Raw genomic sequence first — 239,675 nt, forward strand, 5'->3', positions numbered from 1 at the left:
ATCAATCATGTAAAGGCTAATATATGCGCAACAAATGGCAAGGGGACAGTTTTAATGTCAGAAATCAAAAAGGCAAAGATCCAAGGATACTCTAAGGTATGAAAGAAGGAGGCAGCTGCCAAGGTAGATTTAATTGTGTTTCTCTGACAATTTACAATAGCACAAACACCTTGTTTTCCGGATTGTGGGATGGTGATTGTAACGCTCAGTATTCAGCGGGGAACAACAAGAGAAGCACTTCCTTCCCTGTAATCGCTTGCCCACACAAACCTGTTGATGTTGTTTTTTTTTTTTTTACAATAGGAGAAGAAACAAAATGGCTTTTGGAATTAAGGTAAACCTCGTTCCCCCTCCAGGGAGACATGCCTTTCGAAGTGGTAACGAGAAAGAGAGACGCTGATCTAATTTAGGTTTAATGCGTGTTTGCGCTCCCAATTTTCTCTCTCTCTCTCTCTCTCTTCTCAGACATGGGAAGGCATGATAAACTCGGAGACCGTCGGCTGTGAGGCGAGCAGACGGCACCTCTGCTCGTCTCTCTTGTCCCATTACCTCAGACTGCGCAGGTGTATTAAGTCGCCCAGTAATATATCCATTCCCATCAAAGCTGAGGCCAGATAGAGGGCAGGAAATATTTTACCCTCGCAAACAAATGCCAGCGCTGTTTGTGTGCGAGGTTTATATTTAGCTCCGAGTTCTTGGGTGTCCTACTGAGACAGACAGAGGGTATAGAAGCAGTTGTGTCATCAAACGGTCACTGTAATGATTTATAAAGGAGATTATCAGCCGCTAGATTGGAAATGCAAATTTTTCATCGTGTCAATTCACCACCTGGCGACGGTGTCTGATCCGTAGCTGCATTCGTTGGAGTGACGTCTTTGGTTGTCGGGGTAACTTTACTGTGAGGAGTTTTATTTTTAAAAGGTACCAACTAACTACCCTTTGATTAAAGATGGTTTCATGATTACTCTGTTCAGCAAAGCTTGCTAGTTTCTAGGGCAATCATTTATTGCTGAGCCCCCTAGTATCCTCACATTGTGATTTAAAAGGCCTGCACTCCCCTCAGTGTTGAGGTTAGGTTGTAAATGCACTAACATTACGTCTCCATGTCCCGTTTATTGTTGTCTTATTAAATCTGCCCAGTTTGGCGAACCCAAGACGCTCTGATACTTTGGTGCCAGCTGTGTTTCTTATCTTCTGGCTGCTTCTAATGAGTTTCTCACAATTGTACTGTTTTTATTGAGTTACAGTTAAGTTACAAACATGTGGTGCGGAGACGAAGATGAAGACACTTCCTCGTAAGGCAGTGACGTGAACCTTGATCTGACTCCATTCGCTAATGATGGGAGGCGGTTTTCTCGGCCGAGTGAAACAATCGGAGGTCAACACTGGGAAACAAAGGTGTCCACAGTGGTGTGCGCCTTAACAACAGTGTGATCATCGATGGCGATGTTTGACTTTGGATCACCAAACCCTCCAAGTTCTCATTTTTGTGTCAACCCTCTGATACCTACCTGGTTAGAAATAATTACATAACACCGGATACGGTGAAATTGCTGGTCCACACCAATGCTATGAAATCGAGGATGTCAAGCACACGCCAAAGCAACAGGTGGCGATATAACCTCTACCGTAAGGCCACGTCAGATCAGAGGTCAATCAGAGGTCTGCCAAACAAAACGCGTAGAAAAAGCTTTGTTTAAAGAAATACCCATGTACGTGTGAACAGGGCCCAACTGTATGCAAAAGTTCACATGAGAAGAAAAAGTTTAGAAGTTTCCAAAACACTGTCAGATCTGTTTTTCATATCAAATCTTTGTAGGCTTTCATTCCTCTTCATCTTTCCCCTTCCAGACTGTAAACAGGCAAAAAATCTCATTACTTTAGATATTCTACGACAGACAGTTGAGAAAAAAGTACAAACATTGTTGCCATGACAATGGACATGCCAGAAAAAGCCACACAAACACACGCTTTTAAACTTTTCTCGGTACACAATACTCTCAGTTTGACAAAACTCTGATACCTTTCAGTCTTGACAGAGGAGTAGTTTGTTTGTCACACCCGAGTTTCTGTTTGCTTATCATGTTGGAGAGACACAAAGACATTTAGAGCCCTCGGCAAAAAATTAGACGGTGTACTGTATTTTCTTTGAAAGGCGTTTTAATCATTACCTTGACATCAAACCCGTCAAGCTTAATATTCACTTTCAGTTACACACAGGGTTTCATTTGCAGATGTGAGAGACCTGAGATGTACTGTGTGTGTGTGTGTGTGTGTGTGTGTGTGTGTGTGTGTGTGTGTGTGTGTGTGTGCGTTCATGCGTGTCTGTCTGTGATGGATATAATTGAGCACAAGAACAGAGGAATGCAGCAGACCTGCTCTGTGGGCGGAGGTTGCCTTGGAGAAACAGACAAGCTGGTGGACTTGCTATTTATGTAAATTGGTGATAGCCATGGGTGGGGTGTGCATGTCAACTCACACACACACACACACACATACACCTGACAACAGAGCCTGTTGCCATGGTGACCAAGAATTAAAAGTGGATCAGGAGGGGGATTACTGCAGCCACACAGGATAGAAAAAAAAAAAAACACATGTGACCAGCTGTGGATGGTTACATCTTGAAGAGATATTCTTGATCTTTTTTTTTTTTTTTTAAACTCTGAACTGATGTGATTTGGTGGACAGTGTCAAGGAAATGGGCAAAATGAAGAATTGAATACACATCCACAGTCGGTGCCCGGTACCTGGGTCTCACTCAGTCTGAGATAACAGCCTCCGGTGTGCCATCATACATTCAGACAGCGAGGCCGGTCGCATTAGCAGACGGAGAAATTACAAGGAAGCCACCATGACAGGATAAATACAATAAATCTAATATGCTCTTGTCAAATTCATGGCTGGCTAATGAGTTCTGGAGGCTTAAACAGTAAACAGCAACTTCTCATCTCAAACAAACGGAAGGGTATGTCCTCACATTACTGCCAAGGCACAGTGAGTGATGCCACAGATGGGAAACCGTAAAGAAAGTTGCAAGTCGGTGTCAAGTCTGGAGATCAGAACATTGCCATATGGGTGTTGGCATGGCGCTTGTGAGGTGATAATGCTGGATTTGGAAAAAGGATACGATCTTCCAAGTTTTAAAAGATCAGAAACTGGAAAAAAAAAAATCGAATAATAATAACTCGAAGCTACAAATCTGCTGTGTTCAGGTCACACTTTTTCGTGGAGTATCACAGAAGAAGAGTGTGAATCAGAGCGTTTCTGCTGACAAGTGTTGTGGAGAACCTGTTATGTAATCGTACCATGTCGGCGCGCTACATTTCAACATGCAGACTTCCAACTAACAGGCTCACTTGAAGGCCTGTGATGTCCCCAGCTGCCACCTGCCGCGGCAAGCGCCATCTCCACAGTTGCGGGGCATTAGCATGGCATGAAGCTGGCACAGCACAACAAGAACTCGCACACAACCCTCTCGGGGGAGAGAGAGGGGTGTTTTTTCTTCTTTTTTTTTCGAGGGGGTCGGGTGTGTTCCTGGGCAGGGGGCACCCCCAGAGCGGTAGGACGTACAACAGAAAACTTGCAAGCCACAGCAGGCAACTGAGGAGGTCTGGCGTGCCGCTTGATAATGCTGTGTCCCTCGGGTGGCCTGCGGGAGCCGGCAAAGCGCATGCAAGCTTGAAGCGATGGCACTCGGTGAAGGGATGCGGAGAAACAAATGTTGGCTGCGTACTTTGAGGTAGATGTGCGGTGAGGGTACGACACCAGAAAGTGAGCGTGTGGTGGACTGGAGTGAGAGGAGGCGGGCATGTATGTACATATGGTACAGTGCATGTCAGTTAGAGCTGGAGGGCAGGCAGAGAGGGCGTATGCGTCCTTGTGCTGCGATGTCATTGAGCGATATGCTTTCCTTTGCGTGTGTGCGAGCGCGTCCTGTACATGCATTGTGCACGCTTGGCTTGCCAGTGTACCGGAAGTACCGGGAGGCTCGGGGAAACAGGCTGAGTGGCGACGCGCTCTGGCGACGAGGCTCACACCCTCTGGTGCGTGCTGTCACTTCAGTGGAGGGGGTTCCTCCAACAAGGTGCAAAAGGGGAAGACAGCAGAGGAGAACTGGCGTCGTTTCCACCACATGTGTTGGAGATGGCCTCCTTTGTGCTCCAACCATGTCTACTTCCATACCCGGTCCTCCCTCCTCTCTCATGTGTGTTTTAGTATTCAACACAGAACGCTTACAGCTCTCTAATCAAACAAAGGTTAATTTGTGTTCTCAAGCCTGAATGTCTGTATGTCAGGTGCTGAAGGTATATTGTTTTAAATTATACATAAAGCAGATAATCACGTCTGCCTCATGAGATGTCATGGAAACCACTCTAATCAGATGTGCTGCGTATCGACGACTAAGCTGCTTTAAGGCACCTTTCAATACCCTCCTGAGACCCGGAAGAATAAAGGTTTTAATCAAGTGGAAATCCACCGTGACGTCACCCGTACTGTTTTGAAGCCTCCCGTTTGGCATCAGTGTCGACGCCATCTTGGTTTTGTAGAGCCAGAAGTAAGAATGTTTTGCCAAGAGTGTGGAGCTGTGGAGGATATCCTGATTGGATCTGACTGAGCACCCAAGGACATGCCACAACAGCAACTTGTCAATCATAAGGTAGCCACGCCCTGAGGCATACCCAACTTTATCAACCAGTATGCTCTAAATGGGACTTTAATTTACAAACTGAGCATCATGATGTACTGAGGAAGACTTGAAACTAGGGATTAAGACCATAAACTCAATAGAAAATGGTTTACTGATGTAATTCATCAAGTGAGAAGTAGGGCCTTTTTTTCATAAGTTTACATACGATCAGACTCATTTTTTGCAACCAGTGGAGACGCCCTCTGCTGGCTATTAGGAATACTGCAGGTTTAAGTCACTTTTGCTTTGGCTTCACTTTTTAGACCTAGAATCTATCTATGATTTTAATATTTAAATTCTTCTTTTTACTTTTTTATGTTATGTGTGTAAGAAATAAAGCACACATATTTCTTTTCTCACAATTTTTAGCATTTTAGTCAGGTTTTTTCCAAGAAAAAAAAGTAAATAACAAGGTGATAAATTGTGCTTCTGTTTCATTCCTTCTTATCTAATATTGGAAACACATTTTATTACTTGACAAACACATTTTCTTACAATGAACACTCGCGTTAATTCGAAACTTATCTCATGGAACAGTTCCTGGTCTTAGCGACACACGGAAAACATCTCTCTAACTCGATGATTTGCACCGCTCTGTACCTGCGACAGCATTTCATCAGCCGGTAGCAGCTTGAAATCAAAATGCTGCAACCTCTCCTTGGCAGGACTCCCAGAGGCCTGGTTATCTGACCTGCGCTGGATCCAGCTGTTTGTGGCAGCCAGATCAAAGAAATGCAGGATGGTGCGGACAGTCAACATCTTTGTGTGGCTTGACACTGACATAATCTTTTTCCGCCTCACTCAGGGACCCTTTTTGTTGAAGTATGGAAAATGGCTGACAATGAGAATTAATGTACACTTCTCAAATCCTAATCGGTCAAGACTGTCGTGGAATAAAAAAAAACAACACCGTCCTTATGAAGAACAGACGTTTCTTTATAAATATGATCACCTGAGGCTCATACCACAATTAAATGTGTTTGCTGTAGTTCCTGCCATTTTGAAAATGCACACTGGCTCTGCTGGCCACACCCCCATGTGTGCTTCATAATTATGAAGTGCAGGATGTGCTTTTCGCAGTGCATTAGCACTTAATTAGACTGCATGTATAGTGTTTGACATAAAGGCCTCGGTGTCAGGTCTCCCACAGCATGAATATGACAGCATGTACAAAGAATGTATGTAATTCTGAACTGATTAAGTGAAAGGTGAGTGTACATAATATACTCATACATCCAAGAGCCGTTGAATACGTGTTTTTTTTTTTCAATCTACATGGACAGTGTTTTTTCATGAACATTTCATGTTATAGAGAGAGAAAAAAAGCTTTCAGGGCCTTTGACGAGCTGTGTGTAGGTGGAATTACTTACTGAATTCTTCATTTAGCTTTCATTACATTTATGATTTGAAGAGTTAATGTATGATTTTATATGTTTCACAAGCCACCGTGGCAGAAACTCAGAGGAAAACATCCCTTTCAGGCGAAAACTCAAGGGGAATTTGCTTCCTTGACCGTGCCGCTGGGTGATCGAGGGTGATGCTGAGTCTGTCTGTCTTTGTATTACACTATTTGTCATCATGGCTCAACTATTGTGTTCTTGAAGGCTGCACAAACTCCAGTATTTCAGAACACTGAGTCATCAGTATTTAGCTGTACTGTAAGTCTATTGTAGTAGTTATTGTGACAAATCCAAGATTCATCAAACCTACCAAGGTGAAGCTTTCATATAACAGCAGTATCTTCAGTCCTCCGCTGGTTCTCTGCAATCACCAACTCAATTTAGCATATATTTCTGCTCATTTTTGCCATTTCTCAGTCCCTTTGGATCAGCAGTGTTGGTAGTTGCCAGTTTGTGGGAAAAAAGGAAAAAAAAGTTCTAGGATTGAAAACCACATTTTGTGTCTGAATCAATAACACACTTCAGTAATTTGTATTTTGTAGTAAAGCCCAGACAGTAAGTCAATATGTTGACATTGCCTTCAGTGTGACCAAAATAAATGAAGTTTATTTTAATTCGCACATTAATAGCCAACTAGAACATCTCTTCAGTACCATCTGTGAGTTTGATAATATCTTTTTTTGAAAATTTAAAATCGCTTTTTCATCTCAAAACTATAATGAAAGTCCATAAATTTACCAGAAAGGACAACAAAAAGGACAAAACTTTATTTTTTGGGTTACATAAAGTTCACAGAAAAGAAAACATGCTGAAATAAATACTTGTGAATGTCTTGCTGGGTCGGGTGGAAACAACAAACAACACAATTCCTCCTTTTTAGTGCAGATACAGCACAGCGTGAGTCGCGTTCAAAGACGAGCCGTGCTGCTGAAAAAATAACATGTCCGGGCAAAAATGTCCCGACATACAAGTGCACGCACACACACACACATATAAACACACAAAAGAGTTCAACAAAGGTGTCTGGGAGACGTCTGCGGTGTCTGAAAAGCAGCACAATCTGACAATTCTTATCAGGATTATTATTGCTTATCGGGGCCTCAGAGGAATCTTTGCCCTATTGGATACATGATTAATCTGTGAGCAAATTATCATTCAGCATCCTCGGAGGCTTCGTTTTAAATTGCATCGCTGTGTCCCTCGTAGAATGCCAAAACCTGATAAGGCGTCCTTATTCACCATTTCTTTTCAGAAATAGAGTTATTCACTCACCCATTGAAGACATTCAGTGTATTCACATTAAAAAGAGCCCACACCTGCCTCGCTGACATTTCACTGACAGCTGATGATGGTACATAAGAGTATTACGTAAAGTCCAGCCTCGCGCGTGCCGTGACAGACTAGTGTACTGTGCTATCCAAGTGGATCAGTGTGTCTACGTGGCTCAACGCCTAATAGCTCGTTGAAGACTCTGGAGTTTTCCCCTCTCTTTAAATTCACGTCTAAATGATGCGGAGTGGGTGGGAATGACAGTGACAGCGTGGCTTTTTAAATCACTGGTTTCCTTCCCCCCGCTGACACTCACCAAGTGGTGGTATTTCAGCAATACACTGAGTTACAGTAATTAAATAAGTGCATGGCAGAAAAGCGTTTGCACCATGTAATGTTGGGCTATTTGTGCTCTCGTCTTGCAAACAATCAAGGAAGATGTTTGAGTACCAAGAAATAATTCCACAGCACGGAGAGTCAAAATATACTGGAAACTGGCATCAATTGTCTGGTCAGACCATGATCTGAAAAGTGAAGCCAGTGGGAAGTGCCTTAAACAATTATATATAAGCTTATGAGAAAATGACTCTACTTCTCACTTGATTTATTACCTCAGCGAACAGTTTCCTGATGAGATTACAGTCTCAATCGCCGGTTTCCAGTCTTCTTCTATCCAATATGATGCACATTTTTTAAATTTTGATCCAGTTTGGAGTAAATTAGATGATAAAGCAGAGTATTTTTAGGGTGAGGCTGCCTTGTTTCCTCTGTTTTTTAGGTCAGATCCAATCGGGATATCCACTCCAGCTCCACCCCAGTCTTCAAAAGTGTTGTCCAAAAGCTATGGATGACATCTCGGGGATAGGATTAGACCAGGTTTACAGATTTTAAATCTTGCTCAGTCATTGTTTCAAAATATATCTCATTACAATTTAAATCTGCCAGTTTTAGACAAGGAAGTGATATTACTATTTTAGATAGACGAGTGGTAATGAGGGACAGAAGGGCACAAAAAATGTCCTCTAACGAACCTGAAATGGGGGCTCATTGGCTCAAGGTCCAAACGTCAACGCCCCGAGCCATTTAATATCTTTCTTTTATTAAATGGGGAAAAAAAGGATTTGTTTAAAAAAGTGTTTTCAAAGTAAAGTCTCAAAAAAGGTTTTGTCCTGGGTGAGGGTTAGGTATTGTATGATGACACACCAACTTAAAAAGAATAGATTGTTTTCATTTTAAATATCTGGAACCACTGGTAATGTAATATTTCCACTGAGGAGTTCAGTAATAAAATTGTCAAATCATATTTAAGTTGCTTTTTGTGAGCTGATATAAATGTAACTGATTGTGTCAAATGGGCATATGATAGCGTCTCATATTGATCGAAGGCCCCTGTATCGAATCGTATCGAATCAAAATCGCATCGTGGCAGGCTTTGTGATATCGGATATCTTTATAATATCATATCTTGATGAAACTTGTGATTTACACCCCTATTACCAACATGACAACTGTCCATAGTTGTAAATTCCCACCTCAAACTTTTATAAACTGCCTGGAAATTAAACTGAATCAGACAGTTCCACTCGTATTAGGTCAGTGGCATTAGCAGCTGCATTCATGCTTCACATCACTCGCTCAATTATCTACTGTTTGGCTACCAGCCGATTGATAACATCCAATCATATTTAGCACGGCCATTATAACCCGACACTTCCCAGCATTACTCCTCTGATGGGCTCATGCCAACACAATTTGTTTCTGCTGCTCACACCTCCTCCTCTTCCTCCTCTCTGTGCGCTATATTTTCGGCATTGTTGATTTAACTTTGATTTAGTGCGTCATGTATGGTTTCACGAACGCCGGATTAGCTCTCCCGACGAAATCTTTCCTGCCGCTCAGATCCTCGGAGGGCTTCCTCAAAGAGCAGAGCCCTCCCCTGCAAATCCGGCTGTATAACCGTCAATTCCTTGACACGAGTTTCTCTGCCAGAACTGAGTATTTGCATCTGAAAGGCCTCAAACTGGACTTCCAGTTTCATCAAAGATACACCCACGCCGAGGCTCAACACCGACGCAACGATCGTTTGATTCTGCGCTGCTGTTGGATTGAATGTGGCCTTTGGTGGTGAGGGGGCATCCAGATGGGCCAGTTTACTGACTTCCTGAGCTCAGATGTCAGCATCATACTGGGCAGCTGCGCTCTGACCCCTCGTCTAACTGTTTACTCAAAGAAATACAGAAATATCAGCCTGACAACTCGCGCTGAAAGCCTTCAGTTTTGATCGCTCTAGGTACAAATCACAATCTTTGTCTGTGAATAAAAGAGCCCAAACGCAAATCTCAGATAGCTCGACTGCCGTAATTAAATTAGTCTGCAGAATCAAATCCCCATTTCTGTGTCCACTAACAATAACTTCATCACTATCTGGAACCTACAATGGAATGGACGGTTGTAATAGGAGCTTACGGGGTAAAAAATACTCCAGGGTGCGGAAAATGTTAAGACGCAGGATTACACTGGAAACGGAAAAGGAATTACATGTAAATCTATATATTCTGGACAATGTCTACCTAATTAAACTTGAATTCATGCTCTCGGGGGTTGACTTCCAGAAAACCGGTAACTCTTCAAGTGCACAGTATTTTTAAGGATTATTTTAAGGCTTAAACTGCTTCTTCGCTTCCTCCTTTGTGTATTCAAAACAGTAAATTCGCTTTATAATAGAATTATGAGCGAGTGGCCTGCGAGGAAAAAAAGTGTGTCGTATTAATAAATCCACTTCTATGAGCAGCAGTTAAGACTACTGTGGGTATGAATTTATTTAAACATGATGAACGATAAGACAAGCAGCTGAAGTCTACGGCCGGATGTGGACAGTGAAGGCCCAGTGGGATCATTAATAGTGGATTCGGATCCCAGGGGCTAAGACAAATACTTCGTTCTTTATTAACATCACGGGCGAGAGCGAGAGTGTTCAAATATAATGGCTGTCGCCGGAAAGTTCACAGATGGCTCGCTGGAATAATACTGATGAGATTGAAAAGGCAAACACCTCTCGTGATTATTATGGATTTAACTCCCATATGTGCATTATTTAAGCCAGTTTAATTAAATATTCAGTCGATAATGACAAGTAACTGCCATTAGAACTTGCATGTTTAAAGCATTAAAAACTGGTATTAGTGTTTTCAGGGAAATCATTTTTCATAATCCCGTCACTTCGACCTCGACGTACAGAACTGTCACCGATAACATCAAGGGCAAGTTCAGTGCTGTTGGCGGTTCCTCATTTTTGTGTTTTATTAGCCGTATCCAGATTTATTTTGCGAGTTAGCCAAAATATGAAGTGATGGCGTTGCCTGTAAACGTGCATTTGAAGGTGAGATGGCGATCACAGTGATGAGTCTACTGGTTAATAAATTATGTAGCATGAGCTGTCTGTACGCATTAGGGTCAACTGATATTGACTTCTCAATCCTTTTTTTCCTGACAAAAAACCTTTTTCTCCTGAAAAAAAAAGTTTTTTTCCTCCTTGAATCACGGCCACAGCCGAGAGGAAGATGAAGAAAGTGCATATTTCTGGCAAGAAAAGACAGAAAACAAGTTATATGTGTCTGAGGTTGGAAAACATTCTTTATTAATTATGCAATTTTGCACGTTTTCCTTAAGCAGTGAGGACAGTGAATATCCAGGCATCCATCAGCATTTCACACGAGTGTCAGCGCAGAATTTATTTGTTTTCCTGAAAAAAAAACATGTATGCATTATGAATATTAAAAAGGCAAAACATATATATGAAGCAAATGTAGCCATTCATGATCATCTCGATAATAATAGTCATAATATAACATGCCCGAGCGTGACCAGTGAGCAGTGGTGTTTGTTTAAAGGTGTATTCACCACCAGTGATGATAGTTTGACCGCTGAATCTTTTGTGTTGATTGCGTGGACGTGCAGCCGTCAGCTTTCACTGAATTCAGCACTCACCAGAAACTCCAGTTCTCTGTCATCGTTTCCCCGCTCTTCTCTGAAATATCGATGTGACTTTGGGTGTTTATTCTCCCAGGAGGTCCGGCTGTAGCGACTCGGCCCCTCCCGCTCCACCCAGCTCTCCCCACACAACACTCTTTTGTTTTGTTTTGATAGAGTGAAATCACATATTGTGCATTTAAGCACCGCTTTAGCAACACATCCCTCTGTGTAAACTACAGGAGGCTTGGTGATTCACATGTGTTGATGCCAAAAAGCTCTTTGTTGCTGGCCCCTCGTAGTCATTGTGTAAGACGACAAACACATGGCGAGCCGAAGTTTTATGAAGCCTGACAGACGCGGTACATGTGTTTGTTTGGATCCCACTGACATCTAAATTGTCAGGATAGTGGAAAATATGAGATGAGGAATGGTACAAAAGGTGTTTTTTCACAAAGACCTCGCTCAGAAGGACGTAAAAGTCGGACTCAGATTGTTTGCCGCCGGTAAAATAACTTCAAATCAGGCGGCAATTTGATCTAAAGACACTGCGCTGTTTATGCAGGCAGGAGAACAGAAACGCACGAGGCAAATACAAAGAGGCACTTGAAGGTAGCTCAGTGACATGCCGAACTGCTCGCAAATACACAGGGGAAGGCGGTTTGAATCTCCTCTGATTTGTACAGTCGTGTGTTATCGTTGTCTGTGGCGTAATATGATGATGTGCCGAGCAAGTCTAATGCTCTTGAAACCGCTCAGGGATGAAGCGGCTGGCATCCCCCCGTAAAAAGCTCTTTCAGGGTAGATTTCATCCCTGATGGTGGAAAAGTTATGTTGATAAAAAACATCGTGTACTGCGAGTCAACAATATGGCACATTATGTTTTACTGCGCCGGCTTATAGCACACACACACACACACACACACACACACACACACACGCAAAGTATGCTCCAAATATAGTAGATGTGCACATACTTCCTTTTCTTCCTTCCCCATGCAGAAGCTCATTAAAAAAATAACGATTTTAGACTTAATGCCTTCTATTCTTAACTCTCTTGTGTGTAGAGCATGGAAAATTACACAACCATATTTAAAGAAAGGATCATCAGCAGCCAGCTGTACCATTTCTGTTTTGTGGCAGTGTTTTCCGAACGCTTTCAGTCACCCCCGCGAATGCCGGCTGGCGTTCGCTCGCTGTAACCTGGACATTGCCGTCCATTCATCCACTTGTACATAATGATTCTGACCTTCTCTGTGAGTTTCTTTAGTCGTTCCGCAGATGCCAGAGCTCTTGTAGTAAAAACCTTGTGAATCAGCTTAACGTGACAAGTTGACACCGAGTTTGAGCTCCTCTGTTCCTCTCGGCGTGTTAGATAAGCGCTAAGTCCACGGTCTTTTAACATTTTGCAAGATTTGTGAAAAGATTGTTAACTTTCTTCCTGCAGGACTCATAGTTCACACATTCACTGTGCCCATGTCACTCTACTCTGGGGTAAGAAAAATCTCTTTCCTGAGTAAAAATTAGTCATTTGCAAACTCCTAACAGCTGAACATAGTTGGTCGCAAGCTGTTGTTCTCACTTGGCATTATTTTAGCTACTCGTGTTTCACACAGCAGAGCAGAAGCTGTACTCACTGGTAAAAATACTCAGCCCAGTCACCAGGATGTTAACGCGTCTTCAAACCACTGATACGTCCGAGGTTGACATTTGTACCGAACGTGGCACGTCATGTTCACGTCATACTGTATGCTTATTAGCTCTCTTTTTACATCGGGAGGTGGAGGGGAAGTTAGTGGCTCTATTACAAGCCACAAAGTAGTAGTAGTTGGAGTCTGCGGGGACATTTCAAGCTGTTTTCTTGGCGACCGAGGTTGGCTATTTTTCGGGGGAAGTGGGACCATGTCCAGTTGTTTTTCTGGCGACTAAACAGGAGGTTTTTAAGGAGACCTGAGGACATTTCTGGACATTTTTGTGGCAACCAAAACCAACTGATAAGTTTGAACTTATCTGTGGTTTTGCAGAAATGTACTGAGCTGACATTTACTCTGAAAATTGGGTTGAAATACTTTTAACCGCCTGGGTTGAGCTCCGAGTCTAACAGCTAAGAAATGGTTGAAGACTATTTACTCCTACTGGTACCCGGCTGTGTAAATATCCCATGACAATATTGTGTTTGCTTAACTCTTAGCCTAATGTCTTTATGCACGGCAGCATGTTGGCCTTCCTGTTTTCATGGTTTGTCCAAGCTGCAGCATCTTTTTTTTACTTTCCAGTGGGATTGTGCAAGCACATCTGTCACTGTATCCCGAGACCGAAAAAGGTTACCTAGGGTTTGCTAATGTCCCTTGCAGAAACATAATGTTACATAATGCTGCTTCATAGGGCCACAAGTCGAGCAGCAGTAACAGTAAATCAGCCTCCGGAGAGAAACTATCCGCGTCCAAAATTCTCACCACGTACTAACTCCAAGCAGGTTTTCGAGTCAGACAGTCAGCGTGCATTTTAAAAAACTTTTGATTTTTCGAGTGCGCTGTTGATTGCCACTATTCTCCCACAATGTGATTCCAAAAAGGAAATTGAGGAGCTGCTCACAGCAGGAAAGATATTAACCTGATTGTGGGTGGTGGTGAAAAAAAGCTCCAGGAACAAACAGAGCATAACAATGTCGCTTTCGGAAAAAAGCATCTGCATCCGCTCCGGGAAATATTTAATCGTTCAAAGTTAATACGAAAAGGAGTCATATGTTGATTTCTACTAACTTTTCAGAAAAAGTGGCATACGATATAAAGATAAACAAATCTTGTTTTTTCAAGGATGATTTTTTATTCAGTTTAGGTTAGTTTTTTAAAAATATATTCAGATATATTTCCACTATAAATCAACAGAATAACACAGCTTCTACCTCCCAATAACCGCAAGTTTGCTCTCCTCCAATTCAACAGCACACGATGTTCATGTCATTCAGGTCTTACAGAGCGGCAGACTTGTCTGGATGACTGACAGCAGAATCCCTCCCGGACAGGATTCCATCCCTAAAATTATAATTGGAAATAATAATAAAGTAAGAGCTGATGGGATGTGTGTGTTGGCGACAGTGCGACAGTGGTTTGGATCCTGTCGGGGCTGAAGCAGGTACGTTTTGGACACAAACTACACCACCTGAGGACGGAGGGCAGGACGTGAGCGGGTGTTACCGAGAGATAAGGGAAGACAGGGGAGCGATGCAGTGTTTTTTTGAGGGGAATTAAGTGGCATGAACAATAAATTAACAATTCAGAAGAGCTGATTGACATTATAAATGGAATAAATTAACTTTGTCTGCCGAAAGTGCATATTTTACGCCACTGACCTCAGCCTGTTAAAATAAGAGTTAATTCAATACCAGCCTGTAAACATTTCAAAGATTATCCGGCTTTGGAGTGATCCATGAAGTATTTTATAGAAGTCTGCACGGACATCGGAGCCGTTATACTGTATGTCTCTGCTGTCAGTGCTTATCAAATCCATTTCACTTTCTTATTGGGAAAATTACCAAATCAAATAAATTCAATACTGCCTTTTCACTGCTGCCTTGCACCCAGGCAGATTGACACATAGCGAAGAGGGTAAACTAGGTAGGAAGAAGGGAAACATGACAGTAAGGAGGAGAGTAAGATGGCAAACGTGAGAGAGAAAGGAACAAATGAACTATGAACTTTTGGCCAAAAAACAGTATATATCAGGGGCTTGTGCCACAAAGCGATTAGAAATTAGTCATCAAGTAAATCTCTATACTTTTAGCTTTTTAATATCTTCATATATGTGTCTGGATGAAAATGTACCCATCTTTTTTTATCCCCCCGTTTAAAGGAACCAGAATAGAAGGAATGACATGCTTCCTTCGCCCGTGTAACTGCGGTTACTTCTTATCTTTGAAAAATACAATAAAATCCAAGAGAGACTCAAAGCAGAGAGAACAGTAAACAGCAATTTGACAATTCTGATCTGTGACCAGCGGTGCGTTCGCTGATAAACTTTGTACACACAAACCAAGCCGCTGAAATCAGTCCCACGTTTGCATCAGCTCTCAAATATGTTTAAAAGCGTTTTCTTTCTTCTCGGGTTTATGAATTATTGAGACGGGTTTCATTTCCTCCTCAAACCTCGTCAGAAGTCACACACGCCTTGGGTTCAAAAAAAGATATTTCCTTTGCTGTTTCCTTTTGTTCCCTACACATCATTGATTTTTTTTTTATTTTCTCTTTTCTGGCAGTCTCGTAGCCGCGCTGCTAACACATGTAAACACGTGGATAGATCACAGTCGAACAGCACTTTCCTAATTGAAAAAAAAAAAAAGGACCTCGGTGATGGGTGCTTTTCTCTTACAAATCCCTCACAACAAGGCAACATTTCATGCTTTAATTGTTGTTGACACAGTTTTGATTCGGCTGCCTGCGATGCTGCGGAAGGCGCCGAATAATCGACATTTCCAAGCAAACAATTTGCTGACAACGGCGCTCCGCTGTAATCTGCACGTTACGTCTGCTGGGCGTTGTTTCAACTCTGACAGCTTTACAAACAGAGAGGAGATGAAACCAGAAGGCTGCGCTTACAAGTCAAACAGACAACCACTTTTCATATCACCCACCATCACTTTCTTTTCCCTCCCTCCCTCCTTTCTCTTTTTTTTTTTTGTCTTTAGTAAGTAGGCCCAGTCGCTATCTCATCAGCTCGGAGAGGAAAAGCAATGAGAGCGAGGGACGGGAGGAGGGCGCAGAGACGATGGATCGTTTGTGACAAAAAAAGACAGAGAAAGGACATGGATCTATAAGACAAAGTCGTCTCACCAAGTCCATGAGTCAAGTGACAGGACAGACAGGATTCTTAATTGCCTTTAGAGCATATTTCTCATCCAAAGCTCTGGTAATTGGACATGAACATCGGTGATAAATTGCCCGGGCCATCTTTGATTTGGTGGCTCCTGACTGCTGCGTGGCACCTGGAATTAAGATGGGCATCCATGTGGGGAGGGATGTTTGCAAAAGTTTCTGTATTTTTTATTTTTTTTGTCTTATTTTGAATTCCACACATAGAATCACTCAATGACACCTGCTTTTGTAACACCTTCGTATGAGTTTTATACCAGATAGGACACAAAGCTCAGTCATGAATATTAATTTACGCCTGTGGTTCTGACTGGGGTCATGCAAAACCTTGTGTCATCTATCAACCACGGAGAAAGTCATGAAAAAATAAAAGTACTCCTGCCACTTGTAATTGAAAAACATGTCCTCGAGGTTGAAGCTGTTTTTTAAAAATCACAATTTGAATTTAAGTAGGTACATTTTCATGTTGCTCCCACTCTTTCAGTGCAGTTTGCAATAACAACCTCTGGTCACCTTCAGTGTTTAATTGCAGGAGGGAAAACAAACCAGGCTCTCCTTTTACCCTTTGCTGTTTTTTTGCAAATTTTTCAGCTACATACGCTTTAAATCATACGTCTTGTGCTCTCATTTGGTTGAAAATCAGAGAAAGAGAATTTAATTTGTTTTTTGTTTTTCTTTGTTTTTTTCTGCTTACGCCTCCTCTCGTTGTATTGACCCGCCAGAAAGGAATTGGGTTACATTTCTTTAGCTAGAGGAAAAAAATGAAATCCAATCCAATCCCTTCATTTTAAACTGTTTTTGTACAAAGCAGTTTGTCGGTAGGCAATGACGAGGACTGCCAGATAGTCTGCTACAATTTTTCACAAAAATCAAGTTCGAACTAACACAGTTCGTTTGAACTAATCCGTGCAGGTCCATCGAGGCATCGACACAGGAACTCAGGGAGTGATCAATGTTTACCTCCATCTGTCGGTCTTCAGAGTCTCACCCTTACTGTACGTCTAGTCTGTTTAGTTGAGTGGCTCTGGTTCTGCAACTATCCTAAAAAATATATTCCCCAAAACAAAACCAATGGCCTTCACAAAGTAAAGAAAGTCCTCTGATTTGCTGCTTTTTACCAAGTCGGCGATCAGCCTTATCTTTTTTGGTAATTTTGTCATCTACAGTCCTTCCAACGCAATACTTAATATTTATTTAGATTTTTTTGAGTCCCTAGCAGCAGAAATTGCATAATGTGTGTTTAAGATTGTCTTCTGCTAGACCGCAAAGCAAAGTACTTCAAATGGCCTAAGCCACAGATTTCGATACTAATGTGTCTTTCAGTCCCTTGCTGGTGCTCAGCCTGTCAATCACACACTCAAACCAACACCACTCTTGTTAAGTTTTCTCAAGAACTTTTAAGTTATTTCCCCAAAGACCCTTTTTCTTCCTTTTTAGAAATTAAAAAAACTTTTGAAAGTCCTCTAAAATTACTTTTTCAGTTAAATGTGACCGAGTTGGCGAACAGCCTTTACTTTTTTGGGAATTTTGCAATCTACAGGGTAAATTGTGTGCTATGCACCCTACTCCACCTGGCCTGTCCCGCACAATACTCTGCAATTTTAAAAAAATTTGTTTTGATAGAGACCCTGGCAACAGAAATTACATAATGTGTTTTTAAGATTGTCTTCTGCTAGACCACAAAGCAAAATACTTCAAACAGGCCTAAGCCACAGATTTTGGTACTGGTGTGTCTTTCAGTCCCTTGCTGGTGCTCAGCCTGCCAATCACACGCTCAAACCAACATCACTCTTCTCAAGTTTTCTTAAGAATTTTTATGATATTTCTCCAAAGCCCCCTTTTTTTCCTTTTTAAAAATAATTTTGAAAAATATATTTTTTAAAAAACTTTAAAAAATTCTTCTAACATTACTTTCTCTCAGTTAAATGAAGGACTGTCCTGGGTGTGCTGTATTTTGCAACAATGAGCGCCTTTGTTGTGCTACGATAGCAGCTGATGTTTGTCCATATGGTACATAATGTGGTGATTTGTTATGATATGTGTAGCTAACTTGTTAACCCTTCTCAGAATCTTCCATCATGGGAAATATTACGATGTCTAATTACCAGGCAGTGAATCTAGTATGGTGTGTAAACTGACTTTTAGAGATCTATTTTTGGAGACAGTCACTGTGCCTGCCTCTCCCAATGAGCTGTCATTCAACATACTTTTGAACTGATAGATATCCGCTGTGGTTTAAAACATCTGCCATATGTCTCCAATGTAAATGAAGCATCGGCCTCATTCATGTCAAAAATAACTTGAGTCGCAGAATCTGCCAGTTTCCTTTCTATGCTGGTAAATTCAATGTATGTATATGCAAGAGTCAGTTTCTTCAAGGTGACCTTGATGATGTAAGACACTTATGAATACTGCAGTATGAGACGGTGTTGTTGTATCCTTTCACAGCCGTATCCTCCCTGGGTTCAACCAAGCGTGTACAGTTTCATGAAGCAAGCTTTAAACTATATAAGTGACGATAACGAGGAGGCAGCGATGTGCTTTATGTCAGATTTGGCAAAGCACGGCTGCTCTATGTTTTTAACAGTCATTTAATGTGGAATGGAGCATTTATTTATATGGCAGGCGATATTAAATGTTTATGAGCACTTCATTACAGCCCTGAGTTTTCCACCATACCATAGTGGATATGACTGCAAAGATTGTGAAAGACTATGACCCAGAAAACAAATCAAAACCCGTGCTGCTGTATATTTAAATGCACGCTGAACAAAAATCACAAGGAATACCTTACTACACTTTTAATGTGAAGCTATAATGAGCAAACCCACTAAAGTCATGTTACTGTACATGCTCATATAATTTAAGCTGACTTCCAGCAAAGAAGCGCAGCCAATGTAACATCCATACTTTAACTCCTCTGCCTTAAAAACAATGATCATGAAGTACATATAGCTCACAAGCTGTCAGTGATGTTTTCCTTTGCATATTTAAATCAACTTAGGGAATATGGAGCCTTGGCAAGTATTTGCATGAGATCCAAAGACAAACTAGAAGATAAAGCACTTCATTCCATGTAAACAAGTTTGCGCTTCTTTTAAACATCACCTTTGGTTGATCTCATTCCCGGAGAGTCATGTTTTATTTTGTTTCCTGGCACCGAGATCACACAAACACATTTCAGACATGCACTCTTCAAAAACAAGCCCCCCCCTGAAATCATCACCTCATGTAAATTCAGCAGTTGCCCTTCTGCGCAACGTTAACCCTCTAAATTGGAAGTGAAAAGTGAAAGTAGTCTATTATACGCTATTGTTTGGTAGAAGTAGATAATTAGAATTACTGTGAAATAAATTTCAAAGGTTAAACTAGTTCAAAACTGACGCAGGCTTCTAATTTCAGATTCTTTGAAAAAACCAAGCCAAGCTTTTAGTCAAAGGCCTTCGTCAGAGTGTTTTGTTTTACAGGTAAAACAAAACCTTTTATCTGCGGAGAAGTACTCTCCTACTTTAGCACAACTGCTTTATTACAATCAAACTTGAATTTTGATCAGAACTCGCGAAGACCTCACTGTCGATCCTTGTACCCACAACTGTATAATTAGCAAGTAAGAAACACACGACATTCCTCAGTTTTTCAAGCAAATAATGACGACAAAACACTTTTAGTTTGCTTATTTTTATTCAGCAGATTTTTAATAGAATGCAAAGGTCCATTATGTGGAAACAAATTCAAAACACTGTTTCTGCTATGGCATACAGAGACAGAAAGAGAAGAGTCTGCCCGAGATAGGATCATAACCATTTTAAGAATGTAAACTTTACAGAAGGAGATAGAGAGATGATAAAATGCCACGATGGCATCGATGTTTACTGGTCATAAAAGTGTGACATAGTGAATAAACGACAAAACACTCCCCACAAAAACATCTGCAAATGTCATCATCACACAGATATACATCGAAAGACAAAAATAAACTCATCCTTTTTTTTTGTCTGTGTGGCTCCACCTACAGTATTTCGCTAAAATAAATCCATTTACACTTTTCAACATATCCTCACATTTACATGAAATCTATTAGGGAAGCATTTTTTTGCAAAAAACAAAAAAAACAAAATCAAGCATCTCCCCCGAAACAACCAGTCCCTTCCTGTACAGAGGAAAAGCAGGGATTGGGCTATAGCATCAGAGAGCAGAGGACATGATTGGCTGAAACACGTACGCATTAAGTATTATAATTATTATCATTCACACAGGAAGTCTGCTGAAAAGTTAACATGGCAAATAACACAGATTGGCAATAGTGCAGGCTGCTTGAGCTGGCAGTGGCCCATTAGGAAAAAAAAAAAAAGGATGAATAAAAAAGTGATTCTCGAATGATTTTTTTTTTTCTTCTTATTTTTAGCACTGCTAGCATGCTCTATTTGGAGCTACAGGGGCGAGCTTGAGGGGAAAAAAAAAAAAAAGGTTTAAGCAGAAGAAAAGTCAGGACCGGAGGGATGAAATGTCAAATATAAAGGAAAGTGAGTCAATGCTTGTCGTTTAGTTTTCTTTATTAACTTTATGTTCTGTCCAATAGCGTCACTCGCCGTCCATGTCGGTCTTTGGAATGGTGTTGATTGGATGGTCGGTTTGTGTTTTTCTTCTTCTTTTTTTTTTCCTTTTCCATTTTTAGCGCCTGTAACCAAACTCGTCGGCATCGTCTGCACGGAAGTCTCCGTAGCGCCAAATGTTGAGCTGATGGAAAGACAGAGACAGATTTTATTGACCATAATGAAACAAATAACCGTAAAATGCGGCTATGTTCCCCATTCCTTTGAATGGGGCTACAATAACCTCTCTAGCGCATTACATGTTAAATGGTCAAGAGAAAAGGGAGAGTGTGGGAGGGAGACAGAAAGTCATCATGCAGTGTGGAGAGAGAGAGATCACTGCTTTTACAGCCTGGTGTGAAGGCGACTGTATCATCATCATCACCATTTAATCCAACTCTTTGTGCTTGCCCATCCAAGCTGGAGGCCCTACAATGCCTCAAATACCACCCAGTCTATTACTTCTCCTATTCCATTACATTCACATTCCCGCGTCGCCTCATAAACCATCACATGCGTTACCCAGCTAAATGCCGCCTTTATTACAATGCTGTTGGCAAAGTGTGTGTGTAGTTTGGATCAGCATCCAGTATGGCAATTGGTTATTTAAATGTGATGCAGTCTGAGGGGTGTTTGTGTCTTTGTGTATGTAAGAGGGTCTTGTGTGGGATGTTTCTTTTTTGGCTCTCGCAAGCATGCGCGCTCAGCTGTTAATGCTGTGATTCATACCTAATTAGCGACTGTGCTAATTAGCACTAGTTATTAGGATGAATGAATGAATCAAGCCATTTGTACGTGTTGCCATTTCCCGTCTCCCACTTCGCTGCCTTTTTTTTCCCTCTCCCCCTTCCCGACACCCTGAAAACACGGTTGTAACTCCAATTATGATTGTTGAGTCAATACCACCTCCGACTGGCTCGTTGTCTGAGCGTGCTGTGTAACTACGGGGTGAACCACAAGGGCACAGGAGGGACGGCTTCCGCTAGGATTTTGAGCCATCGCGCTTGACATTTACATGAGCAAAAACAAAATAGGATCCGATTGTTTGGAGGGTGTGCGCAGGCTTGGCAGGGTTCTTGTGAAAGAAGGCTTAGATAGGAACAAAAACTTTCCTGTCAAAGTCTGAAGACAAAAACAAAAGAGATCCAGCAAACAAGGTTTTGACACTTAAGCTCAGGCTATTAGACAGTGACATCTATTGTTTTTTTCTTGAAGGATAAGGCTGGTGATACTTCTATGTTTTTGTTATTGTCGAAATATCTCATGAAAAGACCAAAAACACCCATTTCTTATACCCAGCCTAAATTATTTCTGCTTTCCTGGGCCTATCTGTGGCACTAAGCCCCAAACCCATTGGTTCCCTTGATGATGTACATCTTTAGGCCCAGATACCAAAGCTGTAGTTTTGGGAGTAAATACAGTATTTGTTGAAGACTATTTTCAGTGACAGACTAACCATAAAGCAAAGTTTAGACAACAATGACCTCTATTTTGTTGGAGCAAACACCTGCTGATATTTTATATTTTTATTGTTGTCTAAATATCCCATGAAACGACCAAAAACACCAAAATGTTAGCTTCTGTCACTTTAAAAACAGGTGATAAAGATGTAGTTTTATTTAAAAGGCGCAATATGTAAGAAATGGCCACCACAAACTGGCTAGCGTGCTAATTCCAGTACATATCTCTGCAGCACAATACATAGATGTCTTCAATATAATGTCATGTGTTACTTCTTCATATTGTGTTGATAATTGCAGTTAATTTTTTAAGGTTTAAAACTAAAATTCTTACATATTCCACCTTATAAAAAGCCAAATGATCTCCAGAGAGAGCTGGACGTTGTAGTCTATAGGAAACGCCAGTCAAACAGGAGTAAATATAGCACTCATTGGGGACTATTTCCAGCGACTAATGAGTATTTGTGATTGACACACTTGTTGATTTGTTAATTCATTGACTCGTTGATGTTTTGTAATTGTTTTTGGACAATAATGGAGCTAAATGAAACAGAGGAATAAGCTACATCAGGCTTGGACTACACAGTGGGATCAATTCATTGTTTGTTTAGTTTTTTCATGGGATTTGTTGACAATAAGAAAAATGTATCCTTTAAACATAGCCCCGCTTTTGTATAATGAAAATGACTAAATTCTTAATGACCCACATTATTAGATTCTTTCATGTGTTTGGTTTTAAATGCCATTATTTGCTGCCAGCTTCGCTCTGGCAAGATGGTTTTCTGGGCTTGATTAAAGTCATTTTCACTGGACAGTGTTGTGTTGGATCCCTGTGACTGGACTTATTGTAAAAAAAAAAAAAAAAAAAAAAAAAAAAAGAAGCAGGCATCCTGTGTGTTATATGCTGCCTTCTATTCACTCTCCATTTTCTCTCTTCTCCCTTTCTATCCCCGCTGTACACTTTTGCACACATCCCCACCCCCCATTTTCACAGTATGGACCTGCACAGACTGTGGGCAGCAATCCATATGGGACAATGGTGACTGCCAATGTAATGTGTCGCATCTTGAGAGAGGGAGAAAAGAGAGGAAAGCCGCAAAGAGAAAAGACACTTTCTCTGGTAGTTGGTGTCGAAAAGTAATTAGTGTTGTAATGTATTCTTGTTTTGGCAATATTAGATTTCTCAGCGAGAGGCAGACAAACCTAAATTATAAAGAGGAGGAGGCGAGAGAGAAGCTGATGAAAAGAGAGGGAAAGACAATGAAGTCGGGACTGCCGGGTCTGGATGACTTACCCTGGCACTCTTGGCAGATTCTTGACTGTTCAGGTACTCTGTCACCTAGGGCAGAAAGAGAAGAGCCATTAGCATATCACATCACTGCGTCACACGTGGGATTTTAGAGGATTAAGGTGAATCAATGCATCCTTTCAACCTCCTCTGCCCCTCCAGACATTTCTTTTACCTGCTTACATGGAAATTCACAAGTTTTTTTTTGACAAAGTTCACTTTTTCAGAAGGGCACTTGCTCACCCTCGCAGCAACACTAGATTCTGAGGAACATGGCGTTCTCTGAAGATCAACAGGATCAAGATAACACACATGGACGCATAGTGCTTATGTCACTGCAGGGGATGTGGAACGCGAAAACATGTGAAGGAAGCATATGGAGTGTGGTACGCCACATTATGGTTCGCCGTTTGGGGTCAATGCTTTATCCGCCGTGTGCAGGGCATCACTTCGCGCTTCATGCTACAGCTCACACTCGCAAAGCCACTCCAGATGAGAGGCTCTCATACCCCCTCGTGTCTGCTAGCCCCGGGCCGACACCTCGCTGGTTTGTAGCAGCAATTTATAATCAAGTGCGTTCGCAGGACGCCTTAAGGGAGCTACTAGCTAAAAGGGAATGAGCCCCAACTTCCACCTGGGTTGATGGAGAAAAATTAGAGCCATGGTAAACAGGCATGTTAAACAGTTTGTCAAAGGGCTTTACATAGAAAAGTGCTATTTTTTAATGTATGGTAGAGATGGTTGCCAATCCTATCCTCTGTTACATATATATACAAATGAAAAGCTGATTTTATAAACTGCATCCTTTCTAAATGTAAATCACCTTTGGACTTCTACAGCCATAGCCTTACATGGTCGGGTGAAGGGCTGCGACTAACAAAACTTTCATAATTGATTAACACAGATTGCTTTCTCGGTTTATCAATTAATCTGCCCGGAGTTAATAAAAAAAACTGCCTCTTTTGATTTACCACAGCCCGAGGTGGCACCTTTAACTACCTTGACACCGCAAGACTCAGACGTGATCAGTTCACGAGTGTATGAAACAAAGACGAGCAGCAAACCCTCACATCTGAGATGATACTCGCTCGGCAAGATGGCTGAGGATAATTTTTCTGTCATTTCAAAGGCTGGACTCTGACCTTTTAAAACTTATTTTTTTATATAAACAAAAAGATATAAAACATTCTGAAGGAAAGGAAAAAAATGAAAAGCATAAGAGGTCTATAGACAAAGGCTCTACAATATGAAGTAGCAGATATCAGAGATTTGTGCGTTTTTTTTAACTTCCTTTTTTAATTCATTATGTGTCTCTCAGTCCGTCTATGAGCAGTTTATTAAAATATCTAGCATGAACTATAATTGTATAATGTGTATTTCCTTATGTTGATCAAGAACAAAAGTAAAATCCCACACCGTCTTGTGTAATGTGGGTTTTATTTCTAATAAGATTAAAAGCAAAACTTTCTCTTCAAGTTTCTGATAAAGAAACTATTAATAAACTAAGCCAGTGCTAAACGCAGGAGTTTATCATCTTAGTCACGCTATGCTGCCTCTGTACACACCTATCACATGTCTAAAAATGTGATGCGTGGTAGACATGCAGTTGTTTAATTTGCTTGACGCAAACAACTGGACGTACGCAATATGGACGTATAGAGAGGATATAAAAGAGTTGGACGAGGAGAGAGGAGGAAGCCAACGTGCAGAGTTGAGCATATTGACTGCTTCTGCTAGAACAGCCACTTAGCCTCATTGAATGAACCAGTGATGAGTCATAGGGCAGGGGAGGGGAGGGGGTGCAGAGAGAGTGTGAGAGGCAGTGTTTGGATAGATGGGTACAGCGTAAGTGGATGTATGGACCTTGGAAAACTCAACCGGCAGAGCCATCTGAGTGGAGCTGGAGTGAGAACAGACTGATCAAGCTCTGCACGAGGCCTTCACACACACACACAGTTCATCTCACCTCCACCGTGTTTAACCGTGCACACCCACACCTCTCACATCCCGTCTGCACAAGGTGGAAGTAAAGTTCTGTAAGTAAGTGTTGTGTAGCCAATTGTTGAGTAGGTTTCGCTGGATTTGAATTAGCGGAACAGATTTGAAAAGGGAAACGTTCGCAATGGCGGTACAAAGAAAACAAGTTAAAGACAAAACACAAAGACGGCAAACTTGAAAGGAGGAGAAAGTGAAGAAGAGTCATTGTGTTCTTGTAATGGATTCATTGTGCACCATGTTTTGTAGCTTATTATAGTAGCAGATGAGCTGGCTTTCACACTCAGACGCACACAAACGCACACACACACACACACACACACACCAGAACAAGGATGCCAGATGTTAAAACTGTCGAGTGTGGATGGGGCTCTGGAGTTTAATTGCTTTGCTAGCTCGTGCACGTAGGTTGATTTGATAGCTCCGCTGCACATGGCACCGCCAAGATAACAGACCCGCAGCTGGATGGTACAGCCACTCTGTCTAAGGCGGTGCACGTGTGAGCGCGTGGCTGGGGGAAAGTGCAGTGGCTGCACAAGTCATCCATCAAAGCCAACTAAAGGAGAGATTTTTTGGAAGGCGTTGGGATATGGCATCTTGGTCCCATCAGGCAGATGTCACCATATGGAGGACCCAGCCGACGATATTTCACCGACACAAAAGGCCAGTGATGCCATTTGGGCTTTGGAGGGGAGCTATCAGTGCCCGTAGCAGTTTTAGCTGTCTATGCTAGTGCTGCATTTGGAAAAAAGCTAGAGGGAAACTAAAATTATGTGGAAGAGGGGTTTCAAAGTGGCTCTAGCAATATTTGAGCAGAAAATTACATTTGTGAGAAAAATGGCAAAGCGGGAATATATAAACCTGAGCTCAACTTTAAAGAGGAAATAAAAAAATATATCCAGTCGTCACTTTTGCCAAACTCGACACAGCTGAGCGCCTCCATCCGAATGCAAAGCATTCTGTGAAAGATACCGAGTCAAGAGCACTACAGCACAATATGCACAGATGATACGCTGCCATATTGGAACTATCACGGTGAGCCTCTTTGTACTCCGGTCGGGAGGGTGCCTCTTCCCGGCTCGCCCTCATCTTTCACTGTTCTGCTCACTTCAGCTCGGTGTGACACAACAGCCAATCAGTGTGCAGCTGAACACCAATGATGGCTGCCTACGGATTCTGAACAGCTCCACGTATCCTGTCCCGGATCCCTCTTTCACAGCTTTTCTATTGGCTCCAGTGGGGAGGCATAATGGCTCATTTGCGACAAAAACAGAGGCAAAACTCATCTGGAGACGACTTCAAGTGGCAAAGGGAAGGAATGTTTCTTGGGAAACAAGTGCCGTGTTAAATACGGGGGGAGAGGATGGAAAAAGAGGGATGATGTGTGATGCAGGAGCGTCAGAAAAAAGAAATGATGTTCCAGCAAAGGAGAGAGGCCAACAAGGATGGCGTTTAAAGCTGATTATGTGGAGGAGGAGTTGAATATGAAACACAACAAGAAGACGATAATGAATAAGGGGACGAGGAAAAGAAAATGCCATGTTTGGAGGGAATTTGGGCGGCAGAAGGCAGCGGGTGACCGCGTGCTCGTCTGGATGACCCTACAGAGCTCCCATATGCCAGACAGATGCCATGTTTGGTGAGCAGTGGCCATGGACACTGGCAGAAGCAGAGAATATGCTGTTGGGCTAAGGAGGGAGCTGCGTCTGTGTGATTAGCATCCATTTAAACTCCACTCGGAGTCTGCAACGTGCAACAAAACAACTATCAGAGAGTTCACTGATTACAGAAGTCAATTTATTATAATTTCACGCCGACAGATCACGTTTGTGTGAATTTATCGGAGCATACTGAGAAAACAACTATCTGATACTCCAAGCACATTCAGGGAAAAATAAAGATTTACAACTACTGTCTGAGTCAATTTTATTGCACGCAGGTAAACTTTCTAGTTGGAGACTTGGAAGACTTCGTGTACGTGTGATGCTTTTCATAAGATGAACGACAGGTGGTGCGGGTCTGGTGTTTTGGCACTAGTCGGTGTGTCTGCCTGGCTGTGAATCTGTCTGCCTGAAGGCGAGAGAGTGAGACCGTGCATTTCCCAGCGATGGCCGGCACATGTCATGCCCAGGTGGTGTTCTGGTAAGCATGGTGTGAAAGTGACGGATCTGAGCGAGAGCTAACGTGGCAGCTTTCTGACAGGTTGCGCGCGTCTGGTGCGTAGGTGCGCTGCCTTTTTTCCCCCCCTTATTTTTTCCATTTCACAGTACGCGAAAAAAATGCAAAGTGAAAGCAGATTTTCGGATGGAGTGCATATCAAAAGCAAGCGACTAATCAAAGTTTGAGCACTGGGTGTGCTCTCTTGGTCCTCCGACGCCAAAATGGGATGTCAGGCGACGTAAAACCGCTCGAGTGAAAAGGGAACAATGAGGCTTGTCCTCCACGCATGTTGAGCTTTTCTCATTAACAGCAATGACTATCAGACGCACAGCCTCCCAGTCACAAAAAAAGAGAAACTACCACCAACTCTCTTTTGCTGCTGCATTTGTCTTGTTTTCTGTACCGCTCTCTCAATCCCAATGACATCTCGTTTCTCCCTCCGCCTGCCATCCCCGTCTCCTTTTGACTCCACTGAAAGCAGATAACTGCGCAAGACAGGTCGTCGTCGGAGTATTTGCCGAAACATAATGGCTTTTATGTCTGTAACTCACACTGTTTCGAGTTGAGTGTACTTGGCTGAGCCGCGGATTGTAGTCCTAAGAGATGTCATCTCATTCAACATGTCAGTGCATGAATACTGCATGGCAGGCGGAGAGGAGGCCACGGTTTTGGGAAAGTCTCTTCAGAATTTTCATGTACAAGCGGTTGGATAGGGAAAGGCTCGTCACGTGAGCACCTTAGCGAACCGGGGAGAGAATCCTCTGAGGCTTGTTGTGTGGAAGTGTGCGAAATAAAGTGTGTTTGAGTAAATGTAGGATGAAAAGTATGACATTGCCTTTGCTCATTTCTACAGATGTAAAACTAACACATGTCCAATCCAGGAATGAACCAAACAAGGCTGAAAATCAAATTAAATCACATGAGAATGTGTGAAAATCATCAAAAATTCTCGTTTCTTTTTATTTACTTGTATAATCAGCAGCTGATTTGCATGTGCTCCCAGTTTCTCTCTTCACTTCAATTACTTGAAGCATTTTCTGAGCCCTCAATGATGCAAGAGATCCTTGTTTATTGTAAACTGCAGCAATCACTGTCTGCCTTTCGCATAAAATAACTTTTGGACATCAATTTGAGTTCAAATCAGTTCGCACCAATGTGCTCCTTCATAAAAAATGTGGGTATTTTCGTAGAAATCTGTTCAAAAATGGAAAAAGACGAGCTTACGTGTACATCATGAGTGTCATTGTCCCTATCTGAGGTAAACTGGGATTACGCCATGTTGCACGCTGGTCCCCCCCAGCATGGCTGTCGGAGGAGATCAGGCACTCTGGCAGGAACGTGGCATGACAAGCCCACCAGCATGGGTTCATGGAGTTAAGGAGGACGCACACATGTAAAACATGTGCACACGCGCACACAATAAATGGGAGGGCTAACAACAGATATCACAGAGAACATTCTCCAGTGCTCTCCCAGGGGCACTGGTAAGAAAACAAGTCTTACATAAACCACTAATGTATCATAGAAATACATCACAAACACACACACACACACACACACACTTTTATATAGGCTGCGTCAAGAGTCAAGAGTTTGCTCTTCTTTTTCTCCAATATCTTTTTTCTCTCTCCCGCGAGGTCACACAACTCAAAATAATCTAAGTTTGAACAACATGGTGTCTCTGCTCCCTTCCTGACTGTTCTCTACTCACCCCCAGGGTGTGTGTGAGAGGGAGGATATAGTGTGTGACTGTGTGTGTGTGTGTGTGTGTATACATCCACAGAAGATGGAATGGCATTTGGGAAGTGGCGCGTGTCAGCTAGGACATGTCAAAGGGGCCCTCAGAGCAGTGGCAGCAGGGGAGGCAACTGCCTGTGCAAGTGTGTGTGTGTGTGTGTGTGTGAGTGTGTGTGCAGTCAATAACAGGGGAGCAGAAAATGTCCATTAAAAGGCTCCATCTCTAAGTCTACTTGTAAATTAGGTATTGAGCCACTGGTGGGGAGCGGTCATGCTGTCACACGCCCACGAAGCTCAGTGTGTGCGAGTGTGTGTGTTTATATGCACCCTGTGGTGGGTTTTTGTGGGATGAGGTAGGGGGTTCTTGATGGGGTGTGACAGGCGTTGGGGTTGAACAGGGAGGGCAGCAACCTTAAAGTCAGTCAATTGGTGGTTGGAATACTGCTTAAAGCCATTTATAGATGACACGGTGAGGAATATTTTGGGTTGGGATCCTTCGGAGGTTTGCTGGCTCTGCTCGGAGACGAACACAAACCTCTCGTCTGTGTTGCTCTTTGTCTTTGTAATTTTTTGCACACTGTTATTCTTGAGCGTGTCCTCTCACGTATTGTCTTGTTTCCTCGCTCTCTACATTTAAAAATAAATACTTAAAAAAGGAGTGTGTGTCGGAGCTCATGAGGGACCCGCACACATGTTCCTTGTCCGTCCTCTCTGCTCGGGGACAGCTCATAAGCAGCAACAGCGGTGCTACAACATGATGTGTTGTTTGCCCACGAGGCCTCATTTTGTTACAGTGAACCTTCTGTATTGAAACACTGACACTCCCATGAGGCTTATCATTAGAGTCCGAACCACTGGCTTACCAGTGCGACAGCATCCAACTGCATCCCATTAGCCACCTAACTTTAAAGTATGTGTAGCAAACAGCACTACTGCACACTGATAAATGGAACAACCCATCCCTGGAGGCATCCTGTGTATGTGTGCAGCCCTCCTTCCTGATTTCCTGTATGGATTCCCATCACGCAGCTGAAGGTGAGACTATACTTCCAAGCACGCCATTTCATCTTCGTCTCCAGCTTCAACCCACATTAACACAATTACTGTGCAATGCAGCTGCTGCACTCTCGACTACACGGGGGGTCTCTAACTGCAAGCTGTGAGAAAACTACACTACCCATGAGGCTGCTTGTGTGAAAAGAATAAAAAAAATACCTGCATCTCGTGTGAGCCACCACTTAAAAGCTGCCCTTCTGGCCCCTCAAAGCTACTTGAAAGTCCTCTGCTCGACATTCATACATGAAAAGCGAGGCCTCGCTGCGAATACAGCAACAATACAGGCAAAGAAGATAAAAGGAAGAAATAAAACTACATTTCCCAGGAGGCGGCTGGGTAATTAAAGATTCCAGGACTCTCATCTGCAGCTTTCACTCTAAGGGAGCCACCTCGCAGCTGTTTTCCCCATAGCCTTCTGCCGAGACACGCTCAAACACACACTGTTAACATTTTAATAAAGATCTTTACAAACATTTGTGTAAGGTGTGTGAATTATTTTATGGCTTTATCTCTTCGGGAGGAGACAAGAAGGAAACTGAGCTTAGGTCGATACAGCAGGCTCTATTCCTGTTCGTGATTGATAATAATTGCGCTGGCGAGGGAGTGACAGAGACTTCCGTGTTTGTAATTGACTTGTAATTAGCAAACGGGAGATTATTAGCTTGTAACGCTAATGCACTTTGGGGGCTAGCACCGATGTCAGTTAGCAGAGGTGACTGGGCGAGACCGCTCTACCCGGTGGCCTGCCAGAGTCGGAATCACTCATGTTGTTTGGCGGCGGCTGACAGAAAACACTGGTGAGAAGCAGCCGAGCAAAAAAGATAGTGCTTCTAACCACACAGCCATCTTCCAATTGAGCTGTCATGACAGACTCATTTCAACTACATCTGCGACCAAAAAGTATCACTCTGGGTGCGTATTTGTGTGTTGGTCAAAGATAGCAGCCGCAGGCACTTATTACTTGTGGACCCAATCAGGTAGAAAGAAAAATGTCTAGTGTATCTAGTTATCTGTTGAGCACTCTGCCTTCTTCACTTTCTCTTTCAAATATTAGCCTACAGAAACACACACACACAGTTCGTGTCCCTGTTCTGTATGCCCTCACAGAAAATTTGAAAAGACAGGCATTACTATCAACGCACTGTGGGTTCGCAGGGCAGAGCTGGCTGATGCAAGTTGCAAATAATTGCAGATAACAGCGTTTTAAATCACAGCTCATTATGAGGCCAACGCCAGGTCTGATCTGAGTGCCTCTCCACTTGAATTCTTTGGGATTATTGTTCATCGTGATATAGCACTGAAAGACAAAAATGCAAATCAGACACGCACACACACACAAATGAGCCGCCTTTATGAAGTGCTAGAGCTCAGTTTGAAGAACATGAATAGGAAAGGTAAAAAAAAAAAAAAAAGAGAGAGACAAAAACAAAAAAAAATACAGGGAGAGGACGACAGGTGTATGAGTGAGTGAAAGTGAGTGGAGAGAAACGTAATAATGACAAGTGCGGTCGAAAGTGATGTGCAGAAGGCGGAGAAAATGGAGAGTACAGAGGCAAGTAAACAAGAAAGAGGTGATGAAGAGGAGAGCGGTGGACAGATAAGAGGCGATAGGACTGAGAGACGGAAATAATGGTAGAAATCAGACTCTAAAAAATGAGCGGAGAGACGTTCGGAGGGATGGAGGAAGAGAGAGAAAGTGCTTTAGTGAGTGAGTATGTGCCAGTGTGGCAACTTGCCATTCTAGCAGTGGATAGTTGATGGTGCCAGGACAATTTAAGGATGGCTTAGTATATCTACTGTGCCTGGAGGTGGAGAAGTCAGTGTGTGAGTCTTGAGAGGTCCGAGGAGGAAAGAAGAACTCTGAATGTGGTGTAAAAAAAAGACTGCAGCTTGTTCGGAATCCAATAGGAGGTTTTACATTTCAAATTTGGCAAAACTTTTTGGTTGCCAAAGCTGACAGAAATGCCATATGTTGTTGGCTGCTTATAACTGAAGTGATAATATGTCAATATAAGTATCCTTGAATTATAAGGCATACTTGAAGTTTTGATTAAGTTTTTGCTTCTCCTCTCTCTGGGTGAGATAATCTCAGTACTTTCCTGTGCATGCTGATGCCCTATTGATTAAACTCAACACTTACTTTCATTCTCGCCATTTGAGATGGAGAAAATCAATGTGCTCTTATTCACGCATTTGCTAGATTTGATATTGAAGGGAAGAAATACAGATCTTTTTTCCCCCAATTTAAAAACAGGAGCTGCCAACTGGGGCAATCAGAGCAAATTACATGGTTGACACTGCTCTAAACCTGGCTGCTGTTACCGTTTAGCTTTGCTAAATGCCTTTGTTTTTTCCTAACATGATGATAGCATGTACCTGACAATCTGCAGAGTAGAGCAGTGCTGTGCCTCAGGGAATGACAGGATGAAACGTGATCATGCACTCTCTTTTGTTACAAGTTGATTTGCACAGAAATCTAGCCTCTTCTAGAGCTCTGTATCTGAATTTAAAATGCCTGAGTGGTGACACATAAAGAGGAAGAGCAGACAGAGGAACAAAGAGATTGGTAATGTGATTCTGTAGGACAACAGAGAAATACAGCAGAGGGTGAAGAACAATAAAAAGTTCCAGGTTGGATTTGAAACCAGCGAAACGTAGTAACTGGCCCATAATGCCTGTTAACTGTAGCTACTGTATGTTATGTAAAGTACATAAAGTCCCTTCTGCTTCCAAAGCTTTGTAGATGATAAATCAATGATATCGCTCACGGATGATGATCTAAATGTCATAAACAACACATGTGCAGATGGATTTCACATGATATGACAGATGTATGGCAGATTAAACTCTATACTATGACATTGACTGTCAGTACATGTCTGCACACTCAGGATGTGTAATGGATATAGAGACATACAGTTCACATATGGGTGCTCTGATTCTGTGTTTTTGGGTCAATACATTCTATAGGACAAAAAGGTCATCTGTACTTTAATCCCACGCTGTGTTGTTCACCCACACATCTGGGTCACCCTCTAAGTTTCCCCTCACTAAGTACAGTAGGCTACATCAATCATAATTTGGCTTACTGGTTTTCCAGCCGCCTCCTACTTCCTGTGTTCCGGCCTCCCTCTTAATATCCCACTCCCATCCAATCAGATAGCGGCAGCTGGCATGCATATGATGATCTTTTCGCCTACACTTCCACAATGACTGTTTATCCCATACTATGATACTGTCGTATAGCCGCAACAGTAGCCATCCATATGGTGCGCATAGTGGGCATCGGTGAGTGTAGGGCTTAAGCAGAAAAGCACTTGAAAAAAGAAATAAAGCCCCCAAATGGACTAATATCCCTCTCTGCTTTTCCCCCCTTGGGACAATGCCACCCTCAAAGACTGGTGTTAACCTTCAGTGCACTTATGACTGACTATTGATAGTCACTGAAGTGCCAGTGAACATTACAGCCCATCTGTTACACAATGCTTAGCACTAGAGTACAGATTACAATGACCATGTTCCAATCCCCCAGAATGGATAATGAATAAAGAATGGAGCTAAAATGGAGCAGATAGGAAGGACAAAAGTCACTTTTACAAGGAGGCTGATAGGTTGGGTGAGTGAGAAGAGAGAAAGAGCTCGGGGTGAGCCTGCTAGAATACTACACTGTCAAAAGCTCGCGGGGAACTTTCTATAAAAGAGGGGAAGAATATGGGGCAAGGATCCAGAGGTCAACAAAAGGTTGCTTTTTCCAACGTTTCTTGACTCTCCGGCCCTCGAAAGATAACATTTTCTGTTGTCGCACTCAGCAGCTGCAGTGCTGCTCATGAATCTTTGAGCCAGAGATGCCTCTTGCTAACAAATGACTCTGATCCATTCGGGCTGGCAGCCTGGCGCCATTTCTATCTGCCTTTACATCTCAATTAGAGACTGAGTGAATGAATGCACTCATGGTTTGTCCTGTGTTGTTGGTCTTTCATATGTTTCATGCTGCAATTCAATTAATCTTCCTTTTATTTCCTTAATTAACCTTTTGTCTTGTTTCTAAAATTTCTATGTGTGACCAAGGTCCAAAAGCCAAAGAAATTTAATTTGTTAAAGAAGGAACGTCAAATTTGAGATTTTTTATTACTTTAACTTAAAAAGTCATTGAACATTTTAATTGATTGCAAACATAGTGAAAGTACTACCTTCAAAAAGTTTTTTCCTCTCTCGTAAAACCTTTCAGACCAGAAAAGTAACCATTTAAACAACACTCACTGTTAGATATCCACATTATACTTGATAAACTAGAATGGACGTCTAGCTGGGCAATTTAGCGACTGTATGCAGCATACAATAAGCCCACACAATCCATGAATCTGACGCACATTTACTCTATTTCAAGGTTTGAAAAGTGGCCTAATCATACTTCAGCTTGTTCGGCTTTAAGCTGAAGCAGACTTGATGGCTGGAATCATCAACAAGAATTGCTTTAGAGCTTACTTTAACACTCACTTGTAAGCACACTGGCAACACTGCTGCTTGTTAAGCTTTCTCCAGATCAAAATATTCGTCTGCAGACGCGAGGAACAAGCGGATGCTGGAGACGCAGCTGGCGAATACTAAAGAGAAACCATTTGAGCCAACAAAACCTACATCTGTGCAGTCTATAAGCCCATTAGTGGTATGGCTAGAAGGTTTTAATCACTGTCCGTTGCCTATAGGGTCCATTACCCAGAGACTACATTATGGTCCTCGGCTACTCTTAAGATGTCAAAGGTCAAAATGCTCTTACAATGATGCACAGTGCTCTATTGACCAACTGGGAGGCGTGAAGTGCTTTTATCGGTGTGGTTTAGTGTGTACAAAAATGAGCTTCCGTGTGCGAGTGAATAAATCGTGGGAAATAATGTCTCTACAAATGTGTTCTTCCCACTGAGGCCTCTCCACTCTGATTATGTTCGGGAATTACACTCTTGTGGACATATTTCTCTATTGCTTTGTGCGTTTCAGTTTTTAAATAAACAGCAGAGTGACTAATATCGGGGTTGTGTGGAAGCAGTAATTGCAGCAGGAATAAATATCCCCCATTTTTCTTTATCTTTCATGTACAGAGTGGCTTTGAGTCTGCCGGGATGAATTAGCATAATGAGAGGAGAAGTAAATGAGCGACGCTTCATGGTTTGACAAAATGGCCACCAAATTGTAGAGGTGTGTAAGCGTATGTTGTGTGGTGGAAGATTGACAAGCAAGGAGAGGCATTATGTCTGTTGTGTCACTGTGTTAGTACATTAGAATACCTAGAGGCAGTCGGTGTAATGGTAGCTTCCATTTTTCAAAAACAATCTATAAATGACAAACTCAGAGGAAACGAGTGGGTAGATGCACGCTAGCACAGAAATGTGGCAATTATTGGACTGTCAGAAAGCCATAGGTGGTAGATGAACCTTTTAACATTAAATAATACACAAGGGGCCCATTTGCCAATAAGAATGCGAAACATTTGCCGTGTGCTTAGAGTTAAGTAGCACCTGCTACCGTTTGATCAACAGACGCCATTGTCTGTTTGGAACAGCGGTGGCGCAAATAGCTATTGATCCATACTGTGCATTGACCTGCTGAATAACAAGCCGTAGGTAGAGAAAAGTAGTTTGAAAGACTGATAGTTTGATTTGCTGTTTGGCACTATGGTCAAAATCCAGCTGGGAAATCGATAAGAAATGTACTTAAACCGACATTATGACTCTTTAACCGACCTGTTTCAACAAATTAATTCTTTCACACTTCCCTTTAAAAGCGCCTGGAAGTAAAACCACGATTCACATCTCAACCCAGATACAGACAACATATCACTGTCAGTCGGCATTATACTTTCTTACAACAGTTTGGATATATTCAGCCATGACTGCCTCAGTGAGAGCAGAAAGTGTCATTAACTTGGACAGAGAAAGTTGTCGTCTAAATGTTAAGTAAAGAGACCTATTCTGCTTTTTTGTTTTTTCCTTTTCCGTTCTGTTTTACATATTTTCTTCTGCATGTAAAAGCTCTTGAAAGTTAAAAAAGGTCAAAGTCTGCACCAACGGAAACTCCTCTCACCCACAGAAAACACTGCTCCTGAAACGCCTCGTCACATTTGCATAATCTATGCCTAACGGCTAGTTTGGCACCTAAGAACTGATTTTGCACAGCTGCTCTGTTGTTTTTAGCGATGTTGGGTCAGGCATGTGTGAGCTGACCTATCAGAGGAGACTGGGTATTCTGGAGGCGGTGTCTTAAAGACACAGAAGCTAAAACAGAGTGTTTCAGACAGAGGGGGAATACAGTGCTGCAGCACTGGACAGTATGTGAAGACTGCTGTGTTTTTTGAGCATTAAACCATGTAAACCTATTCTAGTAGTAACCTGAAATAAGATTATGCACCTGAAAATGAGCATAATATGTCTCCTTTTAAAACAAACAAACAGCAATAAGAGGCTTCAACATCAGCCTCAAATCTAGTTTTAGGCCTTCAGAAACTGAATTCAAGACTTCATTTCACTTACCATCTTCTGCAGGTACTTCTCCTTGCGGACGTCTACCATCACCAGGCCCTCCTTGACCAGGCCGAGACCCACGTCATCCTTGGTGTCCCCAAACTGTATTGTGACGAGTGGGCAGGTGGGGCCCGAGTACTCCACGTTCAACAGGCACTGGGTGTTCTGGATGTCCTTCACAATGCAGTCCACCACGTCCGCACGGGCATCCTCCTGAAGAGGCAGGGGTTGATATGGGAGGGAGAGAAGGGGGGTGAGGAGGAGGACAGGATATGGGGCAGTAATGGATGGTGAGATCGAAGAAGGAACAAAGAAGATTGAGGAGATAATGGGAGAGAAAGGAAAGGGAGGGAAAAAGGTGAAAGGGATTATTAATATGTTACTACTGATGGTTGCTAAACATATATGCATACACACACATATACGTGCAGAGGCTGATAAATACACCCTATATATGCATTCCTCTCCACACATTATTCACCAATCGATTGCAGTTACATGATCACTCACACAGTAATCTGTCAGTCATGTAGCACAGCAATAATCAATTCAACCAGTTCAAGAGATTTTCATTTGACTGAACTATCTAATGGTCTGACTGTCATCCATCCTCCTCCTCCTTCTCCTCCTCCTCGCCCTGCCCCTTACTTCTCCTTTTCTTCTCATTCTTCAGTTAGTTACCTCACTCTCTCTCATTCCTAACCTTCTCGAATGCGAAAGGGCAGCGTTTGATTGAACACACGGTGGAGAAAGGAGGTGGAACAGCTGCAATGCAATCCTGACCTTACGTCCTCCCAGCAGTCAGGTCGAAAAAAGGAGGAAAAAAAGAAAAGGGAGCTGCATCTTCGGAGGGAGGAAGACACTTAAAAACAAAAAAAATAAAAAATAAAATCAGTCCCTGGCCATCATCCATCCCTCCCCTACACCATCCATCTCTTCGCTTCCCTTCTTTCTCGCCCTGGTCTTGTCTCCATGGCAACCCCCTTCGAGCTAGCCGCCCTTGGGTATGTGCGTGTCTGAGCGTGTGCGTGTGCGAGTCTGTGTGGGCAGGGAAGCTTGTTCAAGGCACAAAACTAAGGGCCTTTTTTGTCCCCGCTCTCCCCCTGGTCAACTTGTCACAGGCGCTGCAGGGGAGCTCAGGGCGAGAGAGAGAGAGAGAGAGAGAGAGAGAGCGCGAGTGTGTGTGACAGAGAGAGAGAGAGAGGGAGAGAGAGAGAGTGAGACAGAAAGGGAGGGGGGTAAGAGAGGGTGGTGAAGAGATGAGACAGAAACGCAGGGAGAGAGTATTACAGAACAAGAATGCCTTGACACTCGTGAGGGGGCAATACAAAATTAATGAGAGCCTTCTAGTGACCCTCGCTTGTCTACCATATGTGCAGAACAGACCTGGTTCAATGTGTTCAGAACAGGATAAAATATCTTCATTTTGCTTACTGTAAGGCAATAAAATCGGCTGTGCAGCGGAGTATTTAATTGCTGACTTTAAACACTACTTTTAAACTAAAAAAATATATATGTGGTCTTTTTTGGAATATGAATATTTTACTAGAAAACCCTTTTTTTCCCCCATTTAACAGTATGAGCCAAAACTTCTCAAATGCATAAATGTAAATTTTGTCTTAACACAAAGCAACCACACAGGAGCTTTGCCTACACAGAATACTGTCTGATATGAGAAAACTAGCACGATTAAATCAAGAAATATGTGATTAAACAGTAAGAACATGTTTAAATCAATCTGAGTGAGTTAAAAATTTGAGAGATATTAATACTCTATGCTATAGACACATTCAGGAGGTCATAGTTGAGACAAAATTAATGAAATTTGGTAAATAATATATCAATAAGGGATGCAACAAGAAAATATTTTACTGTGGAAAACACTCAGGATAAGTTGATTGTGGTGAATTTCCATTATCGGAATAATTGTATAATAATTTTAAGCCTTTACTTCAGCCAAAAGGTTTTTTTTAACATACTTTTAACATGACCCTTAATAAGTAATGCAATTAGGTAAAAAGGAATTGACACCTAACAAACACCTGGTGCAACCTTTTCATTTTCAATTGTCAACAAACCACTACCATGAAGGGAGCGGGCATCAGGTGGCTCAACTCTTTGTGTGCTTGTGGGCTTGTGTTTGTGTTTTGTTTTTTTAAGAATTTAATTTGTTGTTTACCGTTTTTATAAGTGCACTTTTGGCATCTACTACTTCCTTTAATAAGCTGTCCAGGCATTGTAAAGTGGTGTGAGTGTCCTGAGTGCTGACAGCTTTGAGTTTACAACATATGTAATAAAACCGGATTAAATAGCGTGAAACACGTGGTAGCAGTTGTTGCTCTGTTGCAGATGTGAAGAGATAACATGTACAGTTTCTTCTACATATACATTTTTTTTTGTTTTTTTTTTACAAAACAGAAGGATAGTGATAGTTATTTTTGAAGATATTATTACTTAATGGAACATTTAAAAAAAACTGCACTGAAAAGCAGCTGAAGGATTTTGTCCCTCTGGCAGGATGTTGGTGTTTACCACTCACTGTGAAGCCCAAGAACTTGTGACAACAGACATTTTATGCAGGGCATCAGGTGGCAGGTTCGCGAGACAAAGCAACAACCTTTCCGTTGTGCAGCAGCAAAGGCGCAGTGCAAGTGGGGCACCGTGCTGTCAGCGTGAGTGACAGAGTAAAAAGCTTCAGATGAAGCAGACGGAAAACACATGAAAGCAAAAGCGAGAGGAAAAACAGAAGGAATCGGAAAAAAGGGTTAGAGGGATGCAGCATGACAGAGAGAGTGAAAACGAGAGGTGTGTCTGTGTCTGTGTGTGACTGGGGGCTGTAAAGTGTAGGTGATGCTTTTGTTTCCTGGGTTGGACCAACAGATGGGCCACTTCATCCTTCAGGAGAGACTGACTCATGAGACAGGTGACAGCATGCATTTAGGCACTGCCAGCTCTCTCACTCACACACACACACACCACAACCACCCAACTGTGACTATGTGAAGCTTCAATAAAGAGTCCAAGCGTGTAAAAAAGTAAAGTTTTGACACGAAATTATTAAAAATAAGGGCAGGATTTAAATGTAATAATATCAACAAAAAAATGTATTCCATACTTTATGTCATGTACACGTCAAAGTCTACACTTGCGGTTCACAGGTGTGGTGGGAGGCCTTGAGAATGGGCCATGGTGCCATAACATTTATACATTGCAGTTTGAATTTATTCTGGCGCATTACATTAACTACACTTGACGTCATGATTTCAAACTGAAGAAAATAAGCAATGAAAATATTTTAAAACTCATATGCAGCCGTGCTGAGCCAATGACATGACGGCTCAAGATTGCTGGTTGTCATAGAAACACAACATGCTCTGCAGCTGGAAGGTGACAAAAAAAAATCCTGTGAAGTGGTGGCACGGTTTTAAAACATTCTGGACACTAAATACACTTGAACAAACACTTAAAATTAGGAAATCTGTAAGTATAATGCTTTACAGTTCAACACCACCACAGACTGCAACCTCTAAACTAAATATAAGATTGTCTCAACACATGTCCAAACCATTTTTCAACAGCAATTGAACACTATAACCTTCATGAAGGTAGGATTTACTGTAGAACTGTTAAACTACATTAACTTAAGCAAGATTTATCTACAGACCGGCAAGTGAGTCTAGATAAACAATCTAATATATCTAATCGAATAAATCGTAGCAAACAAACAATGTCCGTTCCTGTTAATCATAAGGAACATATGACATTACAAACCTGCAGATGCTCTGCATCTTATCTATGTTAAGTGGAACAAATACGCTTTATTAAACCAACACGCTCTTGAATGCACACACACGCACATGCACACAAAACCAATTAAAGACAGAGCTTAGGTATTGTGCCAATCAGGCATATACCAAAAGAAAACATGTTGTTATCTGCACAAACTATTCAAGGTGCTGCCGACTCAGGAGGCTACCAATGAGTTGACCCCCCTGACCCACACAAGACACAGTCACTCGCACGAGCGCAAGCACGCGTACACAAGTGGTCACCGGAGGTTGAGTAAACACACGCGGATGTAAACAAGAAGATTAGGGCTGCAGAAAAAAACAGTAACTGCTGCCCGGCTATCAGATGGACGTTTATATGCACAGACACATGCACATAAAGTATCTGGATGGTTTGTATTCATCTTTAGAGTGTGTGGGAGTCTGGGCCATAAAAGAAAAATAGTTTATGTTATCAAATTGTTCCTAAAACATTAATGTATCTCTGCTACTGTGTCAATTACTCTCTAATTTATTGCAACCAAGTAAATCAATGGCTTAATGTTTGTCATTGCTCTGTCTTCTCTGTTCTGCATGCATTATGTATGAGCATAATTTTCACTAGAACTTGCTTGGAATGAAAACTCGACCCCGTCTGTCACTTACAGACTTATCACCTCGTGCGATAAGTGAAACTCAAACAGTTTTTATGTCTTGCCAGAAAAGTCAACTTTCAAAAGCTGGCAGAAAATGAGACTGACGATATCGCTAAAGTTAATTTTGAGGCTCTCAGCTGCGACACATATCTCTAACTCTGCACGTGTGCAACCCCCTTCCGTGCACTTACGTCCTGTGGGATCTGGATGAAGGCGAAGGCGTACTCGGTGGCCTGTGCTGGCAGGGTCCTGGTGCTGAAGGCTGGGGGGATGGCAGCCAGGCGAGTGGACGGCACAACTTCTCTCTGAGGGAGGATGAACGGAGGACAGAAATCAGACCCAATATAAAACATTTTCCCAGACAGTCTTCATGGTTTTTATCTTTGCAACCACAAAAAGACACAGTGACATTTGTTTTTCTTTGTGATTATCAATTAAAAAGTCCAATGTTGTAGTGTGTTTGTGACTATCCAAGCAGACATGAAAGGGACATCCATTTAACTAAAGGAAGCCAGCAGAGATTAAGGCAGAAATGTCTGGCTTGTTCAGTCATGATAACAATACATTAAACAAGGTTGTTGAAAGCTTGTGATGAAAGTATCCTTTCTGAATATTCCACATTACAGAGTCCGTCTCTCTCAAATCAAATGCCTCTCCAAGTGAAGGACATCCTCAAACAAAATGCAGCACGTACTCAGGCTGTAAAGCCATCCTATGCCATGTAATGTATTTCTATTTTTCCTCAATTCTGAATCAATTCTCAAATCTGGATGGCACTTTAACAGTAACAGTTTACACCTGGTCATGAGGGACAGATGCCATTTTGTAGCTTAAGGGCCGCATGCTTGGATATGTCACCTTAACAATCATTTCACAGCTGTTTCTCCAGCAGTACTGAGGCCCCTTTCACTAAGCCCCATCTGCTCTTTTACTCAGCTAAAAGCCAAGAGTAAAGATGACAATAGGCATCAATCTGATAGTCTCCAGACTCTTGTCAGATTAGAAAACACAGCAAGACCAGTTAAATGTACCAAAGGCAACACAGTTTGCCAGTGTGCACTGGGACAGAACGATGGAGGGTTTTAGTGCTACATATTCACATTCGCGTCAGAGATGTGTTTACCTGCTTTTACAACCTAATAATAAAAAAACAAATAGGACTGCAACTAGGGATTTATTTAGTTATCGACAAATCTACTGATTTTTTAATAAAAGTTAGCAAAAGTAGCTCAAAACAAAGTAGTGCTGACCGCAAGTTCTGCTCTCTAGTTTGGCTTCGTTCCCGAATTTAAACAATACACACACTGTTTTGTATGAAAAGTATCTCTCACATTTCAGTGATATGAGGCAATAAAGTTGATCCTTCCTGACAGGTATAAAGCCAACGTGAGCATTGACCAATCAGTCATCGTCCACAGGCTGCCTCAAGGGAGAAATGCACTGACGGAAAGTCAGACAAATACGGCCGTTAGAAGTGGGGAGTTAATTTAATGACCTCCATATCTTAGGTTAATGTGTTCATTGGACTGTACAGTCTAGACAGAGAATACCTTGAACATTTATTACGGCCTAGAACGTTAAGATTTATCAGCGCCATATTAGATTTTGACAGCACTGTAAATGTGGGCTTTAAAAAATGAAAGACAAAAGTCCTCTGTCGTGTTTGCTAATGACCACATAATAATTCAGGTACTGACCTGTACTTGAGACAGGTGGCAAAATGGCCGACTAATAGCTCGTGACACACAGGCAAGAAATCAGGGCCCGTGAGTGACTCAACCTGAAATGACGCAAAAACTACAAAGGGTGAGGTAAGATATCAGTTCAATTTTTTGTGTGTGTGTGCCAGGTCGGCCTCGGAGAATCACACTTTCAGCAACATGCCAGGACGCATCGCATCTGCCAGCCAAACCTCGAGCCGTCCCCCCCGCTCTAAGGTCAGTCACACACTGTGCCGCTCCACTGCATCATGGGAAATCTCCCGCGGGCCGGGGGGTTGGCTGCATGAGCCACTTGGTGATGCAAGCATGTGTACGCACGTGGGTAGACAAATAACGCACTCGGAAAGATGTAGTGCCTTCGTCATCATGGGATTTTAAAAAAAGAGATCCAGAGAGAGGGGGAGTTCTGCTTTTGTCGTAAAATGATGCACTCAGTTGCACTCTTTGCTTCAGTCACAAACAACAAAGGGAACACAAACAAGCCTGCATCATATTTGTCCTAAAAACTGCAGCTGAAAGGATACATTAAGGCTGTTTGGCTGCTCTGAATGCAGAAAAACAGCAAACATCTGGTGTCTGAATAGGTGCAAGAAATCTCTCTTCAAATACAGATTAAAGTTGGGTCAAGTCAGGTCGAGTCTTTAGTCAAAGCAAGCCAAGTCCTTCGTAATCTCAGTCCGTCCCCCAACCACAAGACACTCCAGTCTTACTTCCAGTATTCAGTCTTTATATAGAGAAAAGACAAGATATTAGTACCTGTTTAATAATTAGATTATTGGCCAATATATCTAACCTGTTCAAAGAGCCTGATAATGAATTTAATTTGGATTATAATTATTGATATTCAGTGAAATAAATGTAATCAAACAAAAAACAAATAACTTTATAAAAGCTCATTCATTGTTTTACTTCTTCGTCCCTCCAAGTGACCACAGACAAGTCATTCGACTCTAGTCATCGTGTCTCAAGTTGAGTCACAAATATTGAACTTCGAAGCAGAGTCTCAAGTCATTTATTTTCTGTCAAGGGAAGTTGCAAGTCATCCTAACACAATAATTCAAGTCTGTGTCTGTGGTTTGGCTGCGACAAAACTTGACTAATGAGTGTCTTTTACGTCCTAACGATGACTAAGACTCATTCAACACTTCGATCACGCAGTCAAACTCCACAAAGTTACTCACGTTGCCGTAGTCGATGTAGAAGACGTGAACCTTTGCCGGTGACTCAACTTTCTCCACTCTGGCTCTGTACCTGCAGCAGCAAAAGAATAATTGAGAGAGAGACAAAGACAGAGAAAGGGAGAGAGCGAGAGAGAGAGTGAGAGAGAATAGAGCAGTGGGAAAAAGAGATGAAGACAGAGGGCACAAGAGGAAAAGGAGATGAGTAAATGATTCCGTGCTTATTTCCCTGGGGAGAAGGTGTTGGAGGATCTGTCTGTTGTGATCGGGGGAGAGGAGCAGGAGAGGATGAGCAGGCCGGGGGAGTGGAGGGGGGTGTAGTGGGGATCTATCAGGACATGGCAGGGCTGCGAAAATTGCACAGAGGCCTCTTTGCAATAAAGGACAGAAATTTAAACCTATTTTTGCCTTGTAGCAAATAACTTTAGTGCATTAGCGCTAATCACAAAAAAGCCAGCGGTTTTTACTTCATAAGGTCTGATCTTTCCAGCACATTTGTCAGTTTGAGCGAAAGCGAACCTTGATATCACGAGGACGCACTGATGGTTGACAAATTAAAAGAAAACACAACATTAAGTGTCTGAGCGGGAGCCCGATCCTACTCAAGAATTCATATAGAAGCCACAGACGAGCATGTCTCTCCTCAGACTCAATTCAGGAAGTGTCTTTTTATCTGACCGCCAGTCGTCTTGAGTCTCAACTCCAGTACAAAAGAGTGGGGAGAACAAATTGGCTGAGAACCAAGGACAGCATGAGAAAGCCAAATAATTAGAGGTACACGGGCAAAGAAAGAGACAAGAGAACAAAGTTAAAGCTAAATAAGTGATGTGTGAGTGACTGATGAACAGAGGTTTTTCCTTTCTGTTTACTTTCTTTCTGTGGTGTTCTAAAAGGCCTTGAAAGGCAACGGATTTCTAATTAGCCCCCTTATGAAACAAGCCCACATTCCACATGCATCGCAGAATACAAAGATATGGACACAGAACAATGAGAACATGAACATAATTAGCTCGCTGAATAATATATGTCTGGTAAGGAGGGGGAAAAAAAGACCGAAATCGCAAACATTTGCCGCTTGGAGCAGGATTACAGGCGGCGCTTTTCTTTACAAAAACAGCAGAAGAAAGTGAAGGTTAACAACAGATGGTCCGTTTAAAAAAGCTCGTTGACTTGCGATGGTGGCTGGGGCACGAGAATAACTTTGGTTTCGCCCCTTAAAAACCTGCAGAGGAGGATGGAGTGAAGGATGGAGGAAAAGAAGAAGAGCACCTGTGTCTTGGGAACATTTGGTTTTTTAATCAGTTTCCTGATCTTTTTTCGCCGTCACCTCCTTGACATAGACACCCCCTCTCCCTCCCTCGATCACTGTGACTTTTATCTGTCCCCACGACCATCTGTAAACTTCCACATCCGGTGCGGAGACAAGATGAAGAGAGGTGTGTGTGTGTGTGTGTGTTACTGTCAAGCGACTGCTGATTCTGAAAGGGCCAAAGCAGTGGCAGTGAGCTAATTACACCCTGTGGGTGTCTACAGTTAATGCATCACAGGCTTAAATAGAAAATGAAATGTCAGGTTTTCTTAAGAGGGGAAAAAAAAAACCCATGCAAACATATATCTTAGATATGATGCTCAAAGTGACAGAAAATGTCCCAGTGGCAGTGGAGGTTGTTTCAGGGTTTCATAGATAAACTGATAAGAAACTTTGACTAGTTGTAAGAGAGGCTCCTTGATATGGCTTACATATAGGTCATCGTAAGGTCTTTAAATATCACCGTAGGCATTCGAATGTTTGCTTACCATTCGCCATCAGCAAACTTGGCTATGCAGTAGTCCCCTCGGCGTGGAGCGTAGGATCCTTCCACTGGCGGCTGGGAGGCGATCTCTGCTCTCATGGTTTCCATCAGACTCTCCAGCTGGCCTCCTGAAAAAGACACAGACATGAGTGAGATGGAGGCAAAGCTCGGTTTACAATACCAGCGCAATTAGAGGTTTGGTTCATTTCTTTTAGTTGCATTTCATTACATCACTATGGGCTGTTTTCAACTCACTTTGACACTGATGTGTTTGCTGTTTTGCTTCTATTATCTTTTAACCAAGTTCCAACTCCCCACAGAGAAACAGTTGAAATTTTTAAGCAGCGATTGTGTGAAATGTGTCTAAAATTCTACTTCATTCTCTCAGCTGCAGAGATGAAGGATGCTGGCTTGACTGGGAGGAGTGATTGACGGAAGGTGGGTCCTGAGGCAGCAGCAAAAATGAACACCCTTGTGTTTTACCCCTGCAGAGCTGCTAAATAACTGCATCAGTATAAATAAAATCAAATCTGATGCAACTTTGCAAAGTATGACTGCGTGCTGCAGAATAAGGACTTTTCTGAAGGTTGCTTATGTTTGTTGTAACTGAATGGGAGTGCTTTTCTTCCTTTTGTTATGAAAAAATAGGATTAATTACTGCATCGCATGCTGCAACATGGTTTATTATAAAAAGGTTCTGGTTAAATTGCATCACTGCCTCAGAGAAGGCACTTCAAACCTTGACTAAACAAACAAAAAAAATATAAATCCTTGTTTGTAGGTCACACAGCTCCTCACACAAACTCTGAATGATAAAGAACTTAAGATAAGAAGATTAGACAATATTATTTACGGATGTTTTTTCTGAAATACTTAAGTGCTAATGGTATGCCACATCGGCTCAAAAACTATGTAATCTGACCGCCCTTTGGACATTGAAACCAAAAATCCCAATAATGCGTGTTTTTTGTAGCTGTTAGCCCATTAGCACCGCACTGCTAATGCTGGTTTGACCCTGTCGGAGAGATGCAGCTGTGAGTAAAGCAGCTGCTCCAATGGGCCTTCATGGCCTATCAAGCCATTATATCATGCGTGGCAGACCTATTATGGTGGATTCAAGGCGAGAATGTGGCTGTCGATATGGCGAGAGTTGGGACAAATCAGATAGAGAGTCAGTGCTCCATGGAGTCAATGACTGCGCTAAGTGGCAGCCTGATTTGTACCCATCAGTTACAATTGGGGGGCTGATTGTGAGCGCCGCTAAATTTGTGCATCTCCAAGAGAGCCACTTGCTGGTGTTTGTGTAATATGTACAGTATATTTGTTTGTGTATGGTGGAGTATGTTTAAGCACGCATGTCTATTCGGGCTTACAAGTGGCTATGTGCGTGAGTATGTGTGGGGCGTATGAAGTGTGCGGATGCAATTATGTCAGCTAGTTGAGTAAAGTGGCCCACATGAAATCCCATGCCGGTATTTTTAGGGGCTATTTTCGCTGATTTACCACCTGGAGGAGGTTTAGTTGACAGGACAGGCAGATCAGTGATGGAGCATCTTTAAGCCCACATATTAAAAAGGAGCTCCGTGGAACGTCTGTGTTGTGTTCTGGAAGCCGGATGTTTGTTTGTGTTAACAGACTCCATTTCCATTAGCTACTGTTGCTCTCTGTTAGCTGAGCGAAGAGAGACACTTGAGAACATGCATAAAGTCACAATCCTCTCATGAGAAAACAAAAAGAAACTGACAATCACTGCATCTAGTGTCTTTCAGCAATGGGCAGATTTCTTAAACCGAAAGTCGAAGAAGAGTCTTTATTTATTCACACAGAATGTACAATGTGGTGAAACTGGTTCTCTGCATTCAACACATCCCGGAGGAGCAGTGGATAGCAAACGTTAAGCTCCCAGGGGACCAACACCAGATCTAAGCCGGTGAAAGCAGAGAACTCTGAGAAACCCACGCAAGCACAGGGAGAACATGCAAACTCCACACAGCCAGGATTCCCAGGACCTTCTTGCTGTGAGGCAACAGATGGGAACCACTGCACCACCGTACTGCCAAGTTCACGTGTATCCAGGTTTTCCCCAATTTCTTGGGCATGTAATACCACACGGCTCCATACAGGGTTTTTAAAAGGTTTTGTATGTTTTTTGAAGACTTTGAATTTAAGACTGGGTAAGTATCACTGTTGCAGTGAAGAGACACGGCAGTGCGTCCTTGAATCACAAAAAATTCACACCAAAGCTGCCTTTAAAAAGGCAGTAACTAAAACCAGGTGTGAAACAGAACCTACCACACCTAAATCAATTGATGGATATAGAAAGGGAAATACTTGTTAAGGCGAAATAGACTTAAACCTGAGGATAAATCTTCAGAAAATATGGACATTAAGACAGTAAAAGAAGAAACAAATACATTACTTGGCTCTAAAGTCAAACTAAACTAAATGACACAAGATGAATGAGTCTAAATAAGTTGGTTTACGACAGATGAGCAACAGAGTATTTCTAAAATTCAAGTATGTGCCAATAGTAGGGAAACACTGTGTGCTCTCACACTAGAGAGTCTGTCCTCTCACTGTGTCATCAGTCCAAATGCTCCAACAGAAAAAAAAAAAAACAGCTCTTCAAGCTGCAGCCTGATGCATCACTAATACGCTTTGAATATGCCAGCTTTGGATAAAACAAGAGCATCTGCATCTAAACTTGGGGTTTACAGTCACCAGGTTCTTGCGGCTCAGGTAAACACATTCTCCGATTTCCTGTGTTAACATGATTTCTCCCACTAACCTGGTTTCTTCGCATGAATGCAGTCAGTCTGCGTGTAAAATTAGTAAGTTCTGCTTACTATGCATGTTATTGCACTATAAAACAAACAGCTTGGAGGGAGGCAGTGCGGCACGACAGCATCACCTCTGAATACACACCTTTCAGTGCTCCTTTACTGCTGTGGTGAGTCGCCTGTAACACCTAATATTATTTATGCTAATAGAAGAACAAGAAAACATAAATAACGATGCTGTTTTCCAAGGGTTATCTGTGCTGAGACAGCCGAGCAGCTGCCAACCAACGTCAAGACAGGCAACCTTCATTAGCACGATGTCAAACTTAAAGAAAAACACCGGCGAAGGGCACGAAGGGATTTATAGTGTGAAGGAGAATCTAGTTGGATTGGGGAGGGGGTCAGGGCAGGAGGAGTGGGGGTAGGAGGGTGTCCAAACACCTCATTGGCCACCCACGGCTCCACCAACTGCTGATGAATGCAGCGAGGGGAATACGAGTATAAATACACGCACACAAACACCAAACAGACTCATCCTTTGCGTTTTGTAGAGAGAGCAGTTTTTGGAAAACATGTCAGATGAATTGCTTCCCGAACCCCTCGCCTCATATGCACAAACGCACACACACACACACACACACGTGGAGGTTGTGTGGTTACATCATTATGCTCCAGCTTTGCCACGGCGGCTTGGTGCAGACTTACTGGAATGGCGTTGGGCTATAGCCGTCACAGCCAGCCACCTCCTTGATTTATTAATCTAATTAAAAAAAGTTAGTGTACGCCTGCCTTCCCTCTCAGAGTGTGTGCATTTATGTGTGTATGTTTACACACCCACTTATATATTTATTTCCGTTCCTGGGCCATGTTCCACTTTGGGTCCGGAGAGAAACGAATAAATGACACATGAGCTTTATATATATATATATATATATATATATATATATATATATATATATATATATATATATATATCTTAAAGCTTGTGTATGTGTGCGTGCGTGTCAAGTAAGTATATATATTCACACGCATGAAGCCTTAATGGAGGGAGTCTCTTAGCTCGACCTAATTAAAATGCTTTATTCATGCAAATGGTAAAGCAGGACTGAGCGTCAGTATGGAGGTGCAGCTGTTATATCTGATACATTAAACGGGGGTAGGATTCTGACATGCCACATCAGGAACAGCGCCCTGATTAGCTGATGATGAGCTGATGTGACTGCCAAATCTCTGCATCTTACGCTCAGATCTCTCACTTTGAACCGGTTGAAGGATCTCCGAGGGCATTCATTTCTACCTCCAGCCTGTGAATAAGGCTTGTTTACTCCTTAGCAGACTTCTACTGAAAAAGAACCAGGTTTCTTAAAAAGAGCTGACCAGGATTGTACAGAATGTTCCCAAGCATCTAAAATATGTTGTTTACTCCTGCAAGAAGATACAGGATTTGTGGTTTTTAAGATGCCTCCTGAAATAGAACAGCTAAAAACATTCTGGAAATACATATTTGACATGTGCAGGCTCACTGATATAACATGGTTCGCTAAGGCAAATATCTGTAGCACTCTCTATAATCTGATGCCTTCATTTCCATATGTGCACTGATGTTTGGTGCAGCATGCATTACAAATCTTGAGAGTTCATTTTGTTCTGTCTGATTCTGTATGTGTTTCTGATGTTAGCTCTCATGTCTCACCGCAGGCTGATAAAAATAAGTCGGACTCGATGTGTGTTCGAGTGTAACTTTTCCATAGGTTTGGCTTTGTGGTCGGGAAATATACGCCAGCTTCCATATAGGCTCTGGCTGGGGTTATGCAGTCAAAGGGCACCGACAGTAAAGTGTTATGGATCACCAATTTTAACAAGCTGATTTATGATCTGCTGTGACCCATGGATTCACTCCAATTACTTCCAAGTCAAGTCCAGTCACACTTTAACAATAAATCCATGTCCATCCAGTGACTGACATGAGTCCTGGCTTTTTCAGGTTATTCTCCTCACGTCCTTCAGTACTGTCTTTTATAATCTGTTTGTTTGATGATTATAATAATCTACCATTGAAATATTCAACTCCTGATGCTTCTCCTAATGAAAATGTTAACGCTTTATATTAAGGTCCTTCTAATAAGTGTTAATAGTTAATAAGGCCCTTTTAGGTCTTCTAAGATGCTTTTAACATTTTATATGTTAAAGAGACTATGTAAGTGTTCATACTGGCTTCATAGATCAGACATTTATAAGCAATTATAAGAAACGTTTTAATAATTTATAAACTGCTTACAATGTTTAACATTTAAAAATGAGTTTCTTATAATTATTAATAATTGCATTACAAACACATTTGAGTGAAACTAACCGATCCATTATGTCATTGTTAAACCTAAGAACGCTTTTTTGTTGCTCTTATAAAATAAATACACTTTATTGTGCTACATAGTGCACCTTTAACTATGCTTTTTCGAGCTACCCCATCTGAAATGAGGAATATATATGGTCAAGGTTGGCTGACTACATCTAAATTGAATTAATCAATATATATGTATAATTTAGAGTTTCATCACATTCACCTAAACGGCAGCCACACTTAGAAGTCTGGTAGTTATTGTTGCAGTGTTTTAATGTTGTTGTTGTTGTTGGGGCTGCTGATGTTGTTGTAGAGTGATTATGTATTATCTTGTAACCGTTTTTTATACTGTGGTGTAAATTCTCTTTACAGAGCTGTTGTCTCCGTCTCCTGCCCAGGGACTACACATGTAAATTAGCTCATAGCCTACTCTGGTACAGCTAAGAAGCTGTGCAATCTCCCTGTCAAACAATATATCTTTGAGGTAAGTTGTACAACCTCAAAGACATTCTGCAGCATGATATAAACATCAGGTATCACTTCCACACAAAAAATAGTGCAACTGTAATGTTAAAATGAAGGTAGAGAGCTTTAGCTCTTTCTTGTCTCAGGCAGCATCCTCACTGAAGTAAATTGACACATTTTAATGTATACGTTTCCTCTCTATGTGTTCCTGAGCATTTCATAACATGCACGACCACATTTGCAAGGTGCCTTGATTTAGTATGCAGAGTGTGCTTCATGCATTATCATTACTCTCTGCTGGGATTTACAAGTCCAATTTGCAGTGCAGGCCTCTTGGACAAACATGAACTGGCTTGGGGGTGACAAATCCATCAGATACTCATCATCCATGTGTGCAGGTTTAAGTCTAGGTGGCTGCCTGTCTACAGAGCCATGGTCTGGAAATTATTTGTGTAAATAAGCATATCACAACACAAAGAGTATCAGGAACGTGGAATCACACATGAGAGACACTACACTGAATCGGCTTAGAAGAAAACTGAAATGAGCTTTACATGCTGCAGGCGGGCTCAGAGAGAAAATCTAGGCCCTCTGGGGTCAATTGAGCAAAATCGTATGCGAGTGCAGCCTCTCAGTGAAATTCTGAATGAATGTGAACATTAGGAAGGAAGTGGAGCTAGGACACTGTGCATTACAGAGGCAGAATCCTATTTAATGTTGGCATGAAGACAACTAAATATCTGCGTGCAGAAGGGGTAAACCATGTCGAGCGTGAGTGCTCATTTTGTGTTGAAGGCAGAGCCAAAGCAATGATCCAAAAAGCAGCCAAAACCACTGACTGTGTGTGATGCTGGCCAATTTCTCTCTGTCTTCATCTCTTTATTCTGTGTTCTCTCTCGTTCTGTAATTTGTTTATACACCATTATGGCTGCAGCTGTTTGTAAATCATATATAATTACATTGTGAATGCCCAGTGCAGAGTGAGCGAGCGATTAGGCTTAAAAACACGAAAACAATGGAGAAGGGAGAGAGAGAGAGAGAGGGAGGGGAGAGAGACTGACAACATTTATACAGGTCGGTTATGATCATATTTGATTATATTGTGGCGCACGGTGTGTGAGCAGAGACAAGGGGGAAACAAAAAGCCAATGAAAACAGTGAATCATGTGCCCTTTCGCTACGCATCCCAAGGCCGAACTGAATTCTATTAAGCCGTTTACGAAAGCCATTAAACCACAGAAGGGTAAATAATCACAATATGACAGAGGCAGAGGCCAAGAGAGCGATGGTTGCTTCTGAAAGCATTCTAATTTTCTGGCTTATAAGAACGGAGAAATTTAGAGTCAAAGTGTAGTTCATCTATGAAAAGGACACCTGCCGAGGAAACATAATCCTGACTTTAACTGCTGACAATTTATGAAGGAAGAATGAAGGTAACATTTAGAGTAGTCATAAAAATGCAGACTGGGGCAGATGCACAACTAATTTTTGTGTCAACGTTCCTGTTCATCTTATACCACAAAGCCTTTGCTGTACGCCCTGGCCGACCGGTCAAAGACTGTGCGGACACACGGATGGCGCATCATCTACCATCTGAGAGTTTCAGAGCCACTGAACAGAGCTTTGTGCTTCTGCTCACCTGTTAGTTCTGAGCGTTAAATATGCATGAGGTCTGGACGGGGGCTATATTCTCTGGGGTAGAGGAATGGCTGCGTTTCAGGACATGCAAGCAACACTTCAAAGGTAAAAGGCCGCACTGACAGACAACAAAAACACAGGCGCGGTACAGTATGTGCTGGCTCGTGAGGGGCTGCATTTGTGTGTGTGAGCAAACACACACCCACACACACCTCATGGCCCCTATGGTTGGTCAACAAAGAACCTGGCGCTCACCTGGGGATATTTGTACACTTTCTGAAGACACAGTGTGACAAGGAGGGAGCTAAGACAAGAGAAAGGGCCATTTACTCCCCTTCCTGAGTGATGTTTAAAGTGGTGTCAGCATCTGCCGAGCATTGAGGGAGGCCACTATAAAAAACAAATGATCCCCCTGCTTGACTAATGCTGCTCCACTCCCACTGGAGAGTGATATGGATTATATCTCATGCGATGCCGCCCCAACCACCCACCACCGCCACCAATTACCCCGTTCCATTCTACCCTTCCCGGCAGTCTGGAACCTTTTACAGCAAATTACTGTTTCTGTAATTGGAAAAGCCATCAGTGAAAAATCTAAACAGAGATGGCATCTGTGGCTCTCTTTTTGCATCAGTCTCTCCTGCTCCTCTCTCTGCCACCTGTCGAGCCTCATTGACTGCAGCTAATGCCCTGTTTTGATTGTGAGGAGTCCAAATATATTCACAAGATGGCCTCGTGCAGCATTTGGGAAAAGAGGACCAGGGGGGTCCGTGAGCCTGGCCAATTTTGAAGAGAACCCCATTTGGACCTGTAAGTGGCTCACCACTGCGAAAAGTGTCGTTCAGCCACTCAGTTTTAGGTAATAGAGCGGGAAGTTTGACATTAGTGCAAATCATGCTCGCTGGGATGGTGAAGAATGCGGAGGAGGACGCTCATTTTCTGCCTGAAAATCAAAAGCACCCAGCGTCAAACCGACAGGTGAGCTGACCTTTTAGAAGCTAAGTTGCGCATCTGATTTAATAATGAATGCCTTGGGAGGGGTTGGGGGGGGATGATCATGCAGGCAGGGTCTGACCTCTAAATATTGCATCTGCTGCAGTGGCAGGGAGCTGGGAAAGTGAAAAACAGAAGCATTGACTGCAACTTTCATTTACTTGTTTGGTTGCTTTGTTCACTGTAGGTATATGGTCGAATGCCACCATTTCCCTTAATAAAACATGAGACATAAAAGACAGATGGACAAAGATACATCTAGTTCAAGTACATGTTTTTTTTTTCTTCTTTTTTTTGCCTTTTGTGAGAGACAGTAATTGTTGCGATGGCAACTCATTTTATTCAGGCTGAATGTAAAATTAGAACTAATATGGTGGTATAGACAAGCAGCTTTAGCGCTGAGATGATTGCATCCACACTGCGAGAATAGTATAGCAATTAAAGCCATTCTCCCCTAATCTGAAGGGGCCATTAAACTATTCAACATAATCATGAATACAATTGTCACATTTAGCACTTTGTTACACTTCTTTTGTATTTTGCCTGAAATGTGAGTTCATTTTTTTCCCCCATTTCACAATCGGTTGCTTTAGTTCATTGTTTTAATTGGACGGTTCAACAAAGAACAGACGTGATTAATAAAAAAGTACTTTCTGAAACGCTTTTGAAAAAAAAAAAAAAAAAAAAAAGAGTTTCATAACGCCCTGGTGTAGCAGTTACAGTAATTATCTCCACCCCTGACTGACTTTGGCTTGATGCCTACAGTGCCACAGAAAGATAATTCAACCAAAATGAAAAAAAAAAAAAAAAAGGAACAGTGCAGGCAGCATTGTGACTATCATTTCTTAATGTGCACCCTTGTTTTTTCTTATTAAGCTCTATTGTATAAAGTAATCATCACTTGGCTGACTTGACATGACATCCAATTAGCGGGCCACTCACCCGGATCAATATGAAATGCTGCAGTAATTCTCATGTCCTCTTATTGAAATCAGCACCCTAAATACCACTGTTACTGTGGCAAGTTGCCTCTGCTTAATATAGAGTTGGACCTGAAAAGAAAGATTATTGCTGTGATGCTGTCAGATCACTGTAGGGAGGCCATATTGGCTGAAGATGTCTTTGTGTGGGAAAGCATACATTAAAGAGGACGGCTACACAAAGAGGGAACAAGTAAATAAGCCAACATGAATATATGAAAATCCTCGATTGGCAAAAAAAGGGAAAATAAGATTTAAATATTTCAACCTAATGGAATTAGATTTCAAAAGACAAAAAATGGGCTGGTTTGAAGTGTAGCCAGAGAGAGAACCGGTCCCTGCCTGCCTTGCTCCATCAGTAGCTGGGTCCAGCATCATTAGGTGATGAACAGCTGCTGTGTGTAAAAGGTAGAAGTGTGAATAATGTGGACGGAGTGGCACCTGGTTGGGGGGAACGACTCCACTCATTATGAGTCTGTAAGGGTGCCAGCAAACAAGCACTAGACAGGATGTACCGCCAACTGCGCCGCAGCTGAGGCTTGGGGTGGGCGGAAAATGCGTGTTTGTCGGACGGGGCCGGGCTTAACAATCCAGTCCCACGGAGGTGAGAACTGAGTGGGGTCCAAATCGGACAGGGCGGCCGAGGCGGGCCGAATGCAACATGTCCGAGTGTTGTAACTTACTCATACACAGGAATCAGGGGTGTATGCCACATGGAAAACAGGTGATAAGAATTAGGGTTAAATAAATGGTTAAGACGTTATGACTGAGCAAAATCCACCCGCGGAGGAAGACCATGAAATGTAGTTGAAAGCTCAGGTAGAAAGCTAGTGGCTCAGTTGCATTGAGTGGAATTAAAAAGGGGATATCTTTGGTTCTGCTATATTGATTTTTATCATTTATTTTCAAACTGGCCATAATGAGTCCAACATAGCTTATAGCTTTTCAAAAGACCCATATCGTGACGGAGAAAGGTTCTTAGTGGTATATTTTACAGTTGAAAAATGAAGCAGCAAGGCTCCTTTATGTTACCATATTTTTTAAATGATCTTAAAACATGCAGTATTTTTGGCATTTCTGTACTGCAATTATTTGTTACGTAAGAGCCAATGTGTGTGTAGCAAGCGTCTGGTTCTCCCCTCTAGCTCTATTCAAAACATTCCTTAACTACTACGAACTATGGAATTGGGACACAGCTAATGGGCTTTTAGGGAAACTAATACTCCCGTACTTTATGTCTTTGATTAAAAAACATTTGAAAAGTGGCAGCGCATCCAATACTCAGGTTGCAGCTATTACAGCTACGCACCCATAAAGACTTAAGGAATATATTTAGCAAGTTTTTAATTATGTCGACTCGCCAGTATAGCGGTAATGCAACAACAGTGTACAGCACAGAGTCACTTCCTCCCCCCCTGTGCCTGGAGTGGCCTTTGTCTTTTAGTGTCCAAGGTCACACAGATCTATGCAGGTCCCCCTCTGACAGTAATTACATATAGCCTCCAGAGAGAGAGCAACACGCACAAGGAAAATAGGGAGAGGAAAAAGAAAAGCGGTGCGGCGAGGAGACAATGTGTGCGGGGAGAAAAGTGAGACAATGAGAGATAAACGCATACAGCAACAGATAAAGACCCTTAAAATAAACTGAGGATTAAAGAGCGCAATCCCTCAAGCTTCTCAGTGACTTGGAAAAAGCGTTCCTAACGTGAAATTAATCACTTATCGAGCTTGTGTAAAGATATCCATATATGAAAAAACCCACACTTAGGAGTAATTAAATGTGAATAATTAAAATGGGAAAAGGGGTAAAATACAGAGCGCTTAGGACCCCCAGAGAATAAAAGATATTACAAACTGCATTTTCTCCACAAAATATGAGAAACACTTGGAAGATAACAGCGTAGAGACTATTTCATGGGCCCTTCGTATATGTTCAGTTAAGTGCAACAGCAGCTGTATGGACTTCTCAATCACTACTGCCCTCAGCAGACCACAATAAATAAATAAGTACATCTTGTTCTAGGAGATAGCCAAAACTTCCACTGACTTAATGGTTTGGAAACAGCATCTAAATATTAATGGCTGTAACCATAATGTTTTCATAGGTTGTTTTTTATTCTTCTTCTTCTTTATTCTACTGTAACAAATGTACTGTCCGACTGTATGCTATTTACAACATCTGGTATCTTGCTCTAATGCACTGCTCATTGTAACTAAATTGAACTGCTGCCAACTGCCTCAAACTGTGTATGCTTCTATCAATTTTAAGGTCACCCTTCATCATCCCTTTTGTTCTACTGCCTGTATATAGTATTAATTATACACACTTGACCCAATCTGCCATATCGCATTCTCACTGTGCTACAACTTACCATTTTTCTTTTCTTTTAATGCCATAAGAACACAAAAAACACATTTCCTTCCTCATGCTCCGTATTGTTGGTATCATCCCGCTACCTGAAATAATTCATTGCTTTTTGTTTTTTTTTTCTTGCTGCTGTGACACTTTAATTTTCCCACATCGAATCAATTAAGTTCATCTTATCTTACTGAAGCAACGGTGGAAACAAATGGCTTCTTAACTGCAGACAGAAAAATGACTCTCTCTGCCAGTCCCAGCTGTATTTTAATCATTTTTGTTTCTATAAATACACTTTTATGATTCGTTTTACACCCACAATAAAGAGCTGTGGATTACTGAAGTTAAGTAAATGGGCTCGCACCTATCATCATTATGATGTCAAAAGCAGAGCCTCGGCAGTATAGATAAGGGAGAGATGTTCCCCCCTCCTTTTTCCCTCGTGGTACCTTATTTCAGAAAAAAATGAATGGTGGTTTTTGGTGAGAGTCGAGGAATTTTTGGTCTTGTTTGAATTGTGCAATGAATTCCACATTATAACTGTTTATTTGAAGATAATTCTGCAGGTCAGGAAAGTCACAGCTTGTTATAAAGTGCTGTTTAGCTTTGAGTGAAACCTCTCAATGGACTACACTGCCTCTCAAAAAAATATGAAAAGAGTTGAAAATCACAACAAGTTAGGCCATGATGACAGCAGTTATGCGAAAGGAGAGTTGGTTTTGTGACTATGTTGTGGGTTTCGGGAGGATGTTACTTGCACAACTGTTGGGTGTGTAGACGGAATTACTGTGTGATCAGACTTACACAGTTGTATGACAAATAACTTTCTTTGAAAGTTGAAAAATGATCTTTTAAATCGTTACATTTGTGAAATTTAAGGCACAAAACCAAATGATTTACGTCTTGCCATTAGCTACTGTTCATATTTTCATGGTGGAACCGTATATTTGCCTCTCTATAGTCACATTCCCTTGTTCAAGTTACTTCTAACGAGGCTTGTTCCTGGCTTCCAGACTGAACATCAGGGAAAAGATGAACCAGGGGAATGCCAGTTAGCTTTTAAGTGTGATACACCTCAATGATGGTCAAGGAGTACTCAATGAGTGTTTACTCCATCTGGCAAATGGAGAGCGAGCAATGGCTGCCAAAACACCGACTGAACTCTGATCCTATCCAGCAAAATTGCAACAGAAGAGGAGAAACTGGTTGTGTTCGAGAACAATCAAACTCCTGGCATAATGTAGGACCATCATCAGGAATATTTAATATTGTGGTAACTTAAAATGAGCCGTTTGGGGTTGTATTTGAATGCTAGTATATACAAGGAGGGCAAATGTTCAAACAACTCATTGAGCAGTGCAAAAATTCATCAAAACCATGACAGTTTTAGGCGTCACAGAGGTCATCAGTGCCACTGTATTGTTAAAGTGCAGTGGTGTTCACAGGATTGCATCCATCTCTTGCTGTGTGTAGTTTTAGTGAAGTGTTTCAGCATTTGTTTTTGTTCTAACTCAATGAATGGACGGACACAAATTGTTAGAAGTTTATCCTTATGGCCAAAGTGCGGCACACATGGGACGAGATTAATCAGAACATAGACATTAAAATTTCACATGGTTTGGAACATAAACTGTGGCAATAAAGACATTATAGCCACTCTATGGTTTATGTGAAGTGTTATGTTGTCATGATGTGCAATCACAAGCTTATTTATAATATTCAGCCTCTGCTTCCAAGCTTATCTGTGTATATAAATTCCTTCACTCCAGAAATTGGGGGAAAGGGAGGAGAGAAGTGGAGGGGGGGGTGAAACATGTAATGATATTGCAAAGCACTCTGCTTGTATGATTTTACAGGCACTAACACTTTGATGTGCTCTTCAAGGGGCTGGTATGACTTAATGTAGCTTTGAGGAAGCGTCAGCGAAAATGAAAGAGACCAAGGGAGAAAAAGAGATGGTGGAAGTTGGGGAGGGGCAAACAAGGTGATAGAGAGGGAGATGAGGAGAGGGAGGCAAGGAGGTGAGGACCGGACAGGTTTTACCTCCCTGCTGAGAATAACACTTTTTTTTTTTTTTTTTTAAACTGGCACGTAAGCCTCTTGGTGGAAGAACATGGCCCAATTAAATGAAAAAATAATGAAATAAAAAGGCTGCAGCATTGCTGGATCATCTAAAATCAAGCCTTTATATGAGAAAAGATTAAATAACTCACAGCTCTCCTGTCAAAATACACCGAGAGCAGCATTATAAAAAATGCAGTTTGTGTACAATTTCTTTAAACGCAACACTTGTGTTGCTGCTGAGGAAAAAGTTGTAAATGGTGTGCATATCTCCGTTTTCCTGGGTTCCTTTTAGATATAATTGAGATTCCTGAAAGTCCCTACAACTCTGATTCCCTGAGATACTTGGAACAAAGGAAAGATTTCACTCCACATCTCGCCCATACATTTTCTCTGCTGACAGTAAGTGATGCTGAAGGCATTAACCCCAGCCTCAGGTTAACACGTGCCATGTGCTGTACAGTTCAACCTCTACGCAGTGACACGTGATTTCGATCAGTGATAAAACCTTGCACATAACCTCAACATCACTCCCGACTTGCAGGGGAGTGAAGCTCAAGTAGCCGGCGGACGTGTAAGGGCTTTAGATTTGAATCTACAGCTCATGGCAAAGACATGAATAGTAGATCGTCTGTGCACACTTCTAAGCACCTGGAGATTTCGAAGAAGAGCGGAGGAAAGAAAGGCCGGGGTCTTGAAAGAACAATTGAGGCCAAATGCTTTCCACACCCATATGTGATTGGATTATTATGGAGTGAGTGATGCTCAGGCTCAGATTGGCAGTAAATGAAGGCAAATTAATTAATTACGGCAGTGAGGCAAATTAAGAGGTGGCCAAAGTCAATTTCATGGCCCCTGACAGTCGACTGCCAGTGACGCCAGATGTGGGGGGCGGCTTTGAGGGGAAGACCTTCGCATCCCGCACTGCTCCCACACACAAACTGGCAGAGGATGAAGGGACGGTGACTGGCATGAAAGCTTTGGACCTGTTCCAGCCAGTTTGTGAATGCAGGTTTCGGTGTTATTGTGCGTTTCTGAACGTGTGATTTTGTAAGACAATAACTGAGTCACAAAATCCAAGATGTCGAGGACAGGTTGGTACCAATTCTGACAGATAATGGGTCAAACAATGCAGTCAGGATGATTCAGAAAAGGTAAAAACACACGCTTTTATTCTGGATTGTTTCTGAAAAGACTATTTCAATAAGTGATGTACTGATTTTAGTACTAATTTCTTTTAGTTCTTTCACCTCAATTTGGATACGTCGAAATGTTGGCTCGACACACATAAATTGCTGTCTTGCTTTTCTGTGTTTTGAGGCCAAAATATCTCCAAAATAAGGAATGTTGAGTTAGTGGTTACTAGCTCACTCAGTTGCAGTCTCACGTTATGTAACAGCGTGTTTGATGCTTCGGTGCAAGCAGTACCTGTACTTCTAACTCATGGAAACAGCAGCACTGTATTCCCCATCCCTCTGAAACACTGTTTTAGCTCCCGTCTCCTTAAGGCCCCTCCTTGCAAATACTTTTGTTGGTGTGAAAACTGAAAAAGATTAATAGCTCTTCTTTAATTTAGTGCTGCAACATTTTGGCTGTAGGCTTATAACTGCATTACTACAAATTTATAATTCAGAAAAACATCAGATGGTGGAAGTTGGATTGGTACAGGGATCGGTGATGTCAGACAGATATCCAGTGAGTCAGTTGGATCAGACTGTCCCTTCTCCAATTCCAGTCTCTCATTATTTGAATTGAAATCATGGCAAAAGTGTTGCTCAGTGCACTGTAGCCTAAGCATGAGATCCGTCTGGCCTTAGATACTGTTATAAGTCTCTGACAACTTAGTGGCGACAAACTGCTGCGTGTATGAGCTTGTAATTAAACACAGATACATATGTATACATATGCACACACCTTGATATTGCAGAGGATGGCCCATTAAGTATACAACCTAAAAGATGGGCCGTTACCCAGCACAAAATAGAAGAGGGGGAGGTATTATACACACACACACACACACACACACACACACACAGTCGCAAACAGAGCTTGTCAGAAGGAGCAGCCATGCGGGAATACCAGGGATTGTTAGTTTTCCCATCTCCAAACTTTTCTCTCCCTTCCTCCCCCTGTCACTGGTGACAAGAGGGGATGGTGTGATTTATTCCCGTCATTCAGTAGTAATAACAAGTAGGACGTCCTTTGTTTTGTCTCTGCTGGTGGGAGGAATGCTGCAGCAAGGGATGAGGTGAATGTCAGAGTGGTAGAGATAATTGACATTCATAAAGTCAGTGTGGTGTTAAAAGGGAATAAAAAGTGAGAGAGCGAGAGCCCCTCGCTCGCACCTCTGTGCGGAGAGACTGTCGATGGTGGTAATTTGTGTAGGAATGCTTAAGATGATGAAATAATCACTGTAGCATGAAGCAATAAAGCCATTTCAAGTTTGGCTAATTCACATTTGATCTACCCATGTAGTCTGCATATGCTTCAATGTGTCCTTCATCAAGCAACTGTCATTCACGCATTCCTGCACGCACACGAAGCACAAACTCATGTTACCTGTCTCTACGTCCTGGGCGTAGAAGTGCAGGGTGTCGCAGATTTCGGTGACGTATACTGCTCTGTAGTTGGCCACTCGCTCCTTCTCCTCGGTAACATGCACGACCTCCTCAACTGGTTTCTCCTCGTAGTTGGCCCAGATCTACAATAAAACACAGGTGCCAGAGACAGGTGAATGACTGCAAACTGATAGCAGACCTCTGCAATAGACATGCGGTACTTAAGATTATTCTTTGTTTGATTGAAGAAAAAACATCTAAATAAGAATAGATGTGTGTCAGAGAGGAGAACTCAAACTAACTTCTTGATACATCCATATATATTTCATCCACTCGAGAAGTGACAGCGATTCACACATTTTGCACTACTGTATGATTTGGTCATATATTTATGAGTGCGAGAAAAATGGAATAGACCTTAATATCCTACAGAAAAAAGGGGTAATAGCAAATAAACATTATTTTTCTCATCATCTTGTGCAAAACCCAACCACCATGATGCTACAAACATATTCCAATTCAGAGCAGATAAGTGTAAAGACCCTATGTGACAGGTCTTATCAACATAGAGATATGAGTAATAATAGAAAAAGTAATATAACAACCCACTGGTCTAACACTCATGATTTGAAAGTAATAATGGTTGTCACAGAACCTTCATAATAGTCATAGAAAAAGAAGCCACATGATATCATATAAGCCTAAAAATGGATGATGATAAAACAGCAGACAGTGTAAACAGAGCCGAAACATTACATTAGCAGATTAGCTAATTAACACAAATGTAATTGGCAACTACTTTGATATCCAAGCAACCATTTTAAGTAAAAATAGCAAAGATTTCCCGGTTGAAGCTTCTTCAATGTGAGGACTCGCTTTTCTGTGTCACATATGAAAGTAAAATGAATATCTTTGCATTTTGTTTGAGCAAAGTTGAGATTTAGACCTTTAAAGTGACGGCAGTTTCATAAAGTGAGGACATTTTGGCTGGTCACGGTAATTTTTTAGGGTTCAGTCCTGGGTTAAGAGTTCAAGTTAGAATTAGTTCAAGGTTACAGTAAGGCTGAGGTTGGCCATGTGGTGTTGGTGAAAACATGACAAGATCGGGAAATAATGTTGTTCCTCGCGAGCATAGCGATTTGTGTTTGTGTGTGTGTAAGCAGGTTACATCCTTTCTATGCTGCATCAAGGTTAGTTCGCTTTCGGCTCCCCAGGAGAAACAGAGGGCAGGAGGCTCATTAGGGAGAAGTGCTTTGCCTTGGGCCACATATCAAACTGCATGGATGTCAGTAGATGTGTGTCTTGAGTGTGCGTGTGTTTACAGAAAGCAAGGGATGCGGAAGAAAGAGTGGGTGGTTGTCAAGACTGAATGCAGCATGTTTGTATAGAGCTTCAAATACAGTAATAGTATTAAACACGGGCACCAACACAGGATGGTCAGGATGAAAGCGAGCTAATCAACTCCCTGCAGATGAAATGCATGAGAGGGGGAGCGCAGGAGACGTAAAGAAGAAGACAACGAATCAGGAAGGGCGGGGGGAGCTCAAAAGTCAAAAAGTGCTCCAACTTCTTGTGCAGATAGCAGCAGCAGCGGGGGCACAGCTTGTTACCGCTCATTTCTGCAGGCTATTTGGGAAGTGTTTACTTTGAAAGGTTAGAGAACGAAAAGGGAGAGAGGCAGACAGATTTTATAAGAGCACAGTGATATTAGCCAATTAGGTTTTGGCTAATTATTTAACTGCATGGTATCATCGAGCTAATTAGATTAGCTAGTTTTAGTGTTGTCATTTTTTTTCACTCCTGCCTTGGCTCATCTGCAGAGCTACGCTAGTGTTAAGGCTCAGTTAATCATACCCCAGGCTTTTTTTTTTTTTTTTAATATGCTGGCTCTTCAGCATGCTAAGATTATCCTTTTACCTCATTGATGTGCTGATGTACACTGGCATGAGTCTTACGGGAGTGAACTGAGTGTTCATGTGTGTGTGTGTGTGTGTGCGTGTCTGTGTGCAAGAGACGGAGCAATTGGTGAATGAGATTTGTAGGGGAAAAAAAACAATTGTCACGACCATGGAAGAAATGTTTCCAACTGTTAGCCATGAAACAAGTGACTGAAGAACTGCGCAGTGCCGCCCTGCTTACCCGCTAACAAAAGACAGGGTCATACTACCCAATTACATTCAATTATTCATCCCTCAAATGCTGCAAATAAAAAGGAAAAGAGCTGGAGAAGAGAAGGGGGAAAGGAGCGAAGAAGGGAGGAAAGAAAGCAGGTAGATATTGTGGGGATTGAGGGCGAGCAAGGTTAATGAAGACCGAAAATGCAGCCACGCTTCGTAAACCCAGAGATCAACCAGGATTTTTTTCCCCCCTCTTTCTACGGCATTAGACAGGCACGTGCATTATTAGCACATTCATATACAGCCGCATGCTCACATTATATGCACAATCACAAATGCAGGAATACGCAGCGTCGGCTAATAAACATGCTTCCCACATTGCAACCGAGCTGACACGGCGTGGCTTTTAATCAAACCTGCAGCACCAATTAGGGATTACAAAGATTAGAGTGTCACCATTCATTAGCCTGGTGGGTATCACTGCGCCACTTTTAGGGTGGTGGCAAGTGGGTTGGCTTATGGTGGGATTGGACACCAAGCACATCCACAAGGAACGCCCTTGACCTCCGGCTTTGTGTTGAGCATGGATGTCAGAGTGACGGGAGACGGTTACAAAGACAGAAAAACACATTTGCCTCCCCAATGAAAGTTCTCTCATGTGCTGAAGACACAGCTAGACTACAGTCCGAGCAGTCGGTCAATTGTTGCAACCAGCATAAGAGCTATTGTTGCATTTGAAGTCGAACCTTTTTCGCCATTTTCCCTCTCCCCATGTCTGACACTGCCTGCTTGTACAGCAGGTTTCAGCTGAAAATGACCGACATCCTGCTGTCTCTTCTGCTCCCTCTGTCACAGCAATTGTGTAAATCGGGGTTAACATTGTGTCTACACGGGAGGCGTACTGTGAGCAGCACATTAGCAGATCAGCAGCTTCAGTCCTCTGACTGCACAGGATGAGTTCAGACACACAATTGAGGGGTAGGTTATCCATATTTTGGCAGCGCTCAGAGCCCAACAAGCAATGACTGTAGTTAAGCGCATAAAAAAAATGGAAGAAAGTAGACTTCAAGCGTAAAAAAAAATGCTTTGGGTCACAGCTTGGATGGATTAAAAAAGAAGCATATTTGTTGTGTCAGATGTTGTGAAACATCTCTTGTATGAACACACTGTAAGAGGCACGCATTGAGCTTAGGCTGTGTACGCATGAGTTGTAAATGTTTAAGCAAAGACGCTGTGGTAACCCAAAGATGAGCATTTGCTTTGCATCGTCTCCGACTGCACTGCAAACACTGGAGCTTCATCTGTTCTTAAAGCTAAAATAAATGCGCAGACACACGCACGCGCCTGCACACACGTACATAGCGCCCAGGGCTGATGACCTTCCGTGAGCAGCCAACCATCCTGTTTGTTCCACTTGAATGCAGGTATGTGACTGCTGCTTCTGCTGCTGCTCTGCAACTGCAGCCAGACGCTAGAGCCACCAAGCTGCCAGAGACAATGAGAGCGAGAGCGAGCAAGAGAGAGAGGGAAGGGAAGAGAGCGATAGAAAGATGGGAAAGAGGAAAAAGCGGCAGGCCATTAAGCTCAGGCTGAAAGGACAACAAGTCCTAATAATGGAGGCCAAGCTGAGAGAGATGGCAGGTTAGGCTGACCTTCACAACTCCTGAATGACAATACACAAATAGACCCAAGCAAGTCCAGCTTGGTGATGGGGTGATGGGGCAATGCTGCTTTATTGCTCCATCTGGTCACTGTAGGAACCACATGGAAAAGGGCTGAAAGAAGAATTTTCTCAAATCTGGTTTCTTGTCGTTCGTATTCTCTTAATCTTCTATTCCTCTGCTGCCTTTCTCTAGCTAAACCCACAATGATCTCACTGTTTCATCCCATCTCTTTATCGTCTGAATTTTATTTTTCCAACGCTACAACGAGGAGAGAAAAAAGAACAGTTAACAACCGAAAAAATATTTTCTGTCTTAAAAAATGATGACAAACTTTCACACCAGCTGCTGCAACTTTTAACAGCCAAAGTGGTTTCAAGTGAGACTTGGAGGAAAATGGCTACCTCGGAAGAAGAAATATCTGGTTAGGGCCAATTTTTTGCTGCAATTCACTGGTAGCGAGTCTTAATTACCCAGCCTGGCATGCCGAAACCTCGCTGATGGGAAGAGTAGCTCTCACACAGTTGGTAAGTGCGGCTCTGCTTTGGAGAGCTAAGTGGGCTGCTGATTAGCTTAGTGTTGATTTGTCTGAATATTTCTAATTTGATGAAGAGCGCGGCTGCTTAGAAAGACTAAGCAATTGTGCTACATTCGTAGATTCACACAGACAGGCACAGGTGGATGAATACACAGACAGATGGATGACTGAACACACACATAGTGCCAGAACGAGGGGGTGAGGGCTGGTTTGAACACTGATTAAAGGTGGCAGTGTGTCAATTTGAGTAGTGTGTGTGTGTATGGTCTGTTAATATAAAAATTGTCACTGCTGCCTAAAATACATGGTAGAAAAGTTTGTTAGCAGGGAAATTTGTATAAAATTTGGTTTGGTTTAAAGGGGCTCTGTGGAAATTCTGTGTTGTGTTGGAAGCCGGTCGTTAGTTTATGTAAGCGGACTCAACTTCTAAACCAACGTTACTACTGTTGCCTTCTGTTAGCGGAGCGAGAGAGAGGCACTGAGACGAGGCATTCGAGAACATGAAAAAGGAACATCCTTACGAGTCCTTCACAAAGCCAAGAGAGACGGGGTAGATCTTATTTCTCAGCTCGCTAGAAAATGTTACATAGAGGCCCTTTAAGCATTTTAACTTGTACGAGAAACATTTCTAAAAGACTGACTAGAGATATGAATATAAAATATGTAACATTTTTCTCGAGGCAATGGTGCATTTCATTTGGTCGCCTGTCGCTATAACTTCCATCAGATGATACCTCAGAAAGTGAGGAAGGAAGTCAACGCACATGACTAATCATAAACTGAATCAAACTTTAATACATTAGCTCGTTCGTGAACTTTTCATGCCAGATAGAGTTTCCTCAGCAGCGGTGGTTGTTTAACAACGAAGACAACTATTCCCATGATCCCACACTACTCGCTACATCTAACTATTTCTTCAATTTCATTTTTTTTGGACTGACATAATGTGGGCTTGAGTCTGGTTTTTTAAGTTGTTTTTCCAACTGAATCTCTAAAAACTGTAATGTCTTCTATGATTTGAGAAAGCGTGTTTTATTTTTACTTTCCCATCAAATAAAGAACATATTACATCCCTCTTCTGATTAATCCGACACACAGAAGAGAGCGCTCCCTGAAAAGAACATTATGAGCACTACTTTAAATACAGTCTGCCTTCACAATCTCTCATTAACCTGTCTTCACATGCCGCACTGACACTGACAGCTGCGGTATGCACATGTCGCTGCCCTCTGATTCAAACACACCTCAGTGGACAAGGCTGCTAAGCCCTCACACCCAGTCACAAATTCGAGTTCTGAAACAATAGCGCAGAGTCGCTGAAGCACTGGTAATAGTAGCAGGATCAGTTAGAGTGGTGGCTCTTCTTACATGGGAACTTACATAGTTTCATCGTTAATTCATTACCCAATCACGCTTGGAGAACAATTGAAATCAATAAGAGCATGTTATTCATAAGAGTGCACTTTGTAAATCAATTTAGCCCCTATTATATCCCTGATGAATCCCCTTTAGAGAGAATAGTTAATTAATCCAATCGAGGGCACGTTTTTCTCTATTTGGTCTCTCCGTGTTCACTTGTAGCCTTTTTTTAGAAACTCACATCAAAGGGCTTAAAGCTACACATAAGGGTAGAAAGGGACCACATTTACTTATGATTTATTTTATTCTGTGTAGATGCTAGGTGGGGGAGCTTTACTTAACTTCAATGATGATACAGCTGGTATCAAAGGGAAGAACTGGAATGCCCATAAAGGATGCATACTCAATGAAAAGTTAAACACCGCCTGAACTCTTTTTGCTGTAAATCCAGTCTCTCTGGTACTCAATGTACACTCGCTCTGAATGCTAAAATCTGCCCAAAAGGTGCTGCCGTATCACTCTGCATTGATGTTTTCTATTTAAGTATTCCTATGTACAATAATGTTTCCCTGTAAATAACATTAAGCTCTAGAAAATAATTTGATTGGCATACAAAATGAGAAAGAGCTCATTAGAAATCTGCATCAGAGTCAGGTTAATGAGGAGGACAGGTTGGCGTGGCAGAGAGGTGGACGACCCTGGATTTCCGGGTGCTCGATGATGTTGTCTGTATTGACGAAACCATTAGAGGTGGAGAATGATCAACGAGACGGACAATTGCTTTACTGAGGGCCAATCTACCATATCACAGCCTCTATGATTACGCTGTCACAGGAACTTTATTTAACATCATGACTTTTCAACATATGACTTTTATAATGATATTTTAGGATGCATTGGTAAAATAATAACAATATTATTAGGCCATATACGGGTTCAATTAGTGGAAGCTGTACCTTTAGATTAGGTTGTACAAAAAAAATCACTGTTGGTGGGTCAAAAGCAGCGAGAACTTCAGGGCCAAGCCAACAAAACAATGAATATTCTCTAACTAAGGGCCAAATATTGTAGCATTAAAAGTTCTCAACCAACATCCAAAAACCCAAATGAATCGATCTTACACACAGTAAAAGGTTCACACAAAAATCACCATTTCTTAAATAAAAAAGCAGAGGAAATATACCCATGTAGTCATGTCACCATTTCAATAAAATTATACATCAGAGTGGTGAAAAAGAACCTGTCATTTCTCTTCCATGCTCCTAAGCGCATATGCTCCCTTTTCAACTCTGGCTTTTTAAACCAATTTGACTCACTGCCAATAACTGATATGACAAAAGGTTGGTGTCAGGTAAATCCTTGGAGCTGATGGAAGGTACCACACAACTTGACTGACTGAAGGGTGGACTACCAGTGTCCCCTCACTTTGGTTTATTGACTGCATGCTATACAACAGGCCAGAGGCCACTTCAGTTTTCTTGACAACCCTCAAATCAAATTGAGTAACCTCTATGTGAAAAAAGTCATCTTTATTGATCTTGATTGGACAGAGAGTTAAGTGACAGGTGTCAGGGTGGTCCAATCGCTCGTGTACAGTAAAGTGAAAAGACATCAACCCGATGCAATCGCCTGGCCCTTAAGGGCCCGCCTCCAAGGTTAAGAGGGGTTGTTGATGGTACATTAACCCTGATGGCTCACCTTGTCATAGCGGGATAAGTAAAAGATGTGTCTGTGGTTGTGGAAGGGGAACTGATTTACAGGGTCTGTGCACAAGCTTCCTTCTCATTTCTTCCATGCTGTCCTCATATTCAGATTTAATGCATCATAAAACATACAGACTGGGCTAAGCACACACAAACATATATGTGCACAGAGGCACTATTGTGGCCTTGGGAACAATTGGTCCAGCTTGAGCTACGATGTGCTAGCAACAATGTCTCTGCCACAGTGGGCTAATAGAGGACGACTGCTTATGGGCCTGCAAGGCCACACATGTGGACATGGTAACAAAACATGTCAGCTGCACACAGGTCTATTGGACAAGCTGTAAAAAATGAAATCACACAACACCAGTATATTGTGTTGGGGAGGCAATTGGTTCAACACAAACGCAACAAATTCCAATGGAAATTATTTTATATGACAATTGTTATCCTCAACCATGTGCAAAAAAATATATATATATATATATATATATATATATATATATATATATATATATATATATATATATATATATATATATATATATATATATATATATATATATGTGTGTGTGTAGAGATATATAGGTTGCTAGGGATGTTTCAGAGGGGAAACAAAACAACAAACAGTGGCCTCCATGCAAGGTTTTCTTATATTTTCCAATGACATAAAAAAAAAAAAGAATCTAGGTTCAAACTGAGGCTACACTGACCGTGTATTTCAACTCTTGGACACACTGCACACCACTGGAGCCCAATCAATCCTAATCCTCTTAAATAAGAATATTAGAAAATAGGTGTCCACTTTCACGTCCCAAGCCAAACACCGAGGGGAGAGCGGGAAAAGCAGGAGAGGGATGGAGGGATGAGTCTCTCGGATGTGGTTACTTAGCAGATAAATTATGCATTAAAACTGCACAGGTGGCGCGGGACAGGGTTTTTAGGTGAAGGGAGGGAGCTGAGCAGCTGGGGATAACAGAAACGGGAGAGCAAGCAAAGGAGAGAGGGAGAAGAAGAAGAGAGAAAGAGATACTCCCGAGCTTCATATCACAGCCAACAGATGTTCTCCCATCACAGAGGCGGCAGGCAGGCGGGGGGGCGACTCAACCCCGGCTTACACGGCTAATATGACCCCCCTTTAAGCTGCCACACATACACGTACACGACAGTCGAGGGCTTGGAAACGACCTAAGGCTATCTTGGTGGCAACTTGTTACACTTTTTAAATTGGCACAAATTGATCCACTTAGATGCGTTGATGTTGGGTTGAGGGTGGAAGCAGGTCTGTCTGGCTATTAGCAGCAAGTACGTTATATAAGAGCAGACGTCACAAAGTGCTTCACAATAAAAGACAAAAAGAAAATACAAGACATGAAATGAAGACAAAAACAAACTCTAAGAACATCAAAAGTGCGAAATTAAATAACAAGCACTGACTTGCACCTGACGGAGATTGGTGGTATGTGCGTGTGAACTGAAGGGGGGCATGGTGTTACCATGGAAACAGCAAATGTGGGCGCATATGTAATCGGGTCGATACGCGCACACACAAACCTACACCTGTGCCGCCGTCCTCATGGGCGCCACCCTACTCGGCTGGTATGGAAAGCCAGAAGGCTGAGTGTACGAACCAGGCATTGCTCACAGATCACACACACAAAACCACACACATCGTCCCTGGAGGCAGTCACTCCAGCATATGGAGACTTATGTCAAGTGGGCCGGTTTTTTTTTCCACTTCTTTTTCTTTTTTTCAAACCAAAGCAGTGACTGTGTCTGTCCACGGCCATTAAAAGATGATCAAGCCGAGCGTGATGTCTTCGGAGCAAAACAAAAGCAGCGGCGGGGAATAAGCATGCAATTTAAGACGACCAGCTGCAAGTGCGAGGGCACATGATGCAGACACTCAATCTTCAAATGGCTTAGACAGAGACAGAAAAGAGAAAATAATTAAGCTGTAGCCAGGAAAAACACTTTGTCTGATTGTGTATCTTGATAACCTTGATAAAAAATTAGGTGCTGCTCGAAGGAGTGTTGAAGAGACGGACACAAGTACTTAGAGGTTCGCTTGATTCGTGTTTGATTACTATGTTTGTTTGTCCGACGCTGATTTTGCATTTGTATGTGTGATCTGCTAGTTGACTCCCCCCGTCGCTGTCTTTGTCCTTGACAGTTATTCTGTCTTGATTCTCCCATCAAAATCTGCTGTTATGTCCTTGATGCCAAATGGGTGAAAATAAAGTACATCTTTCTGTAAACACGCTCACCTGGATAAAAGGATAAAACTGTGCTGCAACTAACAATGAATGCACAGCATTCTAGCCCTTCTGCCCTCTGTTCTTCCTTTCATCCTCTATAGGATATGTTTATCAAATTGAGTGGATTATTGTCCATGAGAACACGCTCTCTGTCTGATCACTGGAAATTAGGGAAGAGCTTATAGTAACAAGAGGAGGAAGAGAAAACAGGAAAGAAAAGAGCGGGTACAAAGTAGAGTGATTAAGAAATAGGCCTACCTCAATGCTACAATGTATAAGTATGCAATTAAAAGGCAATTAATCAACTTTTTAATTAACAGGCTAGTCTGTCCCACACAGTGTTGCCATGACGACTGGTTTTCCAGGGTGGCTTTATCTCTTCTCTTTCCTCCCTTTCTCAGTGAAGGAATACTGATCATTTTTCTCACCGATCACACCTTTCATCCTTTTTCTACTACTCCCTATTGCTTTCCCCCTTTAAGAAGAAGCAAAAATAATAAAGGTTTGAAAAGGAGGAGGCTACGGAGTAACGGGGGGGGATTAGGGGATGGGAGGGATGTGGGATAGAGAGTGACAGAGAGGTTAATATAGATCTGGCAACGGCAAGGAGCAGCGATGGGAAGCAGGAGGGAAGAGAGGGAAACGGAGAGGGGGGAGGGGGAGAGGAGTAAGGGGAGAAAAAGATGGCAATATTATCACATCAGAGGTAAAGCCCCTTGAAGTTTTTGAATCGCTTCCCACATGTCACAATTTGTAGAGTGATTCAAAGCTCTGGCGTTGCTCTTGAGAAAAGCTTCTTTCCCAGGTGAGAACAACTTCACTAATCAGCATCCCTGTAGGAGGGACTAAGGTTGGCAGAGCACAAACTCAACCTAATATGGTGACAAAGGCATGAAGCAGACATAGCTGCCACAGGCCAAAAAATCAGAGCACAGAGCACTTCGGGATATGTCTTCTGTCAGTTTTCAAATATTTAAATTACTTGGAGATGGTTCAGAAGGATGCAGTGCTTAAGTCTTTGATTGGATTGATGGATGTGGAAATAAAGAAGGCCTGCAGTAGCTAAACAGTCAGTTGTGACATGGGTACTGCTCAGCATGTTACATCTGGTAATCAGCAACGTATTCTCAAAGTAAACCATTTCCCGTTTGCTATGGGATTGAGGAATCCTTCTCTATCGTTATATAACCGTGACTCAACAGTCTCAAGTGTCAATTATCTCAACAACTGTATATCCACATGCTGCACCCCCAAATGACACACTGGAAGCAAGCAAAATGATTTGGCGGGACTTATACTGACACACAGAGGAAGAACCAGAAATAAGTGGGAAGTGAAAGTAATGTGGCAAATGTGGGGAAAAGGACAGAAACTAACAGAAAAAGAGAGACGAGGGCTGAGAGAGACTGGTACAACAGCGGGAATCGGAAGTGCAGTGATGACGAGAGCCTGTTTATGTAACTGTCTGTCTCTCCCTAAGGCATGTGAGAGAGAAGGGGGAAGCGAGCGACTCTGTAAAATGCACAAAAACACACTAGCAAAACTAGCAGAGTGGTCCCATTCTCTAGATTTAGAGTGTTTTCTGCAGGCTAGCCAACCAGGAGACTGAGCACAGTAAAAAGTGGACTGACCTAAATTACAAGAGATTCTGGAAATCTCAAAAATTCTCTCAAACCCGGATCCTCACACACACACACAAAAAAAAGTGTCATGTTGGTGAAAAAGAGGCAATAGAGGAGGACAGACGCAGAGTTATTTCAGCCACCTTGCCCGCCCTGTTAATAAACCCTTCCACTTCCCTCTTAGTTTGACTGATGAGATGGAATAGGCCAGCCACACCTCTAATGGCCAGTCAAAGACAAACACACAACGTGGAGAATACAGAAGTGAGCACGTAAACGGCAACACACGTGCTCTCAACAACTATGGCCATACAATGATCTTTAAACCGCGATGGCATCACTCACACACGATCCAGTTGGTTAATCCTCATATATAAAGCAATCCCTCCAACCCTCTCCGTGCGTTATTCGTCTATTCCTCTTTCCACGTGTCATCGTGCTCCCAAGGTTGACAGCCCATGAAAAAGGACCCATCAGTTTTCCATTAAGGGCGAGCATTCTTTGAAGGTTTAACAAACACGCTGAATGCCATTCCACAAACCAACAATCTGCAGTGCACTGGCATTTTATAGCTTAACTAGGGTCACGAAAAACATATTTTATTTTGTTGGACAGTGTGATGATCCCAATAGGCCACTAAAGACACTAAAATATGAGTCCCACAGTTAAAACTTGAGCTGACCGGCAGCCCGGCTTCTTTTTGGGTGTCCTTGTTTAAAAATGCACTTTGAAGAGGTGCCTTTAGAAAAAACAGGGGATAGTAGAAGAAGAAGAAAAAAATGCATCAATGAATCAATGCGCTTTACATTCCCCTCACACAGACAAAGCATTACAGAGCATGTGAAGTAAGGGGAGAATAACAAATAAGATGCCTAATTCAGGGCTTAGGGCTGGGGAAAAAGGCGGAGGGGAATTAGGGAGCCAGAAAGAGGCTGAATTAAAGAGCGGATGATGAGGAAAAAGAAAGATGGGGATGATGAGGTGGAGGTGCTAAAGCAAGAGCAAATGAATGAGAGGGAGAAACAGTGCAGGACTGGAACAGGGGGGAAAAGTAAGAAGAGCGGGAGAACGAGAGGCCGTGGGGGAGCCGTCAGGAGACGAATGGAGGAACAGAATAAGCAAATGAATTTAGGAGTAGAATTGGCTGCTCAACCAAGACCGGTCTGCCAATGTGTGGAGGATTCTGCGTCTGTGAGCAGGTAATAAAGAGAACTGATGAGGCGCTAGCTTCCACACCGGCTATAAGCTTATTCTCCCCATTCTGGCAGAGTACACTTAGCCTAATTTGCCTTTCTATAGTCGATGCTAGAAGACCGTATGTATAGTGCAGTATACTGAATAACAGCTACATTATAATCAGAAATAATAAAGCATATTTGAAAAGGTCAGGGGTGTCAGAGGCAACTAGCATGTCATACCTCTTAGGTGACAACAGGCCAGTGAAGCAATGTCAACAAGGTCTGATCTTAATGCCTGGGAACTAATAAAATGGAAAGTCATTAAATGGGGCAAGGTTTGAACCACCAACCAGCGGAGAGAGCATTTAAATGGTGCCCTCAAGAAACAAATATTTAGCATTTCATTAGACAGCAGAGAAAAGCGAGGGAAGCAGGGAGGGAGTAAGTAAGGGAGGGGTATTTCACTGCCGACCCATATTAAATGGAGTTAAGTGTGGCTCCGAGCAGGGGCCCTAAAAAATGTCAAAGTGTGTGTAAATGACTGTAACTTCCGTGTGTCTTATTTTTAGTGCGAACGCGAATAGCACACGCCGTTTTCTTCCTTCCCCTGATTAAACAAGGACGATTAGAGAGGACACCTGAAGCAGGGTGAAAAGTGTGCAGACTTGATGCTTTCACAGCATCTGCCTGATGACTCCGAAAATAAATAAATGTCAGTTATCTGCGGGGGAAAATGTCATCACGGCTTCTAGCCGTAATGGATGTTCACATGAATGGCGTGGCCGATACATCATGGCAGGGTTGTCTGTGCAAACTGCTGCAAGGTTACAGGAATGTCAGCAATGCAATGCGAGCTCATTCAAGCCGAACTGATCAAATCCTTGAAGCCAATAAAAGTATTTAAAGACAATGTTAACTAAATGACATTTTAAAAAGGATAAACAGGTATAAATACACATCTATAAAAGGGAATATTTTCAAGGATAAGTAGTTTTAGATTAATATGTACTGCATTAAAGTAAACACCCAGAATACTGCATCAATTAACAGCCGTTGCACAAGGTAATAACCTTTGCAGCAACTGACTAATCAAAGCTCTGCAGTGTGAGGTCAAATGTGCCCGTGTTAAAATTCAAGGCTCGCTGCTTGTATTCCATGCACTCCTTCTGGTGGAGGTAGGAAGCAGTCAGCCACAACCAGTCCTCAGCAAACCAAGTGGAAAAGTGTCTCCTTACAGTGTCCCAGGAGGGACAAAACCATGGGAAAAAGAAAAAAAGGAGAACAAATAATCACCAACACAACTCCAGTCAGTGCACGTCCTTCACACTCAGTTTCATCAGCAGAGATAGTGGAGAAATTGGGGCAAAGGAGGAGAGAGAGAGAGAGAAAAAAAAAAAGGGAAGCCCCAAGATATAAGAGGCAGGGGGGACGGAGAAAGGCACGCGGGCAGACCTGGAGGTTTGTGTTTTCTATTGCGGGTGGCGGGCTGAGCATGTGTTAATCAGCCATAATGCAATGCACTATGTCATATCAAATTATGCTCTCTGCCAGCGTTTCACCTCCTTTTCACTCTTTTCAGCCCTCTCTCTCCTCCCGTGGTCTCAGCCCATCCATCCCCAGAGCAGACTGAAGGGGTGGGGTGGGTGTGCGGTGGGGTGTGCGGTGGAGAGGGGACTGCCTGAGTTTTTCTCTACTGATGAACCAGAGGCAGCCACAAACCTGCCCCTGAGGACCTCTGCTAAGAGCCCGCAAGAATCCTGTGCATGACTGGAGAAGGGGAAGCACAGGGCCAAGGACACAGACAAATGCATATGCGCAGGATGGTATACATAACAATGAACATGCACAGAAAGCAAGTCAAACACGTAAATGCAAACATAACAACTTGGATGGTAAGGACTATATGCATACTGCTTAACTTCACAGCAGCGCTCGTACACAAAGTACACAGGCAAGATGTTGCGCCGAACAAAAAGCCCCACTTCCTGTTTTTATGCTTCATCAAGTAGAATATTTCATCTGAGAGTGTGTGTTCCTCTGGACTGTCCTCATGTCCTTGTGGCTGGATGCATTTTTCAGATGACATTCTCAAAGTCAGCGTGTAATCCTGCAACTCATGTAAATGTATAATTCAGCATGCGGAAGGTGAGACTGCTGAGACGGACTCGCTTCATTGAGTGTGTCTCAGTGCGTCTACTTTTTAAGTTTATTGCTCATCAAAAAGAGTTTGCATGCGTCACTCCGCAGGTGACCGGCATGCGCACGGATGCGCCGCCCGCGTTTCAGACGGAGGACGGAGCAAATGAAGACGGAAAGAATGTTTGCATGTGTATTCACGAGACTGAGAGAGGAGCTGACAGACTGCTGAATTTGCAGCTTGGAACTGGGGAAAAGGCGGATGAAGACGGAGAGAGAGAGAACTGGGGGTTGGGGTGTAAATAACACACACATCACTGGGTCCACTGATCTCTTTCTATGTCTTTCTGTCTCTCTGCCTAAGGGCACGGAGGGTCCAGCTTGCTGTCTACAGTGGGGGTGGAGGGTGGGGGTGTCGCCAGAGTGTGTGTGCGTCTGCACTGTCTGTCGGTCTGCACATGCTCAAAAGTGTGTTTGAGTAAGCAGGAGAGAGACAGTGAGAGTATGGTGTGTGTGTGTGTGCGTGCACGTGCGGTGCCTCCCTCCATCTGCAACCGAATTTGTGTGTGTGCAGATGTGTACACAGCACACTGAGAGTCATATTATGTAATCTCTTAGCCATATGAAAAAAGCCTCCGTCAGCTCTTTGCTTTTGTGTGGTAGGTGGTTCATTTTGTGCACGCGGCGCTGAGAAGAAAGATGAAGGCAGGAGTAAACTCACGCACACGCAAAGAAGCATACAGACATTATGGCATAGTAAACAAAGAGAGAGTACGCAGTCGCACACACAAATACACACACATCTGCACATTCAAATGCAAAGACACAGTGCAGACACACAACTGAAGCCAGGGAATCTGTGGTATATAAAAGAGCCGTAGTGTCCTCTCAATCTTTTCCAGTGATGTGAGGTCTCGCACGGGTCACCTCTCTCATTGTGGCCACCCTGCAGGCAATAATGTCCCCTTGCTGTGATCCCGCTGTCCTCTCACACTTGCCAACAAAACCTGCAACCTTCATCTTTGCTTGTGTATTGACACGCTGGCAATGGGGCCAAACGTTCTCGCACTGGATGTGTTGATGATTTCCAGCATGGGATAGGGTCCCCTGAGCCCCCGATATGAAACGTGATAGGCTATCACAAAAGTTATTGCTCGGTACTCCCCACTTGAGTATATTTACATTTACTAGATTGAGATTTAACTTTAATTAATTACTGCCAATATAATTATTTAGCAATGAGTGTGTGGACAATTAACAAATCATATGACATCTTTATATTGTAGATTAAAAAGAACGTATTAAGTACTTTATTAAACTAATGCAAAGTAATAACCCTGCTGTGGTATCACAATGTAGCAAAAAAAGTTAATGAATTTGCCTCAGGCGCTTTAACAGTTTTAATCTGACACACTGTTAGTTAGCTTGTGCTGCAGAGGCACTGTGCCGTTTTGTGTTCTGGTTTCTGAAGCTGCTATTGAGGATTAATACTGTAAAATACTCATCATCAGTAGCAGTGGTAGTATTAGAACTACATTGTTAAATATCTAAAAAACATAGGGAACCTTGTTTCGAAAAAGAGCATATAAATAGCTGGTATCTCAACACCTGGGCAGAAAAGATAATTTGACCACAGTAGGCTGAGGACTGCTGCATCATGAGTCATCCATCTGTACTAACCTGTTCATTGCTACCCACAGCGACAACACTGTGCTCTAGTGAGCCAAAGAGAAAATGTTGTCCAAAAGAGAAGCCGAGACCTTGGAGATTAGTAGTTATTTGACTAGTGATTGCTGTCGTGCCGCACTATGTCATACTGCGGACGATATATTCGGAATAAAAGCAAGACTAGCATGAATGGATTGCTCACGGGTGTGGTGATGTACTGTGACTTCTGGCACAGTTTGAGCCACTCATCTCCTATAGGGCAAAAAAATGCAAATCAACCAGTGACATAATGATGCTCCTGGTCCTCAATCTTTGAGGTGGCGGAGCAAAATGCTGCCACCGACACCGTTTCATTCTCCCATTAGCTTCCTGGCATTTAAAAAGACCTCTGCACATAAGCTGACAGTATACAGTATATCCTCTTAAAACCGTTATGTAAAGAAATCAGATCACAAGAGAAACTAAAGGGAGTTATGTTAATACATGACTAATGGCAGAATACTAACATCTAATCTACAGGCATTTTAAAATATGTAGAAAATGTATTATTCAGTCCTGTCATTTACAGGTACATTACATGTCTGAATAACTATTGGACGGTGTGACATGATTTACCTTGCATCAGCAGTTTTAAATACAACACCTGCATTATGCATGGTCTGCAGGATGCACGCACATGCGTTTGCTCAAAGTCTCGAGCAGAAGTCCAGGTTTATTAAATTAAGATGAGGGAGTTTGCAGGAGTTGGCACTATATGACCAGACAAAGTGCCTTTATGTTTTATCCAAAGTTCCCCCGTTTGAAGCATCACAATAGGCTGTTCTGAACTCGTTCCAAAAACCGGCTGAAGAAATGCAAACAAGCTGTGCACGCTTGTGACCCTGAGAATATAACCAAAGCTGCAAAGACATATTACAATATATTGAGTAAAGCTTTTCTATTATCTCATTATCCCATTCAGAAACCTACAGGGGAGAGGGTTTTGCACAGAAAGAAACAAAGCAGTGAAAGAAGCAAATAATTACAGACTAATACAAATCCATGTGTTGAAGTTTTAAGGTATAATGAGTAATCAAAGAAACCTCCCTGGCATTACCCAACTCATTTTAAAGGCAGTTAGCTTCCATTTACAAACAGGCCATATGATCTCTAATTTTTAAAAAGGTGACCAAGACTGGAGTTACAATGGATTTTAACATAATAAGACGAGACTTCTCCATGATGAATGGAATGGGGAAAAGGGGGTACAAAAAGGGACAAGCAGTGCCAAAGAAATCTCCAATATGGCTGGCAAATCTTAAACCTTCACCACTCTGCTTTAGAATAACTTCCTCCTCCTTCCTTTCAAACACAGCTGGGACATTTCATAATCACCCGGGCATGAGAAGCAGTTTCCACAGCAGTTGTTCCTGTTACCTCTCAAATGGAATAGACATGTATCTAGCTCGGTCATTAATTTAATATCACTTTCTGTGATTGTCATGGACGTTGCTCTTGTCTCAACACCATAGAGCTTCCATTTGTTAAATCAAAAAGGCAATGCTGACAGCAGTAAGCAATAGATGGGAGAAATGGAAAGGGATGACGGAAATGGTAATACAGGTGCAATCATCCCGTTTGCCCCAGAACACTATAAGTGCGCAATTTTTCACAAGGCCTAATGCAATTTGTGTTAGAAAAGTAATAACGGCAACGATTTCATTTTCGTCGAAAATATCTCCGCGGAGTGAGGACAATCGGAGACCAACACCAAAATGGTAGAAGTTGAGAAGATAATTTGCAGAAGCAGCAATGGGATTTGGCTAAAAGAAGCCTAAATTGGTGAAACAATGGGTTGAGTCAGAAACAGAATGAGTCAAATGTACCTTGTTATTTCACTCGAAGCCTCTATAAATGATCTACTTTCATATTAATCCCCAGAATATTTCCATGATTTTGCCCGTGCCTACGACAGGTTACTTCACTATAAGAGACCAAGAGAAACAGGAAGGGAAGGAGAAAAAGAATGCAACCCTAAAAGCGTTTCAACGCCTTCAGGGCTTGGGAAAGCATTGAGCATGGGATTAATAGAAAAGGGACCGTCATCCGTGAAAACCAAACAAGCATGTATGTAATTCACAAAGACCGTTTACAGAAGACCAAGAGTCAGCATGCCTTACACATAACATGAAAAGGTCCTTCATTGTACAAATTGTGTATTTCATCGAAATGTATTCAATGAAAACCGCTCCGGGTAAAACATTCGGTACCATGTAGATGCTAATAGAAATACTATTATTGTAACAGGACACAATGCAAACCACAACTGAGCCTTTGGGACTTTTCTAGCGGTACTTGTGGGTCAAACGGTACCGCCACAGTCACCCAATTGTTGAGGTTTTGTTAATGGCGTTTCTACAATAACACTGGACGGAGGAAGAGTAATTATAGCCACTATTAACCACTACTCAAGACAAGTTTGTCATTAGTTAAAGACAAAGCTTCAAGCAGGTAGCCCTGTCGTAATGAAAATGCGAATCCCCGCCATGCTGGGCTGACGCGCCAACTCAAACCAACTAAAGCCGAGCCAGCACATATGTGTGGAAAAAGCCCCACTCGAGACTGAAACCAGTCCACTAGAGGTATACTTCCTTTCCCCTCAACTGGGACACACAAGCCTATTAGCTTTGCTAAAAGCCCAATTATCTCGATTCATCCACAGCGTGTTCCCGTTCAGCCAGGTGTGTGATGTGCTGACTGCTGAGACGACACAACTTAGATGGGAGGACAGGGAGATGTTTTCGTTTTTCGCACACTTTTTAAAAACAGTGGGGAATCATAGATAACTAGAATTACTGCCTCAAGGTTGTTTACTTCCGCCACCTAAGCCAAGCTGTGGTTTATATCCATGTCTGTCCAGTATTGAAGACTTTAAAATACTTTCATAAAAAAGGTTGGGTTTTTTTGCTAAATGGAAGTTATCACTATATTCGCATGTATGATTTCAAGTTCACTTGGAGACTAATTTTACTGAATTTGAAGTTAAAGCCAAAGATTTGTGAGGTCAGTGACCATGATTTTTTTACCTTTGACCATCAAAATCTACTCAGTTAATCTACTCAGTCCAAGTGGACATTTTAAAAAATTTGAAGAAATTCCTTCAAGTTGTTCATGAGATACGGCGTCCTAAGAAAATGGAATGGACATAAGGTCACAGTGACATTGACCTTTGACCACCAAGATCTAATCAGTTTGTCCTTGACTTTAGGTAGACTTCTGTGCCAGATGTAATAAAATTTCCATCCAGATGTTCCTGAGATACGGCGTTAATGAGAATGGGGCAGACATTAGGTCACAGTGACCTTGAGCTTTGATAGCCAAAATCTAATCAGCTCATCCTTGAGTCTAAGGTGGAGGATTCTGTGAAATTTGACAAAAGCCCCTCAAGGTGTTCCTGAGATATCCCTTTCACAAGAATCTGGCAGATGGATTGAAATATGTACTTATGGACGGACAGACAGATGGAAAGACGACCCCAAAACATGATGCCTCCGGCCACGGCTGCCACTGTTGCAGAGGCATAAATAATGAGTGGGAATTCCTGTCTAGTTGTCAAAATGTTGGGCTTGCAAGAAATGAAATGAAGGGGCAAAAATTGCAACGTACAAATATAATGCTTACAATGCGAGTAAGCCAATCATAGCAGATCCAAGTGCTTTGATTTGCTTTGCAGTACAAAAATGTTTGTTCTGGCCATGTGTAAATGTATAATTGTGAACAGGCCTTGCGGCGAAGTGACAGTCAAGTCAGCTGGACTTGCAACTCTGGATTCCACCCAAAAAGTAGAGAAAGCTGAAACAAGATTATGTACTTCAATCAGGTTCCACCAAGGACATGTCACGAAGCTAAGGGCTTAGACGAGTGTCGTTGATGGACGGGTCAAGTATACAGTAAGGAACAGCAGCACCGGATCCTGGGTTTATGCTTCAGAGGGATTTCTTTGTCCTCTAATAAAGGGTACAAATGATGCAGCTGCCTGACTCACTCTGACCACAGTCAAGGCCAAGGAAGGAGCTGTCCTGCATGATCCAAAAAACTGTAAAGCAGCAAAGGGGAACAAGGGCATGACACAGGGCATCTGAGAAGACATTAATCCCGTTAATAAGAAAGGATTCAAAGACGATTAGTAGGAGGAGGAGAGAGGAAAAAGAGAGGGGGAGCGGGTGAAGAGGGGGAGCAGACTGAAGAGGTTAAAAGAAAGACAGTGGTCTATAAAGAGGGCTGAACAGGGTTGAAAGAAAGGGGCGGGCAGTGATAAAAGGAGGAGAGTCCCGTGACATGAAATATCTTTAACAGGGGTTGTCATATCCTCTTTCTTTCTCCACTCTCTCTTTTCCCATCTTCCTCTCTCCCACTCTGAGACCCATCGGAGTGTGTTAATCTCCTTCAAGGTTGGGTAATTATAGGGGAAAAAAAAAAACCCTAGCTCAACAGAAAGCACACTGGTTATTATTAAGGGCCGAATGTTGATTCACCTCTTCATAATTGGGCCATTCCAATTACTAGAATGTTTCTTCCCTCTGCCTGCTTACAGCTATTAGGTTGCGAAGCCTTACGCTAAAATCTTTCGAAGTATTTAGATCCTTTAGTTGTAAGAGTAAAGGATCTAAATACTTATGTCAATGGGATTATTTTGTTTTTCCATTTTACTTTGTCATTCTGGTGTACTGAGCGTAGATTGATCAGGGGAAAAAAATATTTAAAAGGAATTTAGCATTAAGGCTGCAACAAAACAAATTCTGAAAAAAGTGAAGGGGTCTGAATACTTCCTGAATGCAATGTATGCCTTAAATGATTTGCATTGGTGGATGGTTAAAGAAGCAAGAGCATTTTTTTTTGTTTCTGAATTTTAAAAAGAAGAAGAACAACGGTCTCTTGAGGCCCAACCAAATATTGACAAACCACACCTGTTCACTCTTCGGGGAACTTAATTGAAAGCTACAGCCAACGTCTCCGCAGTAGAAATCTCTGCTCCCAATCCACTTTGAGCCAAACTGCTGCTATCTTTTCAAATTTATTTCTCTCAGTAGCAGCTTGGGAATACTGGAACATCACATGAATAGCTGCATTGAGCTGTCTCATATTACAATGACAAAATACAGTGTTTTTACAACAAGTCTTGTTTACAGAGATGCCTGGTAAGCAAGAATTTGTTTTGCTACCCCTAGGAGAATCCAAATATACACAAGAATGCTTTGCAAAACCAGGCAAGAGATTTAAGAAGAGGGCATGAGCACTGCTTGGCAACTGTCGACTCATTGTTAAAACATGAAATAAGTATATACAGTGTCCCGGCTCTGTCTTATAGCTGAATCACGTAAATGTTATCGCTGAAAGCGTGACAATAGGCGCTGACAGGGCGACACGAATTAAAGAGATTTATGTAAACAATAGCTTAGCCATAAATAACTGTAACTGGGAACAGAATTAGGAATGTGCGCAGGACTACAACTTGAGCCTTCTGCATGAGGGGAGAAATAGGTTCGCTGTGAGGGCTGTTCCAAATATTGTTCTAAGAGATGCTGATACGCAAGATCAAAACATGCTGAGCTCTACAAAAGGCTCTTCTTCAAACCCTTTGGAATGCTTCATTTAGAACACAATCACTTTGTCCCACTGGTCTCATTGTAGCAAAAACTCATATTCACTTAAGTCACTCGAACTAAGCAGTTTTGGTTCAGGATGCTACTGCAGAAAGCCTCAATCCCCCTTGTTGTCCTGGGTCCCTGCTGGACCGCCAACGCAAAGTTTTCTTTAATGAGCATGCGTGTGCGAGTACACACACCCTCCGACTTCATTACGACAATCTTGTTTTTCTTGTAGGTGCGCCTGACACAGCAGTATCCACTCATGTCTTCCATATCCACAGCCGGAGGGACAATAAAGAGGGGGCAATGAGAAAAGAGGAAGAGGGGGAAGGAGATGGGAGGAGATGCGATCTACCCTACCTAGCCTCAGCCTACACACAGACAAAGACCAGCTATGACTTCAAAAGAGAAAGACAGAAAAGAAAAAGCCAAGCTCTCAGCTTTTCTCAAGATGGTCTCTACGGGTTAATTAGAACACCAAGTCCCACCTCATCTGCCTTCAAGTTGCATACTATGCATTCACACACACATACACAACGGATTGCCCTGTGCTCCATTAACGCAACACACTCTTCACTACACACACCCACACACAAACAAATCAGGCTGTGGTTGATCCGTGCACCGGTGCCTGTGGCAAACTAACATCAAACATAATCACCGTCTGTCTGCTCTACTCAGGCCCCATTCTGTCGTCTTTCCTCTCGGCCCTGTCCGCACTCAGGTTAGCTCAAGTCAAAACCTTGTGGTGAAAGTCAATCTGTCTCGACGCTGCAAAGGGGGTCAGAAAGCGGTAGTGAAATTGTCATCAGAGGTGTCAGGAATGTGCCTTCCTGCTGCGGTTAGATCTAACATGGCAGGGTCGGTGTGCTCACATCGCTGGCCAGATTGGAGTTTTTTTTTTCTTTCCTAGACAAAAAAGGTTCACCTGTGCAGTGGTCTCTCTTCAACCACTTTGAGAAAAGGAAGATACAGAATGGGAGTATCTGTGAGAAAAAAAGGCTGAAGCAAAGAGAAAAGAAAGATGGGCAGAAACACACCGACTATGAACATGATAGATTCAGAGAAGGAAAAAAGAACACAGCCCCCTCTTGGCTCCTGCAATACATCACGCTTATATGGGAAGAGTAGGCATTTGTGTCTCCTAAAGGACCCAAATAGGTAGAAGTGAGTGCTAGAGAGAGAATGGGAGAGAAAGAGGGAGGGAGGGAGGGAGGGAGAGAGAGGGTAAAAGAAATAAGTAACAGAGATAGAGAGGAAAGAGGACAAGGATGACAGCTGGCCGGGCACTCCATGCATCTGGCAGGGGTGACTCGTGGAGCCATAATGAAAATGCAGGGCGAGATCAGGATCAGTGTGAGAGAGGCCTCCATCCATCAAAGGACTCCCATTGAGGAAAGGAAGCTTCAATGATAATGGCAAATATGTGGCTATTCTCCACCCCAGATGGAGCATTTCCACATTATTGTAGCTTTTACTAAAGGTACAGCCTGCATGCTATTAATACATGAATACATGACTTGCTGTTGCTCATTGCTGAGCGGTGTGTCGTGATAGATATATCGGCGTGTCCCTGTTCTACCTTCATACGGATGTGATAAAAAAGCTCAGTTTTGTATTCATGGAAGCCAAAGGTCATGGCACCACCTGTCCTAATTGGCTGTCAGGCTGGTGAGGGGGATGGGCTTTGCCTTTGACAAGGGCAGTGTGTTGAAGTTTAAGAGAGAATAGTGGAGTTTCTGTTGAGAGAGGAGTTGCATCTGGTAGCCAATGCCTGGAAGAATGTGTTTGTGTGTTCTCTTATTGGAACAAACAGCTTTTTATGTTTTCTCCCCCCAGTTTTGAAGGGCGGTCATTCCTGTTGACTGCATCTTTACGTCTACTGATGAACTACTAACAAGTACTGATGTTGAAGAGAGAAGTTACAAGAAATCAGATGCAGCACAGACTAAATATATCCACAGGCAGTAAGACCTAGGACACCTCGCCTGAGACGCATGAAGTCTTGGCCTATGCTTAATGATGAACCCTAACCCCAAGAATGAATCTTAAGCCTCAACTTTTTTCCCCCAATAATACTACACTTGCCATCATGCTGGCCATCCAAGTATTCCTTTAATGAATGTTTGTGTAGTAAATAAATGTATGTGTTTCTTTGTAAAGACAGTTTTATGTCAGTTGGGAGTGTGGTCATCGCTCGGATAGTTTGATAGGATGTACAGTAGTTGCAGCTCTCGCAGCGTAAAATGAGATCTACCTTGTCTTTCCTCTGTCGGCATCCCTCCTCTGCTGAGACCAAGGTTTTGTAGTAGGCGCTGCGCTCTGCTGTAAAGTGGACCTTGGACAGAGCATTTTCTACCAGCGCCACTGACAGATTCACACCCTCGATGTGCAGCCAGCCAATGAAGTTCCCTGCTTTGTCCATGCTCTCCACTTCAACTTCCACCTGGAACAGAGGAATAGAGGGGAGGGGAGGAAGGAAAGGGAGAAAAGAGTTAATGTTCTGTAAAGGAGATTAGGTTGCGAGATTCCATTATGGCAATGAAGTGAAGGTGTGTGGGGTTGGTCTTGTGAGGAGATACCACTGTTCTTCAATAGACACATCAATGAAGGCCCTTGAGCTGTGTATTGATTTGGTAGGACACACACACAGACCCTGTTTCACTCTGTTATGGACTTCCCAATCAGTATCATCTGATCTTGGTCAGCATGGCACTTGCTATTTTAAACACTAAACCCCAGCAGTGTGTACATTAAAGCCAACTTGTCCTTGGCATTCTCAATTAAGGACTACCGTCACCTTTTAACAGAAGAAACGCATGTGTCTATTAGCAAACAATAAGACTTTTAAATCCCAGGGCCAGCACAAAAAGCACGAGTGGCTTTAAATTAGTGTTGCGTCTGCACTTCAACCTTAATTAAGACTCTAAATATTGTCATCCTACTTTTTTGCGATGTAAATCATTAGCAATTAGTGACACCCAAGTTGCAATTCCCTTAAGTTAACAAATGAGGGCACTGAAATAGCTAACCCTGCTGACAAAGTAGGAAAGATCTCACAACATTTCCCATGATGGACTATAACCAAATTCTGCCTATTCAGGCTAATTATCTATTCATTACATTTTGTTTCATAAGTGATGGACGACCGGGGAAAGAAGGGGAAAGGAAAAAAAAAAAAAAATCAATCGATTTTTTTCCCTACTCTAAAGCCTCAGTCAGCGAGAAAGTGAGAGGGCAGGTGTGCTGAAGAGATAGGGAGAAGTCAAGCGATTAAGACTCGGGGCTGCTTAGCCCTGCAGCCACAAGGGAAATCTGAGGGGAATTAAGTTTGTAAACTGCTCTGCCTTGTTCTCAACTAAAGTCAAAAGCTTTCATTAATGAATGCATAATCTGTTCTTTTATTAAGCAGAAAATTGACAACCTTGGCATATAGCGCCAACATACATGTATTTCAACTTTCTGGACACTGTTACCATTTCAATAAAGCCATCAGCAGTATGGAAGGTGGATTATGGCACATCAATGCAACTATGGCCCAAAAAGAAATCATGTCCCACAATTTATGTCATGTATAAAACTTGTTATTTTCTATTAAATAATAATAACCGCTCTAATAATTACTCTACATATCTCTAACATGTAAAAAGGTAATCTAAAGGCTTCATAAAAAGGCATTTGTCTAGCCTTCCAAGACCCCACTGTGATACAATCGTTCACTCATAGCTCATCTGCTTTCTCTTACTCTCCTTCCCTCTCCGTCTCTGCTATCTCAGATACTCACCCCATTTTATCTCTCTTCGTCTCTAAGTGCAGAAGCAGTTACGTAACTAGGCTATTAGAGCGCCACTGGTCCTCCAAGCACACCCAAATGTCAAATGGGGAAGTGGGCGAGTGCTGGGAAAAGGCTAGAATGGCTGGAACTAACTTAACTGTCACAACTACCACTAAGGCAGCGAATGCAAAACAAAAATAAAACAACACTGACAACTAAAAACAACACTCTTTAAGCTGGGAATATTTCCAATTTGGAGAGAAAATTGAAAGCTACACTTCCGGACTAAATCTGTTCCACAAGATGTTATAAAAATTTGTATGCACAAATTAGAACAATGAATTCTGCACACTGAAAGCTCTTGAACCATAAACTAGATAGGATAACTCCTTTGTTAGACCTCCCCTGCCAAGCAAAAGGCTGATCAGACTAAAAATAATTCCACAGCCATTCACTCGCTGAACAATACCTGAAAGACAAGAAATCACCTCAACACATCTCACATGTCAGCCAATCTCCACAGAGAATCATTTTGGGTGCAGAAAGCTATCTCGGGGTCAAGGAGATACTCTCTCTCTCTCCCGATATTCCTGTATACCGATCGTTTACTTGAGGAAAATACAATTCCCCTGCCCATGTAGCAACTAGATAAATTTGATGAATGTTACAACCATGTGGAGAAATCACAAAGCAGGGCAAGTCATATCAATCATGCCTTTACGAGGTGAGATGTAAACATGTGACCATCCAGAGACGACGAGAGAGGGAGGAAAAGATATGCTGGGGGTGAAATTGAAGTTAAACTATGGGCATCACAGACACGTGGTCTTACATGCTTTTGATCTTGACAGAACAAATTAGTCTGTGTTTTCCCAGACCACTTACAGAAGAAACCCCATTTACCACATACTGCCAGGAAAGAAAATTAGCCTGCTAACAGTACAATATGATTAGAGGACTGTTGTGACTGCACATGCACTGTAGTAACAAATAGGCCAATTGAGGAATGCAAGTAATAAAGTAGATTGCATGCAGAGTTACATGACCTGATTGACAAACAGCAGCAGAGTCAACAGGCTACAATCACACAGGCTAAACACACACACTTACCAGTGACATACATGTACACACTAAAAAGACATTTTGTGTTCCCCCAGCGTGATAACCGTCAATCTAGAGGCACAAATATCAGTGTCCACTGGATATTCTTTGAATATCAATTACTAACATTTTGGACCATTACAAAGACTCAAAAAAATACTAATATGCAGACTTTAGTTAATTTTAGTAAACTGTGCCCATTAGCGTCAATCTCACGTCAAACTAATGAATCAGATATAGCAAGATCAGCCAAAACTCAAACTTAACTAGTTGCTAATTAAAAAATCAAATCTGCTGTCATTGTTTTCATCATGGGAGAGTGTGATACCCAGACTGAAGTCAAAAATATGTCTAAATTATTCACCTTAGGAGACCAAGATCTTGAACGCATCATTAAATAAAAAGAAACCTGGCATTTCACCGGCCAGCGGGGAAGAGATGAAAGAGGCTAATAGAGAGGTCAAATGTGAAATTAAGAAGGACAAATTAATTCATAAAAAGAGAGCTGAGGCCCAATTTTCCACTGGCAGAATAAGATCAGCTTGGAGAGGCTTTAAATCCATGGCAGGATTGCAGAGTAATACCATCGTTGGTACAATATGTCGCACTTAATATGGAAAACGGACTGATAACAGCTCGTTTATCCAGTGAGCTATCATTGCCAATAATGAGAACTTCTGTCTTGGCGATTCATATTCTGCTTTATTTGATATGTTTTTCATGTATTTTTAAGACATGACTTTTTATATATTATTCTGCTGTTTAGGAACTGTGCATATGATCAAGTTTTTACTTTGTACGTGCCACCTCAGAGCCAAATTTTAGAGTTTTACCCATACACACATGAAATTTGAGTTCCTTCTCCCTTTAAAGTAAATAGCTTTGGTCACAATGTGGAGAGGACAGGGGAGGCGGAGTGGAAACTGCTTTGAGTAGAGCCCAGATGGTTCCCAGCGGAGGCCTCCTCCGAGCCAAGATGGCTCCCGCCGGAACACAAATGGGCTCTGGTAATCTCATAAACGCTGGGATTGTGTCGACACAGTGGACGGGAAAGAGAAAAAGGCTAAAAAAACACATACACTCAAAGCCATGCGTGTGTATGCACAAGCACATACACATGCGTAGTCATTCAAGTACAAAAGACAAAGCCATTTGGTACCATTGAAGTGAAACCTGGCCCGAGGGCATGTTTTAAAACTGCAGCAGATTTAATTCACTTAGCAGTTTGAAAGTGAGCAAAAAAATCAAAAAGGCTGCGGTAGGTGACACGTCATGTCAGAGCCAAACCCTGCACTAAAAGAAAATGAAAGAACACAGTGGGGTTGGCAATCTAAAAATTGGCAAGCAATGGGATTTCCTTTTATCACCACATCCAAACAAAACAAATATTAAATACCTGGAGGGGGACGCGAACGGATATATGACCGTATATATGAAGTTGCGGAGAACGGGCGGTCCACTTGAGTGTCCGAGCCGTTTCAGAACCTGTGAGGTCCAACCTGGTATGCGGGTTCGAAGCTCAATTCGAGTATTGCTCTATGCATACATTACGTGCTATGCATTCTCTCATCGAGAAAAGAGAGCGGGCTACATACATAATGCAAGGCTTGGAGGATATGAATCTGTCAGTCAGTGCTTTCAATCATCACGGACGGCAACTCTGCTGCTATTTAAATCTGAGTTTTACTGCGCACTCCAATTACTGGGATCGCGGTTATCACCATAGAGATTTAAGTTTGCATGAGTCAAATTACCAGGTCTGGTCGTAAAAGTTTAAAGGCTTTGACGGTGGCAAACATAGCATTTGTTCAGAGTGCACTGCAGACTCCAGAAAGAGAGAAAGCGTGAAGAGAGATGGAGACGTTTTGGCATGTGTTCATTCATTCTCATTAAGCAACAAGGAGGCGGCTGCTTTTATGGCTACTGTACTCTGTCACTTAGCTGGGCTCTTTCCAGTCTTTTGTCTGCCTGTGTCTATAAAATCACATTAAAGTGTAAATATAAACAGTTTTTAAAGTAGCAAGTGAAAACATACTGCAGGATAATATTTATGTAGGTGTGTTTGTGCATTTCAGTGTTAAAGGATTAAGTGTTCATTACATTACTGAATCAGGGTGCATCTGTTTAAGTGTATCGTGTGTCAGCACACACGGCTGAAATAACAAGGTAGGGGAAGGCCAGAAGGACCTTGCTGTAACAGAGAACCAGCATCAGTTTGTTTTCTCTCCATTTCTGTCATACTATCTGCACATCTCCCTCATCACCCTGACTCAGACAAAACAAACAAGAATGGCAGGTAGACGGACAGAAAAGAAAGTCAGACACAGAAAAAAGAAAGAAAAAGATAGAAAGACTTGAGTCACTCCCACCTATAGCCCTTTGCTCATCCAGCAGAATAAGCCATTTATCAAACTGAGCCTTGGAGAAGATTGAAGGAGTGATGTGGAGGTGTGGAGTGTGTGCGCTCTTTTGTGTGCTCTCGCAAAGAGATCAAACCTCCTCTAAGCAATGACTGATCCTAAGCCCTGGGTTGAGGTGCAAAGTGGGGAGAGAGGTGAAAAGGGGGAGAGCAATCAGATAATCTCCAAACCTTAATCCATATTCCTAACCTTCCCTATTCACTTAACAAAAATCAATGGATACTTAATCCAGAGTCATGAATGCCACATGAGAAGGACAGTTTGTCCCACATGGGGGGGGAGAGAAAAAAAAAGCTGAGCGTCGATGGGTCAGCCTCACTGCACTAAGCCCAGTCTTGCGTGAAAACTCCATTTGGGGGTATGAACGGCCCCATCCAACAGAAGTCCATCATCTCTCAGTACTGCCCGTGACGCTGGCTTATATGGATCATTTTTCTAAGTGGACACGCAGCATTCCTTTAAATGATACATCTGTACCCCCAAGCAAGATGCACATCCACAACTTTGATCGGATTTCAACCAAAAATCAATATCTGGTGAAGGTGTTCCTGGTGGGCAGAGATAATTAATCAAAGCTAAATTGAAAACTGAATCAAAGTGTCCGGGACGACAGATGAACGGGGAGCAGAAACAAATAAACTCACAACTATTGCTAGGTAATAAATACGCTATTAGTGTGACTGAGATGCTCAAAGCCATGAAAGCCAAGTGCAAGACAACTTACTACAGGGATCCTGTAATGTGTGTGCGCGTACAAGAAAGGTATTTTAACGTGGACGTGTTTTAGATGTAGCGTTATGTGGGACATTCTCTGTTTTATGTGTGTGTGCAGACATGTCCCAAGTGCTGTCACTGTTTTGTGAGGGCAATGACAGTGTGGACCGTGCTAAACAGGACAAACAACAACACGAGGCTACAGCTGAACGTGTATGTTGGGTAATCTCTGCTTACAAAAAAGGACGGATAAGAAAAATGACGAGCTGTTGAAGAAAAATGACAAGTCGCTGAAAGAAAAATGTTCTAACACCCTGAAGCTGTTTACGCAGAAGTAAAGAGCGCTGTCATTTGGTTGAAAACCACACATAAGGCACATGTTCTACGACTGCATTTCACCCTCTAAAAATCACCCGACAGCCTATTATCAATAGTGCACCCATTACTAAGGTCCATAAACTGCTGTTAATGGAACACAGCAGAGCACAGCATGGCCGGAAAACAGGGTCATGTGCTACATTCGTCAAAATAAACATTAGCTATTTGATTGTGGTAACAGGCACTTTTTCAGGTGACGTCCTAGCAATAAAGGGACCTAACTCTAAGGAAAGAGCCCTCTCTCTTAAGTGCCACACTTGTTTAGCGCATATCTCATTTACCCAGAACAGGGATTCCTGGGCATAAAATGGCTAAATGTGTTAGCATGTCACTGTGGTCGAATCGAGAGGGGAAAGGGCCAGTCCGTTCCGGGAGAAATCTATAAATATAGATCACCTTTAAAAAAAAAAGAGAAGGGGAGACAGACAGAGAAGAATAAATGAATGAATTAAACAAACCGCTATTGATCCCTTAATGGCATAGATCAGGCAGGGATGTAAATAGCGTGTTAATGGGGCCTGTAATTTAAAAAAAAAAAATGTTTGCATGGGGAGAACAGCTGCAGCCAGTGTTAAAGAGGTGTGAGCCAGCAAACTGGTGCCCTGTGCAGTCTCCACCACAAAGGAGGGCTGGAGTGGGTAAAACAGGTCACCAATCATCGAGCGGGAGTAAAAATGTGGGCAGTGAGACTGATCCTGTTTTTATTGACAACAGCTAAAATGATTGACCTATTTTATTCTTTCAAGCCCATATGAGAAAATATATTAGATCAGTGAGACATTTTCAATGTAACGGGTACTGTGGAAAGATATTGGGTGTTCTCAAAAGCTTAAAAAAGTCTGTGACAAGCCTTGTCAGAGGCAAAAAAACATTCTCTCAATCAGATAAAGACTGCAGGGAATTGTCTGCTGGCATTTTGATTCTTGGCTAGCTATGAGATTTCCGTTTATCACCATGTCCACACAAAACATATTTCAAAAGCCTGGAGGATACAGACTACAATATCAGCACCACCAAAACACAGGGACTTTAAGAAATGAAAAAGGTTGGATGAGGTGAAGCCTCCTTGTCTGTTATTCTAAGCCAGTAGGATACCTGGGTGTGCGGGTTATTGACTGTCCCTGCTTTGGTGAGCCAGCAGAACAGCTAAGCTCCAGGCCAAGGGCCAAACCTCTGGCACCAGCCAATTCCAAACTAGGCTGGTTCATTAACTATCGGACCACGGGGTCAGGACAGACAGCTATTAGTCACATGTTGATCGAGTTAAGCCTGAGTGGGGGAGGCTTTGATAGGGTGGAAACAAACATCTGTATGATATAAAAGCAAGTATTTTTAGCATTTATAAGCGGTTTACAAAATGTAATGTGGTTAAGTGGCAACAAAATATAGAGAAGTTATAATCGCTGATAATTACTGGTGTTATTAAATGTTTAAAAGTGTCCTAATATCTGCTTACAACTACATTACAGAGTGATGGAAGCCACTGACTTGATTATTTATATACTGCTTATAGTGTTGCTGAACAACTTTTCATTGAAGAACAAAGAAAAGGTTCTTCTATGCAGAAGAAAGACCTCTCCCTTTAAAGTGTGGTGTAATGGGAGGACCGGCCTCACCATGGCAAGATATTGCTGTCCACGGTGCCTACCGCACTGAAGTGTGTCTCAATCTGGCTGTCCAAACAATTTTGTGGCAGGAGGACAGTTTTGGGACCCACATCGCTACCTCCATGCCCAGAGTCTGCAGTTATAGCAGCAGGTGCATTGAGCAAAACAAATCTTTTACTGGCACTACAGCAAACTAACTAAAGTACCCTCCGGTGTTGCAGATTTGGGGTGATTTATCTCGGCCTGTTCGCCTGTTTCTGAAGCAAACAGTCCAGTCTTTTAACATTGTTTTAAAATTTGAGAAGCAGTTCTAAAAAAGACCTTTTATGAACTATCCAAAAATTGCTACACTATTACTTGGCTCTTACATAAGAGGTGAGATAATTTTTGAGAAAAACAACATTTTGTAGGAATAAAACACTAAATTGTTGACCAATTTCAGCAAAGGTTGATATTGCTACCACTGGAATAAAACCATGCACCCTGGACAGGGATGTGGTTGTGTGGGTGCCTGTGTGTGTATGGACTCCCAGGGTGATCAATGTGACTCAGGGGGTCCCATGCATCACTGTCAGGGGCAGGCTGCTGTCTGTCGGTGGCAGGATGGGGAAAAGTCAAACGGCTTCTCTAATGACCAGGGCCATTAACGGTCAGGCAAACAAGCATGATCTCCACCATTAAACCTGCCTGATGCCCATTAATGAGTTTTTCTTTTATCAATAGATAATTGATGCTTGCCCTGCATCACTGTTGTGACAAAACAGGTGAACAAGGAGGGATGGATGGAGGGGGTTTAGGGAAAGAGATGGAGCAGCGGGCAAAGGAGACTGAATAAGTTGGATTCCAGTTAACGCAGGTGGGAGACAAAAATCATCTGGCATTGTTATCTGCTAATCATTTTGAATCTGTTATTCTGGGTAATTGTGGAGAATAATCCGAAAAAGTGCCAACAGCAAAAACTGAAATAAGAACTAACTTGTGATCCTCATTACGAAGAGTTGAGATGTTGACACAAAGTACATCTAAGAAAACTTTGGTACCATTTTCCATAACAAAGCAAGCCAAAGATATAACTGGCAAAATTTGAAGTGTTTCAACAAGCCAAGTTTGGCATTTAAGGATGATTTCTGCATTATTTGTACAAATTATATAAATATTAGCTTTGTCAAACCTTGCATACATTTCGAAGACAATGTGCCCTGTCCTCTTGCCCTCACTAGATCTAACTCGATTCTAATTGTAATGCATACGATGTCGATCCTCAGACAAGAGCTTTGAAAGACTTATGAAGCCTTCGCAGAATATGAGTTAGAGCAAAGATGGAGAGAGAGAGAGAGAGAAAGCAGAGGTCAATAGTGAGTCGATCAGAGCCGAAGCAAGTGTTGTCCTCTACAAACGACCTACAGTAGACTTTCAAACTAAAGCAAAAAATTATGGAGAGATCTCCAGCTGGGGGGTTTCAAGACTGCACTAGGCAATTTAAGTGCACTATTGTCAAAACAAATATATCCGTTTGGTGATGACACACAGTCTGAAACAAGCGAATGACTTTGCATGATTTTATGGCTGAGAGGTATGGATACTGGGAGTACTATCCATTAAAGACAATGATCTAGCGAATTTACCTATTACACTCTAGGATTAAAGATTGCCATATTTTTTGGCATTGATCAGACACAGTTGTAGCCCATTAAAAAGAACACATGAGCAAGGTCATGCTGAATCATGTAAAAAATAAATGGACTCTGGATGGAACCTGCAGGCCTTTGCGATGCTCACTGACCTTCGTGAGCTTACTTTTCTGTCATTTCTCCCCCAAAGCCACAACATGTACAACAATTGGACACCATAGGGGTTTGACAAGTCCCAACACAGTGAAAGGGTCAGTGACATCGAGTAATGCAGGACCTGTGGCGATGTAATGACCGACTAGATTTAACATCAGTCAGTCTCTTTCTATCTGCCCCAATGGATCAATACTGTTGTGAGGAAGCTTGATCCTCCAACACACTGTGCCTTGCTAGGGCCTCCCATTTTAATCCATTACCCCAATAGTCCTGTGATGTCGCATCAAATCAGCACCGTTTAATTTGATCGGGGAAGGGGTACAAAGCGCATATCATAAAACTTACTGTTTTAGGGAAGGTCGGAAGAAAAAAGAGAAAAACTGAAAGAGTCAGCAAACCTAATCATGCTAAACCTGTAGTTAAATTAGCTTATAGATCCTTTGTTAGCCTGATGAAAGAATAGCTCAGCCCGCACACACAGCACCAGAGGTAGCTGAGCAAGAGCAAGGCTCTGCATTGGGTCCCTAACTGCCTGGTTATTAAAATCAATAATGGCAATAACTACAATCCATCTAATTTTTAAGAGAGGGGCGACATGACATGCCGGTCGATGAATATTGAGCTACATTTGTAATATTACTAATATCAAATAATTCCCCTTAACTGGATGGTGTGGGGGTGAAGGTGGGAAAACACAAATTGAACTAGGCTGCAAGTTATTGAATGGCTGTTAAGAACAAATGTCACACAGCTCAGTGAAAGTTATTACTTTGAAACGGTTTTCGTGTTTTGTCAACAAGCAACCTTGCTACAACAGATCTAAATGAAAAAAAAGGTGGAAAACCAAAAATTAATTGCAGTCCTTGACACATGAATGGAGACTGTAATCTGATTTTTAAGCATTTTTCACTTGGCTCCCAGAGGTACACTGTGTTCTGGGTTGAGACACCCAGCGTCTCGAGGCCCGAGGGTATTGGAAAGCAATGAGAGGTAAGAGTCCAAATCTTCAAATCGCTGCCTGGAGCAGTGAATGCTTGGTGGGAACAGTCAAGCCACATTGAGCACGTTTAGGGGTGGTCAAAATGATTGGAGAGGGCATTGAGCCACATTACCTCTCAAAGTGACAGCGTTGCTTTCCTGCAGATCCATTTACACTTATACCTTCGAGTACATAACCAATAAAGCCTGGCCATTACTTTGCAGTCACTGAGCAGTACAGCAGCAATGCAAACATGGAGAAAGAGGAAATAACAATGACATGTTTTTACTACCAATTTTACAACCAACACAGCTTCACCTGAAGGGCAGCTATTCTCTGGTTACAAAGAGAATTGCTATTGTCATCAAATGGCCACTAGCGATTACAGCATAGTGTGGTGAGTTCATTAAGTTTTTTATTAATTTTTAGGTGTACAAAAATGGTCGCTATGCATGGTTCATATGAAAAGTATCCCAACAAACTGGGCAACTGCTGTAAAAAAATAAATACAAATGTGTGTTTCCTTTTTAATGTGGTTACCAGTTGGTACAGGCAGCCATATTGGCGGAGAAAGAAAACTACACTGCCTCTACTGTCTGGGGTTATTAAAATAGTGTAGTTTACAAGGTGGACTCATAAACAACACTCCTTAAAAAAATGCTCCTGACTATTCCCCATCTAAATGAGGGTTGCGACTGTTTAGGTGGTAAGACTAGTGCAGGTGTCTAGACACTTTCTGCTTGTCAAACCTCTCCAGAGTGATTCTCCATAGCGACATCCACCACATGAGCAGCTGTTTCTTCACTCATGCTCCATTTGCCACAGCTTTATGAATCAATTTAAGATTTCATAATGGAATTTTAAATATTTATGATCCTATGGCTGCAATGACCAAACTACATTGGTGCGCCATAGATAGCCCTACGTAGGGAAAACGGTGGAGTTGAATGATTTCTTACTGGACATTCCAGTGTGCTGACAGCTGTAGCTGATGAGGGCGTATAGAACCCTTGAAGTGGAGCTGGACATAACCCAGCTGGAGAGTTGTCAAAGACAGGAGAATGAGAGGTAAGGACTGATACATAACATCAGAAACTGGATTACGCTTTTTCTTCTTCTATTTGAATTAAAATGCTCCCAAGGGAGGAATTGGGCAAAACACTCCAAATCAGGCATAAACAGACAGGAACTGGCATGTGGCTTGATTCATTCTTCATCACTGACTTACAATATCTACTAGACTTTCCACTAATCCATGAGATAATTCATTAACAAGGGATATCTAAACACAAGCATGTCTTTGGAGAAATTACTGTATAAAAAGAAAATTCATAGCACTGTGGAAAACATTTCCACACCTCCCTGCATTGTGGCAATGTTATTTGGACCTCAATGACCTCGGGGTGAAAATATGGCGGGTGAAAGCGAGAAAGAGCACGGGGACAATCATGGCCAGGCCATCATCATTTGTCTCCACCTCCTTTTCTATCCTCTTTCACCAGTTGACACGGCAAATGGCATAGCCAGCCTGTGTCACTCAAAAAGCCATTTCTGTCCTCCCAGACCCTGCCTGTGCTGACAGAGTGAGAGAATGAGGGGGGAGAAAAGAGGGGAGGGAAAAGAGCCGACAGAGGCATTTTTCAACATGGCTTTTTGTCAATTTCTGTGTGCTTGTCAAAACGAGAGGCAGTGCCCAGTTGCTAGGCTGGTTGGAGAGTTGTTAGGCAGGGGTTGGAGTTTGAGTGTGGGAAAAGTGGTGGAGACTAATCACTGAAGAGGTCCTCCATGTTAGTAGCAGGTATGGTAAAGAGTCTACATTGCAGGCACGAGGCTGCCAGGCATCTAGTAGAAGCAAAAACATTCAGTCCACCCAACCGCACTCATTCTAGTTACATATGTAATTTCCAAAGGGATGGTTTAAGAGAACAGATCCAGGAGTCTAGAAGAATATGCCTCCTGGTTAAGTGGAAAATTATGTACAAGACACAACAGTTACCACTAAGAGAGTATTACAGTTAGCTAAAATGAATCTTTTATGCCACTAGGTAGCTGGCAAATCGCGTTATACGTAAGGATGATATGACCCCAGTCGGCAGCAAATGGGATATAAAAAATCTTTGGGACAAATTATTATATAATCATTCTTCAATTTTGGCAATCCAATTCAACCTCTCCACACGTTCAATCACATTAATGGCAACTGACGATAAACAAATGAGATCTGGGATTGAGATGGGTGCTGTGTGATTGTGTGTATGTGTGTGAAAGGATGGAGAGGGCAGACTGATTGAATCAAGTCATGCCAACTTAGGAGCCAGGCAGTTTGTTGCTGGACTACAAATGAAGGTTCATTGGCAAATACAATTTGCCCCCCATTTTATTTCGTCAACCGCAACACATTTTGACCAGTAACTAGCACATGGTAGTTAGTCTAATAAGAGGTGTAGTGTCAAATAAATGGGATTATAGCCACCTTGCACCTGTGCTTGGTTGCGGGCCTACCATTGGGAACATGCTACCAGTGAAACAGAGCTCTATTATAGGTTTGAGGAATGCAAAATTAGGTGGGTGGATGTTATCATCTCTTGCTAGTAATTTCCCTCAGCCAAGTGTGGGTATCCAAACTGAATATTTGGGCCACAGTCAGAGAGGCACGGATACATGGACAATAATGGACTGGTTAATGGAGTGCTGACTTTTAAATAAAAAGGGTTTTTTTGGCTCTAACTGCATTTTGGATAATGACAACACTTCTGAACACACTACTTAAGCCTCAGAAGATCAACTGTTACATTTATTTCACTTGTCAAAGTAGCCACGCTAATGGAAGGCAGATTTGTTCCTTTATTGTTAATATTTGAAGTGAGCCTCTAGCCCAGAACAAAGTTACAAATGTGACACCCACAGTTTGTTTTCACTTTACTCTGTGACTTTGTTCCAATCATCCCTTTCCTCTGTTTCTCTCCTGCCATTCAGTGGGGAAACGGAAAAAGGAAAAAAAGAAAAATCAGTGTCAAAAACAAGACTGGGCCTCCAAACACCTCAATAATGAGGAGACAAGGGAGAAAAATGGGGCTAACATTTGTGGAATCAGATCGAGAGCAAGTAAGAGACAGAGAGGGGGGGAGAAGACAAAGAAAACTTAGAGGCCACAAATGACGAAAGAGTGTTGAAGGCACACATTTGTTTTATTTTCTTTCCCGTTCCTCCTCCTCTTTCTGCCCCACAAGACTCTGGAAACGCAGATGCTGCTAATCAGCACTACCTCAGAGAGGACATGCTGCGACTAGAGAATCAGCACAGAGAGAGATGGAAGATGCAGGGAAAGCAATGAAAGAAGCACAGGAAAATAAAAAGTTTCATTTAGCAAATCATTTATCACACGGTAGGGCTCGGCTGCATGACCTGAAATTCATATCAAGGTATGATTCAAATTGTAGAAAGTAACAAAATAAATCATGTTAGTTAAATTTAAATGTGTTACAAAACTCCAGAACAGAGATTGCAATAAAAAGAACAAATGTCTGAACATGATTCAACATACTTCAAGTAAAAGCTTTTAAATAATATCCTTTGTATTACATCAAATAAGTTCATTCCACAGCTGGGTTCTCTTAGCATGAGCGGAGCGATGAGTCAGTCATGCATCAGTCAGCGATGTCAGTATCGTGTTTTGTTTTCTTTTTTTTTCTTTTTACAGCATCTCTAGGGCGCAAGAGCTTGTGTCAGAATTGCAGCACATTCGTAACCATTCCTTTTAAATCGTGGACAAACCCATGCAGGATCGTGAAGCATGTTTGCAATAGACTGTGGCTCATTCACAGCTCGATTCATCATATAACAACCCAGTACAATTGACAGGAAGTTGAGTCATTCATGAAGGCACATCGACAATAGTGATGTCGATGTGCCAAGTGATGTCACCAAACGCCGTCAGTGTTGGTTAATAACAGTTTGGTGGATACGTGCATAATCTTTTGTTGGTAAAAAATCAGGTAAAAACTTTCTAAGGCGACTGCTGTCACTGTAACTATGGTTACAAGTGTTCCCGTCTATCACAGCATCAGATGGGAAGTAGCTTTTTTTTTTGTAATTGGATCATACAAAGCCAGTGTGGTGAAGAATGTCAAACACTTGTACACATGTACATGCATATGAGTGAACACACACACACAAAAAAAAAAAATTGGCACACTTACACTGGATCAGATAAAATCTCTTTGACACATTCATAGCAGAACACAAAAAGCATGAGATCATGTACTTGATACATTTGGCGTAGAACCCAGTTCCCTGCAGGAGGGCTTTTAACACTACCAGGTGTGCGATATGACAATTGTTCTTCTAAATAGGATGGATAACACTCACTTCAAAACAGGCAGCGGCACACACACTCTTCAAATTCAATTTCAACAATGTGGCCACAGGCAAAAGCAGATACCCCACTACTGTTCATGGAGTTACAAGCTACAGCAACCTTGTGGCCAGCTCAATGCTCCAGTTGCCCAGAGTTACTGCCTGGATACCCAGTGGGGCACCTTTAAGAAGCAAAACCCTGCTGTCTCATGGTATTTCAACTGAATTAATAAGTGGAGAGCTCAATTATTTCCTCAAAAGAAGATTTAAACTAATGTGTCTCAGTGGTTTCATCAATTCTCAGTCATTTATTGCTGTGCACAGCTGAGCCACTAACAAATGGGTGGCAGAACAGTGATAGGCGACAGGAAAAACAAATGGCAGCCCTTGAACAAGAGGGTCTAGACAGTTAAGTCAGCAAAGCAATCTCCAGACAAAACATGCATATTAAAATGCATACGCAGGCACGCCAAGTTTTGCGAGCACCGAGTGTAGCTGAAAAACAATCTGAATCAACTTGCAGCACATCTGAGTCAACACTTAAGAGACAGTATGGAGTGGAGCAAAACATAAAACACCTGGTGGAATCACTGCATGTGTAATACATACTAATTTGACTGGTTATGCTTCATGAATTTTGGCATTTTCACTCAGATTACAGGAGGCTCTATTATGAGGAGGTGTTAGAGAGGCACAAAATTACAAACTGTTACTGCATATAAAACTAAAAGTACAATTTTTATTTGAGTACTATAGCAGCAATTGCAATCAATGTCATTTGTTGTTTTGCAAAATCACCGCTCAACACCAACCCTAAATTTGCTTCCATCATTGTTGGTTACTGTCGATCACTTGAAATAAGAAAGGCAAAATGAGCCATTGAAATACATAAAAGGCTTCCAAGTCAAAATAATAATTTTCAGCAGGATGTCAAGCAATGAGTGGCAGGAAAATGAAAGTGAAATCAATGTCTGCCTTGGGAAATTACCACTGTTCATCCATGTGTCAAGCGAATCCTATGTGTGGGGTGAGGGGTTATTATGGAAAAAAATAACCGGGCCACACGCCAATAAACACAACTAGAGTGCAAGTGACCTAGACTGATGCCATCAGTCAGAGAAGCGGCAGAGAGAATAGAGAGAGAGCACCAGCAGGCGAACCAGTAGGCAGCAGCAGCATGGATCTATAAAATATCTACCAGCAAACAATTACAGAAAGAACAAAAGCTCAAGAGACATGAAGATGAAACATATGAGATGCACTTAGCTACTAAATGTAAAAGCTGACAGCTTTTAATGTGTCTTGAAAATGCAAAGGGAATTTCTCTACATGTATGTTTAAGAAGTTAAAGACTCCTGTGGATGAATAATAGCTTCACACTTCATTTAGTCCACTCGATTGATATCATGTAAAATTTAAACACTTCACAGCATTATAGTACCCGACGTTTATCTGAGTATGAACATACAGCATGTGACTAAGTGTGCAGTTCTTTTCTGCAGATCATGAGGTTGGAGGAGAAACAAAGTGACATACAGGATAGTGTGTGACAGTTATGAATCCATCCCTTAGAACATCTGCCGCTAAGAGACTAATTCTCTTGCACAAGTACTAAAAAAGAGGCATTTATATACAGGTGCTCAAAATCCTTGCATGCCAAGATCATAAAACTGCATTTGCCTGTGAAAAACAACACACACGAGCACGTCAGCACACTGGCGGGAACAGAGTGTCAAAACTGCAGCCGACTGACTTTTTTAGCATTCGGCTCAGCAGAAGTAAGCAAAAAGTGCTAGCTCCCCCAAACAAATCATGCCTGTTCCATGCTGTGCGGATGTGCCAGTAACAATTACCTAGTCGTCATCAGATTCAAAAACAATCTATGGAAGGTTCTCACACATGCATCAAGACACAGGCAAGCTCATGTCAGCCGGATGTCTACCCTCTACAAGTCACTAATTTCCTTCCCTACTCCTGGCTCAGGGCAGGCCAACCATACCAGTTTTAATCCCCAAAGCTATGTAGAATTGCTAACACGCGAAAAGGGATTAAAGGCAAAATAAGGCTGTGTCTGCATGTGTGTCTCAGATATGCCTGCATTAGCAAGATTTCATACAACAGCTAGATTTAGAAGAAAAGCACTTCAGCGTGGCAGGCTCAGGGCATTTGGTCAGGTTTGTTTAATTCATTCCAATCCCAATGTTTCCAAGAATGTATTTTTAATTTTATTCCACTGCTTAACATTCAGTTCTTGTGTTAGGATTGTCAACCACACATACACGTGGCAAAGAGAGTAAAAATTAATGTCCGGTCTTTTTAGATACAAGTACAAGTTTATGAGGTGTACCACCCCGATGCCACACCTCCCTGCCCTGACACCGCTATTTCCCCTCGTGCGCGTTCACCCACACAAACACATGTTGCCATGTGTAGTGGTACTTTGGAGAACTCAATCGACATCCTACCCTCAGCTCTCCTTAGTGACTGTAAGCGGACTGTGTGGGAGGACTGGCTCTGATAGAATGGACTGCTGTGTTATTGACTTCAATTTAGAAAGTGCTGCCTGCTGCTTCTACCCCCCCCGCGACCCCCCCGCTTGCCTTCATAGCCAGGACCCTGCTGGCCCCCAGCCGCAGCCGACCTCCGGGGGATATCCCTGATTGCACTGCCACAGAAAACACATTTAAGCAAGGTCACAGGGTCTGAACTTAAGCAGAGGGGGGGTTACTGTTTTTCTTCGACCCATATTCCATTTCCATCTTTCTTTGCGCTTTCCTTCATCCCGAAAGTATGCTTTTTCCTCACATTACATCCTTCCTCAAGTCTTTTCCACAGACGTTTAGCAATATTGTCAACTTCCACTCGGGTGTGTTTCTCAGCCCACCAGCCCCTCCCTATCCTGCATTGTCTCCTACCTGCTTGGATGGACAGCTGCTGAAGTGTTGTATTGTTGGAAGCTGCAGGTACATCGGCACCAAACATTTGACGCTGTGCTGGCTGCGCACATAGATTAGACACACTTAGCTTGGCTTCTCAAATCCCCAGTATGGGGGAAAAAAATGGAGGCAGAGAGACAGCGGATATTACACAGGAAAAATAACTGGCTGGGAGGTGAGTCGTCGCATTAGAGAATAGACACACAAATGCATCTCCTGTACACATACACCCACTCACACAAACTCCTACCCTTTCTCTGTACGCATACAAGTAAAATCATAGTTCATATCACAACAATGACCCTACATACCTCAAAGTGTATTTGACTAGTGAGTTTTTTAGTTGTAGTTTTTTCAGCTCACATTGGGGAACAGATAGCTCATTTGAACACAGATAAGATGGAGAGCAACTATCAGTATTGAAATCCAAATTGGAAGCATATTAGAAAAACACTGCCGGAAAGCCATTGGAATGCAGTTTGAGAGATGTGTGGTGCCTCTACTGAAATATCTGGCACAAGGAAAAGTACGCAGTAATACAGACAAATAGGCTTAAAACACACACAAACACAAAACAAAGATTATTGGCGAGCAGAAAATCTCTATGTGCTGGACGATGCTGCTGTAATCTGGGCGTGGCCAGGTGGATTTGAAAAGATGAAAAGCTGTTTCATTCTTAGCTTCCATCCCTGGGTCTGTGCAGTAACAGGCCTCAGTAGGGCTAATCCTTCCCTACATGAAGCTTGATGGAGATTCTGGGATTAACAGTTTCACAGAAATAACATGGTAAAGAAGGTAATTGTCGCTGAGATTTTTAGGGAGGAGGAGGGTATTTGAAGGTCAGGGCATCATAGTTTGTGAAGAAAGAAAGGCACCTACTTAAAGTATAATAAAAGATCTGGGAGAATGTCATTTGTCAGTTCACCACCCTGGCGATGGATAGTTTAAGATGGTCTTCATAGGGAGATTAAGTTTTAGAGGCAAATTTGGAGCTTTTTGCAGTGCTACATGTTTGATCCAATTACCTCTAGCAGCAGACCTTTCATATTTGTCATTATACAAAGGCTTCACAAAAGCTAGCCAATAATATCAGTATCAAGTAAGACAAGACAAAGCATTTGTTAGTATAGACAATAAATCACCGTTTCCTCTCCCATTCTATCCTATAAAAACATTTAGGTAGACTGGGATGAGTCTGAGAAAAGATGAGGATGAGAATTAAAGCAAGAGCCCAACATAGGACTAATGTTGCATAAAATGTTGCAGAGTAAACAACTCAGCTGTTAGGAATTTTGTTTTGACCAAGCCAAGGACATTAAAGCAAAAGGAGAGGGGAGGGGTGGATCTGAATGAAGACGGCATCTTTGCTCCCCAGGAGCTAAAAGTCGAGGAGATTTAGCTGCTCTCTCTGCGGTGAATTACTATGTTTTTACCTTCACATTGCTCAGAGAATGAGACATCCATTTCCTACGGCCTGGCAGTTGGCAAGGCAACATTGTGATGAACGCACATACAGGGATGCTCCATGAATCCTAATGAGGCCAGCTGACCAATGACGTGGCCAGGGAAAGACGTGGGGAGCATTAGCATACGGTGAAAAAGGACTTTATTTCACACGCTTGGCCCATTAAAATACAGGGTTTTTAGGTAACACTTGATTAAAATCCCATTCTCAGAAAGGAACGAGGCAGTAATTGGCTAAAACGATTTTTAAAACATTCAAAAGACCAAAGTGAAAACACTCCTACTTCTCTAAATATGCATGAAGCACTTCCTCCTATCTAGCGATCTTGGCTCATGCTGATTGGGTTAACAGTGCTAACCTACTTGTATCTTTCTTCTGCTTCCAGCTAACACGGCGCTAGGGCTAATCCCTGCTCTGGCAGCCAGTTTGAACACAGCTCAACATAATGAAGCCCATTAGTCTGGAGACAATGGCTGGTAGCGAAGCTCAAACACTGAATAACACCGGATGAGAGAAAAGAAAAAAAAACAGAAGAGTCAAAAAAACGCTCATCTTTAACTGTGTGTCCTTTAGTTGCCATGGCCTGATATTGCCTTCATTTGAGAGCACACACAAAAACATATGGTGAATGAGCAAACACAATTAACTTGAGACTGGCCTGCAAATAGTAGACCAGAGGAACACTGTAGGAAGTAGCAATTTAGAGGATGAGAGCGAGGGCATGGAGACAGAGGGGAGGACAGAGGAAGAGAAAGCAAGGGAGTCGGTGCAGCAAGAGCAAAAGGGAAAAAACGAGGAAAGAAAACATGAGTGGGAGAAACAAAGAGACGGGGGAATGACAAAGGCAATGTAAGAAGAGTAACAAAAATGCAAATAGGCCAAAGAGGAGTAGAGGGAAAAAAAGAGAAAAGGAGGAAAGGGATGAGCTAAGAGTAGGGAGAGGTTAAGAGAGGAAAAAAAAGGAAAAAAGGTAACTACAAGACCGCTGCTCATTATCAGAGTCTAGATTAAAACAAAATAATTAATTAGCATTAAACCTGGTTATTGTGTAATTGTTTGATAAACCTAACCTGCCAAAGCTGCTCTAAATAAAAGTGACAATTTTAGTAATATTAGACTGCTGCAGTGGGGCCACACAAGGTCAGTAAAAGAAGACTAGCGGGGGTGAACAGGTATTGGGATAAAACACAACAACTGGGCACACGGACGCCACTAATATATCCTATTGCCTTTTATAATCTCCTGATACGCTGGCATATGATTGGTGTGTGTGTGTCTCTGTGTGAATGTGTGTGTGAGTGTGTGATGAGAAAAATGATAAACAGAAAAAATCCCTACCAAGCAGTTTAAGCTTTTACTGGGACACCGATAGCAGCTTGTCTGTGTGTCGGTGTGTGTGTGTGTGTGGGTGTGCGGGTGCATGTGTGTGTTACACATAATCTCTTGCAGAATTAATTCCTGGAAATTGAAATGAAAATGGGAAAGAAAGTGTCCACTAGCAGGTCCTTTACCTCAAGGTCAGCATCATAGAGTTTGGGATGTCTGTGTGTGTTGGTGTGTGTACACATGTTTAAAGTACGGTGGCCTGGAGAAATTGGTTTAAGATAACATTTTGTCAGGGTGGGGACAGGTATGCAATCGAGCACTGGGACATTACGGGATGCTTAGAGGACATCCTCACTCACACACACACACACACACACACACGCAAATGCATACAATTTGTAATAGCTCTCAAAGCACAAGACAAGCCCAAAAATAGTGCGTCTCTCGTCTCCTTGAGAAAAATATCGCTCTGTCGCTTCTAAACACAAACACGTGTACAAACATACAGACACACACAAACACACAAATAGAAAAAAAATATATTGCCAGAGGGCATATACTATAAATCCTTGATCATGGCAATGGCAGAGGCAATGACATTATCATTAGATCTATCTTTCGATTGTTCATTCCACAACTCAGAGTGTCAGTGCTGCTATATCACACTGCAGGCCATTCACCCAAATGGAACTACTGACACGCACACACATGCAAACAGACACAGGCTGCTGACCTACATGTGACTGGCCGCAGCCCAGATTTGCTAGCAATCACCTCAGGGGATGGGTTCTGAAATGTTTGCATATACCCGTTGAGCATGCTGGCTGAATAGTGGAAAGGCAGCACTGAAGTAGGTCGTGTGGTACCCCCGAACTACCCCCAGTCCCCTCCTGGCCTGGTGCAGGGGGGGTGCCTCAATAAAGCCTTGGGTAAAGCAGAAAGGGCAGGGGTCGCGCAGCAGGGGCGGAGGCTGGCATGACCGCATGAAGGTCCCACAAATCTGACAGCTCATCAAGCCGTCATTGGTGGGCGAGTCCTGGAGGCAAGGCCTGACAACACTCTTCTTGTCAAGATAGTGTAGGGATATAGTGGCATAACTTAAACCTCGAAAGACACTCCAAATCAAATAGTGAAGGCAGGTTTGCAAATTCTGCATTGGCCTGAGACACACAATCATATTTGAATTCAGATACACTGCTAAAAGATGGCCACAAGCTGATGGCTTTTCTGGTTCACCTCTCTGCCAATGTCAGGAATGCCATGTGAGCTGAGCACACACAGACACACAGACATGTTGGACCTTGAGAAAACCTTGTCGTGATCACAGAGTTTGGCTGACCATCAAGCCATGTTGGCCATTCCGGGCCAGGATCAAACTATAACGCAAGGGGTTGACCACATTTGGTCAGTGGAGCATTACAGAGTTTGGCAGGCCGTGACCCAGGCTTCATCAGTAGTGGGAAAGCCGAGTGTCCACTGACAGACAAAAATAAAGTGGGAATAGAAAAGACAGGAAAGAGAGAAATGAACAGGGTGAGGGCCAAAATGAGAGAGCTACCCTGGCAGCGTAGGTCATATTATGGGTCAATGGATGATTTTGGTTAGATAGTGGTCTGGGATGCGCTGTGCTGGGTGGGTAAAACACAACCTGAACTCATTCGGGGTCACTTGCTCATCAAATGGTGGCACAGCACACCGACGGAACAGTGCAAAGGCACCATCTGACAGACAAACAAAGCTAGCAGTGCCAGTGAGCACACTGTACTAGATCTGATTTTGTGTGTGATCAATAATCACACTGAGATCCACAAGCCTTCATTTGCAGCTGGCTTAACTGACAATAGATCAATAAAACGTTGATGTTGTTTTGAGCAGCTCGTTTGCCGCACATCCTGCATTTGTATAATAGCCTGCTTCTTCATGCCTGCTTGAATATAAGCCTGCATTATCTCATGTTTTCACATGCTCGGAGAATGCAGCGAGGAAGATGCAGTAGTGCAGCACACCTTTGATATCACTCTCCACATGGACGCGGTGCTAGGGAATCCCTGTGGAAAGGAAAGGAAATAGCCTCTTTCTTAACAAAGGAAAATCCCCCCTATACTCCTGTGGCTGCCACCTCACTGTTACATGTGCTTCATTGAAGCCCATTCGTATTCAACTGCAGAGAAGTCAAGGAGAAAGTCTGTGTGTGTATGTGTGTGTATAATATAGGAGTTGGCTCTATACTCCTGTGCCGGTGGGAATAACGTACTGCGCTACAGGCAGTGTGACCTTTTCTAGCTGCCGTGCTTTCTCTCCTCCCTCTCTCTTTCACACGCTTACTCTCTAGCTCTAGCTCAGACACAAAATCACACACACACACACACACACACACACACACACACACGTAGCAGCCCTGTCACAGCTAGCTTTACCTACCATCAATTACCGACACTGCTTCCTAGTTTAATGGACATGAGGCTTGTACAAATCATTGGAGAAAGAGGGGTGATGGGACAGTAGGGTGCATTTGTTTTGCCTATTCTCCTGCGGCAGGAAGGTAAAGCATGTCTTGTTTTCTCCTGTTCGCCTTCCTCAACATGACCTTTATGGTTGTGTGCTTCTTGAAGCGACAGTTTGTGCTCAAATTGAGGGTTAAGGCCTGCCTGTTTAGAGTGCTCTAACTACCTGCAAAGGCATACATGATGGAGGGGGGGACATAGAGTGGGAAAAAAGCCTTAGGTGTAGACACAAAGCACAAAACTTTGCTGTGTCTTTTGATTTTATAAGATGTAAGCCAGAAATCACTTCCTCAAACCTCATAATAGAGGGAATTAAAGCAACCTAATGAAAAACTTACACTCTAAACTTTTATTTCTGTTCCTCTGAGGAGAGATTGAGATGGATATGGCCAAAAGTGCACTTAATGCCCTAGCAACCCCAAAAAACAAAACAGCAGACTGGATTTGGTGAGATACACCAATGACAAAAGTGGTTGCAAAATGCAAGCTTGTAGTCGATAGGATATAAAGACATAGTCAGAAAGAGATGTAGCAGAGTGACACAGTGACGGCCGAAGAGTGAGCAGAGAAAGACAGCGGGGGGTGGGGGGGGGTGGTAATGCACAAAACACACTGCATCAAACCAAAGCACTGCTCGGAGCACGATGCGTCAGCAGTCCATTCATGCTCCTCTATTTTTCACTAAAGGACAAATCGAAAAGAGTGAGAGAGCAAAGGGAGATAAGGTGAAAGAAAATCCAAGATAGAGAGAGAGAGAGAGAGAGAGAGAGAGAGAGAGAGAGAGAGAGAATAGAAGGGGGGGACACAGAGAGAGGGCATCATGAGAGAGAGAGGAAGCAATAGAGTGAGAGAAACAGTGTCCCATCTGCCTGCCTTTGCCACTACAGCAATGCTGGAAAGCTTTGCCAGACACGTTGGAATGGTTAGATTATTGCTGGGGAGGAGGGGGTTAAAATCTGGTTGCTGTGGGGATGCCACTGTCCATCTCTGTCTTTTGCTTGGACTGCCTGTCTATTCCCCTAAGCCACACAAAGCCCCAGAAAGCCACAGAACAAGAGACTGTGAGCATTAAAAAAAGAGAGTAGAGGACAGCAGGAGCAAACTGGTTTTTGAAGAGGTAGATCTCTAAAAAGGTCTGAGTGCTTTGAGCTCACCCAACTACCTTAGGACACTGCAGAGAGAGCAGGAGGGAGGCAGGGAGAGAGAGAGTGTGTGAGAGAGCGAAAGTGAGAGAGAGAAAGTGAGAGAGAGAGAGAGAGAGGGAGAGAGGGATCCAAGCCGGCGCACGCTCTCTCTTTTGCTGCTACAACGGATCCTTTCCACATCGACGCTACTGTTAACGTCACGCCTGTAAGCCGCGCGCTCGGCCAGCGCTTGCCTTCCCTGTCTTGCTCCTCTCCCCAGTCGGACGCTGCATTAGCGAGGGGGTACTGATCACCACGAGGAGAGGAGGAGAAAAAAAAGAACTGGAAAACAAGAAGAAAAGAAGCCGGAGAGAGGAAGGAGAAACTGCGCACCACCCCTCCTCCCTCTAACCCACCTCGATCAACCCAGCTACAACACCCCCACTCCTCCCAGCACCCCCTTCCATCCCCCACCCCACTCCCTCTCTGAAGAAATTGACGGATTATTGGGAAGTGCAAGGGAGGCAGGCTGCAGCTGCTGCTGTGTGTGCTCGCTACTGCTGCTGTGTGCTTCGCAGGGATGGTGTGTGTGCGTTTGCAATTGCTGCCGTCGCCACCGCGGTTGCCGAGGCTGGAGCGTGTGGCTAGTTAAGAGGAGGAAGAAGCTAATGAAGGCAGTGTGTGTCGCCTAGCCTTTTCAACCCCCGCTGAGCATTCCTGGAGGAAAGAACGAAAAAAAAAGAATAAGAACATTCAAGCGGACACGACGCCACATTGAGAGGGGGAGCAAGGGGAAGAGAGTGAGAGAGGGAGAAGGGCTGTCAGACTGACCAACCGACCAACTGATTGACCACTAAAAAGTGAACAGTGGAATACAGAGAGGAGGGGGTCTGTTTTTTATCACCGTTTGTCACTCTCTCCTGCTAACCATCGCAAAGAAAAGGCAAAGAACATTGGAAAGGACTGTGGAATTTTCATTCAATCTTCTCCAATCCTATCTCCACCTACATCCCTCTTTTTGTCCTTTCAGTCTTGGCTTTTGGTGCACAAAAAAATTGTGCATGTGTGTTTTTGTGGTCGCCTGTGCTATGGAGACCTGGGTAAGGTGTCTAGCAGGGGGATCAACTGTCGGATTCCAAGGACAAGCAAGAGAAGAGGAGCCAACAGCAAGAAGCGAGCAAGGGAGCACTGCTGCTTTGGGAGCCTGACTGGATTCCTATCTGCAATCTTTCTTTTTTCTTTCTTCTTTTTTGTAATCAACAAGGAAAGGAAAAAAAAAACACTCACAAAGGGCCTTCGAACCTTTCTCTTTGGATGTGTGGATTTACAAAATAGCTCTGGTTAAGCTCTTTGGCATTGATGCCTGTTCTGACAGAGCAAATATAAAAAGGCTTTCTTTGCTGCTCTTGGGAATACATACATCTGATGTGAATACCACAGCTCTCTCTGGTTGCAAACAGGAGGGAAGCTATATATCTCAGTTCAAGGACCTGTAATAATAACTTGAGGTAGGTGTCTAGTGTTTCAACCCCTCTTTGCATCAATTTGTAACACCCTACCCTCCCTTCTGTCTTGTAATACGGTTTTTGGTTGCTTATTTTACCATCATGTCCTTCTCATACACATGTTTCAGAAAAAGCAGCCCTGTTTACCCTCCCCTCTCTTTCTGCCCCTGAGCACAGTTCATGGAAATAAAGGCATTGCTTAACTGAGGATAGGTGAAGCCCTCTTGCCCCTTAGCAAGCATCCAAAACCCACATACCCTCTTTGACCTCTTCAGTTCCCTTAACCTCTTTACTCTGGTCCCCTTAACACCACTACCAGCAAACCAGCTACCTTTCCTGTCCCCCAAGCCCCCAAGCACCACCCCCAAACACCCCCAACCTCCCCCCCAGATGATGCTGAATTATGAACGTGCCACATCATGAGTCTCCTGGGGCGGGTAGCTGTGCATCGTGCCAGGAAAGCCGCCCTGCTCTGTGTAGTCTTCCTGATGGCGCGAGCGTGGAGCAGCGCCTCCCTGGCCTTGGCGGGGGCGGCGGTGTCTCAGGGACCCCAGGGCTGTCCACCGCAGTGTTCCTGCAGTAATCAGCAAGGGAAGGTGGTGTGCACCCGACGTGGCCTCACCCGTGTGCCCCCTGGCATTCCTGCCAACACGCGACACCTCAATCTAATGGAAAACGCCATCGAGGCGGTGCAGGCTGACTCCTTCCGCCACCTGCACCACCTTGAGGTGCTCCAGCTTGGGCGAAATGCCATACGGCAGATTGAGGTGGGCGCGTTTAATGGACTTACCAGCCTCAACACACTGGAGCTGTTCGACAACCGGTTGACGGTGGTGCCCAGTGGGGCCTTTGAGTATCTGTCTAAACTTAGAGAACTGTGGCTGAGGAATAACCCCATTGAAAGTATCCCCTCCTATGCCTTCAACCGGGTGCCCTCCCTCATGCGACTGGACCTGGGAGAGTTACGAAAACTGGAGTACATCTCAGAAGGAGCATTTGAGGGCCTACAAAACCTCAAGTACCTCAACCTGGGCATGTGCAACATAAAGGGTGATCTGCCAAACCTGAGTCCCCTCAAGGGCCTGGAGGAACTTGAGATATCTGAAAATCAGTTCACAGAGATAAAGCCAGGCTCCTTCAAAGGCCTGCGCTCACTGAAAAAACTATGGGTGATGAACTCACAAATCACAGTGATAGAGCGCAATGCTTTCGACGACCTCTCTTTATTGGTGGAGCTTAATCTCGCCCATAATAATCTGAGCGCTGTGCCACATGATCTGTTCTCCCCGCTCAGGTACCTGGTGGAGCTCCATCTCCACCATAACCCTTGGAACTGTGGCTGTGATGCTGTATGGTTAGCACGCTGGCTAAGGGAGTACATCCCGACTAACTCAACTTGCTGTGGACGCTGTCACTCACCTGCCAGCATGAGAGGTCGACAGCTGGTTGAGGTGGACCGAGGTGAGGGCGCTGCAATCCAGTGTTCTGCGCCATTTATTGCTGATGCGCCAAGGGACTTGAACATCTCAGCAGGGCGAGTAGCTGAGCTTCGTTGCCGCACAGCCCCAATGTCTTCAGTGCGCTGGCTCCTACCCAATGGGACTATCCTGACACATGCCTCTGGTCACCCAAGAATATCAGTGCTCAACGATGGCACCCTTAACTTCTCAAATGTCCTGGCAGCAGACACGGGCACTTACATCTGCATGGTGTCCAATGCAGCTGGGAACTCCAACGCCTCGGCCTACCTCAATGTGAGTGCAGCTGAGCTTAATACATCCAACTTGAGTTACTTCACCACAGTGACTGTGGAGGTCTTGGGGCCAACTACTGAGATGCCCAAACCTAAAACCACCACAACCACAGCTGCTGCTGCAGGGGCTGGGGTAGCTGGAGGAGGAGGGGTAGGCATAGGGACAACAACGACAACAGCCTCTCCTTCCGTCTTTCAGCCAGTCTTCATCTCCACACCAACTGTGCTGCTGCAAAGCACTGATAGCCCACCAGGCGCAGCAAAGCCATCTGTGGCACCAGGACCCCAAGGTGCCACTGGCAAGCCAGCTAAGTCTGGTCCGAGCCTAGATGAAGTGATGAAGACCACTAAGATCATAATTGGTTGCTTTGTGGCGGTGACTCTGCTGGCTGCTGTCATGCTCATCGCCTTCTACAAATTGAGAAAGCGCCACCAGCAGAGGAGCACAGTGGCAGCTGCTCGCACTGTGGAGATTATTCAGGTGGATGAGGAGGACCTTCCACCACCAGCGTCTGCAGCTCAAGAGACAGCTCTCACATTGCCTGAAATACGGGACCATAACAGCATACACAAACTGGACTTTATCAGCCACAAGACTGACTACAGCTTTCACAAACCCAAGGCCGAATACAAATCCCAGCCTGATTTCACCCTTCACAAGCCGAAGGCTGAGTATACCACATATAAGCCAAATATGGACTTCAGTAGCCACAAATTCATCCCAGATTACAGCACTCACAAATCTACGCCAGATTTTAGCCTTCATAGACCAAAGCCTGACTACAGCCCATTTAGACAGGACTACAGTACTCACAAACCTAAAGCAGAATACAGCCCATTCAAACCAGACTTTGGCACTCACCCAAAAACTAGAACAGACTACAGCCCCTTCAAACCCGATTACAGCACTCATCCCAGGCAGAAATCTGAATTCAGCCCATTCAAACGAGATTACAGCACCCAACCAAAACCGAAACACGACTACAGCCCATTAAAATCGGACTACAACACGCAGCATAAACCCAAGGCTGAATATAGTCCATTCAAGCCCGACTTTGGCACTCATCCAAGACCTAAACCTGATTACAGCCCATACAAGCCTGACTACAGCACTCAGCCTAAATCCAAAACAGACTACAGTGCCCAGAGATCTAAAACTGACATTACCTACAAACCCAAGGACCCTTACGCCCCCCATAAGACTGCAGCCGATTACAGCGCCTTCAAGACCGACTTCAGCCCTCACAAAGCGGATTACAGCGCCTTCAAGTCTGACTTTAGTCCACACACTCAGAGACCTAAACTTGATTACAGTCCACACAAAATGGACTACAGCCCGCATAAGGTGGACTACAGCACTCTAAAGCCCAAATACAACACCTACAAGCCAACTGGCCATGGGGCTAAATGGACAGAAAACAATGTTGGGAACTCTTTGCCTCGAACCTTGCCCAGCACCATCACGGCAATGGCTGAGCCCTATGTCATAAAAACTCACACCAAGGAAAAGGTACAGGAGACTCAGATTTAAGAAGGCCCCCCCCAAAAGGCTCCCACTCCTTTCCCTAGGCCCCTAGCTCCCACCCACCCCTGTCCCACGCTGCCCTTCGTCATTTCCTCATAAAATCATGCAATAGAATGCACAACGAAAAAAGGACAGGAACTACTTTTTTGTACAGAGTGCAAACTTAAAAAGACTGATGATTTCTTGTTGTACATGCTTATAAATAAATATATATATATGGACAAATTGAAACTACCATGGGCTGGTGATAGAGAAACATATATTAAAAAGAAATTGAAACTATTTTCTAACTTGTAACTTCTATTTAAAACAATGAGTTGTTTAAGATGCTGTCTTGACTTTGACAAATGAGGGTAGTCTTGTTTTAAAAAGGGGCATTCTGTGTGATTTTTACACCATGCTACAGAGAATGCAGTGATAAGAAAATATTTATACTGAAAAGACTTTCTTTAACAAAAACCGAAAAAGGTCAGTGTCGATCTTTACAGGTTTATCTTGTAAAAGCACCAAGAATTTGTACTGTGCCAAATGTTATAAAATGCAATAAAAAGGATTTTTGGAAGAAAAAAGGAAGTATTAGAGAGAGATGTTTTTTTCCCCTTTGCTTCTTCTCCTAGCGTATACTGTAACGATCAGCCAAATGCTTTAGACACTGCAGTAAGACGCTGCAGCTATACTTTAACCCTGCGTGTGCTGAATGACTCAGGCAGAATGAATCACAGTGCAGAAGTGGATGGTGCTTTTTAAAAAATTTCTTAACACTTTCATTTACTATATTCTTTATCAGTAATACAAGAGTTTGTTCAGTTTTTATTTTATACCACCAGTGAGTGTCATGGTGCTTCATCAAGGTGTGGCTGATCAAAAGCATGTATTTAATCGAAGTTCTTGAGTTCTACAAATGCGTTAAGATGTTAAATGCTGAAGCAATGTTATGCCCACGGACAAGTATAGCAGTGCTATCATAACATCTAATGTTAAGTGAAATGCTCATTACATAATGCTTTATAATGATGCAAGCTGATTGTGTTACCTAGCTCATTTTCCACATTATGAAATGGTATTATTAATCATGTATCTAATGAGTGAAAAAGGTGATAAATTAAGGTGAAATACTGTTTGGGTGTTAACACTGTCTTGCACTTTGCCAAAAAATATAGATCCTCATTTCACTTTTCATTGCATTGCCAGCTGTTGTGCCTTCATCAATCAGTATGGGGGCTTTTTATGGTGACAAATGCATTTGGGTCTCGCTGTTAACTGTGCATTTTTCATCTTTGACAATATCACCCCTCTCGATCATAATATAGCTTCACAGTTCTCTGCCTAACAAAGAAAGATAACATACAACATACACAGTGGTTATTAGACATGTATTAGACAGGTGAGATTTTTTTTTTTTTGGAAACCATAGTGTATGGGATTGACCAAGCAATGCTGTGCTGTCTACTATAAGTCTCTCCTCTCACTTAATAGGGGGCAGTTTTCTTTAAAATGATAAATGAGACAGAAAGGTGATGCAAATTACCCTGGGTACACATATCAAAACAACAGAATAAAATGTTTGGAGTGGGCAACATATAGATGAGATGAAAGAGAGAACGCTACAAAAGAACTCCAGGGAGTGATTGGAAGCTGTGTGGGCCATAATCACCACAGCCAACGTGGACACTCCCTTCTCATTAACCTCAGTAAATCTGTACAATAAACTAACAATCAAAAAACTCCAGTAACTAGCCTCTGGTCATCTATTACATTATCAGATCCACAGTCACAGGCCTGTGCAGGCAGGCAAAGCTCTGGCATAGAAGTGTAGTTGACGACATCAGTTTACACAGCGAGTATTAAGTGTGGCAAATGGAGACCTGTGAGGGCCACAAGAACAATATCAAGGTTTGCTTTTCCAATGCTGCAAAGTTTGGACATTTGAGACAGCCGGGGAGGAAGAAAAACAGGAGAATGCAAGGTTGACAGAGCACACCACAAAAACAGTGTAGTAGTTAGCTGAGAGCTTGTGATATGTGTGCTTGTGAGGGTGACAGTCCAGCTGAGAAATTAGGGGTTGACAAAAAAAGGGAGGGAGTTAGAAAAATAGAGTAAGAGATAGAGGTTAAAGAGGACAGCTGAAGAGGGAGCTTTTGTGTTTTTCCACATTTAGCTGATTTAGATAATATCTTGTGCTTGGAAACACATCTTATGCCATCTAATTTAAATGTCTTCTACTATTGTGCTACGTTATGAGACTGGGGTGGATATGATGATACCAATGAGGGGAGACAACTTCTCGACTAAAAACATTAATGACAAAATTATGCAGTGCAGCAGAAACAATATATCTCAGAGAATAATCATTTATTCAAATAAAAAGGAAAGCATAAAATGTTCTTTCTGGAAACATTTAAAAGGCAGCACACTGGACTCTGTGTGTGATCTTAGGGACCAAGTACATCTGGCATGTAAAGACAGTGAGGGCAAGAGAGACATTTTAAGAGAAAGTTAACTTTTACATCTATGCCTAAACTGCAATACAATAAACAGTATTTTTAGACACAGATGTAGCCTAGGTGTAGTTACATACTAAGTGGCCATGACTGCATCATATCTCAGAAAGAAAATTTCACCATCCTTCACCAACGGCCATCGAATTAGGATAAAAATAACTTGCAGTGTGCCAGGGCTGTCACAATCGGTCACTTTGGCAAAGAAATCAGACAAAATCAAATCAACTACAGCTCTCGCCATCCTCCCCTTTATGCCATGTCTGTTGATGACTCTGCCCTCATTTTATATACTGAGCATTTTCTGCAGGTGCAAGAATGAGCTAGATAGATCACAAATGCAAGTCTGTCTGTCTGTATGTGTCCATGTACTGTATGTCATTGACTCTTGTGCCAGCTATGTTTTCTGTTGTGCGTTGGGAAACATCGAGGATAGACACCAATGAGAGCTGCACAGAGCAGGAGAGGTAACGTGAAAAGTGGAATAGACAGAGCAGAATTCACATTCAACGTGCCCCCCAAAATGGTTGAGGCGTGTACCACAAAACAGCAACATTCATGGTTTGGTTCCAGCCTGCTTGCCTTTCTACAAGCAGCTTTCCAATAAAGACAATCTTTTAAAAAAAAAAAATAGGGGAAAAAAAGAAAAGAAAACATACCCATTTCATACTGTACTGACCATTTGTCACTACGCTGACTCATACCTCAGGCAGCATGCCTTTGTCTCCCACTCCTGTTTACTTGTAATTGTTTTAATAACATAGATAAGCCAGGCGGTGGTTTTCCAATCGTCTCTAATGTGATGCAGGTGAGAGGAATGTTCAAACAAGTGAAATTGAGTAGATATCAGTATGTTTTATCTAGATGGATAGTGTAAATGGGTTAGATGGAGTGGAGCAGTTGTATGAACAGATGTACGCACTGTATGGAGCGTTACATGGTGTTATGGCATTCTAGCGTAAGCTTCCCCATACTTCCTTTGCCACAGTATGGTGTGTCTTATGCTACATGTATGTTGTGCTATGTGGGAACTTATTAAGCTGCACTCTGGTATAAAAGTCTCCTTCATACTAACCAGTCAACATTGCTACAGGGTCATCAGTCAGTCAATCAGCTAGCCAGCCACTGAGGGGCCCGTCTCCATGGGAAACATTCCCTCCATCCCTTCCTCCTCCGCTTCATGGGGTTGTTTTTTTGTCTGTCTGTGTGCTTCATTAGCAATCATGAAGCCATTTGAAAGAGGAAGCAAGGCAAGATGGACCTACTCACTGACAGCTCATAGAGCCTGGGGAGGAAGGGAAAGGAAAGGGCAGAAGAAATATAGTTATATAGAAATGAAGATGTAGAAAAGAAACTTGGGAAGGAAAGGACAATAGTTTGATAGAAAGAAATTATTAGGGAGCAAGGAAAAGTGAAACATTTAGCCAAAACAGAAAACAGTAGCAGACAGAGCAGATCTACGAAGCAGAGAGTAGTCAGCAATGGGAAAAAAAACAAGACATACACAGAAATGTGGCAGGCCTGGATAAGGTAGCTGATGGCACAGAAGTGTTTCTGGGAGACTAAAAGAAAAAAATATGAGAAATGAGAGGTGAGGGAGAAGGGAAAGGGAATTAAGGTAAGATCAGGCTCACAATCAAAAGATAAGTATGAAGGGAGACGCAGAAAGAAAAAGGCAAAAAAATAAGTACAAGAAAGACAGAGGAAGTGAAAATTGGTTCAAATAAAACAGAAATAGGAGAAAAAAAATAAGAAAGAAGTAGAGTTGGAGCTACCAAAAGAGGGGAAAGCAACCTAGTGAGAGCGAGAGGAAGAGAGAGCAAAGGCGCTTAGGAGTGGAGTAAGCAGAGCAAATGTGATGCAAGAGTGCCAGCTACAGATGGAATGGGGGATATATAGCCTGGCCATCATGGCTCCCGCATGATTGGTGAATGGCCTAGACTGCACCACAAGGGGTGTGGTGGTAGTGGGGGGAGATAGAGTGTGATGTTGCCATAGCACAGTGCCGCAGATAAGAAGCGCTGATACCAGTAATGGACTGGACTACTGGGGGTACTTCAGGAAGGGAGACCGGTGAATATGAAGGCAGAGAGGATGGGAGGATCAAGAGGTCAGCACAAATGGAACTGCAGGGACGATAACTGCCACAGTGCAAGCGTGTGCCTGCGTATGTGTTTCCAACGTGAGCAGGATGACACTGAATTTAACAGGCCAAAGCCTTTAAACCAGCAGCGAAAAACAAACAATATTCTTTCCCTCCCATTCAAAAGGAGCTCATTCTCGACTTAAAAGGGTTCGGAGGACATTTTGAAACCCAATTATTTTGATGCAATCTCTTAATTAGATTTTTTTTTTTTCCCTCATTGTAAATTACTATGCAGGCACAGAAGAAGGCTGTAATAAAATGTTATTACATTAAAATGACCTAGACCAATAGGCACTGTAATCTCAATTGCATCAGCCATTTATCAACTGTTTTACATTGTGCTAATCAGTGTCTCCTAAAATGTATATTAAAGTGTTAATGTTGGAATTTAAAAATCGTGATTAAATAAAAAAAAAAAAAAAAACACATTATAAAAAGGTGCTTCTTAGCCCATTATACATGCAGTTTTTTCAGGATGCTCATTCCATTGATTGGAAGAAGTGCCTTCCATGTTGAATTTCATGTTATTTATGTTTAAAGGAAAAGCTTGCAAGTTGCGTATAATCACGTTTAATGTTGGAACTTTTCAGGATTTGCTGAATATCAATGCAGATTTTCGAGTGGCAACATTATTTGGTTAAAACGCCTCTAATTTATCTGGGATTTTGCTGCAAAATTATTGCCTCAATTGTGTTTTCATTCATTCGTATTGTCTAAGCTTATATTGATTTATTGATGATCAATAATTAACCCATTGTAGCCAGCAATTGATTACAGAAACCGCCTACATCCGCATCCCTAGTTCAAATGAGGGATGTGTGTGTTACACAGTGCATGCGGTAGCATTTTTGTGTGAGCACTAGCCAGTGTGCTAGTGGAGCAGACAGGAGGCTATTCTAAGCAGGCCTGGGAGCGTGCTGCCTTGTGAGTCAACATGAGTCAGGGCCAGAGAGTTGTTTGGTCCTAATGTCAAATAGAAGTACTGGACAAGATGCAGAGTCAAAGGTGGACACAGCGCATCATCTGTGCAGGGGAGTGATGCCGTGCTCATTATGACAAAGCTGAATTAGGGGCCAGGGCTGCTAACTCACCCCACCTTTAATATTTGGCATATTATCTTTCCTAATTAAGTGATTAAATAGACCATCTTTTCTTACCGAGAAAACATTTTATATACAGTGCATTATACATGTGAATTTCCTTTGGAATAGCAAGAAACATAAATCAAGAAGATAAGGTGCCAGAGGTGTCGGTGGACTGGAGGAAGAGGTGAAGGCGAGTCTATGTTTGCTGGTGCGTCTGACTTCGACTGTGTGAAAACCGATGCAAATAGCCATATTCAATGACCAGCTGGTGGTTTGATTTGTTGTTACTGGAGGTCAAGAGAGGCAGAAGAAAAATTTTCATCACAGTATACTGTTGGCAATGAGCCCAGTGCCGTCAAGGCTGTAGTGTTGAATAGGTGCATGCCAACAGATTTTATCGGATATATACCGTGGTCAACTATAAACACAGATTTTTTTTCTAAAACGGAGACTGAATGGCAGGTGGGCTGTGTGAGCTATTTCTGCCGTGCAGAGGCGACCACTTGAGTGTGTTACTCCCTGTGAGACAGAGTTTATTGCCCTTTTGGTGGGTAAAAAACATCCATGTGTTTTTTTTAGCGGCCAGAGACGATGAAGCCTTACTTTTATGATCCTGTCCAGTAGTTGAGGGTGAGGTGTGTGTGTAGTAAATCACGTCCACTGAGAGCAGCAAACGGAGGGGGTGAGCCAAACGTGTGGAGAGACAGTGTGTGTTGTGGGTTTTGTGAGCACACAAACATATAAAAATATGACACGTGCATGAGCGCGCACACACAGAGCGAAAAATGAAGCCATTGACCATTAATTTCACTGCTTTTGTCGAGATTTACAGCCTGCGGAGAAATCATGATCACAGGCGCAGCATCACCTAGGATACTGTGCTCAGGATGTGCACTTATTCACTCACAAACAAACTAATGTAACAAAATAAATATCCAAAGCCACGCAGTTAAAATACCCTGAATGTTGCCTTTGCCAGTCAGAATGCATTAATATGTTTCTTTATAACTGAAAAAGCACAAGCTGCCAGATTCTGCTTGTTTAATGAGGTAGCTTATTAAGCCTTAAACAGAGTGCAATAAAGGTAACTGTGCTGACTATAAAAAAACATAACATCAGAGATGTCTTTGTATGTTCTTCTGAAAATATCAATTTACGTTGCCTTCATTGAGTGCGTCTTCTTGCCTCAGGTTTGAACCGTGTTTAAGCTGTCGCAGCTGAAGCCAGGCTTTGTTACGCACAATTATAAATATTAAAAAATAATACCTTAATAGGGTCGGGGAAGGAAAAAACAGTGAACTAATCCTTTGACAATGTTACTGCTTCAAAAGTCTTATCACCTAGCCACAGAAACAGCGGTACGTGTGTGAAGTCAAGTGTGAACCCTCACTACCATTTCTATATTTCCCTCATCGTTCAAACATTTGCATCCATGTTCTCATGCACAAACTCCAGCCTGAAAAGAAGGTGCACAGATGTGATTTTTCAAACTACTCCTGCAGTTTCCATGGCACTCCTGCAGGTTCCCATGCAAACGCAGGGTCCAAAAAAGACATGAAAAGACAAATAGAGTGCGTGCTGATAAGAAAATCTTTGCTCCTATGCTGCATGAACAGTCTAAGGGAAGAAGGGAGGAAAGGGAAGCTTTTCTTACAAACACAGACTGATATTGCATGAAAAATGTAGGGGTGGGTGGACACAGGGAGAGATCTGGGATTTCATCTTTGCCAGGATGAGAATAAGTGTATCTGGGTGTAGACATTTTGGTGATAGTGGAGGGGTGGAATTGGGGTGACAAAATGGCCTCCTGCATTGCTCAAGACATTACACAAAGGAGGCAGTGAGACACACAGACAAGGGTAAGAGAGTTAACTGAGGTGGATAGCGAGGTCGACGCATTATCTATGACACCCTGATTTAGAGTGTCAGAGGATAGTAGTGCTAGATGGAAAAAGGGACACGTAGAGAGAGAAGTGGGCAAGAAAAGGAGAGTGAAGAAAGGGAGACGAGGGGCAAGGATGAGGGACAAAGAGCAATACAGACCAGAGAGAAAGAGGAGAACTGAAAAGGTGATGGCCATAGATAAGAAGCCCCTATCTGGCACATTAAGAGGAGCTCGGTATTCGTTCTGTAGTAAGTGTAGGATCATGAATTTACACTGATGTGGACTTCCAGATGACAAGCAGTGCGCTAATGTCAAAGACTTGCTGAGAGAATGTGCACCGCTGAGCACAGAATGGCACATGAAAGCAACGTCGAGATGAAAGCCCTGACGAGCTACGTAGAGCATCGACGGGTTGAAACACAGTTTTCATGCGGTGGCAGAATTATTCAGCCGCTGCAGCAAACTGCTGCGTGTGTGTGCAGTTGGGTCAGCAGTGATCTTTAAAGATCAAACAAATCAATAGCCAACTTCTGTTTGCGGTGGACAAACAAAGCCTCACTGCACTGTAGGTAGTCGAGTCGTTTTGCCCCCACTAGAGGTTTTATTATTTAGGAGGCGTTTGGAAATCTGCTATTTAATCTAAGCGGAATCAAATGCAGATGAAACTCTAGTATACTCCAAACAGAAAGGGAGGGGAAATAAGCTCAAGAGCTGTTTTTACGAGGCGGCAGGGTCCAGGCGCTGATCCCTGCCACAAGTTTTAATGGATCCCAAATAAACGGCATCCTCAGAAGTGCCTGCTTAAAATACAGTCCTTATTTAATAGGAAAGGATGCGGGTTTGTTGGCAGATCTAAGGCAGCAGTGAAACAACAAGACTGTTGGTAAACATTTAGCTCGTTCCTTTTTAATTCTGACTTCAAATAAATCCGGTCGGACTTCATCATGAAGAGGAAAAGACGAGAGCAAGTACTGTGAAGTGCTCCGCTTGTGGATTTGTGCTTGGTGTAGGGCGCATAATTGTTTGAATTTGTATTGCACGAGTAGAAAAAAAACATGTTTCTTTGCAGACATATAGCAGTTACTGTTGTCGAGTTATTTTCCAGGGTCCAGTGGTTTTGGGCCGTGTCTTTAGTTGGGATTGAAAACACTGGGAAGACAGATGTGCGACTGCATGCCGTCTGCGTGAAAGAGCTTATGTAGGAGTCACTGCAGGTGAAGCTGTGCCAGTCTATGCCACCTCCGCAGAAGAAGTGATCAAAGCCACCCCAGAAAACAGACAGCAAAGAGCATTTAAATCCAGCAGCTGCTTATTTATGTCAGACAACTTTAACTTTGCGAGATCCTCTAGAGCTGCACTGGGACAGCCTAAAAAGTAAGTCACTGGGAGCAGAGGAAGAAATTATAAATATGAAGATGTAGTTAATTAAATGGAAGTTGGAACTTTTAAAGTAAACAACGCCTGAAGGCCCCGCTGCAAGAAATTAAACTAGGTCGATTGAATTTTCTGAAAAAACAATTATAATCTACCAATCATTCAAGGTCAGGGCAAGATCCTTCATCGAATCATGTTAATGTAGTGATGTGGGCATCAGGAGGGACTTATTCTAAATACTTATTTTAATCAGAAGCGTTCTTTGAACAATAACTCTTTTCATGGCCGTGCCTTTCAGAACCTAGAATTTTCCGACAAGAGGTGAATCAGAGGCGCTGTGTGGCCCCAAGCTGAGCGCGACCTCGTCGGCCCGGCTGATATAAGAGTACCTGCCCAACGGGGGAGCCGATAATTAGACAGCCAGTTATACTGCTTCTCTCCCCTCACCGCTCTCTTGTCCCTCACTGCAGCTAATTAAACACGACCAGACACATCAAAGACGTATATGTGCGAGCAGGCTTGTGTTTGTCCATCAATTACAGTTTTGTTGTTGCCGCTGCGGTGAAACTACTTCAAACCAAGTTGCGGGCCACAGTTGGGGATGTGCTAGAAGAGTAAACATGAGGGACCGGTGGCACAAGATACAAGTAGGTGGTATCATGCAACAGGGATGGGAGAAGCAGAATGGGAGTATTGGGACGGAATAGATGGATCAAAGGTAGAGAAAGGTAAGATGAGGAGAGGAGAGGAGAGGAGAGGAGAGGAGGCTCATGGTAGAGGAGACTTGGCAAGCAGTCACCCTCCCACTCTGTTGGCAGCAGAGGCACAAACTGTTTGCTCACAGCAGTACATGCATCTATTAGTATTGTTCCAGGAGATAATAACTCTGTATGTGTGATTGTGCGAGTGTGCGTTTGTGTGGACGTACATGTGTGTTTGAGTAGCCGTTCTCAGCCAAAAGTGGCAAACAAGTTGCGATGAGGTGGTAGACGAACAATATGGAGCAGCAATATAAAATGTATGAGGAAGCGAGCGTTTAGTCTGTCTGTGGGTGTGTCAGACTTCAGTGCTAAATGTCAGCACTATAGAAACACCAGGGCCCATGGTGCCAACAACAACACAGCTTCTGACAACTACAGCTTCCATGAGTCTTAGCAGCAGAGGGCAAAGCTATCAAAACCTTACTTGTAGTTGTAGTAAAAAAGAAAGGTTAGAAATGGTGATATTTGTTAAAATCTTGCACTCCGTGGCACTTCAAAGATAATTAAATTTACTGAGGGCCTCGGATGTATTGATCACTAAACTGAGCACACTTATACAGCAGCAAACACTCTCGCTTTAAGAGAGATTCAGCTGGCAACGAAAGCATTTTTGAGAAACTGCAGTGCCCCGGCCAGCCTTTCTTGGAACTTCCCCTGCATACACCCCTGCACATTCAGAGAGAGACTCAGCCAGCAAAGGGGTTTAAAGAAACTACATTTCTATAGCTGGCCTCAATTGAAGCTATGCTCGCGCACATATACACACACACACACACACACACACACACACACATCTCCCTGCCTGTCGCCCACTTCTGCCATTAGCTTTATCTGTCTGAATTCAAAGCTGAGAGCCCAATCCCCGTTGGTTTTCTGAAAAGATTTTGCCAGGCTTGTTCTTCCCTTTATGCCCCCGACTCTCCTCTGGGAAAACATAGAAAGAAGGAGAGGGGAGCGGTGGGGGGGTGGCGGTGAGACGAGATGCCGATCGCTGACACAGCCGCTGAGATAGCCTCTCTCTTGTTGGTGAGGGATATAAAGAAATGGAATGAGAGGAGAGGTGGATGGAAGCAGATGCTGAGATGGGGATAAGGGTGCGGGCGTGAGGACGTTGTGCTGGGGTAAGCTGGCGACGGATTACCGCTTCAAATCTCTCCTCGCTTTGGCCTTTACTCGGCTCTTATTTATTCAAATCTCTAAGGCTATATTCCCCTGCTCACACCAGGTACACTCTCTCACACACACACACACACACACACACACAGACACACATCTTGTGAAAGCAGAGGTAAAAAGGTGAGAGGAAAAAAGAAAAGGACAAGACAAGAGGAGATGGGAGGTCTAGGTAAGGCGTGCCCTCTACGAAGCAGAGGCCACACGTTGACAACTCAATGGGCGAGCGAGTGACGGAGGACTGACATGACACGCGGAGATGCGCACATAGACGACGCCAGGAAGGGGACAGGTGAAGACGTAGGGTGTATGTGCACGAATTGTATTTAAATTCTTCCATCATAGAAACAGAGAAGAGACAGGGAGTGGGGGGGGGGGGGGGGTGAGAAGGCACAGACAACAACCGACTCTTCTTACCATGACTGATTTCAGTGTGTTCATGTGCCAGCTCAAATGTGTGTGTCTGTGGTGCGTTTTAACCCTACAGCCAAGACAACACTGATGTGTGTAGCAACTGCTGTGTTGTCAAGGGAACCATTAGCACGACTGAAAGGCTGGTATCTGCTCTGTAACTGCCTGCACACACACATGTTGACCCTCTTGCATGTATGTTTGCAGTGATGACAGAAATTCAGGATCCGAGGCTGTGAGAAGCTACAAGTGGAGCTACAATTGAGGCTGATGTAAACGGCATCACTATACTGCTTAATCACATCTGGTATATCTATGTATTTGATGTACGCAGGGCGGAGACACAAAGAGAGATGAATGTGTATTTGTCCGTCAAAACGGTTAATATGTTGCGTCCCAATCAACAGAATTGGATCAATCTAAGCATCAATAAAGCATAGAGGCGTTGAGCTACATTTCAAGCGGGCTCATCAGAGATTCAACTATTCTACAAAGAAGATCTACAGGGGATCTTTTGTTCGTAGTGTAATAAGAAAACAGCACTAATCTGCTCTCCTGTGCGTCAAATGTATGCTCTGCATTGTGTGTATGTTGTACAGAAGTTGTGATACAATGTTTTTGAACTGTATCTGGGGAAAGCAAAGGTGATTTTTCCAGCATGGAAAGTTGCAAAATTGAACATATGGTGAAGGACAAACTATACACTGCTTCTAGCACTGAGCATTATCTAGGTCAAGATTTGATTCAGTGAGGAGGCATTCAAATCCAAGTGGCATTCTTGCCTTATATGTCAATAAATGTTCGTTTTAAAATGTCATCAATTAACAACCTATTTAAACGGCTTCTTAATTGTACCTCTGCTGCCAGCAGTTCAGAAGGTAATGTAGCAGGGAGATTTATTCGGGTGCTGTGTTTGTGCATGCAGCTTTGTGTAAGAGTATTTTCCTGGAGTGTGAAAGGAGGTCACTGAAAGTACACAAAATGTACACAAACTCACACAGGGGGTTCACGTAGGGGTAACGAAAGCATGAAGAGGAGGACAGAAGTGTGCAAATACTCACATTGATTTAGCGAGGAACATAAAATGGCATTCGAGTGAGAGGAATGGTGAGGCACGACAACAATAATAGCAAAATTAGAAATAAGCAATAAAAAGGAAGCCGCCTCATGTGGCAGAACAAGACATGGAGGACCAGCTGACTGGATTAACAAGATGACATTTGAAGAGTCAAAAAGGCAGTCACAAAATTTTTTCAGCCGATATTTAATTACCAAACAGAAATTAATTAGCATGATTTTAAGCAGCCCTTTTAAGTAAGTAACTAACTAACAGGGGCATTTAGTTTAGTGACAAAAAAGCCAGCGCGAGACTAAAATTGGTCGGACTGTCAGGCGAAAATTGAGCTATTGAACGTGCCCTACTAGACTGGCTTCGTTCAATAGCGCAGTCGATATTTAACTCCCACCTCTCAATTTAACATTAATTATTTGTCCCAACGTTCTCCTTCGTAATCCTCTTGCTCCATTTGTCAGCTCTAGTCAATCGCAAGCCGAGACTGTGCTGACTGATGGCATGAAGTAAACAAAACTGTTCTTTATTAGAACAACAGACTGGTAAGAAGAGGAGAGCCAAAGGAAGAAAGAAGCGCAGCGGCCAAATAATAAGATAGGTAATGACGTGTCTATTGACACAGCCACTGGCTATCTGGCTGGCTGCCTCCAGTATTCTCACACGGACCAGAATTCAATACGTAGTTTGGCTATTTTCTTTTTAAGCGAGAGGGACCAGAGGATAAGGGGAGGAAAAGGCAAACAAAAGACACAGCAGAGACGAAGCCTTTACTCCTTCTGCTGCTCCTTCAATCATTTATCAAACATGTTCAGTCTTCTGGCCTCGGGTTCAACAACAATTTAAGAAATGTGTTTGTTAAGAGTGTGAGCACACATACTGATTCTAACTGCAAGTTTTCCTCATAAAATCTAGAGGAGAAGCAGCTAAAATGTGGACCACTGGAAAAAAAAAAAAAAGAGAAAAAGAGTGGACTGCAAAAGAAAGAGAAAGACGGCGAAAGAAAGAGAATTAAAAATGAGATGAATCCAGTGAGTGATATACTGTGAGACAGTACAGTGCGAGTGCGTGAGAGCATTATACTATTGCCCTCATTGATGTGGAAGAGTACTGCAGTGCCCTTCATGTAGAGGAAAAGGCTAAGAGGATTCAGCTGGTCCCCAAGCACAGTGTGTGCCTGTGTCTGCACAGTTTCCAGGGTATGCTTATCAGTGTGGACGGTGAAGTTGCAATTCCATAACACACACACCGACACACACACACACACACACGTTAAGCACAAGGTCGCCCTCGTAAACGAGTTGGGGCGATAAAGCAGTGAGCAGGTTTCTCCCTTCCTCTCATCGCTCCATCTCTATTCAGGCCCATCTATCTCTCCGTCACTGCAATGGGGTGAATGCGTTTATGTGGGTCGCTCTGTTCACCTTCGGGCTATAATTCACGATTTTCAAGGAACAGAGCTGCCCGACTGTGACACTGATACACACAAACAGGACTGAGCAGCCCTTTATTTGCAAACTGCCGCAAAACCAAACGCTGAACTCCACTTACGACACCAATTAGTCGAAAGTAACGTAGGCAGGCTTACCGTGAGCATCGCAATTTATGGTGAGTACTCGACTGAAACTATTAACGGCACCGTGCTAACAAGGTGGGTTTCAAGGTCAAACTTTGAATAACAAATTGAATCTATTTAAATTGCAAACTAGCATGCTATCCCCGTTACACTGCCGCCACTGCTCTAGTTTAGCAAGCAAGACACAACTATTAAGATTATGTTTATTTTTCCACTCATGTGGTATGGAGGACAAACAATCTTAAAGAAATGAATAAATAAAAATAAAGGGGTAAACAAATAAATCAGGTAATTAAAATGAAGGTAAATAAAGACAGAAGGAAATTTAAACAAATATGAATTTATGTCACATATTCTGAATAAATGAATGCCTTCATTTATTTTCATATTATGTTTGGTGCATTTAATTGCAAACTGATGTTTTTATTGACTCATTAAAGCTGCTGTAAGGCTTACTTTTAACTTTTTAATGCTCACCCTTACTTTTAACGTAAACACACAGCGGTTATCGCCACGCATAGCAGCCAGGACCACCTCTTTAAGGAGCTCTCTGTCCTGATTGGGTAAAGTGGGCAGGGATACTGGAAAATGTCTATTCTATTTAACTGCATGAGCAGCTGGAGGACCAAAAGACCAAAACACTATAATAGTCAGTCATGTTGGAATATAAAACCATTTACTTATTTATTTATTAAATCACCTACAGCAGCATTAATTCTTCAATTAATTCTTCTTTATTTATATTTGTTTTGGTAGTTTCAATCCTCTATAAACTGGGGTTTGGATGAACATCAGAATAAATGCACAGATTAAGGCACATCTGTGACTGTAAGCAGTCGGGTGGGAGTCAACAGAGAACCGGGCAACAAGAGTTACAATTTCAAAACATCTTTATTTGCCAGTGAGGATTTATTTTAGTGTTGTAGCTCAATTGAAAATCAGTTAAAGTCCCATCTGGGCCATATTGCTCAAACACGATAAACACACGTGTAACTGTTGGTAATACCATCAGAAGAATTAGTAACCATATGATGGTAAAAACTATTAAATATTTCTGTTATGGGTGTAATCCAAAGTGGTCATGCTGTTCAGCTGGTGCCGCAGTTATGAATGGATGGGGACTGATCCTGTCTGTGGCTATAAAGCAGCAGTAATGTGGATATGGGGCTGACTCCTGCACTTGTGGTTTGTTTAACTACAGTGTGGCGGGGGGAAAAAAAAAAAGGACCCGAGGGGCAGTTAGCCGTCCCCACCGTCTGTCTGTCTCGCTGACCAGGAAACCACACCATGCATTATTCATTATGTGTACCCATTCTCTCTCTCTCTCTCCCCCTCTCTCTCATACGTTCACACACATTCTGCATGCTGAAGTATGAGAGAGAAAACTGAGTCAAAAATAGACGCAAAAAGCAAAGACACCCAAATGCATGTCGACGCAACAGAGCAACATGAGCAACAGAATGTGAGGCGAGTGTGTGAGGGTGGGGGGCAGAGAGGAAGAGACGTGGTCAAAGACTGCGAGATGCGGTACTTGTGTAATCGGCCTCACGCCAAAATAATTCAAGCGTGATCGGAAATCAATGTGAGAGCATGGAAGCTGTGGAGAAATCCGATGCCGTCCTGCGGCCCTGAAAGGCAAAATAAGACGTATAAAAGAGTCTCAAATGCATGAGGGATGCATTCTGCGTGCCTCTATGTGTGTGTGAAGAATGCTAAATGAATTGATCCGAGTCGCGCTGACCACAGATGTGCACAGAAACAGATTGAGGCAAAGACGGACAACTAGATAACATTAGATTATCCAATTGTCACAGTGTGCCTATTTATACTTGTGGTAGTGGTACAATAAGAATTACCACGTACAGAACGGCGAGCCAAATCCGCTTGATATTTCAAAGGTGTTGAACGTATTAGCATTTAATTAAAATGCTCACCAAGAACAGTTATTAAAGAAGAGAGCGGGGCATCTGTGATGCCACGCCGGCACACTGACTCATCAACGCTCCACAACACAACCTCCTGCAGGTCTGAAGACGGTCTGTGCCAACCTCCCCACCTATGGCAGTCTGGTGCACATAGTGTTCACGTCACAAGGTGGACTACGTGGGTGCAAGGTCCCATTTTAAGCAGGTCTTGGCAGGGGAGCAACATGCAGGACACCTGACACTGAAAACTGACACTCAGAGACAGAGGTAAGTGCTTGGGTGTGCACGTTTCTGTATTAAGAACATGGCAATTATGATCAAATGCTTATCATATTTCGTTTAGTTTGTTCCTGATTGCTGCAATTATCATTTTTCATCTCTTTTTAACTACAGCTGGAATTAAAAAGCGAAATGAAGTGTTACTAAATTGTTTCAAAGGAAGGCATGCCCTACAACCCACCCAACAAACTTAAAAATAGGCTGCTCTTGCATTCTTTCCCTTCTAAATAGACTGTTGACACATTTTCAGAGACTGGAGGACTTTGAACAATAAAGGCTGGCTACTACACTTTGGCCATTTGTCACTTTATACCTCAGGTGCAGTCGAACGTAAAATAATCCATCACAGGTGCATAAAATGCAGTTTAAAGGCTTTTCAGACCTGGCATCAACATCTGTCTTGAGTGATTTGATCATAATTGGACAGCTTTAAGGAGAGGTGAACACTTCCAAGGCACACTGAGGACACATTTGTATAGTGAACACACTGTTTTAACCGATTTGATCATTTACACTATATTTATGAAAGAAAACATCACTTTATTGACGGCTAACATGTCAAACTTTACAAATACAGTCAACAGTAACCAATATAGACAACTTCTTTGACGCCTGTGGAGCAAGTCCCCAGACTCCCTTAAAAAACTGCTCCATTTTGTGAGCTGTGGACTTGGAAGAAACTTTAGAAACTTTATGAACGCCGTCAACAACAAAATCTTAACTAGCTGGGCCATCTTGATAATTCGGCAAATGTTACATGAAGATATTTCTTCGTCTTTCGTAAGACGTTATGTTGAGACACATTCTGTCCACTTGTGATCGGATCACTCAGGATGGATGTAATTACCAAATGTGAACAGCCTCACAACATGAGCTTGTTTTAAGAGACTATCTGTGCTAGCTTGAAGAGCTTCACATACGAAAGTAAAGGAGATAAAAATGTTTAACTTTAAATGCTAACAAGCAAGTAAGAGAATGTAAAATACAAGCATCTCTGTGTGTGATATAGAGAGAAACTGGCAGTGAGTAGGCAGTCGAGGCAGTACAGTAGATGAGAGACCACCCAGACTGAATGAGGTCAATAGGAGTGACAGCATACGTAGGTGGATCAGTACACCGCATATTACTGTCCACTTAGCCTGCTCTCGTCCCCTGCTCAATCAAACACTCCATCCTCTGCTTTACCCTTATTTCTTGTTCTTGCATCCGCTGCAATTATGTGTGCATTGCCGTTGTATAACTGATCAAAAAACGGTGAAAACAAACTAGTGGACAGTTCAGATCAACGCAAACTACAATAAGTTTAACCTTAAACACTAGAACCACAAGTAGATACAACTGGTAACTGTGTTTGAAAATCGGAAAGGATGTAAAAACCATCCTGAGAACAACTTTGTTTTAAGCAAAAGTCTTAAACAGCTTGTAGCTTTAAAGTATGATGCACCTCACTTTGACGCCAGCATCACGCCGTCATCGTGCGAGTCACCTTTTCACTTCGCAGCCATCTCCCTTTGGAATGATGCTCATTAAACAGACATACACATTTTAATAAGGATTTGGGACAACTTTAAATATTGTTTTACCGACTTTCTTTGATTAACTAACACTACACCTCTAATTACGTCCCATCTCTAGCTGACTCATACTTGACAAACACGTCAATGCAGTAAGATTCGTCCCTCCTGGTTAGGCTGAGCTTTTGAAGTTGCCACCCAAACGCATAAAGGATAAATCAACAGAGGATCACTGACAGAGAGTCTGAATGGATGTTTTTTTGTCAATGGAAGGTGGGAGGTGAGAGAAAATTAAATGGAAGACATCAAAAAAGAAAAGGGAACGTCTTGGGAGTGGTGTTTACCAATGTGTTTTCTTTTGCCTCAGAATTTAGTGCTGCTGTTTTCGGTTGCATGCTGGGATACGGGAGCAGTGTCTGTCAGAGATTAACACTACACAGGGAGAGCGGGGAGGAGAGAGAGAGGCAGACAGACAGTAAGAGAGAGAGAGAGAGAGAAAGAAAGGAGGAAGGGAGGGAGGGAGGGATGAAGGAAGGAAGACGGAGCAGATAAACACAAAAGTGTTTGAGGGAGTCTGAAACTGAAAGAAATCTTTTGAAAAGCGGCAGAGAATCACCAGCGAGACAGAGGGAATGAGGGGTGCCAGGAGGAGGGGGGGGGGTTATAAATAGAGGAGACAGAAACCAGGGCCTCTCCCCTCACTGGATGCCACATTAATTATGTGTGTCTGCATCAGGAGAAATTAAGACGTGGCTGTGTGTCAGTTTGGAGGGAGAAATTGAGGAGGGAGGGGACAGGCAGAAATGGCAGGCGAGGAGGGAGCTGGAGAAGAGCAAATGTCAGTCAGAGATTTAAAACCGGACACCAAAGACGATGAGGGAGGCGAGGGAGAGGCACAAAGAGAGAAAAGGCTATTAGACGAAGCAACAGAGGCGCAAATGCCAAAAAAATAGAGAAAAGGGCGCTCAAGTCCGCACCCAAACTCCATGTCAATAGGAGACGAGAAAGACAGAATGGCTAATTACAGTGTAGTGAAATATGCAAGTGTGGTGAGGGGATAAAGCGCAGGGACCAACGAGTCAACATGTCATTAGATCAACAAAGCGAGAGCGAGAAAAATATTTTATGAATGCAAATAAATACATAACCAAAACCCGAATCAAATGTCATTCACATGAAGCCGTCTTCGGAACGTCTTTAAGAGCTCCCGCAATCAGATGCTATTCAGAGACGAATCAACGGTAGAAATTTCATGCTCGTGAAGCTAAATGATCCATATTCATGTTCGAGTGTGACACACCTAAATAACCCGTTTCGGTCACGCTCGCTATGCTGCGCGGGGGATGAGGGAGACACAGAGAGGAGGATGGATTCGAGAGCGCAGAGAAGTTTCTTCAGCACGAGTCTTTGATTCTGACGCCTCTCTCGCCGTCTCTTGTAAGAGCTTCTGAACTTCCCGTCACCTCTCTGCTCTGGCTTTCTCTCATGCAACTCTATCCCGTTTTAGCGTCAGGCATTGTATAACATTACACTATCATTTGACTAGATGTGTGGGTTTTCCCTTGTTGTGTTCCAATTTGTCTAGTGAACCAGAGGAATGGTACACAACCACCAACTTTCTTTTGGATAATGATGTACTTTCTTTTTTTTTAACAGTGACAGCTCTTATGTGTGAACGCTTAACTGCGTTATCAACATTAATGTGTCCGTTTGAGTGCGTGTGTGTTTGTGTTCATATTCATATTAGCCCATAACAGCAGGTCAGCGCAGCTAGCCAACCAGCCCCCGCACTGGGCTCGGGGACTCATTATATGGCTCGGTTCTGCCTGCTAACTCCCACCTACCTGTGAAAAACTTGCTGACACCACTGATGACTGGCAAGGGAGAAAATGTGTGAGAAAGTGTGTGTGCGTCAGAGTGCGTATGGATGGAGGAGGTTATGTGCATGATTATAAATTCTTAATTTAGTCTGTGCGCGTACAGGAATCACTAAGAAGACTGTGGTGAGGCACGAGTCTTATAAATCTGATTAATTATGCATTTGTACGTATATGCATCTGTAAAAATAATAAAGATTCACATTAACGTGCAAGTGCTAGAGAGAGACTGCACTGACTCATGAGGGGAGGTTTGCATGCGTGTCAATCAAAATCCCCTGTTGCCCACATCAATTATTTAACAGCCATGGGTTTCTTGATCCAACCTATACGCCTGGCTCGCCACACACACACACTCTCTAACACTAGTCCACCTCCAACGCTGGCCAAGGCTACATTTCCATGACAATTAAACACCAGAGGACAGTGGAGTCAGCCACCCTACGCAAAAAAAGCCCTTTTAAACGGAGATAGGAATGGAGAGGGGGAGTAAAAGAGAGCAAAGGAGAGGGAGTGTGTGGCCTGGATAAGTGGTGGCAGGATTATAGCTAGTTCCATCATGGCTTTGGTCCGTTCACTGCTTCTTATAAAAACCTATTAGCATGTGAATGAACAGGCACACAGTGGATGGGAGTTTTCTAAAGCCCAGGAGCACTGATCCACTATCAGGTGAGCTTTCTATAAACTGGGAGTAGGCGGGGGAGGATGGTGTGTGTGTATGTGTGTGTTGGGGTTAGTCTGCTTGATTGTGGCCCCTTTTGTCTGGATTTTTGTGGCGATTTCACAGCACACCAGGTACGAGTACAGTGCTTTAACTGCTGTAACAGAGCTCATTCGGGAGTCAACGATTTAATTAGCTTATAAAAGTCAGCGGCCCCGTCTTTGTACAAACGGTCTTGACAATATAAACAAACAGAAATGTGGTTTGATGATTGACATTTTGTCTGATTTATCCCTTTTTTTTCTTTGCAAAAGTAAAGAAATGTAAGAATTTAAAGGGGCACAATGTCGTTTTGGAGAAGAACTTTTAACACAGAATTTTTATATTTACAATATTAAAGAGGTGATAATACAAATTCAGAAATATTTCTTTTTTTCATAACTGAATTATCGAGCTGTTCTCAGAGGAAAATAAACACTGTTTGAAGCTAGAAAGGAGGCAGGGTCCGCCAAATATAAACAAAGTAAAACAGTCTGGAATTGTGTTGTCTTTAAAGATCAGTTTGTTTATTCAGTCACGAAAACGAAAAAGAGAGTTTGTTTATTTAGGCATTAAAAAAAAATCAGTCAATGAAGAGCGTTCTTTTCTGATATACGTTTTCTTCTCCAAAACTGCACGGTGCACCTTTGAATAAGGAAGTTTTTATGTTTTGCGCCGATAAAATGGATCTTCACAAAAATGAAGCCAGACTTTTTCCAAGCAGCTTCTGTGGTTTATCAGTAACTGGTATTGAAAGTATAAAAGATATTATTCCTCTCACGTCTCTGAACCAAAACGATCTTGTGCTCAAAGCTGACTAAACTTGGACTGCGAGTGTGAAAATAAAATGCAGCGATGTGGGTGCCAAAATAGCAGAACACCAAGAGTTACCAGCGCAGGAAGGGGTACTGAAACACTTGGAAATGATGAAACCGGGGCCAGAATGCCCTGCTGTTTTACTTACCTCTCTTTGCAGCACCAGCTCTTTGGTGAACAGCATGGCCTCGTCACTGAAGGGTTCCGCCACCTGCATCCCTCCGGGCATATTCCTGGAACTGCGTGGACATTCGATACCTAACCAAAGACAACACGGTTGCAGGAGTTAAAGGTCAGCACAGCAGATAATCAAAAGAACAGCAAGCCATCATGAATAGTTTAAACATTTGGCTTAGATAAATCCAAAAAGACCAGGAGACACAACCGTTTGTCAAAATAAATACGGAAAAACTCTGGGAATTAATACATATATCCACAAGACATGTATCAACAATTTTGAGGACCTCTGGTACTCTAAGCAACTGTTACTGCAACATTGAGAATCCTCCTCATTCCTCTTACAAAGGTCAAGGTCAAAATAGCTTAGCCACACTATTTTACACAAGGTACGTCAGTGGCTTGACACAGATTATCCCGCTACATTATCATCAGCACTCAATGGATAATTGGTCATGAGGAGGTCAATCCTGAGTGCATAAAGTGCTTCTATATAACCCGTTTCCACACAAAACAAATCTTTGGAACCCTTCTACGTCAACTTTTGTTCATTTTCAGAAGCTCCGTGTAGAGTTCAGGCAAGAATGGATAAGCTTCAGGGAAGAGGAATGAGTGGGAATAAAGGAGCTGCGAGACTGTGTCACTTCTACATGTTCACCCTGTTTGAAAGAATATACTGAGATAAAAGAGAGTGTATGCAATGGAGGTATATGCGTCACAGAGAAGAGAGTATTTCTGTATTCGACTGGGCTGTAAGGTAGTGCGAGTACATGTGTCGATCTTACAGAAAGTTTAAGTTTTGGGCTGGAAGCACACTATGAATTTTACATGTAAAGCCTCCATTGGAATTGTTGGAGCATACCTTACTTCAATAGAGACTCTCTTCTTTGTCTCCTATACCCCTCAGGAATTGATAGAAGGTATGATCATGCAACGTGTGCTAAGGTGTGTCCATGCCTGCGAAAAATGTTGAATATAAAAAACTAGTGGTAAAGTAGCGGTACGTTTATCTGTCATGTTCTTGACCTCTTCAAATTCTCGAATTAATAAGTGCGCTAGCGAGCAGGTTGGTGCTGTATAGATTTATGCAGAGACGCTTAATGATAGTTTCGGTTGGGCACTAAACCCTCCGGCATTCTACTAATAAAGCTCGCTCTCTCTCTCTCTGGGTCTTCCTTTCCTCTGACTCCATGTTGAATTTAATGAGTTTTCCTGCCATGACGGATACATGCACATACTGCCTCAGGATGGATTCATGACAGAGGTAAGATCAGATGTGTTGGGGCATTCAGTTGGCTCAATGGTTAACGTGGTCATCTCGCAAGATGATGATCGTGGCTTTGAAATTGCCATGTTTTAAATGGAGGTTCGGCAAAGTTCCACTTGGTTTCCTTGGACTGGTGATGTATTCATATATACAGTATATTACAAGTGTTTCCCAGACTTTTCGCTCGAGGGAATGCTGCTGAGCTCTGGCTCCGATGGGACATAGTGGTAGAAAACAGAGTGCTTAACACAGATGTGTGTACCTAAGATAACATCAGTTGATGTGTTTCTTAGATTAGTGGATGACATTTAATTTCACATTATTGGACCTTTAAACTTGTCAAAACGGCAGAGCTCGACTGTGACATTAATCAGGGACAGTGTACCTGGTGTCTGAACCTTGGCTGTCGTTTCCTCTGAAAGTTTTAGCAGAGGACATCTCCTTAGATCAGTTCTACGAGCCACATTTGTATCATTATTGTTCACTTTTTATTGAATTCCTGATGCAAAATTCTTGTAGGGGTTTTATTTCAAGCCTATTCAAATACATAAGTGGATTTGTAACTGAGTAACTTTTTGTGCTCTACATGTTTCGTCCTTTGTAGTTCATTAACAGTAATTAAAACGGTCTAGATTAAGTAACCATCAGTCCCAGGTGGTTACAAAAATACCACCAGACCACCAGCTAACCTAACTGATAAACACTAGTTTCCTTGCATGGTTTCATAACTATCCAAAAGAACCTCCTGGCATTTTTTCTTTTTGTAGCTGTTTTTGTTTTGTACTTTCTGTTCCCTACGGAAACCTCTGCCGCCCATGTCTGTCCCATTTATGAGAACAAGAACAGGACACATCAGCGTATTCACACTGGCAGAGGAGAGAAAATGACCCAGGAAAGGCAAAAATGAGTTCACAGGACAGTCAGCACCACAGTTATGAAGAACTGTTGAGTCAACCGTCTGTAAGACATAAAGGTCTTCAGAAGACCGCGGGGAGCATTAGAACAAATTAGTCATGCAAATTTCCATTTTGTGCTGAACTTTTTGCACCTTTTCACTCTAGTTGTAATATTTTGCAAAGTGGGGAATGTAAAATGCCAAGGAGCTATAGAAAAGATTTGTGCACACAATAAATAAGAACGAATTGGGATGAAGAACAAGCCTCGCAGTAACAAACTGATTCAATAAAGAACTGCTTTAGCACTTTAATAACTGACAAAAAATGTACAGAAAATGTTATCGTAAATGTTGTATCAGACTATAATGAGAGTTATCTTATTGTAGATATTCCATTATATACCCTGCTGTATTCGAACATTTAATGAAACATAATAAAAAGGAGGAGCCGAGAGACTAAGGAGGAGGAGACACTGATGGCCAAGATCATCTGAAAGTATTTATAGAAGTGGACCAGGACAGGGCTTCCACGTGGGATACTGTGGCTTCAGCCGTGCCAGAAGAAAGAGAAGAGGAGGATGCGGTATAAGAGGAAGAGGGAGAGACGAGAGAGGAAAGATAATGGGAGAGGTAAATACTGCACGCTGCAAAAATGGTGTATGAGGTAATTGCAGAGAGGGAGATGGGTTGGCCGGAGCTATGATAAGGACTGGAATCGTGTTTTTCTAACAAATGCCACAGAAAAGACTACACAGGGATGCAACACAGAGAGAAGTCAAGTTTAATTGAGCAGCACATCCTGTAGAGTGTATCAAAAGGGTTTTCAGGCCCATGTCAGCAATAATTCATGACCCAGGCCAAGCTCTCTTAAGACAAAAACATCCCAAATACACCAAAATGGGGTTATAACAGGTCAAATACGCTATATATAAAGTCCTATAAAGCAAGTCAAAGAAATAAGCCCAAATGCACATGGGAACACTCTCCTCAGATGACCTACGGCTTTCCTAACTGCACTTCCTGAAACACACACACACACACAGTAGCCTCCTCCCTGCAGCATTCAAACAACGCCAAGGAGTCAATTAGAACGACCAATTTTAACCTGCACCATGACACATAACTCACTCCTGACACCGAGATAAACATCTGGGTCTAACAGCAGGATATTCATCTTATCTGATCTCAGAGACAAACAAGACATACAGTGATTACTAATGGCATCATACACACACACACGAACAGGGCACTGGTGTACAGCATCATGTACGTGCTGGACAACCTTAATGGTGCCATTTTAAGTTTTTTCCTTTTTTTCTGTTGGTTTTGTTTACATTTTAAAACAAGCTAATTTAGTTTTGCTGTGAGGATTTTGGACAGTGCCTGTGCTAAGCCAAGCTAACCTCCTGGCTCCAGCAGATAAGACATCAGTGTCAATCATCTGACTCTCAAGCGAAAAAGCAAATGTTTATTTTCCAAAAATGTCAAATTATTCCTTTTAACTGTTGGCCATAATTGAGCTGCCATATTATCCAACAGGTGTCCAATACACCTAGCCATTAAGATGCACTTACAGAAACAATGTCGGTAAGTGCCATGCAAATACACAAGCAGCACATACAGAATGGATGTTTTCAGCGAGGACTGATTTTCACACTAGTTGTAATTCTTCTCAGAAACCAGCACTAATTGGATGAATTCATATGCATTCATTTCCCGGCGCGGCAGTTTCTTTTCTAATACATTTTTCACACGATGTAACTGAATGTGTTTTCGGTCGGTCCGACATACAGCCGGAACAGGATCGAGTCGACCTCTCTTCCTCTTCCAACCATGCCGAGATAATGAGCTTCATCTCGGAGAGATGGGGTCTGGAGGGAGAAATGTGGTGACGTGCGGCTGCTGTGCATTAATGTCACTGCTGCAATTTATACAAACATGCATCGAGTCGCAAATTCCTATACTAATAATGTGCATATTGATTAGCCTCTGACTTTATGCTCATAACCTGCCAGATGCTTTGCGCTCTGTTTGGTATGTCTGCAGGTATACATGGATACTTGCAGACTACAGTCAGCTCAGTATGAATGCCATTAGTGTCTATCTTTTTAATGTAATTAAGTTACTAATTCTTGATTTTTGACAGGCTGTTGACAGGGTGTAATTAGCGCAGCGACAGGCAAACAAATAAAGACCTAAAAGCTGGAGGAGGGAGTGAAAGTGTGCATATTTGTGTGTGATTCTAGCTCTAATACGGTTGTTCCTCCATCACCCATATCATTAAATACTAAATTTGTTCCACCTCTTTGAATATCCGAGCAAGAAGTTCAACAGTGAGTTAAAGGTGCATGTGGAGGTTAGAGCGGAGTGATGGAGGTAGAGCAGCAAATGGGAGGCAGACGAAGAGAGAGGGCTGTTAGGGAAAATCCTAGGATTGTGCGACTAGCCCTCTCTTTTATCCTTTCAATCCATCCCTCCATCTCACCATTATCTCAACACGGATCTCTAACGTGAGGCCTCATTACCTCAGACGAGGCTTTGACAACGCTACTTCCATTCGTCCGAAGCACACAAAAGCGCAGAAAGGAATGGTTTGAAACCAACAGATTTGTAATATTTGATTTGCAAAAGAAAAGCATGACTGAGGAATGTAATGACTTTCATTATGTCTGCTAGTTTCAAGGATATTGTCCAAGGCATAGAAAACTACCCAGTAGCATGGTCTGTTATGTACAGTATATACACCAATAAGGCACATTAAAGTGAGTAACTGGTGAAGTAAATAACACGATTATGTCCGTTTGACAGGAAGTTCTGCTGGGAAACCTTGGGTCCAATGGAAATCTGTTCAGTAATTTTTGTTTAACCTTGCTGACAAACCAACCAACAAATAAAACAACGGACACAGGTGAAAACATTACCTCCTCGGCGGAGGTCATAATAAACTGTTTTCTTGCAGGCCCCAATTCACTGAAGAACATGATGTAACCTTCACTGGAGAGCAGCATTAGAATCAATAATGAAATTCACATTTCATTATTTCTCAAGAACAGCAAACTCAAACAGCAACGTATTAGTTATAGGTTAGATGTGAGAACTTCCCCCCCTCCAGTAACAGCAGGTATAGCGGATGGTTGCTTTGTTGTAGGCTGATGCAGCTCATAGCCCATGTTTAGATTCAAGATTACATCTTACAGTGTAGTAAATGTAACGGCAATAATGTTTTAATGACTTGATGAAGCTATCATTTCTCCTTACGGGCAACTTTATCATGTGGCGGGCCTTAAAATGTGCCTCAAGGCCTCAAAACAACCCGGCCCCCTGGTTGCTAATAGATGTGTGAATCTCAATGAGATGCAGCGCTGCAGACACACACAAGGACACCGATACTGGAGGTCAGAGCAGAGCGCAGTAACATTTTATTTGCAGACTTTTCCCGACTGACTCGCTACTATGCTAAACTTGTTTGTTTTTTTCCACACAGACATATATTTTTAGCGAACAAGTTGACAAATTTTCTGCTCCACTTCACCGACTTTCCCTCTCCTGCGCTCACACGCTGCAGGAAGCGTACCAGCACACAGATGTACACACAGACAGACACAACCATACACACACTCGTATCAAAAATCAGACAAATGGCACTAAGCCACACACTGTGATGGCTAATGCGTCTTGCTGACACTGTAAATCTTTGTGTCCGAGTGATGGGTGTTTCATCTTTTTGACAGACTGCTGCTCGACATACCTTTCTGAGTAACTTTGAAAGTACACTTCACCTGCTGTGGCCTCTGTCTGAAACTCTGTGAAAGCTACTGAAGCTAGTAAACTTTTACAGCCTTTTCACTTCTTGGTCTCCCTTGGCTGCAACAGGCCTTTATACCCACGTACTGCACATCAATTGTACTTTTTTTGTCTTCCCTTTACCCTCTCCTGTCCTTTCTGCCTCCACAGCTCTTACTTCACCTCCTCCTCCTTTCATCATCATTCTACCCCCCTCCACTATGCTCTGAAATCCCTTTCCTGTGTGGAAGGGCCTTCTTTTCCATCTTCAGAAACCGGATGACTCCTTTACCCTTTATCAAACTTGCATACGGAAGTGACACCACGCAGGCCAGCAAGTGAGAGGAGAAGAAAGGAAAGGTGATGTGGGAGGAGAGGGAAGGTAACTTCCCTTCAACTCCTGAAGCACCTCCGGCCCTCTTTGAAGCACGGGCTTCCCTCGCTACCCTTTGTTTCCTCACTTTTTCTTAAAGCACTGTCTTTATAAATCAAGGAAAACTCTGGGAAAGGAAGGAGACTATGTGCGGGGAAGATGCAGAGGCTTTGAGGTGCCTCACTGGAGAAATAAGTCTTTCCAATGAGGAGGGGGGTTCAGTTTAAATCAGGACAAATAACACATCTAAAGCAAGGGGAGAAATGCTGCTGGCTAAGCAAAGCTAGTAGTTCAGATTCAGAGATGCCTGTAGTGTGTTTTTTTTCTTAGTATTATAATTTTGATTCACTGTGTTACATCACGTACCGCCTTGGGATTACTTCATTCGCAGCTCTACTGTAAACAATTTGTTCTTCAATGGCCTCCCACGACATTGTTTAAGAATAAAAATTTGGCCATGATGAATACAGTGTGAAGAGAACGCGGCTAATGAAACGGATGACTAATGCGAGACTTGTTTTAACAGCAGCCTTTGAATACATTCTCCATTTGTCTGCATGCTGTCAATATTTACTCAGAGACTGAGCTCAGCTGGTGGAAAACATTTTCTGACCTTTAATAGAAAATAAATTGCAAAATTACTACTTACTTGAGCTTGTAAAAGGGACCAAGATCATACATTACAACAATGGCTATTATGCATTATGTATTTTGAAGGCTTTTAGCAACTGTTTTGATGCATTTTGCAAGTATTAAATTCAATATAGGGTACTTCCAGTGCTGCTATCTTTATAATGAGGCCTGTTTAACTTTCAAAATAAGAGCATTTCAAAAAATATCTCAGATCAGCTCTCAACCCACCTCATTATCTTTCAACACTGTGTGATAGTTTAAAGAAGACAAGGTCCAAAGGGTTTCTGCTGCTTTATATACAGATAAACACAAGAGGCTTGGGGCAGCCAATTTATCATGTATGTGTCATTTCAAAACACAGCCCATGGTGCAGATGGGTGAACAGAACATGGAAAGATAACTTTGACGGGGAAGAGAAAAGTGGAAAGAGATAGGGAGAGCGCTCTGAGATTAGAGTTGGAGAGATAATAAGGGCCCTGTTTGTGCCTGAGGGCTTCATTTCATGTGTGGTTAAAGGTTTAACATCACTTGTCGTGCGAAGAAAACCATGCGTACAACAGCATACATGCACAGAAACACAGAGGCCGCGACCCACCAGACGTAATATTTTATCTCATAAACATCCCATCTCTGAAAGAACAAAAGCAAGAGGGAGGAAACAATACAACTGGAAAAGCACTCGCATACCTGTAGGGAGATGTACACAGGGGAGCTCATCAAGTGATACAAAGAACTCGTATTGGAATAGGAGTTAAAAATGCACAAAATTGGAAAGGGGATCATTTGTATCAATCAGAGCTAATCCAGCCTAATGTGTGTATTAAAGACAATACTTGTCGTCTCATTTCCAGCAGATGAATCTCTTCTTCTGGGGACGACTTTAATCAAATACGCTCAGGGGCCATCAGCTCTAATGTGCTTCTTACGATTTGCTAATAAACTTTGATTGAATAAAATCTGAAAGCAGGCCGACTATGTAAACACCATCTCGCACACACCTGACATCTCATTAAGGGAGAATTGTCAAGCGCAAACCAGCGCTACAAGAAAGAAAAAAGAGAAAACTCTTATACGGTCCTATATGCAGATTGCTTATTGGCATGGGTCATGTCAATACATCTTGTAGCAGGCAGTGGACGAAAAAAAATGTAATTACAAAAACCATCAGTGGATAGCAAAGACAATCAGAAGCAAATTGCAAAATTAATTAATGCATCGACGATTTAGCCACGCGTAATTAAACTGAATTTGAGTGTTTGTCAGAAATATATGGAGTTAGTCCAACTGGAAATGGGGAGGAACTGTATGGCTGGCAAGTGTCGCAATGAAATGGAGATGGATTGAAGAGGATTTTTATTGCAACTATAACAAAGAGTATCATCTGCTGCGGAAGGGATAAGCATTCTCGCTATTCCCATGATCTGGAAGGACGTGCAAATCATTGGTGGCTGCCAAAGATACAGTCTCAGTGTTTTTATTACTGGCGCAAACTGTCAAGACAGTCGGGGAGTGGAAATAAATGACTAGACCTGCTATCAAACAGTCCGTATTTCATCCCATCTGCATCTTGCCCGAAAACTACTGCTGTTTTCTCATGCTGAAGAGGAAAGCTAAAAGAATGGATCCCGTCTCGAATGGATTATTTTCATTATCTATTACTCTGCCAATTATTTTCTCTATTAATCGATTTGTCTATAAAATAAAAGGAAAATGGGAGGAAATGACCAATACAATATCCAACAACGCCGGGTGATTCGTTCAATATTTGAAAGGCTGGAGCAAGTGAATGTTTGACCTTTTTTGCTTTGAACTAAAAAGGATAATTGATTCTTATCATAGTTGCTTATTAATTTCTCTTAAGTGACTAATTGATTAATCAACTTAAGGTTGCAGCTCTTTATCTTTCCAATTCATTATCTGTCCTCTGTGCCCCTGTACTCATCAGGTAGAACAACAAACAAACCAGGAAGGATAAACTGACTGCTGACAGAAAGAAAGTTGGACCTTTTGGCATTCAACACCAAAGTTTTCACAATGTGACCTTGTCAGAAACTTTGTTCAAAAGAGGGATAGAAAAAAGCAAAAAATACATTTCTTCTACCAAGTTCATATATTGTTAAAATCCTAACAATACCTGCCCATCCACTGGAGTTAAACCCTCCCTTTACCTCGACACGGTGGCCGGTTACTAATGAAGATGACTGCCGCGGTAAAACAGAAAAGACATTGAGAGCAGAGCGCGAGTCTATCTCAAACTTGGCAGAGAGCCACAGAGGGGAAGGTGAGGTCAAAGGGGACACATGCTTCATGCCAACCCCGGCGCTGTGAAAGAGGGTGGACTGTGGTTGGTGCAACATACCCAGCTACACCCTCTGCCCTGTCGAGTCGCCTGCTGAGAGGTGCGAGAAGGGCTTAAACTCTGATCTCTGAGCTGGCAGGAGTCTCAATTTGGCAAATACGTCTTTGCTCCGATACACACAAACACTCTCAGGATATGCCAATTAACTTTCGCGTGGCAGCAGCAGCTAATGCCTGTGCTGACACAGAAGTGAGCTGGTTAAAGGACACTGAAGGAAGCGACCTTCGCACCAGGAAGGGAAAGAGCTCTACCCACCGGCAAGGAGGAATGTGATGAGGCAGGTTTCTTTGGGCATGTACAGCTTGAGGCGGGAGCCGCTGAAGACGTATTCTACCACGGCTTCTGACCGGCCAGCCCTCTGCAGGAAGGGCAGGAACTGCTTGGCTTTCTGTGTCTCCTAATGGACGAAAAGAAGACATTAGGTTTGACAGTGATCTAAACCATTTGATGATATGTAAAAAAAAAAATAGCTGGTCCAAATCTAAGGATACAGCTGTTCAGTATTTGTTAACATAACGGTTATACTCTGATATCTGATGCATTATGTAAAGAACAAAACTGTGAGCCTTTTCATACCAATTTATTTCAAGTTAACTGCCTCAGTGAAATAAACCATTGAAATATCTGTTACAAAAAGTGTGACAAAACCATACTGGATGCAGCATGAAAAATCTCAGCCAAATGAAAAGTAACCAAAATAGACAAGACAGACTAAATGGGTTTATTGACGGCAGAATCTGTGGGCTTTTTCCAGACATCTTTAAATCTCGGCCTGGCCTAATGAAGTCCGCTCCGCTTCTCCGTGACACGTCTGGAAACTCGTGCAATCAAAAATAATTCTCTCCCCTCCTTGCCTCCATCTCTGTCTGCAAAAGGGTGAGTCACGAGCTTATTGTTGCGCCCGGGCCAAAATTACAAGCGGAGCTAAATCATGTGTATTCAAGCAGGGCTGGTGGTGCAGTGGCTGGGGAAGATTCATAAACGATAAAAAAATAATTTAATACGCGCCTACTCCAGGCAGGAGCGTGTAGGCACAACAGACCACTCAGTCAGTGTGTAGCATGTGTGTGAGTTGCAGCGTGGGTCATGGGTGTAGGAGCGAAGGCTGGGAGGAAATGATGGGAGTTCAAACGAGAAAGCATTCTCCATCTTCTACTGTGAGTAGATGCGAGTAGTGATGTGCATGAGCAGTCGTATACTCACGGACTCGATTTGGATGTCAGTATTTGTTAGACATAGAGTAAGCACGTTTTTTTTATATAAGAAATATAAAAGTAAATTGACCATGTTCTATATTAAAAGATGAGACATTGCTTGATCGAACCTAACAGTTAGAATGGCGACCAGCAGGTATAAGAGTGTTGTTAGGGTTTTTTTTGACAAAATAGTGTCGAAAATACTGTCAAAGCTCTGTTTTCTCAGGACAGGATGGTGGAAACTTCCGGTTCGCAATCTCTCTCAAAACAGTATGGTAAATATGTTTCTGAAAGCATTTTAGGCAAGAAATAGGCTGCGTAGTAACAAAATCTTGGTTTATAGTTTAGTTTACACTCTTTGTGTCCATGGATGCGTACTTAGAAAATGTGGAACAACAATCTTTAGTTGATGCAACAGCCCCCAGCTGCCAGATGACACATTTTTGATGGATTTTTGTCGGCATAAAAGTGGAGGTGCTCCGAGTACACGCAAGTTTAAAATGATTTATTTGCAGACAATTCCAAAATTGCAGTGATAGAAAGCTAGGGGTTTTTTTGTTTTTTTTATGAGTACTTGAATATGGAAATCAATTAAAATGCCCATCCCTAGATGTCAGTGCTTAAGCTGATGAGGAGGGGGGAAAAAAAGAAAGAAAAACATTGTCAGACGTGTTAAATGAGTGTATTTTCTTTCCTGTTTGAGAGGATTGGTGCACAAGAAAAGATGGACTCGGTGCATCATGCGACACGCATCGTCATCAGTGGGACTCAAACGCATGTAGCTGTGAGTAAAGGGTATGTGCTTTAGCCATAAGATGTAGCACCTGAACTCCGCCCGCTGCAGTCCAAAATAGCCCCTTGAGTGGGAGACAACAGAGCCAAACATTCTGTCGTTCACACAAACACATTTGCAGCACCTGCAGTGAGTGGGCTGTGCAGTCTAACTTGGTTCAGAAAAAAAAAAAAAAAAACGGAGAGACATGAGAGAGGACCTCATTATGCAACCTTTAGAGGTATGAGGTGAGTCAAGTGTTTTATCCACTATCCTCCCACCACCTCTGTTCATCTCCTACACTATATGTTTATAAACCTATCTCAGCTCTATTTGTGACTGCATCCCACTCAATGTACATAATCCCTTTCGGCAAACCTTTACCGCCAAGCTAAAGGATGCTGACGTATAGATGTGTGTGTTTCCATGTGTGTTGGGGGGGGGGGGGGGTTGTACGCTTGTGCACGTGTACAGCTGTGTGTGGGTGTGTATCACAGAGGAGAAAAGATAATAAGGGAAGGGGAGAGGAAGAATGCAGAGGGGGGCAATGTTGCTATTTTAGTCCTTTAGAATGCTCATTACATTAGCCTAGCCAAACAACTGGTGCATGCGCGTGCACACACGCCTACCGGCACTGACTGGCAATGATCCTGGACTGTGCTGAGAATCCTCTGTGTGTGTGTGTGTGTGTATGTGTATGTGTGTGTACTTATTGGGACCTGCCAGAAATGCTAAGAGAGGGGGGGGAGCCGCAGCTGCATGTAATGGCGCTGACCTAAACTACTGACACGGTGGCGCTAATAAGGGTGCGTTCAGAGGGGCTTCACAGCACTGATGTCACACACAGGCATGACACAGCACAGTGGTGATCAAATGTAAAGACCACCATGGCCATCGCTGGGTTACAGGGACAGTTTTTAATAAGTGAGACGTGGAATCTCCAGTTGGAAGTGGGATGTGACATATATTGCCGTTTCTCATTTGTTATTAAACAAAATTAATTATTGAGCACCTCCCCCGCAAACTACTCCCAAGTCATTGCTGCACACAGAGCGGTCAATTTAGCCTGTTAAGTTCGGTGGGTTTATAAGTATAAAATGCAGTAAAGCCCCTGATGTAATAGCGCAGGGCTGCTCAGTCAGCACAACAATTCCCTGTCATAATTATTTTTACAGGGTCCAATAGTTTATCTGTCCTGCTGACACAATAAGACGGAGGGAGGTTACGATGATGACAATGTGGAACAGCATCACATCTGAGAGTAGTTATGCAGAGGCAATGTCCGACTTATTAGCTAGACTCTAAAGTCCTGTTGGTGTTAAAGAGCTTTAATGACTTGGCTGAATGCCTCCGTTCAAATGCAAGGTCGTGACACTTTTTAAAAAGCATCTTGCAGAGCTCATCCAGGACCACCGGATCTGGTGGACCACTCTGAGCTGCAAAAAAAAGGTTAACGCGGAAAAAGAGGGCTTGATTAAATTAACCAAATGTCTCTCTAGAGCACACAAGTACAAGTACAACAAGGGAGCTGAAGTGAGAGAGACAATGAGGTGCTAATGTTTCTGAAGTTCACAGAGGGCCGTGTAATGGCTTACTGAAATGTATAATGAGACGTCTAGTCGACAAGACCAGAGATATATAAAAGACACCAGAACTATTCTGATGAAAGTGGTTTGACATTTTGTGTTGCGTGATTTTTTAAAAAAAAGCTACGAATCAAATAGGCAAGACTTTTGATTTGTTTTGAGGAGGGACATCAGTAAGGGACCATGTAGAAATGTGGACTGGTTTGCTAGATCACACAAAAAGGTTCCAAGGATCTTTAATGGGACTGGTTCAACTACAGAGGTGTGTCTGAGGTAGAAAAAGCAGCTGGAATGACTCCGAATCCAAGTTTGTGATCCAAAAGGTCACAGTAAACTGCAAATCAGCTATTCCAACTTGGGGGAAAAAATCTAATGAAAAGACACAGTAAAAAAATGAAAAGATCTAATCTGCAGTAAAGTTATGCAATACATTGTCACATTTTTCCCCTAGGTACAAAAGGGTGACTTCATCACCTGAATGACTGACCTCAATTTTCCTCTTGGGTGGTTTGAGAATAATACAGTGTTAAAAATAAGCCAACAGTAAGAACACTACCTAGCATGAGACAGTGACCATCGCAGTGCCATCATTCAATCTTCGTATCAGTGCCATCGGCACACATTTCACTTGATCGCACTTTCCACTGCTCTGCTCTCCATGTGAGCTCATCAAACACAGCCACTCAGATTGAATACTTTGGACAGCTACAGCACTGCAGCGTACAGTGAGTTAATAAAGCCTGCACTTGGGCGTAGTAGTGCACTGTGACAGCCTGTGGTCATATAGGACTGCATCTCTTGTGGTATGTAGGAGACGCTCAAGAGATGGATTGGCAGTCAGAAAAGGAAAAAAAACTGGAAGAAGGAAATCCCTTTTTAGAAAACAACAGTCTCTAAATCAAAAATGCAACTAAAACATGTCTGATTAAAGAAGTAATCATAAGACATAAGAGACATCAAATTTAAAAACACGCTTCCGGGGTAGTGAGAACAAAAACATGCTTTAAAAAAAGGAATGTCTACCAATCGTCCATTACTCGTTACTGAGAGGTTTTATGGGTTCCCCACGCTAATGTTCATTTGGTGAGCACTCCCAATCAGGCTTCATTAGCCAAATGATGCCTCTATCAAGCCCCTGGGCACACGTAAACAAGCAAGGACCAAGCACTGCTGATGGTTTTATTAATGGCGCTGATTATTTTTAGAGGCCTCTTAAGTTTCTTTAAGATGAGGAAACCGGCTTTGAGGATCGGGGATTGGGGGGGGGTTGTGATAGAACGAGTCAGTGGCTCTTGGGCATTGACGGCACCTCGGAGTGTCATGGGGGTTGTGTGTAAATGAGTCCACAGTTAAGAATATTCAATTAAATTAATGCATTTTGAGAGATGCTTGTCCTAATACCCTTGTGTTGTGTTGATAACCACACAACAACAACAAAAAAAAAAAGATACCTACCCCAGAGATATCAGCCACTCTGTGGATGGGGACCTCCTTCTTGCTGTGCAGCCCCTTCCCGTTCTTAATGGCCCTACAATTCAGTGAAACCACAAACACACATGTCACCAACAGAGCTAGAGCACAGTCATAATACACAGAGAAAAAAAAGCATAAAGCCAGAGGCTTAAACAGACATGGAGAAATGGGAGCTCTTTGAGTAATCACTGGAGATACAAAGAGGGAGGCATTGTGGCTTTGTGAAGTAGGATGTAAATTAATACCAGTTTCTCTTCCATGAACTGCCATTATGGCTCAACTGGAAGCACTGGAGGGAGATTTTTTTTTTTACCACTCAGATAATCTATAGGACTGTGATAAGTGGAAATGCTAGTTGAGAAAGAGAAATTGATAGAATGGAGGGATGAGGAGAAACCCGAGAGACCAGGGTAGCTTCTTTACAGCCAGCTAAGGGTTTAGCGATGATGACTGGTTATGGTGATCACTGCTGTGAAAAGCCTCAAGGCCGAATTAGATGACCGTTGAGGCTGCGGCTGTGGAGTGGAATTATGCCACCTACGGGTCACCGGGAGATCACCGCTTTCAAGATAAAGACCTCCAAGATGCAAGCATGTATAGAGTATATGTGCATTTGATAGCCAGGAGGAGTTTTCTTGAAGGCTGTGGGGCAATCGGCCTCGTGCAATGGGAACTAAAAATAAAACCAAGGCTAGAGACAGAAACCTCTCATCAACTCTAATAAGACCCCACCAGGGACACAGAGAGAAAGGGAGAGAGCGGGGGGGAGGGCAAGAGAGAGAAGCTGGAGGGGGGAGAAAGAGAAATGGGAGAATAGAAGACACAGAAGAGTAAGGCCAAAGAAGGACAAAACTGAAAACAGCTAAGGTGGAGAAAGAAGGACAAAATGTGCGAGAGAAAAAGAGGGCGGGTGGGCAGTGACACTGCAGGAGAGAAAGGGGAGTGAAAGAGTTAGTCCTATAAAAAGAGGCTGTGGCTGCATCTGCTCTACCTATAGCCAGCAGATCTTAATCTATGGCAGAGTAATAAAGCTCGTACTAAATCTCTCCACTGCACCTCCATATAATTATATTCATAGGGCCTGTGTAAAGAGAGCCTCTGATTTAGCGTCCGGCACTTGGGAAGGTGTATGTGTGTCCGAGCATGTATGTGCAAGAAAAAAGAAAAAAAAACTGCCAATACATGTGTGAGAGCGATGACATGAAACCTGGGAAAAACGTGGCAACATCTATCGATGGTGTCACAGCTGAAAGAAATTCAGAAAAATATTAACACGATTCACCTGCACCGTGTTGCCTTTCACAGCAAATGTAAAAGCAATCTGGTATTTTAAAAAAAAAAAGCCTCAAGGTCATATTCAATTCTCCACTTCCCAAGAGCAACGTTTGTCAAGGTCATGCACAACTCGTGGATGGCTGTGTGAGCGTGCTTTGTGTGAGAGATGTTGAGTGTAGTGTGTGCAGATACATGTGCTTATTTGAAGGAGCAAGTCTTTATGAGAATAAACATCAGTTTGAGAGCGCCATTGTGCCGGGTCTGTAGCTGTGGAGGTTCATGTAAAAAGGAGATGGAAGGAATGTGAAAGGGTTTTGTGCGAAAGAATGCGTGTGCACGTGTGCGCTCCTCACCGTGCTTCTGCGGCAAGCAGCTCGTCGTAGTGGGAGGAGCGCTGGTCGTCGTCCTGTCTGTATCTGATGACTGTGGCCAAGCCTTTACTGACCAGAGCCTCTGCTATGTTACTGAAGGGAGAGAGAAAAGACGGGGAGATTAATAAAAACAACAAGCAACCCCCTCCTTGACACTGAATGCTAAGTGAGCCAACTCAAAAAAAATAAATAAATAAACCAACAAGGGCATGACAAATCCCAAAGGTGGCTCTGCTGAGGAACAAAGGTCACTTAAATGTTGACATTGCACACTTGACTAACCACTTCCTGGCTGTGTTAGTGATGTACAGAAGAGAGGATGAAGGGCAGAAAGAGGGGAGTATTGTTGTACTTAATGCAGCACTTAGTGGCTAGCCCTTGGACATTGGTGTTCCAGTTGAAGTGTGGGAGAAAGAAATGAAGGGACAGGAAAGAAAACTCGGGGGGGGAATAAAAAATCAAGCTTGTGTCATTAAGTACATTTGGCCGTCCTCATATTGCCCTTGTTGTCACAAGGAAAATGTTTTAATTGACCTCTTTGAATCACCTTTATCAACATTTGGATAAAAACTGAGGTCGAAATATCAGAGGAAAGAGCCAGAAGTTTACTTTATAAGTAAATCTTGAGATTTTTCAGTTTTTTCTAGATTCAGACACTTTTAGTGTTGGATATCATGGAGGACATTCAGTTTGCTCCAAGCTTCTTCACTTCATCACCCCCCACACAGTTTTAAGTATAGACCAAATCACTGTTATGTTACACCAACAACAACACTCACATAAGGTTGACAATTGGCGGTTGATTTGCAGTCCGGAGACATGTGAAGTTGTTTATTTCCTTTTGTCATTTTCAGCCATTACTGTAGCATTTACAGATATACGGGTAAACCCATAAGTTTGACCAATGTTGCAGTTCTGCTGCACTTATTTGAGGTGCTGTGTTGCTTTGCTAGCATCTTAAATTAACCAAATCTACCTGACAGCGACATCTACCGCCAGTCGGACTTACTGCTACTTTTGGATAACCTCAAGCTGACGATTTCTTTAGTCTGTGGCCCGAAAGGTAAATTAGATTTTCAACCTTATGTTAGTGAAAGTGTTGTTATAATGAGATATGAAAGCATCAAACAGATGAAAGAGCAGTATCTACCTTTGAATAACATCACGTAAAAAGAAAATGAAATTGTATCCGAGCTAAGTGATTCAGGGTTTTTTTACAAAATATTGCCATTGGTCCTTTAGCAAAGGTTTCTATCTTTATTAACCTTTTTGTTACCAGGAGTATTCCCATTATGATTAGAAATCTCTTTTACCTTAAGAGTCATAACAGCAGCATATGAGGTTTTACATCTTAAGCGCAAACAGACTTAAACAACATTAATTCTTGCTTTCACCAAAGATTCTCTTGCAGTCTCAAGCTGAGCCCGTTTCCTCTCTCTTACAACAAGCAGCGAAATTGGGAACAACACAATTAGACAAGGTTAAACAAGGTCAAAAACATACACCCCACTGACCGCATCACCCCTTGACCTCGGCATTCACGGGGGGCCGTGCCAACTGTTATCTGTGGAGCGGATCGGCTGGTGTACTGGACTATCGCTGGGTTGTGATTGGCATGTCATGAGGTCCGGTCCTGACCTCTGTGCGCACACATGTGCTGTCAGACGCAAGACTGTTGGTTTGATGGCAAAGAGGGATCCGTGTGTTCAAGTATGCATGCGACGGCTTTGTGCCGCAGAGAGTTATACAGACAGAGAAAACCAGGAGATAAGTGCAGCTTCCAACTATTGTTTTGTTTTGTTTGGCGAGAACGGACTTCATTTCAAGTCCTGTGGCAAATAAAGCCCTACTATCCGTTTTTTATTAAATATCAACCTCTGAGTCTTTAATAACATTTATATCTGTGGTGCTGTATGAAAATACACATTTCAAACAGATAAAGCGGATTTCTTCAAAGCGGTGTTTGTAGATAGAAAATAATTGCTTGCGCGGAGACGACCCTTCTCATGGAAATTAAAACACAAAAGAGGCACTTTCAGGTTACTTTGTGATTCATGATGAGATTACAAGTTCTAAGCATTTACAAATGATGTCTGTGTCATCTCCTAACTTTTTAAGTCGTACGCAGGGAGACCACCCGTGTAATAAAATGAAATGTTATAGTGAAGTCTCTTACGCTGACAAATTACATACTGTATGATCTGCCAGTGAGGGCTGCTTATTTGTAACAAACTCCTACGGGAGGCTTAGTAGTGTGTGGTACAAATACAGAAATGAACGCTTCATTCATGTCGAAGCTCATCGAGGAGAATGAAACAGTCTGAAATGAAAAGTAGACCATTCAGTTTGGTGTAATGCGGCTCATTACTTACATGCCGCCGATTGTGACTGTAGCACAGGTGCGTTCTGCGAAGGCGGGCGTGCTTTCTCCTGGACCGGTGGCTGCTCTGATGTAGTCAACTGTCACATTGACCTAAAAAGGGACAAAGTAAGCAGGAGAAGAGGTCAAAAAAACACAGCAAGAGTACCGAGATGAACTGAAGGCAACAGCAGTTATGGTAATAATTAGTGTAGGGAGTGTTCGGACTCGTCTGTGTGCGTTTGTGTGTGTTTGTCCCAGTTGTCAAGGTCACCCCCAGTCGGTGTGAATCACATCAGGCAGCACTGTAGATCTCCCTAGAGGAGCAGTATTAACACACTGTGGGTGTTTGGGACAGTACACGCACACAAACGCACACAAAACACACACAAAGAGAGAGATGGGGGCGACAGTGATAGAACCCAAATGACCCTACACTGTGTGTTCTCAAAACAGCCCCCTAAGGACAGACTCCAATCCACCCACCCTGAAGATACAATTTTGTCACTCAGCTGTGTGTGTTCGTGTGTGCGCGCATATCTACAGACATGTGATGGGGAAAGCCTGCTTTGTGGGCCAGACGCAGGCAGACAGCGCCAACAGCAGGGATGCAGCCGTACCGATACACATGATCGGCAGTTTAAGAGCTACGTGTCAGAGTGTCAGACGAGTGTGATGGCAGGAAGGGAGAAAAAAAAAAAGTGAGGATCGGGCTCTACATCAGTGTCATAGCGTAGACACAAGTCAAACAGAGACAATGCAGACAGGCCTATTACAGGGACATGAAAGAGACGCCAACCAGGACATGGAACAAACGCCGACTTGTCATTAGATGGACAGGATGAGGACATGGTGACGTGAGGAAGAGAGGGGCGTTTGACAAGGCAGAATCGATGTGTGGTAGTGTATTGTTTAAGCAGGAAGTGTCATCTGCATTTCAAAAGGAGGAGATGAAAAATATAAAAGGATACCAGGGGATGGATTATGGTTTTTGAAGGCCACAGTTGGCTCCACTGTTAATACAAAAGACAATGCATCTAGAACTGCCACAGCGGTGTGTGTGAGGATTATGGAGAAGAAGAAATAGAGGTGGGGAAAGGAACATTTTATTCTAAATTAAATCATAGGAGTAGTTGGTCAGCAGTAGTGTCTGCACACCAACACACAAATTGTATCTGTCCTTTATGAGACAACATTTTCATTCCGCCTGTATGATCGATTCAAAAATAAACATCCCGCTGCACCATAAAGTACATTAATAGTACCCGGATCTCGACTAACAATCATATTATCAGCGATAGAATTGGTTTGGGATCCTCTCAGCCGTAGAACATTATGCAAAATCCGCTTTTAAAACACCCCCAAATTCATCAAGTTTTGTAACCATGCAACCCGTGTAACCCATTCTTATTGTTTCGAAGGAAATTATTTTATCCTCACTCCCACATGAAAGCTTTTCATTTCCTCGTAGCCCAGACATGACAGAGTTTCACGTCTGTTCAGAATGATTGAATAGTGAAGCCATTCAACTGAAGCAAACAAACGCAAAACCTTTTGCCTTGGTTACGTTTTTTAATGTTTGTTTAATGGCCAGGCATAGCCGGGCCATTGTATTTGAGGAATAGGGGGCAGACAAAGCAATGGAAAAACAGGAAGAATTCAAGTTAGATATCGAGGACACAAAATGAGGTGAAATGAAATAAGTAAATGAGAAAGCCAATGCAAACAAAGAGAAGATTTAAGGAGGAGATTGAATCACACAAAATACAATGCTGTATGCCATAAGCTGTGAAAGCACAACACCAGTAGTCCCACTATTAAGCGAGATGACGACAGATTATAAACTTTGACCAAGCGATGTTAGATTAGAGACTTCCAGGACCATTGTCCACGGGCCATCTAACCGATCCCCTGATAAGGCAAAGCTATCTATAAGAACCCCTCCACTCTACACCAGAGGAGCGTTAGGCAGAGGGGGAGAGGCGCAGGATGGATTAGAAAATGGGGGAGTGATAAGGACAAGGACGGCAGGAGCAGCGTGAGATGAAATGTTTTTGTTCTGCTGAGGCCACAAGCAGAGATTTGGTTTACTCTGCCAAAGGAATCATATTTGTCACATGTTTGTAGGTGCGATGGGAGTTTCTGTGATTGATCGCTGAAATATGATATGGTAAGGATGCTGTACTGTGCTGCATCATGACTAACAGTAATCACAGGGGATTAAATATTTTAAAGGTCACATATCATAGACATGTTCAGGTTAATACTTTTACTATGGTTGCCTACTATAATATGTTTTACATGCTTTAAAAGTTCAAAAACCATTAGTTTCCTTGCTGGCAATTGCTGCAGCACCTCTATTCACCCTCTGCCTCAATGCACCATTTTAGTTCCCGCCTCTTTAACGCCCCCTTAGCAAAAACAGTCTGCTCCGATTGGTCAGCTTTCAAAGGCCTGAGCTACCACCGCCCACAGGGTTCAACATTAGATCTCACACTGCACAATGTATATTAACCAATCAGAGTGGTTTTTTTTTTTTTAATTATTTTTAACGGAGCCCGACGACACATCAGTTGGCTGATATTATCAGCTGATATTGGAGTATTACAGATACATATATCTGTATCGGCCCATTTGTTGTTCAATATGCAACAATATTAAACTGTTATTTAAGGAATTGTAATGGAGAAAAAGATGCCTGGGTTTATTTATAAATATTAAATTCCCAGTGGAGTTTTTAGGTTCAGTTTACTGGTGCCATTTTAGAAAATAAGGTTTATTGTGAAACTGTAAAATATCAGTACATATTTTTGTCACAAATGTTTGATAACTACTTTTGAGGGACCAATGCAGAGAAATGTGTGTATATCTATAGATTGATGTCAGAATTTTTCTCCCCCCAATATTTGTATCGACCATAAAATCAAGTATCAGTCGGGCTCAAATGTTTGAGGCTTGAAGAGGTAAAGAATGACAAGAAAGGGGGAGGAATGATGGTTAAGAAAATAAGCACAAGAAGGTGCAAGTGTATGCGTCAGAGAGATGCTTAAGTTGCTGCTGTGTTTTTAACAGGCTGTAATCACAGTCGGCTGTCAATAAATGAAAAGAGCTGTGCTGGAAGGAAAAAACCTCAGGCTGGGACAGCACAACGCTGAGAGGAAAAGAGGGAAGAGAAGGAGGGAAAGGAGGGAGCCCCATCTGGATTTTCAACCATGGGACCTGGTGACGCTTAGGTCTACAAGCTTTGCATCAACTTGAACGCACACACCTCAAGCTTGCCCCAAAAGTCAGGTCTCACTCTCGCAAATACACACCACATCAAATACCGCGCTGTGCACACACGGCATTCTCAGTGCATGCACGCACTCGCATGCACACAAATAAAGAGGGGAAAACTCTGGCGCTAACAGTACTACACAAGCAGCTGCATAACAGGAGCCACTTTGAGCATGCAGGATTATCCGAATGTGCTCAACCCTGATAAGTGGCTTAATGCAACATTTCCACTGGACTTTTTTTCTGCTGAGGCTGAGACCCAGGCGCACAAGAAGCACTACTTATAAAGTTAGCCAAATCGAGCTTTTTGGGATTATGTCACCATGCAAGCGCTGCCATTTCAATGGGGGTGGGGATATGTGTGAGAGAGAGAGGGAGACAGACAGACGGACGTGGAGTGACAGAGAGGAGAAAAGGGAAAATGCCTCGGTGCACATTTGGCTAAACTTAAAGGGACAGTTCAGAGGAGGCGTTTTTGTATGCGAGGTAAAATGAGTTGCTCAATGATAGCGACACATGACCACCCTGGTCAAAACAAAACTATTACTTTAATTTAACCTAGTGATGGTTAACTAAGTTGTGTCTCATGTAGCTCTTGTCCAGAGGAAAAAGTACAAAATGATCCAAAAGAGTTCTGTCGACTTGAAATTGATCAAGCATGTACAGTTGTTTGAGTTGATGCTGTGAACAAGACCAGATTTGATCACCACCTGTAGCTGTGAAGTCCTCTTTGAAAGATCAGACCAGGTATTGCACCAATCCCTTCCTGCCACTGAGAGCTATCAAACATAGACTCTGCTTTGCCAAATAAAAAAAAAAGAAGGAAAATGTCAGTCTTTTGAATATGGATATTAGATATGCTTATAAAAGATCAAAAGCACCATGCTCTCCTTATAGAGATGGGGAATAGCTGGGTTTAATAGGAAAAAAAAGCATTTAATGTAGCTTTATTCTCCTAAAGCGGAGCAGTGGCAATAGGGCTTTGAGCTTTTGCTCAGCACACTGAGACTTGTAGTTGATGCTAAGTCACGTCCTGGAAGGTTCAGTCAGGGGAAAATCTGCTTGTTTCCAAATTCATGCAATGTATTGCACTCTTTGCCCGTCTCTGAGCTTTGATACGTAATGTTGTCAAGGGAATACCTGTAGGTCGATCTGATAACTCGTAATTTTGTGACTGTATGGAACGATTAGCTTAGGTCAAATCCAGTTTGAGCTAGATGATGCAAAGATACACCTGTGATGTGAATAGATCTGCAGTCACACCTCAGTAGGTGATTCATGTTCTCTCCCCCTTCTTCTTTTCAGGGAAGACACAAACCAAAGTATTTTCTTCTAAATCCACCGGGTCAAGGCCCAATTACCCCACTGTTGAGGTAAAACCTTTGTCTCAACTTGTGTCGGAGAGGAAAAAGAAAAGGGAAGATAAAAGTGGGGCTCTCTGGAGCAGAATTTCAGGGAAAGCAGTGGTCTTAGAGTCTTCTACTAATGCTTACTGCTCCAAATCCGTCTCTATAGAGCTTAGTGTTCGGAGACAGGATGACAGTAAGTGGGTCGACTAAACTCCTCTCCTTGTTGAGAGTGCAACATGCATCTGTACACTGCACCTACCTGCATCCAACTTGACAACTCAAGTAGGCCGAGGTAGTATGGATTAACAATAAAGCCTCAAGGGTTAAGTATTGTGCTCGCAAATAAACATTCACCCACAGAGAGCTGTGATTATTTCATCCAAACTAATTCTTTCTTGTTGCCAAGGCAGCAGAAGGATGTTGCTTGTACCTTTGAAAAACTGGCATTTATAGGGTCTCTAATTATTTAAAAGAGAAAAAAAAAAAATGTATGATACATGGTGACACAGGGTTTAATTTAAATCTTTCCCCTCGTGTCCTAGCAACAATAAAGGAATGGGAGGGAAGCAGCGTTCCAGAGATCTTCCATTATTGATTTTGCAGACTGAGGAAGGAGAAGGCTGCGCTGATGGAAAATGGGCAAGAGGTCTCCACTTAAACCTAACTCACTTGTAAGAACCTATAAGCACACACTTGGGAGACCAAACTTCAATACCAATCAAATGTTGAGGAATATAGTGGCCAAAAATATATGTGTATAAAGCACATCGTACTGTGCATGCAGTATATATTCACACAAACATGCACACACGTACATCAAGTGACTGTTCATGCATACACATTGCCATTATAGCACTGCATATATTCCGTATACAGCTTAATGGGTGGGATAGACTTTTGAAACACCCTTGAATATAAGAAAGCAATACAGTTAAGATGTATTTTGCATGGGCTGAGGACAATTACAACACATAAAACATGTTAAGGTTCGGAGCAGACACGCTGCACATGAATCCATAATTATTTTATCACACCGTTATCGTCCACTTCCTCTGGGTTGCATGCCGTTAAGACTAGCATGAGTAAACAGCTAATGCTCATAGACGGGTGTGTGTTTGCATGTGTGTATATGCATGTTTCTGACTCTAAATGCCCATATATATGCATTATGTCCTCATCTAGATGCACAAACACAAGACATTGTGTTTTATTGCGAATATGCAATTCTAAAAACAAGCCCGAAATGGTACTTAACACTCATATGGCTTGGCATGAGTGTGGGTGTTAATCAGGCTAATGGCATATTTGGACAATATTTTTACACCTTGTGTGTGCGTATGGTTGAGCAATAACAGAAAGTGAGTGGCAGAGAAAACGGCTGGCGGTAAGTTGTCATTCTAGCCCTACATGTACAGTTAAAGCTGGACTGTGTCAGTTAGTAAATGCTGCAGCTTCTGAAGATCAAGAAAAGTCTTGTTCATTGTTTCGCCAACTGCTGGAAAAGCTAGGCAGGTTAGCATTGGCAAACATCTCCCCTGTGTCTGAACTAAGTTCTGGTCCAGAAGCAGAGTTGTTACTAACAGTAGGCTTTTTAGCTAGTATGCAACATTAGCTACATTTACAGGAAGTAACGTTAACTACTTGGCTTAGCTGCATGTCGTTACTACCAGTGTGTCCAGCGGTGAGAACTTTAGTTCACAAATAAGACAAAGTAACCTAAGAGGGAACGTTGTCTGGAGTTGTCTTCTGTCATGTCATTTATAAATAACCAGTGCCTATTCTCCTTTCTCCTCGATTAGCTTTGAAACTGGCCTTACTCCCATTCATTAACGCATACATTTTAAGATATTCTGCCACGTGTGAGTAAGGGGCCAGCACATATGCTCAGCACCGCTGCTGAAAAAAATTCATGGGGGAAACAGTGGTCGCCCTATTCCCATCACACAAACACACTCATAATCCCCAAACACAAACACCACAAATAAACAGCAGAATCATTATTCTCGCTTCACTCGTCAAACGCCAGCTTAAGGCTGAATTTTCTGTCATTAAAAAAACATTAATGAGGATGATTAAAATGACTGTGATGAGATGCTGGGACAGGGACATGAATCTCACTCCTGTACTGAATGCCAAAAGGAACTCTCTTGGCTTTTGGCTTTGAGTGGGTGCATGTTTTTGTGTTTATCAGGCTGCGCTGAAAACGTTTTTTTGTTCTGTTAAACTCTGTACACTTATGAAAGTAAGTGAGATGGGAATGTTTGCTCCATCTATTGTCGGGTGTTGTGCTTTGGACCCCTGAAATCTGTGCATTTGTTCAGAAACAGAGCAGAAACACTGGCTGGGATTCTAAAAAGCACACTGAGAATTGATTTGTGGAGGTCTGAGCACCAAAATCTAATTCTCAAAAGTCAGCAGCAAAGCAGCGTTGAATTTATGAGATAACGTCTGACTGGGGAAGTCATTTTGTCAGAATGATTGTGCATAAATGCACCATATGACACCGCTTTCCATCAATCTGCACTTTCAACTGAAATTCATGTGGATTGTTGCAAGATTCCAATCTTTTCCAGCGTGGTTTCATTATAATGTGGGCCCTCTGTGTCTGACAAGTGTTAAATGTTCGCTTTTTAGAAAAAATATAAACCATCATTCTACTCGTTTAGTGGACAACAGCCCTGGGCGAGCCTGTGAGCAACAGCCGCCTTTTCTCCCTGTGCCATTACAGGCACTGTAGGCAGCAAAATTGCCCCTATACGGACAACAACAACAATTTAGGCATCATTTTACTGATTTATTGAGGGTACAACCTAATGTGTACGTTGAAAGCTTTATTTTGATATGTAAGGCAACGCTTGCTTCGTTTAAAACGTGACTGAGCTGGTTACAAATCAGCACTCGCCTCGAATACCTGAATTTCTTGCAAAGCTGAAGCTAATTTCAGTCGGCTGAAGTGTTTTCTCCCTCTCAAACTCACACAACCAAGCTCGATTCATAATTCTATTCAAATTTAAAACAAAAAGACCCAGATGTTTAAGCGGTGCTGTGTGTTTCGAGCGCATTCTACAGTGCTGGGTTCTGCTGGGTCAGATGTGTGTAAATCATAGCAGCCCCCAAGGTGTACAGACCCAGTAGATCAATAGACACAAGAGGGGGGAAATCAACACTGCTTGTTTAAAGGGTGCGTCCGGGCCGATACCAAGCCCCAGGGTATCTACTGAGAGTACTTGGTATTCAAACAGAGAAGGAGAGAAATAGATATCTAGCTTAGGGCTTTAGAAGTGTGTGTATGTGCACCGGTGAGCGGGAGAAGGCTGTTGGAGCGCATGTACTACAGCCACTGGGGGAAATCTCTGTTTAGAGCTAGTGTTTAATTCATTAAATAAGAGGCAATCAAGTTGATTCACATACTAGCGCATTCACACACAGCCAAAGAACGTTTCATGGTCTGTCACTGGTTCTTACCTTTTTACCGATGAGCTTCTTCCTCAGGAACTCGCGGGCCTCGAACATGTAGGGGATATCGTAGAGCGGACGGAAACGTTTGTCTTTGTCCTTGTTCTTCTCCTGAAGAGAGATGGAGGGAGGATGGAGGAGAGATTGGGGAGGAGGGTCAGGAAGAGGAAGAAGGGGGGAGGACGAGATGGAAAGAGAAAGTTATTCACAATGCACTTTCAAAGCTGCCCTGCTGAACATATCCGCCCCAGATGCAGACCTCTGAGAAACATGCACACACACAAAAACACCCCCCCACACACACCTCATGCAGACAGACACACAGATTTGCACAGTCGGCTTGTTTGTTCCTTCTTTCCCCTCTACCTTTGTCCTGCGACAGGAAGGATCTGGACTCTGAACTCGGTGTGAAACATTTTCGTGCGAGCGACGGCATGTCACGCGCGCACGCACTTTCCTCAAACACAAACATCTCTGTTGCAGTCGATACTGACACATCGCACCCAAAAATCAAAGCACACAGTTACCAAGGACACAGACACAAACAGCCAAGGCAAAGACACTTTGTGTTAAACACATGCGCAAAAGGCGAGCCGACACTATGTGCGTACACAGATGTAGCCGCACGTACACACACAGCTGCACACAAAAACTTCCCTCAATATGCTCACCCACTCTCTGACAGGAGCAGGCCACAAATAGAACCTATTTGCATTTTCAAAGGAGGCTGAGGTTTTGTGTTGCTCCCAGTGTGAACAGACAAACACACACACATACACGCACACAGACAGTGACAGGTGCCGTTTTTGTAGGGGCGGGATAAAAAAAAAATTATACAGCAAATGACAATGACGCAGTGGGAAAATAAACGACAGGCGCTAACAGGAGGAATAAGGCTATGAATGACAATACCAGTGTGCTCGCCACCCCTGCCCCTCCCACGCTCCTCTATGAACGCCATCATTATCTGTCATACAAACAGAAGTAACACTCTTCCAAATGTACACACAGGGTTGGATTAATTCCTCATTTCCTCCTCTCTTCAATGCTTTCCATTCATTTTTAATGCCTCTCCAGTTGTTGGGAGCTGCCAGGTGTGGCACACAGCTGGGCAGATGGATGTGACGGAAACACATGGGGGGAGGGGGCAAAGGGTGCGCGAGCATGCGTCTGGATGTTCGTGTGCGTGTGTGTTTGTAGCTCCATTAAGAAGGTCTTTAAGACAAATCTTCACAGCAAACTACACTGGTGTCAAACAGAAAAATCCCCTTCAGCGACAATAAGTTTTCCTTCCAAAGCGCCGTCGTTATTTTTAGTAAGTTTAAATGTGATTGCACCAGAGGCCTTCTGGATTGGCCCTGGTAAAGGAGGTCTGGAAACTGCCAAATCTACCAGCCAACAGAGTTCCTCTAACCTTGGCAGGAATGTAATAACCTTTGAGTTTAATAGCTTTCTGTCTTTCTTTTCTTACTCCCCCGTTCTCATCTCTTTCCACTCTCGCTGGCGGAGTCAGCACAGCATGGAACCTCAGAGGTGAGTTAATCTCACACATGGCCAGTGGAAATCCCCCACCGCTCAAGCCAAGAGCCGATGTCCTCCATTTTGTGTCAGCCGGGGCTTATCGTCCGGGTCTTTCATCCCTACCAAGTCAGTTGTGGTGGGATGATGGGGCCTTTTAGAATCACCGCCAGCCAGGAATCCTCCATTTTGTACCTGAGCTGTGGTATCCGTCCACTGCTGGGAACGAGGATAACTTACACCAAACGGACAATGCTTGGAGCATATTTCCTCAATCTTGTATATTAGGACATTTCCCAGATACTGAATGATAGTGTGTGCATCCTGAGGGGCTTTTACACACAGCCTATTAATGGTAGCACTCTATTTTGGAGGCCATTAGGATTCTGATAGACACAGGTTACACCAACAGGACAAATTCCAACAGGGAACAAAAAAAAAAGAAAAATCATTTTTAACTAATAAGCTGGAAAGGGAGCCATGTCACTGAGGGCGAAGAGTGTAAATGTCAGCACTCTATGCCAATTAGGCACAAGGAGTGGAGAAGCAGACAACGAGGACAAAAGGTACCACTCCTCCATCTTTTAGAAAGGTCTACTGGGAATGGAGCGAGGCGAGTAGAACACGGCAAGGTGAAAGAGTCAGAAAACAAGTAATTGAGACAGTGAGAGGAAATATTCAACTACAACATACATTAGGCTGCCTATGTTTTAGTGGGAATCAAGGACTCCATGATGCCAATCGATTGCCCAATATTTCACAGTGGGCCTGGTCTTCTTTAAAACAACAAAAGAGCTCCACATCATTTGCAGTGCTACTAAATGGGACATTAAGGGCTCATTCAGACCAAATCAGGCGTCGCTGCGATTAGCGAAGGGTTGTGCGGTGGCGTGGGAGGACACAACTGGGAGAGTGTCATTGTTTGGTCCATGAACTCTGCCTGGTTGGTGCCAGTTTCCAGCTCCCGGCTGGGGAGGAAGAACTCTTGCAGCGAGGCTTTTTCCATCTGCAACAGGTTTGCAGAGTATTCCTCCTCCCCCGCTGGTGCAGTCTCCTGGCAGCACGATCCCATTTGAGGCACCATGCAACACAGAAACTCTGAGTAATTTGACATCTGAATGCATCTTTTTTTGGCCTGTGATAGTACCGAGTTACTCTCAAGGTTTCTTGTTATGTTGGGAAGCTTTGGCAGTGTAGAGCATCAAATACACCTGGAACTTATGTTTCAACATATCACTGGTGTTTACACCCCAACTTGAAATGATCATTTCACAGAAATGTCAGTACAACTGGCACTGTTGTCATTGTTGGACCATTTCTTCCTCTCCACCATGTCTCCTTCTTGTTGCAAGTTTCCAGCAGCATACATGTGTTTGACGTCAAAAATACATGCCAGAATCGATTGAATGAACTGATAAGCTCGAAGGCACACAATTCCAATGGGTCAATTTGGAACTGGTTCTCAATTTCCACCCCTGACACGGTGTTGTGTTTCTCAGGAAGTCAATGCGTTTTCAACCTTTAGCCACAGGGCCGCTGCACCTGAATCGGTGAAGCCTAAGCATTTCAGTTAAGTGTAATTCAACAATTAGAAAAATAAATGTGCCCCACTGCCAATCAAAATACACACAAGACTGTCCAACCTTGATTAGTATTTACAATCAAGGCACTTCACTCCTGAGATACAGAAAAACTGGTAACTTGTGCGTCATTAAATCACTGAGACAAGACAACCTCTGTGCAGCAGCATCCTTAAACTATTATTGTGCAGTTGCATGAAGGTTACAGAAAAAGAGGAGAGAGTCACTGTTATGTCTCAACCGTGACCCAATAACAACAGTTTGCTCTCACCTCGGGGGGAGTTCTGTTCTATTTGGGGTAAATTCCCTTCGTTCCAAATTACCGACTAAAGCTCAGGAATCATCTTTGACTATTGCAGAGGCATGACGCTAGCTGGATTGTACAGTGTCGCAGGGCTGCAGGGGCTGGGCTGCAAATGTGTGGATGCTACTGCTGGGAGCATTTGCAGCTTCTGGAACTTCAAGGGTGAAATCATGAGTCAGGAGCACGTCATGCTTTCTGATGGGTGGCTGTGGTATCGGGGGGAGTGTACAGTATTAGGCCTTAGTTTTGCAATTAACTGATTGAGACGAGCGTGTCGTTCTGTGAAACCTATATTTGGTGAGGAACACACTGCTGTGTGCATTCCAGACAAAGTGGACATCCTTTTTTTGATTTAGCAATGCACTGGTAGCCTGAGACAGTCAACATTTACTATTTGCACGCTAAATAGCATTACTCATTGGTGCATGTGTAAACATTTAATGGCTGCAGAGGGTTGGGGTGAAGTGAGTGAGACGATGCGAGAGAAAGGCAGAGAAGAACAGCGAGGGAAGGCATACAATTCCTGAAGCAAGAACATGCAGGATATAACCGATTATGGTTTACAACACAAAATCTAATATACCAGATCTAATAATCTGACGTTCAGCATTATTGCTCATGCACCGGAATACAAATAAGTCACTACTAAACTGACTGAAACTGATCCCACAATAGACTCGAGAGAGAACTGGGATTTCAGAATGAAATTACCTGTAGCACCATAACGACGAGCAGCCACTCAATTCGAGATTAGCTGCTATCAGACTGGTGCAGGTAAATGTACCGAGACAGCTGTGACGGGTTGCAGGCCATGTCATGGTTGCGCAGTCACTAATAAGGATCATGGCATAGAGAAAAATGTAAGCTAAAGCATGTGAGCCGTTTTGAATATTTGGACCAGACAGACGGTCAGACTGGCCCTGCAGACAGACACAGTGAGGCAGTGGGAGGCTAACTGCAGTGCAGCTAGGACACGAAGCCCCCATTTAGAAATGTCCTATATCAAAACAATTTATGCTCAAAAAGATATTTCAGGTGGTGTGTGCCGTTGCTACTTGTAATGCCACCCTTTGTGTAACTTCCTCCTACTGCCCCAACACAAACGAAAGTAAGCCAAGTCCTTGCTTTTTTTCCAACCGTGTCAGCCAAACAGTGCACCGGGGCCAAAAATATTCATCCTGTAGTGTGGACGGATACTGGCTACAAATCTGCCTCGCCCAGCCAATGGTGCACAAGTGAATCATGAGGTTGGCGACCCTCCTCCCTAGTCATCGTCCTCCCAAACTTGAGGTCAAAGCGTGTCATGCCGGGGCTAGGGGCGAGCTTAGGGCACGCACATGGCCAGACATAAGATTTGGAGGATGGGGAGGGGAGTGAGGGGGTAGGGGGGGAGGGGAGTGAGGGGGTAGGGAGGGAGGGAGGAGACGAAAACGAAAAGGGGGGAGAAGTGAAGCTGCAAATGGGGAGAAGGGAGCAGATGGGTCCGTCTGCTTAAAGACTGACTTTCCTAAAACTGCATCCCTGCAGATTTTTACAAATTTCAACAGTACATAAACTTTGAGTATTATGTTCCAACTAAGACATCTGCATAATGAAAGGGGCCTGATTCTGTTGTAAAAAAGCCACTGAAAATCAACACAAATACCTTCCACAAACTCCATTCATACAATCCCCAAGCTTCCTTCCAATTTATGTCTTTCACATTGCTGCTTTTGTTGCTTGCTTGTTAGCTGTCATCTTCTTATCCGTCTGTTTGTCTTTTGGTCCCACATGTTATTGTTTTTTACTTAATACAGTGTCAGTTTTCTGTTTGACAGCATTTGGATGATGTCAGTTAATTTTTTCATTGTATTTGCAGCATCCTGTCCTACATCGCAGTGTATTATCATAATCTGACTAGGTTTAACAGCATTACAACACATTTTCCATCTCCATATTCTACCACCTTTTTGAGACCTTGATGTTTTGACTGCAATTGTAGATGTGAGATAGAATTCATTATCATGTGCAGACAATAGCAGGGAAACCATACTACTGTATGGCAATTGTTCAAAAATAACTATGTGACACAATGGCAGCTGTGCAACAACAACAAAAATACGCAGTCATTTATTTTGTGACATGCCTTCCAGACTTATCTACACATTCTGATGCACTTCACATAGTCAGGGAGATGTAGATCTGCCCACAGACTTTGCCAGACTTTTCAGACCTGTGCTGAAACTGCCGTATTTACAGAAATGCTAATCAACGTGCAGTGTTCCAGTGTAAAAATAAACCTGATAACGTGAAAGTAAAAATAAGATGGAGACAGAAGAAAAGAAGAAGAGACAGCGAGATAGACAGATGGTTTATGGTAGGCAGCGGCAGACAGGACAGACAGAGATGTATTGTGAGGCTAAATCATCTACAAAGTCAACACAAGCGCGCACACACAGGGGTGGACTGGAGAGAGGTTAGACGAGTAGGCAGGGCTGTATGGAGTAGCGTGGGGATGAGCCATTGTGTTGCCTTATATAAGGACAGCGAGTTGACCTCTCGATGTGCTCCATCAGCACCGTCCTTAACCCTACTTAAACCACATAAGCACACAGATACATTACGATGCATGAAGAGACACACACACAAACACTTGAGACTCGACGCATGTGCATCGTCAAAGCAGATACACACAAACACATCCAAACACGCCAAGTGCGAGCGAGCGAGTGAGTGGGTGTAACAGTGAGTCACCGAGTAGCAAAGACATCGCTCCCCACTCGTGTTTTACGCTGGGCTAGTCCTGATGCACACGAGAGAAAGTAGAAAAAAAGAGGGGGGGGGAGAAAAGAGGGAGGAGGAGAGAGAAGAAAAAGCTGACTCCAACTCCCAAGCTCAAAATAACTCACATCTGAAGATGTGCCACAGCAGTAACACTGGGGAGGAGTGGAAAGAGGGAGAGGAGTGAGGAAACTCGTGTCCTATGTTTTGCTGCAGCCAGACACCATTGGTCCGCCAATCTGTCAGTCTGAGCGCAATTAGTACAGTCACGAGAGGAGAGGGCCGTGTGTGGTGTTGGGAGACTAAAAGGAACCAGAGGAGAGGGGCTTGGCAGGAACAGTCACAGTTCATCAGTGCACTGGTACACACACCCAGACGCACCCGCACGCAAACATAAATGGCCTTGCTTGCAGAATTCGGACAAACAGCACACAGACACATCCAGACAGACAGAGATAATAATGACGACTGGCACAAGAAAATCCCTACAGACCTCTAGAGCGAACGCAACACACACACGCGCACGCACACACACACTTGTCACAATACCAAGAGTTTGTTTTCTCTGGAGATTTCCTGGGAGGTTCATAGATACGGCGCCAACATGCACACACCTGGAGTGTCCCTACAAACATTACAACACATGTCTCAATACATGTTTGCGCACGCGCTGATGCCAATTTCCAAGATGTTTCCTGACATAGGCTAATGCAGCTTAACCAAGCATGTCTCTGTATGCCTGTGTGTGTGTGTGTAAGCGGCGCTGTAAACCGTGACCATGTCTTTGCGTCCGTCTGCTGCACTGTAAGCAAGGAGCCAGCTCACTCGTGACAGTGTTAGCCAACATGATGTCAGATTGTGTAGAGCTTCTGGCTGAGAGATACCTGCTGTGACCTCTCACTCGCTTAACCTGAAGGTAGGAATCACCCCCGCTGCTTACAAGCTCACAAAAATCAGCCTCTTTCAGTTTGTGCATGCTTTCACTGCAAGTATGCGTGTAACACTTGTTTATTTTTATTAGGAACACAGCAGGCCAACGCACAAATACTTGGGAGGCACTAAACGATACATTTGATCGCCCTTCAAAGTAGTGCATGCACCAGTAATGAAAGATTGCAAGTCCCAGAATGGCTTTCGGTAACATAATGTAAACTAATATATCTATATCTGTAAAGGAGTGCAGACAGGGCATGAAATTAAGTTCCTCTGCTCGCCTAACAGCTCACTTGGCTTATTCAGTGATCAGACACAAGCCCAGCTGGCAAATGAGACTGGACATACACGTCTCAAATCCCAGCACGAATGTAAAACAATATTTAGTGAAGATATCCAGTGAAATTTCACTGCTTCTCTGTCAGTTGCCTTTATTCTACCACACAGTCCGAGGGCTCATCACAACTCTGCATTGCTGCCATAGCGACAACACTCAAAGCAGAGCCAACGGCATTACAGACAGGCGGGCAGGCAAGGCAGCTCTTTAGCTCACAGACAGAAATAACTAGCTAACAAACAAAACCAGAAGCAGCACCATGAACAACCCTTATCTGAACACTGAATGCAGCAATGTTTTTATGTAACACCAAAATAAGACTGTCCTCCCACAGCAGTCACAAAGTGCTACAGGAAAAACTGGCTATGACATGACTCTGATCTTCTTATGGGTTTTAATTCAAATGATAAAAGCAGCTGCATGTTTTCTGTTGCCGTCATTTCACTCCCGTCCAGGGTTCCCACACCTTCTTAAACATTATGTTTTAAGCCCGAGTCTCTCAAATTCAAGGACCTAGCCCAGCGTAGTCTGCGACACATATCTGGGTTAATTACCGTTACAATGCTGTCAATTTTCATCATGAGTGCGAGCAGGGTTTACAGAAGCGAGCAGACAATGATTGAAAAGAATGGGAGGCTTGAATGTGTGAACGCTTCTCAATTGTGCTGCGGGAGACGCATGCAGACAGCAGAACTTGGCCTATAACTAACGTTGAGAACTTAACTTTCTATTTTTGCACAAAATAGAAAAAAATTCAAGCACTTTCAAGGATCCATGTCTACTTAGGTCCAAGTTAACAAGTTGGAACCCTGCTGTGACTTGCTTTTTCCCCCTGTTAACTTGCCCATACTGTAAATTATGCAACTACATTAACAGCTAGTAACAAAACACCTGTACATGTCTTTACATTTCACCACATCTTTCGATTGCATTATCGTGACAGGCCTTGTAATATTTTCTCCAGGCTACTACGAATTTAAGTAGTGAGACTGAGCTGGTACCCAGACACACTGGTTTTGATCAAATATTCAAGATGTTTACATGAAAAATCAGACACACAACCACACAGGAGCAATAAAATATGCATGAAGTGCAGGAAATAGCAACACAGCACCTTGCCAATATAACACCAATACAATACACACACAAACACTCACATCTGGGCTCACTGTCCCAGGCTCCCCGTAACATACGACAGTGTAATGAAGCACAAAACACATACTGTTGAAGCATCTGGTGCAGGCAAAGACAGAGCGACAGACAGAAAACAGACGGGCACTGAAAGACAGGACGAGCCGGACAAATAAGGAGAAGAGAGACCAATACATGAGTGGAAAATTAAAAGGAGGAAATGAGGCAGAAAAAGTAAATCAGGAAAAGTAACGTGGGTGAAAGAACCTCTAAAGGCAGGAAGGGATAAGGCCGGAAAAGAGTTGGGAGCTTAAGCTCTGTAGTGCAAGGAACAAGAGAAAGGGCACAGAGACAAAATGGAGAGATGTTTTTGCCCACAAGCTTGTTACAAACACAGAGAGCTAAGGAGGATAAACACACAGGAAGGGCAACGGTGCAGGTCAACAATCTGACCACAGCGTGCACACCCCGGAGGGAAAGGACGGCAGGAGAAAGTGACTGCAGAGGAGAGGGGAGAGGAAGGAGGGAGGCAGAGAGAGAGAGATACAAAGCAGTACTCTTAATGACGCGAGGCACTAACGACACTGGGGGAGAGAGAGGGGAGACGTGGACCGAGGTGGAGAAAGAAAAACTAGACAACAATAAAAAAAGAAAAGGTAGGAGAGAGCAAACCATAAAGCGGAGAGAAGGAGTCAATAAAAGCAATCAAAACGGAAAAAGTAAAGGGCTGTTGCGGACATTCTGCAGCCTGACTTTTACAAGCCTTTTCTACAACGCCCTCTCCGTCTCGTACCTCTTTGAACAGGGAGATGCGAGGCATGACTTGCTCATAAATGGATATTACAGTAAACAGTGTGCTGACTGGAGGAATAGTTGTCAAACAGCCTCAGACATGTTCAACAAAAGGGAGAGAAGGGCTTCATTGAAAATATGAAACTCTGACGAGAAGAGAAAAATCCCTACTGTTGTGACAATAAAGGTTTCTAATTAAAGGGAGTGACATTTTCAGACATATTGAGCCTGTTATTTGCAAAATGGTAGGATTTTAGAGAACTCAGACACAGACGGTTTTTGAAATGTAAAAACTGATCACACGGTTTTCTAAAAAATAAAAATTCGAACTATTTATACTTGGTAACACATATTAACCATCAGTAGAATGCATACAAGCAGCTTATTGGCTTTTTATTAGTCATTACAAAACACTTATTAAGCCTTGTTCTGCATATTCAACAACTAACAGGCAATTTACTGCTTATTGATAGTCATTCAAGTCATTTTTAGGCCAGTCTCGCCACTCAGCAGGTATCTTGGTAAAGCCCCCAGGCAGTTCCTTTGGGCCAATTTATCTTATTTGAATAAATAGGAAGAGAGCCATAACTTCACTTATAATGGTTACCAGTATATAAAAACTGCATGTATAGAATCACCTGTCAACTTTGTTTAAAACTGCTTTCAAAAAATGTAGTGATTTAGCCCCACGTAAGGTTTTCTACAGGCTATACGCATGCACAAGATTTAGTAAACATTAATAAACATTAAGAAGTGTTAATGGTGTTCAGATAACTCTATTATGGGTCTTTCTACCTCAGAATGTGTTCTAAAGTGAGGTCTCGCTCTTACTAATTCACTGGTAGTTGGACATTATTAACCCACTCAGGTTCTACTGGGGAATTAAAAAGCATGGTGTTAAAACGAAAGCTTTTCGAGAAATGTGTTTCAAATGCGCAGTGATGAAAGGGGCTTCATTTGAACCAATAAATTCCTTCATAATCAGAGTCAGTGAGGAGGTGGCGAGACAAGGACGGTTACATCCAGCACAGCCCAACCATCTTTTTTTCCCCCCCAGACAGTGTCTATCGTGTGGATAAATATACTGCATGTCTCCCTTGTTGTGACTAGGTACAAGCATGTATATGTGTAGGTTTATGTTTTCACAGTCTCGAAGTGATTCTGAGGAAAAAAGGGAGAGTGTGGAGGGAAAAGACAAAAAAAAAAAAAAAAAAAATCGATCTGCCTCACTCTGCAGTGCTGCAACCACTGGGTGTGTGCAAGTGTCTCGCTGTGTTTGCATGTGCCCCCAACTGCAGGGGCGCCACCAAGTGGTCAAATTTATTCCCACCGTCGTTTTGGAGTGAGACGAGACTAATGTGTAATGGAAGAGAAGAGGGCACAGGAGAGGGAGGAGAGACGGATAAATATTCAGAAATGTGTGGAGGGAGATGTAAACAGCTTGTGTTTGACTTCAAATGAAAATAAACCAACTCTGTCAAGACATCCGAGGCAGCAGTGACACGACTCATCTCTGCGGAGCTTCTAATTAATTGGCCGGCCGTGCAGGACCACAAGCTCTCCCACATATAAACACATTCAGTCACTTATTCACACACGAGTAGCCGCTCGCTGTCTGCAAAGCTGTGTACACACATACAAGCAGACAGACACAGACACACGGGTTTTGTTTGTACCTCTCCCTCGATTCTGGGGGGCCTGATGCTGGACAGGTGGATGGTTTTGTATTCTCCAGAGTTCAGCTTTACCACCATGGCGTCAGCGTTGACCACCTGCATCACCTAGAGGGACAGAGAAAGAGAGGAGGGGAAATCAGTAAATTGAATGCAGAAGGCGAACATAAAGAACCAAAAAACTCAACTTCAAATTCATCCAAGGGTCCTAAAACACGTCATTCTTAAAAAAGGGACAGACCCTGCAGGATGTTGGAGCAAAAAGACTGGCACTGCATTTTGGTGAGTGAGCAGACAGAGCGAAAGAAAGATGGGAAGTGAAGGAGCAGGTAAAGGATAAATGGAGAGGAAGAGATCTATTCAAAGGCGGAAGGAGAGTGACAGTGCAGATCGTGTGCTGTCACGAGCGGAAGGCACTGAGAGCGAGGTAAGAAAGAGTGATCCTTGAGTGACTGAGTAAGTAAGCGAGCTAAGTCGTCCCCAGCAGGCCGGCAAAGGTTTGGAGGACAGAGCGAGGACGTTGCGCTATCTGGGGGATTGGCACCGGGAGGGGAAGAGGGAGGGTGGGGGAGGATGAGGGAGACAGAGTGCAGGAGGGAAAGCTTTAAAACACAAACATCCTGTTAAAGATAGACTGGTGGAGGTATTACACAGCCCTCTGTCCAACAACTGGCTGGCAGCACTTTGTTCTGGAGACATTTACAAGTGTAACTACAGACACAGACTAATTCATGTTTGGCATTTAAATGATATTTTTGTGTCGCAAAGGTAGCAACCACATTTATAACAGATACTCAAGGCTACAGCTGTTAAGTTACAGTTTAACTACAGCAATGAAGAAACCCATTGACAAAAGCACTCAGGAGTGAAGATGGGGATCTGGAAAGTACATAAACCTCTAAGGAATTAAGACTTGTCTAAAAAAAATCATGAATAATGCCGTGGAAAAATGATAGAACGATTATCAGTTTGGCCGATTATCATATCCAATTATCAGAATCAGTATTTCTTCTTTGTCGGATTGCTGATAAAATGACTTAAACTGGCAGCAGGCAAGTTTTCTGCTCCAGAGTATCATTATGAAGTCAGTGAAATCAGTGTTTACAGTGTTCCCTATAAACCGCACTATCACTATACAATTTTGTCTGCCAGCAGGTACGCGGTCACCTGGCAAAAGGAAGCCTAACTGGCGACCCATTTCTATTATAAATCAGGGCCGCCCAAAGTAGGGCCTATGGTCCAAAGTTGGCCTGCAGCAAGGTTTGATTTGGCCCTCCAGATGTTTGTAGCAATAGACAGATGACAACCAAAGGTTGGTAAAATATGGGGTACTTCATACCTTTACACTCCATCACAGCTTATCCAGAGTTTAGAACTCAAGTTTTTATTTTTACTGCAAATGTAAATCAGTTCCAACTATCGGTTAATGGCCTTCTTGATTACCATTAATCCATATCAGCCCTGATAAACGACAAACATATCAGTCGATCCATAGTGTGGAATAAATATTTCTAACTCATCAACCCTGTCTTCATAAGTGCCTTTCAATGTGCCTGTGCCCTCCCAAGCAAGAAGACAGATTGGGGGTATAATGTGACTGAGATGGAGGAGGCATCCAAACCCAGAGCCTTTAAGTAGGCCGCTTGCAAGAGACAGAGAAATCAATCGCCCTACACATGTTGCCACCCACATGTGCATTAAATGGCCTCATCATCACTCAAACTGTGGTTCGTATGTAGGCTGTGCTCGAGCTCAAGTCCTAAAAAGTGAGGGATGTGAGGGAGCCATGTTTTAAGCACAATTTGGACCGTGTGGGTGTTTGTGTGGCTGACTGTGTGGTGGAAAAACAAAACAACCAAAAAATCCTTTCGAGATATTAAAGATCGAGCTGAAACATTTTTCATAGCGTGTACGGCAAAACACACATCCAGGTGTAGTGGGCTCTTTGGGACATTTATTATACCATGAAAACAAATCAGCCATTGCATTTGCCACCAGAGAACAGAAATTAGACCAGCCCACATGCTAAATAGGCTGCCCACAACAGCAGCCAAAATACATCATATACTAATCACTGAGCTGAGTGGGAGATGCAGAGACATGGGGAGCAGGAGGGAGCGAGAAGGAGAGGGGGGGAGAGGTGTAATGAGTTGAGTGTGAGGGGGAGCATGCATGCACGCGGCGACATAGACGCGTACGCACACACACACACACACACACACCAGCCTACACAGATTCACACCCTAACAAGGTCATTTTGTGGCCTGCCCAAGTAAATAAAGTGCAAGAGAGGGAATGTGGCAGGAGCAGAAGAAAATGGCTCAGCGTTTACTGGCTAATTATCAGCCGGGGGAGGCGAGACGACAGAGGCGAAGGAGGACAGATCAACACAAGACAGAGGAACGGGAAGATGGAGCACGCCAGAAAGATAGAGTGTAATCTCTCTGCAAATATCACAAGAGGAGAGACGGAGGGAAAAGATGAGGAATAGATAGAAAAATAGAGCAAAAAGTCTTTGCAAAGTAGCTGCCATGAGGGTCGAGTGAGCAGGCAGAGAAGACAAATAGGCGGGCAGCATGACTCACTGGTCTAATCTGACACTCTAGAGGTGGGGATCTACTGCCACCCTCTGTCCGTGAATGACACGACATCTGCAGTGGCCAAGATCAGTCACAGCGAAAAGGAGGATCTTGGCTTCTGTCGGGGACTGTTGTTGGTTGTCAGTCGAATGCATTAAGTTTGTTTTAACCACAGGGCCAAGGCAAGGGCTTAGCCAGGGACTTGCTCATTACTCATGTCAGATCATCTCTCAAAAGCAGCACCTATGGCAAGTTGAGTGCTGCTGCCAGTCGAGATGATTTGTCACCCAAATTACATGGTTTCAAATAAACTAGTGGTGTTTTGGATGTCATGAGAAACACCTTCAGCTGGCGTGTCGCCCCCGACGACAGAAAAAAAGTGGCTCATGGGTATGAAGTGCTCTGTGAGGTTATTATCAGACAATCTACAGAGACTTTTTCACCTAGGCGCTTGACTGATTTTAACTGGAGCACGAACCAATATACCCTTCTCATCATCTTCCCCAAAATTGATTTTTTTTAATTTTTCTTAAAGAAGCTGTTTGACCTTGTAACCATTCTGTCTGACTTATATTAACTGGGGCATACAGTATACTAACAGCCAAAAAAGGCCTTCAGGTCTTCGCTTTCCCTTTTAACCATTGCTAAGATGTACTTTTCTCTCTCTGCCTAACAAGACCTTCAATTGCTTCTATACACCGGTACACAAGAGTTTTTTTTTCTTGCCAACAAAGGCTGGAAAATACATTTGTACTAAACAAGCCAGAAGCATTATCAGAGTTGGATTAGCATGTATCAAGGGTAACGATGAACTCCATATGGATTTTCATCCAAACAAACCCTTTCACAGCCCTTTCACACAAAAACACCCCACTTACACCTGGCTTTGGTCTTCAGTGTGAAAGGGTACAATAGGCATTCTTTCCCAGTCAAATGACTCTGCAGTAGTATTGGGTATTTATTGGCTCCAGCACCGATCGGCAGTTATGGAAAAATGACACCCGGATGGACATGCTAATTTCTGACCCTAGTCCAGCACATTGCTATGACAGGTGTTGAAGTTTATCATGTCAGAAAATACTTTAAGTAAGAAAAAACACATTTCCATGAGCGCTTTCTTAAAAATAGCATACCGTTTTATCCTGTACGGCTAGCATCTGTATCTGCTTCACAAAACACTGTTCTACAACTGCAGTAGACACTGTTACTTTCCATATAAACCCCAGACATTACATAGACACACTAGCTTTGCATTTTAACTGTCATATTCTCATGGATTTGGTCGACCTAAAAGCAACCGCGTCAGTGTTCCTGACAAGCTAGCGAAGAGAGGCTTGTGAAGGGGTTTACACCACGTCACCTTTTATCCATCACCTCGCACGTCGGTGGTTACCCAGGGGAGAGGAGGGGAAGGGAGAGTAAAGGAGGGGAGAGGAAGACTATTGGGACGTGGCCTACATCCACTTCTCTGGTCCCAGCAGAGGTTGGGAGGAGAGAGGCGAGACAGTCAAAGAGGAAGATGCGTCAGCAGGATTGACTTGTGGGGATTGGGCCCCGCTCTGCTCTCTCCACTCTATCCATCACTCAGATAATAAGAAGTGAAAAGTGGAGTGGACGAGAAGAGGGGAGGAGTGTATGATGATGGGATTGATGGATAGATGTGTCTCTGGGAGAGTCGGTGCATCGAAGTATTAGGTGCCGACAAATGTCACAAGTATGGAGGAGCAGTGACAGGCCTGGGTAACCTTAGCCTGTCCGATATGTACTTTGCTTCAAAATGGCTCAAGAAGTTGCAGGGTCAGCATGACGTTTCCCATCACAGCTGTCTGCTGTCTCTTTCTGAAAAGTTTTTGGGAGTCAGATGAAAGGTTATGATACCAGAATTTTAAACTTGATATAAAAAGAACTATGCTCGACAACTCTTTCGATACCACAGCAAAAAGATAAAAAGAAGTCCTAGGCTCACAAAATTCGATAATTTTTCCTATTGAATGCAGGTATTTTACTGTTTAAACACATGGTATCAAAAAAGTATGAAGTATTGATACTTTTTATGGTCCTAACGTTATTTTAGAGTCCTTGACTCTTCCATTAACAACCTTTGAAGCTACCATAGATCAAACTTCTGGGGTTCTATTTTAACAACATGAAGGTGATAATCTGGTGAAGTCTTTTGCCGAAGCCGCGGTGTCCGAGGAGCTTCTGGCTTTTTATACCGTAAACAAACGCACACGAACACAGCACCAGCTGACATGAAGCAAGCCTCCTCTGTGGCTCTTTGTGGCAGAGCAGTTGCAAGGGAAAAGAGGACAGAGAAGAGTCCTACAGAGATCAAAAAGTGCGTCAAGGTTTAACTGCGGGCATCAGCAGTGCAGTAAAAAAACAAGGATACAAGAGAGAGGGCAAGCACAGTCCAAGGGATCTTGATTAGATATTTTTTTCTGGCTTTCACCTCTCATGTCCTTTCATCCTTCCTCCCCTAAGCCTCCCCATACCCCTTTCACACAAACTCACTTTCAATTTATTCTTCAACCCTCTACCTCTCTTTTTAGCCACATTTCTGTCTCTTTTTCATACACCCTCCTAAGCTCCCCACCAAACAGTCCCTCACTCCCCCCCCCCCCACCCACACTGCCTGCATCCAGCCTTCTTTCATTGAGGGGGTTCAGAGAGATCTGAGAGCAGCTCACACTGATAACATAAATGTTTTATCCTTTCTCCAGCCTCCTTCCTCTGACTCAGGAAAAAATATATACATACACTTAGTTTCTTTTTTGCGCCTTCTTTATGCGTGTGCAGTTTAACAAATCCTTTCTGTAAGCAAATTGTCAAAGCAACACCTTTTATGAAACCCTCGGGGCGAGCCGTGAATTTTTTTCAGGGTCTTAAAAGTTCACAGTCTGGAGGGAGCAAACACAGACAAAAGTCAAACTTTCTTTTTCAATCCTAGAGAAATATATATCAGCTGGAGGGCTGGAGGGAAGGATCGGGTGCAACTCATCATCGAAATGCACACAGAGGGGACCAGATTTAAAGCTCATGTTTTGAGCCTAGAGTTTCTATATTGTGTTAAAGCTACAACTTGGACACTATAATATGTTATCCCATAGTATGACTGTGTTACCGAAATGTATCGTGGAGTCCATCTCAATTGATTTGAACTAATGTGTTCTGACAACTGGGAGGGAGTGCAGTCCCCTTGTACTTGATATTAAAGACACTTCTTTTCCCTTGAGGTCCCAGCCAATAACCTCCAAAGCTAATATCTCCAGTTCTTGGCTTTTGGGGGTCGTTCTGTGCTGCTGCTGCTACTGCTACTACAGCATACGCCAGCGATTTGGCCCTAATTTGACTGGGGAGTGCTTCAAGTTTGCTGTTAAGCATTCCTGCTCGTACCTTTAGTGACCTTTGCTTTTTTTTTTTTTTATTTAGGGTGAGGTGCAAATGTGAAAATAAGAGGTGTCAGGAGGATGTAATTCGTTAGAGGCCTCAAAGTGGCTCAGCTATTGCTGCAGTGCTGTCAGAAGATTGAAGATGCTGCACATGACATCAAGTACTGGAAGCAGGGGAAGCAATCAGCCCCCTTAGCACTGAAGCCAAGTCTTATTCATGCTGGATAATGTCTGCATGTCATACTGACGGTTTCACACCTTAATCCTGTTTTTTCCTCTGTGCTATAAAGACAAGCACAGATGTTCGATGGAAGCGAGACGATCCAAATCGAAAGACATTATGTTCGGGGCCAAAGAAGGAGTGCGTTCACCAAACGGACACACAGCTTATAAAAGCTGCTTTAGGACCTCACCTTGGCAACAAATTGCCTGTCCTTCTGGTCCAAGTTGGCTGTGGGTGCCACGTAGTCCTTCCAGATGCGGACCTTTCGCTCTTTAGCAGATCTGGCCAAGAAAAAGATCATATCATCATTAGCGGTAATATCAGCCAGACATTAAGACATAAAGGGCTTAATCAAGTGTCTAAAATTATCCATCTGGCTGGAAAAGGCTACAAAAGCTCATTAAAGTGAGACAATTCCTACATAATAAGCCCTTAGTCAGTGCTGCAATTATTGAAGAGAAAGAATATCATTGCAGCAGAATAGAGTGATATTGTACAACTACTTTCAATACCTAGAATCTGCATGTACATTCTTTATTCATTATGGGTTGAATCAAATCAGTGATTTCCTGAACCCATCACAATGTAAATTGGGGTCTTAAACATTTCTGTCTGAATTTAATAATAAAAAGACTTCTTAATAAATGTCCTAAATTTCCCAGAGCAGTTCTTTATATATTAAAGACCTGTGCACCATCAAATTCAGTAAAAAAAAAACAAAAGTTGTGTTTTCTGTGTGTCTACTGCTGCGTACCTCTCAGCGGCTCTGAGTTTCTCAGCTCCCTGGGTGTAGACAGCCATGGACCAGTCGACACAGCGGGCGAAGCCTTCCTTCAGCAGGAGTTCTGTGATGTTGCCATTCTGTCACAGAGGGAACCAGAAAAGGACAATTAATGAGACAGAAAGCCTGAATTTTAATGTCAAGTCCAACAATGGGTGCCACCTCCTGTGTCCCTACCGGATGAAGGATGGTTCCCAGTATGATCTGATTGGGGCAGCTCTCCAGGATGATCTGAACGTCTCTCTGCAGAAGACGGGACTCGGTGAAGAATTTGGCCTCCGCTGCGAATGCCTCTGGTGTCTCTGCACCATCCGCTTCCCGCTTGAACGTGGGACACTGGGGAGAAAGAAAACGCACATTAACAATACTCAAGCTTCAATCAACGGGCATTTTTGCAAGCTGGATTGGGAAATGTGATCAAATCTGTCCTGTCCAAGGGAAGCACATATTTTTTTCTACTGCAATTCCCAGCAGTCAACCAGTGCCTCCAGGAGGGTTTTTGTGCACAAACGCTTTTGATGTAATCTGTCTTTTCTGTGTAGTACTGTTATCCACTTTTAGCCGATGTCACCTTGCTGTATATGCTATCTGTATTCTCCTTAGAGTGTGGCAAAATAGCAGACAGATACAAACACAACAGGCGGCATGAGCAGACAGGCCTTTGAACAACAAGACAAAGAACACCTTGAAATGGATGTAATATCTTCAAGTGGGAGATGAAAAAGATTAGTTATCTTGAGTGGCCCATTGGCAAAGCCAGGCTTGGTGAAAGAGATTGATGGGGAAATTTAGCGGAGCGGATATGACGCTGGTGAAACAAACACAGATGGAGAGGAGTGACAAAAATGAGCCGTTACTCTTTTAATGTCTTTTTTTTTAGATGCGTATTCATTACGAGACTGGACCGTCTACCTTCAAATACTTTAATAGCTTTTGTGACACTAAAGCGAAGAAAAAGATGTGGGTGTGGTGAAAACTGTCAAACCACAGCCAATTTATTCACCCGTGGTTGGCCATTTGTGAATGTATTTATTTCTCTCACCACTTATTGTTAAAGCACCGCAGTCTTTCAACTGTAAACAAGTTTGTCAGAATAAATAAATGTGCTCAGCAGTTCAGTTTACATTTCAGCGCATCTGAAAGTGCAGCAAGTGAGAGGTGGTTACCTTGACTCCAGACAGCATGACAGTGACCAGGTAGTGGTCGGGGAGCAGCAAGGCACGAACAACACTGCCGTCACGCACATGCTCGATGATGGCTGAGGGGAGGAAGGAGAAGAGAATGTTAAAAGGTTTGAAGGATTGTTGAATTACAATGAACATACAGACATCAAGCTCTGGAATTAGATGGGACAGATCTTATACTGAACTTGTATGTACTATATGTCATATTGGAAAAATGAAGGGTGAGGACTGAATGATCAAGCATTTAGGGTAACGTCTACCTAATGTCTGTTGGTTCAGACCCCTGAATATCTGAATTCATTATATTTTTCTTTCATAGCAAATAGCATCTTTTTCAGCAAAGACACTTGTTTCAAACAAAATGATAAAACCTATCATGACAACCACAGTGTTTTACTGAGTGGTGGAGAGAAACTGTCCTGCTAAAACGTCGCTCTCTGGTACTTCTCAAAGAGAAGGAAATCATGTTAACACCAATTGAAGTGAAAGGCAGCTTCGATTGATATAGGCGACGACTTTTAAGGTTTTACAGCAGAAAAACAACAGATTGTCAACAGAACTTCTGAATCCACTCCTGCAGCATTATCAACTATCCTGCTGTCAGTATGTCAAGTATGCTTGAAACTAGCCAAAATACAGCTGCTTCAGTGTTCAGCTATTGCCATCAACACTCCAACAGTCAGATTCAAGTAGTTCATTTATCCATATTTTGAATTACAAATGTTTGGAGCGTACCGAGTCTACGAATGGACAGTGGACAAGTGCATTTTTGAAAACTCTCTGGATGTTCTGATACTTGTCCCTATTGTAATCCAATACAACCAGCATAAACTGACCACGGCCATTGTTCTCTGAAAAGGCAGAGCTACATATTTCTAGTGCTTGCTTTTACAGCCACTTCTCAAGCCGAAAGAAAGCACCTGATACTCCGATGATAGATTTCCGAGTATCACTTTAAAGTTCTGACTATGCTATATGCAACATATCAAGGCGTCAAGATGAGGTCAATTTATTTTGAAAGCTTTTGAAGGGTATTACATTGGATTTTTCTCCAAAATCATATCACTCAAATGTTGCTCCTGCCCTCTAAAGTACTTCAAGAAATTGGACAGGATGTGAGTCACCTGTGTGAGAGGCATTTCACGCCTAAATGGTATTTTGATGATGGGTTCCTTTCTCAATCTCTACATGCCTTTCTTTCTCTGTGTGCGTGTATAGGTGTGTGTTAGTAGCAGCAGATGAGAGAGAAATTGGTACTCCAATTTTCATACCAAAGCGACTCAATGCACAATAAAAAGGGGCTTTGGCTGGATTGCTGCCTCCAAATTTAAAAAAGCCCCAAGTCTGTCTCATGAACGGTAAGAACAAGGAATAAAAGAATGAAATAGCCTTCCCCTATTCATTTTCCCATTCAATTAAAGGGTAGTGAAATGAGCTGAGCCACCGTTAACAGCAGCCGCCTGGAAATGAATTGAGTGGCACATTACAACTCGGATAGGGTCAGAGATGAGAGACTGGAGGAATGAGCCGGTGAAGGGTGATAGACTGTGTGCCATTACATGCTCTGAAGTGGATATTTAGAACAAGATATCTTCAACCGAAATGGGCTGATGTCTGACACAGCCTGCAAATGTGGCTTTTAAGGGAAAATAGAGGCTTAGGTGACAATGTGTGTTTTGAAATGCCACTGTGTCAGTGAGGATGCTTGCAACTCATTACCGTTGATGGGTTTCTGGTGCAGAGAGTCGACGAAGTTGCGGGGATTCTCTATGGTGTACTTCATGTCGCGGATGGTGTGCGTGCCGCCACCCTCACTCCACAAGCCTTTCTTGGAAGCCTTAGACTGGTCCTCCAATTCACAGAGTCTGGCCTGGTCTGGACTGGTGACACACAAGAAAAGGACAGTTTAAGACACAATGAAAGAAAGACCAATAAACACATTTTAAACTCTAGATGACTGTCTAAGTGATCAAATCAATGTGTTGTTAACTGTGCAGACTCCTGACAAGATGATTGTTTGACTTTAATCCATTTGGGGTTCTTGGCTGGTTTTTTTTCCCTTTATTGCCGCAAGTATTTTTCTTGCTCTTTCCAAGCTATCTCCTTTAGGAGAAATGGAGGCTGAACATCAAGATGGTTCGGTATATCTCGTTTAATTCTAACACACAGGGACATTTAAAAATGAATTAAGAATAAGAAACCAAGATGAAATCTTCACAGCACTTTATTAAATTGACTTTAATGGATTAGTGGTGTAGCATGAAACCTGCCCTTCTACTGAAACCTGCAGCTGAGTGAAACTGATACTGAAACTTTCACGGATAGCTTCTTACCAGCTTTGAAGAACAAAAATGCTCTTAAAGACCACTGCTGCACTTAATCCAACTAGGTTACAACAAATCTAGGATCCAAGAGTCCTTGCCATTAAACTCATCTGTCAACTTGGGAAAGTCTTTGTACCTAATGAGCAAAAAGTTTTTGGACTGCTTGTTAACTCGTTCCATTGCTTTTATCCCGGCTGTGTTGAAACATAGGCTACCTAAATCCTTGTCCCAATAGGTCAATTTCAGCTTTACAAGAACTACAATTACAACTTGTAACGAAGGCAAGAGGACGCAGGCTACGACTTCTATCATGTTGGGTTCATTACAGTTCACCAGACTGCAGCAACAGTTGCAGCTGAACAAAGCTGCCATTGGCTGTTAACTTCAACATGTACAAACAACTGCTCATTAAAGGAATAGGTCTGTATGAGTAAGGGTTTGGTGAGGCTCCAGCTTTGTTGAATTAAGTGATGCCTTAAGTGCTGTTCCTGACAAACTGCACTGCCGTTTCAGTGGAAACCAGCTGATGACCAGATTATCACTGCTATAAAAAAAAAATGTATCCGAGCATTTTCTGAAGAGACAATAACAGTGTTTGACAGCTCCTTCAAAAGCTACCACGCAGCTGGCTACAAACGCCACAATTAATTCCATGCTGGCTCTCTAAATTGTGCAGCCTAATGCTTTTTGAGGGCCCTTGTACAATTTTAATTATTCATTACTTCAAATGGCCGACGGGCTTTTGTTTTCCAAGAAGTTAAGGCTGCCCGATTGATATGGGAGTAGCGATGGTGACTAGAACTTGGAGAGGCAACAAAGTGGGTCTAAATTAAAATGCCACACACACACACGCGCACACGAACACACATGTAGCCTGCTCTCCAGCTGTGTGTTCCTAATTGAGCTTCTGGACTTGCGCCTGAAAGCCGCCAACTTGTCTGTCCTCTCAACACCGATCTAGCTACCAACTTCAATTAAAATCAAAACAGTTTCTCGCTTACCGAGCAACAATAGTCCAACTTTCTGCAAGACGTCGATTGTGTTTAAGCTACTTAGACTTTAAGCGCTAAACAGGAACAGAAAGCTACAAAGATAGAGTGGGAGAAACTAACAATACAATCAAGGAGAGCAGACATTGTAAAGCCCCCGGAATAAATGGAAAGCGATTCACAAGCAGAGATTGGTGAAGATAGAAATAACTTCATGTGTGGGGGCAGATGATAGTGAACTTATCCATGTCTCACAAAAGACTGGATTCCTTTAGGTCAGCAACTCCTCCCAACCAACACATCGCTTCAAATCAAAAACAGATATTGATGGGGAAGAAAGTGCAACACTGAGCAAGACTACTGGAGAAACAAAGGGCTGTGAGAAAAAAAAAAAACCTTTCCAATTCCCTCATGTTTGAACACGCTGTAGGCTACATCTTTCATCTCAATATGGCTCCCTTGTGCATCCGAGGAGACTTTAAATAGATGCAAAATGTTGAACCTTAGCAAGGCATTTTAGAGCTCCCTGTTGTCTTTGTACAGTTTGAAGAGGACGCAGGAAGTCGTGTTCCCCAGTGTTCCCCACTTCTATTTAGCAGCAAGGCTCAAATGAGCGCAGTTCATTCGCCCCCCCCCACCAGACGTTTACACCCCTAAACCAGTGCTCCTCTGGGGCTCCAGTTAAAAAGGACCGATGTGGGGTTGTAAAGCACAGTTGGACTCCTGCTCTGGTGGGTGGGCGTTGCATAAGCCAATCAGTCAAACCCCCTGCCAGTGGTTTTAATTTTTCAAAAAGACGTGAAATCCTGTGAAATCTGACCAATTCTCAGGCTACAGCCATCTCAGTGATTTTTTACCGAGATGGCCACATTCAAATCAGGGACCCAGGCCAAGATCCGAGAACATTCAACCCCCAAGTCCAGTTGCACCATACTCAGGAAAGATATGAAACACTCGTACCCAATTTGAAAAGACTGAGATGCAAGATTTAGTAGAGGAGATTGATGAATGTGGTTGTACCGATTACTGACTACACAGGGACAGTATTTCTTCTGCCTGACCATGTTAAAGTGAAACTCAGTCAAATGATGAAGCCTCTAAAAGCAAAACATAAATAATCATTACTATGATTTAAATAAATAGAAATCTGAGACTGACAGCTGCAATATGGAGAAAGAAGCTAAGGCTTGGAGAATAAAAAAATAAACAACAGGACACATTTTTTTAAAGAAATTGGGTGGACCATTTACATAAATTGAGATGGCAAGAAAGTAATCTAACCATTTAAATATAAAATAGCTGGGGAAAAAATGATGTGCATATCTTTTGTGTTGTATTTATGCTACTGTCAGTTCCAGAAAACTCAGTATTAAAACAAAATTTCACATAAGAAGCTATTTGGGATCATTCCACTGTCTAAATGTGGCACTCCAAGCTGAAGTTATTAAAATGTGGTTGAATAGCACTACACAAAGTGCCATTCATTTGCAAAAAGCACATGATTTTAATACATATTCATTACTTAGCTGAAATTCAATATCAAATTACAATTCATGGAAGTATTAGAGCCTGATCTCCTAAAATAATAAATATGGATGGACAAATTTATCTGCATATTTTCATTTAAATCTAGTATCACCCAGACGATATTTAGCATGTTCAGAAGCCAAATACACAAATGGACAGAAGTGAGCATTCGATCCAACTTCCTTTTATTGTGTGTGCGTGCGAGAGTGAGCGACTGTGTTCATTCTTGCTCCAATAAACCAATGAAACTGTGCCCCGGCCTGCTCTGGTGCATGGCTGAGCGCTGGCCCTTAAATCTGTAAAGCGTTTTCCCAATTCGTAGTCAGCTTCTGAACACGTTTAACTGCACTGTCCAGAGCCATCATCGTTATAATAACCCCCCGTAATTAAGATCACATCATTGTTAGTGTGATCAACGTGGCCGGTCACGAGGGGTAATGATATTGGAGGCTAGTGCGTTGCGGGAAAAACTAAAGCCTAAAGTCCTCACTGAGTAATGGGCCTCCCCCCTTTGGCCAAATGATGCCCGCTTACACTTAAAGCATCATTTACATTAGCGCTTGTTCTGGGCCATTGCACAGAATGCTTGAAAAGGGTCATTAGTGGCAAAATATACCCCATCATCTCTGTTCATGTTGGAAGATACAAATGTAGCAGCATGAGTCAAATTGCTTGTAATGTGTGTAATGTTCAAATACTGCCACTGGGGGGGATATATGGTACTTTGTCATAAAGCACTGGATGTGCAAGTGTATTTAGGGGATTACTGCATGAGGGCAATGTGGCAGAAAGGGTTTCAGAGGGACATCATTGTAGCAGCAGGGTAATACTGCCACCATCTGGGACAGCATGACTCTATATCTCAATTCTCTACAGTCCACCAGATGAGGACTTGTGTTTATCTCCCTGCAGATTTACCAGTGCTGTCCTGCTCTAAGCTTTAGCAAGGAGAAAGATTACATCGTGTTGCCAAAAGCGATTTCCTCCTAATTCTGTCAAACAATGGGCAGAGTTGCAAACTAGAAATCGGCTTTGAAGTCCAAAAGTACACCAACCGCGCTGATGAGCAAATTTGAAGGAAAAGCACTCATGTCAGTCTCTTGTATATTGACACACTCGACTTCAGTGATGCCAACGCAGCCGATTATGGCATAACAAATACAATAGATACCACATAATATCAGTACACATCATTTTGTCTAAATGTTACGACCGAAAAGACAGAAAAAGAAGCAAAAATCTTACTTGTTCCCTCTGATTCCTTCCCTGCGAACTGTGGCGAGGCCCTCGTTCACCAAAGAATCTGCAATGTTCTCGCCTGTTGTGTCTAAAAACGAAAAACGTAAAGCATTTCATACAAAAACAGAACTCATCTTTTTTCGAGTTAGTTCTGGTCAGGTGACTTGATTGGACAGGAGGGAACCAAGAGAGCTGATATTTAGGATACAGGGAAATTTAACTTGGTTATTGTTGTTTAAACCGTACCTGCAGCTAATTAGCTAGCAGTAGGCAGAACCAAACTAGTTTCAGAATAAAGTATTTAACCAATTCTAATGGTTCTAATCTAATTTTTAGTACAAATTTTACATTGTTTTATAGTGTAATAATAACCCATAATGTTCAAGTTATTGCATAACTGTATAACTATATGATTTCCTCTACACATGTATGCTGAATTCTGTATAACAAGTCAAGTTAAGGGAAAAGGAACATTTATGGTGCAAGTATTTTCCCCCAATCCATGATGCATGTGGACATTGTTCAGATCACTTTGTGATTTAAGATTTGACTCAGTCCACTCACCTTTTCCCAGGTACACCATGCCGTACTCTCTGCCCAAAGCAGTCTTGATTTCCACAGTGAAGCACACTTCTTTGCCGATTAGCTTCTTCCGCAGGAACTCTCTGGCTTGAAAGGCCCATGGCTGCAATACAGACAGGAATATTAATGTGCACTTCCATGTCAAAGGTTGATCACAAACAACTAATCAAAGTGTATTTTGACTCAATCAATTCATTAGAATTAAATAACTAGTAGGCACATACTTCTGCAGAAACAAAATCCTTCATTTTAAATAAAATGTTGTTATTGTCTGACAAAAATTAGAGTCTGATCACAGTTGGCGGCCCTTCACTGCAGGCACCAGGCAGACATAACAATCCACAGTAGTTAAGTGAAAATAGTACGATAATTAGCACCGTCATAATCATGTTGGCAAAATCTGCAATAAAAAAAGCTTTTTGATATGCCATTATCTTGGTCAAAGCAAACTATATCTGTACACTGATTGAAATTGATTTTTCCCCTCTTTCTTTCTTATCTGATAAATGAAAAAAGGCTAAACTGTCTGTCAAGGCCAAATTGAAAATGTATTCAAAAATAAAAAGACATTTTAGTCTTGCAGCCTTCAGATAGGAATAGATTTTTTTCACAAAAAAAAAAAAACATGCAGCAGACCAGACAGTAGTCAAATCAATTGATGGACTTTTCAAAAGGCATGATAAGAAAATGTCAAATCACACCACTGGTGTCTTAAAGCTTTGAGTTCAATTGAGAATTGACATGTTTATCTCAAGGCTACATCACCATTTATACAATCAGGCGTGGTCTGAATACCAATTCACACATAGTTATGTTACAAATGCTCATTGGAAATGAGGATAACAAAGCCATGTGATAAATCTTCTCCCCAAAGTAAAAACAATGATTCACATATCATCACTGAACCCCTGAACAGGACTATCATAGTGTGTGCTGGAGGGATACTTGGCAGGACCTTGTTCTGCCTTTGCCAAACACATACAAATGCAAACAAACACAAACACAATGGGACAGAGCTGCTCACCTCATCAGGGGTGTCCTTGGTGTCGGGCTGGCCTTGAGCAGCTCGGCGGGCCATGGCTCCAGCTCGGATATTGCTGAGATTGATCTGACGCTCCGGGGGTGGGCCACCTCGAGGCTGGCCCCGAACAATGATGGCACAGCCCGACAAGACCTTTAGAGATGACAATAAAGACCGTCAATTGGACAAGATAAAAATTAACAGTAAAAGAAGTGACTATGTTGAAGTAATATCTTAAAACACTTCAAATCTTTTTGTCACAATACCACAAACAAATACCGGACCGCAAATCTTCAATCACCTGACTGAAATGAAAAAATTACCACAGCTTTCAGTTTCTATTTCCTCTGAGACAATGCATGTGCTCTGGTATATCCAGTAAACTGCTGTTTTTGTATTTGCATTGCGGGAGGAGACGATCAGTTTACCCCTCAGGGAGGGTCATGCAGGATTGATTTAAAACGGGTGTAACAAGTAGGTAGACAAATAGGAAAAATCATCAATTCAGTGAATTACATCCGCACTCATGCTGTGTGGATGCAAATCAGTTGAGAATTTACATATAATAGCAGAATATCATAAAACGTTGCAGGAGCCTGGGAAAAAGCAACTTCAATCTGCACGTTGCCATGGTGACAGTTTGTCATTCAAACGCAAGGTGAGATCAAGCCATCTGATAACGTAGCTAAATACAAAAAAAAAAGAAAAAAGAAAACAACAGATAACCTGCTCTTGGGTTTGACAACCGTGGCATTTACACGAATCTGAGCAAACACCTTTTATCTGCGGACTCTCCAGCGTGTCTGTGGGGAGCATCACTGGAGCCTGTTGATCTAAGATGTGGGCTAGATAAAGTCTTTCATCAAATCACAGAGGTCCCCCTGCTATCTGTCTCAGTTCTTCCAAGTATGAGCTGTAGTTTGTAGTGACCAGGCGTGGAAAAAAAGAGGCAAAGCGGCAAAGCGGCACCGACCCCCCTCCCCGCTCTGTTTGCAAAAGGGCCAAGTTCCACTTGGAATGTACTACAACATGGCTTTGCCTTTCTCAAGGCACAGAGTTGACTGCTTTAGATAAGGGCCGAGAGTCTACTGTTACTAAATTATGTATTTTGTGTGAATAATAAGTCAAAGAAGGGGGAATACAGATTTGTTGAAAGCGAATTTCAAATTCATTTCTTGCCAAAATCATATTAATCCGACCACTCAGACTCTCCTGCGCTGCAAGACGCTGTAATTATTCCTTCACAAAAACCCTCAATCCCTTTGGTAATAAACCCACAGGAGTGTAACCTCCCACACTCGCTTCCCGAGGGAGGACACCGGTCTTTACTTGTTTACAGTAGTTGCCACCGGTCTAAAAACAGCCCTTGTTCAAACGCGTTGGGGACAAGTGTAATTACGCGTCGCTCTCTGTGGTATACGACATGTTGATGAGGAGCGTGAGTGTCATGCACTTATCCTAACTTCTATAACACCTGCAGCAAGACGCTGACTGTTGTCCAGCTTGTTACATGGAGCTGACTTGGATTTACTGGGCACCTTCCCACAGGTCAAATTATGGCACACATTCACAAAATGTGTTAACTCTATCCAGATGAGTGAAGGTTAGGTTTTCATTGGAAGGAAGTGTCAGGTCAAATCTAGAAATCAAAAGGTGGGGAAGTAGTACAGAGACTACACACAGCCCAGATGAATGGGAGATTATAGGGGGCAACAGAGGCTGTAGCTACGTGTCATTTTCCCGTGGTTGGTTTAAACAGCCCACTGAGGAAATGATCCGTCTGTGACTTGAAGGGGTCTGGACACATTAACCAGCCTGGCTACTACACAAGTTATTCCCTGACCGTTATTACGGCTCCTTCAACCGCTGAAATAAGACACTACGGAATTTAACGGAAACGCTGAGAGGCACAAAAATGAAACGTTATAGCTAAAGAAGACGCTTTTGATGTTAGCTTCGATGCTAATTGGCTTGAGCAGCAATGCACATGCCGACATAAGTGAAATAAATTCAATTTGCGCAAACGCCGGCAACTATATGTCAAGCAGCACCCACAGACGACCAACTTTCTTCACTTGAAGTCAACACTTTGGAGACAGCAAGCGCTCGTTAGCTGACCGTTAGCTCGCCGTTAGCTGGGAAACTAAACATCTGTTAACGTTGCAGCTAACAAGTCACAACGACATTGGTTCCCAGTTAGCACGTGTGAATAAGATATACGTCTCACCACAGTGGACTTTTCGCAGCTTTATAATTTGACAATACAGCAAGTTACTTTTGCCAACTAGCAAGACAGCAAACATGTGATAACGTCAAGTGGCTTTAGCTTATTAGCAGGCTAGCCAATTTCAGCTAATGTTAGCCGGCATGCTGCTACAGCCAGGTGAGGTGAACGTTAGTGACAGTTGTTATTGACATTATGCCAACACTGTCACTCAACAGATACGTGTATTTATATCCTTAAATAAGTTATTTTCAAGTTGTATGACAAACGACAGCCACTCCAGCCTTCATTAACGTTAGCCCTTTGGCTCACTAAGCTAACTAGCTGTATCCCCAGACTCACGTAGTGAGCTCACACACTCATATGTCAGGATTCTTACCATTTTTACAATCCCTCTTTGCAGGGGAGCAGCCGGAGAAGGGGCTGTCTGAGATGGTGCCGAAACAGATGCCATGTCCACCGGTTTGAGTTACAACGCCGTTTAGGGGTGACCAGGTAAGGGAGCTGGGACTCTGAAGTGAGTGCCTGTTCTACTGAAAGCCAAGAGAAAAAGGCTGAGCACCGATCAACACACACGTTATACCGGAAACACACTGTGCCATGCATACACACACGTCAAAATCTTTCCGGGTCCGGGGAGCGGAATGAATGGGAGCGAATGGAGCCGCTTCACGACCGCGCAGGCAAGTTGAAATAAAACCTTCCGGAGCAGGAGGTGCGACACGTCAGCATAGTGTTAACCGGGATAATGCTGCTTTCAAGGGCTGTCGGAAACCTTCCGTTTGGATCAGAGCACAGAGGATGTGCCAAGAGTTTATGTTAAAGGTGCACAATGTATTTTTAAACAAAATAAATTATGTGTATAATATATATCTATATATATAGAGAGAGAGAGTAATGTCTTCTTTTATTTATTTCTATTTTTGCATTACTTTTCTTTCTCTCTCTCTGTTTCCTCTGTGATTTTGCCTGTTTTATCACTTTTATTGACTTTTATTGTAATTACATTTCCTGCCTTCATGTTTTAACTCACTTCCATGTTTTTGGCCTGATTATTCAGAGATTATTCTGTAATATTGTCTTCTTGAGTTTCCTGCTTTTGCTTGATTCTCAAAACAAAATCAGTTATAGTTATGTAATATGATTGTATCATTGTTATATTATAGTATAAAATGGGCTAAAAACAATTAAAGGTGCACTATTATTTTGGGGAAGAAACTTTCATCAAAAGAGATAGATCTTCATTGACTGTTTTTTATGCCTAAACAAACATAAAATAGAATAAAAATCTTTGTTTTCATGACTGAATAAACAAACGCAATTTCATCCTGTTTTACTTTGTTTATATGTGGCGGACCCTGCCACCTTTCTAGCTTCAAACAGTGTTCTTGGGACCTTATTTTCCTCTGAGAACAGCTTGTTTATTCAGTTATGGAAAGAATTAATATTCCAGAGTTTGTATTATTGCCTTAATTAAGATTTTAAATGTTTTACTCTCTACCTGTTTTTTTGTTTTGTTTTGTTTTTAAGAAATCATTTTACCCAGCTCTCGCACTATGACTTTACAGCACAAGATTTCAAGGCTGAAACGATATGATATAAACCAAATGGTTTAGTTTAGTTACGCTATTGTACTATTATTGATTGGCTAAATCAAACAGGATGTCACAAAAGCAAACACCACAGGCTGGTATGCGTGTGGTTTCCAGGCAAAATATGAGGAAATCTTCAATGTTCTCTTCTCTGACAGACATGTCAAAGCAAAGAAAACACAATGATGGCTTCCATTTAGGTGCCAACGCACTGTAATGTGAGGTGTCTGTTGTTAACATTATCCTTGTGATTTTCCTGCTTGGACAGGTCAAAATGTCTGAAAAAGGTGTGTTCACCAACTGAGAGGTAACATGATACAACATGTATGTACATGTGTGCAAAAGGTGAAAATGCATTTATTTTGAAGTGCCCTGGAGGAGTTTCACTTCATAGACGGACATATTGAATAATTACATGGACGCAGGTAATGTAAATAACGTTTATACTACAATTAATATTACACAATAATAAATCACAACTCGTGCCACCGTCCAAACTGTTGTGATATCATCAGGACACGGATAATCTTGCATCAGATGAAAATATTATTCGTGCGTGTTTGGTTTTGCTCAGTTGTGCCTGGCAGCTCGGAGATGTGAGTAACTGTGAGTGGGAAGCAGGCCACTGCTGCGAAGGAAACATTAATGCTCAGGGGGCTCTAAATATTTGCATGCAAAATGCCTTGAGATGTTTTGAACGTCATGACTTTCTTAATTCCCGAAAGGATTAACTTTTTATGACTTACAGAGAGAAACAGAGCACAGGGAGCAAGAGAATGACATCAATATGTTTTATATGAATAATGCATAAAGCATGCAAAAAGGTATCCAGATGACTTGAGACATTGTGAAAATGTGTCCATGTGATACGTGCGTGGCACACGTGCAAGGAGGCTGACTGGGAGCCTGGAATATTTCCATAAGTGACAAATTAAAGGAAAAAACATTGTGTCTTAATGTCTGAGTGAGGTGTAAGGTCCTAATGAGCTGCCAGGACACCTTCAATGCTAGTTAGTAGAGATTAACTCTCTCGTGGCCACAGCAAATGATTCACTTCATTTTACATCATCGAAATCTCACAGAAAAGACATCAGTTTCACTTTTTTACAGGTGTTTCATACACTATATGTCTATTATTGTATCTAAGTATATATCAGATCAAGTTTTATTGCAGCAAAATAACCTTCCTGCACTCCACCATCTCTGTCCAAGCAAATGTCTGCACACTAAAGCTCATAACAGCTTATATGCACATATGCATACATGCGATAGGCTGCGAGTAGACTGTTAATGTGGCAACATGGCTCTCTTGCAGGACAGACTTTTTTTTGCTCAACAGTTTGTGTCAGTATTTTTACTCGACAACAAAACCTTATCCAACTAGTACATTTTAAAGTAAATCATGAGACTCAAAGACACAAAGTGAGATAAAATGTACCATATTAAGCTCAGGCATTTCAAGCAGGCTGCCAGAACATCTTCCCTTTTTATTAGTCAGTTTCCAGCTGACTGATTTTTATGAATCATTTTAAATTTAAAAGACAAGTGATTTAGTAGCCTTTTATGTGCTACTCGCTCGTTCCAGCAGTTTCAGGAGAGAAGCAGGCACAGTGATATCACTTCTGGAAAACAAGAAGGAAAAGAAAGAGGGGGGATTAATTACTGTACCTGAAAAGTTGTGAATATGCAAACTGACTGAAGGAAATAATGAGGAGATGCAGAATCAACAGGACAGATAATCATCATACACTTTCTTTGCAGCAGGGTGTGTGCCTCCCTGTGTTATTGAGCAGCAGGTGAAGATTCACTTGAATTTGCAACAAACTCTGGAGTACATTTGGAGAGTTTTGTCAGCCAAAGAGTATAAACAAAAATACCTCCAGAGGGATCTCATTATTAAGAAACTGTTGTTTACAGCTGGGTCCCATGTGGCTCACAAACCTAAAGGATCGGTGGGAAAGCAGGAATTTGGCAGGTTTGGCGTTTGGTGTAATTGAGCCAGTTTAATTGCAGTGCGCAGTAAACACGCGCGTCATCCCCAAAGAAGTGGCGCACATTTTCACCCAGTAACGCATTAAAAGTGCATTTGGTTCAGAATCACGAGGAAGAGGATCTCCGCCGTGAGCCTGCTGACTCTTGTGTTGTGAGAAGAAGATTTTACGTCAATGAGAAAATAAAAAGGTGTATTAATATGATTTTCTCTTCAAACAGTTGAGATTATTGGTTCAAGACGGTGGCTGATGATTTGGTAATGTGGAATAATAAGTATTGTGAACTTCGGCTTCATAAAGGGTGTGTTTAACACGTCAGTTATCCAATTCAGAATCTTTAGATCTCTTTAAAATGTGTGGGAAATCACCAATAATCTTGAGGACACGTCATTTTGCTCGTTCCAAATAAAAATAAAACATTCAAGTTTCAGTTAAAACTGAATGGCACGCGTCGCGTTTGGCCACGGACACTAAAATGAACCACGTAACGCGGCTGTTAATGACAAAGGACCGAAACAAGCGTCTGCTTCACAGAAGAACAGTCACTCAAGTAAAAACAAAAAATCAAAAACATGGACGATACATTCATCTCATATCAAGGTGGAGAAAAGTGAAGGGACAGGCGAGCTGGGAGGCAGCTCCGTTGCGCACACGGCACCTCGGTGCGCTTTGGAGAGCTTTTGGTAACCCTTTTTACGCGGATGAATTACCCGCATTTCTCAACGCTTCCAGACGCGGTAAAGCACCGGTACACGTGTTTTATGCACAACACCATCACACAGGACGGGTCAGTAAAATGTGCGCTCATTATGTGGCACGTTTTAGCCACTTAAACTCCCGCTCCTTTCTTTGGCGAGCCCAGACTATAATTTACGCACCAGGAATATGTGGCACCGTCTTAAAAACACAAGCTAAGTACTTTAATCAACCTCGTTTGGCACACACTGTGCGTGCAATAAAGTGCTATAAATCAATGAGCACATCAGCTCCCCGGTAATAAATGAAAAAGAGGCTTGCCTTATTTGTCCTTTGTCTCGGTTGGCAAGGAGATGATGGTGTCCAAAAATGGCTGTCCTCTATCTAACCTGGCTGATTGTACACAGAGAGTATTATTGTCCTCTAACGCATGGTTAATGTATAATTTGGGCCATATGGCATTTTAAAATCTGAGCCTTTATTTCGGTGGCACTTCGATCTGTGTGGACCCAACTAATGATATTCAATTAGTCATTAAACAGGCCAAAAGACGAGCCTCGTGTGGGTTTTAACATAGGCTAATATTTGCTCGTCAAATATTTCCCTTTGAAACGTTTACAACGCATTTTTATCTGCTGGCTGCCCAAGGAACATCTGTGAGGGTTATTTTAGCCTCCCTCTTCTGGATAAAGCAGGTCCCCCAATTGGCCCTCTCCCTTGCGCCCATGCACGAGTCTATTTGTTCACGTTTTGAAAGAAAATGTAATAAAGAGAGACCGGGTGATGGATTTATGATTTATCAAAAGCACTTTACCATATGGCAGTCGTCATTGGCGCAGATTTCCAAATGTTTGCTTTATGGAAGGGGAGCAGGGATCCTTTTAATCTGAGCCACTTCACCTGGGAAAGGATGCTCAGGTCACGTGACCACAGGTACACCCCCGTAAAGGATGGGAAACGTGGCAGTGTTGATCGTTCAGCTTCTTTGGAAGATGGAGTCTTCGGCTATATTTTATTATAACAATGCACCGAGGCAGAAAGTGTCAGAGCTGAATGCTCGTGCACTGATTCGTCTGGTTGTGGCTGTGGGCAGCCACTGCGCAAAAAAGGAAGCCAGCCTGAGTTCCCAAACTTGAATATTGTTATGATGATAGGCTGCTTACAGTATGACACAGACATTTTTTGACAATTTCTAAGAATCCAGGCGTGGAAATGTTTGTTTGTGACGCCCAGGAAATTTGGTGTAGCCAAGAAATCAAGTCAAACCTGCGCAGGTTCTGTCAGTTCACTCTTCTGGTACAGCAGAGCAACATCTACATGTGCAGTGTGTTAAATGGCACCGACGCAAAGGTGATACATCATATATAGTATGCTTCTTGGTAAATTCTATCTTTTTTTGACTGATTTTGCAACGCAAACGCAACTTTTTGTGACTCCTGTTTTGTTAATTACACAGTTACTCAATTATTAAATGTTTGATGCGCATAATAATGAGATTGCGCGCAAATCTGGATTTTCTTTGCAGGTGGAATCGTTCCGATTTCACTCACCTCCATGTCTCAATCTTCTCCACTTTCCTCTGCGCAGTGTCTCCAAATCTAAACGCTGACACCTGTCTTTACAAACCCCTGAAATAACTTCAAACACAAGTGGAATAAAAAACCCAGAATGTCGTGTCGTGTCTCACGTTGAGACATTTTGTCACCACAGACCTCCAACTCTGAGGCCCATTTTGACTTTATAATGCCCACATTCACTTCCAGGCAGTGTTGACATTTCAGGTAACAGGCCCACACGTCATGTTGAGGTCTGCGGGCCTATAAATTTCTCCTGAAGGGCGTCGTTTCCCCTCATTGTCATTCACCAGAGATACGCGGAGTCACCTGGACAGTTGATTTTTCTGCGCTTTGCGTCTCACAACGTGTTTTTTCTCTCTCTGGGATTCTGGGGACTTTATTTCAGCATCGAGCCTGGGAGCAAGCGGAGATGTGCGGGATAAACGCTGATCTGCCAAATAAAGGTTAATTTCACCATTTTATCTGCGCTCTTAGACTGTTATCAGATATTAAGATATCTCTGTGTATGTGTGAACTAAGTTTTCAGAGTCAAAACGCGTAATTTCTGTTTAAAAGGCAGATTTCAATAGTATAGGCTGTCTTGTGATAAGGTGGTGGAAGTGTCAACCAGCTGGGAGGGATGTTTCTCAACGGCAGACCTCTCCCGGAGTCCAAGAGGAGGAAAATGATCGAGCTGGCCTCGGAGGGAGTCCGTCCAAGCCAGATCTCCAGGATACTCCGGGTACGCACAAATAAAACCAAGTGGCTCAGATTCTGGAGAGAAGAGTGGGAGTAAAAACTCTTGCTCAGGTACAGTTTCAGTAGATAAAGCGTCACTTTTTGTATGCAGATTGTGAGAAAGTGGGTCCTTCTGCGCGTTTCAGGTGTCCAACGGGTGCGTCAGCAAGATCCTGAGCCGCTACCGGCGCACTGGACTCCTGGAGCCGAAGACAATCGGAGGGAGCCGACCCCGGCTCCTCACCCCGGGCGTCATCTCCACCATCATCCAGTGCAAAAGAGAGAATCCGACGATCTTTGCTTGGGAAATTAGAAAACGGCTCGCAGCAGCACGGATATGCAAGGCCTCCAAAGTCCCCAGCGTAAGTGAGATTGAAACTTTTATGTTTGTAAATGACCCTGACAGTGTTCCAGCATTTGATGCTGACGCTTTTCTGCACACAGGTGTCGTCTATAAATCGGATTTTAAGACGGATCCACCTGGACCACGGGCCGATGTGCATGGAGATCAGTGCGCACATCAGGACTGAGCAGGGTAAGTCACCTGTGAAGGTCAGTGGGCTGCTGGGAACATGTGGAAGAATAGAGAAAATTCAACTGATCACATCGTATACACAAAATTGACAGTGTACCAATTAAAAAATGCAACAAACAAAAATAATTTATGTTGTTATTGAAAGATCAGAGATTCCCCCAAGATCCTGATGTTAACAGGGATTTCTCAAGATCTAGGTCACAGGTAGTCAGAAGCTATTGGGTGCAGTTCCCCTGCTCAGGTGGTTGTGTGTTTTCAGGGAGTCGACACCATCAGTTGTCTCTCTGCATTTTCTGTTTGGGTGAAAATCTGAGTTGAGTGTGAGATTTCTTTCTTTTGGCCAGTTTCTATACATTTTGTTTCCCCCCCGATCAGTGTGACTCCCACTTTGGTTCTTGGGTCAAATGTTTTTTGTTCATCTATCATTTTGATAGAATCAGTGGGGGGCTGTGGGTTTTATTCCCACCACCACCTTTTAGACACCAAGGGACCCGTTTGCTTTGACCCTTTTGTGATTTGTGCAGGGCTTTGTTAGTTTCCCAACCTGCGACCCCCTGTCCTTCAGGCTTTGTTTTCTGGGGGAAACGTAACACGCACAAGCTTAAATTTGAAGTAAAGTCACCTTTTCCAGATTTTACAGTGTAGTTTGTGACATTCATCGCCAGAAACTTGATAAAAACACATTTATTCAAAGTATATTAATGTGAAAACTTCTATAATTATACAGGATATCTGCTAATTAACAAAAGAAACCTATGAAACTACAGAACACTTCTAAATGTAACTACACAGTGGCGCACTCAGGATGTTTGAGCAGCAGGGGCGAAAAATGAAAAAAGGGCACCACATGTATGAAGGGGGGCACCAGCACGCAGAAAGTCGTGATGTATTATAATGAGTAGAGGGCACCTTACGACATTTTGTCTACTGGAGGGGCACCCTGGAGGTCATTATCATGTTTTATCTACCACGGGGCACCGAGAGGCCTCAGTTATTAATCATAATCAATTTACTTCCACGTGGGAATGTTATGGTTATTCACACTTACAGATTTTTGGTTATCTTACATTAGAAATATAAATTTTTAGTCTGTTTTTGTAATTTTATGGGTATTTTAATGTATTTGAAAATATGATTTACATCGTGTGCATGGAGAGAATGCATCATTAACTAAAGAACCTAATGTGATCATTTTGATTCCAGTTTATATGATAAAGCCTGATGATTTCCTACATTAATATACAATACAACAATATTTGGGTGAGGTCATATAGATTTAAGCTCAGGTAGGTCTAACTAGCGTAACAACAAGCTAATGTAATGCGTGTATCATGTGCAGATTTCGATTCACTGATTCAAGAAGAAGTGAACGAGAGGAGGACGTTGGAGACGGTGTGCAGCCATGAGCAGAAGCCCGGACGTGCCCAGCATCGAAACCGAACCACCTTCACCCCGGAGCAGAGCACAGCACTCGAGCGAGGTAGGCTCAAAATCTAAAAAAAAATGCACCCACGTGTGTCTGCTGCATTTTTTTTTCCCCCACTCAGAAAAGCACTTAAATACGTGTTTCCATCTCCCCAATCAGAATTCTCTCACAGCCAGTACGCAGACATGTTCACCAGAGAGAAACTGTCAGCGCACATCAAGCTTCCAGAGGACACCATCAAGGTAGACCCATCATTTTTCCCTCTTCAGAACACTCACAGAGAATCGCACATTTAATCTTTCTGCTCTTGAGATGATTGTCCCCATCCTCCCTCTCTCTCTCTCTCTCTCTCTCTTGAAGGTATGGTTTTCAAACAGACGGGCTAAATGGAGGAGGGAAGCCAAACACAGAGGTAGCACACAGAGTAAGTGTGTGTGAGTGAGTGTGTGTGTGGATGTACTTGGATTTGAGTGATCGAGCTCAAGATCAAAAGGGATTGAAGTGAATGAAAAGCCCCTTCAGTCCATTCACACCCCACGGTTATCTGACAGTGTTTTTCTCCTTAACACCTGCAGACCTTCAGAGGCAAAGAGACGCCGATCCTGTGAGTTCATCGATGACACACAGCTCCGCGTCTCAACAGGTGCAGTGGGAGTTTTCGAGACAAACCTTAAAGGCCCTGACAACTCCTTTTTATTTATTTTTAACTGAATCAGCTCTTTGTTTGAGCAACAAAACCATTTTCCTGCTTTCACATGAGAGATTTCTGTATTTCTTTCCGTTATGGATGATGAAAAATGACAATAAAACTCTTAGTCGTAAATATTTATAGAGCGAAAAGCTTGTGAAATACAAAATGGCTTTTGGTTTCTAATGCTCTGTAGTAACTTTTGGACTGCGCCTGTGTTGATTTAAAGGCAACAGGAGTGTCCGGAGTCGACCTTAGAAACTCAGATGCCTCCCCTGCATACAACACAGTGGCCAGGAAGTTGCAAAATGGCTACTTCTTCCCATCAGAAACAGGTAAGATCCTGCGAAAAGCCCCTAAAACGCTCATATTGTAGACTTAAAATGTTCGTATACAATGAAAATGTGTTATTCTACTAAAATTTGACTGCAAAATTACAGTTTTTACTCCTTTTTTTAATGTGACTGTTGTTAATTTACATGATAATAGCTGTTGGAGATGTTAAATATTTCAAAATTACCTTTAAAAGCAGAATAACTGAGAAGATATTTATATTATTATTATTTTGTTTTATAATAACTTGTAGATGTAGGTTAAATCTTTGCGTCTGAGTAAATATTACTGCCATTACCTTCATGTGACTATCATGGGATCACGTCATAGCTGCTATTGTTAAGGGCAATCTTCAGTGTAATCCTTATAAGGAAAAACTATTCTTTCTTTCCTTCGCTCTTATACACAGGTATGGGAAATTCTGCCCTCTCGACCATCTCAGTGCCGGCCTCGTTCCTCCATCAGTCCAGTCAGACCCTGACGGACAAGACTCCACTGGATCTCCACAGAGACAGATTCACATTCCCATTGGTTCACCATCACGCAGACACGAGAGCACCCCTCTCTTTGGCGACCGAGCCAATCAGAGCAGAGCACCCTGCGACTCAGTGCTGGAACCAGCAGGGGGGTCCTTTGTCATTATCTTGGAGCCAGTTTCAAACAGACGAGAGGTTTCTGTTCACCCAGCAGCCCTGGGACGTGAATCCACATCGCTACCTGGACTAAATGAATCAGCTTCTAGACTGGACGGGCGTCTTGTAACCAGCAGAGGGCGACAGATGACTGGAGTTACAATCTTATCCTGTTTTTCTGCAGCTTCACTCATCACTTTCCCTCGCATCAGTACTCTTGATTTGCCATAAACAAGGAGTAACACAGAGTTTCGTATCTTTAAAATGGATTCAAAAACTCAAAACTTGATTGGTTACTTCTCAGCTTTACAAGTCGCTGATGTGTTGAATAAAGCTTGACAGAGAACATGTATTTTCTTTTTTTTTAGAAGTTTTATTCATGAGTTTCCAGGAAATAAGGTGTTATACGCCTGGAACGATTAAGCCCACAAACACAGGTTCTGCTTGACAGGGTGTAGATTTTAAAGAGTACATTTATTGCTTATAGAGAGCATTAAAATGAATATTATATTTGGATATGTGAGCATAACCTTGACTGGATTCTTGACAGTATATCTTGTCAGTGATGTCCATGTAACATAAATCACAGCTCCATGGATCATTTAAGGTTACCACTGTATAATATGGATGTTATCTCTTTTATAGTCTTGGGCTTGCTGTTTGTTTAAGTGCAGATGGAGGTTAAGGTGTTCTTCCAAGAGTTTTCTTTCCAGGGTCGAGCCGGTGGGGGAATCTATAAAAGCATAGCTTCAAAAAGTCTAAACATGACCTGATATCTGCTCTGCTCGGTATCAGTTTTTATGGCTGCAACAGGGCAGAGGCATTGAGTTCCTTTATATCCCTTTACTACAGCGGAGAGACGGTAAGACTCGGAGTTTCTCGATAATTGGTCACCCGGGGAAAGGTTGGGATCAGAAGGCAAACAGCTTGGCCAGCAGCAGAAGCAGCAGCGTGGAAGTGGCCTACTGGCAAAATGACCTGTCGGAATTTAACACTGTGAGGCCAGGTAGGGAAATTACATCTCCACATGACAGTTTTGTGTTGTGACTCCTGCTGTGAATCATCTGTAAGCCTTTTAAATAGCTTTGGTTCAGCTTTTCGAACATGGTGTTCTCCTCAGAACCTTCTTCAATTGAGGTCAGTTTTAGTGTCAGTGGTAGTCAAGTTGGGGGAGGCGGGGTTACCAAGTGTGACTGAGTTTATTCGAGTGCTGTCTGAAAGGATAAGAATGGAAATTCAGTCATTATCTACTCACCTTCATGCTGATCTAACGTCAGGTTTTCCGCAACAAACTACTGATGTAGACGGGGACTTGTTTTAAAATAACAAACATAAAATGGCTCCATACAGCTCGTCTCGGCGTAATCCAAGCCTCCAGAAGCCCCAAGATCCCAAAGTGATTTGAAAAAACATTATTTACACCCTCGTCATGCGGTCGAGCTCGTGCACCCACTTCAGACAGGGTGCAAGCTAAGCTAAGCTTAGCAGCTAAAGTGATTTTGGCCTTAAAAAGAATGCAAATAAGGTCTATTCAAATCGATTTGGGATCTCAAAGCTTCAGGGGACTTTGATTACGCCAAACGAGCAGTATGGAGTAATGTTATGCCTTTTGGGGGGTATTTTGTAGACATAGTCTGATACAAGTAAAAGAGCAAAAGTATTGGCATCAAAATATACTTTAAGTACCACAGGTAAAAACACTCGGGGTGCAGGCCCATTTCAAAATAATGTATCTATCATAATTTTGCATTAAAGCTGCTGAAAGTGATATATTGTTATATATCAGTGTTGATATGTATTATATAAGTTGTAAATAGCTCTATATTTGTCACTGGAGGCAGAGATTACACTATTTGACAGCAATAGTTAGTCTGTACATTAAGAGTTGCATTAAAAAATCATAGGATAAGCTTCTAAAATCATATAAATGCTTAGGGATTAAACCAGTGGTTCTCAATTTTTTTTTGGCGTCTGACCCTTTCCAAAAAAAGCAGTGTCTTATTCGGGCTTCTAGTAAAGTTTCTCATGGTTTCGTAACTATCTGAGGCTCCAAGAGATAAAATGATCAAATATTTCACACACACAAAAACAAAGATTAGAGAAAGGGCCAAAACATGAATGCAGATTTGTGTTGGAGAACTTTCTTTTTTTCTCCTACATTTTCCCACCTCATTAATCATCCCACGACCCCTCACATTTATCATGTGACCCATTTTTAATTGCTTCCTTTACTCACAGTAAAAGATCCGAGCGCTTCCCTCGCCACTGCCGACCGAAAACTCCCGTCACAATAGCTCGACACAAGAATGAATCTCACATTTGGAGCACTATCTAATCTCACATTGAGCAACTAAAAGTTTCGGAGCTGCTGAAAAGCTTATCCGAGTTCAATTGTATCTCACTTAAGCGTAATGTCCAAATGTGTTATCCAAATGTTATTATTTATCTCCCTCTATTGACGGCCCCTGCTGCTTTCAACCACTTGAGAAGAGTTATCGCGCACTACAGTTTGCAGCTCGCCGTGATGTAGTGGGGAGTAAACTGCCAGAAATGGAGTAAACAGACTCTAAATAGGAGTCGCTGGCTTTTTCCTTTAAAGAAATTACACATGGAAAAAGCCCGCAGGAAGAAAGAGAGGCGCAAAATATAGCTAAATGTAATGTCAAGTTGTTTATTAAAATAGGAATAATACGAAGGCTACAGAATTCAGAAACGTTCATAGATATAAAACAACTCACTAACACAAAATAGCAGCTGTTATATTTAAAGTTTACAGTATACAAACATATAAACAGACTGATCAGGATGTAAAAATACTTAGTAGGATATTTACAAAAATTACAAATTGTAATTTACAGAATGCACTGGGCTATTTACAGGAAGGTAAATTAAATAACAGTCACAACGCCAAGAGAAACAGAAAACCCATCAATAACCAAGAATATGTGATATTTGGTTTCACCTCTCTTACATGTTAATCACCTTTTCATCACTTCAGTTTCTACTTCATGGACTCTCAAGGCTGTTAGAGGATTGCCTTTAATCCTCAAAGTACGATTAAGGCCACAGTTATAATTTAATTTTGTACAGTTGCACTCGAACAGAAGGCAAAGTGACCCCGAAACTCGTTGTATTAAAGCCCCAAATGTTAATGTTTGTTCCTTTTATTGTTATGACCTGTTTTTGATGTGATATTCAGAACAGTCATCTTTGAGCTGAGAACAGAAAGACATGGTTTAACTCTCACGCAGCAGCCACACAAACATGAGTAAAATACACTGCTGTTAATGCTAATTGAATGGGGAGTCAAAGGGCCATTCAGGCACCGTTTAGGGCAAACTTCTGCCAATTCAGAAATGGTGAAAGAAACAGACATTTGTAAGAGAAACATCCCTTTTTCTAAGTACTAATTCTAAAGTTTTAAGATGGCAGCAGGGTGAACAGACTGTGGCTGGGGTGGGTGTTGACTTTCAGTATCCTTTGGGCTCTGTGCAGACACCTGAATTTAGCTATATCACTGATGTTTGTATCAGCTACATGGACATCATACGTTTTATTTTGGCGAGACTAATCGCAAGACACTAGGTGTAAGATGTTTCTGCACCGGTTCTTGTTTTATTTTGTTGATAAAACATTCTTGTATTTTAGGTAAACGCCTATATTTGCACTAGTGTTTCCTGTAACATTTGTTTTTCAGGCCTATTATATGGAAGCACATCATTGTGATACATGCTAAGGAAGTTATGTTTTCACCTGTCTGTTTGTTTGCTAGTCGGTTGGTTGGTTTGTAGGCAGGATTGCACAAAAGCTACTGAACGGATATCCACAAAACTTGGATGGTTGATGGATCTCAGCCCAGAACAGACCCCATTAACTTTCGGTGAGGATCTGGATAAAGGGACGGATCCATTATTTTTTTCTCACTTGCTTTAACATTGCGATATTTTCGATGCAATGCATGGATTGTTTGGATGTTTAATTTATTTAGGATACTCTGTTTGAATATTGAGTTGAAAGTTCACTGCTCTTTGAAAGAGTGTACTTGCATTATTGTGCTATTATATTATCATTATCAGTATATATCAATGGCATAAAATGGTCTTTAAAAGACAATATTGTTTACCACAATCACAAAGGGGGACAATACGTTATCGAAGAAAAAGTAGTTATCGTGGGCCTACACATATCTCACGTATTTGTGTGTGTTTGTGTCTATATATTTACAGTAAATCCATGTTAATCTCTGGGGCAGAATATCAGCACTCTTGAATAAAGACGTTAAACCATATGAGGCATACTGTCACCCAGCATGTTGCGTTATGTTTGTGTGGCTGTTACCTGTGAGTCAAACATGCGCCCCAGTTATTCTGGGGTCATAAATACTCTCAGATCGAAGTAACAAAAAATCGAAATATCACACCAAAATCTGGATTCTTTACAAATGATGTCTTCTGCTAATTTAAAAAAAATAAATACCTAACTACTACTTACAAGCTACCAGTCTCTTTAAATATTCAACATCATCACAGGCACAAAGAAGCCAATCTGACGTTACTCAGTGAACCAAAAATATTCCAGATCTATAAGACCTATAAAATCTTACAGCACAGCAGAAACATACTCAATAAATCTGCAGCTATGTACATAAGGAGTCACTTTCCATGAAACACAAAAAGTATAAAATATCCTACTGACCACACACAGCCCACCAGGGGCCAAAGTTCCCTCCAAACTGGAGACCAAATAGCCATGTTATATTTGGCATGGCTCTTCTCTCTCTCATGCTACAAATATTAGCATAAGATCTGGAGCAGTTTGCTCAGTCCTACTTAGACCCTCTCACGGGGAAACTAACAGTTACAGCTAACTGGGGAAAAGGTAGTCCAGCTACTGCACACAATTAGCACTGCATGGTTTGCCAAGGCTGCTGCAGTTAGCTTTTCAAGCAGCAATATTAAACACTAAACTACTGATGCACATGAAGCCAAATCTCAACCTTTGCTGGCTTGGCTTAATCACTTTTTTTTCTCACGGGGACTTTTACTGTCTGTGAAACCTAATAGTGAGTTTATAGTGACCTTTTCACGCTAATGTTTTCCTCCTTTTTGGAATAATAAGAGTTTTTTCTGTTGGATTATTTTTGGAGCGAATAAACATCCAGAACTTTTGTTGTGATGTATGTAAGGTATCCTAAACGTTTGTTGACATTGAGGAACGCCATAATTATCCTTCCGCATCACTTGTGTTGCAGGTAAAAAATATAATGTTTCGCAGTCCAGCTTAGCACATAAAAAACAAGAAATCCCAGTCACAGAAACCTTGTGTGGTAACTGCCAGACAACTGGGCTCTGTCCGTATTCAAGTATATTCCAGGAGATAATACTGAGTCACAAGTGTCATTCTCATCGTCTTTGATGCATGGCTTCAGAGTTTCTGAACACGTCAGACTATAATTAGTATCCCGTCCACGTGCAGGAAACTTTGGTTGTAAAAAATGACATTAAGGCTAACGACCTGGATGCCTTCATTTGCGAAGTGGAAGAAAGGGTGACATTCCATTTGGTTTATCCAGTCTTCGATCACTAATCTCTGTCCTCTCTGTCGGATGACAAATCAGCCAAAAAAATCCCAAAATGTCCACTTTTCATAAGGTCAGTTTCCTAATTTCTCCGCCCATGGTCCACGCTGCGGAGGGTTTAAGCCGTCCTTTCCTCATGGAGTTGATTTTTAACACCACGGCATCAGTTCCTCTCCAAGCTGGGGTAAAGTTTGAACACTTTGTATATCCACTCAGAGTAGAAAGCGACGTTCACGAAAAGCGCAGGCTGTGACGAGGCGCATTTTGTCCTTTGGATGCTCACGCCGATGATGACTTTGCGCTCGTGTTCCTGGCAAACCAATGGACCGCCGTAGTCTTTCTGCAGGAGGAGGGTAGAGAACGTCGTCAGCGGGACAGCACGCTAACAAAGACATCATACTTATGCTGATACAGTGTTTTAAAGGTTCAATACGTAAGAACTGGCCACGACATTTATTTGTGATCCTTACATCACATACGCCTTCTCCTCTCTTGCCGCCGGCACATATTCTGCTCTCCCCAGCGTCCCCTTTGATTTGCGAGCACATGTCATTGTTGACCATAGGCATGGTCACCGCGTTCAGCCTCTCGTCGTATGCTGTATCTGAACAGAGAAGGACAAAAAGCGTTAGTATAAAAGTAACAGGTATTCTTTTTGTTTGAATAATAAAAATAAAATAAAAGTAAAGTAAAGTAAAATAAAAAAAAAGTGGCATATGGGTGAAAGTAGGCAGTACTTTTGGTTTCCCCCCATCCGTACATGGTGCAGTTGGTGCCTTCGGGGATGTGACACTCTTTCACTGGAAGATGGATGGTGGATGCACCTTCGGATACAGGCGCAGGACTACAACAAACAAAACATTCATCTTAATGTAGTCAAAAATTATTACGATGCAGTTATGTTCCCTCACCACTAGTTATGCTCTAACATTGGGATTTTGAATTAGTGGGAGCCCAGTGAGTAGTTTACTTACTCTGCTAGTTTCAGCATAACCAGGTTGGATCCTTCAGGGCCACAGATCAGACGTGAGATGCGTAGTCTTGGGTGGCTTGAAGAATCATTGAGGTGGTGCAAACCAACCTGCACACTGTAGTCCTTGAGATCGGGAACACTGAAGACAACGAGGACCGAGATGTTAGTCGTAAAACTTCAGTAGTGTTAGTTATAGATGGGGCATTCAGATGGCTGGGGTTATCTAAGGAACGATGCTGACAAGTTGCATTAAAGGAAAAGTAGACTCCAGTGTTATGTACATATTAACATATTATAGGCAGAAATGTTCATTCTGGGCCAGTATTGACTTTTTGAAGCCTTTATGGTCAATACAATGTACAAATCCTTTTGTGCATCACAGCAATTTGAATTTAAGTAAATGAGTAATACATTGTGTATATTGATCGTTTTTTACTAATATGCAAAATGTGAAGACAAGACAGACAAATATGAGCAACAAAAAAAGGAAAGTCTAAGACTTCTAAGAGCTACTGATGTACACCATATGTAATACATACAGTCCTGTGCATTAGTACAGAGATAGGGACATTTTCTCTAAAGCCACGTCTTCAGATGTAGAGATACTGTACATATATGACTGGCTCTGACATGGACAACTGCAGCAGTCAAACAGATCTGCAAGCCAAACATTTCAGGTCAGGCCTGAGAGGGAGCGTCAGTAAACAGGATAACATCCTGCGTCTTCACTTTAAACAATGTTAAAAATAGTCTGCAAGAAGAAAAGCGAGAGTCAGAGGGATCAGAAGTTGGGATTATTACCAGGAGGTGAAGCACTGCTGGTCTGTCAAAACCCAGTCTTCTCTGATCAACGAGCCTCCACACAAATGAACCTTCCTGAGACAATTAAAGAAGACAATTTGTATTGTTAATGTAGGTATTAAAGCATAAGAGGTGATACGACATCTTGTAAAAACACACGTAAAAGGACTCACTCTCTTTGGATGCTTACAACCCAGCTGCCGTCCGTACCTCGCACCTGGTGTCCTCCAACAATCCTGGTGTTTATATGCACAAAGCATGATATCTTGGGCCTGGTTAGACCTAAACAAGGAGACATTTTTCATGCTGCGTGTTAGATTTGTAGATCTATTTACATTTCAATGGGAAAATGTTTATCAAAACTTCAAAAGGAGACCATAAAATCTGATTTGTTTAGTCAGGTGCATGACAACAGACGGATTTGATAAAAAGAGCAAAAAGGGAAAGGGATGAGATTGAAGATAAGAGGAAGAGGAAGAGGACTAGACGGGTGAAAGTAAGATAAGCTAACGGTACTCACTGTTTGGTTGAGGAGCCGCTGTAGCTGATTCACCTGATAGATAGAAGTAAAGAAAAAGACACGACAGTAAGGAGAAGTAAATAATTCAGACCGCTGACCACACATCGACACACAAATCATGAATCCTCATCGAAAAAGACACCCTTCTTCACTTTGTACAGACTTATCTCGGACTCTGGAGGCTATAACAGTCGGCCACTGCGGCAGATAAATTTGCTCGCGACCTCAAAAACTTCACGGAAGATGTGTTTTACATTATGTAAATTATTGTGCAGCCATTTGAAAGAGGCTCTTCGATGCGACCCTGATTGAAACCAGCCAAAGTAAATGTTGGGTCCAGCCGCTCGAGTGTGTGTTTTCTCAAACAAAAGGATGGCAGCGCAGACCTGCATCTGTTTGCTGTTTGAACATTGTGTGTTCTCTGCCAATTGGACAAAACCACGGCTAACGCATTACACAAACCACCACCCCTGCTGTAGAAGAAGTAGTTGTGACATTAAAGTGGGAATCAACAAAGGCGACGGAGCTAAATCACTTGTGTTATTTAATGCTACTCCGCCCATACAGCAACACTGTCTTATTGTGTGTAGTAAATGCCAGTCAATGCTCTTGATGTACTGTTTGCATGGTCTGAAAGGAAACACTTGTGTCTCTTCTTTTCTTCAAGCAGCTTGGATCTATGTGGCATTGTTCACACACTTGACTGTGTTTTTTGTGAGTACCTGAAGGATTAGAGAGGGAAGGGTTGCTGATGAGGATCAAATCATCCCTGGCTGACACTGAAGTATCTCCCTTGAGAACTTTTGCACAATATACAGTCAATATAACGAAGCTTGCTTTTTATGCTGGCATCTGTCCCTCTGGTTTTGTCCAGATACCACAACTGACACTGCCAAGGTATGTGAATGCTAGACAGATGCTCACATAAAAAGAATCAGATCAATAAGGCAAGGGTGGTGTTTATGATGCTCAAAACACGTCTTAATCAACACCAAAACACACATCTTTAACTCCAATGTGAAGCAAGTGATGCCATGTTGATCAAAAACATGGAGAACAACAAACAGGCTGCAAACATCCAATAAAACCTGCCTCAAGAGGAAAATCTAGCTAGATGTATTAACAGGACCGCCGACAAGAAGAGGAAGACCAGATCAGTTGTTCTGACTTCTAACCCTTAAAGTAATCTGCTGCCTTCGGAGATCATCTCATCCTGGGCACGAGCTAGACTATCGGCAACCTTTTGTACCAATACCATTTTTTTCCTTCCGGATACAGATTCCAATGCCTGAACTTTCTATATCAACGATACTGAGAACAGGTGCATAGACTCAGGTACTTGGCGATACAGGTTCCTGCATTTAAGGCAGTATCTGAGCCATATACGACGCTGCTGTTGACGCTATCAGGTACCCTTTGACTCACAAATTCTAAAGAGAAAATGTTATTGGACAAACCCTCAGAAAACCTGCCACAAACATCACCCAATAATGGTACCCCCAAGAGGGTGTCCAGGCAGAAATGTCTGGGAGTCGGCTGAACTAGGAAGATCCTGAAAAAAAACGCCAACACACGAGTGAGGTGGAAGACATTTGTCAATGGCCAATGCTTCCTAGACAAGCATTATTGTTGTCATTTGTTCAGAGTCAGTGGTTACAAGAATTTCCTCTGGGGTTAATAAAGTTCTGTGTTATCATAACTCACCTTACTTCCTGAGGTAATACACTTTTCCCTACTGTTCATTAGCTTAACTGCAAGCAGACAAGCAGTCATAATTTCTGAGGACACGCACAGGATGCACTCCAAGGGTATGCAGGATACATGAGGCATCTGTCATCCTCATACAGTATGAACGCACATTGTGAAGCAAGTATATCACGAGCAAAGCGATGAAAAGCTGCTCTCAATTGTTTGGACAGTGCCAATTTTTGGAACGCCCTGAAAACAACAATCCAAATGTGTTTAACTGCAGCAATTAGCCAGGTGCACACAAGTGTGAAAATGAGCTTCACACACTCTCCTCACATTCCTACTTTTCACTGCTGTTAATTTGTACGTGCGCATGTTGGCAGCAACAGAGATGCTGTGCTTTCAGATGTGACCAAAACAGGGATCAAGTTCGAAACAACAACACTGATCGGAAATGACCCAGTCTATGCTTTTTAATTGAACTCAGGGAATGTGGCAACATGTTTACTCCGTGTAAAGGCAACATTTTATCTTCTGTAGCCTCTTCACAGTATTTTGGAAAATATGCTTATTCACTTTCTTGCTTAGCTTAGCACAAAGACTGGAAACAGAGGGAAACAGCTAGCCTGGCTCTGTTCAAAGGGAAACAAAATCCACCTTGCAGCACCTCTAAAGCCCACTGTTTAATCCGGACAAACACTGCGGTTTGACAGGTGTTTTGAGTCTTTGTGCTAAGCTAACCCAATCACAGCATCTGATTGGGTTAGCTTAGCACAAAGACTCAAAACACCTGTCAACACTCTGGTTACATAGAGGTATAACTTTTATTTTCCAATTCTTAGCGAATAACATCAAGCCACTTCTTTTAGTGTCTGCTAAATAGATCACTAAAAAGTTGCACTATAGACCACAGTCACATGGCAGCCATTTTCCTATGATGTCACTCAAAAATTATTATCATTTCAATGCTTCCTGATTCAGCTAGGGAGTGCTTGAATGCTAACGTTAGCTAACGGGTTATCATATATGTTGTTTTATCTTGCATTGTCTTTTCAGTTGCTTATCAATCAGGAAGTGGCTAAATGCTAATGCTTTGATTCCCTACATTTATACAACTACAGCTAACGTTAGCATTCAACCCATTCTTAGCTTACATTATTGTTTGATTACATCCAGTGCATTTTATTTCCAGGCTTAAATAAATGTGTCCAAGATGTGTGTTGATATTTTAGAATTACTTTACACTTTTTCTGTGGTATAACACAATCAAAAAGTAAAAGTTGGCAAGGAAGTGGTTGTATGCTAACGTTAGCTGTTGTCTAACGTTAGCTAATGAGTTATTAAATACGTTGTTTTACCTTAAATGATGGCCCGATGTCTCCAAATTTTCACTATCCATTGTCTTTTTAGTTGCAAACCGAACGAGGGAGCATTAAAATGATAACGACATGCAACCTGGAGTACAGCAACACGACATTCGAGCCTCCCTCCCTGAGCGTCACGTCAGAGGAAGATGGCCGCCGTGTGAATACGGTCTTTACAACGTATGCATCATTCACATTCTTTCTGCTACGGGTCTGCTTATATTTATGGCTGATATAAAACAGATGTCACAGAGAAGGCCATTAAAAGAGACAAGGTTATCTGAGCTACTCACAGTGCTTCAGTTTGCAGTAGTCCCAGACCAAACGGTTATTTGGATTGGTGTAACACCAGGGGCCATGTTTGTCTCGGTCTGGGTTCCGGCAGTAGTTCTTCTCCAGGCCTACGTGGGACTCTGTAGAGTGAGAATCCCCACTGTAAAACACACAAATACAGATTCTCATATTCCATTTGTTACTTTGCACACAGTGTATTAGAACTAACACTGGGTCACGTCTCATAAAGATTCATACACACTCTCACACTCTAAAAACATACGAACATGTGCGCACCGTCACGCACATACAGTACTTACACACCGTAAGTAACCATGGCATGCCTGGAAAGTCTGACTCTGGCCTTCCTATAGTGCAATGACTCCTCTGTATTTTGTGCACATAGCCCCGTAGAAGGAAACGCAGAGTTTTGTGAAGAGTGCTCGTGGGAATATGAAAGTATGCACTGTAAGATTTCAGAGGGGCTCAGACCAGCAGGAGCCTATGGAACGTTTCCCTATTTGTAGGAATTCACATCTAACCGTGTTGTCTTTTTTTGCAGCGTTCCTCTTAGCTCTGAGAGAATTAAATGTAATCTTCTCAGATATCCAAAATATTACTGAAAAGCAATTACTAGGAAGGAGTTTGGGACACACACACGCTAAAATAATACTAAGCGTTGGGCAACAATTTGTCAGGGGGTGAAGATAATTCCTCTTCCCAGGAGAATGTTAAACAAGCTGTAGCTCTCAGCAGTTTTTCCTGGGATGACCCTTGACCTTGAGCAGGGTAGACTCGCTGGCTGCAGCCTACGCGAGGGAGCTGATTGGCTTTGATCTACTTTCCTCAGAAAGCACTTCCTGGGGTCAGGGGTCGCCTCTGGAACATGTCCATCTGTCTGTGCCATTTTGGCTTTTAAAATTCCTGTAAATTAAGTAATTCCAACAGCCTGACTTAAGCATGAAGCAACAGCCCCGGAGTTGGCAACCTTTCCGTCAGGATGGGTCACTCGGAGAGCACCCCGGAGTTTCCTCTCGTCAGTTAGATGAATAATAATTGGGCCTGGTATTGACCCCTGAGGAACCCCTGATTTCCCTCTCGCTGTTTGTTTTCACTGCTTAGCTACATTCATATGAAAGGGATTTTCGCAAGGCAATGGGAGCTAAGTTGTCAACAAACACTCATCAACTGAGCTGAGAAGAATGTCAGTCTCTCTAGGAAATACCTCCAGTGTTTCTCAGTACAGATTAAGCGTGACAGAAGGAGAAAAACAATTTTAATGGAGAATAAATGAGTTTGTTACCTGTTTATGTGGTGTGACCAGTTTGCACAGGGAATCCCCGATCGAGTTGTAGACAAAGTGCCTCGGAAAGTCTCTCCGTTGTCTTCATAACACTCTGAGGAAGGACAAGATGAAGTTATTATCGACCATCTTGTTAAATAGTCCCATGAGAAATAGAACGACTGAGTTCAGCAGTTTCTCAAACGCCTAAATGCGCTCTGTAAGTGGATATAGTCAAAGAGCATAATCAGGCTGGTGGCTGTCTTTCTCATTGGTGCAAACATAACATAATCAAGTTTTAAACTTCGGCTTCTCTTTGTGGTTTGGATCAATTTAATGTCAAGGGCCCCTGTGTAACCGGCGGGGCTCAAGTTTAATAGAAAAATGAAACCTTACTATGTCTGTTAAACAGAATCAGAAGAGGGGCTTTAGTGACTAACAGACTGGCTGCACTTTGACTGTGTGGTCGTCTAACTGCAAATGTAAAGCAGAGAAACATGGGAAATGACAGCGAGCACTATTGCCAAAGTCTGGTGTTTTTGTTCTTCCATGAAATGGAATTCATTGGGCAGCGTGCTGCCAAGCGATCCAGTCCTACGGGAGCAATATAGAAAGTGTCTGTGTAACTCCACTTTGCAAAAGCATGACATGGCTTTTGAAGCATTTGTACGTCTGTATTTCGATCTCATCATTCAGAGAAACATGGAAACTTTGCAGTAATTTACAAAATATGTGACATTCATTTTAAAGTTTTGTGCTTCTCAGTGACACTTTAACACTCATTTGCTTTTTCTGATGGAAGCACGAGTAGAAAATTGCAAACACTCTCACATCTGTATGATAAATATGTAACAGCTGGGTAGCTTAGTTCAGCATAAGTACTGAACATTAGGGGAAACAACTAGCTTGCCTCTGTCCAAATGTAACAAAACCCTACTAAACATTTATATTGTGTTTGTTTAAGCCATACAAAAATCTAAATGCTTGACTAGGGTGTAATGAAGCAGACTATTTCCTGGCTAGGCAAAGAAACTTCCTGAAGTTTTTGCTAGTCCACCCTTGGTAACACACAGAAATACGACCTCCTTTAAAACATCCATTGCCATAATGATTAGACAAACAACAAATAGTGTGTTATTTTGAAAGTTTTGGGTGCTAACTAGCATATTTTCGTACATCTAGACAGAGCCAGGCTAGCTAAGTGTGCTAGGCTAAACTAACCAGCTGCTGGCCATAGCTACATATTTGCTGTACAGATACGAATGGTATCATTTTTCTTATCTAGCCCCTGAAAAGAAAATTTAACAAGCATATTTCCCAAAATGTTAAACTGTTGTACAGTAATTTACCTATTTTTTGTGTGGCCTCAGCATCACACGTGGGGATGTGGGTGCAGTTGGCTATCCTCTGATTTGGGTCTGTAGTGAAGCACCATGGGTAATCTGCACCATCGGGGTTACGGCAGTAGTTCTCTCTGAGGTCTCTATAACACACACACAAACTACGATTTAAATGATGGTGCTGATGACCGTGTCTTTTAAAACAAAGCTTTATTTTTTTACGTTTTACATTTACCACTTTTCGCTTTTTGGCATTGCAACAGTCAAAATGCACAAAATTAACAAATAAGAGAGCCAGGAGAAATTGAATCCAAGCTGTCAGGGGGCCACGAAACAAACATCACTCACTTGCATTTGAAGTTCTGAGGGAGAAAGGAGTGGTTATGTGGAAACTGGGAGTCCCAGCGCTGACATGTCACACCCTCTGGAGTGACATTCATTGTGCCTCGGTAATCTGTGCCTTTTCCCTGGACACAGGATGTTGTTACATTGACATCTGTGTCCTCACTTGAGTCAGAGTCTAGCAAAAGACACAAAAAGACACCAAAGTTATAATTGTGAGCGTACGCGGGAGAGAGAAGGCACAGGGAAAATTTGCAGAGGCGAGTGAGATGTAGAAAAACCGAGGGCAGGAAGGAGGGAGGGAGAGAAGGAGGGCGATATTAATCCCTAGAAGAATGTGTCATGTTTAACCTAGAGACAGATGATCAAAAACAGTAGCACTCCCCCCCTCGTCCAAACTGCGATAGGAAACTTTCTGTGTGTTCATAACACCAGTTCCCCACATTCTTGCACGCAGGGACATCCACAACAATACGCAGTTATTTAACTTGCAAACAATGTCACAGGTTGAAAAAAATCCTGGAGCCCGGTCGTATTAATGAATACACCCTCACCTCAATATTAAAACATCATAATTCTGTTTCTGGTGAATTTTGTTTATTGCAGCCCAACCAAAGATATCACATCCAACCCGGTCGGTCTGGGGCAACTTTATCCACCGTAAAACTATTCCAAACATCTTCAGATGGAATTCTGCTTTTCAGCGGCGCAGGGATTGCAGTGCACAGGGAGCGAATTCTCCCCTCTGGATTTCTGTCTCTGTTTCTTTAGCCTTTGACAAATGAGATGGGAGAAGATGGAGGAGGAAAGGGAATGTTTTGAAGCAGAAATGAGAAGGCGGATGGAAAAGAGGGATTCCTTGGCTTGATGTAATGCATGCCAGTGTCTGTGTGCTCTGTGTAGCACAGGTCAGTGGTTTTTATCTTTCTGAGGGCAGGCATTGAGGGATGCACACATCTGGACAAATGCAGATCCTCCGCCCTCGCTGTAAATCATAACATGTACTGTAGAGTACATGTGCGTATGCGTCTGACAGAGACAAAGTGAGATGCTCTGTGTGTTTGCGGGCGCGCATGTGGGAATACTTCATTGTGCTTTCGATGAAAAAAAATGAGCTAATTCTCCAAAGGTGTAACCTCTTTTCGGAGCCTATTCTTTTTCTTTTCCCTTTCTCCCTTTTGTATTATGTGTGGAGGCAAAAGTTATCTAAACTACAACTCTGTCAGAGTCTGCCAGATGTAACATGACTCAAGGAAAGTTACATTGTTTATACTCTCAATATATGTCCTATAAAAACTTACACACAGTGCCATTTCAAACACATTAGGGCTGCAACTATTGATTATTTTCATTATTGCATATTATTTTTAGGATTAACCAAGTACTTGTTTTGTCTAGAAAATGTCACAAGGCTTATTCGATTAGTCCAAGATTTAAAGATAATCAATTTGTAGTGATATATAATAGAGAAAGAGTCCAACTCCTCAAATCTCAACGGTGGAACCACAGAGAGTGTGATATTCTCTCTTGTTGCATAACTGTAGGTTACTTGCATAACCCGTGTTCTCTAAGTAGCACGAGTGTGACGTCTCGATCCTTCCTTCGATCTTAATTCAAAATGAACAGAAATGATTAATCATTTAAACCATGGATTCAGTGTCAGGCAACTGATTAATCAACTATTCCTTACAAAACACATTAGAGCTGCAATGATTAGATCCGATTCGTCACTTTTTGAGCGAAAATGTCAAACATTTGCTTGTTCCAGCTTCATAAATGTAAAGATATGCTGCTCCTCTTTGCCACTTATGACAGTCTTTGGGTTTGAGTGTTGGTTGGACAAAAGAAGTCACTTGAAGACGTCACTGCGGGCTCTGGGAAATTATGATGATAAACATTTTTCACAACTTTTTCCACAATAATCGTGACAGTAAACAGCTGGGTTGAGGTCTGCTGACGTATGATTATGATTCGCATCATTTGATTCTCATCAAACAATTCACAGACTCCTTGTGCCTGCAGCAACATCTGCGTTCGTTATGTTTCTCCACTGCACTTTTCCTTTAATTTGTCACTTGTTTGTACATATCATGATTTTCGTACCGCTAAAACAACTATCGGACCTTTCAACAGCCTCGTGAGGCATCTCTGCATAGTAGCCTCTATTGTCACGGCCCCATGTCATCTGTGAGTGGTCTCAGTAAAACACTTCTGGCTCTCTGAAGTCAGACCCTCTGCCTTACAAACAACCTATTTACTCTTCCTTGTTGAGGTAGAAGGATCTGAAGCCAACCACCACATGAAACACTCGACTGGGTACATAAAAGTCTTATGAGACTCTGCAGGAGAGAAGAGGGGCTTTTTGACTCAGCTCACCGCAACTACCCCGAAAACCAGCAATGTCTTGTATGCAACAAACCCCCCTGGCGTCCTCAAACCACTAGTTGGTAGTGCCCAACCACAGTCGGTCTGTTCAAAACCCAAGCGAGGAATCCTCAAGACTATGTCCACTTTTGGGTCCTTTATTGGATTCCTAACTGTGTGACACTGTTAGAAGGTTGTGAGGGGATTAGTTAGAAAAACTAGCAACAGTCATAAATCAGAGTTAAACAATAATTTGTTCTTATGTTGACTTATGAAGACTTTGCCCACAAAACCTAAGCCCCACATTTTAAGTATACACAGCAGATAGGCCCTTACCACACACAGTGATGTTGCAGTACTCCCACGGAGTTTTGGGATCCATGGTGTAGCACCAGGGACGAAGACGATTATCCGGGTTGCGACAGTAGTTGTCCCTTAAATCCTTGTCCCGATACCTAAGAGAGGACACAGAGGGGATACAGGGAGGAAGGAAAAGTAAGTCATAACAACTGGTGAGGTCTCCCTCTCCTGAGTGTTAGCGTCATTTCTGTAAGCATCTGTCTGTGGGTGTGTGCAGCACTGTCCGTGAGAAAGGTTAGTGTGTGATTATCAGCTTTGCAGCTTACTTTTTGGGCTGGAAGTGGTGTTTGTGAGGTTTCGTTGAGTCCCATCTCTGGCACTCCTTGCCGCTCTCTGTATGGTCCATTTTGCCCCGGTAATCTTCCCCATTGCACGTCACGCAGACTTCTGTCAACGAGGAGAACGTCAGTCATCAAAACGTTCTTTGCTCCGGTAATGAATGCAAACACAACTGATGACTGCGAGAGGGAAATAAACAAGTGTTCGCTGTGTTTCCATCCGACTGTCGAGGAAATAAGGAGGAGACCCTAACCCTAACACCACCCCTAACCCAGAGGCAAAAAACATTCCTAGCAAACTTTTTTCAAAATCTGTCATTTACATAGTTTTCTACTGTGAAAAGTTATTTGACAGCTTCTTATGTGAGTTATTTTTCATCACATCTTACTGTCTAGTGAAGCTGTTTGGCAAGGTCTTACCCTCTGAACACTGTGGTATGCCACACTCCTCGGCTCGTACGTTGGGGTCAGTGGTGTAGCACCACGGACCACCGGGATCGTTGTTGGGATTCCGGCAGAAGTTCTCCCTCAGGTCTTGCGTTGGGTACCTATCAGGATAAAACCTACAGGAGAGTCGACAGACATTGTTGAAAGTGTTATCTGAGACTGTAAGCTGTTTAAATAAATTTCAGGGAGTACTTGCACACATGGCTGCTCCAGTCGTGTATACAGTACCGTACCTGCCTGCTTGTACTCTCAGTAACAAGCCAAATAAATTCAGAAAGGCATTTACATTACTGTGTAAGCTTCATTCAGAGAAATTCTAGTACCTAGAGTGTGACCAGGTTACATTTTAAATCTTGTCACAGAACTCTTATGCAAAGTAAGTCATCAATACGTTTCTCCTTTCTCCGGCTTTGCACCTTTTGCATGATCGCCTTACTGATTCCTACCATACCCCGGCTCCCTCATGTGTGAAGCAGCCAGACTCTGTCACACCACAGTAACCACCAACAGTACAGAACAATGCCACGAACCACTTGGAGCAGCCCAAGCAGGTCTTTTGCTGGCAGCCTTTGAACACATCTAAACCTAATCCCTCTCTGTCAACGGCTACACTGCGTCAGAGTGAACAAGGGACTGCGAGACTGTAAGGAAAAGAACCTGGCTCGTCCAAACATATGGGATGTAACAATGGGGAGCGGCATGAGATCCCCACACTAAATGGACAGTGCATGAAATCCGTCTTCTGTCAGGGGTAGGATGATGAAAAGCTGGCATGTCAGCACCCCCTGATCCATGCTGACCACATCCCCCCCTCCCACCCAGGGAGACAGAGAGGGAAGACAGGAGGAAAAGGTTGAAGAAGGGGGAAAAGAAACAAGTAAAGTGACTGACTTAAGTGCTTGACAAAGAAATAAGTGAGCGAAAAAGGCTCAGTGTTTAATTGATGACATAAAAAGAAACAACATGTGCATGAAAAGTAAAAAAAAAAAAAAAAGAAGAGCAAAAAGAACCACATTCCCTTCAGCAGCTTGTCTGAACGCTCTAGCCCAGACAATGACTCTTTTCTTGGGGGAGTCCGGTCGGCTCTCCCCTCCGTGCCCTGGGGCTTACACAAGGCTGCTACGCTAATGCACAACATCATTCAACCCAGAGAAATCTGAGGCGTCTAACTTAGCCTGAAAGAGAGAAATAAGGCCTGAGCTACAGATCACAGTCTCACCTACAGAAAAATATGACAGCAAAATTTCACTTGTGCATGTAACCAAGACAAAACACTTTCTCCCCTTCACTGCAGCTGCCTGCCAAGTGCCAAAGCTCACATCTGCTGTGTGTAACTCACATGCTCAATATATTTCTAACATAATACAGTATCCTTAATTTATAAATGGAATTACATGGTTCTTCACTTTAAAAAAAGGTTGCATCTGGTGAGAGTCCGTAAAAAGGCCACGGCATGGGAGCAAGTTAGCCATAATGATGCTGCGCTAACAGATGTTGGCCAGTTATTCATCTCCTTGCCAAAGTCTGTTCCCACCGGAGCGCGAGGCAGACACTGTGCACACACATGCTCCGCTCTCTCGGCTGAACATATTGGCTAGATTTTTGGGATATCACTAAAGATGAAACCTAGACCTGAAGTAACGGCTGCAAAATGTCCAGCAACATGCACCTGGTGGTGATGGAACAAACGTGGCCATGCTTCAAGTGCGACAGAATCCGAAAGAATAAAGCAGTCGGAGGTTAAAGCGAGCAAGCACGGACTTTATGAGTCTTATGATATTAATAAAAAAATTTGGAAGCAGAGTGAGATGGCCGACATCTGAAAACTTTGAAGTGAACTCAAAAGAATAGTTTGAAATTTTGGGAAATGTGACTAAATCACTTCATCCTGAAGGAGGTAATGTTTTCACTGGTGTCCATTTGTTGGTTGTTGGTTGGTTTGTCAGCAGGGTTACACTAAAATTACGAAGTGGATTTCCACAAAACTTGGATGGAGGATGGGTCTCGGCCCAGAATAGACCCCATTAACTTCCTGTGGGGATCCAGATAAAAGGACGAATCCAGGAATGTTTTCTCACTTTCTAGCCATTCTAGATTGTTGGTTTGTGAGCAGGACTGCACAAAAACGACTGAACAGATTTCCATGAAACTTGGATAAAGGATAGGTCTTAGTCCAGAATAGACCCTGTTAAATTTTAGTATGTATCCAAGATTCTTTTTCTCACTTTCTTTAACATTTAAGGATGGGGCTTTTTTCAACCTTTCATTAATTTCTCAGGGAAAAATGCATGGGTCCTAATGAAAAAAATGTGGTGAATTTACATAGATGGCTTGTATCTATGAGGGATTACAATCTGATGTGGATCGTCGATCTGGTGATTTTCTATTATGGATATTTTACAATTTACAGCCATGTCCAGTTTCATACTGGATTCGGCTTGATTGAATTAAAGGGGACTGTTTTGCTCTACTGAGTGCCATTCTACTTGTCTGTTAAATGTCCGTGGTAACAAAACCTGCAAACCTGCACCTCTAAAGCTCTCCAATTATCATCGGACGAGCCATGCTAGCTGCGTCCCCCGTTTCAAGTCTTTATGCTAAGCTAAGCTAACTGGCTGTTTGTTGCAGCTCCACAGTTACTGTGCAGTAAATCACGGCAAGAGGCTGCAGGATCGTGTTTCTGTAGCTGAGCGCACTCGCGGACCTCCCAGCGGAAATATGTGGAAAAATAAAAGAATGCCCCAATGGGAATAAATAAATTATTGCAGTGTTATCTAATATTATTAATATAAACAGAAACTTTCCATTCCACTTCATTCTCCATGCTCGGCTGGGCATTAATACACGCTTCTTTCAGAGCCTTGGTTCAAACACTAAATATAGACAACAGGTGGAAGTCCCATTCCTGGAAGGGAACCTCCTGAGAAATCACCCCTGGCCCACGGAGATCGGTCAAGCATGAAAATAATAGTTACCTGAAACTCAAATGGTGCGTGGTTCATTACGGCGGTAATTCTCGCTCAGCGGGACAGTCCCATGTTAGGCAACCCCACAGTGGCACTAAATCTCCCTTAAGTAACGCTGCCTCTGACCCTTTGAAAGTTAAAAGTTGCTGACAAGCCGGGGCGATGTTGTCGGACGTTACATTTGCCATCTGGGACGGGGACTGGAACGGTGTGTCAAATAAACAATGACAAAGTATTCCTAATGTGAAGAGCTGCTTCTGGAGAGGGAAGGGAGGACGAGAGGAGAGGATGGGGACCAACACTGCAATGTGTTTTAATTGCGGGGGGATCACTGAACATTTATTTTCTCTCAGCACGTCTGTGGCTCGGTGAGCTCAGCTGGACAGAACATGACATCAGTCTATAAATTTTTGCGCTTTCTTTCTTTAATTCCAAGTCCTTTCTGTCTATGTTTCTCTCTACACTTCTTCAAACTTCTCTCAACCCTCCCTCCCTGCTGCAGTTAAAATATCTCCCAACTAATGAGCCCCACTAATGAGATGCTGGCACAGAACCATGGTCGCAAATTCACTGATCTCGCCCAGCTTGCGGCCGAGAGAAACATCTCTGGGATACACCTGATGGCCTACAGTGCAGCAGAAAAACAACCTCGCCGGCGAGGAAATCCTTGCATGTGTTGAAAGAAATCTGACTTAACTCTGGCTAAACGCTCACTCGTCTCCGAGCCTCCGCCTTCCCTTAACCCCCGAGGTGGAAGGGAATGATCTGTACATCAATAAATCAGCTGCTGAGGCCTGTTCAATATCAGACACAGAGAAACTGAGAGGGAGCATCCAGGAAGGTGGTGGAAGCCTTGAGACTAGAGAAGGCTGCCGGTTCAAATGTACAGGAGTCTGGGGAGTTGAATGATTAACACCTTGCACTTCTTATAAGGTGTCACGCAAGCAAAGCACTGCAACCTCAGGGTGACGTTAGAGCGTTGTCTTCTATAAAAGAGAGGACTTACGTGTGTTCGTTGATGTTATTATCTGCCCAAGCTTGGCAAGTGATGTTTGACTTCGTCCAAGACCTCCTCCCCCTGTAGTTGTCCTTGGTGCCGATGATGCACTCCCTTATATAATCTAAGTCAGGGCAAAGACATAAAAAACATCTGAAAACATCCATTCATGTTTTCACTTTGATACAAGCTGTCCCTGTGTACTCTTTGTGTGCCAATGTATACAGCCTTTGGTCAATTAAAAGTTGATTTGCGTTCGCTGCCTTGACCACCTGGAATACATTTTCCCATGTATGGTCAATAAGACGTTTTTACAGCGAGCGTTTTAGCGTGTCCCAGCTCGTGTGTTATTCCCAAAACAGACAACTCCCTGAAGTTCATTAAATGTCACCGAGGGGAGTTTCCATAAATTTTGCCGTAAATTCTAAAGTGCTAGATTCCACAGCCCGTAGTGGAGAAAAGGCCTTTGCGTTCTCACTGTAAACAATTAAGTTTTTTGTTTACTCTCCACTTAAGTCTGCGGCATGTTTACGCATGCGTTTCTCCCTGCGGGAGTGGTTAAACAGCAGGGGGGGTGAGAGGTTGTTGGTTGCTTTCATTGTGTCAACAGAAAAACCAAAGAAATTAAAAAACCAGGGGAAGCTGTCGAAGCAGAGTATAACCTGCAATCACAGACAAACAGTCGTGCCTGTTTTAAATCCCTCTCTACACCTGAGCACTGAAAACACCAGAACTTCAAGGGACTGAAAATTAGGACATTGACCTTTTTTTTCATACAAAGTAAAGTTGACGTTGGCCTGCTTCTGCACACCGTGGGTGAAGCGGTCGAAGGGAAGCAAGTGGCATTTCCTGTTGTGCCGTTGGAAGTTGAAAGCCCTGTCGAAACACACAGGAAGCAGTCGAGAGATGAACAAATGATAAACAAGAAAAAAATGTAAATACTGTGTGTAGGAGAGGAGGAGCGAGGGGTTATCGGTAATGATGAAACCATGTGCTGGGTTCCCAGGAATACAGAGAGGGAAAACGTAGCTCACCTGCAGCTGAAGTTCTTCTTGACCTTCTTGCACTTGTGGGCGCAGTGCTCCTGCGATCGGCTGTTTCGTACCAAAGGGGACTGAGGGCAGTCTGTGCAAACCAGCATGTGATTCTCGGTCTTCTCATACTTCTGTAACGACTGATGAGTCTTTCGACAAAAACCTGCAAGAACATAGGGAGACAACATGAGAATAGGTGTGTGTTTAATCGCAATCAAGATTCCTGATCTAAATTGTGATCTTTTGTCCAATTAGCATCACTGCATCTGTACTGTATGTTCATATAGTGCAGATGTGCTAGTCAATTAATTTATGAACAGCTTTGGCAGAGCTATAGACTCACTGGTAGGTCGGAAGGAGATGGGTTTGCTGACTACCATTTTGAAGCCTTGAGTTCGGCATTACGGACGTCACCTTCTTTGTTTTTTGGGGCCAGAAATGACCCTAATTGGATGAGAGAGGAGGCGCTGTGGAGTATATCCTGATTGGATCTGACTGAGAACGCGAGGATACACTGCGGTAGAGACTTGTCAAACACAAGGTAGCCACATCTGAAAGCCTGCCCTGCTTTATCGTCTGGTTAACTCTAAATGGGACCATAATTTGCAAAATGAACATCATGCTGTGTTGAAGAGGACTTGAAACTAGCAATTGAGACCATAAACTTGTTAGTAAACTGTTTACCGAGGTAATAAATCAAGTGAGAAGGAGGGCCGTATTCTCATAAGCTTACATAGAATTGGACTTGTGGAGTCGCCCTCCTGCTGCTCTGTCCATATTTTATACACTCAGTGGTTTTCTTCTTCTTCTCTACCATCCATCCCACATGGTCTGAACGTCTGCAGTCAGTGGCTTCCTTTGCTAAGATGGCTCGTTTCACAGTGAAGCTGCCATTCAAGTTCTCACTCCACTAAGACAACAGTCTTGAGTTCCCATCCGTCTCCATCGTGCGTTATATTTCCTAATTGATCCGACCAGAGTTCCTTCATTTTTCTTTGAAACCCCTTTCAAAGAAACCATTTTTTTGGGGGGGGGCGTCCTGGTAGAGAGGTGCTTGGGGCACCTGATTTGGTCCGGTCCAAGGGTCTTTGCTGCGCGTTATGCCTCCCTCCCCTCTCTCTTGCCTTGTTTCCTGTCTGTATCTACTGTCAGCTATTAACTGAAGACAGAATGACAAAAAAAACGAACATTTCTAAGAAACGTTTTGGCTCCTCTTTACTGACAAAGCGTCAGATATTACTCAAATACTGCGGCCAAACATTTCACTGCTGCTGTCAAGGCGCTGTGGATGAAGACGAACTTGTCAAATGGGTGAGAGTATTCCCTGGGATTTTCTCCTGCTGGTTTGATTATTAGAACAGCAGGAAGCATATACATCAGTGCCAACGTCTTGGCATGGGGGAACTGGAGCATACATTGAACCGGGTGGCCAGCTGTCAGTGAAAGCATCCTTCAACTACAGTTTGCTTCAAGCTCCACTCTTGTTGACACGTTAGCAATCGGCGCTGCTTAATCATACTTGCACAAGCAGGGCCCGAACCCCCTCAAAACTCAAAACATTTCTGCGGATCGTGCTGCAGCTGCTTGGTCAAACTAGTTTATGTGTCAGAGAAGCAAGTATGAAGTGTGTCCAGGATCAAAGCCCGGCTCAAAATGCCCCCCAGCACTCCTGCTTCAAACCAAGGAAGCTGCCTGAGTAATGCAGAGTGGGTGCTGAACTGTGAAGCCAGCCAAGAGAACAGAGTGATGTCCATGCAGCAGGCTGATGTGCTCCAGTGCCTCAGTTGGAGATTTAATGCTCGCGAAAGCATATCTCATATTTTATTGCTTGCAGAAAGAGCCAAAAATCGGCTCTTTTTTCAACAATTTTTACTACTTTGTGGTCCAGTTTTATGTTATTATAGATACATTTTTGATTCCTGAAACCCATTTCAGTGACTTCAACTTACATTCGCGAGCTCCTGCTGTTTAAGTGCACTGACAGTGCGATTATTCCTTTTCATTTTGAGCAACAGCGGTGACCTTTGTTTTTTCCAGGGAACAAAACAAGATGCGGTCAGAGTTTCTTTTTCCCGGGAAAGCTTTTAATGTCCCTCGTCAGTTCTGTTAAATAACAATGTTATTTACGAGTAGTCATCCAACACATACTAGAGAACATGTAGCGGGTGGAAAAATGGAAACCTGTCATTTGTCGAGAGCCATTTCTTTGAGAGAGGTACTTCAAAAGAGAGTTCTATAAATGTGAAGACATAGCATAATGTATATGAGATCCAAGTGGGTTCAAACGCGGGACAAAACCATATTTTAAGTCCAAATCCTTTGTGATACAAATCATTCATTTTTTACCTGGTGGAAAGAGTTAAGAGCCCATCCTTCAGCAGAATGGAGCTCTACTGTAAATGCTGTCTCTGAGGACTAAGGCAACATCTTTCGGCGCACTATGTGTTTAGTTACAATAGTTTTCCGTTTATAATTAGGGCCAAGTGTGATATAAATCACACAGGAAAAAAATCTCATGCTACCGAGTTACAGTACAGCTACATGCTCCGGTGCCAAGACCCGACACAGGACGTCGTGCGTGCACTTAGGATACTGTAAACTGTGGAGCGTTTAGAGGCTCCTCGTGGTTGAAAATGGTTTTTTGGGGAGAACGTGTTATTAATGTTTGGGCTCCGCTGGACCACATCTGGCACTCATCACTATGTTGTTCCAGCCCTGATGTCTGGCCAGGCTGCTCAATTAGATTTCACTTAGTCTCTTCCTCTCCTTGCAGTCAGACTCCTGCTATCTCCAAATCCCAAACATTTTGCTGAAGTTGGAGATTATGATAAAATGTGCTCAATGGGCGAGTATGAGAGGGACGAGACTTAATGAGAAGAGGCAGCAATAGCTTAGAGGAACGGGTTTGAGACCCCGGTTCAGCTCGAAAAATGCAGAGAGGAAAGGTGAACGACCGAGACGCTGACACTTCCGCAGAAACCGCCACTCAGGTGCCCTTGAGCAAAGAACTTAAGTGTCAGCTGGATAAGTATTTCCTGCAAGATAATCGGATGAAAATGCCACATTTATAACCACCACAACGTAAGCATTTTTAAGCAATGTCGGGGGAAACACTGAATTAAATGAACAACAGGAAAGTAGCAGGTTAAAGGTGCGCCTCTGTCTGGGAATTAAACAGACATTACATCTGCTTCAGAGAGCGCAAAATGTGGATTTGGGCTCAGCAGCCAGATGTTACCCCAACTCCCTCCCTCTCTGTCCCTCACACACACACACACACACACACACACACACCTTTTCTTTCTCCCTACAGGGACAAACGCACGAATACCACAGTGCAGGGCGCGCATTTTATACTTTCCCCAACTCCAGGGCGGTCAGAGGTCAGGGTCGGCACCCCTGGAGGTGGTAACTATGGATTCAGTGCTTTACTCAGTGACATGTCAGCGGGGCGGATGTAAGCCGGGACACTCTGTGCACCACCAGATCATTTGCGCTTCATTTAAGGGGCGGCACGGACTGAGCTTGTTGAGCTACAATTTGTAGTTTAACACGTGCAACAATTTTGAACAGAAAGGCGAAGAAATAGAAAACAGAGTTAGCTCTGTGTACTGTGCTGCAGAGATGTCTACTGACATTAGCATGCTAACCAGCTAGCCACTTTGCAGCGAGAGGTGATAAAAGGTGATAGTCTGATAGTAAACAATGCAAAAATTAAGCCAGTGCTCCGAGGTCCCAGACCGGAGTCAGCTAATAGGAGTGCTAGCTGTACGCCTAGATTAGCTATGTAGCTAATGGCCGCTACAGTTAGCGGCAGTAAGCAGTTACACCGGTGACACGCTGCTCCCTGTAGACGTAATCACCGTGACGTAACAACAAAAGTCACTTCCGAGTTCAAAACCGGTCATTTTTTAGCGGCAACTGTAACACTTAAAGATATATCATTAAACACGTCGACCTGTTTGACTTTCATGTTGTGCTTATTCCCTGTATGCCACTATATAGCATTGCTAGCGTCTTTAATAGCTAGGCTAACAGCAATATCTCATGCTAACTGCTCGTTTTGGGTAAACTGCTGCTTTCTTAAACGCGTAAATCATACATGCAAACTAACGTTAATGAAAGTTTTGTAATGAATGAGATATGATAGCATCAAACATACATTTTAGATTAAATAGATACAATTTGAAATAACATGATGAAAAACATGATTCAATTGCAGTATATGCAAGCTAACGTAAGATGTTGGGGTTTCCTACTTGGAAGTCACTGACAAACAAACATTGCGCTCTCTTTTCGAACAGGTGTCCACTTCTTACATATGGTACCTTTAAAATGACTGTGGTGCTGCGAGCCCCACCGGGCTGTGCTGCAACTTTACAAGTGCACTGCATCCTCTATGTGGCTGGCGTCCGTCCAACAGACGCAGGAGACTCTGAGACTGAAATCACCATGACCTTTATAAAAAGTTTAATGACATGCTGTAACATCAGCACGACGGTTCAAACTTTTGGCAGGAGTTTCTCACCTCAGGCGGTTGCGCCTAATCTTCCTGTTTATCTGATATACAGAAAACACTTACACCTACTTGGTTTCTGGATCTATCTGCTTACTGGTTATTAGAGCCAATAATGATCATTGGAAATGATGGAGGAGTCAATGCATAGTTTGGATGAGCTGTTCAATTACTTAAATCAATGTGTTGTTGTACAAAGCAGTAACTAAACGTTTGGTAAGAAGCTCCTTGTTGTTAAAAAAATACCCTTAAGTGTTTTCTTTCCACTCCCCTAATGAATCACCACAGTAATTTACTGCTTAAGTAATTCATCAGAAAGTACAAGACAAGGCTTGTGATCACTCAAGTCATTAAATGCAAAATAACATCCTAAACAAAGTGTTCTGTTTCACCACACATGACAAAATCTGAATTTTATAATAAGAGAAATCATATTTTTTCCCCCACTTTTCTAATTTGCTTCATTTTCAGTTTTCTTTACTGTACATTTTAAAACTTTTTCTCACTTTCCCTGCACACACAACACGCAGAAAAGAAGAAGAAGAAAAAAAAGAGATTAAAATTTAAAATATGAGCCATCACAGGATACATTTCAGCTCTCCAGTGTCTTACCTGTGTCCATTATAGTGACCACAACACACAGCAGAGTTTGGTAAATCCATACGTTTGTCCTCATGGTTAGGAACTTGAAAAAGCAGGTTAGTTACAATCCGGATTAATTGAGCGACGGACTCGCTGGTTGTGTGAAGTCCAGAGTGGCTGATGAGCAGCAGAAGATGCCACTTTTCCAAGAAGCCACACGTCCTCGGTTCAACCCCCCTCCACTTGAGTTTGTGCTCCTCTCTGTCAGCGGCTCTCTCCTCAGCAGCGTCAAGTAGTCTGGGATAAATACCCCGACTTCCGGTGCGTGATTTCAAAATAAAACCGGATGTGACTCACTTTTTTTTTTTTTTTTTGCTATGACTGGTGATCCCATACCAACAAATATTGTCTGATGCAGCTCATTTATCACGCCACATATGGAGTCATCCAAACGTTATTACAAAAAACGTCAATGGGCCACACATTTTGAGTCCAAACCACAAACCACATTCTGGTGCGATACATGCTGACTAAGGCACCAAACATGTATTCATCCACATCTGAAAGTAGTGCCTGATGAATGCACCTTTGGCTACATTCAGAAAGATACTGAGCCTTTTTAAAAAAAAAGTCTAAATCAATCTATGTGTGACCCATTTTTAAAGATTTACACCATATTAAGAAAACAAGCCTTATTTTCTTTTGTGTGGTGTGTGTGTTTTTATTTTCACGTGTATTAGGAGGTAATCTGTAATAAGTGGAAACATAAATTGGTTTTACTTCAGATTCTCCCATCAAAAGCATTTTCAGCATATTTCTATAAGCATGCAGGCTTAGGCTTAATTGTATTAATCAAACAAGTCAGCCAGAATAAGCCAACGGTAATGGAATAATGGTTTAGTTGTTCTGTACACACTTTCTATTAATGCAGCTTTAAAATCAAACTTTGGTGATTTGCCTTTATTTTAAAAGTAACATTTCTCATTTTCTATTCATACGGTATCTTGGCTAAATAAGATGGCTTGTACTATAGCATTATATACGTACATCCTTAATATGTAGGGGGAGGGTGTGATGAGGGGTGTTCTGCGCCCTCACAACAAGATGCCACTAAATCTTACACAGTGGACCTTTAACATCATCACAATGTGTTGATGGGCACACATGGCACAACTTATAAAAAGGGATGTTTTGTAAAGGGTTTTGTGATGGCAGGGTTATGAAAAATCTCTCTGGCTGGTGTTTATTTTCCTGTGTTATCTTTTCAGCTCTTTAGCTCATCAGATCGACCTCTCCTGAGGACCAATTGACCTCTGACCTATTGTTAAAAGGATCTAAATCCATTTATTACCAGCCATGATAGCGAGCAGGTGGTATTGCTTTCACCTTGTTGGTCTGTGTGTGTGTCATCGTGGCAATCCTGTAGACACGTATTGTATCGTAAACCACTTATTGTATCGTTTCTACCCCAAAAGCAGTATTTTTTTTTTAACTGCGATAGCGTCACAAGCATACAAGATGCAAAAGATGGATGTGAACCAAGCAGGGGGGCAGTAAGCTCTGTGCACATGTTATACAGTCAATTGTCTATGCAGAAACAATGGGATTAACCATGAATCATAAAAGTAATTCTCAGGAACCCTGGACATTGTTAAAGGCAATCACAAATTAGCTGGAAATCATCTGGGAATGACTGTTGCCATCTGATGACAAGTAGTTTGTGACTGTACTAGCCAAGAGCTAGGACGGAAAGTCGACATGTTGAAAGACACAAAAGACATCGGAAGATGGTCTCTAGTCAACTACTTATTAACTTTTATTATGAAATAAGAGACAGATTACTGTGAAATCCCTTTTATTGTCATCTCATTAACAGTTGTTGCTACATATGGCATATTAAACGTGGCCTATTGGCGAGTGAGACAACTCTGAGGGCTATAATTTTGACACTTCTCACCCTTTATTAATAACTTGACTTTTAATGACTCTCCAGGCAGACAGATTTTCAAGCAGGTCATCAAACAGGATCGTCTTGACAACATCCTCTTTTCTGTCTCTCCTCACTCGCCTCACTTTGGCTCAACTGAAAAGGCAGATGTGATTCTTTACATGGTGCGCCAGAGAGCATTTGGCACAAAACAGACCCCATCCTCGAAGGATTAGCCAGTTGCAAAATGCATAATACAGCACCAGACAAAGTGCAAATATAAAACATACAAACAAGAAGACAAGAGCCTACTAAAGAACAAGATGCTGTATCCTGTCGACACTGAACCCGGGTCCAACTGGACCCACTGACCTGAGACCGCACAGACCTGAGCTAGTGATGGACTGCTATGCCGCACCATGAGACGGCGTCTTTTTTCTCACACGGGGTCAGCTGCTCTAATGAGAGTCACATCATGACAAAGATGAAAAATATCTGTCAGGGACTGAGGGAATATTTGTCCTGCTGTTCAGACAATCCCTTTGAGAGAAAGAGGTATGGGTGGGAAACACAGTGCCAAGAGTCTATTCATGGCTTATTCCAATTCCAATGGCACGTTTGAGACTGACCTTATACAGCCCCCATGATGAGCTATAATGTTTATATTATATAAGGGTACTCATGGATAGAGCACAGTGCAGCATGCTACTTTAAAATATCCTACATCTTTATTATAGAAATAGTTAATTGATTATTGGAGTTTGAAAGTACCGCACAGGTGCAATAAGGTCACTATAAAGACAACACTGAGCGCCACAGACACAGTCCTAAAAGGACATTATAAGACATGAAGTGTGTGTGTGTGTGTGTGTGTGTGTGTGTGTGTGTGTGTGTGTGTGTGTGTGTGTGTTTAGGTGAGGCAGCTGGAAGTGATCCCATTTAGGTACCAGCGTACAGGACTTTTGTTGGGCCCTAACCCGCATTTGACAGGAAATCCACACTTTAGCCGTTAACGGGCGGCGGACTTAAAGCCCTCCAGAGAGAGCAGCGGGGGGAAGAAATGGTTTGAGGTAAATGCCAGACGCCCGGCCCTCCCTCATTAAGACGCGTGCAGGTCATTTCATTTTTCTTTGGTCCCTTTTCCTCCCTTTGGTCTGCGTGGGTGTGTGTGCGCAGGAAAGTGCCAGCAGGTGTAGAGGTGTGTGTGCGAACAGCGGTTTTCTCGGCCTTGGCACTGTGCACACGTCGTACCCGCAATGTCAATCAGTGTCAGAGCAAAGAAGAAAACCAGACGCTCAGAAAAACCTGTCTGGGAGCAAATTTTTTTTGTAGATTGGTACCTTTTTTGAACTACAGCTGGCCCTGTCCCATGTGCTTCACGGGCCTCAGGTAAATAAGTTAGCTTTGACAGCTGATTATGCATCAAGGGAGAAGATGTTGGAAGTGGGAGTGCTCTTTCATACATACACCAAAGCAATGGGAGTATTAACTTCCATGATTTATTTTTGCACTCAAAGCCCCGCGGCCTATCGCTGAGGATTCCAAGATGTCAGTCATCCTGCCGCATTGCTAATTAGAGCATGGGAAGTTTGGTAGCGCCGCGATGTACAAGACCGATGAGCAAATTTATTCAAACACTAGCTTAAGATGTAATCAGCCTAACTGACATCAATTTCACAACTGCCAGTAACAACAGGGTCTAGCTCTTGGGAAGCACAATTACAAGCAACCCCACAGCAGATAGCAAAGTCATTCCCAGATGGTTTCCAGCTAATTTGTGATCGCCTTTAACAACGTCAGGCAGTCTTCTGTCGTCACAGGGTTCATGAGAGTTACTTTCAAGATTCATGATTAATCCCTTTGTTTGTCCGTGTGTCAGCCGCTGACTTTCTGGTATGAAAGGTGAAGCCGACGTGGAAGTGCCTTAGACCTGCATTCTTTGTAATGGCCAGCAGAGGGCGACTCCGCTGGTTTCAAAAAGAAGTCTGATTGTCTGTAAGCTCATGAGAAAATGTCCCCACTTCTCAATTGATTTATTACCTCAGTAAACAGTGTCCTGATGAGTTTATGGTCTCAATCATTAGTTTTGAGTCTTCAACAATACATCACGATGCTCAGTTTGTAAATTATGGTCCCATTTATGGCAAAAAAAAAGACAGAAAGTGGAGTATGCTTTTGGGTGTGGCTACCTTTTGATTGACAAGTCGCTACCAAGGCGTGTCCTTGAGTTCTTAGTCAGATCCGATCAGAACATCCTCCCTAACTCCACCCTCTCATCCAATTATGGTTACTTCTGGTTCCAAAGAAACAAGAGTCTACTAGATCCTTCAAAATGGTAGTCTAGAAACCAACTGGTGATGTCATGGCTGGTTTACACTTGGTGTAGACTAGGGATGGATTGGGCCTACAACTCCAGAAAGTTGTAAAAATAGTAAAAGTTGCCAGAAAAGAAAAACTGTGGTTAAATAATCATATTGGGTTAGTATTTTTTGCCTTGTTTCGCTGCTAAATCTTTTGCAGTTTGTTGATGTTGCAGTACAATAACACATACATGCTCCTTCTATTGAAAAGTAAGGTTAAAGGGTACTATTTGTAAGAAGAGTTGTTTTTTGAGTCTCATTCCCAACTCGTCAAATACTGGCGCATTAGGATTGTTGGGACGAGTTGGGAATGAGACTCAAAAATCAACTTGTCTTACAACTAGGTCCTTTAATGGGGGTTTGTGGAAAAGCTTGCCTACAACATACTCTACAAACCATATATCTGGGTGGGTATGGCTCATTAAAATAAATGCAGAATGTAAAAAACAAACAAATCAAAAAAAGCCACGCATAATGCCTTTAAAGGCTCAGTTTTGCGTCTAATATTGTCCCTCGTTTTGGCTCAAGCTATTCTCTGCGTTCGTCTCACGCCCACATAAACACACACCTATTTCATGGCCTGCTGAGCCACGTAAAGAGGTGTGGACAGGGGAAATGAGGAGGCTGAGGAGGGTGACCCAGAGAGATGGGTAATGTTCATTATCAGGGAGAGCTGGGAGATCGTCAACTCCCAAGGCCAGAACCTGTCAGCACCTCAGCCTCGTTTCACTCTTTTTTCTAACTTGGCTCCTCAACACGTGTGATTCTAAGATAAACAGTTTTTTTACACACAGCTGATGTTCAGCTGATGTTCTTATCCAGCTGGCGACTTCAAGCCTTTGATCCCTGCAGTTTGTAGAAAGTTGGACCAAAAGGACCAAAACCAAAAATTCCAAGCAACTGGTTTTTAAAGTTATTAGTGGCGATGAAAAGCCAGATCATGCACGTGTATACAAGCTGTGCCAAAAAAAATTCAAATCTTCAGTTGCATTCCTGTTTGGACAAGTAACTCTGGCTACATCCACATCAATGTTAGCTACCTGAGTCGATCGTACCAGTCAAGACCTGTCCTTCCCTGATTCGTCACAACCAGGGATGTGTATCGATCTCCGATACTTTTATGGCATCGACTGCATCGCCTCGATACAACCGAGCTTCAAAAAATGTCTTGTCATTACCAAATTTCAATACCGAAGGAGTCTCCTAGTTTTGTTTTCTTTAATGATACCCAGCCCGAGTCCCAACCCTATCAATTTGTCCTTTTTCAGAAAACTAACTAACCCTAACCCTAGCTGTTCGATCGATCTGCTTCCAGCAGTCATCAGCCCTACATGGAGTGCCCATTGTTGTGGCTCCTAAAGGATGATGAGGAAACTTTTTGAATGTCCAGTTCGGCCCTGATCAACCTCACCGAAAGACTATGCTTGTGCCTGAATCGCTCCATTAGAGATTTAATGGATTTAACCTGGACTCACCTGATCAGAGTCCAAGTGTCCATGACTTGACCTGGGGCATTATCATTAACAGCCCTGACCATCCTACATGAGATTTTTCCCCCTGCCCCTTTAATTACTTTACACCCCAGCTGCACAGCAAACACTCCTCCTGTCCCTGCATCCCTCTACTCCTGCACATGAAGGAGGCTAATCACCGGTGTGATCTCCCCCTTTTCACCTCTGACCCCCCCGACACTAGAATAACAACCTCCATACCCGCCCCCCAACCCCTCGACGCTTCCTCCCCCCAATTAGGAGGGTGCTTTTCCCCTTGCAGATGACAGATGAGGGGTCAGGGGGTTGTCAGACCCCCTTGCTAGTTTCTCCTCGTGCCCACCGAGGGATGAAACAGGAGGACGTCCTTGCCTTGGGGAGTGACAAGGAAAGAGGTTTGGCGATGGAAGTTGTACTGACATAGATAAATGACTGTCGGAGAACTAGGCACCGTGGGGAAGTTGGGGTAGGAGGCAGAGGAGAAATTAGAGGAAAGCTATTCAAGGAAAAGCTGAAAGTTAAAATGGGAAAAGTGAGAGAAAAGAGGAGTAAGAACAACTGCTGCAGCAAGGCTGAAAAATCCAGACACAAAGTAAAATCGGAAGTTGGACAGAGAGATAGGGAGTGGATGGAAGGATTAAATGGATGATAAGGGAGGAGGAAAACGACAGAGAGAGATAAGGCAGCGCTCGCTGTGCTGAAACACTGCGGCCAGCCGTTTTCCTCCGCTGCAATAAAAGCAGAGCTGCAGTCCAATGAATCAAGGCGTTGGGGGCTTTGCTCTCTCTGTTGTGTGTTATGTCCAGTGCTAATGGCCAGCAGATGTGGAGGTATTTCACAAGTGTGGCTTTGGAAAACATTCCCGCACATAAATCCAATTAGGTCGGACCCTGCACACGAGCTAGCTAGCGAGCCTGGCGAGCGCGCTCACGACCGCCCAAACGCTCGGCAGACACAGTTGACTTAAATAATCAGATTTCTCAGAGCAGGTAGAGGAAGGTGTAGACTTAGTAATGGTTAAAGACCTTCTAAGCTTAAGTAAACCTGTGTGTTAATTCGGGATTTTAGCTGTTTGGGTTTGTCTGGGCGTGATGTTGTGGTGGGTGATCAACACTGACAGCTCTGTGTTTGCTGTCAGGGCTTTCTTTACACAGGTGGTCTAAAAAACACAGTTAAACTCAACTCGAGAAAAGATCCATGAGACAATGTCTCAGATTGGAAGACGAATTGGAAGCTAGGACTTAATATCAGGCCAAAGTTGTATCATCAATTGGAAATGCTCCTTCTCCTCAGATCACCCGCCGTGGGATCAAACAATGGAGATTAAGTAGCCACGCATGAAGTCGGTGCCAAGCTAATATACCTCGAGGCAGCAAAAACTTCAACATAATCATGTTTCCTCTGGGAGCCGTTCTAGAAAAAAAGTCACCCTTCAAAAGTCAGTTATTTGTTCCTGATTTATTCCACAAAGCCTTGTTTGGAGAGGAGACTGGTGGCCAGACGGCCTCTGGCTCGTAGCTGTGATTCCAATAAGAATTTAATTCCACGGGGTGAAGTAAATGGCCTTGAAGCAAATCATTATTAAGCACATAAATAAAATCACACAGAGATAAAAGTAACGTGTCTGTCATTGAGTCCTTCAGTTGCAAATCTGGCTCGCAAATTTTGCTTCAGTCTGGAAAACATGAACACCACCGGCATGATCTTATTGCACTGGCTGATTGCACTGGCTGATTGCTATGTCCCTCAGTAACTGTTGCTGCACCTGTCAGACTACACTGTTTACAGTTATATTTACCTTTCAAAATGTGAGGAGACAACAAGAGCATTTGAAGTCCATGGATTTGTTGGCTGAAAAGAACACGCTCACAGATTTTTGTTTTTTTAGTGTTCACAGATTTGTTCAAAATGAGAACAAATGGTATTAAATGTGCACTTGATCACTATTCTGAAAAAGTTGAGTGAAAAGCGACATGAGTCAGTATCCTCATTGGCTTATAATAAATATGTCACATTTTATGAATATAGTAAAAAGAAACAAATATAGCTAATTTCTTTCGTGCCTGTGGAGAACATTCCCAGACTCCCTTTAAAAAATGCTCAATTCTGTGAGTTGTTGAGTTAGGAGAGACTTTATAAACTTTGTGAAACACTCTCTATAACAAATTCTTAACTGTTCGGGTCTTTTTGTTAATTCGTCAAATATTATATGTGAAGATGTTTCTTTTTTATGTAAAAAAAAAACATAGTGACAGGCTGTCTGATGTACGTCTTTATTTGCATATAGAGCAGGGAAGTGAAATCCGAGTAGAAGCAGTCACTCGAGATGCATGTTAATACCAGGTGTGAGTTTTCCACATCAAATTATACTCACTCATAGATACGAGCCAACTAAATATGCCATTTTTCCATCAAGATCCATGCAAAAAAAAAGTGCCTAGTTATGGTTGCTGTGGTGTGGTCGGACAATCGCTGCTCAGGGTGCAGCAAACGGTCAAATGGCCGTCTTGATTTCATGTTTCGTGGAAAAACGTGGTTGAACATCAAGTTCTCTGTACGTTGTGCAACGATATACATTCATAAATAAAACCCAGGAGTAAATTACAAAATCCCTTTTTATTGATGCACTTGAAAGTTTTAATGCTGAGATGGCAGGTGAAGTAATCACCATCAGAGGATTGCATCTGGCCTCCATCTGTCAGCCTCGAACGTATCTCACTGAGTGTTTTCCAGAATTGTATCTGATATTAAATCTAGCTTTTGATTTCTGTCAAATAAAACTTTTTTGTCTTTCGTTCCTTCCTGGCTTTCAGTGTGCCAGACTTTTTTCTTATCTTATCTTATCTTATCTTATCTTATCTTATCTGTCGAGACTTTGCTAACCAAGGCAGCAGGACATCTTTTGATTTAAAGCCGGCAATTAAGAGTAACAACAAATGTTCTGTTTGCCATGACGAGCTTGGCTTACATCGCCGGTATGTCATACGGTCTGCATTCTTCTCAGGACGCTTTATATGAAAGCCAGTTATTGTGCAAACACAGTGTACGCCAGGTCATAAAAGAGAGATGACATGTTTTGTCCACATTTGGGCCTGACCACAGCCAAGAACTGGTATATTTAAAAAAAACGGCAAACTGACCACATTTACATGACCCGGACACTAACCATCATCCCAGCAATTAAAGCAGCACATACGATCTGACCTGGAGTCAGCGCTCAGCAGCGACTGCAGCCTACTGTGTCTGGATCATGAGCTATTGTTTCGAGTGTGGCAGCTGCTGCATGCTTGTCTGGCACCTCATTCACTGCTAACTGGCTCCACGTGTGTGTAAAAGGACAGGTCCAGATACATTACATGCACACACACACTCCACATATACGGACGTAAATGCACACCTCGCAGTCGCCACACGCCACAGACGGACGCACGTACACACACACTAACTAATCCCGCGGCTTTAGTGGCACAGCGGGAGTGTGGTGGTCTTGTGTGGCTTTATTAACTGGGGTGGGGCAAGGCGAGGTGAGATGGTAGAGCGAGGGATGGAGGGTGGAGGAGAGAGAGGACAGAATAAGGGGACCGGTGGGGGGGAGGGGGGGAGTCCCACCAGGTGCTAATAGATTTCCTGCAGCTTTGAAACGTTTGCTTGCGCCGGTCCCCTGGAATGGAGTCGGGTTTCATCTGTGGCAAATTACCCGGACCGAGGATTGACCTCCCTTCAACGCACACCCCAGACACACGCCTGCGACACACACTCTGACACACACTTACCAAGTGGGACAGACGTGTGCACACACCCACAGTTACGCC

The 239,675-nt window shown here is 42.7% G+C and overlaps 4 protein-coding genes across 8 annotated transcripts; 2 read left to right on the top strand and 2 right to left on the bottom strand.

Moving 5' to 3' along the window:
• Positions 1-19,858: 19,858 nt before the first annotated feature.
• snd1 (staphylococcal nuclease and tudor domain containing 1) lies at positions 19,859-192,940 on the bottom strand. 2 transcript variants are annotated; one of them, XM_084346557.1, is made up of 25 exons: positions 192,808-192,940; positions 192,573-192,726; positions 189,973-190,122; positions 188,931-189,051; positions 188,373-188,454; positions 184,007-184,167; positions 182,270-182,361; positions 181,281-181,439; positions 181,077-181,183; positions 180,513-180,603; positions 174,132-174,236; positions 163,110-163,211; positions 155,033-155,133; positions 152,643-152,753; positions 150,997-151,069; positions 146,243-146,384; positions 136,649-136,758; positions 86,414-86,602; positions 62,291-62,432; positions 46,119-46,242; positions 44,325-44,394; positions 41,614-41,727; positions 37,009-37,212; positions 23,543-23,587; positions 19,859-20,933 (listed from the first exon to the last, which is right to left on the bottom strand). In XM_084346557.1, exons 2-25 carry the CDS (start codon positions 192,645-192,647, stop codon positions 20,868-20,870), a joined length of 2,736 nt encoding a protein of 911 aa, XP_084202683.1. In that variant the 5' UTR covers positions 192,648-192,726; positions 192,808-192,940; the 3' UTR covers positions 19,859-20,867. The 2 variants fall into 2 exon arrangements, with proteins under 2 accessions (XP_084202683.1, XP_084202684.1); XM_084346558.1 differs by having other exon boundaries at positions 192,573-192,723; positions 192,808-192,936.
• On the top strand, positions 110,779-115,984 carry lrrc4.1 (leucine rich repeat containing 4.1). Its single transcript, XM_084346574.1, has one exon. The coding sequence runs from the start codon at positions 112,553-112,555 to the stop codon at positions 115,415-115,417; it is 2,865 nt and encodes a 954-aa protein (XP_084202700.1). The 5' UTR covers positions 110,779-112,552; the 3' UTR covers positions 115,418-115,984.
• On the top strand, positions 190,927-202,730 carry pax4 (paired box 4). Of its 2 annotated transcripts, XM_084346559.1 has the most exons (12): positions 190,927-192,352; positions 192,597-192,688; positions 198,435-198,492; positions 198,640-198,770; positions 198,913-199,128; positions 199,211-199,301; positions 200,641-200,781; positions 200,887-200,969; positions 201,088-201,151; positions 201,303-201,370; positions 201,645-201,750; positions 202,158-202,730. In XM_084346559.1, exons 3-12 carry the CDS (start codon positions 198,459-198,461, stop codon positions 202,472-202,474), a joined length of 1,251 nt encoding a protein of 416 aa, XP_084202685.1. In that variant the 5' UTR covers positions 190,927-192,352; positions 192,597-192,688; positions 198,435-198,458; the 3' UTR covers positions 202,475-202,730. The 2 variants fall into 2 exon arrangements, with proteins under 2 accessions (XP_084202685.1, XP_084202686.1); XM_084346560.1 differs by lacking the exon at positions 198,435-198,492.
• A 2,301-nt stretch (positions 202,731-205,031) lies between these two features.
• On the bottom strand, positions 205,032-230,334 carry hgfa (hepatocyte growth factor a). Of its 3 annotated transcripts, none has more exons than XM_084346000.1 (18): positions 230,117-230,334; positions 224,989-225,151; positions 224,718-224,830; positions 223,964-224,078; positions 219,965-220,107; positions 219,533-219,653; positions 219,243-219,361; positions 216,549-216,720; positions 216,210-216,343; positions 214,882-214,975; positions 213,599-213,738; positions 210,253-210,285; positions 209,906-210,014; positions 209,733-209,807; positions 208,933-209,070; positions 208,696-208,802; positions 208,429-208,562; positions 205,032-208,298 (listed from the first exon to the last, which is right to left on the bottom strand). In XM_084346000.1, the coding sequence occupies exons 1-18, from the start codon at positions 230,178-230,180 to the stop codon at positions 208,122-208,124; spliced, it is 2,151 nt and encodes a 716-aa protein (XP_084202126.1). In that variant the 5' UTR covers positions 230,181-230,334; the 3' UTR covers positions 205,032-208,121. The 3 variants fall into 3 exon arrangements, 2 of the variants coding, with proteins under 2 accessions (XP_084202126.1, XP_084202125.1); XM_084345999.1 differs by having other exon boundaries at positions 216,210-216,361; XR_014621552.1 differs by having other exon boundaries at positions 208,184-208,298; positions 208,719-208,802; positions 216,210-216,361.
• Between the last annotated feature and the right edge of the window lie 9,341 nt (positions 230,335-239,675).

Source organism: Pagrus pagrus (genome assembly GCF_965226575.1).
Source record: "Pagrus pagrus genome assembly, chromosome: 23".
NCBI classification, from domain to species: Eukaryota; Metazoa; Chordata; class Actinopteri; order Spariformes; family Sparidae; genus Pagrus; species Pagrus pagrus.

Coding starts and splice junctions, on each gene's coding strand:
- lrrc4.1 (XM_084346574.1), top strand. CDS start 112,553: ATGAGTCTCCTGGGGCGGGTAGCTGTGCATCGTGCCAGGAAAGCCGCC.
- hgfa (XM_084345999.1), bottom strand. CDS start 230,180: ATGAGGACAAACGTATGGATTTACCAAACTCTGCTGTGTGTTGTGGTC. Junction 216,362..216,548: donor CCTCAGAACTTCAAATGCAA/GTGAGTGATGTT, acceptor TTTAAATCGTAG/TTTGTGTGTGTGTTATAGAG. Junction 213,739..214,881: donor TGGTCACACCACATAAACAG/GTAACAAACTCA, acceptor TGTGTTTTACAG/TGGGGATTCTCACTCTACAG.
- pax4 (XM_084346559.1), top strand. CDS start 198,459: ATGTGCGGGATAAACGCTGATCTGCCAAATAAAG. Junction 198,493..198,639: donor CGCTGATCTGCCAAATAAAG/GTTAATTTCACC, acceptor TCTTGTGATAAG/GTGGTGGAAGTGTCAACCAG. Junction 201,152..201,302: donor ACACAGAGGTAGCACACAGA/GTAAGTGTGTGT, acceptor TAACACCTGCAG/ACCTTCAGAGGCAAAGAGAC.
- snd1 (XM_084346557.1), bottom strand. CDS start 192,647: ATGGCATCTGTTTCGGCACCATCTCAGACAGCCCCTTCTCCGGCTGCT. Junction 180,604..181,076: donor AAACTCAGAGCCGCTGAGAG/GTACGCAGCAGT, acceptor TTTCTTGGCCAG/ATCTGCTAAAGAGCGAAAGG. Junction 163,212..174,131: donor CCCCCAGAATCGAGGGAGAG/GTACAAACAAAA, acceptor ATCTCTCTTCAG/GAGAAGAACAAGGACAAAGA.